Genomic DNA, 264,928 nt, shown 5'->3' on the forward strand with positions numbered 1-264,928 from the left:
ATTCTTACAATATGTTTTATTGTTTGGCAATAGCATGTCTGTTAGAAAGTCACTTTATACTATAGTTCTTTTGAAAAGATGTAAACAATAGGCTACTGGTCCAGAGGCACTTCCTGTTTCAGTTTGTGACTGTTATTTCACACATAGGCTATATCATTATCTTTAAGATGTTTGTTTAACTTTTTGACTCAGTTCTATATGTTCTGTTGGTTGTAATTTATCCCAACATTTATCTAGTGTTAAAAAACTGAAACAGGAAGTGCTTCTGGACCACTGTTTACATCTTTTGAAATGGTCTATTTACAACCCTAGTTTGCAAACCTAAGAACTACATATTTAACAGTCTATATTACACTGCAACAGGGAAATTATTTGTATAGTGTTTTTCATGTCTGGAATATTAAACCCTAATGGAAAAAACAGCATAGACCAGCATAATTCCCATGCTGGTTTGGTGCTTGTTTAGCTGGTCACCAGCATACCAGCCCCAAAACACAACATATAGCATGCTGTTCTTGCTGGTATGACCTGCATGGGATTGGTGCTGGTATGCGATGACCACCAGCACCAACCCAGCATGGGAATTATGCTGGTCATCAGCAAACCAGCACCAAAACACATCATTTCCCTGCTGGAAAAAAACAGCATACCAGCATGAGTATGCATTTAGGGTTATGCAGAAGTGAAGCACAGTAGTGTTGTCAGAATTAAAAATTATACATGACAGCAAAGTGAAATTTAATTTGTATCACGTTTTGTGATGCTATCTATTAGTGATCACACCAAACAGTACTCCTCATGATGGAAGAGTTCAAGGGCTTTGTAAAACAGTTGGTCTCATCATTGTAGTCCCTTTCCTTTTCTGAATGATGAGACTCACATATATGCATCATTTCAGATGTCAATATATCAAAGCAAAGCAACTGTATATTTGGTTTAGTCCTATGACAATTTCACTCTGCCCACTCAGCCCTTGTATCACACATTTCAAAGACATGAAATGGTCCAGTGCATTTGTCAGACATAGTATTCAATTCCTTAATGAATTTTTTTCTTATTTGAATCAAACACTACTGTGGGCCTCATAACAGTGTCATTATAGATGGCCCTCAAAGCAGCAACAGTTGAGGGGGGCTGATCACATCCCAATTAGCTTCAAGTAATGTACTGCAGAACTCCAGTGTCCATCCTCTTAATTTTATGTCTGTCTGTTTGGGCTGTGCACATATGGGTAAGTGGTTATTTTCAGAATCATCATCTAATTTAAAGAGTTATATGACACACTGATGTTTTAAAACTTTTCTATTGCTCAGAAGTTCACAATGCATTTGGCAACATTTAAATGATGGTGTGATTACTCAACACCTTATGTATTGTTGGTTTATATACTGAGACTATTTCTGGTGCACTTATGTATTGTTGTTCTTGTGTTGCTCTTAATGCTACCTCATTTGTAAGTCGCTTTGGACAAAAGCATCTGCAAAATTATTAAATGTATAAACAATTACTTATTTCCCACCATCAATCTTCAAGTAAAAAAAGCTTTGTATAGAGTTGTCTATCAACATTAAAAATTAAGGTGCTCTAAACCACATCATTTCCATTGCTTGATAGATAAAATGTGTAGGTAAAATATGTGATCAATTAGAATGGATGATTGATTTGTTTTTAACAACACAAGACAGGCAGAACAAAATATCTTGTTTCTAGAAACTAAACAGTTTTACTATAAATAATACAAGGATCAGCAGCTTGGATGTTTTTTATTCTCTGAGCAAATACATTTTATGTTGTCTTGAATGTTCACCAAGTAGACTTTTTAATAAATAGTGTGTGTGTGAAAATAAAGAAACCAATGAATTCCTCAATGTTTATTGAAAAAAGTTAAGTAAATAGACTCACTGTACTTAACATCATTACATCACAGTAGGATATAACATCGATTAAAACAGTTAAATTGACAATAATTTGGTTGCAAAACAGTTTCAACAGTATTCAGAATTAATGCAGTTCTAAACGTAGGTTCGGGAGGAGCCTAAACATTCAGGCCTGTCAATCATCATCATCATGGGCGTATATAAGGCAGCCTTCAGGCCTTCCTGTAGTGATGGCGAAGTGAAGCTTTCTTGAAGCAGTGAAGCTTTCAACCCTATTGTATCGGAAAAAGGTTCATTACTCGAAGCTTTTCAAATCAGAGCTCAATGAGGACCTCTGCTGGTGAAAGTGCTGTTTCACAACATGTTCCACAACCAAACAACGTATTAATTTAAATATAAAAGGAAAACTTAATGGATTGACAAATTTGAGGATAGATTCATAAATAAATGTTACAATATATTAAATACATGACCAAAGCATGTTCCATTTCATGCGAATGGTACTCCAAACAAAAATAACAAATTAAGGATAGAACTTGTCTCAAAAGTATAAAGTGTGAACCAATTAAAAATTATATCATGGTTTTAAGTGGTGCAGAAAAGTCTTTTTACTACTATATATATATCTCATAAACTCACTAGTAATCGATTCCGTGTAATGCAATACTCCAATACAACCCATGAGGGCGCGCCGCGCATTGCACAATTCTAAACCTTTGAATCAGATAACGAAGCAGTCACGTGGGTGTGTGTGAAACGAAGCTTCGGACGTCATTGGTCACGTGATTTTGCCAGAACGAATCAAGCTTCGATACAAAGCTTCAATGAAAATCGGTTCGTTTTTTTGACACACGCTTCGGAGCTTCGGTGTCACTGGTAACATCACTACTTATTGTCAATTCAATCAAACTGCTCGTTTTTTCGTTCTTCTCGATAGTTTATTTTTTCTCACAGCTCTGTAGAAGAATTCGCTACACGCTCCCGCGTTCTTCCATCCAAGGCAACACCGCATTCCACTGGCCCCGCATGCATACATGATATGACAGTCTCCGCGGACGGGCAAGGATGCCCACGCAATGGTCTACAACGAGCCTCCGCTTTTCGCGCACACGTCTCATGCGGCTTTCACATAGGATGCGGTGTGCGCTGCGCTCGCCGCTGGGTTCGGCGCAGCCAAGCGATTTGTGCTCTGATGGCCAGACCAAAGTAGGCGGGGTTTTCAATAAATTACTACAGTGTTTATATTTGCGTTAAATAGTCGACGAGGAATACAGAGACTGATGTTGCTCGTCTCCATTTCACGTTACTTTCAGCATACCTACAACAAGCTGCTTGACTTAAAACACACCTGACATGCCAACTTGAATTGCTACGTGTTTCCATGACAAGGCTTTCCTTCCGATGTCTCTGTAGGAGCATAAACTTGTATTATAAAGCTCTGAGAATCCCGAGTATAAGCTTTCGTCCATTTTGCTTGTTTGGATGCCCCGTTTCTATTGGCCGCGCGGGTAATCGTCACAGAGCGCAGCGCAAAAGTTAAACTATTTTGAACTTTGACCGCGGCGTGAGCGCAAGCTGCGCTCCGCTGCGCTCGCGCTTTGCTCGGCGCAACAAAAAACCGCCCTCGCGCGGCGCAAGCCATTGAAATGAATGGGTTTCATAGCGCAGCGCAGCGCACACCGCATCCTATGTGAAAGCCGCATCAGGCGAAAGGCATGACGCGCTAACTGTTGCACTTTTCTTTGAACCGACAGCATTGAGCAATTGAGTTGAAAAAACCCAACACAAAGCTAAGGATAGAAAAAGTCGTCTGTCGGAACAACCCTATTGTTGTAACACAAAAACTTGACACATATAAGAACATGAACAAAATAACAATCTCATAAATATGTCTTTATTAAACTTTCATTTCATTTACGTTTTTTACTTTTCAAGCAATGCAGAAATCGGATTGTAGTTATTTCCTCATCCAGGGTACATTCTATATAAATATAAGATAGCCTATCTCGTGTTTTAAATGGCAAGTTTCTATACTTCATAGTAAAGACGCATATACATTAAATAGCATTGTATTGCATGGATCAATCAAAGAGATTTGTTGCAGGCTTGCCTGCTCACACAGGCTCGCCACGAGTCCGGTTAAGTATTATTTAAAGCTGATCTTTCTGTCGCTTTATCTCTACCGCAGTAGGGATCTCAGTTCACATTTATCCTATTATTATCAATTTTCTCTCCGTTACAGAACCGCCGCTCGCACTATCACGGTAAGCTAGTCCACTTTCATCAACCTAATAAGCATATAATGTTTATTCGTTAAATATATTGCTTCGTCATTGCTTTAAATATTATTCACAATTGATTAGAACATCTAAAAAAAAGCGGTTCGGTTGATGCTTAGTGCTTAATTAACAGGCGACCTAACCCCGGTCTCATTGCTATTCACAATTTGTCCAACAGCCAAACCACAGTGTTTATTAAAACATTTAAACACGCTTCGCAATTTGAAATCGTTCTTCGGAATTGTCTCTCATCGCCGCACCATTAAATTGATATCAGGTCATTAAATATCACGCCGCAGAGTTATGCCAATAAACTTTATAGACTTTATGGACTAAAGAAGATTTGTCTGTATTAACTCACCTCTTAACGTTAACCAACTGCAGGACTTCATCCCTAAACGCCGGTTTCTACTAGAAGCGCACATAATAATTAGCCTTTACCATCGAATAATTTCCACATGTCTCACCTAAAGTTCATTCCCTCAGCCGCAGCAGCAACCACAAACACCGCTCCCGCACTTGATTTCATTTTCAATCTCAAGGCCACAGCAGTTATCTGACCAACCGCAATAGCGCCAGTTAAAATCCATTTCTCACTGCCGCAGCAGTGTTCTCGGACTCCGATTATTCACCAGCCCCAGTTAAACTTGATATTTCTCCACCTCAGTAATTTCGTCCTCTCACGATACTTTGTCAGAGAAAATTGTCAATTTTTTTCTATTTGCAGTTGTGATCCCGGTTTCGTCCTCTCACCCAGCTTTAAATTAATTTTACTTCATTGCTTCAGCAATGAATTCGGCCACTTCTTTCACAATAATTCTTCAGAGTAAATTTACAATTTTTCTTCCACAGTAGTGATCCAGCCTCCATCCTAACACCCAGCTTTAAATTTATTTTACTTCATTGCCACAGCAGTTATTTCGGCTGCTTCTCCCTTGATAATTGTCAGAGAAAATAACTTTTTTCCTACCACATCAGTGATCCAGGTTTTCTTCATCACAGCCAGCTGATTAAATTATTTTTACTTCATTGCCGCAGCAATGATTTTGGCTGCTTCTTTTACGATCATTTGTGAAAGATCATTTTTATATTTCTCTACCGCAGCAGTGACTCCTGTTTTCGTCCTCACACCCAGTTTCTAAATTAATTTTACTTCATGGCCCCAGCATTTATTTATTTTTTTCGGCTGGTTTTTCACGATAATCTGTCACAAAATGTTCTAATTTTCTCTCCCGAAGAAGTGATTCCTGTTGGCGTCCTCAAACCCAGCTTTTAAATGAATTTTACTTCATTGCCGCAGCAATGATTTCGGCTGCTTCCTTCACGATTATTTGTCAGAGAACATTTTTATATTTCTCTACTGCAGCAATGATCCTTGTTTTCGCCTTCGCACCAAGCTTTTAAATAAATTTACTTCATTGCAGCAGCAATGATTTCGTCTGCTTTGTCACAATAATTTGTTAGAAAATGTTTAAATTTCTCTACCACAGCAGCGATTTCTGTTTTCGTCCTAGCACCCAACTTTTAAATTAATTTTATTTAATTACCGCAGCAATGTTTCGGCTGCTTTTTCACGATAATCTGTAAAATATATATATATTTCTCTACCCAGCCGTGATTCCTGTTTATGTCCTCGCACCCAGCCTCTTAAATTAATTTTACTTCATTGCCACAGCAATGATTCGGCTGCTTTTCACAATTATTTCTCAAAAAAAAAAAAAAAAAAAATGTATTTCACTACTGCAGCCTTGATTTCTGTTTTCGTCCTTGCACCCAGCTTTAAAGCAGACATATCATGCTTTTAAATCTGTCCTTTTTACATATAAATCATCTATTTGTGGTCTATGTAAAGCGAAACTGCAATGCTTGGGTCTGAATTCTTCATTATTATAGCCCCACAGCCCCCCTTTCTACCCCTTTTCTGATGTGCATCTGAGAGCAACTCGTTTTGGTACTGTCTTTTTAAATGCACGTCATACCCTGCCCCCTCTCCAGGTTGCAGAGGTGACACGGGTGACACTCGGTTAAACTCCACCCCGTTCGGCCATTTTTGTAGTTTTATAGCAGAGATACGATTATCTAGCTGCACAGAAACTTTTTATTTACTCGTTATTCACAAAATGTCAACAACGGAAGACTTGTCCATCCAGCCTTATATGTTCGCGCCAGAGTCGGAAACGGACTGAGAGGAAAATGAAGACGACGAACCTGCAGAACAACGTCTTCATATGGAGGTATCGCAATGGTGTGAGGCTGCAGCCTCCGGAGGTCGCATATCTAGGCTGCATACGTCATCAAGACGGTCTTATTTCAGAATATTAACAACTATAAAGTTTACTATTATTCTTAGTTAATCGTAAGTTGTTGTCTTATGCTCATGACTTGCAAATGTAATGCTCAGTTAACCTAAACCAGGCTTGATGCCCAAAAGCGATCTCGCAGGCTGCAGCCTTCGGAGTGAGAAACAGCACTGCTAAACCATGACCACCGTGTACTTTACTTTTTTACTTTAAGTTATAAACTGCTTACCGAAGTGCTCTACTCGTTGTCTCCAAAGAAAGAAGTAATTGACCCCTCAATCAGACGAAGTCTATCGGCAATTCCTTCTTTATACTGGCGGAGATTGGTGAAGTAGTTATCCTTAAAGTGCCTCGGGCACACAAAAATGACTTTACCCACAGATGTGAGTACATTTCTTACGCTCTCGTAACTTCTGCATCCTTGAGCTTGGACTACAATATCGCAGCGAGAAATATAAAATGTCGGATTGCTCGTAGTGTTGGGCTGGAAGTCGATGTCCTTATTTAGCAGTTCCGCTGCAAATACTGTGACGTAATTGTTCAAAAAACGTAATAGATAATAGAAAAATCAGAACCGGTTGGAAAATATGACCAAAACAGAATATAAAGATATCAACAAAGCACCTGAAGAGACTAATTTCAACTTTTATGTACTTATAAACAATACAAATATACAACAAAATGCATTTAAGAGCCAAGAAAGTGGATTTAGCATGATATGTCTCCTTTAAATAAATTTTACTTCATTGCCGCAGCAATGATTTCAAGCCGCTGCTCCCACAATAATTGTCAAAAAAAAAAAAAAAATTATTTTCTCTACTAAATCAGTGGTCCAGATTTTCGTCACCACACCCAACTTTTAAATTCATTTTACTTCATTGCCGTAGCAGTGATTTCGGCCGCTTACTTCACTATAATTTGTCAGAATTTTTATTTCTCTTTACCGCAGCAGATCCTGGCCTTCGTCCTCACGGCCAGTTTTCAATAAGCTTTAATTTAAAAAATGTTAGGGGCGAGAGGGAACTTTCCGCTGTCATCGACAGTCTTAAATATAGTTTATGAACTTCTAGCTCCGTTCTTGGATTTTTTTGTTTTGTTTAGCTAAACTTTACTTTTGAGAATTGATCACAGATTAAAGATCAATTGTTCACAAAACGAGAGCACCTTACATTTGCAATCTAGGGCACAGTCAAACTTACAACAATGGCTGAGCCGCAGTATTCATGTATGTGGGTGCGTCTCCGTGTACCGGTCGATAGCCGGCAAACGAGCCGTTTGCTCTTGCGTTTGTAATAATTTTTTCATACGAGAGTGCTTCTACATTGCTGATAGCACACATACACGTCTATTTGATGTCTACGCTACATTTTCACCTGCAAGATGTAATTTTTGATGCTTAAATTGCACATCTGCAATACATGACTCGCCCTTCTCAAATTCTCACTATACCCGCTGCAGAGATGTGGTGTGTGCGCGACGCGAATGCTCTGCTCATGAAACTGATCAACGATTTTTCTATTGAATGCCAAATTCGAAAAGTTTGACTTTGGTTCATAAAAGCAAAGCGGCTGGCTGGCAGCAGGCCAATTGGGCGGCAGGCTGCCGGGAAATTTTATTCCAGGTTGTTATGAGATGTTTACTCACCCAGATTTTTTTTTTCCCAGAGCTCCAGATCCTTATCATGCTTTTTCAGTCGTACCCGTGCTGTCTAGGTGTCCAGAGGTGTCATTTCAAACGCATCCCTGATAGCACACATACATCTCGAAGATGTCTATTTGATGTCTGTGTTTACATCTGCAAGTCACATTATTTAGATTGTTTGCTCATCTGCAATACGTCTCTGGGACGTTTCCTAAAAGATGTCATGGACATATTAAAGATGTTTTTGATTTATAATGTATGTAAAGCAGCTCTTTCTAAGACCTTTATAAGATGTTTTTACACACCAAATGTATTCCACTTCTCCAGATCTTTATCAGACATCTTACAGTCGTACCTGTGCTATCTGGGATTAAACGGTGCCGTGCTAGCTGCAAAGCTAAGTGGATCACGTCTTTGGACTTTGATCTCACAGCGTAGTCTACGTATTATAACAATTGAGAAACACTGCTTTTTCCCATAAACTGACCGGCCGCAGATGCATATTCTATAACATCCATATATTTTTTTTATATACATATTCACGCTTTTTCAATTCATGCATCGCCTCGCAGAGCCATCTGCGAGGCGATGTAACAAAAAATGTCAGTCTTCCGTTCCAGTTTTAATTTTCTTATTTGTTGACACTTATATCAACGAGAAACCCCGGGACCACTAGCTTTCTTTATCTGCCCAGTCCCACCCGCAGCAAAGGTAAGCTGCATGCTCCCACAAGGTTCGAGTTGGGTCCCGCTGGTCCCACCGGATACCAACCTCTTAACACAGTTCTCTAAAGTAAGCAGACGAGCCCACCAAATAGTCACAAGATGTTCTTATTTTGCGTTTTTCCTCCTATAGAAATTTATCCTAAATAATATAGTCCGTTGCTCCAAAAAACGTGTTCACGATTGTTTCCAATGTGCGTGTGTTTTTTGCACAGTTATTTGTCAACAAAAATCTAATGAACATGTTGGCTAATTATCAACCACAATCAGCCTCTAACAACCTTTCGCTCGATACGCATTGATTTCAGCAGTGATTTTGTCCCGCTCATACTACCACAGTATTGATCCCAGCCGATCGCGCTCTTATTTAACAGTTGCCGCAACCTTTTTTCTCACTGCCTTAGTAGTGATCTTATCCCGCTCGCTCCGAAGCCCCAGACAGCGCATTTCCTACTCCCGCAGGAGTTATTATTTGTTAATTTGACAGGGACCATACAAGCAAACATAGTTACAATACATAGCCTGTAACTGATGCGTAGCATATAGTGTTTTATATGCATATAGCATATAGCTAGAGCTAAAATAAGCCCAAATTTCACACACTTTTTTCCGTATAACTTTGCTCACAGCCACAGCAGTGATTTCATAACGCTCGCACTCCCGCAGTAGTGATTCAGCCTTGCTCCCGCAGGAGCCCCAGTCCGTGCACTTCCCAGTAACTCCCGCAGGAGTCTTAAGCCAAAATTTCGCACAGCTTTTTCCGTATAACTTTGCTCACTGCCGCAGCAGTGATTTCATAATGCTCGCACTACCACAGTAGTGATTCAGCCTTGCTCCCGCAGGAGCCCCAGGCCGCACGCTTCCCATTGACTCCCGCAGGAGTCTTAAGCTGAAACTTTGCACATCTTTTTCTGTACAATTCTTTCACTGCCGCAGCAGTGATTTCATCTTCGCTCTTACTACCCCAGTAGTAATTCAGTAAGAGGAAGAAGAAATGGTTTGATGATATTCTACCCATTTTTTTGGAGAGAGAGGATAAATCTTACAGACCTTAATTACTCGCAGGCTCCTGCTCAACTTGCTGTCCATCAAACACTCTTTTGGGGGTTGAACTTGTGGCTCGAGCCCCAGCCTCAGGTTCGCTCTCTCTGAAGGTTCAGAGCTCAGGTACAGAGCTCCCTTCGAGGACAGCAAGCCAAGTTTGTTTACCATTAATCATTAAGACCTGAATGCGCAGGCGAACTAGTGAAATGCAGTTCTAAACGTAGGTTCGGGAGGAGCCTAAACATTCAGGCCTGTCAATCATCATCATCATGGGCGTATATAAGGCAGCCTTCAGGCCTTCCTGTCCAGCTGCTTTCTTTTCCGACATCCCTCCTCCTCCCCATCTCCTCCTTCACTCTCTCCTTCCTCTTTGCAGTTCCGTTGCAGGGGGTTGAACTTGTGGCTCGAGCCCCAGCCTCAGGTTCGCTCTCTCTGAAGGTTCAGAGCTCAGGTACAGAGCTCCCTTCGAGGACAGCAAGCCAAGTTTGTTTACCATTAATCATTAAGACCTGAATGCGCAGGCGAACTAGTGAAATATCCAAAAAAGAGCAAAAAAGCAAGTGAAAGGAGGAGCAATAAAAGGGTCCAGGAAACAATGGTTTGTTTAAAACATAAAGGAAAAACAAGTTACACAGAGAAAATAATAGTGCTTCTTATTGTATCAGGTCCCCAAGAAGATGCCGAAGCACTAACAAGTGTCCCCATCCGCCACCCACTCCAATGGCCACTTCTTTTATCTGTAACACAAAAAGAAAAAAATGCAATTACATGTTTGGTTGGGCAAATAAACTGTAGACACATTAAAGGAGAACACCACAGTTTTTCAATATTTACTATGTTCTTACCTCAACATACATATCTTTTTTCAACGCGTGCACTTAATCTTTGTACAATGCTTCTTGAATGTGTTAGCATTTAGCCTAGCCCCATTCATTCCTTAAGATCCAAACAGGGTTCAATTTAGGAGCCACCAAACACTTCCATGGTTTCCACACTTTCCATGTTTTGTTTTGTGCCACCATACTTACTCGTGTAACTACTCATGTAAGAGTCTTTAAATATGGAAAACATGGAAGTGTTTGGTGGCTTCTAAATTCATCCCTGTTTGGATCCTAAGGAATAAATGGCGCTAGGCTAAATGCTAAAGCATTCAAGAAGCACTGTACAAAGATTAAGTGCACGCATTGAAAAAAGATATGTATTCATTTGTCTAAATTACATAGTAAATATTGAAAATGGTGGTGTTTTCCTTTAAGACACACATTAAAACTTCAGCTGTTTTCCTAAAGCTGTGTTTTGGTAGGGTTTTATTAAATCACAGTAGGATATGCAAGTCAACAATGCAAAAGAAAGCCTTCATTGTTCTTTTACATCAATTTTGTGTTAAAGCATCACTTGACTTATTGCATTTTGTTCTGGTAACTCCAAAGAGAGGAATGTGAAGTTCACATTTAACTTTAAGACAACATATGTGATAAATGAATCACAATGTTAACATTGTTTATGTCTCAATTTGGTGTTTTTAACAATTAAAGACAAGCCATGTGCAAAATCATTATTCAACAACTTTGTCTTTAATTATATGGAGAAAATATTCCGCAGTCTAATTCCCGTAGTTTAAAATCACCTGCGTTTCCAACGTCACAAACATAATATAACCAATCACATCAACACAGTTGAACGCGTGCATCAGTAGTATGTATGCATGTATGTATGTATGTATGTGTGTATATAGTCTAAGCTCAGCAGTTATGCGTCTAGACAGTGGTCACCAATCCTGGTCCTTCAGGTGTGTTTGATTAGGGTTGGAGCTAAAATCTGCAGAGACACCGTCCCTTCAGGACCAGGATTGGTGACCACTGGTCTTAGACCATATACATGTAAGTAGATGCTACATACAGATGTTTTAGCTGTGCAACTGATTAGATTAGCATAATCATAGATCTGCGCATACAATGTGACAAGCAAAACTTTTTTTATATTATTATATTATATTATTTTTTTTATTATGATGTTCAAAGATGCATTTTAACTGATACAATTCTTGACTAGAATGAGACTTTAAAGAAAAGCACATGAGCAAGGTAAATCTATATAAATACCTAGAGACAAGGAAAGCTCATTTTGCAATGATGCCAAAATCTTAAATTTTGTCTCGACCTTATCTTCTACAAGGAGTTTAATGGGTTGACAAATCCTCAGAACTATGACTTCACGCAGGCCATTTAGTTTGGGCATACTACCTTAATTTCATTATTTGCCTAAATTGTTTTGCATGTTAATTGTGGACAGTAGGTGTTAGTGGCAATTAGATATACTGACAACAGATTAAAATTAACAGTGAACATGCCACTTCTCATTGGCATGACTGAGACGTTGTACATACCAAAGTTTGCACGGCTCCCACTCCACCTGCTTCCATTTCTGGCCCTAAAAAATAGTGGGACTTTTTTAGTTTCAAATATTTACTGTGTTTACCAATAAGTTTAAGACAATTACATCAATAACAAAACAAAAAAAAACTATATCATCCCTTTTCAACTGGAACATTATATAACCTGTGTATTGTTTGAGTTGTATTACATTTAACCTTAATAACTCTGGATTTGGCAACCCTCTTCACAGGGTAAAAATCCTGTCTCCCTGTCACATTGTGTGGGCATTCAGAATTTCTGAATAATACATTTTAGAAAATGGAATGGGAGTAATAGTCTGACATTTGGACCATGTACAACAGTTTCCACACTGCAGATAAGTACTGTTCATTAATTCACAACAGACTGTAATACACTACATACTAGTGCTGCACAATTAATCGCATGTGATTGTAATGCGCATCTCGTCAGTAAATCTCGTCCTTGTTTAGTAGTAAATGGCCATCAGCTGCTTTCAGATGGAGCGCATTTACTACACAGAGCCGTAGTTCACTGACAAGAGGGGAAATATTGCATTAATAATCGCACGCGATTCATCCTACTACATAAATATCCCCTCCTGAATTTAAAGGCCATTGCTGATTCATCTAGTTAGATTGTGATCTTTTTCCCCATCAACCAATTCAAATTTAGCTTAAAAGTCATTTAACTGTCCGTTGTCAACACACCTTTCCTTTGATCTGGCCGCACTGTAGTCAGAGCTGGAAAGCCTTCTTTCACACCATCTGTTAACAACAGAGAAACATTTAAAATGTAGAAATTATTATGAAAATTAGTCCAGTTTATAATAAAAACTTATTTTCATAAAGGCTGCACACGGTGAGCACTGGACGCAAAAGGTCTTGTACAGTCAGTAAGAAATAACGCCATCACAGTAAAGTAATCACAACAAAAAATAGCCTATTATTCCACAGCATTATAATCTCAAATAGACAGTTTATACTTGCATGGACACTTGCACGTGACTGGGCAACTGGCCAATGAAACATAATGATTAGCAGTTCCAAGTGGGCTCTAAATCTAACGCAACTAAGCCACACAGTCAACAGAAAGTATGCAGTTTTTCTTTATGATATTATGCAATGAAATATTGTGATAAAGGTACAGAGTCAATATACATTGCAACCCTAATTGGAGCCCACCAAAACAATGTCTTAGATATAGGCAAACACAGGCATGATTTAAGTTATGACAACAGCATTTCATGGAATTTGCCAAACACACACAAAACTGTTATTTGATTGATGGTACCTCTCGTCAAAATTCATGAAATGCTGTTTTCATTACTTAAAGTGGTGGCCAAAATGATTAGAACACCTGACAGATTATTAAACCCACATGGGCTATGAGATAATATTACCGATAAAGTTCTGAGTAAATATATTGACACTATGCCAGAGAGATGTGCTGCTGTAATTGCTGCAAAAGGTGAACATACCAAATAATAAAGTTAAAAGTGGATAAAAACAGTACGACTCACCTCATCTGATATTTGTTGTGCTCAAAGCAACCATTGTTATGAAAAGTAATCATGTTTTGGAAACAAAAAAAAAATCAATATTTCAGATCTGTCAGGTGTTCGAATAATTTTGACCACCACTGTATATAAATATCAATTTCTGCAACTCCTATTCCAAATGCTTTGAATGCAGGGATCCCAGGACTCTTAATTTGATTACAGTTTCACATTACACAAAGTAAGAGTATGGTTTTTTATAAAGCTTAGAATTTATTTTCAATGCACTTCATAAAGCTCCTTTTTTGCTTACCTTTTCCAAGAGAAACTGGGGAGGCTCTTGGGGGTCCATCTGGGTAATGGGTTTCTTTTCCCAGATTGCAGCAGTGGGGTTGCATGGTGTCCTGAGGGTCCTAAAAGGGATACTGGCTGTCAAATTGGGGACTTTGGTGGTCCAATAAGGGCTGCTGGTGGTCCAGTTGGAGCTGCTTTGGTATGAGGCAGGGCCACTGGTACCTGGAGATCAGGTTGGGCCATTTGTGGTCCAGTTGGGGATTCAACTCGGGCTGATGAGGTTTTATTGACTTGTTCTGCAACACCTTGTGAGATCCCGCCTACATTTTCAAAATACAGAATTATTTAGAAAACACTGATCAACCGTTTTAACAATTTTATAGACCAAACACCTAAACAATTATTTTAAGAGAAAAACGACAATAAAAATAATCATAATAAATTGCAGCCACAGTAGTAACAAGAGATGTAGACCTTACAAATGTAAAAAGTGCTTATTGTTCTACCAAACAGTAATAATTTAAAATAGAAATTTGATGGATGTTTGATAGTCTGAATGTTGACCAATTGTGCCACTTGTTCTACTGGTATACTGAAATTGTATAACTACAATATTTACTATTTACAGTGTCTACCAATTCAATGTGATAGTTAATGTTATAAACAAATGATAAAATATATGCAATTGTAAAGTTACTCTGATAGGACCAGTGTTACCACTTTTAGGGGTGGTTTCCTGGTCAGAGTTGATACTAGTCCCAAAGTAAAATGCATGTTTGAGCGTTTTAATTAGAAAAACACCTTGTCCTGACATTAGGGTGGCCATTCGTGCCAGTTCCGCCGGACACGTCCCGAACATGTTTTCGGGTTCGTTCTCCGGAAGTCGCGTTGGTCGACCACATACGTCATCAAGGTTTAATATTTCGCGTTTAATTTCAAAAAAGCAACCATTACATTTCAAGGTAAGAATGAAACTACAATGATTGTATGTCTTAAAAGAAATAAATCTTCATTTTCTAATGTATTTTAACTGAAATGTGAGAACCTTGATGACGTATGCGGTTGAGCAACGCGACTTCCGGAGAACGAACACGAAATCCTGTTCGGGACGTGTCCGGCGGAACTGGCACGAATGGCCACCCTACCTGACATATCTTACCATACATCAGTGCCAATAGCCGCTTTTGCACTATCGGGCCTGTGCGAGTCAGGGCTTCAAACGGGCCTCACGGAGCCAATAGCCTCAGACCTCCAGCTGTGTAGCCAAAATCACGACGCGTTTGCATTGTCAAGCCAATAGCGCCGCAGCGCTTCAGAAAACCCCGCCCTTAATACGCCTACCTGGATGTAACGTCACACAACTCCGCCTGTTTTACTGTGAGGAAGTCACTTCAATCTGACAGGAGACGGGAGTGAGATCGCATCATCATTCAACAAACAAAGAACATAACTGAGGCGGCTGTTTGCACGGTGAAAGCCAAGATGAGAAGATAGATGCTTGCTCCATCCGCGGTGTTACTCTTGAAGTTTATGTTGGCTGCACACGAGCGATCTCAGGACGGGACAATATCAGATCAATAAGCTTTATGAAGTAGGATAATTACAAATAAAGCATTCATCTACCTAATGTGCCATTATACTATATACACAATATTTTAAAGAATATAACGAGTCCTAGTTTTACATTTATGTAAAATAATCTTATTTTAAAATATGCACGTGTGTCTAAATATGTAACGTTAAGTTTGTAATTATAGTTCTATGGCGATGTAAACATACTTACACATTATAAGATATCTTTGATATCTTTAATCATGAAAACGTTAGTTGAGCATCACATGAAACACAAGGTAACTGTCTAATAGCTATTTCAATAATGTGTCAATCAATAAATACTTTTGTCTATAAAGAACTGCCTCGAATAGCTGAATAGGACTGAAAATCACTTTACTTGCATCTCAAAAATCAAAACGTTTGAGAAATCATTAGAAAATGTACTCGTTAAGAATCAACTCTGAATATACACAAGTATTTAAAAAGCTATGTTACAGTGGTTAAGTTAATGATGGTTATATTTACCATTTTGTTGCATCTTACCATTTCTGTGTTTCAGATGTGATCCTTATTAAGCAATCATTTTCAATAAACTGACAAGCAGTCGTAGTAATAATAACGCGGTACTTTATTTACATATGAAGTTTACATCAGTGCACAGACAGGTGTATTTAAAGACATCTCCTCCGGACGGATTTCAACATCCATGGCTCCTGTCGTCTCATCATCATCATCTTCGTTTCATCTCCTGCTCTTTCATCTGTTGCTGTATCATCTCTCATATACAAAATAAAAACTCCTGGATGACAAACTGAAAGCTTTACGTTGGCATTTTTCTGTAAAACGGACACAAAAGAAAGCAGCACATGTGACGTTTTGTATAAAGGGTTTGTAAATACACATACAGTATACCGACATATAAAGTTTGCTACATTCATATAAGAGTTTAATTAATCTCCAAAATACCAGAAAGCATGGCTATGACTATAATAAAACCATGGTTACTTTTTCTAAGGGCTGACTAAAAAATTCAACAGAGATGACACTATAACACAAAAACACCCATGTAAGACACTTCTGCAATCGTTATTTGTATTTTAAGTGTTTTGTATGCAAACGTAATGTAGCATTTGTATTTGTATTTTAAGTGTTTTGTATGCAAACGTTATGTAGCATGTTAACTCACCGACTGTAGATACCATCGTGACTCGATCGCTTTAATACATGGAGTGATGGACGATGAAATGATGATTCAACACACATCTTTAATTTCTCAGCACTGTTGCACTTTAAACACTTTGTTCTGTGCCCGAAACTTTATAAACTTCTCCCGAACCGGTAGCGGTGTGCGCCGGATCCTTAGCATGGCGAGTTCGGCGTTGTAACGCGTGTTTGTTTTTTACATATGCAGATCATTTTCTTCAGTCCGAAGTACAAAGATAGCAGGCATCTTCCGTGAAACAGTAAATTACTGGTGATCCCGGTTATTTTTAAAGTTTTAAATCTGCAGACAGATGGATGCGCATCTTGCCAGAGTTCAGATAAACTCCGCCTTTGACCTTTACCACTCCTCTAGCCCCGAGAAGCCCGATCTGGCCCAACGATTTCGGCGGGCCAGAAAAGCCGGGCCTTAAGCACCAACGAAGCACCAGTGAAGCACGATCATGCCCCGGAAGTGACAATGCAAACGCCCCAGGCCTCGGCAGGCACTGGCACGCCCGCTTGAAGCCCGATAGTGCAAACACGGCTAATGTTTGGTCTCTAGATGCAGACACTGGTTCCTTGATTAGTAGTAAATCACCATCACCTGCTTTCAGATGGAGCAACATTTACCACACAAAGCGAAGTACACTGACAAGCTACACAATATTACATTTAGCATCGTTGACAAATTGCCTGTGACAATGAACTGGATATTGCCTAGCTTTTCAGAGAAACACAGCTTTGTGTAGTAAATGCTGCTCCATCTCAAAACAGGTGATGGTGATTAACTACTAATCAAAAAACTGACTTCACTGATGAGATGTGCAGGACAATTTCATGCAATTTATCCTGCAGCCCTATTTGCAAGCATTTGTAGAATAATATGTCAACCCTTTAATCCACATTAGAGTTCAAGCTTAGTTCAAGCTTAGTTTAATATCGTCTGTCGTCCTGTGTCTGGACTGGATCATCTGGTGTGTGCATTTAATTTTATTTTAGATTAAACTGACAACCAAGCAGATGGAGTTATTAATGTTATTTTATTGATACTTAAACATGATCAGCTACATAAAGCTAGCTAGCTTTTAACCTCTCCCAACACTTGAGAGCAGTTGTAGCTGCAGTGATAGCTGCAGAAGATACACTGTTCTGTGTGTGTGTGTTTACTACTCACTAAGATGGGTTAAAAGAATAGTTCACACTGTCATCATTTACTCACTCATTATTTTAAACCTATATGAGTATCTTTAGTCCTTTGAATGCTAAAGATGATAATTTGATGAGCAAGGATGCAGTTGACAGTACTCAGTGACTTTCATAGTATTTGTTTTAAATACTATGGAAGTCAATGAGCAACATCATCATACATTATCAAAATATCTTTTGTATTCAATGGACAAAGGGAATTCATGCTGGTTTAGAACAATGTCAGAATGAGAAAATAATGACAATGTTAATTATTTGGGTGAACTATCCCTTTAAATTGCATGGGTCACTTTCGAGCATGCATTCAACACGTGGTGTGTGTGTGTGACACATTTGTCAAAAATCAGTTGTAAACTAAAAACAATCAATCACAATCTGAGTACTACATTAGTTGAGAGAAGGCACCACATATTTACCTGTAATTTTTAATACATAAAAAAATAATCTTACCTTGAATAGGTTCTTTAATCTTTCCAAGCATGTAATGGATGTCTCAGTCAAGTGACAACGGGGTGTCAGAACCTCAGACCCCCAAGCATTTGGTTTTCTTCCAGGCCTTGACAAATACAAAACATAACAAACACGCAAAATAACATATATATGTTGTATGTATGTATGTATGTATATAAAACAATAATCGCAATTTCATACCAGCATATCTTCCATATCTTCATCATGCACCCAGCTCTCCCGCTTCTGATCAAATTTCTTCAGTTCTTTTTTACCCTGAGCTTATGTGGCTGCTCTACCTTGCATGTGTTGCAGGTTTTGCAAGCTACATTTAGTTGTGTATGGCAGACCACACACTTTCTAGTTGTTGACCCCTGGCCTGGCATTTCTAATAAAAATAAGAGTAAACGGGAGAGAGTGAAAGAGACTTTGAGAAGTACAAAGCAGGGCAAGATTATAAAATTAAAAAGCAATACTTACTTGAGGAGAGTGAGCGAGTTGATTATTGAAGTGGCTCTTAAGAGCCGTTGGTTTTCTAAGAAAAAGTATAAACTGTGGGTGATGTTAACAGGGAAGGGTGGTGGGTACTGACCGGACCTGAGAAAAGAAAACAAAAACATGATTAATTCTCTTACAGCAAAGTCTCCTAGGTTTGTCATATTATATATGCAGAACTGTAAAAAAAAAGGTAACAGTTATGCTACCTATAAATAAAGCATAAACTGCATAAATGAACAGTTCTGAATTCTGAATTCAGAGAAATAAATGAAATAATTATCTTGGTACTTGAAGCTTGGTTAGATATGGTTACTGTAGTCAAACTTTTACACACTTTCTTTTGACAGATTTATTAACAACAATTACAGAACATAACAATCAATTTTAATCCCTTCTAACGATCAATTGACATAAATGTAACTGCACAAACTAGCCTAATTATATTATATAAATAATATTAAATAATTAAATAAATCTATTCTGCTCACCAAGGCTGCATTTATTTGATATAAAAACACTTATAATGTGAAATATTATTGTAATCTGAATGTAAGTGCTGCTGACGGTGTCAGCAGCGATCGCTCTCTGTGATCGATTGGTTCCGCCTTGTATGTTTAGATGAGCAGATTTACAATGAACACAATTATTTACTTAAATCGGTTATTTTTTCATTTAGAGCTTATTTCACGAACTGCATTCCGCGCGAAATTAATAAAACTACTGGTTTAAAAACGCTAGAACAACTGTTTAGAAACATAATATAATGCAGTCACTGCAGCTTTCTGTGATAAATACATTAGCTGATTATCAAACAGTCATCCAATAATGTTTCTGACCTTAGTAACGTAAAAACAACTCCATAGTCCACACACGCAAATTAAATGTTATGCTGCACCAACTTTAGGATTTCTTAAATGACCGCACCTGAACAACAATTATGTCCTAAATATGAGCCAATTGGATTCTGACCAAACGCGTGCGACTTGTCTGTTGCCTTAGCGGTGATATTATATTGCTAACGTTGCAACAAAGACTTAACATAAACACAGGATTTACTCAATTTTAGTAACATTAATCACCAAATTTCCAAGAAAGACTTACCCATGGAACTCCAGAGAACGCAATATCACTGCCACTTGAAGTTGTTGGCAATAAGAAATTATCGCCCCCTATTGGTTATCATCCTCATAAATGCCTAGAGGAGGCAAAGCGTGACATTGACAGCGTGGACCAGCGTGTCTATTACACGCTTTAGCGTGATACTGGGTTGGCAGATAAGCGGGCCGGACCTCGGGCTTATTTAGGCTTCTCCATCTTTTTATATTTTTCAATTAATTAAAAAAACCTTTTGACAGACATTGATGATTGCAAAACAAACATAGGAAGACGTTTAACCTATCGCATGAGTCCGCTACGCACAGCCACACATTTACAATGCAGCTGTGCTTATTTAACAGCAGGACATTCAACGCACCAGGAAAAATTATAAATGGAGGACTAGATTAAAACCTTGGATACTGTACATAATATATGCAGACAGCATCCAAGACATAATCTATTAAAGACTTCTCCCTGTATTAATTTCGTGTAAGAAGGCTGTGTCTTTATTTCTTGTTTGTGTATGGATCGACTTTTTTCTTAGTTTAACTGTTGGATGGATACATGAATAGCCATCTTCTGTGGTAAGTCCTTACATTAAAAAAATGTATATGCAAAAGCGAATTTGTAAGATAAGGCAACATGCATGTTTATTCTGTTTCATGTTTATTTCGTTTCGTTTTGTAAAGCCCTTTTTATTTTTTTATTTCTGCACCCGTTGCAACTGCCAGCAGCAGAGCAACCTGCCTTCGCTTTTGAAAAATAGTGTGTGTTGATAATAAACGTTTAAACTAACATTGTGATATGCTGAAAATATTTATTTAAATAGTTGTTATTATGTGAAGTATTGATTTGAGAGGCTCAATTCATCATACATGTCGTCAACTTGCTGTCGGCCGCTAACCACTTGTTTATCATAAAAACTTTAACAAACAAAAACTGCTCTAAAATGTAAATAAAAAAGAAATATAACTATTTTGCCATTTAAAACAAAACTGAACTGCTTTAATTGCTGCAACAGTACAGCTGTACAAGCTGTGTAAGCAGTTATTTTTTGCTTTTTCTATGCTAAATCTATGCGGAATTTTGCAGAATGATTTAAAACGTTTTAAAACGATCCGAGAGAATGTGCGCTGTGAATATTAAAAAAAATAAAATATTTTATAACTATATTATACATTTTATTAAAGGATTACCCTGAATTAAACTAGACCAACATGAACCAACAGATAATGGATAATGTGCTTTCACGACCATAGAGTTTTATATAATACACATATATTACTGTCTACAGTGTAACAGTAAAAAGAAAAGGCTTCTCATAATAAATGTAGCGTATATAGCAAGATAATTTCATCAGTTTAACAACACAATGTATATATATTTATCTTGTAAACGGATTTGAAATAATATATAATTATCGCGTCACGTAGCAAGAGAGACGATAGAGATCTCATTAACTTCTCCGCAGTAAGTTTTATTTCAAATTCAAGTTTTACATATCAGTGGTTTTCAATCTTGTCCTAGGGGACCCACAGCTCTGCATATTTTGTATGTCTCCCTTAACTGACACACCCAGTTCTGTTCATGGATCTCTCCCTTAATGAGCTGATGATCTGAATCAGGTGTGTTAGATAAGGGAGACATGCAAAATGTGCAGGGCAGTGGGTCCCCTAGGACAAGATTGAAAACCACTGAATAGACTATTAAAAAGTTTGTGCTGCTCTCATAAAAACCTCACAGCAGACAGCACAGACTTCTACTCACAAACATACGCGATGCAGTAGGCTAACTATATCTGCGGACACAGATTCCTAATGGGGAGAATTAAAAAGTTCGGACTCGGGCTGAAAATTCTGGGCTCTTACTTTTGCGTCAACTTGATTTTAATAATTTAAATGAGGAATTATATTTAAAGAAGAACAGACAGAAGCACTTTTAGTTGTGAGTTGCATTTAATAAATGTTATTTTCTGGGCTGTTTCTGATTGTAAAATTATTACTTGATAATATTGTTTAATTTATTTAAATAATTTCAGCCTATTTTTGCGTCAACTTGATTTTAATGATTTAATTGAAGAATTCTCTTTAAAGAAGAGCAGAAAGAAGCACTTTTTGTTGTAGGTTTTATTAAATAAATGTTATTTTCTGGGCTATTTCTGATTGTAAAATTATTTGATAATATTGTTTAATTTATTTAAATAATTTTAGCCATTTAATGTTGTACATACGCTGTAAAAAACACTGGATTTACTAAAAAATATAGACAGTGCATCGTTTTTGCAAGTTTTACTAAAAAAATGTATGCAATGGGGCACTTAGTAAATCCAGCCTTTATTTTTTTCAGTGTATTGGGGGGGCCCCAAACCAGCGTTAGCCCAGGGCCTCACAAAGGCTTAACCCGGCACTGATCACAGTGCTCAGGATTGTTATTTTTTGGACCAAATATTTACATAAAGTTTAAGCAAGAAGCCATTGACTTGAGTGGTATACATTTTGGAATAATGAGGCCAATGTCACCACCGTCAGATTAGTGTCACCACCGTCAGACGTAGTTTTATTTGTTTTAAATGAATATGCTTACAATATGTTTCTTCAGTGCTGTTGAGTTATTACATTAATAGTCTCTATTAATACAAAAATATGTTTATTAAATAAAAAATCATCACTTTTTCTATTTAGGCTTAAAGTAAAAGTTTAATGAGTAATAACTGGAAAACGCCTATTTTATGAAAAAAATACAAACAGGGGAGGTTGCCCCAGTAAATTGCTTAACAACCAAGACCTTGGTCTATAATGATATACCTTCAGATTTTGTAATTTAACTAACTTTTTTTTTCAAAATTTAAACCTGTTTTATCCAAATTCCCAAGAATCACTGTTATATATCTAAGTACAGTCAACAAAATAATATTTGTTGGCGGAATGATTATGCTTTTTTCATTCAGTGAACACAAAATAATGAATTGACAAAGAAAACTCAACAAAGAAATCTTTGTTCAAGTTACTTAATTTTCTTTGTTGAATAATCATTTTAAAGTTGGATTATTTACAGTGCAATATATTCTATACATTTGGGGCAACGGCACAGTTACCACTGAGTTTTAATTTAATTCTAATAAAGCTAATAAAAGCTTATAAATTGTGTCCCGAAGAGCAAGGGAAGCCGACATGCATTGAATTTAGGGCTGTCACCATTACTTTATTCTTGAGGAGTTAAAAAAAACCTTGAGTACATGTCCAGTAGGCCCTCTCTCTCTCGGCATATGTGTGGAGAAATGCAGGCAGAAGCAGCGGATCCATAGGCAAGTGACTTTTAATGATAACGTGATAAAAAATAATACTAAAAGTGTAAAACTGAAACAAACACAAAAGCAAACCTGAACCACATACACATTCAACGACTGATACAAGACAACTGAAGCACTGAAGGGTAACAAGGAAACAAGACACACCCGGGGGAACAATCAGCACACAGACCAAAGCTGTGTCTGAAACGTTCCCTCGTTCACTCATTCACTATTCCCTATATGGGGAATGACAATTGAGTCCACTATATGGGGAAGAAGCAAATGAAAATGAGTGAGTGATTTCGGACACTGACGTAAATATCATGCGACAGAGAGCTGTCGCAGAGATTGATCATAAACACCTGTGTGGCTTTATTGATTGTACTGTGAAATGGTAAAGTTTACTTTCTTCCCCCCTAGAAATTTTAAGTTCCCATAATGTTCTCAGAACGACCCCGCTGGTGTTAAGGACGTTGCCCAGTAAAGTTCCCAGAACGTTATGAGACGGACGTGTTGTGGAGTTCCCTAAAGGGTTGGAGGACGTTATTTGGCAGACCTCCACGGAACATTCAGGACATTCTGGAAATGTTAAGGGGACCATATTTTATGTACACTTTACATTCCCATAATGTTCTTAGAACAACCCTGCTGGTGTTAAGGACGTTGCCCGGTAAAGTTCCCAGAACGTTCCGAGACGGACGTGATGTGGAGTTCTTTAAAAGGTTGAAGGACTTTATTTGGCAGACCTTCACGGAACATTCAGGACGTTCTGGAAATGTTAAGGGAACCATATTTTATGTAGAAATGTTATGTTCCCAGAACGACCCCGGTGGTGTTAAAGACATTGCCTAGTAAAGTTCTCAGAACATTTAAGACTCACCCACAACTTATCCAGAACCCCCAGAAAATAGCCATAACTCAAACAATATATAATTATACTGTGATATTGATCCGGTTGGTGTGGTGGAGGATAAAGGAGGAGATGGAGATCATGATGAATCCAAAATGATAATCTTTAATTAATATAAAACAAGGAACATGGAAACTGGTAAACAGCAAAACACACAACACATCACTATAAACAAGAACTGACCTAGACAAAGGGAAAAGCGGGGTATTTAGATAAAGGAGTGATGAGGGGGATGACTGTCCAACCCTATCTCACGGCGAATTCGTAATAATTCAAACGATTTAACCAAGTGGCTAAATCGTATGAAATCATACGAGCTGGCTCGTACGAAATCGTACGATTAGTTCATCGCATTTAACACAGCCCTGTGTTGCAGGGATTTCGTGCTAATTAATACGAATAGATTAAATCGTACTATACCATACGATTTTATTCATCGCATTCAAGAAGCGTGACCCGTAGCCAGAAAAAAACTCTGGGTGTGCATCTGAAAATCTGCGTGTGTCACAGGCAAGATAAGCAGAAACGCTGGGGAATTCAGGTGCTGTAAATCCGGTGGACAGGACTCATCTCGTTATAGATCAAGATAATTTATAAAGATCTTTAAACGAAGGATTGGAGTATCAGATAGTTGACATGGTAAGCAAGTTAGTTAATATTTTAATAAAAAAAAGGAAAAACGAAATAAAACGAATAGAATACATTATTGTTGTTGCGGTGTGTCACGTGACAATCATGACCCGTCGCCATGGACACAAGGGGTCAGATAAAATATTTTTAACTTACGCGTGAAAGGGTTGATTTTAAATATATATATATATTCTAAGTAAACAACAACAGCCCAAGTTTAGTACAAAAAAATATTGAAACTATAAATAAATATTCTGCATCAATTTTAGGTGTGCTACTGTGGGTGGCTCCGGCACACCCGTGGCTACGCCCCTGCCGTGACCCAAATCTCGTTCGCACATCATCGCGATATGTATCATCTGTTTACAAACGTCGCCACTCGGTGAGTATACTAAAAGTGTCTGTTTGTTCGATATTAAATTCATTATATGTTCTTTATTAATCCAGATCGGCTTCTAAATGTTATCTGAATTGTATTGGTCATCTATATTACATTCTTTCTTTTTGTTCAAAATAAGTTCAACACATAATCAAGCAGTGGGTGATTGATTAGCGCGTGATTAAAAGCTAGTCACGTTATCCTCGATCATTTTATTATATTCATATTTTTGGAATTAACTACCAATGTACTACTACTGTGGTATTGTGTGTTTATAGTACACAAATCGTACCATGTTTTTACCGCAGTTAGTCTACTTCTACTGTGGTATTTTGTAGTGCAGTAACAGCAAACCTTATGCTTTTACCACAGTAGTTCAGCCTTTTTATACATAGTAAAAAAACAGTAACACCAACAACATGCTTTTAATACATTTGATGTACAAATCTGAAATCTTTAGACATTCAGATCTTTCTTTTTTTGGTCAGTTTTATTATATTGCCGTTTTATTTATTTATTTATCTTATTATATAGTCTTATGATAGTGGGCGGATCTTGGGGTTTGTTGTAAATAGTTATACACATACAATGTTTAGTAAATAAAGAATTTAAAAAATATATCCCACTCACTCACTCTCCAACTCACTCACTCACTCACTCACACACTGACACACACAAGGTACCTGGATTCAGAACACGCCAGTGTAGTGCTTGCTACAAAGAAATTGGCGGTGCCTTCAAAACCTGCAAATACTGTGGAGTAAAGATTATACAAAAGAAAAACTTGAAAGCCCCAAAAGTAAATTTTGATGATCAGTGGGCAGCCAAATAAAAAAACATGCCAATTCTAACAAAATTATGAACTGTGAAAAAATATTTTTTTTTATTTATTATAATTATTACAACTACAATTCAGTTCAGTAAACAAAAAACTAATATTTATTTAAGGAGATAGTGGATAAGAGCATAGTTTTTCATTTGACTGTGTACTCTTGTTTAAAACATTTTGTTCTCTCTTCTCAGCTTCGTAAAATGGAATTACTGGACTTCTCTCCAATGCTCTATTACAACGCAGAGAGGCCAGCATCGCTCCACAAAAGTTTTTGTTAAAAACGTCAACGTTCAGAGGCATCACTCAGTACCAGTCATGCAGAAACTTTATGAGGCTGTTGTAAGAGGTATTTATTTGTACACATGCATTTACCAATTGAAAAGCTCTTTGAATTATAATGGTCTTTTTTCACAGACTGTGATGATGCATTTCCACAGTTATTAACATGGTAAATCTACAACATTTATGTTTATATATATTAATGATAATTCCCCTGTTTGATTCTAGCTATTCATAAAATGCCTAAAATAGCATGACCCTAACATAAGCCATATTTTATTAAAATTTTTTGTCACCAAATATAATTGTGAAACTTTTCAGCAATTTTATATTCACTTATACAAGAAAACATGAAAAATGTTTAGAATTATTCTGAGTGCCCTTATTGAGTATTTAGGTATTGAATGTGATGCTGGAGATTGTATAATTATTTTTCACTTTTCCTCAGTATAAAGTGTTTTATCATTCACATTTTTGTGTTAAAATAGATTAGCCTATCCCCTGTATGTCACTGATGCACTACTTCAAAGATGTGAGGACAAGAACATACACCTGCGAGTAGTCTTAGACATTGCCTGTGTTGTTGCCTTACAATTGCAGGAAAGTACCCCTTTTTGTGTGTAAAACTGAATTATTGTTTTGAGAAAAGACCTTTAACTCAAAATTATGTCATACTGTGTTCAATCAGAAATCAGGGGAGGGCATACCACACAACATCTCCTTAGACTTACCAGCATTTCATGTTTATGGGCACAAATTGCCCTGCCAGGTAATTCAAGGACTTTATAGGGATATCAGGACATATAACACACAACATTCACTCCCTGTTTGGCCTCAATTTGTCCTGTCTATGCACTGCAAAGCTGAAATTAGCCAGAAATGCCTAAAAATAATCTTTAATCTAACATTTTTCCAACCTGACGTTTGTCTAAACTTGTTTCAGAGATGCAATGTGTAAGACAATCCAGTGGAAACCGTTTATCTCAAATCTGTCTGGGTCAAACTAATCACTATAAGCAGAGGATTGTTATAACCAAATTGGTTTCCTTTGTTTCTTTTTATGCAGATTAACTAATTTGTATAATAATTACATTCATATAAAGTAATAAAAAGAACAGCTTTGCTATTTTTACAAATTAAAAGATAAAATACCATAAGATCACTATAAGCAGTAGGGTCATGCTTTGTGTACAGTATGTGATATTTTACCACTTTGCTTTAATCATAGATCAAGTACAGTACCAGATGTATTGATGGGTTTGGGCTCACAGACGGGGAAGGAATGGAAAGGCTGTGGTCTTTCTTCCAAAGATTTGCCAGAGTCACAAAGGAGATGACTCCATCTCATCGCCTTGACCTACTGATGCCCTTTTGCATTATGGACGGAGGAAATCAACTGACCTAGGTGTGTCTACTGCTGTATAACCTTTGAAAATTCTGTGCTGGTGGTTCACTGTTTATACATTTCATATTTTCTGGAGTGAAGCCGATCTCACACAAAATGGTAAGCATACTACATAAGTAGATTAAACTGTCTTTTCATCTTTTCAGAGGTGCAGCTCCTGCAAAGAGTAGACAAAGCAGAGAAAATATTGATTCTCGCTCCTCAAGAAGATATTTCATCTGTCATCAGATAGGTACCAGGTAAACAATGCACATAAGAAGCAGGTAACAATTAGTTGTAGATGGGAGAATATTACATTCCATTTATAAGTGCAATTTGCACAAGAGTATTTAGGATTGATGTGTGTCTTGTTTTCTGTTATTGTTGTTGTATAGTGTTGATTTCTGAAGAAGACATGGAGAGATGGAAAAAAGCTAGCCCAACTGAAACCAATAAGTAAGGAACTGAAGTTAAAGTCTTAAATACTGTAAGAATGTCATGAATACTATTAACAAAGAAATAGAAGTAACATGAAATAAATTACTTTATTATAAGTAACATGAAATTAATTACTTTATTAGCATGGTAGTGATGTCGTCTTTTCTTCAGAGACTCTGTCTATAGATGGAAAAGGGACTACATCATCAGACTGATTCAGTTCTACAAGTTCAAGTAAGAGTTTAATGTTTTAATGTAAGACTATGGTAATTACAGACGTCTTTAAAGGAAAACACCACCGTTTTTCAATATTTTACTATGTCCTTAGCTCAACTTAGATGAATTAATACATACCTATCTTTATTCAATGAATGCACTTTTAGTCTTTGTTAAGCACTTTGTGAATGTGTTGGCATTTAGCCTAGCCCCATTCATTCCTATGGCTCCAAACAAAAGTTTTATTTTGTGCCACCATACTTACTCGTCTAAATACCTGGAAGTGTTTGGTGGCTTTTAAATTCATCCCTGGAGCCATATGAATGAATGGGGCTAGGCTAAACGCTAATACATTCACAAGGCGCTGTACAAAGATTAAAAGTGCACGCATTGAAAAAAGATCGGTATGTATTAATTTGTATAAGTTGAGGTAAGAACATAGTTAAACAGGGCTATTCAAATTGTACACTGGAGTGCTGGAGCACTACTGAGTTTATGTACCATTAACCACCTGTGATTTTCTAGTGATCATGAAGACCTTGATTAGCTTGCTCAGGTGTGTTTGATCAGGGTTGGAGCTTAACTATGCAGTGCTCTGGGCCTCCAGGGTAAGATCTGAATAGCCCTGTAGTAAATTATTGAAAAACAGTGGTGTTTTCCTTTAAGTGCCTTGCTGATGTGCTTAAACGTGTGATTATAGTAATGGCATAGTTTTGAAGGAAACTGTCACCAGTGGTTATAAATTAAAATATTGCAGCATTATTGCAAATCTTCATGTGGTGTAATTAGTAATCTATTACCACCAAGGCCTTACTTGTAACATATGTTTGGTCAGGTGTACCACGGTAATGCTTTCTGCTTGCTAGCAACTGAACTTTTGTGCTGTACTTTTTGTAATGTGTAGATATTAGAATTGAGGACTCTGCTGAACATTGAGAAAAAATACCGTATTGGGAGAAGATGGCAAGAGTCTGATTCAAACTTCCAGTCTACCCTTAAAGATGTGGCTAGAACTGAATCAAGGGAGAGAGAGCAGTCCTCCTCCACCTGAGAAGAATATATCCAGGTATATCTACTTATAAGTGGATAATTAGATACAATATGACATTAGGTTTGAACTTAAAAAGGACTATAATACAAACTAATACATTTATTTTTCTGCATGCTTGTTTCCTAGCTTTGCTTCAGATGGGCAGGACATTGCCATTAGACTCTCCAAGCAGGTAGCGACAATTGATTTTCAGGAATCATGTGATCCATCTTGGCATGTCTACTTCTGCTTTGATGACACTGTAAGTATAATTACTTTACCCTAGTAACCACACAGCAGTCACTCTAGTAACCATCTGACAAACTAACTACCTGCAAATCATATTAGAAACCACCTGGTAACATAACATAGCATTTTGTTTTCTTTTGTCTTCTAGATTGAAGAAGATGATGTTTCGCGGAGTCTAAAAAAGCGAGGGATTGATGCCTTACATATGAAGACTCATGCAAAAGCTGCTCTCATTCAACACATCCAACAGCTGGAAAGAAAACTACATCAAGCCATTATGATGTTTCACCCACATGTATCAGACTTTGTTCCTGCAGACAACCCCCACATGTGTCAGGCCCTCCCCATGCCAAGCATACAGACACTGGTATACAATGATAAGAGTGATAATGATGACAATGTGGATAAATATGATAACTAGCACTACATATTTTTTTAATTTCTAGTCTGATATTGTATTCTGTAAAAAGAATGATGTAAAATGTATAGTATATGTTGGAGCATATCATAGAAACCTTTATGGTGGTTTAATATAATGTTCGCCTTACTTGTGCAAACATGATGTTTTACTAGGTCTGATTTATTTTAAAACGTAGGTACTGTTTTTAAGCACACATATTCACACTAGTCTGTGTGAGGACAAAATTGTGTGTTTACCATTGTGATGTTACTTATTTACTGTAATGTACAAATCTGGTCAATGTGTGTAAGGTGTTTTGTTTTTGTGAGCTAAGTTGAAATGACAAAGTATTGAATCTTGAATCCTTTGAAACAAATACTGTTAAAGTTTGTAAAAAATAAAATGTTTTCCAGAATGAGTTATAGTCATGATTTCAGCTATTGTCACAGCACACTTTAGAGGTCAATGAATAGTGATGAACTTAGTAAATGACTTATACAATGATTTTACAGTCATAATCACAAGACAGACTGCCACATACAGTAGGTTCTTACATAACCATATTGGCTTGAAATTCTCCCGAACTAAGTTGATGTGGATTAATACTTTTTTCTTCCCATTATATTTAGTATTATATAGTTTGTTGCTATAGTGGTTGCTATGAGGCTGCTATCACTGAAACCACGTAGCTTGCATGACGTGTTTTCTTTTTAAATGACATTCAAAATTAAATGACATACAAAACAAAAACTTGATAACTCAACAATAAAATCATTTTGAACAATTTCTATTTCGATCTGAGAAATTAGTTTTTTGGTAGCAGAAGGTTACAGAAGTGCATTGTGTTGAAGGCGGGGTTTGCGTGTTCTGCTGTTTCGGCGTTGTGGCTAGAGGGGATACAGCAACAGCAAACTCTCGCGGATGAGCGCTGTTATTATCCTAATCCTATCCCCAAAACCTAACCCTAAACCAAACATTTCACGCGATTTAAGACAAGTTGTATCACATCTAGACAGATTCGCTGTTTACATCCGAATTCTACCCCAAACTTAACCCTAAATCGCGTAGCTGTATCCCATCTAGCAAAAAACACTGTTTCTGCTAAAATATCTTTAAAAAACAACTTTTTTACATTTTCTTAACGTAGATCATCTAGATGCAGCCTAATTAATAGTTTGCCTGAACTAGGTGTTTATATATTCAGTAGATATATGTTTTTACAGCCCTACTTTGCAAACCAGAAAAACTACAATTTTAGTGCTGATTTGTATCAAGCTGCATTGCACACATGTAGGGAATTGTAGTTTTTTAAAAACATTTGTGTTTTTCTTATAATTGGAGGTTGTAAATAGTGAGTTGAGAGTACAGTAAGGTGTTTAGGGGGATTGTTAACACACTTATGCAATCAGATTTTAAATATCTAATTGTTAAATAGGTTTAAATAAATTTTAACCATATTTGATAGAGTCCCAAGTTGTTGACTATATTGACATTATAACTGAGGTCAAGAGCTCTCATTAAGAGTTTGTCCCATGTCTATAGCCCCTTTTGTTGCCTAATTATAAGCATTCAAAAATGCACCAAGGTGATGTTTTAAAGGGCCGTATTTCAAAGCAGGTGCCATGTAGATTCTTTATACTGACATATGTTATTCTGCAGGTCAAGACCTTTCTAACGATCTATTTGGCTTAGCTCTACAACAAACTTTTCATGTTCTCATTTCAAGTACACAAGCCATCTCAGGTGTAGTTTCAGAGAGCACTTTGAAGGCTCAATAAGGTTAGGGTTAGATAAAATAAAGCTGTTTGTTTGTTTCTGGCTTTGTAAACAGACCCCACACCTTGATGAATACCTTGGCCACACACACAAACTGTGCGTTTCTGTTTGGGCTTATATGCATAGACTATCTATTTATGTTAATGCTGCTATGATAATTAAAAACATACCATTAATAAATAAGACCATAGTCTGATGGGTAGTTGTCTCCGATTGTAGGCTAGTATGATTATTAGGTCTATTGGTTGTCAAAACCCAAATTAGCAAACATTATACACAATGTTTGCTACATAATGTACATAATGTTTGCTCTCTTGCATCTTTTGTAGCCTATTTATTTTTGTTTAAATGTTTTCTTTTGAGCTCAACTAAAAATTGTAAACAGGCCTATTTAGTTTATCCATTAGAGTACAATTCCCCTCCTTCCAAACCTGTCACTTTGAGAAACTGAATGCTTCAGCTATGTGTACAGTATAGGAAGCCTATGTATTGCTTCATGTTCCTTCTTTCTAAGCAGAAAGACAGGCCTGAGCAGTATGCAAACTATACCATGAATGTATGTGGATCAGGTGTGTCAGTCCAGTCATAAAAATTCTGCCCACATAAAAGTACTAAAGTAATTTATAGTAAATACCCATACTATAGTAAAGTGTAGTATACAGTATATATTATTTAAAACTTTGTTAATGAATGCTACAGCATACTGCAGAGTAATAAATACACTTTAAAAACAGATGTGTTAAAACAACACAATCAGTTTTATTATAGGAACACCACATTTTGTTACTTGTGTTGTCACTTTAATTTTAACACAAAATGTGAAATTACTTAATCATTCCAAAAAATTCCTTACAACTGAGCATAGCTAGTTTTTTAACTCTTTGTTGTTGGTCTCAATTTTTTGTATTACTTTCAATTCATATATAAATATATATTTCTGTCATGATGGTTCATTCATAACATTAAAAGTGGTCATAGAGATTTGCTTCAACTTCATCTGTATGATGGAGGAAAATAACTTTGATAAAGCAGATACACATAACATCATCATCCTCATCATTATATTTAAAGTTGTTTAAATTGTACTGTTCAGTTGTATATCAAAGTATCCACGAGTATCACTACTGCTCTGACATAAACCAACTTTTCGATATCCAATTTGCCAAATGCCCCTCAGTGACAGCAAGACTGCGAAAAAGAAGTGAAAGTTATGTAAACTATTTAATCATAACATGAAATCGAACTTTGACTCACTGTATTGAAAAGTATGGTGAGGTCCTTGCCAACACCCAACCATACCGAACCATTGATAAAAGATAAAAACATCAGGCTACTTATCATTTACAACCTGTGGCCTAAATTCAGTACAATAGATATTAATTGGTCCCCACATGTCCCAGGTAAAGGGACCACACTTATGTGCCAACAAATGACAACAATAAATACAAATTAGAGTGAATTAAAAATCTGTTTTATTCTTATAAGTGTAATCATTACAATACATTTGCATGAAAAAGATTAAATGGCACCTAATACATAAAAAAAAAAAAATGTGTGTGTGTTTGTAGGGATGGGGTCATGAACAAAGTAAAAACAACTCAAAGTTAAAACATAAAACATCTTGTGTAACTAGCATGTTTCCTATCACTGATGCAGTGCTACAGGCTGTTTGCATGGTGTCTTGACATGCAGTGTGTGAACATGATTGGCACACTGTGCACTGTGACCATGAACGCCACTTCTCTGAAGCATTCTTCTTCCTGTCATCGAAAGGACTTGGCAGTTACAGCACAAATGGCCTCCATCTATCAAAACAAATATATTTAAGTCAAGCCAGTTAGTTGAATTAATACTCATGAGCATATTTTAAGTAACATTTCAAAGGCAGTTTATTCATTTGTAACTATTGCCAAATTAAAATGTGGGTATTGCTGACGCTCAATCATAAGATACAAGCAGGTCAACAAAGAAGAATTCCTGGGGCACATTTTAGAAAGCGGAAACAAGGAAAACTCTGGGTTTTCCATTTCAGAAATGTATGTAAATCAAACATGATTCAGAAGAATCATCAATTCAAAAAAATCTCACCACCACTTTAGCATAACTAACTGTAATGCCATACCTCATACAGTCGTAGGTTGGCCTGTTCTAGCCATTCATAGGGAACATCATTTTAAAAGCAATTGTTGGTGTGTTCACCTTCTATCTCTGTTTGTAATTTAAGACAATGTCCTGGACAACACCCTTTAAGATGTTTTTATACATTAGGTCCCAAATGTATGTACAGAACTCTGTTTATGTATTCTGCACGTTCTGCCTGGAAACTGCCCCTTGAAAGACTTACAAAGTGAATCTAGTTTAATGCTGTTAGATCCTAAATGAAAAATTTGGAGGCTGATTTGTCACAATGTGTCACTGTGTAGTGGATTGTTTCCCTTTTAAAATGTTTTGGTCTATGGTTCTGTTCCAATATCTGTTCTTGTTAAAGTATTGTAATCTGTTGAAACTACCTGTTTTTATACATGTTGCTGTCTCCAAACCAGGTCTACTTGCCCTGGTCTACTATGAGGAAGAGCTTATTATTCACAATGGGACATAAAAATCAGCACAATTTGAAAAGATACCTTAATCTGCAGTCATCACGATAGCTACAGTAGTGGCTGTTTCTGAGGACTTTTCTTCCAGCTCTGTACCTAAAGAACATAAAACATAATAACAACTTTCTTAATACAACATTTGAATCTAAATTACAAATTCATAATGCAATGTGTCAACATTTATACTGTCAATAGTTAATTAGTAAATTGTAGGTTAAATACAGATACAGTACCATTCATTGTTTGCATCTAAATATCAACATCCAATTCAAAGTGTAAAATTATCAGAATACCAACCATATAGACCATTTTGCAAGACGTAAACAACACTGGTCCAGAAACACTTCCTGTTTCAGTTTGTAACTGTTTTCTTTATTTCACACATTAAGAAAACATCTTAAAAATGTTTCTTTAACTTTTTGATTAAGTTTTATATGTCCTGTTGGTTGTATTTTATCCCAACGTTTATGTTGTGTTAAAAAACTGATACAGGAAGTGCTTCTGGACCAGTGTTGTTCACATCTTGCAAAATGGTCTATAAAAGATGTTAAATGTCCCCTTATGCTTCTTAAGTTTAATGTTATATATTTATTTAAAGATAAAATAAAAACATCTCAGTGTACCTTCTGCGTCCATTGCCTCTGACATTCCTTCTGCTTTGTCAGTGGAGTTGCATTGTGCTGCATCTAATTATGTATAGGGAAAAAAAGAAACACTTAGAAGCATAACAAATAACTGGTCTTTCTGCATCACAGAGCAGTATTAATGGAGAAATATAATTTTATAGATAAAATTCAACTGTTGCCAAGGGCCATCACAATCACTAGTCAAATTCAACTAAACAGCTATAGGATATTCTGGAGAGGTGCCTTTTTAGAAAATGTGTCCACTGTAATGAGGAAACTGCAACTGAGAAATAGTGTTACATCCCTTACAAACTGTCATAGACACATACAGAATCTATAACCTGAATCTGTTTCAATTGAATTACATTTAATTTTTAAAGTGCCAATTCATAACAAAGTGACCTCACAGCACTTTTCAAACAGAGTAGGTCTAGACCATACTGTACTCTTTATATTATTAGGCTACAAACTCTCAGAAAAAAGGTACATGAAGATACAAAAGTTGACATTGGGGCAGTACCTTTTCAAAAAGTACACTTTTGTACCTAAAAGGTATACATTGGTACCGCCAAGCTACATGCTGGTACCTCATAGGTACATATCTGTACCTAACTGGTACATTTTAGGACCTTTTCAAAAGGTAGTGTACCAGTGACAAAAAGGTACAACTTTTATACTTTTTTTCTGAGAGTGCAATGGCAACTTCCTTTTAATATGCAGCAACCTCGAGCAGAACCATGGTTCAGAATGGACAGCCATTTGCCTCGACTGGTTGGGGTGAGGAGACATGGAGAAATACAGTGGCCAGCACTCTAAAAATGGCTGGGCTCAAAAATGTTGGGTAAATATTGGACAGAACACACTACTGGGTTAATATTGACCCAATGCTGGGTTGTTTTAACCCAACTGCTGGGTTATTATACCCCATGGTTGCATAACAACAATCCAGCATTTGTTCTTTTCAATATTTACTCGTTATGGGTCAAAACTTAACCCACCCAGTGCTGCACTATACAAAGACTCACATGTAGGCCTGTATTATTGTTAAGTTAACTTATTTTTCCCACTTTGCATAGAGCCAAATGATTGGCCGAAACTCAGCTGGAGAAACAAAACCACTGTTAATCTCACTTACTGATTTCAAATGAAATCTCCTCAGCCGCTTGCAAAATGGCCTCCAACTGCTTCCTTCCACAATAGGATGGCTTTTTGAAAGTAAGGCTGTTGGGCAGTCCTGCAACTTTAACTGTCATGCCTTGATTTACCAGGGGAGCCTTCCAGTACCTCCGGCATCCTCTGAAAGACACGGGCAAACACATGCATGTACATGTTACACATTGTAACACAGTCGGACAATTGTGACTCTCCTATCCTGTTAAGAGCCAGTGTATCAGCTGTAAACAGTCATTTTGGTAATGTGTCATAATCTTATGGTTGATGGACACAAATAAGTTATTGATTTGATAATAATGCCATGAAATCAGGAAGGTATATTAGGTTATCAAGACTTAAAAAGTGTTTGAACATATGCTTACTATAATTTTGGTTAAACAGATCTTGCACTTTTCTCAGCAGTACATTGACCTCAACTCTGGTTCTCGGTGTTGCGGCTGAGGAGCTGGCTACAGATGTAACAACAGACAACAATCAATTTTATAAAACTATATTATGTATATAGGCACTATTACAGACCTGAGTCCATTTATGTGGATATACAGATATTTTATATAACCAATATTACCTTTGAAATGCAGTGCAAAGTTCACTGTGTCTGTTGAGTCCAGGAAATCGCTCGTTTGGTCATCTTTTTCAGCTGAAAAAAATTGGAAATAAACATGTTAAAACAAAATGCTAAAAGTGATTGAAAGTAAGGACTTGGAAATCTATGAACAGATAAAAATACACATTTATTAAAGCAACTTAAGTGTAAATAAAAAATTAACCAAATGAATAAGAAAACTGAAATATAATTAACTTTACCAGTGGAGGATTGAACATTTGTAGAATTTCTTCAGCCTCCCTGGTAGCTGCTTCAAGTTCAGCATTGTCAGCTTTCATGTCAAGATGCTTTGAAATAGTTGCAGCTTCCTGGCATAACTGGTCAAAACCTGAAGATGCCATATTGAAGAAAAGAAAGAATGCAAAGAGAAATAGGCAAAACAAATTGAAAGAGGGACAAACAGAGAGAGGGGGGAGAGTGAGAGAGAGTGAGTGAGTGAGTGTGTGTGTATACGTAGGAGAGTAGGGCTGTGCTAAATAATCGTCTGCGATTCTCATGCGTGTTTCATCAGTAAAGCCGGTTCCGTGATTAGAAGTAAATCGCCATCAGCTGCTTTCAGATGGAGCGGCATTTACTACACAGACATGTTGTTCACAGAGAAGCTAGGCAAAACCGGGTTTAAAATCGAGGAAAATCGACTCCGACAATCTATCCAATTTTGCCTAGCTTCTCTGTGAACTACGGGTCTGTGTAATAAATGCCGCTCCATCTGAAAGCAGCTGATGGCGATTTACTTCTAATCACGGAACCGGCTTTACTGATGAAACACGCATGAGAATCGCAGACGATTATTTTGCACAGCCCTATAGAAGAGTGAGTGAGTTGGAGAGTGAGTGAGTTAGTAGGAGAGTGAGTTGGAGAGTGAGTGAGTGAGTAGGAGAGCGAGTACGAGAGCTTTTGCAAGTGATGGCTCTTAAAAGAGCCGTTGGTTTAAATGTTGTGGAGCGTGTAGATGGAGGAGCATGAGATGTATGTGAAGAAACTGCAAGACAAAAAAAATTGTGAATTACAAATTTTGGATATTTTTTAAATTCTTTATTTACTAAACATTGTATGTGTATAACTATTTACAACAAACCCCAAGATCCGCCCACTATCATAAGACTATATAATAAGATAAATAAATAAATAAAACGGCAATATAATAAAACTGACCAAAAAAAGAAAGATCTGAATGTCTAAAGATTTCAGATTTGTACATCAAATGTATTAAAAGCATGTTGTTGGTGTTACTGTTTTTTTACTATGTATAAAAAGGCTGAACTACTGTGGTAAAAGCATAAGGTTTGCTGTTACTGCACTACAAAATACCACAGTAGAAGTAGACTAACTGCGGTAAAAACATGGTACGATTTGTGTACTATAAACACACAATACCACAGTAGTAGTACATTGGTAGTTAATTCCAAAAATATGAATATAATAAAATGATCGAGGATAACGTGACTAGCTTTTAATCACGCACTAATCAATCACCCACTGCTTGATTATGTGTTGAACTTATTTTGAACAAAAAGAAAGAATGTAATATAGATGACCAATACAATTCAGATAACATTTAGAAGCCGATCTGGATTAATAAAGAACATATAATGAATTTAATATCGAACAAACAGACACTTTTAGTATACTCACCATGTGGCGACGTTTGTAAACAGATGATACATATCGCGATGATGTGCGAACGAGATTTGGGTCACGGCAGGGGCGTAGCCACGGGTGTGCCGGAGCCACCCACAGTAGCACACCTAAAATTGATGCAGAATATTTATTTATAGTTTCAATATTTTTTTGTACTAAACTTGGGCTGTTGTTGTTTACTTAGAATATATATATATATTTAAAATCAACCCTTTCACGCGTAAGTTAAAAATATTTTATCTGACCCCTTGTGTCCATGGCGACGGGTCATGATTGTCACGTGACACACCGCAACAACAATAATGTATTCTATTCGTTTTATTTCGTTTTTCCTTTTTTTAATTAAAATATTAACTAACTTGCTTACCATGTCAACTATCTGATACTCCAATCCTTTGTTTAAAGATCTTTATAAATTATCTTGATCTATAACGAGATGAGTCCTGTCCACCGGATTTACAGCACCTGAATTCCCCAGCGTTTCTGCTTATCTTGCCTGTGACACACGCAGATTTTCAGATGCACACCCAGAGTTTTTTTCTGGCTACGGGTCACGCTTCTTGAATGCGATGAACAAAATCGTATGGTATAGTACGATTTAATCTATTCGTATTAATTAGCACGAAATCCCTGCAACACAGGGCTGTGTTAAATGCGATGAACTAATCGTACGATTTCGTACGAGCCAGCTCGTATGATTTCATACGATTTAGCCACTTGGTTAAATCGTTTGAATTATTACGAATTCGCCGTGAGATAGGGTTGGATCCTCCTGAAATGAATGAAATAAGAATCATCATGTTTTTCTGTGCAGAGACGACCAAGTCAAACGTAAGCAATCCAAGTTCAAGTTTTTTGCCCAGAATAAAAGCGTAGTGTCAATAAAATCATTGTATATATCATTTACAGCAGCAATCTTAAATTTGTAAGTTTTGTCATTTTTATGGGCATGAATACTTTGAAGCTTTATAACACGACATTAGCCTTCACAGGTGGGGTCACAAATGATTCTGACTCTGACATTGAACCAAATGTGTTAACTTACCTGAATAAAATGCTGGAAGCAAAACTGAATGAGAGATATGTCAATAAAGCTGTGAACAAAGTGTCCATCTTCTTTAAGTTGTTCAAAATTATCCATCCAAAACTGTATGCACTGGCTTCTCAGTGTCAACCACCATCGTTCTATTCTTTGGTTTTCAGTGCTTGGACCAAGTGTGACACATTCTCCATTTGCAGTTTCTTTGAGAAATGTTTGCATGTCTGCCATATGAGTATTTTCAGTTCCATAGTCAATTCTAATTCTTTGTGGGCATCCGTTATTTTCATCAACAGCATTTACGAAATATCCTGCCATTATTCATGGGTCATTGTTAGTTTTGTAAGCCTCAAGCCAGATGATTTTTCTGGAAAAACCATCAATGCATCCATTTATACATATTCCGTAAGGTTTTAATTTGTCATACCCGTCAATATGCCAAACATAATTTGGCCCGCGACTGGTATATACGCGTCAACGTAGGCGACCTCTTCGAACGAAGATCCACACCTTCTAAAAGTCCATCTAAAAGTCGCATTAATTGGCGAACCGTTTCTCGGTCTGTAATAATCCCAGACATCCAACATTTCTGGTGCATCCACCGATAGCCATGTTGACGCCCTGATGCCTGAAGCTGTTGGTGTATAAAATATGCCACTTCTGCATCATCTGTTTTGTTGCGTCTACGCCACAACCGATTCCTCTGTAACGTTCTTTGAAGAGTCCGGAGGCTTAGCTTTACGTTGTGTGAATCTTCCAATGAAATCAGGATCTCTCTATTTGTGAAACCACAACGAAAATAATACTCTATAATGTTATCCATGACCATACGCAAGATCCAAATGATTAATTGTGAGAAACTATGTCAGAATTATGAAATATATGGCATATTTCTGTAGAAAAATACAAGAATTGCAAGGGAAACAAAGTCGTAATTCTGAAATAAAAAGTCAGATTTTTAAGATGTAAAGTCAGAATTCTGAGATGTAAAGTCAGAATTTTATTTACTTCTTTTTACAACATGGCGGAAACGGGCTTCCATATGTTTCCCCTATGTTGCTAGCTACTTTAGACCTCTTCTTAAAAATGATACATTTATTTTATAATCTAATCTAATAATTTTTTAACAAAGATGACGGTGTTGACATGTTATGGTTGTCACAGTAGCAGTGTTCAAACATATGAACAAGTTTAAGAGAAAATAGCTAACATACAGGAGCTTGAGTGATCTTGAAGCATGCAGTAGAGCTGAAGGTTTGAAAATGGGGTCCTCAGGAATGCAGTTGACCCTGTAGTTGTCTGATTTTATTGCTTTTTATAAATATCTGATGGTGGTGACGAATATGTGGGACACATTTTGAGCAATCACAAAATAATAGTAAATATTGTTCAAAACTCACTGTTTGTAGTTTTTAATACATATTACAATGTGCTCTTTCATGTGGTAAATATATTATTCAATTCAATTATTACTTTTGGCTTTTTTTAATCAAGTTGAAATGATTATCTCTTAACAGCTGATTTTTTTAGGCAATGGGCCAGCATATTCATTAAATTAATAAAAAATAAATCTATAAAAGAACCTTACATATGTGCATAAGACCCCCTGATTATAACATTGATTCTTTTTCTTCATGAAAATGTTATTAATTTCCAACAGAATTAGCACTTTTCTTAGTGGGACATGTTTTTGCCAAAGTTTCAAGAATCAGTGATAAGTTTTTGTCCAATTCGTTCACCCAACTTGCCAAACTGAGTAATGTGAACAAGCAATAAAAAAAAAAAAACAATGGTCGGAATGGTTCCCAGCATGCATTGCGACATGTTCACTTCTTTGGTTAGCTTTTACTAAAATAGATGCCTGATGAATTTGTCGACTAATAAGCATTTAATAAGTTGTTTTGGATAAGACAATCTGCCATCAAAGATTTATTATCGGGTCTTTATTAACAGCGTGTGCATTAAATTTAAGAAGGAACATCTACCTGCAGGTACTTATTAAATTGCATTTTTACCATTTGTTCTAGAAATATTTATTTGCATTTCATTCAAAACTTACAGTACCTTTGATGTTACTGATGTACCAAGTATTCTGGCACTAGACACTAAAACTGTTGCCAAACTTTAGAAAGTGAATGTTCTTAAGCATTATCATAGGAATTATACTTTCAGTTTTTTTAGTTTTATATTTGGATCAATAACGAAAGGTCCTAAATATTTTTTAAGAATCTATTATGGATGTTATGCATCATTTTGACTCTGTATGGACAGTTGCCCCGCCTGCCACAAGTTTGAGATACTAAAACAAAATATGAGTATTTACGATTACTGAATTATGTACTTAACTAACTAAATGGGTTTCATAGAACAAAGTGTCATAAATGTATCAAGTTATTTTTATAGTAATGCCCCAGACACAAAAACATGCATGTCATGTCATTGAACTGTTTAAAATGACCATCACTTCACATTTGTTTATTCAGGCATGTGATTGGCTAAGGACAAAAAAGCAGGAAAATATATTGAGACCCCCCCCCCACACACACGCCAATCAAACTGGTGGCGGATCTATACGGATAGTAAAGTAGGACCCATAAATTAATTAATAACAACTTATTTGAACAAAAAAACACATTTTAATTTATTTTACAGCTAGATGTGCAACATGCAACTTTTTTGTACAGTATGACACATAACAACTTATTTGGTGGATGTGTAACAGTGGGAATCAAAAGCAAGTGTCTTGTCCACTGCTCCATCACCACCTCTCTCTATATCAACAACCATGATAAAAATATGTTTTAACTTATTTTTGTTTTGCATTTTTACACAACTTTAACAGCTAAATGTGCAACATGCAAATGTTCATGTCAAAAGAAGGCCTATTTTGCCGACATCCAAATAAAATGTAGGCAATGGCATAAAGAACTAAAGGCATGGCTACTTTTAATTTTATACTTTAAGTAAATTTCCAAGCCTGTACTTTGATACTTTTACTTGAGTAAAGAAGTTAAATCAGTACTTCTATTTTTACCAGAGTATTTTTTTAATACAAATATCTGTAAAATGTGCTACACAGGACCATTAGTTATAATAAAGTGTCTTAAAGGTTTTTTTTTAGACCCCTGTAGATGAGTAACTTTGTTAGCGGTTGACACTAATAAATAGAAGTAATTGTACAAAAAAGTGCAGGTGCTATTTATTTTAATCAAACTGGTCAACCTTTAAACTTTAAACACACAAAACCTTTGAAACAAACGATGATCCAGAGGCCGTTTCTCAATCCTAAGTCTGCAGCCTTCCGGAGGTCGCATTTCTAAGCTGCATACGTCATCAAGAGTCACAATATTAACAATAATGAAGTTTACTATTATTCTTAGTTAATCGTAAATTGTTGTAATATGTTTATCAGGGCTTGACATTAACTTTTTGAGGAACTTGTCCTTCGGACAAGTAAATTTGTGTTTCACTTGTCCATGCACAAAAGTCACTTGTCCGGGTAAAGATTTATAATATAATGTATTTTTTGTGTTTTGCTAATCAGTGGCAGAGCAAGGGATTTTTCATAGGGGTGGCCAGGCAGGGGCAAGCAGTTACTGGGGTGGCATATAAAATCTCTATCATCCAACCTTAAAATACTTTTAAGTATTATAGTGTGTTAATCAGAATAATGTATAACATACAATTGCTACAATAATTAAATTTTTATTAAAATGAATTGAGATTTACATACAATTTATAGTCATAATTCAACCTCCATGTTTTTTAAACTATTTAATCAAATAAAACTTTTGAAATTTACTTTGAAACCAGAATTTATATCTCCCATTGCTGAAAAAACTAGAGACCAGAAAATCATGTGAATTTTGAAGGCTACTTTAATGTATTTTACTAAGATTTGTGTGGCTGCTTCTTGCTACTCTTTCTGAAGAAGGATGCTATATCTGCTGCCTTTCTCTTCATTTTTCCCTCATTTCAATGATTGTCTGACATTAAAACACTAAAGCAAAACATTAAAACATTACCATGTTTTTAAAAACTTATTAGGGTAGTGTATCTAGATTATCTGTTATATATAAAATCAATCTTAATCCTTGCATTTACGCTGTAATGTTCGTGTGGGATTTTTAATGTACAGTGACGAACTCTGTCAGATTAAAATCGGCTGTCACGCGGCGCAAACACACACAGAGGCGCGCTGAAAGAGAGATTCTCATTATAGGTATGATGACAAAATTTTCAAAAACCCCAATACTCAAAATGTATCGCATGACTAGTCAGAGCAGACATTCCCATTTACAAAGATACCAGGATTGTAAAAATCTGTTGAGTATTGAGAAAGTTATGCTATTTTTAATATTAGAAATCAGAGGAAAAAGTTATATATGGATGTCTATGGAATGTGTGTGACCGAAATGCTGCGTATTCACATGTTTTTGGTTGTAACTTTCTCATTTTATCAGATATTTGCATGAAATTTTAACAGAAAGTAGAATTTTGTTAGTACTTTCAAAATAAGTTATAAACTTTTACTGTTTTACTTGGAATGGGCATCAAACTTTAGTTGGAATGTGCATCAGACCCATGGTAACCATGTTTTTTAGAATGATTCCTGCAAGTGGACGTTCTAACAGAACGTTCACTGTAGTCTATTAAAGGCGCTCTAAGCGAATAATGTGCGGCGTCACTTCCTGTTGATGTTTGAACTGTTTTCAAACAGACAGAGCGTAGCTAACTCCTCCCCCTCCCCCTCCCTTCCGTGCTTTCATGAACGCGCCCAACCCCCACCCCCAAATCCTTCTTGTCGTTTATTGGCTGGAATACTTTGTTTGGTTTTGTGCTGCTAGGTTTGGCCATTTGTTGATATTGCCGTTTGTGAAGTCTGGGCTGTCTACAGAGATCGCGTTTTTTTACAGTTTGATCAGCGGACAGGCAGCAAGCAGATAGTGAGGAGATGTTTCCGGTATGTAACAAAAATGTTTTATGGTCTAAAACGCTTCAATTCGCTTAGAGCACCTTTAATAGATACGTGACTACCAAATTTCCGCGGTTTATTTAAATACCTTCTCCACCATAGACTTAAGAGAACAATGTTTCAGGACCAAGATAAAAGATATTTATTTTGGTCCATCTACCTTTCATTAGAGACCAGTGCCCGGTTGCATGAAAGTCCTTAAGCTAAGAAATCCCTTAAATATAAGGTTAAGGGTACCCTTAATAAAAAATGGGTTGCAAGAAAAACCCTTAAGTGAACCTTAAGGCTGTCAATAAGTATTTACCCTTGAATGCTGAAGTATTACCTTAAGTTCTGCTATGCGTTGCTACAAAGTCCTTAAGTCCCATTTTCCCTTAAAAACTTAAGGGACTAAAACAGGTCCCTTAACGTCACACGCGATGGCTGATTTTATGGTTTTTTTAAGAAAATGAAGCACAAACGCGCATTTCTAACAATCGAAATAATCCCTAGAGAAAAGTGATGCGCATTTATCAAAAGAATGGCGGTTTGATCGTCTGTCAAAATAAAGTGTTTCCAGTTTGAATTACTTTGAGTATTCATGCATGCGGCACTTTACAGTCTGTTATTTGCGATGTTTCATTGTACACAAATTCGCCGTCTGTTGAGCTGCGTGCGTTGATTTGTTTACGCTGTGAGATTTTGTAACCGTAGCAACTGCTTCTCCGCTGCCGTGTTTTGGCAGAGACTATCGTAAAATACTTAGTATCAACACTTAGGTAAGGGTGACAGTTAAGACCTTTGTTGCAACGCTCTTAAATAAATCCCTTACCTCAGGGATTTTTTCTCCCTCAGGGAAACCCTCACTTAAGGAGTTTCATGCAACCGGGCACAGAGCTTAGTGGATGCACACCGCCCAGTTGAAAGCGACACAAATGTTTAAACAGCTGCTGTGAATTAAAAACACCTCCGAGTTGAAAGTTAAAAATATCAAACGCTTCCGGTGGTCGGACTTGACCTATTTATTGTCGTATTTAATAAAAACATACTACAACCTTGCGACGAGAAGTGGATATTGCATGACACACATTCAAAAGGACTGCGTGGCTGAAAACAGATTCTTCGACCCAGAAATTCGACGCGCGTGCCCGCGATGTCAGCATTGCTACTCATTATAAAACAGATTATTAAAAAAGATTTTAAGCCATTTATGTGTTTTTACCGAACTTTAGAAGAGAAAACGCAGTGATGAAAACGCGGTTGAAGTGTCTGTCATTTATATTCACGCCGGAGCCTGAACCCAGCAAGCAATAGCCGTCATTTTAACGTCTCGTTTCAGTATAGACCCGATATAGCCGGGCTGTGCCTAGCCCACTTCTAGCCCAATTAAACTTTAATTTGGTTACATGTGGTTTTTGACAAAATAATTTGTGAGATGGATGCTATTTTATCATGTAAGCAAAGTTAACAGCGATTACAAGGTATTTCTTTTCATTTCTTTATGCATCGTCTGTACGTAGTCATAATTTAGCTCATAAATAGACCGACTACGAATAAACCACGTTTAGCCCAGAAATAACCATGAATTTAATTACATGTTGTTTCGCCAAAATTATTTGTGAGATGTATGATATTTAACAGGGCTGGACTGGGACAAAAATTCGGCCCTGGCATTTTGGGCCAAACCGGCCCACACTACATACACTGCAAAAAATTATTTTCAAGAAAAAATGTTTTTAGTATTTTTGTCTTGTTTTCAGTAAAAATGTCTAAAAATTCTTAAATTGAGATGTTTTTTCTTGATGAACAAAATGACTTATTTTCTTGGGTCATTTTGCTCATTAATAAAAAGCATCTTATTTTAAGAATTTTTAGATATTTTTTCTGAAAACAAGACAAAAATACTAAGAATTTTTTTTCTTGAAAATCATTTTTTGCAGTGTATAATTACAAATACCACCCATCTTTGCACACCTTTAAATATGTATAGCAATAGCAACTCCAATTCCATAAAAGCACTAAACCCAATTAATAGCAGGTAGAAAAGAGTGAGAGTTGACACAACAAACACTTCTAGAACGTGTTATTTATTAATGCAATAAAACTGTATAATCCACACTTATGAATCCTAAAACAAGCTTCATGCAATTGGCAAAATTTGCCATTAAATTGCTGACTTTTTACAAAATACAAGTGCTGCTTACAGTAATATTGAAAACTGATTATTACTTCCAGTACTTACAGGAAAGTATTCACTACATTCACTGAACTAAACTAGTGTGATTACAGTAATAGAGATTTTTAACATTATTTGTCAAGTGTGTTGTTATAAACAATAAACATATATTTTTTGTAAGCAGATCTCCCGGATTGTTTGATTTTGCTTGAAGAGAAATTATACGTTTTGAAACAGACTATCAACGAAAAATCTACGAATCAGATACACTCTCGTAGTCAAAGAGCAAAGAGTGCAATTATTTTATTGCAGCTTTATCACCATATTTTGTGTTTTTGACTCAGTTTTGTCAAGGGGTATCTATCTACACTTGTGTTTTGAAAGCAGTTCTGCTTACCGCAGGCACTACACTCACTTCTCCCTCGTCTCTCTCCCTCTCCTCACTGACACTTTGCGTGCTGGTGCTGCCAGTGCCACCACCGCACCGCCACCATCATCATCATCACCAGCGACGCGAGTTGAATGTCCTGCTGCCGCAGAAAACCTTTGTGTTATTTTAACACATTTTGCAGCGTCTGCCTGAAGAGCCTGTTTCTTTTTGTCGCGCGTTTTTTCTCCATCTCTCTCTCTCTCTATTTTGACACGTGAACTGACTGACGATGCACGCTTGAGACCAAAGCGGCGATTGGGCCAGTTTAATGTCAGTAAAATAAAATAACCAATGGGCTGCTGCTTAAATGTGAGTGGGCCGGTCTATCTAGAAAAAAAAGGATGAAGACTGGGCTGGTCAGTCATTGGGCCAGCTTAATGTCGTTTAAAAAAAAAAAACCAATGGGCTGCTGCTTAAATGTCAGTGGGCCGGTCTGTCTAGAAAAAAAGACGCTAACTGGGCTGCTCAGACAAAGATATTATGAGATGTATCGGCCCAAAAATACGTCGGCCCACCGGGAAACTGCCCGGTTTGCCAGATGGCCAGTCCGCCCCTGATATTTAATAATGTAAACAAAGTTCAAAGCAATTAAGGTATTTTGTTTCATTTCTTTAAAGTGTTTTATACACCGTCTGTACTAGCCACTATTTAGCTTACAAACAGACCGACTACGAATAACCCACGTTTAGCCCAGAAATAACCATTAATTTAATTACATGTGTTTTTTGCCAAAATAACTTGTGAGATGTATGGTATGTCATTGTAAGCAAAGTTAACAGCGATTACAAGGTTTGTTTAATTTCTTTAAAGTGTTTTATGCACCGTCGTACATAGCCACTATTTAGCTCATAAATAGACCGACTACGAACAAACCATGTTTAGCCCAAAATAACCTTGAATTTAATACAATTTTGTTTTTGCCAAAATAACTTGCAAGAATTATAATTTATCAGTCATGCAAAGACACCAGTGAAATTAAGATGTTTGGTTTTATTTATCTTATCTGAATATCTGCTGTCACGCATAACATTCATTATTTGACCGTATTTCAAAGATAAACAAAATCCAGTTACAACTCCGAAACGCTAGATGGCAGCAGTACACAAACACGGGGCCAAATCTCACGAGAAAGATTTCCGCTGTTTGAAAAGCAACAACATCAGCGAGCAGCCACGATGAAAGCATGTACCACACTCGTTTGGTCTTGTAAGTTTTTTTTAATTATTTTATTTTACATGTGTTTAAAATTGATTTACTTTATTTGTTTTTGGAATCGCGACATTCTTGCGGGTAACTTAACAGTATAACGTAGTAAGTAACCCATGTTTTATAAAACCTAAACAGTACAACCTGCAATGTAATAAAATAGTGGAGGTTATGTAACGTTACACTGAAGATTTACATGAGTGATTTGTAGGCTGCTTTTTAGTAAAAGCAGTAACTTAGCTAAGTTATTATTGTGCTTTACAATTATGCATGCAGATAGATTGTGGGGGAAAGCTATTCCTCCATATGGATTTAACTTACAGGCCTTCAGTCTGTTGGAAAAAAGAGTTTTATTGTGTTAGTGAGGGAAAACTTGCAGGTCAGTGGGCATTAACCTTTAAGGTTGGTAAACACTTGTACACTGAAGCATACAATACTGTACAATTACTGACATAGGCATGTGCTATTCAGGTGTCAAAGCTGTGCGAAACTGGAGGGAGAAACTTGAGAGACCGTGCCGGAAGAATGCTGGACAGGTAAATTCTCTAAACATGCAATATTAATCAGACATTGTGGTGTCAACAGTCTTGCATGTGGTCACAAAAAATCAGAAAATATTTCAGTCTGCAACTGTTAACGACATTGAAATTAATGAATTTTAGTGAACTCTAAAATACAAAAGACAAAGTTCAACATGAATGGTGGTGGTCCACTGCAGAAGCAAGCATTTGAAAAAACATCAGTTCTCAGTTATTAAAGGTTAGTGTGTTTGTATGTAGTTTTAGGCTGAATGGTGTTTCACAAAATAGTACTTTTAATATAACATTAGGTTATGTGAGGAGTAATTGACGACAGTCCGGTACTGCCTTAATATTTTCTAATCATTAAAAGCACCAGATTAAATTACTCTTTGCCGATACAACAGTTTACTCATCCACACAAGATTGTTTAGATGTTTTATTTTTAGACATTTGACAGGTTTTATGTCAATAAGATTGTATTGTGAATATTTTATGCTTGGCATCTTAAAGGGCAGGGTATTTGATTTTGAAAAATACTAACTTTAGCCTACACACACCGACCAGAAGCACACTCCTATCTCATTAACCAGTAAGACTGACAAAGTGAATAACATTACCAAAATAACCAACATAAACAACTGTTTTTAATCCGAAATAAATACAGCACGTTTAGAAATTTGAAAAGATAAATATCATTACACTAATTCGTAAACAAACTACATAAGCAACAAGTTTCATTAAAATACAATCTGAATCCATCAAAATAGAGTCACACTGCATACATACCTTTCCAAAAGAAACACTGCAATGACCCTTTCAGACCTGTATCTGTTTCCATCTTGCAGAAAAGCAGTGAACTTACCAATGTTAATTTGGGTTTTTGCTCTTTGCTCATCCAGATGTTTTTTTTTTTGTTGTTTCAAAATGTCTTTCGTTTTGTAGCTCCTGTGTCAATTCAGCAGGAAGGTTTATTTGATTCTCCCTATTTTTACAGAGTGTGAACAGGTTGTGAAGTGGCATGCAAAACACGTTCACAGAAGAGGGGCAAAAATTTAATGCGTCCAATTATGGGCCGGAATGAGATTCTGGCAGTATGATAACCGTAAGCAAAAATATCACGGTGTTGTGGTATTGCCATTGTGACACTAAAATGTGTTATTTTCAAATGTCTGCATATTAAAACATCAACTTTTCAACTGGACACAATACATTTTTATTTTTAAGCAACAAACAACGTTTATGCCAGGTAAAAATAAAGCCTTTAAATGATAATATTCTTTCAATTGTAAATGTAAACATGAATTCAATTACATGATTTAATTCACTTTGTGTAAACACAGTTCATACATTGAAAGCGGTATCACAGAAAATTTTTGTGGTTTTTTTAAAACCTTGACTCTGAAAATCTCGGTATACCTTCAAACCGGTAACTGGCCCATGCCCACGTCCAATTATTGCATTCGGTCAGGGTTCAATGATTTGTTGAACGTTTTTTGGTCCTACGCCTTTTATAGATAACACAAATATATAAAAATACACATTTAGACAACTTAACATAGTGAGAGCTATCAATATTTGAGGAGACTTTCAACCAGCATAACTAAAAAAAAAATTCTGGATCAAAATCAGATACCCTGCCTTTAAGCCTCTTTTGCTAGTTCCAAAAATGTCATTAAACACACGCAGAGAAACATGCATTTCTGTTAGTAATGAGAACAGTATGATTACTGTTGCCTGTCAATATTTATATATGACTTTTTCAAAAGAGAATGACTATCACATTTAACATAAAGCAGAAATACTTGTCTCATGCATTCTTTTCATATCATATTTGGCAGATGCTGTGTTGAACAACTTCCCAGCAGCAACAGAACTAGAAGTGAAGGATGCAATGGGGGCATTTCAAACAGGCACCAGGGAGCACGGGGGGGTATAGAAATTAGTACAATTAATAAGTTGACGTGAACTGAAGATAGTTTGTTAATGTTTAGATGTTATTTCATTTTTAAAATTGTATTTTGTTATATATGCTTTTATTTTGTTACTGTTTTTATTCTTTTTGTTAAAAGTAGTTTTTCTTCATTTTGTCTTATCTGAATTTCTATTGTATTAACAATATTTTTTGTAATAAATTGCATGATTGCATGTTTATGAGAACCTTTTTTAATGGATTAAAAAGAATTCTTTAGCCATTCTTTTGTTCTTTATTAGACACACGTGTAGTCGTTTAATAGCCGTCTATTTAACGGCTAGTCTAATCTTGGGCTATGATAGACGTCTACTAGATTTTCACTGACAGCCCAAAATTAGCCTTGTTTTAGCCTAGACCCACATTCACCGTCTATTAGACGTATATATGTAGACGTTTAATAGCCGTCTATTTGATGACTAGTCTATTTCTTGGGCTATGATAGACGTCTACTAGATGAAAACTGACAGCCCAAAATTAGCCTTGTTTTAGCCTAGACGTCAGGGGGGTGTTTAGACGGCTACTAGACGTCTATTATACGTCTATTATCCGCAAAATTGCTTGCTGGGAAGAAACATCACTCTAGACTCCACTCCGTCCCGCGATTCCCTCCCCTCCGTGTTCGTCGATCAGGTTTCATGCACGAATTTAATGCTCAGTGTGGCCCTGTTGCGCGGGGACGGCGATTGTGGTTCCGTCCCGGGTTACCATGGCGACGGCTGTGAGATACCCCCCTCCCCCCTTATTTTTTTTTTACATATCTGCATGATTCACGTAGGTCACATTTTCAGGTCGGAAAATCCGGAATTCCGGATTAATCCAGAAAAATCACATCCCTGTTTATTGATCACTGCAAATCCTCTTTGTTAGTCTTTGTACATTTTCCTTAGATGTCTGTATAAACGGACAGTAGACAGTCAAGCAAACACAGATAACAATAGTCTTCTATTAATGGTAAACAGCACTTTAATGCAAAGAAAAAATAATTGAGAAAAAAAATGCTCTTCATTTAAGTTTCAACTTACACTTTAAATTCCCCCAGATGACACAAGAAGAAATTGTAAAATGATGGTAACTGAACTAATCTAAGCAGGAGTTGAACAAACCTGTCCTCAATATGGAATAATAACTGGTCAATTTAAAGTCTGAATTTGTGAAAAACATTCAAAAATTAAGGAATATTTGGTCCAACTTATTTATACTGTTTTTTATTATACAAAGTAACTTATTTCATATAAATGTTTTGTCTCATTATAGTATAGGGACAGTGCAAAGCAACTTAATTCACATCACAATATTAGTCCCTTATGTGATCCTAGAGGGAAAAAACTGCTACATGTGAATCCATGCGGTATAAGACAGATTTGTAAAAATATCTGCTCAGCATTTAACATACAAAGTCTATCTTCTACACTTCACAAATAAAAAATTAAATATCCAATCCAATTAAATTATTGAGTAAGAATGTGGAAGGCATTGAAAAAAAAAAAAGAAGAGATACAGGCACTGAAAAAGCTACTGTACAAGTTTAAAGTACAGAACAGTTTGCCATTAGCAAATGCAGATTGTGACAGGTTTCCGAATGAACTGCACTATGACAAACTGAGGACAAATCAAGGACATAAATAAGGACTCATTTCACACTTATTTGTCTTTGTCAGGTTCTGTCATTTCTTCTTTCAATGGTCCGTCATCCAGTGAAGACTCCTCGTACCTGAAACAATTGCACATAAGAAGTGAGCCTATAATAGCGTACTGATGGCAATTAGTCACATACACATCAAGCTAGAAAATGTAACATGACACAATTAAGTCATGGAAAAAAAGGGTAAAAGATTTAATGTGCTGCAAACACAAGAAGAGTAACAAGAGGCTTTTGGGATGTCGAGTATACACATTAAACTGGTTGGATATTCTTCACATTTTACGCATACAAAGGGTCAGTGTACAGTGCGTGTGATGCAATTCCGTCATCCAAATAATACAAGTGTACTTTATGGTCACCGCTGGATTTTTTTAAATACACATACTTTGTATTCTGCATTAATTCAATATAAATTTTTATTTCTGTGTCCACCCTGCCATGATCCACCCCATCATTTCAGTTAAAAAGGATGTAAATGCATGTAAATGTTTTCATCAAAACCTCATTTTCAATGCAATAATATTTCTCAATCCCAAAAGTCTCAACACATGTTCAAAATGGATATTTAAATTGATATATTAAAATTGTTAAAGTTTTACCAGTTTTCATAAAATAAATTTGAAATTACGGTTAACAGAAGTGGGCCTTGACATCATTTTTAGCTATTATAGCCCATCCCTTCAAGCTTTAATATGTTCTAAAATGCAGTCGTACAGAGGGTTATCCAAGATGCTGTAATAATAAAAATAAAAAACAGTCACTACAGTGACTTCCTTTTCAAATTACTTTGTTATGAAACTGTAATTTTTTATACTAATGTGCAATACTATCAATGGTCACTTACTACTTGATTGCTTAATGTGAATATCATGAAAATCACTTGTTGTATATACATGTACTCTTGTATAAAAATTGTACTGTACAGTTTCTAGTCTAATTTAGTGTATGTGGTTATATGGTTGTTTTCTAACACCAGTCAAGTGAAGCTTACCTTGCCATCTACCTCATTACTACTCGTTGTTGTGGACTTACCAATAAATAAATTATGGTTTATTTACTTGGCACTACAATCAGGATAAATGAAGGCTGTAAAACCTCATTTCGTGCTAGTGAGCCACGCAAAATCACCGCAAGGGAAATCCCTTTATCGACAGCCCTAGTTAATAGCATAAAACATAAAAATACCATTGGGTATTTTATATCTTGTTCCATAGTTGTAAATTGAAACACATAAAAAAGGAGTACAGTAATAAAGAAACGCACATGTTAACTCTTTCCCTGCCAGAATTTAAAAAAAAGTTGCCAGCCAGCGCCAGCATTTTTCATGATTTTCACAAAAGTTTAATGCCATCCAGAAAATTTTCTTCTTTAAATATATAAACAAACAATATATCAGATGAAAGAACAGACCCTCTGCTTTCAAAAAAAAAAAAAATAATCGTTTCATCCTACCTACATTAGTTCTCTTGTAATCACCTCTCAAACATGGGTAGGTTTCTTCAAAAACACCCAATTTTGAGCAAAAAGCTGAGATAATTCAATTTTTGCGAAGGACTTTTGATAGGGATCAGATGCAGAGCGATCTTTAAAACATACACGGAGTTCTTTCTCTTTCACGTGAGGCATTACTTCCGGGTTGTATAAGTTGCGGAAGTGTATAATAGCGGTATTGCGGAAAGACAGAAATCTCGTCATTGGCGGGAAGCGTTTTCTCTTAATTGACGAGATATCTCGTCAATGGCAGTGAAAGAGTTAAAACTTTTAAAAGGATAGTTCACCCAAAAATGAAAATTCTGTCATCATTTTCTCAACCTTGTGTTGTTCTAAGCCTGTATGAATTTCTTTTTTCTAATGAACACAAAAGAAGATATTTTTATAAATTATGGTTATAAAGATAGGGACGAGTACTCGATTGCTCATACATCGTACATGAAATGTTGATCTTGTGGGACTGCGTGATTTTTTTGTGGTTATGCCGGCATTTGAACGTCTGGTTAGGGTAACAAGCGCCTGCAGTAGTAAAGGGTGCGTGTTTGACGTAGTGTGGAGCTGCACAGACCGGCGTATGCTATCAGTACCATGCATAATTCAAAAGCAAACAGATAAGTCCGCTAGAGGTCTTCTCGGGTCCAAAGAAATGTACCTGACCCGAAATGACCCGAATCACTTTATACACGAACCCGACGTACATGAATACGTTTTTTTTAAGAAAGCCCTGACCCAAGACAAACCCAAGAGAATTAGACCTGGGTCTGACCCGAACCAGTGGCAATTTCTTTCAACCCGACTGGACCCAAATGTAAACGGCACTGTCATGTGTGCAGTCAGACAGCTGGTCTCGCAACCAATTTGCCAAGCTGCTCCATTTATTTTACTTTGTTAACCGACGACGACACCAAGGTAATTATGAAGGTATATTTGGTGCAAAACAACTGCACACTTGTGAAAGTGGAATTTGTATTTGTAGAGATTATCCACACGTGTGTATCAGTAAATTTGAAGTCACAGATGAAGAGTTGCAAACTTGTAGATTTTTTTCTTTCCCTCAAATACACACAACAGTTACACATTCACAAATCCTTCAGTGCAGCTGCACAAATCCCCCTTTATAAATCACAGATTAAGAAACTCACAAGCTCACATTTTTTGCTACAATTGCTGCAGTAAATATGGTGCATAACCTACTTGAACGCCTGCATCAAATAATGTGAAGTCACACACAAATTTTGTACATTCGCAAAATCAGTTTGTGCAGCTGTGTGATGAGACTTGCATGTGTGTACAATGTTTTTTCACAATTTTTTTTTATATTTTAATATTTTCTAGCCCAAACACAAGTACATAAATACAACTGCTTGAATCTGCTGCTACGAGTTTCAAACACTCTTTTTCGTGTGCTCTCTCTTTTGCACCAAATATCTTTGAGATAAATGGTGCGAAAGTGATTTGTATACCTGTAGGCTATGGCGAGCACTGTTCAGCACTGCCCACCAGGTGGCGCCCAACACTCACTGAAGAAGAGTTTATTAATTACCACCAATGTTTTGGCAAGGTAAATCGCCTTTATCAAGGTATTATTTTCAACAAGTGGAGAAAAATATAAATGGGAGTGCTAATTATACACACATGAAGGTAATTACATACAATATTCCTATGATTCATTAGTAAACAAAATATAAGTTCCATAAATCTCAAACCATCAATATAAGTAGATTAAAAAATACAAGCAGCAAATACACACATAGGCCTACATTTAAATAAGATACCAAATTATGTAAGTCCCATTCATTTTTTATAAATTGAATATCATAAAACCAATTATTTTATTTTTCAGACTAATTTTTCATTTCAAACAGGAGGTGGGGCCATGGAAAGAACGTTTGTGATCTCTTTTGCAAATATGACCTTTTTTTGAAGAAAAATATGTGTATTTAAATCATGCCTTTTCTTCTAATATACTAATTTGGATGATTATTTCTGTCTTTTTGAATCGGGTTACTGAACAACTAAATTCTTTTTATTATTATCTAAACAGTTGTTCTGATTTCTTAACATTTACTTTGGATGCTAACCCAAATCAAATCAGCTTTTTAGACTTGTGGATAGCTCGTAATTTTTTATATAGGGATCAGATTAAAAAACCTACTCGTAATACACTATTGAGAGTGGATTGTTATTGTCATGAGCAGGGCCGTACAGAGGATTTTATAAATACCGAGGTCCATATGTATTTTTCTAGAGAATGCACCCCAGGAAAAAAATATTTTAAAATGATTTCTCTGCTCTACATATATGAATTCTAACACATCAGAAAAAAAACAATCAAATAACTATAGATTTCAAACCATGTCAGTATGCACCAGACTTGTGTTGTTTATTAGTAATACATTGAAATAATTATTTTACCATCCTGGGCACACTGCTGTGTCAGTAAAGTAAACATAGGCTAACTGAATATAGGATCAGTTTAGTAAATTAACTAAAGGCTATCAAGAATTGGTTTATTAAATTAATTCACAATATGCATACACTTATTAATATGCTGAAATACAACATCAATAATGCAGTGGCAGAACTAGAATTTTATAAATGGGGTGGCCAAGGCTACTTTAGGGGGTGTGAAAGAAAACTGTGTAATTATTATAATACTTCACATTACCCCATATTAGATAAATATTCTTCTTGCCCTGCATTCATTATATTAACTGTAAGATACAAACATAATTCAAGGCTGAACTTGCATAATAAACCAATAATAAACCAACTTACTTCAAAAAGCAGCGCTCAAAATTAAGGATTGTTGGCAAAAAAGGTACTTATTTAAAATTAAATATGGATTAATATTTTTTATGAAGTTACAGTCAGGACCAGTGAGTAATTTTCTCTTCTTTTGTTATTTAAGTAACTTTAATGACTTCAACAGGTACTGTTTTTTAGACTTTAAGACAGAATGTAATAAAATGTTTACATTCGGAAGACATATTACGACATAATCAGTAGTTTACTATGATACTCACTAAAACAGTCCGGACCTCAATGGTGGGTACGGCCAAGGTCATGAGTCCTGTCTGTGTCTGCCCTATTTCCCTCTTGTTCCTTTGTTGCCCTGCCCCCTTTTGTGTTGCCATGGACATTAATTCATACTCCACCCACTACCCATCTGTTTCCATAGTAATTAATTGTTTCTGTTCTGTCATTGGTTCTTGTCATGTTTAATTACCCTGCCTGTTGATTGCCTGTTTGTCAGCCGTTGTTTTATGTTGGTTGTTTCCTGTCATGTGTTACTGTTTGTGTTCTTGCCTGTGCTCCTGTACCTTTTTTGGATTTAATACACTGTACACAATTGCCATGTCTTGCCTTCCTGTGACAGTTATCATTCGTTAACATTGAAGAAAAGTCTTCCTTACAGTCAAATGTAATATATAAAGTCTAAAAATAATATATAAGGGACCAAATGATTTTATTAAGAATCTTAATGATATGGAAATATCTTTGGGATTCACCCCCAAACAAATACAAGCTTATTTATTTGATAACATGTCATTGTGGTAAATCATATGTAGGAAAAACAAATAGAGAGTATAAAACACACATCACAAAACATCAGAGCGCAATAATATGCAGAAATATGAACCTGCCATTAGCACTGCATTTTGTTGAACTTAATCATCCTATAACTTCATTATTGGAGATTCCCCCTTTCATATGTAAAGCGCTTTGAGTACTGAGAAAAGCGCTATATAAATGTAATGTTTTATTATTATTATTATTATTATTATTATTGTATATAGGAATTGAGAGGGGATTTCCATCTAGAAGGTGAGGTGAGTTTGACCAATTTTTACTTAGGAGGCCTTTTAGGTATATAAAATGCGAACATTGGCACACATGGTTTAAAAGTAGATTTTGATTTGGGTTGTTTTTATAGGTATTATGATATTAAAAATGAATGGGACTTACATCATTTGGTATTTTATTTAAATGTAGGCCTATGTGTGTATTTGCTGCTTGTTTTTTATCTACTTATATTGATGGTTTGAAATTTATGAAACTTATATTTTGTTTACTAATGAATCATTGGAATATTGTATGTAATTACCTTCATGTGTGTATAATTAACACTCCCATTTATATTGTTCTCCACTTGGTGAAAACAATACCTTGATAAAGGCGATTTACCTTGCTAAAACATTGGTGGTAATTAATAAACTCTTCTTCAGTGAGTGTCGGGCGCCACCTGGTGGGCAGTGCTGAACAGTGCTCGCCATAGCCTACAGGTATACAAATCACTTTTGCACCATTTATCTCAGAGATATTTGGTGCAAAACAGAGCACACGAAAAAGAGTGTTTGAAACTCGTAGCAGCAGATTCAAGCAGTTGTATTTATGTACTTGTGTTTGGGCTAGAAAATATAAAAAAAATTAAAAAAATTTGTGAAAAAAAATTGTACACACATGCAAGTCTCATCGCACAGATGCACAAACTGATTTTGCGAATGTACAAAATTTGTGTGTGACTTCACATTATTTGATGCAGGCTTTCAAGAAGGTTATTCACCATATTTACTGCAGCAATTGTAGCAAAAAAATGTGAACTTGTGAGTTTCTTAATCTGTGATTTGTAAAATGGGATTTGTGCAGCTGCACTGAAGGATTTGTGAATGTGTAACTGTTGTGTTGTATTTGAGGGAAAGAAAAAAAATCTACAAGTTTGCAACTCTTCCTCTGTGACTTTAAATTTACTGATACACATGTGTGGATAATCTCTACAATTACAAATTCCACTGTCACAGGTGTGCAGTTGTTTTGCACCAAATATACCTGCATAGTAATCGCTAAAATGTACATTTAAAATTGAATGACATCTCTGTCACAACGAAAATTAACCCAACACCAGCCACACAATGTCTCATGCACTCTTGGCAAACAGAGGGGAGGTTTAAAAAGGACACTGACCCACACACGCAAGAGAGTTCGGGTCTTGGGGTCCGTTCTGCAAAAACACATTAATTTCTAATTATACCCGACCCGTGTCTGAGGTACACAAGAAACTTTTAAACCCGAACACAATCGGGTCGGACCTCGGGTTTTCGGATCTAAGTGGACCCGTGAAGACCTCTACAATCCGCTTCTTAAGCGCAACTGTGCCGTGGCAATCCCGCCGATCCGCGGAATGCTGTGAAGCCGGACATACATCAGTAAGGCACTATGTAATTTTGGATGCTGTGATTTTTGGATTCACTTTGGTAAGACAAAAAAAAAATCAGTCAGTCAACAGCACTGTCACAAGTTCAATAGGTTATCATCTCATATTTAATGTCAAGAGATACCAGAAAGCATACGAACATAAGATCTTGACAAGAACAGGTGACACGACACAGCTAATCACTAAAATGATAGCAAAGCTGCTTAATGTCAAAGTTTGTGCTTTGACTGAACGCGTTTAAAAGCGCGCCGTTATAGTGCACATCCACAACAGTTAAACTTTCTGTCCTGTACAGAACTATGTTTAGGTCTTGCATTTCGTGCAGATAGATGCATGTTGTATAATAAATTTGTTGTATCAAGGCCTAATATTATGTAGAGTGCGTCATATAGAAAGAACTTCAGTTTTTGTTTATTATCCCTCTAGATCCACTTCACACGCAGCTATTCCTGTTAAAGGTTTCTGTTAAAAATATTTAATTCATTAATAATCTAGCATGTGTTCATTATTCTGTTATAGTTTCTTCATTTAAAGTGGATCAAAAACATTCATCAAAGGTGTCCTAAGACGAAAACGGGTAATGGGTATTAGTTTTAAGACAACTTTTAGGAAAGGTTTTGATCCACTTCAAATGTTGACTAGTATATGATAAATTATTAAGAAGATAAATGATGGTAAGCCCAGTCCATCGTATTTGTTTTTCCTACTATGAAAGTCAATGGGTAGCTGTATGCTTACAATCATTTATCAAAATATGTTCTTTTGTGTTCTTAAAAAAAAAATCATAATCATAGCCTCAATACATTTAGAATTACCGGATTGCAGCTATACGTCATGTCTCTTTTAGTTTTAAGTCTTCTAAATGCATAGAAAAAGAATAGACAAATGATGCGTGTATGAGTCGGTTATCATGCTGAATTGTTTTACCCAAATACATTAAGTTTTTGACTAAAAGTAATGGAGAAGTATGATGAAACGGATAAAGAATGTCAGAGCTATGACAATCCCTCATGTTACTTTAATATCATACAGTATAAGCAATGTTAGTTTTCATGAAGTCGATCACACATATTGGCATCAGAATACATGAAACATGACTGCCATCTACAGGTTTGGTATTTCCTACACCAGAGAGTTTTTCCTCTTTCTGCTTAATGCCATAGAATTCCAGAAGTGCTCCTAGGATTCTTCTCCCAATGACGCACATTTTTAAAGGGCATATCTGCACGTGGAAGCGACTTGATGTCATTCTCAAAACATGACGAAGCTATCTTAGTTAATAGACTAATGTGAAAAGATTTTAACATTTTCAAATGTCCAGGATAGATAGTCCACTTTCACAACCAAACAGAGTGTTGTTTACTAGGGATGCACCAAATATTCAGTCACCGAAAATTTTCGTCCGAAAGTGGCCCGTTTAAGTGCCCTCAATAGTGCACACACGAGTGAGACGCAAACAAGCGAACATAAAATCTTTCTATTATTGACAGGACACACATAAACAAAATCTCCACAGTATTCTTTTTATAATAAAAACATTTCTTTATGTCTTAAGTGAATGTATAGATTACAGTCAGAAACCAGTCTCTGCTTATTTGGTCTTAAAGAGACAGTAACCTCAATTAACCTACTTAAGTCTGTGTCATTAATGTTAATCAAACAACCCAAGACAAAGAGAAAATCACTTCTGTAGCTCTAAAAATAATAATATATTTAATTTATACAATAAAGACTAATTTTTAATTTTTAATTCAATTTCTGTACCTAATGCTAATGTTAGCCCTTATTTATGTGCATCTTTGTTCTTTTTTATAAATGTTTGCAATTTCTTTATTTGTTATTAGATTTTCCCACCCCCTTTTCCGTGAGTTGTGTGATCCGTCACACACCCCTAGTAAAGTTAGTTCACAGTGATAGCCATAAATGCATTTGTACTAATAATTGGCATAATCATTTATTTTGGTGTTTCGGCCTTGGTTTCCTCTTTTTCGGTTTCGGCCAAGAATTGTAATTTCGGTGCATCCCTATTGTTTACAATACATATGCTTTGTAACTACTCAAAAAGCTCAAAATAACTCATACATTTTCTCACAGATATTGTTTTGCTTTAGAAGGCATTAACCCACTGGGCTCATATGCATTTCATGTACACTGGAAACAAATGTAATCATGTACTTGTATGATGAATGAATCATTAAGCTTCAAAAAGTTGAACCCTGTTTAATGCCATTATAAACCAAGGAAGAGCCCAGATATTATTTAATACCATAGGTGTGATTGGCAAAGGACAAAAAAGCAGGAAAATATACGGCACACCTACCATGACGTGGCGACATATCTACGCACGGACGCACCCACACACATTCTGGTTTCCATGTTTTGTGGGGACATTCCATAGACGTAATGCATTTTAACAGAATACAAACTGTATATACTATTCCCCTAACCTACCCCAGTCCTTAACCCCAACCATCACAAAAACCCTTCTCCTACTTCAGATTTTCAAAATACATCATTCTGTTTGATTTATTAGCTTGTTTCCTCATGGGGACCTCAAAATGTCCCCACAAGGTCACAAAAACACTGGTATTCCTATCTTTGTCGGGACAATTGGTCCTGAGTGGCCAATCGTCAATCTGCGTGGGCAAGTGCCACCCTGACCATTCAGCCTTGCCACTGCATCAGATGGAACAAAATCATTTTGTGCATTTAAAGGTAAATACATCAATGTGGTGCATTTTGAGAGTTAAAATAAGTGACTAGATCTATGAGGATTTTTATGTTCTTGTAAACAAATTTGTGACCCGTCACGGAAACCAGGGGCACAAGTCGGCAGCACAAGTTTCGAGAAAATGAGAAACAAAGTTTTTTTTTCAAAATTTGTGATTTTCGTTTTATTGCAGAATCTGTTAGTTGAGATCACGAAGAAGCCTCTCCATGTTTGAGATAGCAGTTTTTGTATATTTAAAAGCGTACATTTTGCGGTTAAAATAGGCTTGTTTTTCCGGAGATTCTAGCGTGCAGCAGGGGGCGTCATTGTCTATGTGTATATTTACATACTGTATAAGCTTTTGTTTTCGCCTCCGCCCCCAAAGGGAACAGCGTGACTACTAAATAAGGATAGTTCGCCCAAAAATGAAAATAATGTAATTAATGACTCACCCTTATGTCGTTCTAAACTCGGAAGACCTCCGTTCATCTTCGGAACACAGTTTAAGATGTTTTATCGTTAGATTTAGTCCGAGAGCTTTCTATCCCCTTCATTGAAAATCTATGGATGGTTTCCATGTCCAGAAAGGTAATAAAACAACATCAAAGTAGTCCATGTGACATCAGTGGGTCAGTAAGATTGTGTTGATGCATCGAAAATACAGTTTGGTCCAAAAATAGCAGAATTACGACTTTATTCAGCATTGTCTTCTCTTCCGGCTCGAGCGTGAAGTCACGTGACTGTAGTGCCCTGTTCCTCAGACATGTTTGCTAAGTTTTTTTTTTTTTTTAACTTATAGCGTGCGTCTCCCCAGACTGTAAAGCTCGGGCGCACAAAACAAAAGAAAAATACAAGAAGCTGGGGCGGAACAAATAACAGTCAGCCGCATCGTACGTCAGCCGCGTCACTGACTTTATGCGGCGCCGCAGTGGGATGACGTCAAAGTACCGCGAGAGCTCTTCAAGAAATCTTACGCAGAAGTTTAATTTCGACTCACTCTCGCGGTACTTTGACGTCATCTCTATGTCAGTTCATGCAGCGCAGCATGAGTTCAGACACAAAGACGTTACACAGATATCGTTGTATTCTTCATATAATTGGCTACATGTTTTGTCTATCAATATTTTCCATGAAGTCATTGGCTGATGGAGGAACGAGCGAGCCATTGGTAACATCTCTAAAGGATGTCACGTTTTCGACGGCGCTGTTTGGATGATCTATTATACTACTTCCCTATTTTAAATACAAACTTTGAAGGCGGGTTCATGTGTTTAACGGAGTGTAAGCTCATATACCCTTACATGTTACGATTTAAATAGTCTTCAGATTATATATTATATTGTATTACCAGACATTCATGCGAAATCTGATGTAAACAATCTATATTTCACGGATTATACGCATTTGTGGACAAATATGGTCATTGGATAATCTGAAACAGACTGGATTCGACTTGTGATCCCCACAAAGGTAAAAGAGTCATGTTTATTTTTGCGTGTTGTCATTTGGTCATAAAATACTACATATGATGCTAGAACATCTCAAAAAGGGTTTTACAGGGGGTATGGCTTAGCTAAATGAGATGTAAATGAGCCCTATTGTCTCCCCCAGCTGAAAAGAAGAGTCCCTTTCGTCTCGATTTTCTCGGTTTGAGTATTTCTGAGTTCCTATATTCAAATGGCCACAACTTCTCCAAATCTTATCAGATTTCCATGTGTTACACATCGTTGGAAAGCTTAGAAACTGCACTTTCAGAATCTGTGAATAACTCAAAATGCCCAGATCCGACTTGTGTCCCTACTTTCCGTGACTGGTCACATTTGTGCCCTTTTAGTAAAATCTTTAGTTGCATATTGTAATAATAATAATAATAATAATAATAATAATAATAATAATAATAATAATAATAATAATAATAATAATAATAATAATAATAATATTATTATTATTATTATTATTATTATTATTAAGGTACACAAGCCACATACACAACTTGATAAATGAGATTCACCATTGGTCATTGCCAATAATGCCAATAATTAGTGTGGCATTTAATACAGATTACAGACTTTCTGGAAAGGCAGTCAAGTGCATTTGTCTTTTGCATAGTTCTTTTGGCAAAGCATCTAACAGTCAAGAGCTACGCGTGTCACAAACCAGATCCATGAATGTGTGTGTTTGTCATTATATAATTCTGTAATTGCAAGCATTACTGTCAGATTCACAATCCATTAAGAGGAGTAAATGCAGGGGTGTGTACGCCAGGATGACGTTGGATCTGGTTGCGTAAATGCGTGCGTTAACGTATGTGATTACAGAATAATATAATGAAAGCAAACGTTTTGACAAAAACGCATTTCACCTCCATGAGAAATCTGATATTTACATTACTGGCATAGCCTGATTTGAAACGGACGGTTTTGTCAAAGCAGCAAAAAACCTGGTTCTCTTAATTTAAAATGCTGCCCGTCTCCGCCTATTCCTTCTATCCATGCCCAGCGCCACTGATTTAAGTCCTTTATCAATTAGGTCGTCTTACCTAGGCTAGGCTTCATATACTTTCTCCTCATCCTGCTGACAACGTTAACTTGTGATTTCTCTGCGGCCGCACGGCATCTGCAGCTGGATCTCAGCCACACCTCAAAGACCCCACCTATTCTACTTCTGATTGGCTAGTTTGTTAGTTTGGTTGAGAGTGAAAGATGTTCCTCTCATACTATTTGTAGGCGAACAAAACTCGCTTTGGCTTTTTAATTCGCAGCCAACACCACACGCCGGAGATCCGACTACAAGCTTTTTGGTGAGCTCTGCTTTGAACGAAGTTCCATCATGACAAATAAAAAGACTAATTGCGGAGTGATATGAGGTCATTTATAACGTTGCCTTGCAAACTCCCCCCCCCACACACACACAAAAAAAATGGATTTGCACGAGTCACTAAAGCCGCATTTTCAGATCGGAAAAGCCGGCATTCCAGATTTATCTGGAAGAACCACACCCCTATAATATACAGTGCATAAAGTATTCACTTGTTTAACAATTCTGTTGTTGCAGTCTGATACTACAATCATTTAGTTTAATGGTTTTCCTAATCTACAGCCCCCCCCATAATGACAAGGTAGTTTTATATATTATTGCAAATATGAAAGAAAAATTAAAATATCATTTTTACGTTAAATATACACTGTAAAATCAGTGCAAGTCACTAAACGAAATGAGTTTAACTTATAATAAAAACGTTAATTTCACTTAATAAAAACTGTGAAATGAACTCAAAAACTGCAAATGATTAAACATAACTCAAACTGAATAAGTACTGAATAACTGAATCACACACTCGAAGAAACACGCTTTAATTTTGACACGTGCCCACCCCCCACAACTGATGAGTTTCACAGGTTTCACCAACAGAAACAGGACGACAGACATGAAGAGCATTACAAGGTAAACATTGCAAACTTCTTTATCCTCTTTAACTCCCTCTCTGGGGTCCAAAATGCAGCGCCACGTTTTGAGGTGTTTTACCCTTATCATAGCAGAATCAACTTAAAATACTCCATCATTAATAATCATACACTTACGTGTTTTACATAATTTGAAAATGTGACGGGTCTTCTTTAATTTGTGCACATTCACAATTATAACAAATCTTTGTGTTTTTGTCAAATAAAGAAAATAAACAGGGTGCGCATTCATTCAGACATCTCTGTCTCCACCAGATGTCTCTCAAAACACGTTACAAAAATCAACTGAAACCCCACAAATACTCGTCACACAAACATGATTCACATATCCAAAGAAAGCCTGAAATGTCTACTTTTAAAGAGGCCTTTCCACATAAAACCATGTGTGTGTCAAAAGGGTTTATGATAAAATAAGTGTGTTTAAGAAAGACACTGTGTCTTAAGACACTCACTTAACATTAAACTGATTACACATGAGATTAAATAAGTATTGAAAGTTAGTTTGACTACGAAATACTTATCCAATCATAGCAGTGGGAGTTTACTTCCAAGTCGTCAGTGCGGCCCGCCCATTAAAACGGATCATTTCTCTAACCAGCCTCAAAACCAGGGTACAAAATGGCCTATTACTTATTGATGTTTTTGGATGTAAAAACCATGCAAACTTCCTGAGTAGACAGCAGACAACAGTATAAAACAATAAAATGACAGAGGAAGGGGACCTTTAAACAAACTACTTATAATCGAAAACAAATATTGCCTGTTTATATAATCTGCATTGAAGTAAAGAGAGTACAGTTTTTATCTGGCTGACTTCATTATCTCTAATGAGGTCACGCCCACAGGTGGTACCCGCTATTCAAATGGTAATGAATAGATGAACAGTTCAAACAGTGACAAACAAAACACTATCAGATTTAAAGACTTTACCGCATGTTTGGATGATAAACATTATACAAACAAGTGAGGAAGATCTTCAGTTATTTCTGGACTATGAGGGAGAGTAAAGAAGCGTTCAGCTTCCTTTTGCAACAGCAATTGAAATTAAGCTCAAGTACCTCCCATTTCTCTTGACTGTCTTGAAATGTTTCTATACCTTGAATGGAGTTCCATTGGAGACAATACACATCAGAGCAAAAACTAAGCCATGAGGTCAAAACAACTGCCTGCTAAGCTCAGAGAAAAATTTGCTAACTGGTCGCCAGCAAACTGAGCAATCGAGAAAGAAGGGCCTTAGAAAGAGATGAGACCAAGAACTGGTGGAGGTGAAGTGAATGGAATTGAATTGAAGTGAACACAAGGCTACAATGACTCTAAACATTATCAGGATGTTGAATTCTGATGTGATACCTGCAAAGTGGACAGAATAGAAAGGAGAAGCCCAGTCTTTACATGTCAGGGGATGCACGACGACGGCAACGTGGGGAAGAAACGGTGAAACTCTGCATGGAGTTAGCCAGACTAGCTGGAGAGCCTGACACTGTGGGGAAATTACTGAGCCGTGGGCTGTGTGGCAAAACCTCATCTGTTGACTCATAGCTGCTTGCCAGAGAAGGAAACACGAAAGAGAGAAAACAGAAAGGAGGACAACGGATAAAGAAAAGATAGAAACAAAAACAGAAAAAGACATCAGGTAAAGATGTACTAAATTTAGTAGATTTAGTAAGAAAAAGGCTAACAAAAATGTTTTCAAAGCCTATGGAGATATATTAAGGTAGTTTATTAAAGGGATACTTCACCGATTTAGCATTCAGCTTTGTATCTGTAGAAACCCGGCAGTATTACTGAATGACCATGTTTCCCTCCATCATTTCCCCCTGAGAGGAGAGATATCTGCATTTTGGTTCTGCAAAAAAGTCCTCCGATGATGCAAAAATCGTCATATTACATCATCGGAGGACTTTTTTGCAGAACCAAAATGCAGATATCTCTCCTCTCAGGGGGAAATGAGGGAGGGAAACATGGTCATTCAGTAATACTGCCGGGTTTCTACAGATACAAAGCTGAATGCTAAATCGGTGAAGTATCCCTTTAACTGATTTGGAAGCTTTTGTTAAGGCCAATTCACACTGATCCAAGAAAAACCAACAAATGCGTTTGTTGGGCAAGTACGAAACCCCTGTTGGCAGTTGTTTCTGCAATATCTTGTGTCTATATTTCAAGAATATACCGAGAAAATAATAACTGTGTTGCAAAATTTAAAGGTAGCGGTGACTCTGCTGGTGACCCATACCCGCAAGGATAACTCACCCTATAGACCCATATGATATTTTTTATTCATTCCAAATCACATTAGATTAGATTTAACTTGTTATTGTGCAGTAAACAGGTAAAAGCCCATGAATGAACAGAGCATGAACAGAGCCCCTTAGATGGGTATAATCAGGACCCACCAAAATATTTTATATAGAAATATGCAGAGACATTTAGAAATACAAAAATTATTATATTTTTCTTTTAGAAGAGAGTAGTTTATCTTTTCAATATCTTTTGTATACATTAAATGCAAGTTTAATTGCAATCCCAAACTACCAACAATACCATTACCATTAATTGTACAGTACATAACTTAGTTGAAGTCTTGCATTTTTTGCCAGTTTTAAAATAGGTATGTTGAATCAAGGCTAATTATTATCATGTAACACCAGTGCTTCACATAGAAAGCACTTGCTTTGTTTATATTGACTCTTTAGTGTAATTTTAGCAGCTATTCCTGTTACAGGGTTCTTGCAGGTTCAAGCAAGTTAAATTTAAGACCTTTTTAAGACCTTTTAAGACCATTATGAGTAAAATTTAAGACCAACACGACACATTACTAGAAGCATTCAAATGATCTCCGAAATTCTCAAAAAGTTATATTGTTATTGATTCAGTTATAGAAAAATATAAAATAAACACACTATTATAACAAATACTCAAAATACATGGAAATACATTATGCTTAACCCTATTAGACCACAAGTGTTTGCGCCGACAAATTCTATCCATAGCCCTTTAGGAAGAGACTGACAATGGAAGTCCAAAAAGCTCGGCCGTCACGTGATTCATGGAGACTTCAGTTAGTTCCTGGAAGCTCATAGTGAGCCATTGAAATACATTGAGTTGGAGGGAAAGAGCTGTGATTTTTCTTAATAAATAGCCAAGAAATGCATTGATTTACAATATTTATATATCACACTTATATGTGCAAGTAATATTTTTTATAAAATTCTATCAGCAATGTTTTTTGACAAATAAAATCCAATAATAAGAGCTCACTTAAACTAAGGCCTAGTCCTGGCTTAAGCTAATCCCTGTCCAGGAAACCACCCCATAATGTTTATGCATGTTCATCTGCATTAAGAAAACGAAATTGACTATTAAAAGGCTGTTCTTGGTTTATTATGTGTTGCTAACGTTATCCACGAAGACCGTTTCTCAATCCGAAGGCTATAGCTGGAGGTCGCATTTCTAGGTCTTATTTCAGAATATTAACATTAAAATTAACTTTAAAATATTGATTATTATTTTTAGTTAATCGTAAATTGTTGTAATATGCTTATATGACTTGCGAATGTAATGCTCAGTTAACTTAACTAATAAACCAGGCTTGATAATGTATTCAGCAGCCTTCCTATTCGACCTCCGGAGAATACAGCCTTCAGATTAAGAAACGCTCTGATTCAACCGCTTTTCATTTAAACGTAACTCCTGAATCATTTGTGCTATGAAAAAGTTTAAATTTTTCCTAAAAGAAGACAATTGCGCTTTTTGGCAATATATGATTTATTACGGTACATTCTTGCTTTCCGTCCGCCAAACGCTGCTGTTTGTTGAGAGCTGAAGGGGAAGCGCGTTAGGTTCGAGTGCATTGCAGCAGAGAGCAATATTAAAGTCAAAGGAGTAAACGCGCTTTGAGCAGTGAGGTAATCGTTACTCGATGGCCCGACTGTTTAAGTTGATTTTCAATGAAGTTGATTTTTCAGAACCTGTCAAATACTCAGATAAGCCACGGGCTAGTTGGTTAAATTAACCCAGAAAAGATTTTTGCTTACACAAAACTAAGTTTAAGGTTTGTTTCTTGCCCTGCCCACAGTATAAATTCAGACAACAATACCTGTAATATAGCTAATGGCACGATTTGTGGGGATTATGACAAAGAGCGGACGCCGGTTTCTTTTTTAGAGACCCACCCATCTTTCTGCCTCCGCCACTGATTAGTTCTTCAGCGTTTTAAATTACCATTTTATTTTCTGCGGACAATGCTTTTCGGGAATGAACGGAGGTAAGAAATGTAAGACTTGTGTAAATTAAATTTAAGACCTATGATAAAAATCTGGGCGTTTTTAAGACTTTTTAAGGCCTTAAATTTAACATTGTGAATTTTAGACTTTTTAAGACCCCGCGGGAACCCTGCTGTTAGAAGTTTCTGTTAAAGAAACATTTAAATTAATTAAAAGGAACACGCCCAGATTTTAGTAATTTAGCTTATTCACCATATCCCCCAGAGTTAGATAAGTCCATACATACCTTTCTCATCTCCGTGCGTGCTGTAACTCTTTCTGACGCAGCCCCTGCTAGCTTAGCTTAGCACAAAGTCTGGAAGTGAATAGCTCCAGCTAGCAAACTGCTCCCAATAAGTGACAAAATAATGCGAACATTTTCCTATTTATGTGTTGTGATTTGTATAGTCACACCGTGTACAAATAACAAGATGATATGTGACACAGCGATCTTTTAACAGTATACATACTGGGAACTATATTCTCAGAAGACGAAGCGCTGCTACATGGGCGGAGTGATTTGCACAACTCTGACCGAACTCTCTGCTCCTCACCAGGGGCTTCTCGGTTGCTGTGAGCAAATCACTCCGCCCATGTTGTGGTGGTTCGTCTTCTGAGAATATAGTTCCCAGTATGTATACTGTTAAAAGATCGCTGTGTCTATCACCTTGCTATTTGTACACGGTGTGACTATACAAATCACAACATATAAATAGGAAAATGTTCGCGTTATTTTGTCACTTATTGGGAGCAGTTTGCTAGCTGGAGCCATTCACTTCCAGACTTTGTGCTAAGCTAAGCTAGTGCACGGAAATGAGAAAGGTATGTGTGGACTTATCTAACTCTGGGGGACACGTTGAATAAGCTAAATTCCCAAAATCTGGGCGTGTTCCTTTAAAGGTCACGTTCTTTGTGATCCCATTTTTTAACCCCTAGTCAGTGTGTAATGTTGCTGTAATAGCATAAATAATACCTGTAAAATGATTAAAGTTCACTGCCAGGCAATATATTTTCTTTAACAGAATTCCCCTTTCAAAGCCTACAGCGAACGGCTGGTTAGGACTTCAGCCCTTTACTTCCTTTTTTAAAATGTCAGTAGAACTGTTTTTAGACTAAACTCCGCCCACAGGAATACATCAGTTGCCAGCTAAGCTAACGGCAAGCTAAGCTGCTATCGAATCACAACACACTAAACAATCAGAACTCACTACGTATTTCTGAAGGAGGGACGTCATAGAATAAGGAAGACATCAGCCTGTTTTGAGGACAGTGTAAACAGCGGTATACAGATAAGTAAATTGTGTGAAAAATACTACTTTTTAAAACGTGAAACAAGAACACATGTTAAATTGCGCAATGTAAACACAATCTAAGCTTAAAAAACACAGAAAGAATAGGACCTTTAATAATCTAGCAAGCAAAAGTCTTAACCTGTGGAATAGCCTCAAAAAGAAAGGCTCACAGGGCGATTCCACAGTTTTGGTCCACAAGGGGTGTAATGAACAATATAGATCGTATAATACCCTGTTGTTGTATTTTTTTTTTAGTTCACCATTTTGTTTAAGATAGACGTCGAAAATAATAAAGTTAATTTTATCCCACTAAGCCTTGGCATTATCGTGTAATGAGACTTTATTTTATTTTATTTCCATCCCCAGAAATTGTGAATGTCAGGGTGAGACAATCAGTGCATCTGGGTTTTCCGAAGTCATTTCTTTAATTTCCTTTAATAAAATCCAGAATTTTGGTGCATAACATTATATTGGTGTCTCTTCTACAAAATACTTCCACTAACACTGAAAGTATAATTCCTTTAATCCACCACGATGCACTGGAAACATACACTAACGTTTGTTAGTACTACTACTGTCCAAACATTTATGAATGTTAAACTATGAGTCTAAAAGAAACAGCGATATAATTTTTCCATGTAATTCTATCAGTAGCAAAATGATAAAAACATCTTGTGTGGGTTAAATTCTCATATGCGTTGCTACATGATAAATTGTTAACAAATCAGAATAAAACCGGGACAGAGAGTTTGTCAAAAAAATCATCACCCGCGAACATTTTATTCTGATTCTAAATTTCCATCTCCTAATGTCTCAGTGGTTCTCAAGTGAGATACAAGATTGTCTAGGTCACGCATGCTCTGTGTGGGAGGAAAAGTTGACAGGATTTCACAGATTTCGACAAATGTGGGTAAAATGTGGGTAAATTGTGGGTAAATTTCTGACCAGAAGTAAACGAACATTAAAATGTTACGAACGTGCTAAACTTTGGTTAAGTAAACATTAAATAGGATCATTGTGGTGAGAAAGGATAAAAGAGCTAGTCGGATCATTGCTAGTAATTTTTGAAATGGCATGCATGCATGGTGGTTGTATACATTGACAGATTCTGCACATCAAAGCTCCGTTGGATGGCAGCTAAAGTAGAGGTCCTCAACCACCGAGTCGTGACCCAGTACCTGGTCGTGGACAAGTTGCCACCGGGTTGCAAGAACAGCCTGAAAGAATGTGTATAATAGCCACGTTTTAGCTTACTTGGGTATTTTGTCCTTTAAGAGCCGACTTTAAATGGCATTGATCATTTTCTACTTTTGTAAAGAGTAGAAATTACATCTTTTTCTTGGTCTCTCTCTCGCTACCAGCACATCACATTGCTGTCATTAGAGTTTAAGCATAGAGTGCTTCTAAAACACAATAACCTAAACATTTAGTCATGTGTCAATCATCATTATAATCATATCGTAAACGGGAGTATCCGCGCCCAGTGTTACATAGATTTACATCAACTCAACTTTGATCAAAGTTTACTAGTTTACCATTGCCAGATTTATCCTGCCTTTCACACATATATATCCCAGGTTTTCTTAGTATGTTAACCTGAGGACAATGGCTTTCTCCATGAAGATTGATTTTTGCAGGCTATTGTTAGCCCTAAACTGTGGAATCGACCCACTCCAGAAATCCTACAAATGTGTCTGAGTTGAACATGTACACCAATAATGTGATTTTCCAATAATCAGAGCAAGGCTTTGATCCGGTTCACAGAACGAAAACCAGAAACTTTTGATGTTTTGCAAGGAACAAAAACAAAACCAGAAACTTTAAAAAAAGTTATGTTCCGGAACAAAATCGTTTATTTAAAATAATGGTAACCGGTTAATACAGTTTTTTTTGTTCTTTGACAAGATTTCTGTGCAATACTCAGTGAAGTTCACTTCCGGTCATTGTTGCCACCAGCAAGTAGAAGCCCAAGTTTCTAATGCGCAATGATAAGAGGGAAATATTGTAGGCTACCAAGTATCTCAAGATGTTTGTTTTTTAATACTAATTAGTGGTGTAACAGATCGCAGTTGATCCGTGATCCGTACAGATTATGACCCACAGTTCGGCTCGCATGCGATTCGCGGATTAATACGCAAATTTAAATAAAGTGAAAGTTGATAATTTGCACGCGCTTCAAAGGCTTGCAAATGTTAACACTTAAGTGATTTTAAACAATTTAACCACAAAAAGGCGCTAAAGTGAGCAATTTTCTGTGTTTCACCTGCTTCTTTTGATGTAAAACTGCTTTGAAACTATTACAAATTGTAAAAAGCTTTATATAAATAAAACTGAATTGAAAACAAATATTGCCAGTTTACATAATTTGTATTGAAGTAAAGAGAGAACCGTTTTCCTGGCTGACCTCATTATCTGTAATGAGGTCACGCCCATAGCAGTGACATATGGGCAGATCTTTTTGTATGTGTAAGTAGCCTGGCTGCAGAGTTTTGAATATATTGCAATCTTTGAAGGGATTTGGTGGGGAGACCGAGGAAAAGTGAATTACAGTAGTCTAAGCAGGACATGACGAAGGAGTGAACCAGGGTCTGTGCATCACTGACAGGAAGAAAGGGTCGAAGGCGGGCAATGTTACGGAGGTGAAAGAAGGCAGTTTTAGTGACTGATTTGATATGATGGTCAAAACAGAGAGTGGAGTCAAATGTAATCCCAAGGTTTTTGACAGTCGCGGTAGAGTGAACAGGTGAATCATCAATATTAAGGGTGAAGGTGTATGGTTTGGTGAGCATGCTTTTAGGGCCAACCAGCAGAATTTCAGTTTTATCTGTGTTTAGTTTAAGAAAGTTGTTTTGCATCCATGTTTTTAAATCAGAAAGACAGTCAGTGAGTGAGTGCGGGGGATCAGAGGGTGAAGTGGTGGTAAAATACAGTTGAATGTCATCTGCATAGCAGTGGAAATTTAGACCGTGGCTGCGAATAATCTGACCAATAGGGAAGATGTATATGAGAAAAAGGAGTGGCCCGAGAACAGAACCCTGAGGGACACCACGAGTGACTGAGGACTGGGAAGACTTATGTGAACCAAGTGCAACAAATTGCTTTCTGTTTGTGAGGTATGATTGGAACCAATTTAGGGCTTTGCCAGAAACACCAATAGCAGACAGACGGGAGATTAAGACATTGTGATTTATTGTGTCAAATGCAGCACTAAGATCGAGAAGGATGAGAATATTAAGTGAGCCGGAGTCCACAGACAGAAGAAGATCGTTGACTATGCGTAGTAGGGCAGTCTCTGTGCTATGACACAGGCGGAAACCAGATTGAAAAGGCTCGTATCGGGACAGGATCGAGCTGACAGGTTGAAGAGTTAGCCTTAACAATGATGTCGGTGATAGTGGTAGAGTCAATAGCTGTAAATTGGGAGAGCTGTGGGCCCAAGGGTGGAGGAGTAGTTTGTGAGCTGACATGGGTGCTAAAGGTGTTATAAATTTGGGTGATTTTGTCATCAAAGAACTGTAAGAAAACCTGGCATTGTTCAGGGGTTTTAGAGCAGGCAATGACAAGGGGTTTCAGAAGTTTGTCTACAGTCCTAAATAAGGTTTTTGTGTTGTTTGATAAGTTTTGTTTGCGCGCACCTCAAGCGCGAGCACGATCCACATCTTAAGCTTGCTAGTAACTGACAGGCAGCGCGCAAATGCCAACTGAGTTTGTTTTCTTGTCATTTTAAAAGTAAATAATCTTAAAATGCCGTGATTATAGTAGTAATATCTTTTACACATTAAATAAATACAAGCAGTAGAGAAAAAAATGTGTGTGTAACAATGTGTTGGATCCATGCATTTAAAGTGACAGTACACCCATTTTTAGAGTATAAACCTGATGCTGTTTTTAATATTAATCAAACCACAGACAAAGAAAATCATAATTTTCTTGTCTTGACCAAATAAACTTGTAACTTTTAATAAGAATTAATCCAATATACACAGTCAAGGCTATGCAGTATTATCTGATTACTTTATTTAGTTTCTGTACTGAAAACTACAGACCAACCTGAAAACATATAAAATAAACAGTGCTGTTTTTGTAAGTTTGTTCTATGGTATTTATTTGTGCTATTGCTCATAATCAGATTTTTTTATTTACTTGTCTTTAACAATATTTGAAATTGATATGAGTTAGCAGACATTTATAAAGGTTACATGTGTTAAAACATAACCAGGTATATTTTATTTTATATACATCATAATCTACCATGTTTAAACCAAAGTGATATGGCGAAGAGAGTAGTCAGGTGATTATTATGTTGACAGCATGTAGGATGTCGACGCTATGAATAGTGTCGAGTACCAAGCAATATCTCCAGGTGCTCCTTTTAGAACCATGACAAAAATTCTTGGTTTAAAAAAAATGTACCCTCTCAGATATTTCTTTTGCTTGCAAATGTATTATAGGATGTATTTTAAACAATGTAATTAATACTGCAACTTCAGTGTCTGACATCTTACTAAAAAAACTAAATGAGGAAAAAGAGGAAGCATTAGATTATTATTCAGACTGATCTAACAAACTGAACTAACAAACACCAGCAAACAACATTGTAAGTTGGTTATTGCTTGAATTTATGGATGGGAATCACATAACTCTCATGTTCATATTGTAAAAACAAACTTACTGTGAGATACAACAAGCATATAGACTAGACACACACTAAAGATGAGATTTTAATGACAATAATGAGCTACAGAATATGATTTATGTATTTTAGACATTATTCAAACCCCTGCGTGGTGTCTTTATCATGTTTATACCAGTATGAGTGTGGAACAAAAGATGCGTGTCACCGATTAAACCAAACCACCAATCACAAGTGTGAAGCCCAAAGTCTTTAAAGTAAACTTGACCATCGAGTGAATGTTGTGCAGTTACGAGAGCACAAAGAGAGTCGAGCGAGCTCTCATTCCAGCACTTGTGTGGCTGCTTTTGTGCGCACTGTGCAGAGGTGCGCTGTCCCATAGAGTTCGCTCATCTGCGCGCGAATAGTGTTCTGCGCGCTCGTAGGGTCTGATTAAACGCCATAGCCGCGCATATAATTGGTTCGCGCAGCGCAGATCACTCGAGTGGCGCAGTTTTGTCCTTCTTTTGAGGAGTTCGGCTTCCCATATTATATGTGCCCTCGCGAGGATGCGCGCATATATTATTTTGCGTGCATACTTGCACATCTCTCGCTCGCGCGTGCTTTATCCGTGTCTTAGATTTGGGTCCGAATAAATGTAACATACTTTCGCACACCTTGTGGCCAGTAGGGGGCCCCCCAAGCCCGCGAGGCCCTACGCAATTGCATGGTTTGCGTGGTGGGTAAACACGCCACTGGAAAATTTGCCTGCAAATGAAATTTTTAAGAAGTGTTACGAATAGACTGTTACAATTAACCCCACCTATGGGGTAATTTGTAAGTTTGTACTTCTGTCATGTTTGGTGTAATTGTCCAAGAATGAACATAATAGAAACAAACTTCAAATGGTCAATTGTAGAACTCAGACATGGAGGTTCCAGAGGTCCGGCCTCGGGTGACAGATCGTGCCCTGTCTCTGAGACAGAAGGTCCTGCCTCAAGGGATTCTGCCAAAGAGATGTCGCTAGTAGCGATAGCTTGAAGTACCAGGTCTGGTGGGCCAAAGGGGTGCAACCAAGAAAACCTGATGCACCTCCTCCCTGACCTTGCTCAGAAGCTGAGCAATGAGGCTCACTGGGGGAAGGCGTACTTCCTGAGATGATGTGGCCACACGTATGAGCTATGGCGTCCATGCTAAGGGAACCCTCGGTCAGGGCAAACCACAGCAGGTAATGAGGGTTGCCCGGTAAAGCAAACAGGTCCACCTTGGCTTCGCCGAATATCTTCCAAGTGCCCCTGATCACACCGGGGTGGATTCTCTCGCAAGGGGCTGAGGGTGTGGTGGCCGCATGCTGTTAGAAAAACACGTTGGGTGCCTGTGTGCCACGCCAACCTGGGGACTCGTGCATATAGCCAATGTTGAAGCGGTCTCATGTGCAACAACCCAAAGGGAACCACCACCGCAGAAGATGCCATGTGCCCCAGGAGACTCATTTTATACTGGAGAGCGAGATCACACCAGCGAGCTTCGAAGAAAAATAGCGACTGAATGGTGCAACGGCATCTCCTTTTATACACGCAAGTGTGGGCAGACCCTGGTATGCAAATACCATTCGTGCAATATCATTGGCATTTTATATACAGACCAGATTGGCTCTCAAAAGCACAACCCATACTTGTCATCGACACAATGTTGAGTGGACAACAGAAAGGGGACTGTGTGTTCTGACTGTATTTGTGGTTGTTATATGGTTGTATACACCACTTTAGACAAACTATTAATTTTGAGAATGAAGCCAAGATGCGGCTTAAAAATAATGTTTTAATGCACTGCAAACTGCAAAGTTTCTCAACGAGCAGCCATCAGGCCTTTGTTGCTCGTGCTAACTGTCAACAAACCCGAGTTCGATTTCTGCATTCTCATCTGCCCAAACAAACCGCACCATGTGGGATAGGGAACTCTTGTAAGATTCAACTGGACTAAATAAGATGAGAGGGTAAGATAAATGTGAGAAAGCACTTTTAAAAGTCTGATATTAATACAATTATACAAAAACGATATCTATAAACATCCAAGTGCATCCAAAAATTTCCGTTTCGGACCATTTTTTTTCCCGATGCATCACTGAATAAGACTTTGCTGAATGGGGGATTGTTAGGAGGGTGCTTAACACAACCTAACAACATGTTAAAGAGCCAATGATGATGCCACGGTCATTTTACTGTCTGTCAGATGCTGTCATCACAGACAGTATTATTTAAATTTTTGGGGTAAACTACTTCTTACATTTTATAGTGCTGTGACGGATCGCAGTTGATCCATGATCCGTACGGATCACGACCCGCGGTTCGGCTTGCATGCGATTCGCGCATTAATATGCTAATTTAAATAGGGAAAGTTTATCATTTGCAGGTGTTTCTAAGGTTTGCAAATGTTAATATTAAGTGATTTAAAACAATTTAATACGGATGAACCGGTTGACCGGCCAGAGATCGTTTTTTGCGCGATCGGCAACCAGACGGTTTTTGTATTTTTTCGGCCGATTTTTCCGGAAGTGCACCCGCGTGCACAGACTACATTTTTAGTCTGTGCACGCATCAAGTTTGTGCTGCATCTTCTTCCTGTAGCGCTGTTTGGAATTCGCCCTTCGCCTGGCTGTATATGTGCATGCGTTTAAGTGCCCTCAGTAGTGCAAATATGAAGGGACTCGTTTTAAAAAGTAAGCCAACATAAAATCTTTCTGTTCTTGACAGGGCACATACACACAAAATGATCTCACAGTATTCTTTTTCTAATAAAAACATTTGTTTATGTCTTAAGTGTAGGGTATTACAGTAAGAAACCAGTCTGCGCTTTTTGTTCTTAAAGAGACAGTAACCTCAATTAACCTACTTAAGTCTGTGTCATTAATGTTAATCAAACAACCCAAGACAAAGAGAAAATCACTTAGTGGCTCTAAAATGTAAAAATTATATTTAATTCAAACAATTAAGCGTTTTTAGTCATTTAATTCGATTTCTGTACCTATTGCTAATTTTAGACCTTACTTAAAGTGCAACTTTGTTCTTTTTTATAAATGTTTGTAATTTCTTTATTTGTTATTAGATTTTTCCCACCCATTTTTTTTTTTGCTGATCCGAAAAGTGATCCGATCCGTGCCTCAAAAACCGTAATGTGATCCGAACCGTGAGTTTTGTGATCCGTCACAGCCCTAAAATTTTATGATCCGTGACAAAACAGAGTCTTACCTGAACATCTCAGTCAGTTCTCCTTTAATCAGGGCCACCAGTACTGGAAATCCAACACAAGCAGGGACCAGGTATAGCAAAGCAGGCTGTGGAAAAAAAGTCCAACATGCTCACTATAACACTAACATCTGTTATTTCTTCATTGGCAAACACCAATTCGATGTATCATCATTTGTACAGCATTATATCAAAATGTGAAAACACAACAGCAAGTCAAAATGCAAAGCATCCAAAAATTCAATACGCCAAATTACATGTCCCTGTCACTGTTTTTATTTTGTAATGAGTTTATTTTGGATCTAAATCGTGCCTCTATTAGACTTCCAAGGCACCTTTATTATGCAGAAACATGCAATAATAGGTACAGCTGTTCAATCATGAGGCTTATTTTAGTCATTGTTGTGTTTTCTGGATTGCCAATTTCATTTGGACTTGAAGGCCACAGTAACTAATTTCCTACCTGAGCATGTTTAAAGGTGTGCATGACAAATATAGTGAGACCAAGACCAAATATGTATGCCAGGAAGCTGGTATAAAAGTAAGTTCTTGTATTCTTCTTTAAACTTTGAATGAAAGAGAAGAAAATTAAAATAAGAACACCCAACAACCCAAAACACCAAAACTAAAATTATATGAAACAAACAAACAAACTGAAAGACACTACCTGACATCAAAGCGTAGGAGCAAAGCAATGAAGATTCCTGAAAGAATAGAGAAGTAAATTCAGTAACAAGCATTTCATTTGAACACAGAACTTACAGAATCACCTACAGCTAAATAACTGGAGACCACTATGGGCTTTTTAAGTCTGACTTCATTCACTGCCTCCGGGTCCAACAGATTTATGGCAAACAACATTGTGTTTTAGAAACTTTTAAAATCATCTTTGTAAATTTACCTGGAATGACAATGTCCCCCAGTCCAAGCATAGCAAAATTACGAGCATCTAAACCTTTTTCCAGCAAATCTTGAGGAAAAACCACTAGAAAAAAAAACAGAAAAAGAAATTAGTATTAATCATTCCAGCATTTTGTAATGTATGAACAATTGGTCATGTCTAAAGTGTTTAAAATACTGTCGTAACTGGCACTCCGTAAAGGCGGCTGCCATTTTCCGTTGACCCTTTCACGAATGAGCATCTGTTCTAATTATTCCATTTAGCAGCAATCTTCACAGCTTTTTGCGATTTCCTCAGATGATCAGCCTTTTATCTTTATTTAGTTAAACAGTTTATTAAAAAAATGCTGGGAAATAATTGTTGGGTTTTCCCAAATTGAGACTGTCCTTGCAAAATAATGACAATATAGTTTGTTTGTGCAAGCAGCTTACTACGGTAAAGTAATGCCCTCTAGTGGGAAGCAGCACAGTCAGGTCTAATTCAAACATAAACTAAAACATTTGAATCTACTGAAAACTCTCAAAGCTGTAGATTGAATATTTAGGGCCCTATGATTTCTGCGATGCCAAAACGCAGACGCAATCACAAAATCCAAGCATAAAAGTGGATTTTACTGTACAACACGTAATGTCACGGAATTTGGCAAATTTTGGATTTAGTCATTTTTAAAACCCATTATAACTCATTAATCGGCAAATTAAAGGACAAAAATGTGTGGAAACATTAGACTTAAAGTTTATACGTCAGTTTCTCGTCATGCATCGCAAACAATAACAAACGCCTCATCAGAGCCCAGCAGGTTTCATTTAAGCCCGGAAAACAGCAGACAGAAAAGATGGGGTATACTGTCCAGGGTTGCTGCAGGTTTCGAAAGTAAAATTTAAGACCTTTTTAAGACCATTATGAGTGAAATTTAAGACCAACGCGACACAATGATCTCAGAAATTCTCAAAACATTATATTTTTTATTTTTATTATATCTTTTTTTTTGACAAATAAAATCCATTAATATGGGAAGAGCAGTATGGTCAGCTGCTGATATGTGCCTTGAAAACGTTTTACACTTTTTCCACCCATACGTTATATGCATAAATATGCACTATACCGCAATCGCATTTATTCGCCTCTCTAATTACACAATAATTAAATGAAAATGAAATTTACCATTAAAGGCTGTTCGTGGTTTGTTGTGTGTTGCTAACAAGGCCGTTTCTAAATCCGAAGGCTGTAGCCTCCAGAGGTCGCATTTGCAGGCTGCATATGTCATCAAGATTAGCAGATTAAAGTCAAGGGGGTAAACGCGCATGGAGCAGTGAGGTAAACAAAAGCTTCCTAAGTGAAAACTGTGTAACCCTAAAGTTGACTCGTTGTTGGTTGCTCGGGACTCGACGGCCTAACGGAAGTTGATTTTCAATAAAGCAGTGTTGATTTTCTCGCTTCTGGGTCCTCTGTTTCAGAACCTGGCAAATGCTCAGGTAAGCCACGGCTAGTTGGTTAAATTAACACAGAAAAGATTTTTGCTTTTACAAACTGCATTTAAGGTTTTTTTCTCGCCAAACCTACAGTATACAGTCAGATCACAACACCTGAAATATAGCTTATGGCATGAATTGCGTGGATTATAATAGCCTACATTTGTATCCTCTTTAAAAAATAATGATTAAAAACTGGATTGAAGTGCGATTCAGTGACGCGCGAAGTGCAGAACTTTTCTTTTCAGAGGCCCGCCCATCAAACACTTCCTTCCTCCACTGATAGGTTCTACAGCATTTTAAATTACTATTTTATTTTATGCAGACAACGCTTTTCGGGAATTAACAAAGGTAAGAAATTTAAGACTTGGGTTAATTAAATTTTAGACCTAGGATAAAAATCTGGCCATTTTTAAGACTTTTTATGGCCTTAAATTTAACTTTCTGAATTTTAAGACTTTTTAAGACCCTGCGGGAACCCTGCTGTCTTCCCACATCTGCCTTGCATGCGCACACATCCATCCCGCTTTGAAAGTACATTTACAGGACATTCACAAATTTAAAAAAGATGAAGAAAAGAAGCAAATTCGCTACTCTAGTGAATATACTGTATGAGCGTGCGATTGTCCGTTCCCACAATGCGACGCACTTGACATCGTTTTACCAACTTGTATAGCTCATAAATGTTTCTCAAACACATGGGCTCAAGAAGTGCGCACACAGCGAGCAATCAACACACACGTGATCACTAAACTAAGGGTGTTTTCACACATGTTGGTGCGTACTGTGACGCGGCCTCGGAGCACACCAAATTACATTAACTGAGAAATGATACATTGTGGTTCATGTTCACATGTTATTTTTACCATACTCGAAATGCCACACCATACACCATGTGACAATGATCAGCGCTGTCATTGGTCTCTGACAGCTCTTACCCCCATGACCACCCCCCACGTTTCCACTAGGGGTGGGGCAATATCTCGATATGGCGATGTATCGATTGCCTGTCTCTGGCGATACGAGAATCCATACGCTGGCTTTAAATATAGATACATTAATTACTAAATAAGATGCCCTAAATGGATTTCCCAGCGCCATTTCTTTATGGTTACTCAAGGTGACACTAAACACATGAGCATTTGGAATTAGGAAAACATGAACAAACGCTGAAAGAAATTAGGATAGAAATGGCGGAAGCACCTAAAATAGTAGAATCCTCAGCCACGTTTAGGTCCAAAAGTTTTAATACCATTGATGGGCTGGTAAAATTAGAAATGTTTATACAAAACATATATGTTGTTAAATGTGATAGATGATCGTGCATCGGATCGTACCACGATAAATCCTGCAATTCCCACCCCTAGTTTCCACAACAACCAGCCTGACAGGAAGAGCCAGGCTAGCAAGATATGGTGTATAAATGATGCACGTCTTTTCAATTTTTTTTGCTTTAAAGCGAAATTGTGCAACTGTTCTATTAAACTCACTATTTGTGTGTTTGGAGGACAGCTATGTGAGCCGTTTAGTGCGCACCAGAGTACGGCTGTTGTGTTCACACTGACCCACACGAACCGTACTAAGACCGACATGTAATTTGGGCCGACAAAAACAGTGCATGTGTGAAGCAAAGTTTCTTTCTTGTTTAAGTGAACACAAACAGCTGGATGTTTACCAGTATATTGAAACAGTGCAGTCTCAAAGGGACACTTCATCTATTTGCATTAAGCTTTGTATAGACCATTTCAAAAGATGTAAACAACACTGGTCCAGAAGCACTTCCTGTTTCCGTTTTTTAACACTAGATAAACGTTGGGATAAAATAAACCAACAGAACATATAAACCTGAATTAACTGAAGTTAAACAAACATCTGAAAGATAATAATATATGTGAAATAAAAAAAATAACTGTTACAAACTGTAACAGGAAGTGTTTCTGGACCAGTGTTGTTTACATAATTTGAACTGGTATATAGTTAGAACCCCAGTCATGTTTTTGAATGGTCATGCATCATTTCCTCAGTTGCCACTGAGAAAGGAGAAATACAGATTTCAGTGTTGCACTTCCTTCTTTCAATGAAGTAAAAATCATCATATTGCATCATTGAAAGAAGGAAGTGCTATATCTTTTTTGAGGGAGTGAGACTACCCCTTTTCTCAGTCAAATAGGCACCAAATTTGACATTTATGTTACATTTCAACTACAAATATGACACACTTTCAATAAAGATGAATGTTTCTACGGGTGAAATGCTCTTAACTGAACAACTTTTGCAGCTACACATTTAATTCATACAGTGAGTTCATTGCTAATGTTAAATCATAGATTCTAATAACTATTATAAAACGGTCAGTTCTGGCCACTGATCTATATAAATGACTGCATTGCGCATGACGTCACACTTGTGAAGCCAACGCGCCGCCATGTTGGTATACCCAAATGTTCTATTAAATCAATGGACGTTATCAGATATTAATGATTAAACATCACTTTACTCGTCTACGTTTTTATATGTGAAGTTACCCTGTACATTATTACAACACAAACGTCCAAAGCATGTAAATAGTTATTTACTGAAAGTTGTACATTTTGCGTTTTAAACAGTTATTATACATTCATCTTTATTACAGTACCAGATCAGCAGACAGACCGCAGCATATTTAGTATTAATGACAATAAACGTGCTCATTCTGAAATCTAAATAAATAATCATGCTTTGTACCGTATGTGCATGCAATAATTTGCTAGTTTTGTAATTATGTTATCTAAACTTACAAGTTACCTAAACTTATTTAGAGAAATAACGCTGACCGTCATAGTGTAGCTGAATGTCAAACAAAACTTTATTTATACCCGTGTCATTAACAAATGCAACAGACACACTCACATTAACGTTTTTTTATAAATCCATTATCCTGCCCGATTAAAACAAACATTGCAAATAACACCAGAATTAACAAAAAATTAACGTCGTACACATATCCTAAAAATTAACCTTGTGTAACTGATACGCTGTAAAGGGGGTAAATTTTGATCATGATTTTGAATGGAAGTCAATGACACTCTCTGCCGGTTGGGTATACCAAGATGGCGGCTCGAACTCTGCGCTGGCTTCACCTCACGCAGTTACGTCAAGCGTTCTATGCGCAATCCAGTCATTTATATAGATCATTTGTTCTGGCCCTTATTCTGACTGGTTAAAACGCATTCTAAGCTGTGATGAAATACCCCGGTAACCCCACGTTCAGACCACATTAAAAAAGAGGTAAGTATTACTGCGCCACTGTTGCTATGCACTGATTTATGTAAATAAACACCACAGTTTTTAATTAGGGCCCGTGCACCGAGGAGCAGGCCAGAAGGGCCTGCACTGTAGGTGCAAAGCCCTATTGTTTTTGCTTGGATTTATTTTTTATTTTTTTAACGTTTCGGGGCAATTTGGGGGCCTTAACATACTCAAAAACTCTTGAAAATTGGCAGAGATGTCAGAATCATCGGCCATTAGGACCCGATAAAGGCTGGAACTCGGGCGTGGCAAGGGAGCTCTGTAGCTCCCCCTGTAATGCAAAAACAAACATTGGGGCACAGATCGGGCAAAAATTTACGCACATGTACGAGAGTTGGTACGCATATATATTACATCGACCCGAACAACTATCCCCTCTAACATTTAAGCTCCGCCCAACAAGAAGTCAGCTATTTTGGATTGTTTAAAAAATGCATGCGTTGAACTTTTAAATACTCCTCCTAGAGGATGCATGCGATTGACACCAAACGTGGTGAACATGATGTCGAGACATTGGACTTGCTAAATTGCGAAGGGATTTTTGATATCTCGAACGGTGCTGCCATGGCGAGGCGACAAATTTATGGTGAATTCAGAGAAACAGGAAGTGTCTAATATCTAAGGCAAAAAAATGTCTTGTGATGACACGCGAGGTGTTTGTTCGTCTGAAGATTCCGATCGCATCGATGTGCCTATTGTGACTCCCGGGTATAGCGCCACCACCAGGCGCCAGGAAGTGTGTCAGTCACAAAGCTGGATTTTTTGGACAGATCCATGCGATGTTCTTTTAAATACTCCTTCTAGGATTTTCATGCGATTGACTCAAGAAGTGGTCAACATGATGCCAAGACATTGTAGATGATAAATTGTGAAGGGATTTTTGATATCTCGAACGTTGTTCCCATGGCAATGCGTCAAACTTTGCTTTCATTTTCCAGCATATTAAAGGCTGACAGTTACATGCTGTGAACCTTTAAATACTCCTCGTATGGGATTCATGCGATTGACACCAGAAGTGGTCAACATGATGCTGAGGCATAGTAGATGATAACTTGCGAAGGGATTTTTGATATCTCAAACTCTGTTCCCATGGCAATGCGTCAAACTTTACTTTTTTTTAAAGGCATATTTATGCCTTTCAGTTGATGCCGATGTTCTTTTAAATACTCCTTCTAGCATATTCATGCGATTGACTCCAGAAGTGGTCAACATGATGCTGAGGCATAGTAGATGATAAATTGCAAAGGGATTTTTGATATCTCAAACTCTGTTCCCATGGCAACGTGTCAAACTTTACTTTAATTTTAAAGGCATATTTAAGCCTTACAGTTGCATGCAGTGTACTTTTAAATACTCCTTCTAGAATATTTATGCGATTTAGGGCTGTCACTTTTTATTCGATATTCGAATATGCATTCGAACATGACGTGAAATATCCGTATTCGAACTTTAAATAAACCATCCGGTTTTTAAAATGACATGTTTAGCGCATTTTCACAGTAACACCTCGTAATGGGAAGGAGGCTGAGAGTGAGACCGACGACGGCAACTGTGCGCAAGAGAGGGAATCAAATTGGACCGAAATAAAAAAAGTAATCAAGACAGCCCTGTTTATGACCGTCACTGTTAATAATTTTGTGATTGACGGTTTTTTAATGCGCGGGGGGAATAGATATTCGAATATATTCGGATACATTGCATGATATTCGAAATCCGTTCGAATTTAATTTTTCTCAAAAGTGACAGCCCTAATGCGATTGACTCCAGAAGTGGTCAACATGATGCAGAGACATTGTAGATGATGAATTGCAAAGGGATTTTTAATATCTCGAATGCTGTTCCCATGGCAACGCCGCAAACTTTACTTTTATTTCAGGCATATTAAAGGCTCTTAGCGTGCTTAGAATAACCTAAATGTTGGCACACACATCAGAGTTGTCGGCTGTTAGGTGTGCACAAAAAGGTCAGACATAGGCGTGTCTCTTAAGTGGCTCACTAGTGCCCCTGTTTGTCTAAAATGTGGGGTTTCTTTTACCTACAGTCCCCAAATGGGTCAGTAACAACATTAAATAGCCCACTGATATTTATCCACTTGATTAATTAATAATTAGTTACATTTATATAGCGCTTTTCCAGTGCTCAAAGCGCTTTACATATGAATGGGGGAATCTCCTCAACCACCACCAATGTGCAGCATCCACCTGGATGATGCGACGGCAGCCATATTGCGCCAGAACGCCCACCACACACCAGCTTATTAGTGGAGAGGAGACAGAGTGATATAGCCAATTAGTATGAGGGATGATTAGTAGGCCAATGGGCAAGTTTGGCCAGGATGCCGGGGCACACCCCTACTCTTTTTCGAAGGACATCCTGGGAGTCAGGACCTCAGTTTAACGTCTCATCTGAAGGACGGTGCTTTTTTTGACAGTAAAGTGTCCCCGTCACTATACTGGGGCATTAGGACCCACACAGACCACAGGGTGAGCACCCCCTGCTGGTCTCACTAACACCTCTACCAGCAGCAACCTGGTATTCCCAGGTGGTCTCCCATCCAAGTACTGACCAGGCTCAGCCCTGCTTAGCTTCAGTGGGCAAGCTGTCTTGGGCTACAGGGTGATATAGCTGCTGAGATAAGCCCTTGCCCACCGTGCATCGTTTTCTCGGAGGCAGCGTGTAGCGGTAACAAACGTGCGAGGGCCCGCCATCGCTGCTTGCAGCTATATTTATATTTAATTTTTCAACAATTGCTAAATTAATGGCGATATCTAGGGATCTTTAACCCGCCATTGACCCGAAAACACCAAAAGAAAATGCTTCCCTGCCAATGACTTTCCACAGCAATCCACATTTCCGCTATTATCCACTAGGTGGCGTTCTTAAACAACTTATAAAACCCGGAAGCATCCAATTAACTAAAAATAAAAGTTTTGTTCATCGCTCTGAATCTGATCTCTGACAAAAGTCATTAAAAAAATATATAATTATCATTATTATTATAAATAGCTTTTGCTCAAAATGTTTACACCTACACACATTTGAGAGGTGATAAAAAGAACAAATGAAGTTAGCATGAAACTTTTTCTTTGAAAGCAGAGGGGCTGTTCTTTCATTTGATATATTGTGTGTTTATATATTTAAAGAACAACATTTTCTGGAATGCTTTGTGAAAATCATAAAAATGCTGCCGCTGACTGTAATTTTTCTTTAAACGCTGGCGGGGAAGAGTTAAGCATGCTTCCAAACATATTTGATCCACACTTTAAAAGTTGCACGATAAAAAAGTTAATGTTTAAATTGAATGAATGTTAATTTATGTAAAAAAACACCACAGTCTTTTATCATATTTTGATTGTGTCTTTGCTGCATCTGTGTTGCTTGGGAACCGCAACCACACTTGATTTTGAGGAACTACTTTGTTAGGCGGAAGAGTAATATTTAAACTAAAATAATTACTTATTTGCGTTTTTTTATGACACTCTGCTATGTATATGAAGTAACAGTTTTATAAAAGCAATAAGCCCCATGAAGCTGTGGGTTACAGTGCATTTTTTAACAGTTAAGGGCCATTATCAGGCATGACATGAAGTGGATAGTTTCACATGTAAATGGATTTTAAATGCCGTGGTAACAGACTTTCTGGTTGAACATTGCCAACCACTCAAAACACCAACTCTGCAAAATACAAAAAAATCTAACAGGTCCAAATTATGTGGAGCTTGCTCATACCCCACTAATAAACATCAATAAAGGTCCAAAGAAATGTATACACCAAATCCTTGTTACAGGCCATTTTATATCATTGGCAGGAGAAAAATACCATTGGCAGGATAAAGGGTTTTATGGCATACTTACACTTAATGGGGGCTTCAAAAGACTTTGCAACAGTCACCATAACATTGGTGCCAAAAACCTACAAGAAAAGGATTTTGATGAGTTATTGTACTCCACTGACAAGTGCAAAGACTGTAATTTGCTGTAATATTGCAATACCACGCTAACAACAAACCATCCTCAGAAAATGACAAGCAACAGCAATGTTAAACTTTTTTATTTTTTTAAAGGCTGTACCAGTTTTCTCAACTTGAAACTAGAAAACTCTCTCATCTGCCTCTCGAATTACTTTGATAAAAATGATCAACACAAATAAAAAGCTCTTTAACAAACATGGTCGCTTAGCAAAGCATTATCAGTGCGTCACTACTGTGGTGACAAAATTATTTTCTCTACAGCTGGCCTAACAGACTAGTCATAACAAACTAAGACTGTGTTTACATTTATGTATCTTTATTTTATAAAGCATACATTTCACTATGGTTACACCTGGCGTCCACACTACTTGTAGAGTCTTTGACCCTCAAATCCAGAGACTTTTAGAAATGTTGCAGACCCTGTTTTAGTAAAAGTGGCTGTTCACATTCACTCCCTGATTGGGTGTTCTGGATCATTGCGCATTCTTCCCTGCTTTGTCATAATCATTATAAAACTGAATAATTACAATGACCAGCTGCAACGAATGGAGAAGGAACTGCAGGCTTTACTATCTTTCAAAAATCTTTTGTTTAGGCAAGGCAAGTTTATTTGTATAGCACATTTCATACATAATTTTAGGTGCTTTACATAGAAATGAGAAAACAATAAAATAAAAATATCCAAAAGTAAGGGTGTTTTCACACCTAGTTAGTTTGAGCCCTCCAAACGCTCGCAGAGCAGTTCAGGGTGTACGTGAACAAACCAAGTGATCTCAGCCCCCCCTAAAAGGATCAAAAAGTGAACCGAACTCAGACCATGTCTGGAGGTGGTCTGAGTACGGTTTGCTTTTAAGTTCCTTTGTGGTTTGATTTCTTTTGAGATGTAAAATCAATAATGTGCAAGAAAGGGTCTGAGATCACTTCAGTTCTGAAGAGGACCAAAAAAAGAACTGGGTCCTCTTTTTACTGTAGTCCACTATATTGTGAACACCAAAAGGATTGAGGTCACATTCGGCTAGTGCCTTTTCTGGTTCACTTTAAGTGAACTGGGTTTGGTTCTTTTAAAATAAACTATATGTGAAAACACTCTAAGAGACACACAAAATCAAAATAAAACCAAAGCTACATGAGAACTTAAGATAAGTAAAAGAAAATGACGTCAAACACGAAAAACATGTTAAAAATGTGTTCAAAAGAATAAAACAGAAATAAAAGTGACTGGAATTAAAAGTGCAGTCAGTGTGAATCAGCTCATTTAAGTAAATGCAGAGTCAAACAGATGCTTTTTAATCTAGATTTAAAAGTGTCTACTGTTGAAGCACATCTAAACTATTCTGGAAGCTGATTTCAGCTACAGGTGGCATAACAGCTCAATGCACGGGTACCTTGTTTTGAGTAAACCCTTGGTTTTTCTAACTGATCTGATCCTAATGATCTGAGTAATCTGTTAGGTTTATATTCAATTAGCATATCTGTAATGTATTTGGGTCCTAAACCATAAAGTGATTTATGAACAAGTAAAAAAATCTATTTAAAGGGATAGTTCGGCCAAAAACGATATTAAACCCATGATTTACTCACCCCCAAGCTGTCCGAGTTGCATATGTCCATAGTTTTTCAGACAAACACATTTTCGGATATTTTAGAAAATATTTTAGATCTTTCTGTTGATTAAATTAATGTTACGGGGTCCAGCAATAGTCCACGACCTTCAAGTCCAAAAAAGTGCGTCCATCCTTCACAAATTAAATCCAAACGGCTCCAGGATGATAAACAAAGGTCTTCTGTGGGTAATCCGTGCGGTGTTGTTGTAGAAATATCCATATTTAAAATGTTATTAACGTTATAAACTACCTTCCGGTAGCGCCGCCATCTTAGAGTGATGCGCATTCAGGATGAGAGCTTACGCAGCGTACAGAGTTTCTCTGCTGCTGCTCTGTCCCCCCGCCCTCCGAATTTGTCATACGTCACTAAGAAAAGTGCGTACACTACGCTAATACTCTCTCCTGAGTCTAAGATGGCGGCGCTACCGGAAGGTAGTTTATAACGTTAATAACATTTTAAATATGGATATTTCTACAACAACACCGCACGGATTACCCACAGAAGACCTTTGTTTATCATCCTGGAGCCGTTTGGATTTAATTTGTGAAGGATGGACGCACTTTTTTGGACTTGAAGGTCGTGGACTATTGCTGGACCCCGTAACATTACATTTAATCAACAGAAAGATCTAAAATATTTTCTAAAATATCCGAAAATGTGTTTGTCTGAAAAACGATGGACATATGCAACTCGGACAGCTTGGGGGTGAGTAAATCATGGGTTTAATATCGTTTTTGGCCGAACTATCCCTTTAATATGTAATAAGAAGCCAGTGCAAGGACCCGAGGACTGGAGTGATGTGCTCAGATTTGTGGTCTGGTCAGAATTCTGGCAGCAGCTGTGTTCTGTTTGAGCTACAGCTGTCTAATGGCCTTTTTGGGAATCCCAGTAAGGAGTCCATGCTGGTGATGAAAGTTTAGTTTAACTTAAGTCCTGTCTTGAGACAAAACATCTTATTTTGGCTATATTTCTGAGATGATAGTAAGCTGATTTGCTTATCGCTTTCACATGACTACTGAAGTTAAGGTCAGATTAAACCAAGATACCTAAAGTCAATGTATGTGATAACCTTGAGAGTTTCATCTTAATTTCCACATACAATGACTTCAGTTTTGCCTCTGTTTAACTGGAGAAAGTTTCAATTCATCCAACTGTTAATTTCATCAATGCCTTTACATAGAGAGTCAATGGGGCTGTAGTTATTAGGTGACAGGGCTAGGTATATCTGGGTGTCATCTGCATAACTGTGGTAAGCAATTTGGTTCTTTTTCATTATTTGACAAAGTGGGGGCATATACAAATTAAACAGAAGCGGTGCAAGAATTGAACCCTGTGGCACTCCACGTGTCATGGATGTCCACTCAGATTTATGGTTACTATGTTCACATAGGTCAACTCTCCCTTTTAGGTATGATTTTAACCATTTGAGGACCATCCCAGAGAACCCTACCCAGTTTTCCAGTCTATGTAAGAGTATGGTGTGATCTACCGTGTCAAAAGGCAGCACTAAGATCTAGTAGCACCAGCACTGATATTTTACCTGAATCAGAGTTTAAGCGAATATCATTTATTATCTTTATGAGCACTGTCTCTGTGCTGTGATGCTGACAGAAGCCAGATTGAAAATCGTCTAGATAGCCATGAGAGTTTAAGAATTTGTTCGGCTGATTGAAAACAACCTTTTCAACGATCTTGCATATAAAAGGAAGATTTGAGATTGCTCTGTAGTCGCTAAGTATGGCTTTGTCTAGGTTATTAAGAGATCAGTTTCTTAACAGTTAAGTACCTTTTTAAGAAAGTATGTTGGGAGTGTGTCAAGGCTGCAAGTTGATGGTTTAAGATGTTGAACTGTTTCTTCCAAGGTTTTTAAATTAATTGTGTCAAATTCTGGGAAAATTACCAATTTCTGAGGTTGTTGAGATCTGACTGACCACAGTACAATATGAGGCCGTATTGATCGCCATTCTGGTATTACTGGTCTTCTCTGAGAAAACAACTCTTGCTAATAAGCAGATCAACAGTATGTCCCTGATTGTGTGTAGGACCTTGCACGTGCTGGGTCAGATCAAAAGTGTAAAAAAATGTAACAGTTCAATCGCAGTATTGTTTTCTGCATTGTCAATATGAATATTGAAATCTCCAGCAATAACAAAAACAGACAAATTCAGAGGAGATTGTTGATAACAGGTCTGTAAAATCATCAACAAATGCTTGTGTGTATTTGGGATGCCTATAAATAATTGTAAACAGAATTTGTGGTGTACCTTTTAAAACAATACACAAATTCAAAAGGACTGGTAATCACCAAGTAACCCTTGCAATAAAAGACATCTTTGAATAGAGCAGCTTTTACTCCACCTTTTCTAACAGCTCTACAGACATAGAAAAGTAAAGTTGGATGGGGTTGATTCATTGAGGACTGTAGTGCTGCAGCCGTCATCTAACCAGGTTTCACTTAGAAACAAGTCCAGGTTGTTAGTGATGATGAGATCATTAACTAAAAATGATTTGTTCTTTAGTGAACGGCCTAGCACCATCGTATCTTAAAGAATTACAATCCATCACATACACTGCGATCAAAAAAATTCTGGCCAATTTATTATCCCTAGAATATCAAAAGTGTCTAAAGGTGTGTTACGTGATCTGGTATTAATATTTATTCTGGAGTTCTAGGTGGCGCTGAGGGGGAATCCCCAAACTTGTTAGAGCGATGACGTCATCGTGGATTCGGATATAAGGGTGTGGATGGCGACAATGGAGTCTCTTTCTCTCTCTCTGTTTCACGCCCGCCATCCTCTTTGTTTGTTTGGAGCGGTTTAGTTTAACCTGTGTTAATTTGTGCTTTCGTTATACTATTAGATATGTTTTCTGTGTGAATATTTTTGCTATTTATTCAGTAACGGGTAGCGGATTTATTTTCTTTAGTTCACTGTTTTAGTTCGTAAGATTAGCGAGGGAAGCAGAGGCCCGGAAGACTCACCTGATTTCTTTTTTTATTTTGGGAGCCAGGTAAGAACTGGTGGTGAGAGCAGCCGTAGTCAGGCTTCTGTTTTCTTAGCTGACCCTACCTGTTTACTGACTTTTGTTAATATAATTTGACCGTGTCTGTAAAATTGTTTGTGGATTATGTACCTTATTTTGATTTATTGTTTTACGCTCTTAAGTAAATGGAGGCGTTTTGCGTCTCGGAACATGTGTGAAGTATCTGTGGCTCATTTATGTGTTCGGTCCATCCCCATTATTTAAATTAATAATATTGTTTGATCATGGGCCGTAACAAGGTGGTAGATCCTTTTCATATCCAGCCCCTAAGCTCTGGAATGATTTACCAAATAATGTTCGAGAATCAGACACAGTCGATCACTTTAAGTCTAAACTTAAGACATTCATCTTTAACAGAGCATTCAGATAAAATGTCAAGTAAATGTACCTATCCCGCAATAGTAAGTTTGTCCAGAACAAAGCATTCACATAACTCATCTGGGTAATATACTTATGCCCCAAGAGTTAGACTGTCTGGAACAGAGCGGATTTTAAACCACAATACTGTGTGACACTTGCATTACATGTGAACGGCCCCTACGTTAATAGGATTCTATTTTTCTCTCCCTGTCTCGTCCTCGACCCCGAGGACAATGAGACAAACAGACCCAGTTCTTGTTGCTGTGAAGGTCATCACACCACTGATCTACTGGCTGTCCTTTAACGTGATGCCCAGCCGATGCCTGGCCAACGACCACTGGCTGAACCAGTTTAATCCATTTACCAGTTTCATATCCCTATTGTTTTTAAATATATATGTACCTCTCTCAAAGGTTTTTCTCCTACTAGGAGTTTTCTCACAGGATTTTTCTCCTAGGGGGTTTTTCATCCTCTGGAGAGTCAGCCAACATTGTTTTAACTTAGCATTTTCCTGTATACGTTAACTAATTACTACGCTCGCTTTTACGGTTTATTCTTAGCCGCTGTATTCTGCTTCTTATATTTAGGGCCCGAGCACCGAGGAGCAGGCCAGAATGGCCTGCACCGAAAGGTGCTAAGCCCTATTGTTTTTGCTCGGATTTATTATTAGGGCCTGAGCACCGAAGAGCAGGCCAGAATGGCCTGCACCGTAGGTGCGAAGCCCTATTGTTTTTGCTCGGATTTATTATTAGGGCCCGAGCACCGAGGAGCAGGCCAGAATGGCCTGCACCGAAAGGTGCGAAGCCCTATTGTTTTTGCTCGGATTTATTATTAGGGCTCGAGCACCGAGGAGCAGGCCAGAATGGCCTGCACCGAAAGGTGCGAAGCCCTATTGTTTTTGCTTGAATTTATTATTATTATTTTTAGGGCCCGAGCACCGAGGAGCAGGCCAGAATGGCCTGCACCGAAAGGTGCGAAGCCCTATTGTTTTTGCTCGGATTTATTTATTTATTTTTTTTTTTTTTTTTTAATTTACGTTTCGGGGCAATTTGGGGGCCTTAACATACTCAAAAACTCTTGAAAATTGGCAGAGATGTCAGAGTCGTCGGCCATTAGGATCATGCAAAGGCTGGAATACGGGCGTGGCAAGGGAGCTCTGTAGCGCCCCCTGTAATGCAAAAACAAACATTGGGGCACAGATTCGACAAAAATGTATGCACATGTACGGGAGTTGGTACGCATAAAGATCTCATAGATCCGAACAACTATCGCCCTCTTACATTTAAGCTCCGCCCAACAGGAAGTCGGCCATTTTGGATTGTTTAAAAAATGCATGCGTTGAACTTTTAAATACTCCTCCTAGAGGATGCATGCGATTGACACCAAACGTGGTGAACATGATGTCGAGACATTGGACTTGCTAAATTGCGAAGGGATTTTTGATATCTCGAACGGTGTTGCCATGGCGAGGCGACAAATTTATGGCGAATTCAGAGAAACAGGAAGTGTCTAATATCTAAGGCAAAAAATGTCTTATTGTGATGACACGCGGGGTGTTTGTTCGTCTGAAGATTCCGATCGCATCGATGTGCCTATTGTGACTCCCGGGTATAGCGCCACCACCAGGCGCCAGGAAGTGTGTCAGTCACAAAGCTGGATATTTTTGACAGTTCCATGCGATGTTCTTTTAAATACTCCTTCTAGGATTTTCATGCGATTGACACAAGAAGTGGTCAACATGATGCCGAGACATTGTAGATGATAAATTGCGAAGGGATTTTTGATATATCGAACGCTGTTCCCATGGCAACCTGTCAAACTTTACTTTCATTTTAAAGGCATATTTAAGGCTGACAGTTACATGCTGTGAACTTTTGAATACTCCTCGTATGGGATTCATGCGATTGACACCAGAAGTGGTCAACATGATGCTGAGACATTGAAGACGTTAAATTGCAAAGGAATTTTTGACACATCGAATGCTGTTCCCATGGCAACGCGTCAAACTTACTTTTATTTCAGGCATATTTCAGGCTCTTGGCAGCGTAGATTAAGTTTAAATTTGGCACACACATCTGATTTGTCGGCTGTTAAGTGTTGACAAAAACGTCAGATAAAGGCGTGTCTATTTAGTGACTGACTAGCGCCCCCGTTTGTCTCAAATATGGGGTTTCTTTTACCTACTGTACCTAAATGGGTCAGTAGCAACATGAAATAGTACACTGATATATACCCACTTGATGCACATGCCCACCGTGCATCGTTTTCTCGGAGGCACCGTGTAGCGGTAAACAAACGTGCGAGGGCCCGCCATCGCTGCTTGCAGCTATATTTTTTTTAATTTTTTTTAACACTTTTGGGCATTTTGGGTGCCTTAACATACTCGAAAACTCTTGAAATTTGGCACAGCCTTCAGAGTCGTCCGTCATTGCGAACGGGCAAAGGCTGGAACACGGGCGTGGCACGGGGGCTCTGTAGCGCCCCCTGTAATGCAAGAAAAAACATTGGTGCACAAATCGTGCAAACATGTACGCACATGTACGAGAGTTGGTATGCATATAGATCTCATCGACCCGAACAACTTTCGCCCTCTAACATTTTTGCTCCGCCCAACAGGAAGTCAGCCATTTTGGATTGTTTAAAAAATGCATGCAGTGAACTTTTAAATACTCCTTCTAGGGGATTCATGGGATTGACACCAAACGTGGTGATCATGATGTCAAGACATTGGACTTGCTAAATTGCGAAGGGATTTTTGATATCTCGAATGGTTCTGCCATGGCCAGGCGACAAAGTCATGGCAAATTCAGAAAAACAGGAAGTGTCTAATATCTAAGGCAAAAAAAGTCTTATTGTGATGCCATGCAGTGTGTTTGTTCTTCTGAAGATTCCGATCGCATCGATGTGCCTATTGTGACTCCCGGGTATAGCGCCACCACCAGGCGCCAGGAAGTGTGTCAGTCATGAACTTTTAAATACTTCTCCTAGGGAATTCATACGATTGACACCAATCGTGGTGAACATGATGCTGAGACATTGGACTTGCTAAATTGCGAATGTTGCGGTGTTGCCATGGCGAGGCGACAAATTTATGGCGAATTCAGAGAAACAGGAAGTGTCTAATATCTAAAGCAAAAAATGTCTTATTGGGATGAAACGCATTGTGTATGTTCGGCCAAGGTATTGATGTATGTCCGATCGCATCGATGTGCCTATTGTGAGTCTTGGGTATAGCGCCACCACCTGACGCCAGGAAGTGTTGCAGTCACAAAAGGTGGATTTCTTGACAGTTCCATGCGGTGTTCTTTTAAATACTCCTCCTAGGATGTTCATGCGATTGACACCAAAAGTGGTCAACATGATGCTGAGGCATTGTAGATGATAAATTGCGAAGGGATTTTTGATATCTCGAATGCTGCTCCCATGGCAACACGTCAAACTTTACTTTCATTCTCAGGCATATTTAAGCACTTGGCATGCACTTTGGGTGCCTTAACATGCTCGAAAACACAGGGAATATGGCACAGACCTCAAAGTCGTCGGCCATTAGGACCGGGCAAACGCTGGAACTCGGGCGTGGCAGTAGGGCTCTGTAGTGCCCCCTGTAATGCAAACAAAATATTGGTGCACAAATCGGGCAAACATGTACGCACATGTACGAGAGTTGGTACGTATATAGATTCTATCGACCCGAACAACATTCACAATCAAACCTATTAGCTCCGCCCAACAGGAAGTCGGCCATTTTGGATGGTTTCAAAAATGCATACGGTGAACTTTTGAATACTCCTTCTAGAGGATTCATGGGATTGACACCAAACGTGGTGATCATGATGTCGAGACATTGTACTTGCTAAATTGCGAAGGGATTTGAGATATCTCGAACGGTTCTGCCATGGTGAGGCGACAAATTCATGGCGAAATCAGAGAAACAGGAAGTGTCTAATATCTAAGGTAAAAAGTGTCTTATTGTGATGACACACTGGGTGTTGGTTCGTCTGAAGATTCTGATTGCATCGATGTGCCTATTGTGAGTCTTGTGTATAGCGCCACCACCAGACGCCAGGAAGTGTTGAAGTCACAAAGGTTGATTTTTTTGACAGTTCCATGTGATGTTCTTTTAAATTCTCCTCCTAGAATGTTTATGCGATTGACACCAAAAGTGGTCAACATGATGCTGAGACATTGTAGATGCTAAATTGCGAAGGAATTTTTGACATCTCGAACGCTGTTGCCATGGCAATGCTTCAAACTTTACTTTAATTTCAGGCATATTTATGGCTCTTCGCCTGCTTAGATTAACTTTAAATTTGGCACACACATGAGAGTTGTCGGCTGTTAAGTGTTGACAAAAAGGTCAGATAAAGGCGTGTCTATTTAGTGGCTCACTAGCGCCCCCGTTTGTCTAAAATGTTGGGTTTCTTTTGCCTACAGTACCTAAATGGGTCAGTAGCAACATGAAATAGTCCACTGATATTTACCCACTTGATGCACGTGCCCAACGTGCATCGTTTTCTTGGAGGCACCGTGTAGCGGTAAAAAAAAACGTGCGAGGGCCCGCCATCGCTGCTTGCAGCTATATTATCTATTGATTTTTTTTGTGCTTTCCTCTACATCTATTCATGTAAAGCTGCTTTGAAACAATTAACAATTGTGAAAAGCACAATATAAATAAAACTCAATTGAAATTGAATTGTTGTAATGTAAATATGTGAACATGTGACTACAGCATCAGAATGCAGGGAAATATTGTACATGCAAGTGAATTGTCATCATTTAGATGCATTTTTGTATAAATCCACTTTGTGATTCTTTTTCGATTAATCGTGCAGCCCTAATAGAGTGTGAAAGCTTTGTTCCAGCAAATACCAAAGCACGTAGTAGTGATGTTGGAGAAAGAGAGAGAGAGAGAGAGAGAGAGAGAGAGAGTGAGAGAGAGAGAGAGAGAGAGAGAGAGAGAGTGAGAGAGAGAAAGAGAGAGAGAGAGAGAAAGAGAGAGAGAGAGAGAGAGAGAGAGAGAGAGAGAGAGAGAGAGAGAGAGAGTTAAGACATCAGCTGTGATTCTAGGGTTATCCTGGTTGTTATCCACAGAAATGTCTTTGGGTGTTGATTCACAATCCAGTTGTAGCGAGGTCCGTGGGCAGGGCTCAGCCTGTGTCCATGAACAGTAGTTGTTGTGGCTGCTGAGTTTATCCTTGTCATCTGAATGTCCATCCCCTGGTGCTGATGTGAAATCTTGTGGTCATTTAGGCCGTTCAGAAGTGGACTGGCACACTCAGTTGATGAATGATAAAGGAAGAAAAATATATCGTCTTTAAACAACCTAGCACCTAGTTTGTTTGGATGGATACTATCTGTTTTAACGAGTTGTCTTTCACTCCAGAAAAGATTAAAATTGTCAATGTAATTCAGTCCTCTGAGGTATTTTGCACACATGTATTTAAACTTATTTTCCGGGAAACATATATTCCTCGGGCTGGGAGAGGTCCACTGATGTATGACTGAACAGTCTTTAAAAAATTCCATTGAAATATCTCTTAAGGAGCTCAGATTGCTCTTTCTGAATATCATTCTTTCCCACATGTATCACAATCCGACTGACAGACTTATGTTTTATCAGAATGCTGCAAAGTTTCTTGTTAACATCGTAAATCGCAACGTTCAGTGTGAGTGCCCAATTGTTTCTTTGAGCACTGTGCTGAACTGCTGGTAGTTAAATCAAAAGATAAAAGTGAAAAGCAAAAGTGCAAAGGACAAAGCGTAAGTAAGTGCGTCCGAACATTAGAGAAGCAGGAAGAAAGAAAGTGAAGCCTCAGTATTGAAACACTTAATAAATTTAAAATGATTTGACACTGCAACAGTGCAAAATAAATGAAAGATAAAAAGACGTATGATATTAGATTTGGGCATAATATAGTATAGTAACTAATTTTTGAGCACATAAACATGAATTCATTATTCAATCAATCATAAGAAATGTGTAGCACAATGTGTGTGTTTTGATGACACAAACCCCCCAAACAAGCGCACAAGTACTACTTCAAGTGTACTACTACAAATTAAGCTATAGCAAAATGTATGTTTTTGAATATAGTGTATTATTAAAAGCTTGTTCTTAAATGGTGATGAAAGCTTAATGATTAAAACAATAACTTTTCAACCATCTTTTAATAGAGATTATAAATTCATGTTATGCCCAACCCTAACATCATGTGTCTTTAATATTGCATTTATTTTGCACAGTTAAAAGTTTTACCAAATAAAGACTTTTCAATTTATTAAGTGTTTCTGCTTGATTCTGCTTAATAAATTAATAAAAGGCTCCACATGTTTTCACTAAATAAGCCTAAACAGTTTGCTTTAATCGTCTAATATAAAATTGGATCAAAATGTACAAAAAAGTTAAAAATCCTCTCTTCACATAGTGGCTATTTCTTACACATAGACATTAATAAAAAAATGCATATATTAACACATTTTGGACATTTTGGTGTGAACCAACCTAGCATCATTACAAATTCACAAAACACAATGTTTTTTTTTACTTTTCTTATGAAAATGTTGTATTCTGGTTATTGTTGTGAATATGTTTTTGATTGCTCTAACTGCAATGATTTTTTGGTTCCTTTCAAATGTACAAAACCATTAGTTCACACCTGCAAAAACATCTCCACAACAAATATTATTTACAGAGATCGATCGATATATTGGTTTCCCAATATTTAAGCATTTTCCCATTACCAGATATCAGTTATGTAATATCGGATTGACAGATAAACGCCGCCATCTTGTGGCCATTTTGACAATTCGCGGTGGACACCATTTCGTCACAGCATCTGAGGAGAGGCGCTAACCACAACAACAGCGTGCAAAGCAAATATGACGGCAGAGTAACGCAACTTCATTAAAAAGACTTTGAGTATACTTACTTTGCTTTAATTAACTTATTTAACATAATAGCCATTAATGCACAGATGAGATGTGTTATAAATGCCTGATATGCAATGTATGGAGCTTGGCTAAGAAATAGAGACAGAGTCATGTAAACTGATTCTACAGCCCTCTATTTCCTGCTTTAATGACGTCAGTAAAACAGTTCGTTGACTAAACTCCGCCCACATGAATACGTCAGTCACCAGCTTTGGATCAAACAGCTCTGCTAAGCTAAGCTGCTATCGAATCACAGCACACTAAACAAACTACACAATCAGAACTTGTTACATATTTCTGAAGGAGGGACTTCACATAACAAGGAAGACATCAGCCTGTTTTGAGGACAGTGAAAACAGAGCTATACAGATAAGTAAATTGTGTGAAAAATACCACGTTTTTTTACACGTGAAACATGAACACATGTTATATTGCCCACTATAAACACAATCAAAGCTTTAAAATCACAGACAGAACAGGAGCTTTAAAGCAGCTTTATATTATAAAGCATAATTCAACTTACCCAAAACACATCATAAACAAACAAACCTCCCAGGAGGATGCAGCCAGTGCTGACATTGTTTAGGTGGAGCAGCTCAACTCCATTCAAAGCAAAGGCCAGACCAAATAGGTTATTCGCTACCCAATGCTGCCAGTAAAATACAAAAAGATTTTTGTTTACACAGTGTTTTCACACATAAATAGGGGTGTGACGAGATCTCGTGCGACAATTAAATATGTCTCGCAAGATTAATTAGGTCACAAGATTTGGTGAAATGCTGGCCGCATTTGTAGACTGCATGTGTCAAAGACTTATTACAGAATATTAACAATTATAAAGTTTACTAATAATATTTAGTTAATGGTGAATTGTTGTAATATACTTATGACTTGAGAATTTAAAGCTCAGTTATCTGAAATAAACCTTGATGGCGTATATGCAGCCTGCATATGCGACCTCCGGAGGATGCAGCTTTTGTTTGAACCTGTTACAGCGCATGCATCATAGTCTTTTACTGCATGTACTTTTTTGTTTGGGTTTCCAATAATGTTCATTTGGGAAACTCATATAAATTCTGAGATGCGCTGTGATTGTCTGTGGATCATACATGTTTAGTTTCTCAGATGATTACACGCTCACTCTGAGTTTATATGATTTAATGTCTGCATGTTTTTGCTTTAGAATTCAAGTAGCTGTATCATTTCTATTGTAAAGAATTGGACAAATATTAAAGATTCAAATGCATTTAAACGTTGTTTGGCTAAAAATAAGCGTTTCTCCGTCTGAAGTGAAAGTGAAGATATCATCCGCAAGATGAAACCACTAGCATACAGGCATTTGTTTTTATTACATAGCAGTGTTTCCCCTACCATTACATAAGGGGGGCGCCCCGTCCTCCTTACGGCTCGACCCGCCCCCCTTGAAGGTCAAGTAAATTTGATTTGATTTTCTTTGAAGCGCCAGAGAACAATTTGTTATTTTATTAAACAAACTACACAGCCCTCAAGTAATATGTTATTTATCTTATTTTCACGATGGCATGTCTTTTCTGTCTTTGTTTGCGCATTTACAATTATTCAATTGAGTACGCACATTTATATTTTACTGTTTGGCTTAATTTACTGCGCACGCTCTCTCTCGTGTTGTGTGCAGCACGCGCCTCGCTATCCCATAACTGAAAGGTGACGGTGTTTTCAAAGTCCGTTCCTCTGTATACTTTCTTTTTTTGCGTAAACATCAACAGTCACGGATGTTACTGACAGAGAAGACAACTGATTGCATTTATCATGACTTTCCCGCACACACGCACGCATTCTCTCCCTCTCTTACATGCTATATTCCCAAGTGTTTTGTAGTAACTCTGTGTAACAGTAATATTGTATGCTGTCATATTTTTGAATTTGCGAATCACGCGAATTGGGCGGCGCAATTTCCGCGAAAACACACGCGTTTCCCTTTAAACATGTCTTCGCGCAAGTTGAAAATATGCAGCTCAAGTGAAAAAACTCAGAGCAACTTCAAGAACGCGCACGCAGGATCATTTCACATTGCAGAGGTGTGTGTGTGTGTGTGTGTGTGTGCGCACGTGTGTGTGTGTGAGAGAGAAAGAGAGAGAGGTAAGAATGGTGCCCATGTTGAAAAAACTAAATAGAAGACAAAAGTATGTATGTCACTCATCTAAATACAGTATGTTAACTGGATAATACTGGATATAAGTCATTGTATAGTTTAATAAAATAATGTTTTTTGATTACACAAATCAAACCTTACTATATGATTGTTTTACTAGCTGCTGACCACCATAGGGAATCTCTATGGCTAATTTCTAAGACATGTTGCTGATGCAGTACTGTGTGTTGTACCTTTTCTTGATAATTAAGTATTTTGGGGTAGAATCTTATGCCTAGAATTATTCAAGGAGGTTGATTCTTTTAACTTCCTTCAAAGTTTGATCAATGGTGCATAATGACATGGATATAGGGTGTGAAACTCATAGACTTGCATCATTTAAGATGCTCTTTTTAAAATATTTTGGGTCAACCTCTGACACAGATTTAAAGCTGAAACTTATCAAATCCTATCAGAAGTCTAGAATGTCATTGAAACACACCAGTGGCTTTGCTGTCATCAGTATTAAACATGTTACCCCTCGAAGTACCCCTCCCCACAGAGTTCCCACATAACAAATCAAAATTTAACCCCTGAATATACATACCTAACCAACCAACCCCCCCCCCCCCCCCCCCCAAAGCTGTAAACCCAGGGGAAACACTGCATAGGCTAAATATAAATTGAATGAGTTTCCTAATGTAATGCTGCATTCATACCAGCCGCGGTAGAGACGTCAAAGCGCGAGTGATTTCAATGTTAAGTAAATGAAAAGACGCGTCTACACACGTCTGGAGGTCTCACGGTGAAAATGAGGCGTTAAGTGCAACGTGCTAGATGCAAATCCGCCTCATTCACGACTCTAGGTTGCTTGAATGACGCAAATTGAGTTTAAAAATCTGAACGTTTGCCGAAAATCGTGCCGTGTTAACCAATCAAGGGCTTGCTCTAGTAGTGACATGATAACAGGAAGCGAGTGGAGTCGCAGAAGCCCCTCCCATGACGCAAATTTCCGCGTGAATGTCTCGAATGAATAGAATTTCACACGCGAATGAAGAGCGTAAACTCAAAATGTTCAAGTGTCCAACTACCTCCGAATTAGTGTTGCACGCTTCATCGATACTTCAAAAGTACCGTGACTCTCGGAAATAAATAACGTCATGGTTCCTAAATGTATTAGTATCTATACTTTTAAGAATGAACGCGTCCCAAATTTGTAAGTGACACATTTCATGTTTGTGCGTGCAACGCACGTTTCCATTGCCTCCCTGTGGACATCTGTGTTTTTTCTTCACAGACGCAGCCAAACTGCAGCCAAAACTGCAGCTGTCATGTGACAAACACAACAGCGAGATGGCTGCATGTGCGAGCACTAAGTGATACTGCCCGCTGCACCTCAGTCTGTCTTCTGAAATTCAACAGGATGCGTTCTTTTGCCTTCAAGCTTTGTTTATTTTCGCGCTTTGGTGCGCAGCGTGAGCTTCCAGTGATCGTGCGTGCGTCATAAAGAGATGATCCATGTGCACGGTGCGCGAGCGAGAGGCAGCAGAGCTCGTATATGCTTCTGAAATAGTTATTTTCTTTCAGTTTGTTTCACTAAACCGTATCTCAGCTATTTTAATGAATACTCGACATGCACTCAATGATTTTTTTTTAAATCCTCAAAAAGAATGGACTAATTAGTAAATGGCTAATTCAACATCTATAAAAATGCAACTTTCATAAATAACATTAATAATTTGCATGCTGCTAAAATAAAGCATACAAAACATCAGCTAAAATGATATATAGGCTATATGATTATAATCAGAGCATGTGCATGTTTGTCAGTGATTTATTTATATTAGGTTATTATATTAAAGCATTTTAAGAGCACAGACCTACACAAAGGAGGTGTATTTCATTTGTAAAAAGCATTGTAAAAAAATTATGGACTCAAATATAAAGTTAACCACAGATAAATCAGACATTGAAGTACAGGAAACATTAGCCTCTATTAATCCATATATCACAGCTTAAATAACATACGGTTATTATTTAGGCTCATTATTTCCTATTAATTATGGTAATGTTATGGTTAAGTGAATGTTAGCAGTTATCACTATAACCACTGCATATAGAGATGTTTTTCATATTTTGTTCAAATGTTTAATATAGCTGCTGTTCATATGTTCATTTATTAGTGTATTATATTATTAGAATGTTGTCCTGGTTTTAAAATAAAGCACAGCAATGAGATTTAAGAGTGTTTCTCCCTTTTCATGAAAAGTATCGGAACAGCGATTCTTGACTTGGTATCGAATCCGTGTATCGTTCGATCGATTTTTCAAATTAAAAACAAGAATGATAAAACGAATAACGGCTTGTTTTTCGATTTTTTGATCGTGCATTCAGATCAAAATACAAAATATGAATAACGGGATTAGGACAAATTATAATTTTGATTTTTAATTTTATACCTTAGCAGACATATTCCAATGAAATCATTTTAAACAGATTAAGTAGCCTACTATTGTGGTAACAGATTACAGCCATTTTAATAAGGTTGTGCATAATAACAGAGCAATCATGCTCTACTGTAAGTCTTATTCGCTTATTCAGGCCGACTTTTAAACTTTTGTCTGCTATTATTATTTATTCGGATATGGCACGGTGATAAAAAATATGTAGGCTATTGCCTTAAAAAATAAATGCTGCACAAAACTCTTCCACTACATGAAAAAAAATGTGGTTGCATTGCGATTTCACTGTTTGCAGCATATCGTGTAAAATGCCTATAAGGATTCTTGTGGTGCGGGATTAAATGTAAGTGTATAATACGGCAGAGGTCGGAACTCTGGTCTTCCGTGACGGAACGGGCGGTCTGGGCTGGGTTTCCCGATAAAATTGAACTTAGCACTTAAGAGAAATTTCTACGAGCTATGAACGTTAGTTATTCTTTCATGTGCATTTCGCAAAAATGCACTTAAGATTTAGAAGAGCTGAAATGTCGCCTAGCCGATAGAATGACTCTTAATTGTAGCACACGCTTGTTAAAAGTTTAGCCTAATGATCTTCACCCAATGTGCAAGTAATAATATTGTTTAATATTGTTCAATGACGAATTGCACGTTTACATAATTTATGCCATGTGAAATCATCTTTTCCATATTTAGTTAGCACTCATTCCATTGTGAATTGCCTTTTTAAGTTTATAATATTACTTATTTGTGCTATCATTGCTATATTAATATCTTATTCCTTTCTATGTAATGTTATTACGCGAATGAGGCTGCTGTGAGTGCTGTCAGCATAGGGACAGCAACCTTCAACCTGGTGGTATGATGACACCGGCCCTCGTGCCTCCAAAAAACAGATCGGCCCACCGGGAATTCTCCCTGTTCTCCCGATGGCCAATCCGGGCCTGATTCTGATCACATTTACACCTGCAAGAATGTTTGAAAAAGTTTGGCAGAAAATAGGCTAATATGGTTTTCGTTGCTTAGAATTTTGAGTGATATACATTGCCCTATTTAATGTAGGCTATGTTTCTCTGTTACATTTTGCATTTACTGTGAATGTTTTTTTTTTAAATATGCCCTGTAAACCTGGCAATGTCTTTGCATCCCGATGATGCCACTAGTGCACCTTAAAAGAGAGCGCATTCAGTCATCGTTGTCGGTTTTTTAATGCGATACGCTAAAACGTGTCTTTATAGGAACATTGTTTATAGGCTAAATGTCTGTTAAATAGTTAGTTCAGTTAAAAGTTATTTTTTACACAGCACTAGACACAAACCTACATTTTCCCTTTATTCATATTTTGCTAAAAACTAATGACAGACGTCGTAGGGGAAAAAAGGTTGGAAAAAAGCATTTAAGCGGTAAAACACAGAATTTTAAGGGTGCGGGACGAAAAAAAAAACAATGTCGCGCAGACCTCTATTTTAAACCTTAGGTGTGTATGTGTGTGTCCTGAATAAATAATAATAATAAATAAATACAATTCAAAACTCGGACTGTAAGCGAATGAGATGTTACACACTGCTATTCACGCCCTTATTAAAATGTCTGTAATCTGTTACCACAATAGTACTTGTTCTGTTTAAAATTGTTTATTAGATATTAATATAGCAATGATACCAATAAAAAGTAATAATATAAACTTCAAAAGGCAATTCACAATGAGTCCTAACTAAATATGGAAAAGATTATTTCACATGGCATAAATTATTAAAACGTGCAATTAGTCATTGAACAATATTAAACAATATTATTAACAATATTACGTGCACATTGGGAGAAGATCATCAGGCTAAACTTTTATACTTTTTGTATAGAATAAGTCTTATAGGAGAGCATGATTGCTCTGTCATATGCACAACCTTATTAAAATGTCTGCAATCTGTTACCACAATAGTAGGCCTACTTGGTCTGTTTAAAATGATTTCATTGGCATATGTCCTCTAAGGTATAAAATTAAAAATCAAAATAATTTTTTTTCCTAATCCCGTTATTCATATTTTGTATTTTGATCTGAATGCACAATCAAAAAATTGAAAAACAAGCCGTTATTCGTTTTATCATTTTTGTTTTTAATTTAAAAAATTGATTGAACGAACGATACAAGGATTGTATCGGCACCGAAACAATATTTTTGGTCCCGTGACAACTGTAGTGGAGGACTTTTATTATGCTTTTATTTTCATATTATTATGTTTTATTTTTCATCCTATTTTTCATTTTTTAATAACAAATTGTGATTCATATGGAGATCATGTTTTTCTGCTAACGTACAGAATTATGCTCTTTCTGTCTTTTCAGCAAGTACAATGTCCAAGGAAGGACTTAAACATCATGTACCAGCATGTACTGTCCTTTATGATTATGTTTAACGGTCTTTGCTCTTAATCACTGACAACTGAAGGCTATCTTCTAAATGACGTAGAAACGGATGATTGTACGTGTTTCAGCATCTTACTATAAATGTGTCTTCAACCTTGTGATCGGGGCTCTTAGGTTTTTAAACTTCTTGCACCACGGGGGTGAGAGCCTATTCTGCAGAATATATAAAATTCAGACAAAGAAAATTCTGTCGACAGTGTGTCTGTGTGATCCTTGACTTTGACTCTTAGTGAGTATTATTTGATGCGGCTAAAATTCCACGACAATAATGGCGACGAGGATGCGGATTCCACAGCTGTAGACTCCAGGTTTGGGAGAGACTGACTGATCACCCCTGAGACAAGAGGTCTCGGGCTCCGTACCCCAGGCCTAAGGGAAGGGAGAGTCTCAACCATTTCTGAAGTCAAAGCTGACGGAATCTGGAAAAGAACCGTTGTGGTGGCATCTGAATAGATAATACGGTAAGCGTTATTTCGTTCGTGACCATGGGTCAGGGTAATTCGAAAGGGAGTACAAAGTCAATGGATCTGGAAAATGGCGTGTATGCTCGAGTGATCAAATCAAAGGGCACGGGGGCGTTGGAAAGCGTAAAATCTGGGAGAAAAGGTATGATTTTCCTCCTAAAGGAACACTGAGTGTAAAAGCACTCATTTTATTTAGGGAAAAATCATTGCGGATGGCAGAGAAATGAGAGCACAGAGTAAGATAAAGACCAAGGACGAACTGACTCAGACTAAGTCAGAGCTAAACATTAAGCAAATGTTTTTCCTACATCAGATTCATTACATGATGAACCTAACTTTTTTTTTTCCCTCCTCCCTATGCACCTGCACGTACCCCACCTGGGGTACATTTCCAATTCACAAGGGTACCGCTTCTGGACGATGACCTCCAACCCCCTCCACAACGTCGCCCTCCACCACCACCTGCTCAACAAATCGCACAGATACAACAACCAGCTCAACAAGCCACACAGATACAACAGCCAGCACGACAAGCACCACTTTCTGCACCCCCGCCACCGCCGATGCAAGAACTGCCACGTGGACCAGAATCAGAGATCATCCACATCCTTGACAGCACTTTTGAAGAGGACAAAGATGATGTTCAGATAAAGACGGAACGGGAGGCAAGGCCTAAGGAAACAGCAGAGAAGCCGTTCACCAGAGAAACAGCTATCTTCAGCTTTTTCCAAGATAGGAGAATGGGCATAGCCACAACATAACAACGCAATTTCTCTTCGCAAGGACAACGCTCCCGAGAGAACGGGCAGCAGAGAGAATGAGAGAAGAGGAAAGGAGATCCGAAAGAAAATGTTTGCTGGTATTGCGGACAGAAAGGACATTTGAAAAAAACAATGTTTCCATTTCTTGAAAACTCAAGGGACGGAGGAATCCCAAGCGGGCGCGGGCAACTTGCCGGCGTATAAGGAAAAGGGTGACTGAAGCCAGGAGGGGGAAGGGGAGCATCGTACGGAGGCGGGTAAGTCCAATCTTGTTTTTTCTGCGGTTCAAATGCCATATTATCTGCTTGCTAATTCTGTTTTTCTGATGTGTGTGAAAGGGAAAGAAACGCTCTATGCAATGAAGAACTTGCTTTGCTTGATGCTGAACGAGAGGCAACATCTCTAAACTGCCTCTCGAAGAAATAATGTTTGAGGGACAGGCATTGTTGTTTATGGTAGACTCTGGTGCAATCAACTCCGTCATACGCAAAGATGAATTCCCATTTGTCACCTTGAGTGGGCAGTTTAACTCATCTATGAGTGCTTCGGGGCATAAAGTGAGGGAAGACTTTACTGCTCCACTCTGTTGTATGCATGACGGTAATGAGTTCATGCATATGTTCCTTTTATCTGACGCGTGTTCGGTAAACCTCATGGGGAGGGATTTGATGTGTAAAATGAATGCTAGCATCTTATGTAACAACCAAGGCCTGAGTATTTCTTGTTGGGATCCCAGAATGTTGTCTATATGTGTGTGTCTCTGTTGTATGTGTTACATGTGTATGAATGGGCCTTCCAGAGTGAAGAATTGTTTGCTGAAGGGAAGATAAGATTGCCACAGACCAGCGAGGTCATTCCAGTTGATAACATGCATTGCACGGCTCATGTTGTTGAGACAGCAGAGCGAGAGTGGGAAGAAAAATGGTTCTCTATAAAAACCGAGGGCTTGACAATAACCCACATATGCTGGAATGACTCATGGTGTGTGGCACTCGTAAAATTGACAGAAAAGCAAGAACAAATTTTTGATGTTGAAAATTCAGGTACCCCATGTTTCTTTTGCAAAAATACCAGTCAGCCATGGGAAAAAGCAGGTGAATTTGCAAAAGCCTGCAGCGAGGCTGTTGATTGGGAAATGTTGTCAGATAACGTGCAGTTCTCAGAGCAGATAACGGCACACAGGAGAAGTTGTGTTTCTTTTTTCATTGCTGAGAGAGAGAGAGTTGTAATTCAGAAAGCTGTCTCTGTAGACTCAAATTCACAAAACATTTTGCCAGCGCACATGACGTGTGCTAGCATTGATTTACCGCAAGAGGTTTTTGACAATGTACCTGACCACCTGTGGGCTAAAGATAAATACGATGTGGGTTTGATTAAAGGGTGTGAACCAGTAGTTATCACCCCAAAAAGTGATTACAGACCATGTAAACCTCAATACCCTCTGAAAAGGGAGGCGCGTGAGGGAATAAGGCTAATATTTGAGGCCTTATTGGAGAAAGGGATAATTGTTCCCTGCCCACACTCACCTGTAAGAACACCAATTTTTCCTGTACAAAAGGTCAGAGAAGCAGGTCAGCCCACAGAGTGGAGGTTTGTTCAAGACCTCCAAGCAGTAAATGCTGCGGTACAGGTAAGGGCACCCAATGTGCCAAACCCTTACACAATTCTCTCACAGATACCAGCTGACGGCCAGTGGTTTTGTGTAGTGGATATTTCAAGTGCATTCATCAGAGTTCCTGTCCATTCTAATAGCCAGTTTTGGTTTGATTTTACATTTTAAGGGGTACAGCGAGAGCCGCACTATTTACAAACTCTGCATTGCATTGTTCATTACAGACACTTGTGTTGGATGATGATGTTGCTTTATTGCAGTACGTGGATGACCTCTTGGTGGCGGCACCGACTCAGCAGTCGTGCACAGACAACACCATACGGCTGCTCACTCATCTAGCTGAGGAGGGCCACAAGGTCAACCCCAAAAAGGTACAGTGCTCTGTCCAGAAAGTAACCTTTCTAGGACACGAAATTACACCTATGGGTAAGTCTCTCTCTCCAAAGAGAATAGAGGCAATAGCTAACATACCAAAACCCATTACAAAGAAACAGGTGATGTCATTCTTGGGTATGACATCTTATTGCAGGACTTTTATTGCTAACTATTCTGAGATGCAACAACCATTGCATGATATGATTTATGAGAAACCTTTGGCACCATCAGAGAAGGTAGAATGGACAGAGAAGGCTGAAAAGGCATTTGTGGAACTAAAACAGACATTACAGCAGGCACCCACTTTAGGTTTGCCAGACCCGAAAAAGCCTTTTGTTCAAACTATGGATGAAAGAAATGGCTGTATGACCTCTGTTTTGTTACAAGAACATGGTGACAAGTTGAGACCAGTTGCATATTTTTCAGGACGCCTTGATGCGGTGGCCAGGGGCCTACCAGGATGTCTCAGGGCAGTGGCAGCTGCAGAGAAAGCTGTGCAAGCGAGCAGTGAGTTTGTGGGGTATGCACAGCTACGACTGTTGGTCCCCCACGCTGTGTCTCACATACTGCTCGAACAGCGCACATCTCACTTGTCTGCAGCAAGATGGCTGCGTTATTCCTGTGCATTGTTACAAATGTCTAATGTCACAGTTGAAAGATGTACAGTTCTGAACCCGGCGACATTGTTACCTACACCTGATGAAGGTACACCACATTGTTGTTTGTCTGCCCTACGGGAAGTATGTACACCAAGGCCTGACCTTGCTGACACACCCATACCTAAATGCACCCTCACATATTATGTGGATGGTTCCTCTTCCAGAGATGACAGAGGCATAAACAGGGTGGGGTGGGCAGTTGTGTCTGACTTTGAAGTAGTGAAATCCGGATGCTTACCTCCTCACAAATCTGCAAAGGTGGCTGAATTGCATGCACTAACACAAGCTTGTCAACTTGCTACTAATCAATCTCTAACCATTTACATTGACTGCTGATTTTACTGACAGTTTCTCTCCTATAACAAATTTTACTTCTTTCTCAAATAGCTGTGTGCAAATGCAAAGCACACACACCAAGGAACAGGACGTGATCTCCAGAGGAAATGCACGCACGGATGCGGAAGCATCTCTCATGACTACTAACAAAAACTTTTCTCTTACACAGATCTCCCAAGGAAATGAAGCCGAAACACCACAGGAGTTACTAATAAGCATGCAAACATTTTCTCTTCCAACAGAAATAGCTCTATGGAAATCGTGTGGAGCAACCAAAACTCCTGAAGGGATTTGGATGGGTCCAAATCAAAAACCTTGCTTACCTAAACATTTTTATTCCCATTTTGCTAGGTTGACACATGGGGACCGCGGTGACATGCGATACTCTTCAAAATGAAAATGACATGTTGCAATATTGTATTTCTATGTCCTCTGTATTTCAAAATATCTCCAAAGCAGGTTAAATCAGCCCTACCCCATCCAGTAGAAGAACCATTACACAACATCAAACCAGGGGATTACGTGGTGGTAAAGAACCTCAGGAGGAAATCCTGGAAAGCCAGACGGTGGGAGGGGCCATTTCAGGTTCTGCTGACGACTCACACCGCTGTGAAGGTCGCGGAGCGTGCCACCTGGGTGCACGTTGCCCATTGCCGGAGGGTTGGTCCTGGACTGCAAGGTGTAAACCAAAGGGAGGACGGCTAGTCGACTGCTACGGACCACTTTTTCGTATTGGTGGGAACCACAGATACCTGTATACTGCAAGTTTATACGAAGAACGACACGAGAGAACTGCAACAGCTCACAAAGTATTGGAGGACGACTCCAGTATTCTGGGTTTGGTTTGGACACACGCACACGACATCTTTAATGTGGGTAATCGACACGACGCTTGCAGCTTAATAACTGTAATTACAACACCAGCTTTGAGACCCCACATTAATTTAGACACTAAGATAATTTCATTCGAACAAGAAAGCAGGATAGCTTGGCACGACTGCACCGTGTGGTCCTACCAAACCCGAACCTACAAAGGAAATTAATCAACAAGGGCTCACGACCCCAACTCTAACTGTGCTGAGGGCTCACGACCCCAACTCTAACTGTGCTCAGGGCTCACGACCCCAACTCTAACTGTGCTCAGGGCTCACGACCCCAACTATAACTGTGCTCAATCCGGAATCATCAAGGGCTCACGACCCCAACTCTAACTCAATTTCTTCAAGAAAACGAACTATTTTTCTTCTTTCAAAAATGAGATTCATGATCATACTATGTGTGTGCATTTTTACTTTTGCAACTGCACAGAACTATATGTACACTATGGTTAAGGGTAATAACCAGAGCTACGTAACGATGACAGTAAATAAAGTTATGAATAAATCATAAAAAGGGAGGAGTGTAGTGGAGGACTTTTATTATGCTTTTATTTTCATATTATTATGTTTTATTTTTCATCCTATTTTTCATTTTTTAATAACAATCTGAAGCTCACAAATTGTGATTCATATGGAGATCATGTTTTTCTGCTAACGTACAGAATTATGCTCTTTCTGTCTTTTCAGCAAGTACAATGTCCAAGGAAGGACTTAAACATCATGTACCAGCATGTACTGTCCTTTATGATTATGTTTAACGGTCTTTGCTCTTAATCACTGACAACTGAAGGCTATCTTCTAAATGACGTAGAAACGGATGATTGTGCGTGTTTCAGCATCTTACTATAAATGTGTCTTCAACCTTGTGATCGGGGCTCTTAGGTTTTTAAACTTCTTGCACCACGGGGGTGAGAGCCTATTCTGCAGAATATATAAAATTCAGACAAAGAAAATTCTGTCGACAGTGTGTCTGTGTGATCCTTGACTTTGACTCTTAGTGAGTATTATTTGATGCGGCTAAAATTCCACGACACAACACTACTCCGAATAGCGCATTTTGCCGCCTCTACCGCATTTGGTGTGAATCCAGCATAATGTTGTTTAATGTTTCTTGGTTTTCATAGTTTATTTGAACCCATTATTATTGCATCATCATTAGTATGTAATTTTAAAGGTTATTGCTTAGTTGGGTCTATTTTTATTAAGGGTGTCACGATTTCGATTTTAAATCGAAATCGATCGAAATTAAGTCACAACTTCGAACTAAAAAAATGGGATTGTCGATGCTGCCACGCCCCCATGTCACTTCCGGTCAGCTTGCGAAGCGAGGGAAAAAACCTCTCAGAGGTGCCTTTAAAAACATTGCTCTAGCGGAACGCGATTTATATTTTAAACACGGGGGATGTAATGCTACAACTCCTTGAAATGCATATCATAAACAGGATTACCACCTAGTGATCTGACTTCGGACAGAGCAAAGCTCTCTCTGCACGTGTGTGAGAGTGGCGCCAAGATGCAGCAGGTTACAGTGTTTCCGCTATATATATTCAACCGTGGCGGCCCGCCACTCCTAAAACATCCCCGCCACGCCTGCGGTTGTGGATAGAAGGGATACAGCAAACGAAATCTCGTTGGATGAGCACTGTTTTATCCTAATCCTTTAACCAAACCCAACTCTAAACACAAAATTTCACACGATTGTAGGATGTATTTGTATCTAATTTAGCCAGAACCGCTGTTTTCATCCTAATAATCCTACCTCCAAATCTAATCCTTCACTTTTCGGCATTTGCTGTATACCTTCTAGACAAAACCCACAGCGGCAGCTCGCAAAAAAGCAACCGAAATGTCCACTCTGCCAGACTGGCTGTCTAGAAATAAATTCCTTTCTGGATTCGCGTTGTTCACTCATTTATAAATAAATCTTCTAAAATATCATAATTTCCTCCATGGGTTTAGTTTCATGCACAAATAGAATTAAATCAACAGAGGATGATTAAGCTACGTCTCTGTTTTGAGAAATAATAATAAAATAAATAAGCCTATACGAAATATGTTGCACTTAAATAATTATTAAATTATTAAATTGACAAAACGAATAAAAAAGTTTCTGTTCTTTTTTTGTGACGCGCTCTAAAACCAAAGCAGCAGAAAGCACGTCATGTTTTTAATGATTATAAATAAGCACAAGGTTTTCTCCTTATTGTGAGTTTACACAAATAAAAATACATCATTTGAAGTTTCGAATGTTGTTTTACTTTTATCTTTATGACAATAAATTTAGGGTAATTTAAGCTGCAAGGTCATCACGCATATGATGTTCACCGGCGCATATCTACATCAACACAGCGCAGGGCTGCGAGAAAAGACATTATTAAACTTTTGATTTAACATATTACAAGTTTTTTGGACATTCATTTGGAATCACTGTACTCATATTATCAACTTATCTGGCCATTAGTTATTCAGTATAGGCTATAAGCGCAGCGCGCTGCTGACCGCTCAGCTGTCAGTCAATCGTCTGTGCTTTAGATCGACACTCACAAAGTTTCACATTAAATGATAAGATATTTGTCCAAAAACAAAAGGCTAAATACTGAATACTACTTATATGCGACTGCAAGACATTAATAGTCGAATCTGTTTGTAAGGAAACTTACATTATTCCTGTGGAAGAGAAGAACGTTGGTAATAGAAACTTGAGGCAGACGGTGAGACTGTTTTATCTGTTTTCAGACGAAACAGCAGGGTCGGGGTACCCGCGGGTGAACCGCATAATATTTGATCTAACGGGTGTAATAGGCTATTCGCGTGTCATTTGTGTTGTAGATGCAGGTCGGGACTCAATAGACAAGAGTAAAATGCGGGTCTAACATCCAAGACCAAAATTCGACTCGTTTTTAAATGTCCCGTGCTTATTTGTGTTTAAGATCTGTCTGAAGACCGGTAAAGGTTTATATTTAACTGCGCGGTTTGCGGTGTGACCGGCTCGGGGTCACAGTCTTTATGTCAAATGGTACGGGTGTGAAATAAAATTGCTGCTGATGTCGGATAACTGGTCGGTTGTTCTGTCAATCACAGCGGTGCGGATTATCAAACAGGACTGCATGACTTTGTAACAGCTCTGTACGCTAAACACGAGGACGAACTTGCAATGCACACTACATTAAAACTACAATGAAATATCCGAACTACGTACGTAGCTGTGTAACGTTTTTTTAAGAAAATAAAGTTTAGATCAAACATAGAAAAGCAATATGCTATAAATATAAGGAAAAGTAAATGACAGCGTGAAAATTATAAAAAAAATACATGTTAGTTTACTGTAGCCTATATTCTACATAAAAAATTTTTTTTTACATATATAATCATCATGGGCGCCCCCTGCCGCCACAGCTGAAAAAAATCCTAGAGGAAACACTGGGTTATATTTTAAACAAAAGGGATAGTTTGCCTCAGCTCGCATCAAACGCATCAAACTGAACAAATACATAAGGATTACTACTTAAGTTTATGTTTAGACTTCGGAGAGATGCGAGAGCGTGTGCATGTGAGACAAAGAGTAGCGCAGCTGCTTATGGCACGCTGGATTTATTTCAGATGCTAGGAGTCCAAGACGCGCACATTAAATCCATGTGCTTAAATCCTTAGAATCGAAAATGTAATTGAATCGAGGATTTGGATAATTGTGACACCCATAATTTTGATTATAAAAATATCAAATTACTTCATTATCAATACGCAAAATAATTGTTAGGAACAGTCCTAGATTAGTTAAAACATAAAAAATGTGATTTCAGTTTCCCATTCATTTATTTTATCATTGAGGATTTCTCAAAAAGTGCAAAAATCTCATCTCGTTCTCGTGAACCCAATCTCGTGTCTCATCTCGTCGATTAAATGTCTCGTCACACCCCACACACAAATGTTAAGATATTTCTAAGCCTTATATGCATTTCAGAGGAATAAGATTGTGTTAATGTACAATTTAAGCCAAACATTCTGTAACATAACTCTGGTATTACAAGATGTTGTGTATTTGTTTGTTTGACATTAAAATAAATGTAAAATCATGTAATGAATAAACATAATAAACGGAAAACAACTATTAATTGATAAATGGATTATGGTTTGACTTAACTCTTTCCCCGCCAGCATTTTCTATGATTTTCACAAAAGTTTAATGCATCCCAGAAAATGCTCTTCTTTAAATATATAAACATACATACAACATATTAAATGAAAGAACAGACCCTCTGCTTTAAAAAAAAAAACTTCATTAGTTCTCTTTTATCACCTCTCAAATATGGGTAGGTTTTTTTTAAGCAAAAAGCCAAGATAATTCCATTTTTGTAAAGGACTTTTGATAGAGCTCAGATGCAGAGTGATCCTCAAAACTAAGATGGACATACAGCCGTTTGCCCTAGGTCGATACTTCCAGGTCTGATAAGTTGCGGAAGACCTGGTGGATAATAGCGGTATTGCGGATTGACGAGATAACTCATCAATGGCGGGGGAAAGAGTTAATTACATAACTGGATTTATACATTCAATCATTTATATATGATTATGTATGCACATGTCTAAAACTTTTAAAATCCATTAGGTCTACATTACCATCTGAATGTGATGTGATATAAAAAAATTCACTGTAGCAGGCCTATACTAATATGACTTAAAATAAGATGAATCAAACTTTACCTTCTTAAGAATGTACCAGAACCCCACCACACTGCTGATGACCAGGCATATCAGATCCTTAGTGTCAAACTCATAGTTGACAATTTCTGCAGGAATAAACAGGTAAGTTTAGAGCATCTTAACATTAATGTATTATTGTAGATATGTTGATACAAAGGAATAAGCTTTGGTTTGATGTTTAAACAGTTTCCCACCTTCTTTGCCTTCCCCAGAACCCTGTGTGAAAAGCAGCTGGTATTGCTTATTTGGCAGGTTGGCAGGAAAAACCCTGTTCATAAAAGGACTGGGACAGCAATTCCAGAACAGTAAATTTAAACACTTCATTAACACAAATTAATTTCACTGTGCATGAATAATCTGATAATAAGCTCTATGAAAATGTATATATCCTACCTCATGGTGTGTGAAAGTGCTAGTATTCCCAGCACAAAGAAATACATAGATAACAGTAAATTTATGTATTCTTGAGAGAAAATCTACAATCAAAACAAAAAACAAAATGTTTTAGGAAGCAGGTTTATATAACCTAGGGCTGTGCAAAAAATCGACTGCGATTATCATGCGCGTGTCATCAGTAAAGCCGGTTCGGTGATTAGTATTAAATCGCCATCAGCTGCTTTCAGATGGAGCGGCATTTATTATACAGTAGTTCACTGAGAAGCTAGGCAAAATCAGGTTCATAATCGAGGAAAATCGATTCCGATTATCTATGCGATAATGTGTAATAAATGCCGCTCCATCTGAAACCAGCTGATGGCGATTTACTTCTAATCACAGAACCGGCTTTACTGATGACACGCGCATGATAATCGCAGTTGATTTTTTGCACAGCCCTAATATAACCACTTTCTTTTAACCAAAGTCTACAGTGCATCTAGGCACAATACAACTACTTTAACAATGAGGTTATAATACATTCATTATATGCAATGCCGCATGGCAACTGGTTATCAAATCAAAATTAGAAAGTTTTGCAGAGCTACTCTTTCAACTTAAACAGGAAATTAGTCAAACTGTCACAGCAACTAACAGATCAAAATGTTACCTTAAAAAAAAGATACAGGCCAAAGAGAGTACAGCTGGCTATAATCGGGAAGCGTGCGGCATCTCTGCTTGTGATGGTCTCAGGCATATCTGAAGCATTCTGGCAGACAGAGATTTTATCTTTAGAAACAAAGTTTTTAATACTATTTAAAAATGCTAATGTGCTATTTAGTGTACCATTATAAATATCCAGGAAGCCTAGTTCTTCAAGGAGTCATATGACCCAATTTCATGTTTTCCTTTGTTTTTAGAGTGTAAAGATGTCTGTGCATTAAGAAGATCTGAAAAGTTGCAAAAAATTTAAGTTTCAAACCCAAGTAGATATTTTTAAAAGTGAAGCCTCATCCACAACTTCCTAAAATGGCTTGTTCAAACACTCTGCAGTTCGACGTCATACTGCAGGAAAGATTTTCATAACACCGCATGTATACGCAAAAGATATATGATGTAACTTTTAGGGATGCACCAGTTGACTGGCCATATATCGGAACCAGATCTTTTCGTGCCCCCGCATGCACAGACTACATTTGTAGTCATTCGCGAACATGTCTTTTGGGTGAAAGTATTTCAAAATCGGTGTGCAGGACGTGAAGATTGCAATCTGCATTCTGCAAAGAACAAGTTAATTGTGAAGGAACAACAGTACATTCGCAGGGCTCTACAGTGTTAAGTATTCACAGTGAGACACACTCATTTCAGTCAGTTCAAACGCTCACCCACCACACCTTGTTTTTTTCATGCTGAGGAAGAGACTGATAACTTTTCCTGCTATTTAAGCAATATCGCTCGAGTAGGAGTGATAGGCCAGAGGCACGAGGCCTCATGCCTCTGGCCTAATCACAGCCGTGATGATATAAAGCTATATCACACGACTCCGAGAGTGATATTGCTTTTATACAACAGTTCGACGGCACACGTTTGAAAAAGAAAACTAGAAAACAACAACGGAGTTATTTTAAAAGCCTCTTTGTCTGGGAACTACTTTCTTCCGCCACGGATTTGAGGGCGGTTAGAATGACAGGTAACACTTTCGGCTGCTTTGAATCTCATAATAACTCAATGGACGGAGTAGCCGTTTCGTTATATTACCGTTTCTTGGTCACAAAGTGTAGTTTTAAGATTTGTTCAGTCGAGAATATATTTGTATTATATTCAAATCTGCAGTCGATTAGTAAAGATAGTGCCTGTTTGAACGTTTGCTTAGTAAGATACGGTGCGTATGAGAACCAGAGCATGAGCCGACGTCAGTGTTCACTTGCCCCGCTGACCACCGCCCTCTCTGGGCTACATCTCTGACAGGGATTCCCTGGCTCTGATTTTGGCCCGGTCTGTGTTTGATGGTCAAAAATGAGATCAAATCAGCAGTATTTGGTGTCATGATGAAACTATTACTTGGTTTCTTATTCATATTTAGTGACTTTTGTGTTGTTATTGTTTTGGCGCGAGGTAAAAGTTAATAAAACTATACTTATATAATGTTACCATCGCTTTCCCATTTAATCTTAACGCGATACGAGCACTTGATTATTATTAGACTTTGTTCTTGTTAGTACTATATAAAACTGTTTTTTATAAGTGTCAGAGAGATGTTTTTGCAGGTTGCTTATAAATATATCAGTGGCGATATCTCAGAACATGTTTTAATAGTCACGTCACAATAAAATAAATGATCAATGTCCACATTTAAAAGCTGCGGTGCTTCCCTGCAGTTCCACTGTGTTTTCGCGTTCTGAGAAGAGATATAGCTCCAGAATATTTTTTTGTTTATTTTTGTTTACAGTTATTGGTTACAGTTTGCATAATCTTTGTGGCTGAAGTTGTACCAAAAAGTTGTAAACACTCCCTAATAAACTATTTATTCCACTTTAAAAAAATAATTAATGCTATACCATGCAGTATCATATATAAAAAAATCATCTTTTGTAAGAGCCTTTATCTTACCCGATATGACTGTATGCTCATGTCCTTGATGGGGGGTGAATGTTTTTCAAACCAAAGTTGTTTAGCTGGGTTTAGTTGACTATATATACAAACCAGTGAATACCAACTTGTTCACTTTGTCTAGTTTTAATAAGCTGCGGATTGGAGTGCTGGCTGCTCCCCGCGGTGCTGAAGACCCGCTCTGACGGAGTACTTGTGGCACATATGAATAGATATGTACGTGCAACGAAAGCTCGGAGGAGTCATTTGGTTAGTAAATTAACGAAATTATAGCTTTCAAATAGAAAAATATTTATGTAAAGAGATTTAAATATTTATGTAAAAACAACTCTTCTTTAGTGGAAGTAATAAAGTAAAATAACAAATAATAATTATATATAATAAGTTACAAATAATAACGAAAAATTTTAATACCCTGCCTAACGACAGTGTTTCCGCTATATACATTCAACCGTGGTGGCCCGCCACTCCTAAAACATCCCCGCCACGCCTGCGGTTGTGGATAGAAGGGATACAGCAAACGGAATCTCGTTGGATGAGCACTGTTTTATCCTAATCCTTTAATCAAACCCAACTCATAACACAAAATTTCACACGATTGTAGGATGTATTTGTATCTAATTTAGCCAGAACCGCTGTTTTCATCCTAATAATCCTACCTCCAAATCTAATCCTTAACTTTTCGGCATTTGCTGTATCCCTTATAGACAAAATCCACAGCGGCAGCTCGCAAAAAAGCTACCGAAATGTCCGCTCTGCGAGACTGGCTGTCTAGAAATAAATTCCTTTCTGGATTTGCGTTGTTCACTCATTTATAAATAAATCTTCTAAAATATCATAATTTCCTCCATGGGTTTAGTTTCATGCACAAATAGATTTAAATCAACAGAGGATTATTAAGCTACGTTTCTGTTTTGAGAAATAAAAATAAAATAAATAAGCCTATGTTGCACTTAAATAATTATTAAATTGACAAAACGAATAAAAAAGTATTTGAGTTTCTGTTCTTTTTTGTGACGCGCTCTAAAACCAAACCAGCAGAAAGCACGTCATGCTTTTAATGATTATAAATAAGCACAAGGTTTTCTCCTTATTGTGAGTTTACACAAATAAAAATACATCATTTGAAGTTTCGAATGTTGTTTTACTTTTATCTTTATGACTATAAATTTAGGGTAATTTAAGCTGCAAGGTCATCACGCATATGATGTTCACCGGCGCATATCTACACCAATACACAGCGCAGGGCTGCGAGAAAAGACATTATTAAACTTTTGATTTAACATATTACGAGTTTTTTGGACATTCATTTGGAATCACTGTACTCATATTATCAACTTATCTGGCCATTAGTTATTCAGTAAAGGCTATAAGCGCAGCGCGCTGCTGACCGCTCAGCTGTCAGTCAATCGTCTGTGCTTTAGATCGACACTCACAAAGTTTCACATTAAATGATAAGATATTTGTCCAAAAACAAAAGGCTAAATACTACTTATATGCGACTGTAAGACATTAATAGTCGAATCTGTTTGTAAGGAAACTTACATTATTCCCGTGGAAGAGAAGAACGTTGGTAATAGAAACTTGAGGCAGACGGTGAGACTGTTTTATCTGTGTTTTATCTGTTTTCAGATGAAACAGCAGGGTCGGGGTACCCGCGGGTGAACCGCATAATATTTGATCTAACGGGTGTAATAGGCTATTCGCGTGTCATTTGTGTTGTAGATGCAGGTCGGGACTCAATAGACAAGAGTAAAATGCGGGTCTAACATCCAAGACCAAAATTCGACTCGTTTTTAAATGTCCCGTGCTTATTTGTGTTTAAGATCTGTCTGAAGACCGGTAAAGGTTTATATTTAACTGCGCGATTTGCGGTGTGACCGGCTCGGGGTCACAGGGCCCTATTTTAACGATCTAAGCGCATTGTCTAAAGCGCACAGCGCAACGTCTAAATGGGCGTGTACGAATCCACTTTTGCTAATTTAATGACGGGAAAAATTGTTTTTGCGCCGAGCGCATGGTCGAAAAGGGTAGGTCCTATTGTAATGTGAGTATTTTGGGCGTAACGTGCAGTAAACCAATGAGAGTCACAGCTCTCATTCCCTTTAAAAGCAAGTTGCGCTGGCGCTATGTCTAATCCCTATTTAGATGACGGACTTTGTAAACTGAAAAAACTAAGCGGAGGTAGAAGATCCCCAGTTTAAGATTAATGTTAAATAATTGTGTTGTTTTTCACTTGTATTGAAATTATTTTTTTATTAAAACCTTTAAAACCCGTTTTCTTTTAGTCATGGAAGTAAAAAGCAGGCTTGTAATTGCTTTAAATGTATGGCTATCCAATATCATTAAAACATAATTCACAAGTATCTAAGATAAGGTTTGTACTCTAAAAATACTTTATTTGTAACAAACAGGAGATAAAGAATTTACAAACGGCTCTCCCCACGTTTCAGCACTTTGGACAGCGGTTTTTTTAGCAAAGAGTTTTTTTAAGCATTACTTAAAAAATTCTCTCATCTCACCATATCCACAGGTACATCATATACAATAAATCTGTGAGGTAGCATTAAAAAAAACAAACATTCAAAAACAGACGCATTTGTTCAAAGCAAAGCATTTATTTACTTACCAGGCTGCAGGTGAAGCAGCTCTTTGCCCCTTCTAACGTCTCATAATTAGTCCTCATTTATGTCCAAGACACTCAATAATAATCTTTTACATTCAATCCTTTAATCTTTCATATTTAAAAGCATTTTTGTGCTGCTGCGCATTCATGTACTTTGTGATAAGCAAACCCGCGTTGTCCTCCCGTTTATAGGCGCATTTTACTAATGCACTCTTTAAATAACAAAAAACATATTGCGCCAGTGACTTTAGACTTTAGACCAGGTTTTTGTTGGTCAATGGCGTAGTCTATTTTAGTTGCCTCAAAATAGCAACGCACCAACAATGCGCCTGAACACACCTCATTTTCAGACCATGGGCGCAAAAAAAGGGGGCGCAAATGCATTTGCTATTAAAACAACGCAGCGCTAAACGTGAAAATTAGGGTGGAAACTAGCGAAAGACACTTGCGTCGCGCATTGCGCTGCATTGCGCCGGGTGTAAGATAGAGCCCACAGTCTTCTTTATGTCAAATGGTACAGGTGTGAAATAAAATTGCTGCTGATGTCGGATAACTGGTCGGTTGTTGTGTCAATCACAGCGGTGCGGAATATCAAACAGGACTGCATGACTTTGTAACAGCTCTGTACGCTAAACACGAGGACGAACTTGCAATGCACACTGCCTTGCCTTGCCTAAGAAAATACCGTTTAGATCAAACATAGAAAAGCAATATGCTATAAATATAAGGAAAAGTAAATGACAGCGTGAAAATTATAAAAAAATACATGTTAGTTTACTGTAGCCTATATTCTACATAACATTTTTTTTTTACATTTATAATCATCATGGGCGCCCCCTGCCGCCACAGGTGAAAAAAATCCTAGAGGAAACACTGAACGATATCATCTTCCATCGCGATGATTTAATGCAGTGGTTCTCAAATGGGGGTACGCGTACCCCTAGGGGTACTTTGGGGTACTGCAGGGGGTACGTGAGAGAAAGTGGAAACTGACATTTAGGAATAAATTAATAAAATCAGTAATTCATGATGATAGTATTTATATGACATTAGGACTACACAAACATGCATTAAAAAAATCATAAAGTTAAAGCACATTGTACAAAATGCATGTGCGAGTTCAACCTGTCGACCTTGTCTGGCGCATGCACATGTATGATTCAAAAAGATAAGTCGGCGCACCCGCGCCGGACGATCCGCGCAACGCTGTGAAGCCCGGGCCGCGGCAACCGGAAGATCCGCGCACATCTCGAGTCGAGGCACTATGGTTAAAATGGATGCCGTCATTTTCAGATTCATTTTTGATAAAACGAAAATACAGTCGTCACAAGTTCAATATCATCTCATATTTAAACATCAAATGTCAAGAGATACCAGAGAGCCATACGTGACATACATGCACATCCCTATTATGAATCCAAAAGCAGTAAATACTCTATGTTTGGATCATCTTTCTAAATCTGATCTTTAATAATTAATTTTTTTATTCAAAATGTGGTATTTTTGGACGAATCCTACCCGAATAAGAGGTGATAAAAAAGTATAAATAAATACGCGTCTTTAGCTCTCCAATAAAAAAAGGTTGGAGACCCCTGATATATGTTCAGTACTGATATCATTAACAGTTTTTATTGAGACCTGAATCCAAAATCAGGAGCAGGGTCTGCGTGAAATAATAAAAGTTATGAGAGGTGGCTTCTTAAAAGAGGATGCTAAAAAGAAAAAACAAACCAGAGCCTCAAAAATACCACCAGTTTCGTGATGAATACTAATAAGCAATAAACCTGCTCTGGGGCATCAGATATAATAACTGTCTCACTCTCATTTCACTGTATCTCAAAATCAAATGTTGTTGACTGGTTAAGGGGTACTTGGCTTGAAAAAAATCATAAAAAGGGGTACTTCAGCCAAAAAAGTTTGAGAACCACTGATTTAACGTAACCATCGTCAACTGCCAATTTAGGGGAGATCGCCCAACCCTAATAAACAGGATTACTACCCAGTGATCTGACTTCGGACAGAGTGCAGCTCTCTGCATGTGTGCGAGAGAGCGCCAAGAAGATGCAGCGGGTTATATTTTAAACAAAAGGGATATTTGCCTCAGCTCGCATCAAACGCATAAAACTGAAAAAATATGTAAGGATTACTACTTTAGTTTATGTTTAGACTTTGGACTGATGCAAGAGCGCGTGCACGTGAGAGAGAGAAGCGCAGCTGCTTATGACGCACTGGTTTTATTTCAGATGCGAGGAGTCACGCATTAAGTCCATGTGCGTGCAAGCAGGAATACTCTCTCTACAAGGTCTCTCACGTAAAGTGAAGCCCAAAAACCCCCATGCAAGGAAAAGCACGCCATATGCATGTTAATGTGAAACTATAATAATAATAATAATAATAATAATAATAAATGCATTAGATTTTTTGTCTTTTTTCAAAAAAAAAAAAAATATTGAGAATCAAATCGAATGTTTACAATTTCATGTCCCTCCCCCACTACCACCGATCAACCTCCCTTCTCAAGAAATTCCATTTTTGTGACAGACTTCATAGAGATCCCATTCAGAGCGATCTTTAAAACAGACACGGACATGCAGCCGCTTGCAATAGGGCAATACTTCCGGGTTGAAAAAGTTGCAGAAGGGTCATTGGCGGGAAAGCGTTTTCTCTTAATTGACGAGATATCTCGTCAATGGCGGTGAAAGAGTTAAAGGCAGGATAGGCAGTAAAAATCTAAAAAAACTTTTTTACAAATTAGTTTAAACTGTCTTTATATACCAATACATAAGTAAAATGTAAGTACTCTGAAAAAGAGAGTATAAATATCGAGTGTCTGTAAACCTCTCACGACTGTTTTAAACACAGCTCATTTTTCCATTCACTCCACCCCCTCCCTTCTGGGTTTCTTCTAAAGCCACGCCCCCAAAACACATGAACGCGCGACGCTGACCGGCTCTGCTGGGAGCGCGGTGCATGTAGTAACATCATGTCACAATCACATGTTATAATACACCTAACTTTATCACTATGAATATAAACAAATAGGATTGCTTTTAGTACTCACTATTAAGCCAGTGTTTTGCATGGAAGAGTTTCCGTGATGACGGCATTTTTAATTATGTATTGGTATATAAAAAAACTTTTTTACAAATTTGTTTAAACTGTCTTTATATACCAATACATAATTAAAATGTAAGTACTCTGAAAAACAGAGTATAAAACTCGAGTGTCTTTAGACCTCTAACGACTATTTTAAACACAGCTCATTTTTCCATTCGGGACAGAACAAATGATTGGCTTGCGCGACTATCACTCTCTCTCGCGATGGTAGCGACCATGGCACACCCCTGTTGCTATGGGTTCTGCCCACACATGCGCACACCCGATTGATTTGAACGTGCACGAGGCACTCTAGCAAGAGCAAAAGTAAGGCAGAGAAAGTGCATTCAGAACTCACAGTACCTGCATATGCAGTCAGCGAAGGCGAACAAGGCAAACGGAATAAACGAAGCAACCAAACGAGAGTAAATATTGCGTGGCTTTTCCTCGAGTCGACGATGCGGTAGCGGTATTGTCTCTGGAGTGTAGTCCTCATCAGAGTCAACAATGCTTTCAAACTTCCGATTCCTCGGTTAACAACCAGAACTAGGAAAACAACAAATGAAAATAAGGAAACAAAGATAAAAAGCGACTGTGACGGTAATAAAACTCGGATCAATATCGGACCAGCATTTGAAAGGTGGAGGAATCTACGAGATTTTAAAGGGTTTAAAGGCAGGATAGGCAGGAATTATAAAAAAAAACTTTACAAATTTGTTTAAACTGTCTTTATATACTTTATATGTTCACGTCTTTTTGGCTTCAACTGACAAATGCTCATATGTCAAAATAGCTGTCTTTGTGATTTTCATAGTAAACATGTGGTTACTGTACGTCTTAAATGAATAAACATTGTATTGCATGCGGTCTTATAATAAGCATAAACTGTCTCTGTCATTAAAGTTAATTAAATATATAAAAAAAGAAAACGTTTGTATCTTCGTAAATAAAGAATAATCCACATTTACTTTAAATTTTTTTTTGCCAAACATCCTTTGTGTTGAGCTCTGCTATTTGAAATAAGTTTAAGGTTTATAATGGAATATAGATTTCCTGATCTTTTGCTTCATTAACTCTTTCCCCGGCATTGACGAGATTCCAGCCTTTGCATGAGCCTAGTGGCACGCGACTCCGACGTGTGTGCCAAATTCCAAGAGTTTTCGAGTATGTTAAGGCTCCCAAAATGGGTCAAGTGTTGAAAAAAAATAAAAAAATAAATAAATATAGCTGCAAGCAGCGATGGCGGGCCCTCACACGTTTCTTTACCGCAACACGGTGCCTCCGAGAAAACAATGCACGTTGGGCAAGTGCATCAAGTGGGTAAATATCAGTGGACTATTTCATGTTGCTACTGACCAATTTGGGTACTGTAGGTAAAAGAAACCCCACATTTTAGACAAACGGGGGCGCTAGTGAGCCACTAAATAGACACGCCTTTATCTGACCTTTTTGTCAACACTTAACAGCCGACAACTCTCATGTGTGTGCCAAATTTAAAGTTAATCTAAGCACGCCAAGAGCCTTAAATATGCCAGAAATTAAAGTAAAGTTTGCGGCATTGCCATGGGAACAGCATTCGAGATATCAAAAATCCCTTCTCAATTTATCATCTACAATGTCTCCGCATCATGTTGACCACTTCTTGTGTCAATCGCATGAATATCCTAGATGGAGTATTTAATGGAACATCAGCGTTAACTGAAAGGCTTAAATATGCCTTTAAAATGAAAGTAAAGTTTGACAGGTTGCCATGGGAACAGCGTTTGAGATATCAAAAATCCCTTCGCAATTTATCATCTACAATGTCTCAGCATCGTGTTGACCACTTTTGGTGTCAATCGCATGAAAATCCTAGGAGGAGTATTTAAAAGTTCACCACATGCAACTGTCAAGAAATCCACCTTTTGTGACTGACACACTTCCTGGTGCCTGTTGGTGGCGCTATACCCGAGACTCAAAATAGGCACATCGATGCGATCGGAATCCTTGGCCGAACATACACACTACGTTTCATCCCAATAAGACATTTTTTGCTTTAGATATTAGACACTTCCTGTTTCATTGAATTCGCCATATATTTGTCGCCTCGTCATGGCAACACCGTTTGAGATATCAAAAATCCCTTCGCAATTTAGCAAGTCCAATGTCTCAGCATCATGTTCACCACGTTTGGTGTCAATCGTATGAATTCCTTAGGAGAAGTATTTAAAAGTTCATGACTGACACACTTCCTGGCGCCTGGTGGTGGCGCTATACCCGGGAGTCACAATAGGCACATCGATGCGATCGGAATCTTCAGACGAACAAACACCCCGCATGGCATCACAATAAGACATTTTTTACCTTAAATATTAAACACTTCCTGTTTCTCTGATTTCGCCACAACTTTGTCGCCTTGCCATGGCAGAACCGTTCGAGATATCAAAATCCATTCGCAATTTAGCAAGTACAATGTCTCGACATCATGATCACCACATTTGGTGTCATTCGCATGAATCCCCTAGGAGGAGTATTTAAAAGTTCACCGCATGCATTTTTTAAACAATCCAAAATAGCCGACTTCCTGTTGGGCGGAGCTTAAATAATTGAGGGTGAAAGTTGTTCGGGTCGATGAGATCTATATGCGTACCAACTCCCGTACATGTGGGTACATGTTTGTCCGATCTGTGCACCAATGTTTTTTTTGCATTACAGGGGGCGCTACAGAGCCCCTTTGCCACGCCCGTGTTCCAGCCTTAGCCTGTTCGCAATGACAGACGACTCTGACGTCTGTGCCAAATTTCAAGAGTTTTCGAGTATGTTAAGGCACCCAAAGTGCCCAAAACTGTTAAAAAATAAAAAAATAAAATATAGCTGCAAGCAGCAATGGCGGGCCCTCGCACGTTTTTTTACCGCTACACGGTGCGTCCGAGAAAACGATGCACGGTGGGCAAGGGCATCAAGTGGGTAAATATCATTGGGCTATTTAATGTTGTTACTGACCCATTTGGGGACTGTAGGTAAAAGAAACCCCACATTTTAAACAAACGGGGGCACTAGTGAGCCACTTAAGAGACATGCCTATGTCTGACCTTTTTGTGCACACTTAACAGCCGACAACTCTGATGTGTGTGCCAACTTTTAGGTTAATCTAAGCACGTCAAGAGCCTTAAATATGCCAGAAATTAAATTAAAGTTTGCGGTATTGCCATGGGAACAGCGTTTGAGATATCAAAAATCCCTTCGCAATTTATCATCTACAATGTCTCGGCATCATGTTGACCACTTCTGGTGTTAACCGCATGAATATCCTAGAAGGAGTATTTAAAGGAACATCGGCGTCAACTGAGAGGCTTAAATATGCCTTTAAAATGAAAGTAAACTTTGACGCATTGCCATGGGAACAGCGTTTGAGATATCAAAAATCCCTTCGCAATTTATCATCTACAATGTCTCGGCATCATGTTGACCACTTTTGGTGTCAATTGCATGATTATTCTAGAAGGAGTATTTAAAAGTTAACTGCATACAACTGTAAGGCTTAAATATGCCTTCAAAATGAAAGAAAAGTTTGACGCGTTGCCATGGGAACAGCGTTTGAGATATCAAAAATCCCTTCGCAATTTATCATCTACAATGTCTGAGCATCATGTTGACCACTTCTGGTGTTAACCGCATGAATATCCTAGAAGGAGTATTTAAAAAGAACATCGGTGTCAACTGTAAGGCTTAAATATGCCTTCAAAATGAAAGTAAAGTTTGACGCGTTGCCATGGGAACAGCGTTTGAGATATCAAAAATCCTTCACAATTTATCATCTACAATCTCTCGGCTTCATGTTGACCACTTTTGGTGTCAATCGCATGAAAATCCTAGAAGGAGTATTTAAAAGAACATCGCATGGAACTGTCAAAAAAATCCAGCTTTGTGACTGACACACTTCCTGGCGCCTGGTGGTGGCGCTATACCCGGGAGTCACAATAGGCACATCGATGCGATCGGAATCTTCAGACGAACAAACACCCCGCATGGCATCACAATAAGATATTTTTTGACTTAGATATTAGACACTTCCTGTTTCTCTGATTTCGCCATAAATTTGTCGGCTCGCCATGGCAGAACCGTTCGAGATATCAAAAATCCCTTCGCAATTTAGCAAGTCCAATGTCTCGACATCATGTTCACCACGTTTGGTGTCAATCGCATGCATCCTCTAGGAGGAGTATTCAAAAGTTCACCGCATGCATTTTTTAAACAATCCAAAATAGCCGACTTCCTGTTGGGCGGAGCTTAAATGTTAGAGGGCGAAAGTTGTTCGGGTTGATGAGAACTATATGCGTACCAACTCTCGTACATGTGCGTACATGTTTGCCCGATCTGTGCAACAATGTTTGTTTTTGCATTACAGGGGGCGCTACAGAGCTCCCTTGCCACGCCCGAGTTCCAGCCTTTGCCGGGTCCTAATGGCCGACGACTCTGACATCTCTGCCAATTTTCAAGAGTTTTTGAGTATGTTAAGGCCCCCAAATTGCCCCGAAACGTAAAAAAAAAAAATAGCTGCAAGCAGCAATGGCGGGCCATCGCACGTTTTTTTACCGCTACACGGTGCGTCCAAGAAAACGATGCACGGTGGGCAAGGGCATCAAGTGGGTAAATATCAGTGGGCTATTTAATGTTGTTACTGACCCATTTGGGGACTGTAGGTAAAAGAAACCCCACATTTTAGACAAACGGGGGCACTAGAGAGCCACTTAAGAGACACGCCTATGTCTGACCTTTTTGTGCACACTTAACAGCCGACAACTCTGATGTGTGTGCCAACTTTAAGGTTAATCTAAGCACGTCAAGAGCCTTAAATATGCCTGAAATAAAAGTAAAGTTTGCGGCGTTGCCATGGGAACAGCGTTCGAGATATCAAAAATACCTTTGCAATTTATCATCTACTATGCCTCAGCATCATGGTGACCACTTTTGGTGTCAATTGCATGATTATTCTAGAAGGAGTATTTAAAGGAACATCGCATGCAACTGTCAGGTTTAAATAAGCCTTTAAAATGAAAGTAAAATTTGAGGCGTTGCCATAGAAACAACGTTCGAGATATCAAAAATCCCTTCGCAATTTATCATCTACAATGTCTCAGCATCATGTTGACCACTTTTGGTGTCAATCGCATGAATATTCTAGAAGGAGTATTCAAAAGAAGATCGGTTTCAACTGAAAGGCTTAAATATGCCTTTAATATGAAAGTAAAGTTTGACGCGTTGCCATGGAAACAGCGTTTGAGATATCAAAAATCCCTTCGCAATTTATCATCTACAATGCCTCAGCATCATGCTGACCACTTCTGGAGTCAATCGCATGAATATTCTAGAAGGAGTATTTAAAAGAACATCGGCGTCAACTGAAAGGCTTAAATATGCCTTAAAAATGAAAGTAAAGTTTGACGCGTTGCCATGGGAACAGCGTTCGAGATATCAAAAATCCCTTCGCAATTTATCATCTACAATGTCTCGCCATCATGTTGACCACTTTTGGTGTCAATCGCATAAACATTCTAGGAGGAGTATTTAAAAGAACATTGCATGGAACTGTAAAAAAAATCCACCTTTGTGACTGACACACTTCCTGGCGCCTGGTGGTGGCGCTATACCCGGGAGTCACAATAGGCACATCGATGCGATCGGAATCTTCAGACGAACAAACACCCCGCGTGTCATTACAATAAAACATTTTTTGCCCTAGATATTAGACACTTCCTGTTTCTCTGATTTCGCCACAACTTTGTCGCCTCGCCATGGGGGAACCGTTCGAGATATCAAAAATCCCTTCGCAATTTAGCAAGTCCAATGTCTCGGCATCATGATCACCACGTTTGGTGTCAATCGCATGAATCCCCTGGGAGGAGTATATAAAAGTTCAACGCATGCATTTTTTAAACAATCCAAAATAGCCGACTTCCTGTTGGGCGGAGCTTAAATGTTAGAGGGCGAAAGTTGTTCGGGTCGATGAGATCTATAAGCGTACCAAGTCTCGTACATGTGCTTACATTTTTGCCCGATCTGTGCATCAATGTTTTTTTTTGCATTACAGGGGGCGCTACAGAGCCCCTGTGCCACGCCCGTGTTCCAGCCTTTGGATTTCTGCGATGACGGACGACTCTGACGTCTGTGCCAATTTTCAAGAGTTTTCGAGTATGTTAAGGCCCCCAAAAAGTCCAAAAGTGTTAAAAAAAATAAAAAAATAAAAATAAAAAATAAATATAGCTGCAAGCAGCAATGGCGGGCCCTCGCACGTTTTTTTACCGCTACACGGTGCGTCATAGAAAACGATGCACGGTGGACAAGGGCATAAAGTGGGTAAATATCAGTGGGCTATTTAATGTTGTTACTGAGCCATTTGGGGACTGTAGGTAACAGAAACCCCAAATTTTAAACAAACGGGGGCGCTAGTGAGCCACTTAAGAGACACGCCTATGTGTGACCTGTTTGTGCACACTGAACAGCTGACAACTCTGATGTTTGTGCCGACTTTTAGGTTAATCTAAGCACGGCAAGAGTCCTAAATATGCCTGAAATAAATGTAAAGTTTGGGACGTTGCCATGGGAACAGCGTTCGAGATATCAAAAATCCCTTCGCAATTTATCATCTACAATGTCTCAGCATTATGTTGACCACTTCTGGTGTTAACCGCATGAATATCCTAGAAGGAGTATTTAAAGGAACATCGGCCTCAACTGAAAGGCTTAAATAAGCCTTTAAAATGAAAGTAAAGTTTGGCGCGTTGCCATGGGAACAGCGTTCGAGATATCAAAAATCCCTTCGCAATTTATCATCTACAATGTCTCGACATCATGTTGACCACTTCTGGTGTCAATCTCATGAATATTCTAGAAGGAGTATTTAAAAGAACATCGGCGTCAACTTTAAGGCTTAAATAAGCCTTTAAAATGAAAGTAAAGTTTGACGCGTTGCCATGGGAACAACGTTTGAGATATCAAAAATCCCTTCCCAATTTATCATCTACAATGTCTCGGCATCATGTTGACCACTTCTGGCGTCAATCGCATGAATATTCTAGAAGGAGTATTTAAAAGAACATCGGCGTCAACTTTAAGGCTTAAATAAGCCTTTCAAATGAAAGTAAAGTTTGACGCGTTGCCATGGGAACAGCGTTCGAGATATCAAAAATCCCTTTGCAATTTATCATCTACAATGTCTCGACATCATGTTGACCACTTCTGGTGTCAATCTCATGAATATTCTAGAAGGAGTATTTAAAAGAACATCGGCGTCAACTTTAAGGCTTAAATAAGCCTTTAAAATGAAAGTAAAGTTTGACGCGTTGCCATGGGAACAGCGTTTGAGATATCAAAAATCCCTTCGCAATTTATCATCTACAATGTCTCGGCATCATGTTGACCACTTCTGGCGTCAATCGCATGAATATTCTAGAAGGAGTATTTAAAAGAACATCGGCGTCAACTTTAAGGCTTAAATAAGCCTTTAAAATGAAAGTAAAGTTTGACGCGTTGCCATGGGAACAGCGTTTGAGATATCAAAAATCCCTTCGCAATTTATCATCTACAATGTCTCGGCATCATGTTGACCACTTCTGGCGTCAATCGCATGAATATTCTAGAAGGAGTATTTAAAAGAACATTGGCGTCAACTGAAAGGCTTAAATATGCCTTTAAAATGAAAGTAAAATCTGACGCGTTGCCATGGGAACAGCGTTTGAGATATCAAAAATCCCTTCATAATTTATCATCTACAATGTCTCAGCATTATGTTGACCACTTCTGGAGTCAATCACATTATTTCCCCAGGAGGAGTATTTAAAAGTTTACAGCATGCAGCTGTAAGGTTTAAACATGCCTTAAAAGTGAAAGTAAAGTTTGACAGGTTGCCATGGGAACAGCGTTCGAGATATCAAAAATCCCTTCGCAATTTATCATCTACAATGTCTTGGCATCATGTTGACCACTTTTGGTGTCAATCGCATAAACATTGTAGGAGGAGTATTTAAAAGAACATCGCATGGAACTGTCAAAAAAAATCCACCTTTGTGACTGACACACTTCCTGGCGCCTGGTGGTGGCGCTATACCCGGGAGTCACAATAGGCACATCGATGCGATCGGAATCTTCAGACGAACAAACACACCACGTGTCATCACAATAAGACATTTTTTGCCTTTGATATTAGACACTTCCTGTTTCTCTGATGTCGCCATAAATTTGTCGCCTCGCCATGGCAACACCGTTCGAGATATCAAAAATCCCTTCGCAATTTAGCAAGTCCAATGTCTCGACATCATGTTTACCACGTTTGGTGTCAATCGCATGCATCCTCTAGGAGGAGTATTTAAAAGTTCAACGCATGCATTTTTTAAACAATCCAAAATAGCCGACTTCCTGTTGGGCGGAGCTTAAATGTTAGAGGGCAAAAGTTGTTCGGGTCGATGAGATCTATAAGCGTACCAAGTCTCGTACATGTGCGTACATGTTTGCCCGATCTGTGCAACAATGTTTGTTTTTGCATTACAGGGGGCGCTACAGAGCCCCCGTGCCACGCCCGTGTTCCAGCCTTTGCCCGGTCGCAATGACGGACGACTTTGACGTGTGTGCCAAATTGCAAGAGTTTTCGAGTATGTTTAGGCACCCAAAATGGCCAAAAGTGTTAAAAAAAAAATAAATAAATAAAAAAAAAAAAAAATAATCCGAGCAAAAACAATAGGGCTTCGCACCATTTGGTGCAGGCCATTCTGGCCTGCTCCTCGGTGCTCGGGCCCTAATAATAAAAAATATAGCTGCAAGCAGCAATGGCGGGCCCTCGCACGTTTTTTTTACCGCTACACGATGCGTCCGAGAAAACGATGCACGGCGGGCAAGGGCATCAAGTGGGTAAACATCAGTGGGCTATTTAATGTTGTTACTGAGCCATTTGGGGACTGTAGGTAAAAGAAAAACCCCACATTTTAGACAAACGGGGGCGCTAGTGAGCCACTAAAGAGACACGCCTTTGTCTGACCTATTTGTCCACTCTGAACAGCCGACAACTCTGATGTTTGTGCCGACTTTTAGGTTAATCTAAGCACGCCAAGAGTCCTAAATATGCCTGAAATAAATGTAAAGTTTGGGGGGTTGCCATGGGAACAGCGTTCGAGATATCAAAAATCCCTTCGCAATTTATCATCTACTATGTCTCGGCATCATGTTGACCGCTTTTGGTGTCAATCTCATTAATATTCTAGAAGGAGTATTTAAAAGAATATCGGCGTCAACTGAAAGGCTTAAATAAGCCTTTAAAATGAAAGTAAAGTTTGGCGCGTTGCCATGGGAACAGCGTTCGAGATATCAAAAATCCCTTCGCAATTTATCATCTACAATGTCTCAGCATTATGTTGACTACTTCTGGAGTCAATCATATTATTTCCCTAGAAGGAGTATTTAAAAGAACATCGCATGCAACTGTCAGGCTTAATTAAACCTTTAAAATGAAAGTAAAATTTGACGCGTTGTCATGGGAACAGCGTTCGAGATATCAAAAATCCCTTCGCAATTTATCATCTACAATGTCTCGACATCATGTTGAACACTTCTGGTGTCAATCTCATGAATATTCTAGAAGGAGTATTTAAAAGAACATCGGCGTCAACTTAAAGGCTTAAATAAGCCTTTAAAATGAAAGTAAAGTTTGACGCGTTGCCATGGGTACAGCGTTTGAGATATCAAAAATCCCTTCGCAATTTATCATCTACAATGTCTTGGCATCATGTTGACCACTTCTGGTGTCAATCTCATGAAAATCCTAGAAGGAGTATTTAAAAGTTTCCTGCATGCAACAGAAAGGCTTAAATATGCCTTCAAAATAAAAGTAAAGTTTGACAGGTTGCCATGGGAACAGCGTTTGAGATATCAAAAATCCCTTCGCAATTTATCATCTACAATGTCTCAGCATCATGTTGACAACTTCTGGAGTCAATTGCATGAAAATCCTAGAAGGAGTATTTAAAAGAGCATCGCATGGAACTGTAAGGCTTAAATATGCCTTTAAAATGAAAGTAAAGTTTGACAGGTTGCCATGGGAACAGCGTTCGAGATATCAAAAATCCCTTCGCAATTTATCATCTACAATGTCTCTGCATCATGTTGACCACTTCTTGTGTCAATCGCATGAAAATCCTAGAAGGAGTATTTAAAAGAACATCGCATGGAACTGTCAAAAAAATCCAGCTTTGTGACTGACACACTTCCTGGCGCCTGGTGGTGGCGCTATACCCGGGAGTCACAATAGGCACATCGATGCGATCGGAATCTTCAGACGAACAAACACCCCGCATGGCATCACAATAAGATATTTTTTGCCTTAGATATTAGACACTTCCTGTTTCTCTGATTTCGCCATAAATTTGTCAGCTCGCCTTGGAAGAACCGTTCGAGATATCAAAAATCCCTTCGCAATTTATCATCTACAATGTCTCGGCATTATGTTGACCACTTTTGGTGTCAATTGCATGATTATTCTAGAAGGAGTATATAAAAGAACATCGGCATCAACTGAAAGGCTTAAATATGCCTTTAAAATGAAAGTAAAGTTTGACGCATTGCCATGGGAACAGCGTTTGAGATATCAAAAATCCCTTCACAATTCATCATCTACAATGTCTCAGCATTATGTTGACCACTTCTGGACTCAATCACATTATTTCCTCAGGAGGAGTATTTAAAAGTTTACCACACGCAGATGTAAGGTTTAAATATGCCTTCAAAATGAAAGTAAAGTTTGACAGGTTGCCATGGGAACAGCGTTTGAGATATCAAAAATCCCTTCGCAATTTATCATCTACAATGTCTCAGCATCATGTTGACAACTTCTGGAGTCAATTGCATGAAAATCCTAGAAGGAGTATTTAAAAGAGCATCGCATGGAACTGTCAAAAAAATCCAGCTTTATGACTGACACACTTCCTGGCGCCTGGTGGTGGCGCTATACCCGGGAGTCACAATAGGCACATCGATGCGATCGGAATCTTCAGACGAACAAACACCCCGCGTGTCATCACAATAAGACATTTTTTGCCTTAGATATTAGACACTTCCTGTTTCTCTGAATTCGCCATAAATTTGTCGCCTCGCCATGGCAACACCGTTCGAGATATCAAAAATCCCTTCGCAATTTAGCAAGTCCAATGTCTCGACATCATGTTCACCACGTTTGGTGTCATTCGCATGCATCCTCTAGGAGGAGTATTTAAAAGTTCAATGCATGCATTTTTTAAACAATCCAAAATAGCCGACTTCCTGTTGGGCGGAGCTTAAATGTTAGAGGGCGAAAGTTGTTCGGGTCGATGAGATCTATATGCGTACCAACTCTCGTACATGTGCATAAATTTTTGCCCGATCTGTGACCCAATTTTTGTTTTTGCATTACAGGGGGCGCTACAGAGCTCCCTTACCACGCCCGAATTACAGCCTTTGCCGGGTCCTAATCGCCGACGACTCTGACATCTCTGCCAATTTTCAAGAGTTTTTGAGTATGTTAAGGCCCCCAAATTGCCCTGAAACGTAAAAAAAAAAATTAAAAAAAATTAAAAAATAAATAAAAAATATAGCTGCAAGCAGCAATGGCGGGCCCTCGCACGTTTTTTTACCGCTACACGGTGCCTCCGAGAAAACGATGCACGGCGGGCAAGGGCATCAAGTGGGTAAATATGAGTGGACTATTTCATGTTGCTACTGACCCATTTAGGTACAGTAGGCAAAAGAAACACCATATTTTAGACAAACGGGGGCGCTAGTCAGCCACTAAATAGACACGCCTTTATCTGACGTTTTTGTCAACACTTAACAGCCGAAAACTCTGATGTGTGTGCCAAATTTAAAGTTCAACTAAGCACGCCAAGAGCCTTAACCTCTTAGACGTCGAGCCAGCCTCCCCCCCCCACTCTGGCAAATGGCATACCCAAAATAAAAAGGCTGTTGCTCATGCAACATACTATCTACAAACATAACCAATGTGTCTTTTGAAAGCTAACACTTCAAATTTTACTATTAGAAATGCAGAACTGTTCTAGCAATAACTATTTCATAGATATGGCAGCAGAAATACAGCTTTCAAGATATTTTCTCTTTTGAAAAATTTCCATTTTTACATTTCTATGGCAAAATAATTAACAAGCCAGTGGTAAATGAGCCTGAAAATATAATTGATCTACAACCACAGGTCTTGACAGTCTATTTTGAAAATTTGAAGTTGATACAAGCAAAAATGGGATTTTTACAAGCTTTTTTGTTAGTGTATGTCTGGGTGTCTTTCCAAAAAAAGCCACTTGGAGACTCCAAAGGGACACTTGGTACCACCTTCTACATTGCGGTCTAACATGCTTATCTGACCATTTCCACACATTTTATTCCTGATTTAGTGTGTGACAGAACAATATACACTGTTTTTCTGGAAAATACTAACTTTCTGGATGTATTTTAAAAGGCATTTATGTGCATTTTCTCTGTGTGCTACTTGAAGCCTCCAAAAGGACACCCGATTACTTACTCATATAAAATGAAACAATGTCTTTATTCACTTACATGATTTTGCATGGTTTAGGAAAATGTACAACATTATAGCACAAATTAAATTGTATTTATAGGTTTTTATATGTTTACAATATAGTAGTCATCAACAACCTGTGATAAAAAATTATTGCACGTAGCTTGGCAGTGCTTTGAGATGACTCAAAAATACAAACTATTTACAATGTATTGCACGTAGCTTGGCAGTGCTGTGACATGAGTCAAAAATACAAATTTCACAAAGTATTGCACGTAGCTTGGCAGTGCTGTGACATGAGTCAAAAATACAATATATTTACAAAGTAGTGCACGTAGCTTGGCAGTGCTGTGACATGAGTCAAAAATACAATATATTTACAAAGTATTGCACGTAGCTTGGCAGTGCAGTGACATGAGTCAAAAATACTAACTATTTACCAATTATTGCACATAGCTTGGCAGTGCTGTGACATGAGTCAAAAATACAATATATTTACAAAGTAGTGCACGTAGCTTGGCAGTGCTGTGACATGAGTCAAAAAATAGAACTATTTACAAAACAAACTATTTACAACATGTTGCACATGGCTAGGCAGTGTTGATACTTAGGTCCAACGGGAAAAGCTGATTATGAAACTCATAAAAGCAGTTTCTGTTAGGCTGGAAGCAAAAACCTACATCACAAACATGGCACTGTACGGGAGTGTTCCGCTGGCACACCTTGCACTTCCGCCTCCCTACAGTGCTGTCTGTGGTGATGTACACCGGCAAATGGCACACACCACAAGAAGGACGTGGTGGAGTTTCAACAGCCAAGCTTTTGGTGGGCAGTCCTGCAAGTTCCAAAATGAGTGTCTCTCGGAACGCTTTCTGGGATAATGGCTTCTGATTTGTAGTCTTGGCCAATTCCTTGTGTAAAATGAAAGCATTTACCACAGCGATGTCAACAAAGTGGTAAAAAAAGGTCCGGTACCACTTTCTCGTCTTGTGCAGGACATTGTAGTACCCAATTAGTGCATCCGAAAGATCCACTCCTCCCATGTTCCTAAAAAAATATATAATTGCAGAAAACAAAACATATATATGAATATGTGTGTATATATATGAATATTATTCTATACAAAACAATGTTATGTACTGTAATACAATGAAATAGGAAAAAAATACAAACCTATTGTAGTCTTTCACAGCAGCTGGAACAGGGACATCCATAAGTGACCAAGATCCATCCTTTCCTTTCACCCTTCTTTGCACAGTGTCACCATCAAAGGCTTTATGAAAAGTGGAGGCGACCAGAACCTCCCTAGTGTCTTTCCACTCCACAAACAAGAGCTTGTTGTCTCTTATCCAATGGATAGTGCCACGGGAAGCTTTCTTGGGCATCTTGTTCAGAGATGTTTTTGGAAAGCCTTTTCTGTTTGGTCGAATGGTGCCACATGCATATATCTTTTTGGAAAGGAGGTCTCTGAAGAGGGTTGGGCTGGTATAAAAGTTATCAACATAAAGCTTATAACCACTTCCCAATACCTTCTCATTTACAAGCTGCATAACTGCATTGTAGCTCAGTCCGTTTTCTGTGCACTGGTCAGTAGCAGACTTGCCCTCGTAAACAAAGAAGTCCCAGGTGTATCCAGTAATGGAATCAGCCAGAACAAACAGTTTGAAACCCCACTTGGTTGGTTTATTTTTCATATACTGTTTGAGTCCACTTCTGGCTTTTGATGAGACCATTCTTTCATCCACAGATATATTCTGAAAGGGATGGAAAAATGCCTTACTGTTTTCTCTGATCATGTCATAGAGAGGTTGTATCTTTTGGAGACGGTCAAAGGCTGGTGTTCCTTTTTTCTTCTCATTCTCTTCATCAGCCCTAGGGTCACTCAAATGTAGAGAGCTGGTAATTCGAAGGAACTTCCTAGACGACATAATTCTCGTAGGCAGAGGCAGACTGTAGAGAGTGGACTTCCTCCAGTAGTCTGAAAGTGAACACAGTTTCACAATTCCCATGTAAATCACCATCCCCAGGTAAGACATCATGTCAGGCACAGTAATGTCTTTCCATGGCTTGCCCTTTGCTACATGTTGCATGGATCCATATGAGTTGGAGTTTGCCACTAGTGTCTGCAGTACAGTTGATGAAAAAAACAACTGAAACAGCTGCAGGGGACTGTAGGAAGCTGTTGTGATGAGCTGTGCTCCAGTACTGCGTAGAGGCCTGAAGATGATTTCAGGAAGGTCACTGCAGTCTACAACATCACTGCACCATGTATTCGTGGATGTGGTTGGTGAGTCAGCAGGTGTCCGTCTCCCTTTTTTTCTTCCCTTGCCATTAGACTGATGTCCAGTTTCATGATGATCAACAGAGGTACCCTCACTATAGAGAGAACACATACAGGATTAGAAATATACTTACAATCATGTATACAATATATTGCTCATCATGCCTGCTCTATTCATACATGAAATTCACACTTTAGGATTATGGCTATCAGAGTAATGTACCATCAGGCCAGCTCTATTCATACACAAAATTCACACTTTAGGACTATGGCTATCAGAGTAATGGACCAGCAGGCCTGCTCTATTCATACACAAAATTCACCCTTTAGGATTATGGCTATCACAGTAATGGACCAGCAGGCCTGCTCTATTCATACACAAAATTCACACTTTGGGATTATGGCTATCACAGTAATGGACCATCAGGCCTGCTCTATTCATACACAAAATTCACACTTTAGGATTATGGCTATCACAGTAATGGACCATCAGGCCAGCTCTATTCAAACACAAAATTCACCCTTTAGGATTATGGCTATCACAGTAATGTACCAGCAGGCCTGTTTTAGTGATGCCATTTGCACAAATTCACAATACTACCTTACAATAATCTGTCAACAGTCTGCCTCGAAGTACAGTTTTTTTTTTTTCTAAAAAAAACATGCACAAAACAGCATTATATTTCACCTACCATAAAGTACTGGGTGAGTCAGATGGAGTAGATTCTATCCGTGTCCTTTTCTTTCCTCTTCCCTTGGCACCGGTGAAGGCAGGTGAAGATGTTTTAGACGGGCAGGAATGCTTTGTCTGTGGTCCAGAGGCCTCTGGTAACCACTCTTCATCAGAAGTGTCAGCATCCCTATTGACATTTACAAATAGGTTTAGAAATGCGTCTTCTAATGCAACTGATAATATCACACAGTAGAACTATCACATATTCACTGCATTTTCCTCCCATTGATGCATAAGATATTTTTACTTGTACATACAGTAAAACATGTGTCATATGCTTTACATAATAGTGTTTCTAAGTGATGACGCAATAAGATCTTTTTACTTTTACATACAGTAAAACATGTGTCATATGCTTTACATAATAGTGTTTCTAAGTGATGACGCAATAAGATCTTTTTACTTTTACATACAGTAAAACATGTGTCATATGCTTTACATAATAGCGTTTCTAAATGATGCTAATGGCTACAACAAACTGTATTAGAAACTCACTTTGTACTATAAAAACAACTTAGAAAGAGCTTGTTACATATTGCGCATTTGCGTATATAAGTTACCAGTCTTCAAATACGTCATAACATTATATCGCTATATCAGCAATTGAATAACACCGTGATTACACGACGCATCAATGCACTCATAATGTATAATAGTCAAGGTAATAAAACGTCTTTCACTAAACAAATGTAATACGAAGTAAGAATAATACAGTACAGATCGCTGAAATAAATAAAAACTTACCGATCTAAAAAAGGATCAAGACCGTCTAAAAACATTTCCTCTTGTTCCGAGTCGATACTGGAAACACTTTCTTCTTCGGAATCCTCAACATTTTCTTCATCACTGCTTCGCATAAGTTCTTCCAACGCAGCAGTAGGAGAAAAAAACTTCTGTCCACGTCGCTGGTCCATTGTCAGTATAGTGCTAACAAGCAGGTGAATCTCAAAGCCGTATGTGTCACAAGCACGAGTGCGCAACTCTCTGGAGAGCTAATGTTTACGCACATATAACAACACTGTAATATGAAAGCCATTATGCAAATCTGCACATGGGCGTATCCGTCATATCATTAGCTACACGTCACAAGACACTACATGATTTCAATTGGTCATTTGTCCATTTTTTTTTATAAAAAACTGTTGCATACGCACAAGCAAACGCTACCTGGAGCACACGCCCCCTTTCACTATTTTACAAGTTTGCGAGGGTAGTTTTTATCAGAAATGACTTGAACTACTCTAATTTTGTTTAGAACACTCTACTAGATGCGCTGACGAGTTTGGATTTATCGGAAAATGTGTTAGAAAGACATAATCGTCGAGTGAACGGGAGTATGACGTCATGTTTACTGGATATCAGGGATGTAAACAATGGACATATAAACCCTTTTTTTTACCGGTCAGTGTGTTTTGTGCAAATATTTACTATGGATATTGGATACTGGACTACTTTTCTTAGAAGAGCAATACATGTTACCATTATTTGACCAGACATCTCGATGCTATAACACAAAAGGTAAGGATTCGTCCGCTTTGTTATAGCTTTGCATTGTTTGACTATTCATACAGAATAACCAAAAACTCCTTCTAAGTTATTTATATTGTTGAATGCATAAACGCATATGAATCGGTGTACTTTTATCTTTCAAACGGTGTATTGGTTGACCACATTGTTGACTAAGTATTGTTTAAATGAGCAAGGAATGTAAACAGTTAGCGTTCGGCTGTAATGGCGAGGCCGCCCATGATCTTTGTCTGTTAACTTGTTAAACATGCCTGAAATTAAAGTAACATTTGACGCGTTGCCATGGGAACAGCGTTCGAGATGTCAAAAATTCCTTCACAATTTATCATCTACAATGTCTCGGCATCATGTTGACCACTTCTGGTGTCAATCGCATGAATCCCATACGAGGAGTATTTAAAGGTTCACAGCATGTAACTGTCAGCCTTAAATATGCTGGAAAATGAAAGCAAAGTTTGATGCGTTGCCATGGGAACAGCGTTCGAGATATCAAAAATCCCTTCGCAATTTATCATCTACAATGTCTCGGCATCATGTTGACCACTTCTGGAGTCAATCGCATGAATATTTTGGAAGGAGTATTTAAAAGAACATCGGCGTCAAATGAAAGGCTTAAATATGCCTTTAAAATGAAAGTAAAGTCTGACGCATTGCCATGGGAACAACGTTTGAGATATCAAAAATCCCTTCGCAATTTATCATCTACAATGTCTCAGCATCATGTTGACAACTTCTGGAGACAATCGCATGAAAATCCTAGAAGGAGTATTTAAAAGAGCATCGCATGGAACTGTAAGGCTTAAATATGCCTTTAAAATGAAAGTAAAGTTTGACAGGTTACCATGGGAACAGCGTTTGAGATATCAAAAATCCCTTCGCAATTTATCATCTACAATGTCTCGGCATCATGTAGACCACTTCTTGTGTCAATCGCATGAAAATCCTAGGAGGAGTATTTAAAAGAGCATCGCATGGAACTGTAAGGCTTAAATATGCCTTTAAAATGAAAGTAAAGTTTGACAGGTTACCATGGGAACAGCGTTCGAGATATCAAAAATCCCTTCGCAATTTATCATCTACAATGTCTCGGCATCATGTAGACCACTTCTTGTGTCAATCGCATGAAAATCCTAGGAGGAGTATTTAAAAGAGCATCGCATGGAACTGTAAGGCTTAAATATGCCTTTAAAATGAAAGTAAAGTTTGACAGGTTACCATGGGAACAGCGTTCGAGATATCAAAAATCCCTTCGCAATTTATCATCTACAATGTCTCAGCATTATGTTGACCACTTCTGGAGTCAATCACATTATTTCCCCAGGAGGAGTATTTAAAAGTTTACCGCATGCAGCTGTAAGGTTTAAATATGCCTTAAAAATGAAAGTAAAGTTTGACAGGTTGCCATGGGAACAGCGTTCGAGATATCAAAAATCCCTTCGCAATTTATTATCTACAATGTCTTGGCATCATGTTGACCACTTTTGGTGTCAATCGCATAAACATTGTAGGAGGAGTATTTAAAAGAACATCGCATGGAACTGTCAAAAAAAATCCACCTTTGTGACTGACACACTTCCTGGCGCCTGGTGGTGGCGCTATACCCGGGAGTCACAATAGGCACATCGATGCGATCGGAATCTTCAGACGAACAAACACACCGCGTGTCATCACAATAAGAATTTTTTTGCCTTTGATATTAGACACTTCCTGTTTCTCTGATGTCGCCATAAATTTGTCGCCTCGCCATGGCAGAACCGTTCGAGATATCAAAAATCCCTTCGCAATTTAGCAAGTCCAATGTCTCGACATCATGTTCACCACGTTTGGTGTCAATCCCATGAATCCCCTGGGAGGAGTATATAAAAGTTCACTGCATGCATTTTTTAAACAATCAAAAATAGCCGACTACCTGTTGGGCGGAGCTTAAATGTTAGAGGGCGAAAGTTGTTCGGGTCGATGAGATCTATAAGCGTACCAATTCTCGTACATGTGCGTGAATTTTTGCCCGATCTGTGCATTAATGTTTTTTTTTGCATTACAGGGGGCGCTACAGAGCCCCCGTGCCACGCCCGTGTTCCAGCCTTTGGATTTCTGCGATGACGGACGACTCTGACGTCTGTGCCAATTTTCAAGAGTTTTCGAGTATGTTAAGGCCCCCAAAAAGTCCAAAAGTGTTAAAAAAAAAAAAAAAAAAAAAAAAAATAAAAAAAAAAAAAATAAATTCTAACAAAACCAATAGGGCTTCGCACCTTTCGGTGCAGGCCATTCTGGCCTGCTCCTCGGTGCTCGAGCCCTAATAATAAATCCGAGCAAAAACAATAGGGCTTCGCACCTTTCGGTGCACGCCATTCTGGCCTGCTCCTCGGTCCTCGAGCCCTAATAATAAATCCGAGCAAAAACAATAGGGCTTCGCACCTACGGTGCAGGCCATTCTGGCCTGCTCCTCGGTGCTCGAGCCCTAACAATAATTCTAGCAAAACCAATAGGGCTTCGCACCTTTCGGTGCAGTCCATTCTGGCCTGCTCCTCGGTGCTCGAGCCCTAATAATAATCCGAGCAAAAACAATAGGGCTTCGCACCTACGGTGCAGGCCATTCTGGCCTGCTCCTCGGTGCTCGGGCCCTAATAATCCTAAGGAAAACAATAGGGCTTCGCACCATTCGGTGCAGGCCATTCTGGCCTGCTCCTCGGTGCTCGGGCCCTAACAAGCAGCAATGGCGGGCCCTCGCACGTTTTTTTACCGCTACACGGTGCGTCCGAGAAAACGATGCACGGTGGGCAAGGGCATCAAGTGGGTAAATATCAGTGGGCTATTTAATGTTGTTACTGAGCCATTTGGGGACTGTAGCTAAAAGAAACCCCACATTTTAGACAAACAGGGGCACTAGTGAGCCACTTAAGAGACAAGCCTATATCTGACCTTTTTGTGCACACTTAACAGCCGACAGATCTGATGTGTGTGCCAACTTTAAGGTTAATCTAATCACGCCAAGAGCCTTAAATATGCCTGAAATAAAAGTAAAGTTTGCTGCGTTGCCATGGGAACAGCGTTTGAGATATCAAAAATCCCTTCACAATTTATCATCTACTATGCCTCAGCATCATGTTGACCACTATTGGTGTTAATTGCATGAATATCCTAGAAGGAGTATTTAAAGGAACATCGGCATCAACTGAAAGGCTTAAAAATGCCTTTAAAATGAAAGTAAAGTTTGACGCGTTGCCATGGGAACAGCGTTTGAGATATCAAAAATTCCTTCGCAATTTATCATCTACAATGTCTTGGCATCATAATCACCACGTTTGGTGTCAATCGCATGAATATCCTAGAAGGAGTATTTTAACCTCTCGACGCGCACTAGCTCGCGGACGGAAGGACGTCAGTTTTTTTTAATGCTGCTAACAATATATAAAATAGCCTACTGTGTACAAACAACAATAATAATAACACTACTATACATCGTTTAAAAGGTCTAAGGGTTTAGCGTCAGTGTATGGTGTCCGTTTTGAGATAAAATTGCTCTAGTATCATAAATATAGTATTTTATTACAGAAGTCCAGATAACAACATGCATAATATAAACTGACTCCTTACCTTTGTGCTGGTATAAGGAACGCGAATCGAATCCAGTCTGTTTCAGATGTGTGAATAACCCATAAAAACTCTCCAACAAAGTACATCCAATGACCAGTTTTGTCCACAAATGCGTATAATCCGTGAAATATGGATATATTTTCCATTGTTTACATCAGATTTCAGATGCACGTCTTGTAATAGATTATAATATACAATCTGAGGACTATTTACATCGTAACACTTGTATATGAGAGCACACTCGCGTTCAAAACCAGCGCTCGAACGTGATTGTACAAGTAGGCGGGAGTATAATACATAATATCCAAACAGCGCTGTCTAATATCGTGACGTCATCTGACTCGCGCGTTCCTCCAATGACTTCATGGAAAATATTGATAGACAGAACGTGTATCCAATTAGAACACGAATTCAACGATCTTTGTGTGAAGCTTTATTTCCTGGTGTGGATACGGCATTTTATACGCTTATATAAGGATAAACAATAAAAAGAACGAACGTGTATGCATGTAAACAAAAGACTTTTATTTTGTGGCTGACTGGCACTTAGAAAAGGCACTAGTCTTACAAAAACTCTTGCAAGAACCTCAATTTTTGGGTCTATTGACTTCAAACGTGAAATATAACTTCTTTAGACTTGTGGCTTTGGCCTCATTGCATTTATAGGTTTCACACATATATTTATCATTAAGATTTTTAGTGTTAAAAAAGATGTTATGCAAAAAAAATTTTATTACAATGTACTTCAGCCTCTCTAACTTTTTTTTTTTAATCTTAAAATAATTTTGAAACATGGAAAACGAAGCTCAAAGTGTCTTCTATCTAATGATACCACAGTTATGCTTATACTATAAATGGTTTAGTAAAAACAGCCCTTTTAGTGAAAGTAGGTATTTTCATGGTTTCAGGCCAGAATGGGGGTGCTTTTCAAGAGGTTAAAGAACATCGGCATCAACTGAAAGGCTTAAATATGCCTTCAAAATGAAAGTAAAAAGTTTGACACGTTGCCATGGGAACAGCATTTGAGATATCAAAAATCCCTTTGCAATTTATCATCTACAATGTCTTGGCATCATGTTGACCACTTCTCGTGTCAATCGCATGAAAATTCTAGAAGGAGTATTTAAAAGAACATCGGCGTCAACTGAAAGGCTTAAATATGCCTTTAATATGAAAGTAAAGTTTGACGCGTTGCCATGGGAACAGCGTTCGAGATATCAAAAATCCCTTCGCAATTTATCATCTACAATGTCTCGGCATCATGTACACCATTTCTGGAGTCAATCGCATGAATATTCTAGAAGGAGTATTTAAAAGAACATCGGCGTCAACTGAAAGGCTTAAATATGCCTTTAAAATGAAAGTAAAGTTTGACAGGTTGCCATGGGAACAGCGTTCGAGATATCAAAAATCCCTTCGCAATTTATCATCTACAATGTCTCGCCATCATGTACTTCACTTCTGGAGTCAATCGCATGAATATTCTAGAAGGAGTATTTAAAAGAACATCGCATGGAACTGTAAGGCTTAAATATGCCTTTAAAATGAAAGTAAAGTTTGACAGGTTGCCATGGGAACAGCGTTCGAGATATCAAAAATCCCTTCACAATTTATCATCTACAATGTCTCGGCATCATGTTGACCACTTCTTGTGTCAATCGCATGAAAATCCTAGAAGGAGTATTTAAAAGAACATCGCATGGAACTGTCAAAAAAATCCAGCTTTGTGACTGACACACTTCCTGGCGCCTGGTGGTGGCGCTATACCCGGGAGTCACAATGGGCACATCGATGCGATCGGAATCTTCAGACGAACAAACACCCTGCATGGCATCACAATAAGATATTTTTTGCCTTAGATATTAGACACTTCCTGTTTCTCTGAATTCGCCATAAATTCGTCGCCTCGCCATGGCAGAACCGTTCGAGATATCAAAAATCCCTTCGCAATTTAGCAAGTACAATGTCTCAGCATCATGTTTACCACGTTTGGTGTCAATCGCATGCATCCTCTAGGAGGAGTATTTAAAAGTTCAATGCATGCATTTTTTAAACAATCCAAAATAGCCGACTTCCTGTTGGGCGGAGCTTAAATGTTAGAGGGTGAAAGTTGTTCGGGTCGATGAGATCTATATGCGTACCAAGTCTCGTACATGTGCGTAAATTTTTGCCCGATCTGTGCCCCAATGTTTGTTTTTGCATTACAGGGGGCGCTACAGAGCTCCCTTACCACGCCCGAATTCCAGCCTTTGCCGGGTCCTAATGGCCGACGACTCTGACATCTCTGCCAATTTTCAAGAGTTTTTGAGTATGTTAAGGCCCCCAAATTGCCCTGAAACGTAAAAAAAAATAAAAAAAAAATAAATATAGCTGCAAGCAGCAATGGCGGGCCCTCGCACGTTTTTTTACCGCTACACGGTGCGTCCGAGAAAACGATGCACGGTGGGCAAGGGCATCAAGTGGGTAAATATCAGTGGGCTATTTAATGTTGTTACTGAGCAATTTGGGGACTGTAGGTAAAAGAAACCCCACATTTTAGACAAACGGGGGCGCTAGTGAGCCACTTAAGAGACACGCCTATGTGTGACCTGTTTGTGCACACTTAACAGCCGACAACTCTGATGTGTGTGCCGACTTTTAGGTTAATCTAAGCACGCCAAGAGTCCTAAATATGCCTGAAATAAATGTAAGTTTGGGGCGTTGCCATGGGAACAGCGTTCGAGATATCAAAAATCCCTTCACAATTTATCATCTACTATGTCTCGGCATCATGTTGACCACTTCTGGTGTCAATCTCATGAATATTCTAGAAGGAGTATTTAAAAGAACATTGGCGTCAACTTAAAGGCTTAAATAAGCCTTTAAAATGAAAGTAAAGTTTGACGCGTTGCCATGGGAACAGCGTTTGAGATATCAAAAAACCCTTCGCAATTTATCATCTACAATGTCTCGGCATCATGTTGACCACTTCTGGTGTTAATCATATTATTTCCCTAGAAGGAGTATTTAAAAGAACATCGCATGCAACTGTCAGGATTAAATAAGCCTTTAAAATGAAAGTAAAATTTGACGCGTTGCCATAGGAACAACGTTCGAGATATCAAAAATCCCTTCGCAATTTATCATCTACAATGTCTCTGCATCATGTTGACCACTTTTGGTGTCAATCGCATGAATATCCTAGAAGGAGTATTTAAAAGAACATCGGATGGAACTGTCAAAAAAATCCACCTTTGTGACTGACAAACTTCCTGGCGCCTCGTGGTGGCGCTATACCCGAGACTCACAATAGGCACATCGATGCGATCGGAATCTTCAGGCGAACAAACACCCCGCTTGGCATCACAATAAGAAATTTTTTGCCTTAGATATTAGACACTTCCTGTTTCTCTGATTTCGCCATAAATTTGTCGCCTCGCCATGGCAGAACCGTTCGAGATATCAAAAATCCCTTCGCAATTTAGCAAGTCCAATGTCTCGACATCATGTTCACCACGTTTGGTGTTAATCCCATGAATCCACTAGGAGGAGTATTTAAAAGTTCAACGCATGCATTTTTTAAACAATCCAAAATAGCCGACTTCCTGTTGGGCGGAGCTTAAATCTTAGAGTGCGAAAGTTGTTCGGGTCGATGAGATCTATATGCGTACCAACTCCCGTACATGTGCGTACATTTTTGCCCGATCTGTGCATCAATGTTATTTTTTTGCATTACAGGGGGCGCTACAGAGCTACCTTGCCACGCCCATATTCCAGCCTTTGCATGAGCCTAGTGGCACGTGACTTTGACATCTGTGCCAAATTTCCGTTGTTTTCGAGCATGTTAAGGCACCCAAAGTGCACGCCAAGAGCTTAAATATGCCTGAAAATGAAAGTAAAGTTTGACGTGTTGCCATGGGAACAGCGTTCGAGATATCAAAAATCCCTTCGCAATTTATCATCTACAATGTCTCAGCATTGTGTTGACCGCTTTTGGTGTCAATCGCATGAAAATCCTAGGAGGAGTATTTAAAAGTTCACCATATGCAACTGTCAAGAAATCCACCTTTTGTGACTGCCACACTTCCTGGTGCCTGTTGGTGGCGCTATACCCGAGACTCAAAATAGGCACATCGATGCGATCGGAATCCTTGGCCGAACATACACACTGCGTTTCATCCCAATAAGAAATTTTTTGCTTTAGATATTAGACACTTCCTGTTTCATTGAATTCGCCATAAATTTGTCGCCTCGTCATGGCAACACCGTTTGAGATATCAAAAATCCCTTCGCAATTTAGCAAGTCCAATGTCTCAGCATCATGTTCACCACGTTTGGTGTCAATCGTATGAATTCCCTAGGAGAAGTATTTAAAAGTTCATGACTGACACACTTCCTGGCGCCTGGTGGTGGCGCTATACCCGGGAGTCACAATAGGCACATCGATGCGATCAGAATCTTCAGACGAACAAACACCCCGCATGGCATCACAATAAGACATTTTTTACCTTAGATATTAAACACTTCCTGTTTCTCTGATTTCGCCATAAATTTGTCGCCTCGCCATGGCAGAACCGTTCGAGATATCAAAAATCCCTTCGCAATTTAGCAAGTACAATGTCTCGACATCATGATCACCACATTTGGTGTCATTCGCACGAATCCCCTAGGAGGAGTATTTAAAAGTTCAACGCATGCATTTTTTAAACAGTCCAAAATAGCCGACTTCCTGTTGGGCGGAGCTTAAATGTTAGAGGGCGAAAGTTGTTCGGGTCGATGAGATCGATAAGCGTACCAATTCTCGTACATGTGCGTACATTTTTGCCCGATCTGTGCATCAATGTTTTTTTTTGCATTACAGGGGGCGCTTTAGAGCCCCCGTGCCACGCCCGTGTTCCAGCCTTTGGATTTCTGCGATGACGAGCGACTCTGACGTCTGTGCCAAATTTCAAGAGTTTTCGAGTATGTTAAGGCTCCCAAAAAGTCCAAAAGTGTTAAAAAAAAATAAAAATAATAATAAATATAGCTGCAAGCAGCAATGGCGGGCCCTCGCACTTTTTTTACCGCTACACGGTGCGTCCGAGAAAACGATGCACGGTGGGCAAGGGCATCAAGTGGGTAAATATCAGTGGGCTATTTAATGTTGTTAGTGAGCCATTTGGGGACTGTAGGTAAAAGAAACCCCACATTTTAGACAAACGGGGGCGCTAGTGAGCCACTTAAGAGACACGCCTATGTGTGACCTGTTTGTGCACACTTAACAGCCGACAACTCTGATGTGTGTGCCGACTTTTAGGTTAATCTAAGCACGCCAAGAGTCCTTAATATGCCTGAAATAAATGTAAGTTTGGGCCGTTGCCATGGGAACAGCGTTCGAAATATCAAAAATCCCTTCGCAATTTATCATCTACTATGTCTCGGCATCATGTTGACCACTTCTGGTGTCAATCTCATGAATATTCTAGAAGGAGTATTTAAAAGAACATCGGCGTCAACTGAAAGGCTTAAATAAGCCTTTAAAATGAAAGTAAATTTTGACGCGTTGCCATGGGAACAGCGTTCGAGATATCAAAAATCCCTTCGCAATTTATCATCTACAATGTCTCGGCATCATGTTGACCACTTCTTGTGTCAATCGCATGAAAATCGTAGAAGGAGTATTTAAAAGAACATCGCATGGAACTGTAAGGCTTAAATATGCCTTAAAAATGAAAGTAAAGTTTGACAGGTTGTCATGGGAACAGCGTTCGAGATATCAAAAATCCCTTCGCAATTTATCATCTACAATGTCTTGGCATCATGTTGACCACTTTTGGTGTGAATCGCATAAACATTCTAGGAGGAGTATTTAAAAGAACATCGCATGGAACTGTCAAAAAAAATCCACCTTTGTGACTGACAGACTTCCTGGCGCCTGGTGGTGGCGCTATACCCGGTAGTCACAATAGGCACATCGATGCGATCGGAATCTTCAGACAAACAAACACACCGCGTGTCATCACAATAAGAAATTGTTTGCCTTTGATATTAGACACTTCCTGTTTCTCTGATGTCGCCATAAATTTGTCGCCTCGCCATGGCAGAACCGTTCGAGATATCAAAAATCGCTTCGCAATTTAGCAAGTCCAATGTCTCGGCATCATGATCACCACGTTTGGTGTCAATCGCATGAATCCCCTGGGAGGAGTATATAAAAGTTCACCGCATGCATTTTTTAAACAATCCAAAATAGCCGACTTCCTGTTGGGCGGAGCTTAAATGTTAGAGGGCGAAAGTTGTTCGGGTCGATGAGATCTATAAGCGTACCAAGTCTCGTACATGTGCGTACATTTTTGCCCGATCTGTGCATCAATGTTTTTTTTTTGCATTACAGGGGGCGCTACAGAGCCCCCGTGCCACGCCCGTGTTCCAGCCTTTGGATTTCTGCGATGACGGACGACTCTGACGTCTGTGCCAATTTTCAAGAGTTTTCGAGTATGTTAAGGCACCCAAAAAGTCCAAAAGTGTTAAAAAAAATAAAAAAATAAAAAATAAATAAAAAAAATAATAAAAAATATAGCTGCAAGCAGCGATGGCGGGCCCTCGCACGTTTGTTTACCGCTACACGGTGCCTCCGAGAAAACGATGCACGGTGGGCATGTGCATCAAGTGGGTATATATCAGTGTACTATTTCATGTTGCTACTGACCCATTTAGGTACAGTAGGTAAAAGAAACCCCATATTTTAGACAAACGGGGCGCTAGTCAGTCACTAAATAGACACGCCTTTATCTGACGTTTTTGTCAACACTTAACAGCCGACAAATCAGATGTGTGTGCCAAATTTAAACTTAATCTACGCTGCCAAGAGCCTGAAATATGCCTGAAATAAAAGTACGTTTGACGCGTTGCCATGGGAACAGCTTTCGATGTGTCAAAAATTCCTTTGCAATTTAACGTCTTCAATGTCTCAGCATCATGTTGACCACTTCTGGTGTCAATCGCATGAATCCCATACGAGGAGTATTCAAAAGTTCACAGCATGTAACTGTCAGCCTTAAATATGCTGGAAAATGAAAGCAAAGTTTGACTCGTTGCCATGGGAACAACGTTTGAGATATCAAAAATCCCTTCGCAATTTATCATCTACAATGTCTCAGCATCATGTTGACCACTTCTGGTGTCAATCTCATGAAAATCCTAGGAGTATTTAAAAGTTTCCTACATGCAACAGAAAGGCTTAAATATGCCTTTAAAATGAAAGTAAAGTTTGACGCGTTGCCATGGGAACAGCGTTTGAGATATCAAAAATCCCTTCGCAATTTATCATCTACAATGTCTCAGCATCATGTTGACCACTTCTGGTGTCAATCTCATGAAAATCCTAGAAGGAGTATTTAAAAGAACATTGCATGGAACTGTCAAAAAAATCCAGCTTTGTGACTGACACACTTCCTGGCGCCTGGTGGTGGCGCTATACCCGGGAGTCACAATAGGCACACCGATGCGATCAGAATCTTCAGACGAACAAACACCCCGCGTGTCATCACAATAAGACATTTTTTGCCCTAGATATTAGACACTTCCTGTTTCTCTGATTCGCCATAAATTTGTCGGCTCGCCATGGCAGAACCGTTCGAGATATCTAAAATCCCTTCGCAATTTAGCAAGTCCAATGTCTCGACATCATGTTCACCACGTTTGGTGTCAATCGCATGCATCCTTTAGGAGGAGTATTTAAAAGTTCAACGCATGCATTTTTTAAACAATCCAAAATAGCCGACTTCCTGTTGGGCGGAGCTTAAATGTTAGAGGGCGAAAGTTGTTTGGGTCGATGAGATCTATATGCGTACCAACTCCCGTACATGTGCGTAAATTTTTGTCGAATCTGTGCCCCAATGTTTGTTTTTGCATTACAGGGGGCGCTACAGAGCCCCTGTGCCACGCCCGTGTTCCAGCCTTTGGATTTCTGCGATGACGGACGACTCTGACGTCTGTGCCAATTTTCAAGAGTTTTCGAGTATGTTAAGGCACCCAAAAAGTCCAAAAGTGTTAAAAAAAATAAAATAAATAATAATAATAAAAATTAAAGCTGCAAGCAGCGATGGAAGGGCCCTCGCACGCATGTGCACCGCCACCCTATGGCATTAGTTAAGCAGTGAACCAGGGCGATATGAATTAAAGTGGGTAAATATAGGTGGATATTCAAAGAACAAAAAATGTGCCACACCGCCTGTGTGCAGCAGGTGGCGCTATGACTGTACCTGATTATTGTTATATTGACGTGTTCAGGCCGGGACCCTTATCAAACTTGTGAAGTCGGGGGCAGATCAGATAATGTATGCCTGAATTACAACAGCTTCCTGTTTCATGGCGAAATATCACACTTTGCCAGGCTGCCACGGACACGCCCTTCAACGAAAAGTCAAGATCTTCACAATTTATCATGGCAAAGGGCTTAACATCAGTCTGACCAGATATGATGACGATTTGATTAAATCTCTAAGAGCAGTAAATCACAGCGTAAAACATGGCATTTCCTGCTACCTCTAGGTGGCGCTATGACTGAAGCTGAATATTGGCATTAAAATGTGTTCAGGCCTGGACCCTTATCAAACATGTGAAGTGTGGAGCAGATTGGACATTGTATGCCTGAGTTATAACAACTTCCTGTTTCATGGCGAAAATGTCGAACTTTGTCAGGCCGCCACGGACACACCCTCCCACGAAAAGTCAAGATCTCCGCAATTTAGCATCGCAAAGGCCTTTAGATGAGACTGACCAAATATGATAATGATCGGATTAAATCGCTAGGAGGAGTTCGTTAAAGTACGACGCTTGGAAATGTCAAAAAATAACAGAGAAAATTCAAAATGGCTGACTTCCTGTGGGGTTAAGAGCTTCGCTCCAAGAGACTTTTTTGTAGGTCTTGGGGTGATAGATGATCCTACAAAATTTCGTATCTGTACGTTTTTCGTAGTGGGGGGGCTGTTCTTTTGAAATTTTGCAGGTGGCGCTATCGAGCCATTTCTACACGCCCACTTCTGACGCCTATACCACATGTAAATTTTCACCACTTCTGACGCGTGTGCAAAATTTCATGAGTTTTTGAGAATGTTTAGGCCTTCAAAAATGCGATTCATTTCGGAAAATAATAATAATAATAAATATAGCTGCAAGCAGCAATGGCGGGCCCTCGCACGTTTTTTTACCGCTACACGATGCGTCCGAGAAAATGATGCCCGGTGGGCAAGGGCATCAAGTGGGTAAACATCAGTGGGCTATTTTTAATGTTTTTACTGAGCCATTTGGGGACTGTAGGTAAAACAAAAACCCCACATTTTAGACAAACAGGGGCGCTAGTGAGCCACTTAAGAGACACGCCTATATCTGACCTTTTTGTGCACACTTAACAGCTGACAACTCTGATGTGTGTGCCAACTTTAAGGTTAATCTAATCACGCCAAGAGCCTTAAATATGCCTGAAATAAAAGTAGTTTGCGGCGTTGCCATGGGAACAGCGTTCGAGATATCAAAAATCCCTTCGCAATTTATCATCTACAATGTCTCGGCATCATGTTGACCACTTCTGGTGTTAATCGCATGAATATCCTAGAAGGAGTATTTAAAGGAACATCGGCGTCAACTGAAAGGCTTAAATATGCCTTTAAAATTAAAGTAAAGTTTTACACATTGCCATGGGAACAGCGTTTGAGATATCAAAAATCCCTTCACAATTTATCATCTACTATGCCTCAGCATCATGTTGACCACTTTTGGTGTTAATCGCATGAATATCCTAGAAGGAGTATTTTAAAGAACATCGGCATCAACTTAAAGGCTTAAATAAGCCTTTAAAATGAAAGTAAAGTTTGACGCGTTGCCATGGGAACAGCGTTTGAGATATCAAAAATCCCTTCGCAATTTATCATCTACAATGTCTCGGCATCATGTTGACCACTTCTGGCGTCAATCGCATGAATATTCTAGAAGGAGTATTTAAAAGAACATTGGCGTCAACTGAAAGGCTTAAATATGCCTTTAAAATGAAAGTAAAATCTGACGCGTTGCCATGGGAACAGCGTTCGAGATATCAAAAATCCCTTCGCAATTTATCATCTACAATGTCTCAGCATTATGTTGACCACTTCTGGAGTCAATCACATTATTTCTCCAGGAGGAGTATTTAAAAGTTTACCGCATGCAGCTGTAAGGTTTAAATATTCCTTAAAAATGAAAGTAAAGTTTGACAGGTTGCCATGGGAACAGCGTTCGAGATATCAAAAATCCCTTCGCAATTTATCATCTACAATGTCTTGGCATCATGTTGACCACTTTTGGTGTCAATCGCATAAACATTGTAGGAGGAGTATTTAAAAGAACATCGCATGGAACTGTCAAAAAAAATCCACCTTTGTGACTGACACACTTCCTGGCGCCTGGTGGTGGCGCTATACCCGGGAGTCACAATAGGCACATCGATGCGATCGGAATCTTCAGACGAACAAACACACCGCGTGTCATCACAATAAGACATTTTTTGCCTTTGATATTAGACACTTCCTGTTTCTCTGATGTCGCCATAAATTTGTCGCCTCGCCATGGCAACACCGTTCGAGATATCAAAAATCCCTTCGCAATTTAGCAAGTCCAATGTCTCGACATCATGTTCACCACGTTTGGTGTCAATCGCATGCATCCTCTAGGAGGAGTATTTAAAAGTTCAACGCATGCATTTTTTAAACAATCCAAAATAGCCGACTTCCTGTTGGGCGGAGCTTAAATGTTAGAGGGCGAAAGTTGTTCGGGTCGATGAGATCTATATGCGTACCAACTCTCGTACATGTGCGTACATGTTTGCCCGAACTGCGCAACAATGTTTGTTTTTGCATTACAGGGGGCGCTACAGAGCCCCCGTGCCACGCCCGTGTTCCAGCCTTTGCCCGGTCGCAATGACGGACGACTTTGACGTGTGTGCCAAATTGCAAGAGTTTTCGAGTATGTTTAGGCACCCAAAATGGCCAAAAGTGTTAAAAAAATAAAAAATAAAAAAAAAATAAAAAAAAAAAAATATAGCTGCAAGCAGCAATGGCGGGCCCTCGCACGTTTTTTTACCGCTACACGGTGCGTCCGAGAAAACAATGCACGGTGGGCAAGGGCATCAAGTGGGTAAATATCAGTGGGCTATTTAATGTTGTTACTGAGCCATTTGGGGACTGTAGGTAAAAGAAACCCCACATTTTAGACAAACGGGGGCGCTAGTGAGCCACTAAAGAGACACGCCTTTGTCTGACCTATTTGTCCACTCTGAACAGCCGACAACTCTGATGTTTGTGCCGACTTTTAGGTTAACCTAAGCACGCCAAGAGTCCTAAATATGCCTGAAATAAATGTAAAGTTTGGGGCGTTGCCATGGGAACAGCGTTCGAGATATCAAAAATCCCTTCGCAATTTATCATCTACTATGTCTCGGCATCATGTTGACCGCTTTTGGTGTCAATCGCATGAATATCCTAGAAGGAGTATTTAAAGGAACATCGGCGTCAACTGAAAGGCTTAAATATGCCTTTAAAATGAAAGTAAAATCTGACGCGTTGCCATGGGAACAGCGTTTGAGATATCAAAAATCCCTTCGCAATTTATCAACTACAATGTCTCAGCATTATGTTGACAACTTCTGGAGTCAATCACATTATTTCCTCAGGAGGAGTATTTAAAAATTTACCGCATGCAGCTGTAAGGTTTAAATATGCCTTAAAAATGAAAGTAAAGTTTGACAGGTTGTCATGGGAACAGCGTTTGAAATATCAAGAATCCCTTCGCAATTTATCATCTACAATATCTCGGCTTCATGTTGACCACTTTTGGTGTCAATCGCATGAATATTCTAGAAGGAGTATATAAAAGTTCACTGCATGCAACTGTACGGCTTAAATATGCCTTTAAAATGAAAGTAAAGTTTGACACGTTGCCATGGGAATAGCGTTCGAGATATCAAAAATCCCTTCGCAATTTATCATCTACAATGTCTCGGCATCATGTTGACCACTTCTGGTGTTAATCGCATGAATATCCTAGAAGGAGTATATTAAAGGAACATCGGCGTCAACTAAAAGGCTTAAATATGCCTTTAAAATGAAAGTAAAGTTTGACGCGTTGCCATGGGAACAGCGTTTGAGATATCAAAAATCCCTTCGCAATTTATCATCTACAATCTCTCGGCTTCATGTTCACCACTTTTGGTGTCAATTGCATGATTTTTCTAGAAGGAGTATTTAAAAGAACATAGCATGGAATTGTCAAAAAAAATCCAGCTTTGTGACTGATACACTTCCTGGCGCCTGGTGGTGGCGCTATACCCGGGAGTCACAAAAGGCACATCGATGCGATCGGAATCTTCAGACGAACAAACACTCTGCATGGCATCACAATAAGATATTTTTTGCCTTAGAAATTAGACACTTCCTGTTTCTCTAAATTCGCCATAAATTCGTCGCCTCGCCATGGCAGAACCGTTCGAGATATCAAAAATCCCTTCGCAATTTAGCAAGTCCAATGTCTCGACATCATGTTCACCACGTTTGGTGTCAATCCCATGAATCCACTAGGAGGAGTATTTAAAAGTTCAACGCATTCATTTTTTAAACAATCCAAAATAGCCGACTTCCTGTTGGGCGGAGCTTAAATGTTAGAGGGCGAAAGTTGTTCGGGTCGATGAGATCTATATGCGTACCAACTCTCGTACATGTGCGCACATTTTTGCCTGATCTGTGCATCAATGTTTTTTTTTGCATTACAGGGGGCGCTATAGAGCCCCCGTGCCACGCCCGTGTTCCAGCCTTTGGATTTCTGCGATGACGAGCGACTCTGACGTCTGTGCCAATTTTCAAGAGTTTTCGAGTATGTTAAGGCTCCCAAAAAGTCCAAAAGTGTTAAAAAAAAAAAAAAAAAAAAAAAAAAAAAAAATAATAAAAATAATAATCCGAGCAAAAACAATAGGGCTTCGCACCTACGGTGCAGGCCATTCTGGCCTGCTCCTCGGTGCTCGGGCCCTAATAAACGAAGCAAAAACAATAGGGCTTTGCACCCACGGTGCAGGCCATTCTGGCCTGCTCCTCGGTGCTCGGGCCCTAATAATAATCCGAGCAAAAACAATAGGGCTTCGCACCTACGGTGCAGGCCATTCTGGCCTGCTCCTCGGTGCTTGAGCCCTAAATATAGCTGCAAGCAGCAATGGCGGGCCCTCGCACGTTTTTTTACCACTACACGGTGCGTCCGAGAAATCGATGCACGGTGGGCAAGGGCATCAAGTGGGTAAATATCAGTGGGCTATTTAATGTTGTTACTGAGCCATTTGGGAACTGTAGGTAGAAGAAACCCCACATTTTAGACAAACGGGGGCGCTAGTGAGCCACTTAAGAGACACGCCTATGTGTGACCTGTTTGTGCACACTTAACAGCTGACAACTCTGATGTGTGTGCCGACTTTTAGGTTAATCTAAGCAGGCCAAGAGCCCTAAATATGCCTGAAATAAATGTAAAGTTTGGGGCGTTGCCATGGGAACAGCTTTCGAGATATCAAAAATCCCTTCGCAATTTATCATCTACAATGTCTCGGCATCATGTTGACCACTTTTGGTGTCAATCTCATGAATATTCTAGAAGGAGTATTTAAAAGAACATCGGCGTCAACTGAAAGGCTTAAATATGCCTTTAAAATGAAAGTAAAATCTGACGCGTTGCCATGGGAACAGCGTTTGAGATATCAAAAATCCCTTCGCAATTTATCATCTACAATGTCTCAGCATCATGTTGACAACTTCTGGTGTGAATCACATTATTTCCTCAGGAGGAGTATTTAAAAGTTTACTGCATGCAGATGTAAGGTTTAAATATGCCTTTAAAATGAAAGTAAAGTTTGACAGGTTGCCATGGGAACAGCGTTCGAGATATCAAAAATCCCTTTGCAATTTATCATCTACAATGTCTCAGCATCATGTTGACAACTTCTGGTGTGAATCGCATTATTTCCCTAGAAGGAGTATTTAAAAGAACATTGCATGCGACTGTCAGGCTAAAATAAGCCTTTAAAATGAAAGTAAAAAGTTTGACGCGTTGCCATGGGAACAGCGTTTGACATATCAAAAATCCCTTCGCAATTTATCATCTACAATGTCTCGGCATCATGTAGACCACTTCTGGAGTCAATCGGATGAATATTCTAGAAGGAGTATTTAAAAGAACATCGGCGTCAACTAAAAGGCTTAAATATGCCTTTAAAATGAAAGTAAAGTTTGACGCGTTGCCATCGGAACAGCGTTTGAGATATCAAAAATCCCTTCGCAATTTATCATCTACAATCTCTCGGCTTCATGTTGACCACTTTTGGTGTCAATTGCATGATTTTTCTAGAAGGAGTATTTAAAAGAACATAGCATGGAACTGTCAAAAAAAATCCAGCTTTGAGACTGACGCACTTCCTGGTGCCTGGTGGTGGCGCTATACCCGGGAGTCACAATAGGCACATCGATGCGATCGGAATCTTCAGACGAACAAACACCCCGCATGGCATCACAATAAGATATTTTTTGCCTTAGATATTAGACACTTCCTGTTTCTCTGAATTCGCCATAAATTCGTCACCTCGCCATGGCAGAACCGTTTGAGATATGAAAAATCCCTTCGCAATTTAGCAAGTACAATGTCTCGGCATCATGATCACCACGTTTGGTGTCAATCCCATGAATCCACTAGGAGGAGTATTTAAAAGTTCAACGCATGCATTTTTTAAACAATCCAAAATAGCTGACTTCCTGTTGGGCGGAGCTTAAATGTTAGAGGGCGAAAGTTGTTCGGGTCGATGAGATCTATATGCGTACCAACTCTCGTACATGTGCGCACATTTTTGCCCGATCTGTGCATCAATGTTTTTTTTTGCATTACAGGGGGCGCTACAGAGCCCCCGTGCCACGCCCGTGTTCCAGCCTTTGGATTTCTGCGATGACGGACGACTCTGAAGTCTGTGCCAAATTACAAGAGTTTTCGAGTATGTTAAGGCACCCAAAAAGTCCAAAAGTGTTAAAAAAAAATAAAAAATAATAATAAATATAGCTGCAAGCAGCAATGGCGGGCCCTCGCACGTTTTTTTACCGCTACACAGTGCGTCCGAGAAAACGATGCACGGTGGGCAAGGGCATCAATTGGGTAAATATCAGTGGGATATTTAATGTTGTTACTGAGCCATTTGGGGACTGTAGGTAAAACAAAAACCCCACATTTTAGACAAACAGGGGCGCTAGTGAGCCACTAAAGAGACACGCCTTTGTCTGACCTATTTGTCCACTCTGAACAGCCGACAACTCTGATGTTTGTGTCGACTTTTAGTTTGACATATCAAAAATCCCTTTGCAATTTATCATCTACAATGTCTCGGCACCATGTTGACCACTTCTGGTGTCAATCTCATGAATATTCTAGAAGGAGTATTTAAAAGAACATCGGCATTAACTTAAAGGCTTAAATAAGCCTTTAAAATGAAAGTAAAGTTTGACGCGTTGCCATGAGAACAGCGTTTGAGATATCAAAAATCCCTTCGCAATTTATCATCTACAATGTCTCGGCATCATGTTGACCACTTCTGGAGTCAATCACATTATTTCTCCAGGAGGAGTATTTAAAAGTTTACCGCATGCAGCTGTAAGGTTTAAATATGCCTTAAAAATGAAAGTAAAGTTTGACAGGTTGCCATGGGAACAGCGTTCGAGATATCAAAAATCCCTTCGCAATTTATCATCTACAATGTCTTGGCATCATGTTGACCACTTTTGGTGTCAATCGCATAAACATTGTAGGAGGAGTATTTAAAAGAACATCGCATGGAACTGTCAAAAAAAATCCACCTTTGTGACTGACACACTTCCTGGCGCCTGGTGGTGGCGCTATACCCGGGAGTCACAATAGGCACATCGATGCGATCGGAATCTTCAGACGAACAAACACACCGCGTGTCATCACAATAAGAAATTTTTTGCCTTTGATATTAGACACTTCCTGTTTCTCTGATGTCGCCATAAATTTGTCGCCTCGCCATGGCAGAACCGTTCGAGATATCAAAAATCCCTTCGCAATTTAGCAAGTCCAATGTCTCGACATCATGTTCACCACGTTTGGTGTCAATCCCATGAATCCCCTGGGAGGAGTATATAAAAGTTCACTGCATGCATTTTTTAAACAATCCAAAATAGCCGACTTCCTGTTGGGCGGAGCTTAAATGTTAGAGGGCGAAAGTTGTTCGGGTCGATGAGATCTATAAGCGTACCAATTCTCGTACATGTGCGTGAATTTTTGCCCGATCTGTGCATCAATGTTTTTTTTTGCATTACAGGGGGCGCTACAGAGCCCCCGTGCCACGCCCGTGTTCCAGCCTTTGGATTTCTGCGATGACGGACGACTCTGACGTCTGTGCCAATTTTCAAGAGTTTTCGAGTATGTTAAGGCCCCCAAAAAGTCCAAAAGTGTTAAAAAAAATAAAAAATAAAATAATAATAAAAAATATAGCTGCAAGCAGCAATGGCGGGCCCTCGCACGTTTTTTTACCGCTACACGGTGCGTCCGAGAAAACGATGCACGGTGGGCAAGCGCATCAAGTGGGTAAATATCAGTGGGCTATTTAATGTTGTTACAGAGCCATTTGGGGACTGTAGGTAAAAGAAACACCACATTTTAGACAAACAGGGGCGCTAGTGAGCCACTTAAGAGACACGCCTATATCTGACCTTTTTGTGCACACTTAACAGCTGACAACTCTGATGTGTGTGCCAACTTTAAGGTTAATCTACTCACGCCAAGAGCCTTAAATATGCCTGAAATAAAAGGAAAGTTTGTGGCGTTGCCATGGGAACAACGTTCGTGATATCAAAAATCCCTTCGCATTTTATCATCTACAATGTCTCAGCATCATGTTGACCACTTCTGGTGTTAATCGCATGAATATTCTAGAAGGAGTATTTAAAGGAACATCGGCGTCAACTGAAAGGCTTAAATATGCCTTTAAAATGAAAGTAAAGTTTGACACGTTGCCATGGGAACAGCCTTTGAGATTTCAAAAATCCCTTCGCAATTTATCATCTACAATGTCTCAGCATTATGTTGACCACTTCTGGAGTCAATCACATTATTTACTCAGGAGGAGTATTTAAAAGTTTACCGCATGCAGCTGTAAGGTTTAAATATGCCTTAAAAATGAAAGTAAAGTTTGACACGTTGCCATGGGAACAGCGTTTGAGATATCAAAAATCCCTTCGCAATTTATCATCTACAATGTCTTGGCATCATGTTGACCACTTCTCATATCAATCGCATGAAAATCCTAGGAGGAGTATTTAAAAGAACATCGCATGATACTGTCAAAAAAATCCACCTTTATGACTGACACACTTCCTGGCGCCTGGTGGTGGCGCTATACACGAGACTCACAATAGGCACATCGATGCGATCGGAATCTTCAGACGAACAAACACCCCGCGTGTCATCACAATAAGACATTTTTTGCCTTAGATATTAGACACTTCCTGTTTCTCTGAATTCGCCATAAATTTGTCGCCTCGCCATGGCAGAACCGTTCGAGATATCAAAAATCCCTTCGCAATTTAGCAAGTCCAATGTCTCGACATCATGTTCACCACGTTTGGTGTCAATCCCATGATTCCTCTAGGAGGAGTATTTAAAAGTTCAACGCATGCATTTTTTAAACAATCCAAAATAGCCGACTTCCTGTTGGGCGGAGCTTAAATGTTAGAGGGCGAAAGTTGTTTGGGTCGATGAGATCTATATGCGTACCAACTCTCGTACATGTGCGTAAATTTTTGCCCGATCTGTGCCCCAATGTTTGTTTTTGCATTACAGGGGGCGCTACAGAGCCCCCTTGCCACGCCCGAGTTCCAGCCTTTGCCGGGTCCTGATGGCCAACGACTCTGACATCTCTGCCAATTTTCAAGAGTTTTTGAGTATGTTAAGGCCCCCAAATTGCCCCGAAACGTAAAAAAAAAAAAAAAAAAATAATAATAATAAATCCGAGCAAAAACAATAGGGCTTCGCACCTTTCGGTGCAGGCCATTCTGGCCTGCTCCTCGGTGCTCGGGCCCTAATAATAATCCGAGCAAAAACAATAGGGCTTCGCACCTACGGTGCAGGCCATTCTGGCCTGCTCCTCGGTGCTCGAGCCCTAAATATAGCTGCAAGCAGCAATGGCAGGCCCTCGCACGTTTTTTTACCGCTACACGGTGCGTCCGAGTAAACGATGCACGGTGGGCAAGGGCATCAAGTGGGTAAATATCAGTGGGCTATTTAATGTTGTTACTGACCCATTTGGGGACTGAAGGTAAAAGAAACCCCACATTTTAGACAAACGGGGGCACTAGTGAGCCACTTAAGAGACACGCCTATGTCTGACCTTTTTGTGCACACTTAACAGCCGACAACTCTGATGTGTGTGCCAACTTCAAGGTTAATCTAAGCACGTCAAGAGCCTTAAATATGCCTGAAATAAAAGTAAAGTTTGCGGCGTTGCCATGGGAACAGCGTTCGAGATATCAAAAATCCCTTTGCAATTTATCATCTACTATGCCTCAGCATCATGGTGACCACTTTTGGTGTCAATCTCATGAATATTCTAGAAGGAGTATTTAAAAGAACATCGGCGTCAACTTAAAGGCTTAAATAAGCCTTTAAAATGAAAGTAAAATCTGACGCGTTGCCATGGGAACAGCGTTTGAGATATCAAAAATCCCTTCGCAATTTATCATCTACAATGTCTCGGCATCATGTTGACCACTTCTGGTGTCAATCTCATGAATATTCTAGAAGGAGTATTTAAAAGAACATCTGCGTCAACTTAAAGGCTTAAATAAGCCTTTAAAATGAAAGTAAAATCTGACGCGTTGCCATGGGAACAGCGTTTGAGATATCAAAAATCCCTTCGCAATTTATCATCTACAATCTCTCGGCATCATGTTGACCACTTCTGGAGTCAATCGCATGAATATTCTAGAAGGAGTATTTAAAAGAGCATCGCATGGAACTGTAAGGCTTAAATATGCCTTTAAAATGAAAGTAAAGTTTGACAGGTTACCATGGGAACAGCGTTTGAGATATCAAAAATCCCTTCGCAATTTATCATCTACAATGTCTCGGCATCATGTTGACCACTTCTTGTGTCAATCGCATGAAAATCCTAGGAGGAGTATTTAAAAAAGCATCGCATGGAACTGTAAGGCTTAAATATGCCTTTAAAATGAAAGTAAAGTTTGACAGGTTACCATGGGAACAGCGTTCGAGATATCAAAAATCCCTTCGCAATTTATCATCTACAATGTCTTGGCATCATGTTGACCACTTTTGGTGTCAATCGCATAAACATTGTAGGAGGAGTATTTAAAAGAACATTGCATGGAACTGTCAAAAAAAATCCACCTTTGTGACTGACACACTTCCTGGCGCCTGGTGGTGACGCTATACCCGGGAGTCACAATAGGCACATCGATGCGATCGGAATCTTCAGACGAACAAACACACCGCGTGTCATCACAATAAGAATTTTTTTGCCTTTGATATTAGACACTTCCTGTTTCTCTGATGTCGCCATAAATTTGTCGCCTCGCCATGGCAGAACCGTTCGAGATATCAAAAATCCCTTCGCAATTTAGCAAGTCCAATGTCTCGACATCATGTTCACCACGTTTGGTGTCAATCCCATGAATCCCCTGGGAGGAGTATATAAAAGTTCACTGCATGCATTTTTTAAACAATCCAAAATAGTCGACTTCCTGTTGGGCGGAGCTTAAATGTTAGAGGGCGAAAGTTGTTCGGGTCGATGAGATCTATAAGCGTACCAATTCTCGTACATGTGCGTGAATTTTTGCCCGATCTGTGCATCAATGTTTTTTTTTGCATTACAGGGGGCGCTACAGAGCCCCCGTGCCACGCCCGTGTTCCAGCCTTTGGATTTCTGCGATGACGGACGACTCTGACGTCTGTGCCAATTTTCAAGAGTTTTCGAGTATGTTAAGGCCCCCAAAAAGTCCAAAAGTGTTAAAAAAAAAATAAATAAATAAATAAATAAATAAATAAATTCTAACAAAACCAATAGGGCTTCGCACCTTTCGGTGCAGGCCATTCTGGCCTGCTCCTCGGTGCTCGAGCCCTAATAAAAATAATAATCCGAGCAAAAACAATAGGGCTTCGCACCTTTCGGTGCAGGCCATTCTGGCCTGCTCCTCGGTGCTCGAGCCCTAAATATAGCTGCAAGCAGCGATGGCGGGCCCTCGCACGTTTTTTTACCGCTACACGGTGCGTCCGAGAAATCGATGCACGGTGGGCAAGGGCATCAAGTGGGTAAATATCAGTGGGCTATTTAATGTTGTTACTGAGCCATTTGGGGACTGTAGGTAGAAGAAACCCCACATTTTAGACAAACGGGGGCGCTAGTGAGCCACTTAAGAGACACGCCTATGTGTGACCTGTTTGTGCACACTAAACAGCTGACAACTCTGATGTGTGTGCCAACTTTTAGGTTAATCTAAGCAGGCCAAGAACCCTAAATATGCCTGAAATAAATGTAAAGTTTGGGGCGTTGCCATGGGAACAGCTTTCGAGATATCAAAAATCCCTTCGCAATTTATCATCTACAATGTCTTGGCATCATGTTGACCACTTTTGGTGTCAATCTCATGAATATTCTAGAAGGAGTATTTAAAAGAACATCGGCGTCAACTGAAAGGCTTAAATATGCCTTTAAAATGAAAGTAAAATCTGACGCGTTGCCATGGGAACAGCGTTTGAGATATCAAAAATCCCTTCGCAATTTATCATCTACAATGTCTCAGCATCATGTTGACAACTTCTGGTGTGAATCACATTATTTCCTCAGGAGGAGTATTTAAAAGTTTACTGCATGCAGATGTAAGGTTTAAATATGCCTTTAAAATGAAAGTAAAGTTTGACAGGTTGCCATGGGAACAGCGTTCGAGATATCAAAAATCCCTTCGCAATTTATCATCTACAATGTCTCAGCATCATGTTGACAACTTCTGGTGTGAATCGCATTATTTCCCTAGAAGGAGTATTTAAAAGAACATTGCATGTGACTGTCAGGCTAAAATAAGCCTTTAAAATGAAAGTAAAAAGTTTGACGCGTTGCCATGGGAACAGCGTTTGACATATCAAAAATCCCTTCGCAATTTATCATCTACAATGTCTCGGCATCATGTAGACCACTTCTGGAGTCAATCGCATGAATATTCTAGAAGGAGTATTTAAAAGAACATCGGCGTCAACTAAAAGGCTTAAATATGCCTTTAAAATGAAAGTAAAGTTTGACGCGTTGCCATGGGAACAGCGTCTGAGATATCAAAAAATCCCTTCGCAATTTATCATCTACAATATCTCGGCATCATGTTGACCACTTCTGGGGTGAATCACATTATTTCCCTAGAAGGAGTATATAAAAGAACATCGCATGCAAATGTCAGGTTTAAATAAGCCTTTAAAATGAAAGTAAAATTTGACGCGTTGCCATAGAAACAACGTTCGAGATATCAAAAATCCCTTCGCAATTTATCATCTACAATGTCTCGGCATCATGTTGACCACTTTTGGTGTCAATCGCATGAAAATCCTAGAAGGAGTATTTAAAAGAACATCGCATGGAACTGTAAGGCTTAAATATGCCTTTAAAATGAAAGTAAAGTTTGACAGGTTGCCATGGGAACAGCGTTCGAGATATCAAAAATCCCTTCGCAATTTATCATCTACAATGTCTCGGCATCATGTTGACCACTTCTTGTGTCAATCGCATGAAAATCCTAGAAGGAGTATTTAAAAGAACATCGGCGTCAACTTGAAAGGCTTAAATATGCCTTTAAAATGAAAGTAAAGTTCGACGCATTGCCATGGGAACAGCGTTCAACATATCAAAAATCCCTTCGCAATTTATCATCTACAATGTCTCCGCATCATGTTGACCACTTTTGGTGTCAATCGCATAAAAATCCTAGAAGGAGTATTTAAAAGAACATCGCATGGAACTGTAAGGCTTAAAAATGCCTTTAAAATGAAAGTAAAGTTTGATAGGTTGCCATGGGAACAGCGTTCGAGATATCAAAAATCCCTTCGCAATTTATCATCTACAATGTCTCGGCATCATGTTGACCACTTCTTGTGTCAATCGCATGAAAATCCTAGAAGGAGTATTTAAAAGAACATCGCATGGAACTGTCAAAAAAATCCAGCTTTGTGACTGACACACTTCCTGGCGCCTGGTGGTGGCGCTATACAATAGGCACATCGATGCGATCGGAATCTTCAGACGAACAAACACCCTGCATGGCATCACAATAAGATATTTTTTGCCTTAGATATTAGACACTTCCTGTTTCTCTGAATTCGCCATAAATTCGTTGCCTCGCCATGGCAGAACCGTTCGAGATATCAAAAATCCCTTCGCAATTTAGCAAGTACAATGTCTCAGCATCATGTTTACCACGTTTGGTGTCAATCGCATGCATCCTCTAGGAGGAGTATTTAAAAGTTCAATGCATGCATTTTTTAAACAATCCAAAATAGCCGACTTCCTGTTGGGCGGAGCTTAAATGTTAGAGGGTGAAAGTTGTTCGGGTCGATGAGATCTATATGCGTACCAACTCTTGTACATGTGCGTAAATTTTTGCCCGATCTGTGCCCCAATGTTTGTTTTTGCATTACAGGGGGCGCTACAGAGCTCCCTTACCACGCCCGAATTCCAGCCTTTGCCGGGTCCTAATGGCCGACGACTCTGACATCTCTGCCAATTTTCAAGAGTTTTTGAGTATGTTAAGGCCCCCAAATTGCCCTGAAACGTAAAAAAAAAAAAAAAAAAAAAATAATAATAATAAATATAGCTGCAAGCAGCAATGGCGGGCCCTCGCACGTTTTTTTACCGCTACACGGTGAGTCCGAGAAAACGATGCACGGTGGGCAAGGGCATCAAGTGGGTAAATATCAGTGGGCTATTTAATGTTGTTACTGAGCCATTTGGGGACTGTAGGTAAAAGAAACCCCACATTTTAGACAAACGGGGGCGCTAGTGAGCCACTTAAGAGACACGCCTATGTGTGACCTGTTTGTGCACACTTAACAGCCGACAACTCTGATGTGTGTGCCGACTTTTAGGTTAATCTAAGCACGCCAAGAGTCCTAAATATGCCTGAAATAAATGTAAGTTTGGGGCGTTGCCATGGGAACAGCGTTCGAGATATCAAAAATCCCTTCGCAATTTATCATCTACTATGTCTCGGCATCATGTTGACCACTTCTGGTGTCAATCTCATGAATATTCTAGAAGGAGTATTTAAAAGAATATCGGCGTCAACTGAAAGGCTTAAATAAGCCTTTAAAATGAAAGTAAAGTTTGGCGCGTTGCCATGGGAACAGCATTCGAGATATCAAAACTCCCTTCGCAATTTATCATCTACAATATCTCAGCATTATGTTGACCACTTCTGGAGTCAATCACATTATTTCCCTAGAAGGAGTATTTAAAAGAACATCGCATGCAACTGTCAGGCTTAATTAAACCTTTAAAATGAATGTAAAATTTGACGCGTTGTCATGGGAACAGCGTTCGAGATATCAAAAATCCCTTCGCAATTTATCATCTACAATGTCTCGGCATCATGTACATCACTTCTGGAGTCAATCGCATGAATATTCTAGAAGGAGTATTTAAAAGAACATCAGCGTCAACTGAAAGGCTTAAATATGCCTTAAAAATGAAAGTAAAGTTTGACAGGTTGCCATGGGAACAGCGTTTGAGATATCAAAAATCCCTTCGCAATTTATCATCTACAATGTCTCGGCATCATGTTGACCACTTCTTGTGTCAATCGCATTAATATCCTAGAAGGAGTATTTAAAAGAACATCGGATGGAACTGTTAAAAAAATTCACCTTTGTGATTGACACACTTCCTGGCGCCTGGTGGTGGCGCTATACCCGGGAGTCACAATAGGCACATCGATGCGATCGGAATCTTCAGACGAACAAACAACTCGCGTGTCATTACAATAAGAAATTTTTTGCCTTAGATATTAGACACTTCCTGTTTCTGTGATTTCGCCACAACTTTGTCGCCTCGCCATGGCAGAACCGTTCGAGATATCAAAAATCCCTTCGCAATTTAGCAAGAACAATGTCTCGACGTCATGTTCACCACGTTTGGTGTCAATCCCATGAATCCCCTGGGAGGAGTATTTAAAAGTTCACCGCATGCATTTTTTAAACAATCCAAAATAGCCGACTTCCTGTTGGGCGGAGCTAAAATGTTAGAGTGCAAAAGTTGTTCGGGTCGATGAGATCTATATGCGTACCAACTTTCGTACGTGTGCATACATGTTTGCCCGATCTGTGCCCCAATGTTTGTTTTTGCATTACAGGGGGCGCTACAGAGCTCCCTTGCCACGCCCGTATTCCAGCCTTTGCATGAGCCTAGTGGCACGCGACTCTGACGTGTGTGCCAAATTCCAAGACTTTTCGAGTATGTTAAGGCTCCCAAATTAGCTCAAGTGTTGAAAAAAATAAAAAAAATAAAAAATAAAATATAGCTGCAAGCAGCAATGGCGGGCCCTCGCACGTTTTTTTACCGCTACACGGTGCGTCCGAGAAAACTATGCACGGTGGGCAAGGGCATCAAGTGGGTAAATATCAGTGGGCTATTTAATGTTGTTACTGAGCCAATTGGGGACTGTAGGTAAAAGAAACCCCACATTTTAGACAAACAGGGGCGCTAGTGAGCCACTTAAGAGACACGCCTATGTCTGACCTGTTTGTGCACACTTAACAGCTGACAACTCTGATGTGTGTGCCGACTTTAAGGTTAATCTAAGCATGCCAAAGACTTAAATATGCCTGAAATAAAAGTAAAGTTTGCGGCGTTGCCATGGGAACAGCGTTCGAGATATCAAAAATCCCTTCGCAATTTATCATCTACAATGTCTCGGCATCATGTTGACCACTTCTGGTGTTAATCGCATGAATATCCTAGAAGGAGTATTTAAAGGAACATCGGCGTCAACTGAAAGGCTTAAATATACCTTTAAAATGAAAGTAAACTTTGACGCGTTGCCATGGGAACAGCGTTTGAGATATCAAAAATCCCTTCGCAATTTATCATCTACAATATCTTGGCTTCATGTTGACCACTTTTGGTGTCAATTGCATGATTATTCTAGAAGGAGTATATAAAAGTTCACTGCATGCAACTGTAAGGCTTAAATATGCCTTTAAAATGAAAGTAAAGTTTGACACGTTGCCATGGGAACAGCGTTTGAGATATCAAAAATCCCTTCGCAATTTATCATCTACTATGCCTCAGCATCATGTTGACCACTTTTGGTGTTAATCGCATGAATATTCTAGAAGGAGTATTTAAAGGAACATCGGCATCAACTGAAAGGCTTAAAAATGCCTTTAAAATGAAAGTAAAGTTTGACGCGTTGCCATGGGAACAGCGTTTGAGATATCAAAAATCCCTTCGCAATTTATCATCTACAATCTCTCAGCTTCATGTTGACCACTTTTGGTGTCAATTGCATGATTTTTCTAGAAGGAGTATTTAAAAGAACATAGCATGGAACGTCAAAAAAAATCCAGCTTTGTGACTGACGCACTTCCTGGCGCCTGGTGGTGGCGCTATACCCGGGAGTCACAATAGGCACATCGATGCGATCGGAATCTTCAGACGAACAAACACCCCGCATGGCATCACAATAAGATATTTTTTGCCTTAGATATTAGACACTTCCTGTTTCTCTGAATTCGCCATAAATTCGTCACCTCGCCATGGCAGAACCGTTCGAGATATCAAAAATCCCTTCGCAATTTAGCAAGTACAATGTCTCGGCATCATGATCACCACGTTTGGTGTCAATCCCATGAATCCACTAGGAGGAGTATTTAAAAGTTCAACGCATGCATTTTTTAAACAATCCAAAATAGCCGACTTCCTGTTGGGCGGAGCTTAAATGTTAGAGGGCGAAAGTTGTTCGGGTCGATGAGATCTATATGCGTACCAACTCTCGTACATGTGCGCACATTTTTGCCCGATCTGTGCATCAATGTTTTTTTTTGCATTACAGGGGGCGCTACAGAGCCCCCGTGGCACGCCCGTGTTCCAGACTTTGGATTTCTGCGATGACGGACGACTCTGACGTCTGTGCCAATTTTCAAGAGTTTTCGAGTATGTTAAGGCCCCCAAAAAGTCCAAAAGTGTTAAAAAAAATAAAAAATAAAAAAAAAATAAAAATAAAAATAATAATCCGAGCAAAAACAATAGGGCTTCGCACCTACGGTGCAGGCCATTCTGGCCTGCTCCTCGGTGCTCGAGCCCTAAAAAATAATAATCCGAGCAAAAACAATAGGGCTTCGCACCTTTCGGTGCAGGCCATTCTGGCCTGCTCCTCGGTGCTCGAGCCCTAATAATCCGAGCAAAAACAATAGGGCTTCGCACCATTCGGTGCAGGCCATTCTGGCCTGCTCCTCGGTGCTCGGGCCCTAATAAATCCGAGCAAAAACAATAGGGCTTCGCACCTTTCGGTGCAGGCCATTTTGGCCTGCTCCTCGGTGCTCGAGCCCTAATAAATCCGAGCAAAAACAATAGGGCTTCGCACCTACGGTGCAGGCCATTCTGGCCTGCTCCTCGGTGCTCGGGCCCTAAATATAGCTGCAAGCAGCGATGGCGGGCCCTCGCAGGTTTTTTTTACCGCTACACTGTGCCTCCAAGAAAACGATGCACGGTGGGCACGTGCATCAAGTGGGTAAATATCAGTGGACTATTTCATGTTGCTACTGACCCATTTAGGTACTGTAGGTAAAAGAAACCCCACATTTTAGACAAATGGGGGCGCTGGTGAGCCACTAAATGGACACGCCTTTATCTGACCTTTTTGTCAACACTTAACAGCCGACAACTCTCATGTGTGTGCCAAATTTAAAGTTAATCTAAGCAGGCGAAGAGCCATAAATATGCCTGAAATTAAAGTAAAGTTTGAAGCGTTGCCATGGCAACAGCGTTCGAGATGTCAAAAATTCCTTCGCAATTTAGCATCTACAATGTCTCAGCATCATGTTGACCACTTTTGGTGTCAATCGCATAAACATTCTAGGAGGAGTATTTAAAAGAACATCACATGGAACTGTCAAAAAAATCAACCTTTGTGACTGCAACACTTCCTGGCGTCTGGTGGTGGCGCTATACCCGAGACTCACAATAGGCACATCGATGCAATCAGAATCTTCAGACGAACCAACACCCAGTGTGTCATCACAATAAGACACTTTTTACCTTAGATATTAGACACTTCCTGTTTCTCTGATTTCGCCATGAATTTGTCGCCTCACCATGGCAGAACCGTTCGAGATATCAAAAATCCCTTCGCAATTTAGCAAGTACAATGTCTCGGCATCATGATCACCACGTTTGGTGTCAATCCCATGAATCCTCTAGAAGGAGTATTCAAAAGTTCACCGTATGCATTTTTGAAACAATCCAAAATAGCGCAGGGCTCGACATTAAGGCTTGTCCGCTTGTCCGGGACAAGTGGATTTTTTGAAGGACAAGTGTAAGAGAAAGTTAGTTGTCCGACTGGACAAGTTAAATTTCAAACAATGTTACTTAACGTTATGTGCCGTTAACGACAGAGCAGAACACGCAGCGCAAACACAGAGCGGAATATTGAACAGAGAGCGCAGCGCGCCGACACACACACACACACACACACACACACACACACACACACACACACACGTTTACACCTTGCTGTTATTGTTACTAAATAAGCTGCGCGCGCATGAAACCTGATCGCCGAACACGGAGGGCGGGGCGGCATGGAGTGGAGAGTGAGGTTTCTTCAGGTTCCGGCGTGAATATAAATGACAGACACTTCAACCGCAGTCCGTATTTTTTCTCTTCTAAAGTTCGGTAAAAACACATAATGGGCTTAAAATCTTGTTTAAGAATCTGTTTTATAATGAGAATCTCTCTTTCAGCGCGCCTACGTGCGTGTTTGCGCCGCGTGACAGCCGATTTGAATCTGACAGAGTTCGTCACTGTACATTAAAAAATCCCTCACAAACATTACAGCGTAAATGCTAGGATTAAGATTGATTTTATATATAACAGATAATCTGAATACATTTACCCTAATACGTTTTTTAAAACATGGTAATGTTTTAATGTTTTGCTTTAGTGTTTTAATGTCAGAAAATCATTTAAATGTGGGAAAAATGAAGGGAAAGGCATGTAGCATCCTTCTTCAGAAAGAGTAGCAAGAAGCAGGCAAATGAATCTTAGTAAAATAAATTTCAGTGGCCTACGAAATTCACGTGATTTTCTGGTCTCTATAGTTTTTTCAGCAATGGGAAATATAAATTCTTGTTTCAAAGTAAATTTCAAAAGTTTTATTTTAATAAATAGTTAAAAAAAAACTTGAGGTTGAATTATGACTATAAATTATATGTTAATCTCAATTCATTTTTAATTGAAATTAAAGTATTGTAGCAATTGTATGTTATACATCATTGTGATTAATACACCTATAATACTTAAAAGTTTTAAGGTTGGATGAAAGAGATTTTATGTGCCACCCAAGAGTTACTGCTGGCCCCTACCTGGCCACCCCTATGAAAAATCCCTTGCTCCACCACTGATTAGCAAAACACAAAAAATAAATTATATTATAAATCTTTACCCGGACAAGTGACTTTTGTGCATGGACAAGTGAAACATAAATTTACTTGTCCGAAGGACAAGTTCCTCAAAAAGTTAATGTCAAGCCCTGTAGCGGACTTCCTGTTGGGCGGAGCTTAAATGTTAGAGGGCGAAAGTTGTTCGGGTCGATGAGATCTATATGCGTACCAACTCTCGTACATGTGCGTACATGTTTGCCCGATCTGAGCAACAATGTTTGTTTTTGCATTACAGGGGGCGCTACAGAGCCCCCGTGCCACGCCCGTGTTCCAGCCTTTGCCCGGTCGCAATGACGAACGACTTTGACGTGTGTGCCAAATTGCAAGAGTTTTCGAGTATGTTTAGTCACCCAAAATGGCCAAAAGTGCACATGGGCGACTGGATGTAAAATTCAGTGGCACACTCTCAAATTTTGGTGGCAAAATGCCACTATTTGGTGGCAGTCTGGAGCCCTGCATGTTTGCACGATCTGTGCACCAATGTTTGTTTTTGCATTACAGGGGGCGCTACACAGCCCCCCTGCCACGCCCGTATTCCAGCCTTTGCCCAGTCCTAATGGCCGACGGCTCTGACGTCTGTGCAAAATTTCAAGAGTTTTCGAGTATGTTAAGGCACCCAAAGTGCCCAAAAATGTTTAAAAATAATAATAATTTAAAAAAAAATTATCCTAAGAAAAACATGCTCTTTGAACATGAACATGCTCATTTCAAAACAACTGATTAAATAAGCTTGAACAACTTTACACCATCGCTAAATAAAAGAGGCGGAGAGCAGGCGCTTTTAGTTTTATAAAAATGTAAAGTCCCGGCAGAACACTGTGGGTTAGCATCATAGAAATGTTGTGCAGTACATAACACATTAGCCTACATCAGTATGTTGTCAGTCAAGCATTGTCGTCTTAACGATAAGCTGCTAACTAAAGCCAGATTAATATTTGTGCATAAGCTCAACGCCATAGATTATCCGTAGCCTGTGCGTAGCTCTGCGTCACCTGACGTGCACCTCACAAAATTTTTAGCAGCGCATTAGTTCTATGCCGACCGCAAGCGCTGTGATTGGTCCACCAGAACCCCTCCCCGTCAGGCAAAAAAAAACTGCGTCATAGGTATTTCCGTTTGCGACGGTGAAAACAAAGATGGGCCAAGTTGAGGAGTGATTTAACTCAAACTACAACAAAAGTCGCTGTTTATTTACTTCCATCATTGCTGGGGTCCGTTCTTCATACATTGCTTAATACATCCAAGATCAAATTACACATCTGAGATGTTCAGATCTCGCTAATTATGATCTCGCTTATACGGTTCTTTGAACACCCCTGCTGTTGATGATTAGTATGGCAGGATTTAATTATCTGAGATCACTGCACGTTCGTGCACTGCAAGAAAAAGGCAAAGCATATCGATAGTAGAAACACTAATCAGCCACGCTGTGATTGGCCGGTTGTTACAATAGCCATGCCACATCATCTCTGGAGGCAGTTGCTCTTACTTAAACCCACAGCCAATGCAACAATTTAATTGCTGATAAATAGAAGTTGAATTGTAAGTTATTATAAGATTGTGTTTTCCTCTCTTTTGTGCAGTTGTAGATAAAACACAAACACTTTTAGCAGTTCCCAATTAGGGGTGGGCGGAATGACCAAATCTAATTTCACGGAATGAGTCATTTTATTTCACGGAACGGTATATTTCACGGTATACATGTTTTTCAGTTTATATTGTTTTTTTTATTATAAAAATGCACAGAAATTTGCCACTTTAGCTTTTAACTAAATGCTCACCGCAGATTTTAATTATGAGCAATTTAAAGTTAATAATAATTTTAAAGTGAAAATGCACATGAAGATAACTACAGATTAGGTCTTGATAAGACAGAATCTTGTTTTTTATTGAGTTATTAATTTTATGAACTATTGAAGCTAAAGTATGCCTTCATTGTATGTTGTACTTATGCATACATTAAATTAAAAATAGGCAATATGTAAAATGAACAGGTATAAATATATGCAAAAACCTACAGGCAGGATAAATACCTGTATATGAGAGACGAAGCTTTAGATATAGATATTATAAATATGACAGATGCTATGATGTGATGCGTAAGTAATTAGTAAAGTAACTGGTAAAGTAACTAATTACTTTTGAAAATAAGTCATCAGTAAAGCAGTTGTCACCAATTCTGGTCCTGGAGGGCCGGTGTCTCTGCAGAGTTTAGCTCCAACCTTAATCAAACACACCTGAAGCAGCTAATTAAGGTGCTTCAGGTGTGTTTGATTAGGGTTGGAGCTAAACTCTGCAGAGACACCGGCCCTCCAGGACCAGGATTGGTGACCACTGCTTTACTGATTACTTATTTTCAAAAGTAATTAGTTACTTTACCAGTTACTTTACTAATTACTTTTCAAAAACATGATGCATGACCTGAATATGCTACAGTATAAAGCAACAGGGCCCGGTTGCATAAAGCACCTTAAGTGTAATTTTCCCTTAAGTTCACCCTTATGTTTCGTTTAAACTTAAGGGTGTTTCTGTTGCATCTCCATGGCAACCATAGTATTTTATAACAACAAACCTGGGTCGCTGTCATGAAACATTTAACGATTACCCTTACCTAAGAGAACCATTTAAGGGATTATACTGTATGCAACAAACTTAAATTATTCTCTTACAGTAGGTAAGGGGAATTTACCCCTTAAGTGTCATACTTAAGGGAAAAATTTAAGGTGTTTTATGCAACCGGGCCAAGACCTTTCAGCCTAATTCTATTCTTTCTGCATATTCCATCATCTAAATTTGAATCAAATGAAACATTATCTGTTTTAACCTCTCGACGCGCACTAATTTGTGGGCGTGATGGTGTCGTTTTATTTTAAGGTTGCTAACAATATCTATATAGCCTTCTGTCTAAAAAACATTAATAATATTAATATCAACATAACTATACATCATTTAAAAGGTCTACGGGTTTAGCATCAGTGTATGGTCTCTGTTTTGAGATACAGATGCTCTAGCATCATACGTGTAGTATTTTGTTACAGAAGTCCAGATGACAACATGCAAATGTTGATGTGTGAATAACCCATGAAATCAATCTAATAGAATTCATCAAATGACCATTTTTGTCCACAAATGCGTATAATCCATAAAATATAGATATATAGTCTGTTATTTTACATCCGATTTTGCGTGAATGTGTATGAGATGGAGCCGCAGCGGTCATGTCAGCTGGGAGTTCAGGGATTTTTTCAGTAAGTTTCACATTCCTGTGCCAGCTTGCTAGGTGTTTGCTCAGATTTGAGGTGGAATTGTTCGCTGTGGATAACAGTTTTGTATAGTTTGAGTGTACAGCGGACGCTGATGTTTTTGTCACCTTTAACTGGGTTAAACTCAAAGTTATGTCGGTACTTTCATGCATTAAACGCTGCATAGTCTTGTTCTCTTCCACGCTCCATGTTGTCTTTTCACGTTCAACACTACACTGACTGACGGCGCGGCGCTCATACGTCATTGTCACTCGACTCGCGTCACGACACGAGACAGTCTCACGAAAAAAAATCAAGGTTAAAAAATTACGCAGTAACGCAGCCTGCTTACAGGGAAGTAACAGTAATCGAATTATTGTTTTTGCAATTGTAATCCCTTACTTTACTCGTTACTTGAAAAAAGTAATCGGATTACAGTAACACGTCACTTCTAACTTCTAACCATCACTGATCGCTCCAGCAGCGCACGTGTCACTGATATAAACGCAAGTTTTGTCTTAGCTTGGTTAATGGTTAGAAAACTTTACGATTATTAGCATTATGTGCGAGAAAAACACTTTATTTGGTGTCGCAGCTCCTTGTGCGTGCCTAGAGACACCTCTGCACGCGAGAGACAAGACCGGCTGCTGCAGGGCAAGCTTTTTAAAAGTGTGGGGGATGGATATATATCATTTTAAATTTGATATAAACGCACCAGAAACACGCGTATGTGCACCTGGGATGGAATTAAGCACCACCCATGACACAAACACACCCTCTCTTCCTTCGTAGACCTCTTTCACAAACTGTAACATTCATTTTTCATTGCTCACCTGTGAAACTTTCTGTGTCTCTCTCTCTCTTTAAACTGATGCCTCCAGCAACCTCATCTCCTAAACAAGGTGATAAAGGAATAAGGCTGTGGTACTAGCGAACCTTATTGAAACTTGAAAAGTAATATATTAAATTAATGCAAAAATATATAATGGTAACATTTATCAACGTCCAGCTTTCAACTTCACTTACAGGATTTCTCTTGAAAAAGGTGTCAATCTTCTCCTGCCTCTTTCTTTTCTGTATCTTATTGATACTGCGTGACAAAAAGATAATGGTAAGCTTGATAGTGACATGGGTCTGACAGGACTGTGACTGCAAAATTTTGCTACTTGTGCCCTGAAAAGCTTTTTCTCTGGGGGTCTAAATTATGTAACAATTTACCGTTTTTACATTAAAATAATATAGGCTACACTTTTCTTTCATTGTTTGCATACCTGTTGAAGAACTATGTCATCATTTATCATTTTTTTCTCCTCAACAAGTACAATCATACACAACAGGTAGTATTAACAAAGTATTCAGCTTATCAACAAACAATGCTCAAAATATCAAATCGATTGCAATTTGTCCCCTCATCCCCATCAATTCTTCATCACAGGTTATACATTGCATGCCACATTGTCTACACATGACCGAATTTAGCCAGCTGCTGAACAATAACCCAATTAGCATTAGTCCCAAACACATATCAAGCTTATTCAAAAACCTCAAAAGCATAGAGTTGATTAAAGTGTTTAATAAAGTTTTTTAAACACTCATTCAAAGTAGCCTACCTGAAAAAGGGAGATGTAAATAAACAAAGTTCCCGCCTCCTCAGCGCGAGCTGACCGATCAATCTAACCCACCAAGAGAGGCGGGACTTAAGGCAGAACAGCCAATCATCAGCCGGTAACACTCAAAGCCGGCGTCATGTTTGAGAGGGGAGGGGGAGAGAATGCAGCGCAGCGCAGCAGACAGAGAGCGGCCAGAGAGAGAAATGGAGGAGCGACTTTAATAAGGCGTTCTTGCAAAACTGCATAAAAAGTGTGGGTGTTGAACCCTCTCACTGGGAAAAGTGTGGATGTTAAAACACCCACATCCCCCACGGGTGCGACGCCCCTGGGCTGCTGCATGAGCACAAAGAGAGAGATAGCGAACGTCCGGCTGCGAGACCCGCGGTGGATTCACTGGCAAATATTATAAAAATTACACAAATAACTCTTTCATAACAATGAGTAAATTATTTTATATGTTTCTCCATCACACTCTGTATAACATGCGGGAGGGCAGAGTTAGCCACGTCCACTTATTTGCATTCCACGGAATAGAAAAATCTGTTAGGTCTGAAATTTTATTCCGCAGTAACGGAATATACAGTCATACTGCCCAGCCCCATTCCCAATAATATGTTAAATGAAGTATGATGTGCAGTAAGGGAATGTAAATGTTTTGTAAATCAAAAGATTATAAAGTGCAACCGTTTCTGAGCAATGCACATGACAGTCCTTTAGATCAGTGGTTCTCAAACTGGGGGCCGCGAGATGGTGCCAGGGGGGCCCCAGTATTATGACATTTTATCAAATACATTCATTTATCATGAATTCTGTATAATTAAACTTAAAAAAGGCTACTAACCAACAGCACTACTTTGTATAATTTAATATGTTTTGTTTAATTAAAATTTTAAGTTTTATAACTGGTTTTTGTCATAATTTTATTTGGGGGGGCCACGAAGCAATGTGCCTTACACAAGGAGGGCCGCACGCTGAAAAAGTTTGAGAACCACTGCTTTAGAGAAACTACATGCAAGTGGTTAAATAAGTTTACTTCAATTGCATTATACTTATACAACTGATTTCTGACTACAACAATATTAGCAGGAGTGAACATTAACTGAAAGTCCTGCATCTGCTGAGTCTGCACAGAAAAGTGTAGTACAGAAGATAAAGATTTGTGAAAATATGTGCAAAAAACTTATTTGATTATTGGCATTTTTGTCACAGGACAGGGACAGGGCAACATCTTTGTAGACATAGAGGAGAGGACATTAACGTTAACAAGCCAGCATGTCTATACAAATGAAAAGTCATCTGAAACATACCTAAAACATCTAGTGTTTAGATCTGAGGTGTAGCTATTATAAACTAGGGATGGGCATAATTAATCGACGATCGATAATTGATCGTTAAGAATTTCATCGATCACGTTAATTTGTTATCAATTAATTGAATGCATTTTTTTATCTAACTCCTGTTTCACAAATACTCCGTATGCAGTGCGTTTGCGTATGTGTGCGGCGAATCCGTCAAGCACCCGTTGCAGTGCCTTATTCTGCATATAAAACGTTCATGTGATTGACACTTTCTGTGAACACTTTTCCGCATAAACAATAGAACAAAGCATCATTTTTTTTCACAAAACAATATATTTTAGATATTATTTGACAGACTAGTAAATGTGGATTAAGGATGTTTAAAATCTCTAGCCTGGTGGTGGTCAGGATCTGAATGGATCAAATCAGCAGTTTTGCAATGCTTTATTTATCTCCACATATATCATAAATAAAAATAAGCAGAGTAACTTTGCAAGTCTAGCCTTCCATATTATATATTTCCTACTATGTATGTATGATTTCCAAATAATAAACGAGAGTATTCAACGACAAAAAGCGTCTCATATGGAAATAAATCCTCACAATATTATTATTTCTCAAAACTTTGACAAAAATAAGCAACTGTATTCATACAGTTATTCAAAGACGCACACATTATTCCGCATATATTTGAATATTATACAAAAGTATTCATATAACGGCACGTTTCATATGGCAAATAAATATCCTCACATTAACATAACAGCATAATGAAATGAATGAACAGACAATGAAACAGGATTGAAATATAAATTGTATTATTATTATTACCGGAAAAAAGCAAAATTGCTAAAATAATCTCTGAGGTAAATGCGTCAAAAATGCTGTTACCCGCACAATAAGTCTAAATGAGCAATTAAAGTGAAAAAAGCATTATTAGGCCATGTCTCAAAACTTTATATGACAAAATATATTTAAAAGAAATGTATACTTACAGTTATTCAAAGATGCACACATTATTCCATATTACTCCCGTTTATGAGCACGTTTGTCTCTGGCCTCGCTCTGTTATGTAATAGATTGACAGGTGCGCATCTCCGTCTTTCAAACATATATAATTTTGTAATTACTACCTTAGGAAAATTAGCCATGATTTTATCATTGTGAAAAGATTAAAACGATTTGTATTTCCGCAATTTTACTACAAATACCATGGTTATGGTATATTGTGGAGTTGGAGACCATAGTAAATTTGTGTCTACTGTTGTTTTACAACAAATAAAAACTAAAAGACTATGTTAGTATAATTAAACAATGGTGAATGGGGCTCACAAAACGCACGCTGTTTCACACATACTCTGTATGCGGAATAAGCCAAGTTAGCGCTGAGGTACCTGTGCATCCCGGTCAGTCTCCTCGGAGCGGGTGTTTTCGGCAGCGGCTGGACTGACGGTCACCATGGGTTGCGGTCGCGTCTGACCCTAAAACATGCTTTTATTTCTCAAAAAAAATCAGTAGACTGGTGCAGAAGTCTTATGCGAGTTACTTAAGTTAGTTATTTTTCACGAGGCTTTAAGTAGCCTAATTTGTTATAGCCTAATGTTAGGAAGGCTAATATTTTGCACTTTCTTCTGGCTTGAATAATTTTGAGTTACATTTTGACAAAACCTTTCAGATCTAAGTATTATGTGTTTTGTTTAATTTAATGTTAAACATGAATCTGTTTTTTTTTATTTTGGAACTAATGAGGTCTCTTGTTTAAGAATGCTGGCTCGCAGCTGCAGGTTCCGCTGCTTTAGAGCACTGCACATGTACGCACATATATGTTTGAAACATAGTTTAACTGTCTGCCACAAGTTGATCTTGTAATAAAGGTCTCATCGAGGAAAAACACGCTGTATATTTGTATTCATTGAATTTTTTAAGTATAAAAGTTAAATAACAAATTTTATTATAAAAATATTAATGATTAATCGATAGTCGATCGTTAATTCTCCCGACGATCGACAAAAAAAACTTAATCGAATGCCCATCCCTATTATAAACGTGACTGGCGCATACTTTCAGATGCGATCAGAGTAACACTCGTATAAAACAAACCCAGTGAAGCTGGGATTTATACTGAACAATCACTATTAGCTGTTTAAAATTTAAATGCATATTTTACCATATTTATTCATGTTTTAAATATTTAGAATGTTATTTTTTTCTTACATTCCCATTTCATTTTCATATTTTTATCTTAATAGTCTTAAAAATCAAAGTTGTGTTTTTAGAAAGGATGTTCTTGCATTATTATGCTATTTTATTGTCATATTATATCAGTGACATAAAATGGTCTTAAAAAGACAATACTATCGCCATTATTTCTGGGGCAATTAACCGACCTATGAAAAGTAGTTATCGTGACAGGCCTGGTAAACCCTTTCATGCATGACATCGTAAATTACCGTATACAACACAGTAAGCGCGCATCATATTATAAACTATAAATCCTTCTTTATCAATAACACTGTATATTTCTACCGTTAAATTACAGTCGTGTTGTTAAGTGGTGTATCTTTATAAAAAATTTATTTAAAAGTCATTTTGATTACATTTGGCAATCTTTAAATACATGTTTACTTATTGTTGAGACACACGTGTGTCACGCGAAGCTGTGGGCGGGGCTACAAAAGTGGTCCTTGTATTTGGCTATGGGGAGGTGCTTCAATTCTACTTTGACGTCATACTTTTCCGAATTCCACACTGGCTTGTTTTACTGGCTTTGTGCCAAAACTGTTATATTCAGTAGCACTGACGTATTCAGTTCTGAAACTTGCAGTATGTTCATTTAAGTATGATTACCTCTTATATAACAAATTATCAAGTTAAAATTGAGTATTTGATTCACCGCTCCTTTAACTATCGAAGACGTATCACCTTCGATAATTAATGCGATATGGCCCAGCTTGAAAGGACACTTTGAGCTTCATTTTCCAAAATTATTTTAAGTTACAAATTAAAAAAGTTAGAGAGGCTGAAGTAAATTGGAATAAAATTTTTGCATAACATGATTTTAAATACTAAAAATCTTAATGATAAATATGTGACCCGTCACGGAAACCAGGGACTCAAGTCGGCAGCACAAGTTTCGAGAAAATGAGAAACAAAGTTTTTTTTTCGAAATTTGTGATTTTCGTTTTATTGCAGAATCTGTTAGTTAAGATCACGAAGAAGCCTCTCCATGTTTGAGATAGCAGTTTTTGTATATTTAAAAGCGTACATTTTGCGGTTAAAATAGGCTTGTTTTTCCGGAGATTCTAGCGTGCAGCGGGGGGCGTCATTGTCTGTGTGTATATTTACATACTGGATAAGCTTGTGTTTTCGCCTCCGCCCCCAAAGGGAACAGCGTGACTACTAAATAAGGATAGTTCGCCCAAAAATGAAAATAATGTAATTAATGACTCACCCTTATGTCGTTCTAAACTCGGAAGACCTCCGTTCATCTTCGGAACACAGTTTAAGATGTTTTATCGTTAGATTTAGTCCGAGAGCTTTCCCCTTCATTGAAAATCTATGTATGGTTTCCATGTCCAGAAAAAACATCATCAAAGTAGTCCATGTGACAACAGTGGGTCAGTAAGATTGTGTTGATGCATCGAAAATACAGTTTGGTCCAAAAATAGCAGAATTACGACTTTATTCAGCATTGTCTTCTCTTCCGGCTTGAGCGTGAAGTCACGTGACTGTAGTGACGCGCTGCCCTGTTCCTCAGACATGTTTGCTAAGTTTTTTTTTTTTTTTTCAAACTTATAGCCTGCGTCTCCTTAGACTGTAAAGCTCGGGCGCACAAAACAAAAGAAAAATAAAAGAAGCTGGGGCGGAACAAATAACGCATCGTACGTCAGTCGCGTCACTGACTTTATGCGGCGCCGCAGTCGGATGACATCAAAGTACCGCGAGAGCACTTCAAAGAAATCTTACGGATTAGTTTAATTTCGACTCGCTCTCGCGGTACTTTGACGTCATCTGTATGTCAGTTCTTGCAGCGCAGCATGAGTCCAAACACACAGAAGTTACACAGATATAGTTGTATTCTTCATATAATTGGCTACATGTTTTGTCTATCAATATTTTCCATGAAGTCATTGGCTGATGGAGGAACGAGCGAGCCATTGGTAACCTCTCTAAAGGATGTCACGTTTTCGACGGCGCTGTTTGGATGATCTATTATACTACTTCCCTATTTTAAATACAAACTTTGAAGGCGGGTTCATGTGTTTAACGGGGTGTAAGCTCATATACCCTTACATGTTACGATTTAAATAGTCTTCAGATTATATATTATATTGTATTACCAGACATTCATGCGAAATCTGATGTAAACAATCTATATTTCACGGATTATACGCATTTGTGGACAAATAATGGTCATTGGATAATCTGAAACAGACTGGATTCGACTTGTGATCCCCACAAAGGTAAAAGAGTCATGTTTATTTTTGCGGGTTGTCATTTGGTCATAAAATACTACATATGATGCTAGAACATCTAAAAAAGGGTTTTACAGGGGGTATGGCTTAGCTAAATGAGATGTAAATGAGCCCTATTGTCTCCCCCAGCTGAAAAGAAGAGTCCCTTTCGTCTCGATTTTCTCGGTTTGAGTATTTCTGAGTTCCTATATTCAAATGGCCACAACTTCTCCAAATCTTATCAGATTTCCATGTGTTACACATCGTTGGAAAGCTTAGAAACTGCACTTTCAGAATCTGTGAATAACTCAAAATGCCCAGATCCGACTTGTGTCCCTACTTTCCGTGACTGGTCACATATGTGTGAAACCTAGAAATGATCCCAAAGCCTAAAAAAGTTATGTTTCACGTTTGAGGTCAATAGGACCAAAAGGAGTAAGACTTTTGTAAGACTAGTGCCTTTTCTAGGTGCCAGTAAGCCCCAAAATAAGTATTTTGTTTACATGCATACACGTTCATTCTTATTATTTATCCTTATGTTGGCATATAAAATGCAGTTTCCACACAGGAAATAAGACGTCACACAAAGATCGTTGGATTTGTTGTCTATTTGGCTACACGTTCTGTCTATAATTATTTTCCATGAAGTCATTGGAGGAACAAGCGAGTCAGATGACGTCACGATATTTGACAGCGCTGTTTGGATATTATGTGTTATACTCCCGCCTACTTTTAGAAACAAAGTTTGACCACAAGTTTATGTGTTTAGCGGAACCTAAAGTGTAATCTCATACACAGTGTTACGACGTAAATAGTCCTCAGATAAGTATATTATTACAAGACATTCAAGTGAAATCTGATGTAAACAACAGACTATACATCTATATTTCACGGATTATACGTATTTGTGGACAAAAATGGTCATTGGATTGTATTCTATTAGACTGTTTTCATGAGTTATTCACACACCTGAAAAAGACTGGATTCAATTCGCAATCATTATATCAACACAAAAGTAAGAAGTCCCGTTTATATTTTGCATGTTGTCATCTGGACTTCTACATTTATGATGCTAGAGCATCTGTATCTCAAAACAGAGTCAATACACTAGGGGTGTAACGATACACCAATTGCACGGTTCGGATCGGTTTACGGTTTTGGAGCCACGATTCGGTCCGATTCGGTTCGGTTTGTTGTGGATGTAGGGTTCCTGTCATTTTACCAGCAATGCTAAATAGATTAACTTAACTTAATAACAACAACAAAAATAACTTGACGTTTTCTTTATTAACTTTGGCAAACAAACTTAAAATCAATTAAACTTTAACTTTAGTAATGCAGGACTGTAATTAGCTGTTTATCAGGTGATGAATATCATCCCTTAGCTAAAATGCTGAAAATGTTACTGTTGAAGTCAACTAATGCGTGAAATAAATGTACTATGAATCTGTAAATCTGAGTCTAATGTGGGTTTATTATCAGTAATGAACTAATCAAGGTAATCATCACACACACACGCATGCAGGCGCACACACACACACCAGAGGTCGCGTTAGACTTTCACTTTTAAAAATTCTGCCATCACTTATTATTCGTCATTTCATGCTTTAATTATAAAAATTGTTTTTGTTTACATGTTCATTTTTAATCATGGACTTACAAAAAAGGCATTCAAGATAAAATGTGTTTAATTATTTGTGAAGAAGAGAACAGATAAACAGACACCATCCATCAATTTACATGTTTAACATCATGAAACAGATTAATTAATGTTTTTTTTCTCACAGTGACAGCGGAGGCGATTAAACACGCGAACTTGTGCTGAACAGGCAAAAATAAACAAATCAAATCTCTGTTGCGATTAAAATAGCAACAAACGTGTAAACCCCGTGTTTTTACCTCAGACAGACGACGTCTTGTTACATTTTTACTTTTGTTCTGGAGAATGATCTCGCGCTCTTCTATTTCACTTCGGTTAACCCGATCTGACACGCAAGCACACACACACGCAAACGCAAGCACACTCACACAGTTACGACAGATTGTGTGCGATTTGTCTACGACACGAATTCCATTCCTGTACTCCACTGGAAACCCAAAATGTTCCCACACAAGAGACTTAAATGTGTCCGGGGGATCTGCAATCTCAGGCGGAGCAGCCTTCCTGTGACCTGCGCTCACTCCCAAGTCACGTGACATGACATGCACTTGGAAAACAGTAACTTTGGAATATACTATTTAGAACAGCATTTAAAAAGCTCTTATTAGTCGTTACTAATACAATTTAATCAAATATATGCAAATATTTTTTTAATAAATAGATTAGTTAGTAAGAGATAAGTGACATTAACCTCAACAATGGGCAGCAGGAGGCGTGAGAGTACCGCGACACGACACGGTAGGTTCGCGATTCGTATCTTGGGTGGTGTATGGCGATCGTTCGGTTCGGTTCGTAATATCGTTACACCCCTACAATACACTGATGTTAAACCCGTAGACTTTTTAAACGATGTACAGTAATGTTAATATTAGTAATGTTTGTAGACAGTAGGCTATATAGATATAGTTAGCAGTATTAAAAAAACTGACGTCATTCCGCCCACGAGCTAGTGAGGTTAATGGAATCCTGGGTTATCCGTTTCACATTTTACACAAAAAAAACAGCAAAGAAGCCTGCACACTTAGGGCTGTGACGTGGCAGTATTTTACCACCACGATGGTAATGCATCAATTCACTGCGGTGGTTATAGAGAGAGAGTGTGTGTGTGTGTGTGTGTGTGTGTGTGTGTGTGTCAGCCGTCTTCTCTATCAGTAACATATATTGACATTTACGTGAAAAGACAAGTACACCAGTGTTTCCGCTATATACATTCAACCGTGGCGGCCCGCCACTCATAAAACATCCCCGCCACGCCTGCGGTTGTGGATAGAAGGGATACAGTAAACGAAATCTCGTTGGATGAGCACTGTTTTATCCTAATCCTCTAACCAAACCCAACTCTAAACACAAAATTTCACACGATTGTAGGATGTATTTGTATCTAATTTAGCCAGAACCGCTGTTTTCATCCTAATAATCCTACCTCCAAATCTAATCCGTAACTTTTCGGCATTTGCTGTATCCCTTCTAGACAAAACCCACAGCGGGAGCTCGCAAAAAAGCTACTGCGAGACTGGCTGTCTTGAAATAAATTCCTTTCTGGATTTGCGTTGTTCACTCCTTTATAAATAAATCTCCTAAAATATCATAATTTCCTCCATGGGTTTAGTTTCATGCACAAATAGATTTAAATCAACAGAGGATTATTAAGCTACGTTTCTGTTTTGAGAAATAATAATAAAATAAATAAGCCTATATGAAATATGTTGCACTTAAATAATTATTAAATTGACAAAACAAATAAAAAAGTATTTGAGTTTCTGTTCTTTTTTTGTGACGCGCTCTAAAACCAAACCAGCAGAAAGCACGTCATGTTTTTAATGATTATAAATAAGCACAAGGTTTTCTCCTTATTGTGAGTTTACAAAAATAAAAATACATCATTTGAAGTTGCGAATGTTGTTTTACTTTTATCTTTATGACTATAAATTTAGGGTAATTTAAGCTGCAAGGTCATCACGCATATGATGTTCACCGGCGCATATCTACACCAACACAGCGCAGGGCTGCGAGAAAAGACATAATTAAACTTTTGATTTAACATATTACGAGTTTTTTGGACATTCATTTGGAATCACTGTACTCATATTATCAACTTATCTGGCCATTAGTTATTCAGAATATAGGCTATAAACGCAGCGCGCTGCTGACCGCTCAGCTGTCAGTCAATCGTCTGTGCTTTAGATCGACACTCACAAAGTTTCACATTAAATGATAAGATATTTGTCCAAAAACAAAAGGCTAAATACTGAATACTACTTATATGCGACTGCAAGACATTAATAGTCGAATCTGTTTGTAAGGAAACTTACATTATTCCAGTGGAAGAGAAGAACGTTGGTAATAGAAACTTGAGGCAGACGGTGAGACTGTTTTATCTGTTTTCAGACGAAACAGCAGGGTCGGGGTACCCGCGGGTGAACCGCATAATATTTGATCTAACGGGTGTAATAGGCTATTCGCGTGTCATTTGTGTTGTAGATGCAGGTCGGGACTCAATAGACAAGATTAAATGCGGGTCTAACATCCAAGACCAAAATTCGACTCGTTTTTAAATGACCCGTGCTTATTTGTGTTTAAGATCTGTCTGAAGACCGGTAAAGGTTTATATTTAACTGCGCGATTTGCGGTGTGACCGGCTCGGGGTCACAGTCTTTATGTCAAATGGTACGGGTGTGAAATAAAATTGCTGCTGATGTCGGATAACTGGTCGGTTGTTCTGTCAATCACAGCGGTGCGGATTATCAAACAGGACTGCATGACTTTGTAACAGCTCTGTACGCTAAACACGAGGACGAACTTGCAATGCACACTACATTAAAACTACAATGAAATATCCGAACTACGTACGTAGCTGTGTAACGTTTTTTTTAAGAAAATACAGTTTAGATCAAACATAGAAAAGCAATATGCTATAAATATAAGGAAAAGTAAATGACAGCGTGAAAATTATAAAAAAATACATGTTAGTTTACTGTAGCCTATATTCTACATTAATTTTTTTTTACATTTATAATCATCATGGGCGCCCCCTGCCGCCACAGCTGAAAAAAATCCTAGAGGAAACACTGTACACGTAGAAACGCACATGGAAAACACCGCCAACTTTTACAGAGTTCCCACTCTTTTTCAGAGATCAATTTCCAGGACGTTCCTGAACTTTCCAGGGGCCTCATTTATCAAGCGTGCGTACAAACAGAAGTGTGTGTAAAATGTGCGTAGGAACAGTTTGACGCAAAGTGTGGAATTTATCAAATTGCACTTATACGTAGAAATGTGTGTAAATATAAGCACACCTTGGAGCATGCTTACGCACAGAATCTAGTGGTAGAATAGCGATACTACACAGGATCATCCACAGTGTGTAAAGAAGTGTGTATTTATTATCCACAAGCAGGTATTAAAAACTATTTGTTAATATAGTAACAGCAAACAAGTGTTGAAGTTAATGATTTATTTGTGATTTGTCATCAAATTGGAGTCTACCTCTATAACTGAAAGCTTCAACAAACACTTACAATGGCTTATCTTGCATTATTGGAAGACTTGGCAAATCATCCATTCCGCCGGAAGTGCGTTTTCAAAGATTGCGCCGATGATGCTGGTTATATGTGGCTGTCCAAGGTGGAAAATTCTGTCATTGTCGGTCCTCCTCCAGTTGCACTGATTTCACGCCGGTGTGCTGTGACGTGGTTTTTTTAGCTTATAATTTAATGTCAAACCACTTTTTTTATTTCTGGAAGTCTTCTCCTCTCATACCCAAGGAATAAACCGCACTTGTAACATGTTCATATGCAGATTTGTTTTCCTTTGTTAGTCATTCTTCCTGCACTAAGTGAACCAAACCGTAACTCATCCACCAGTAACTCGATTTCTTTGTCAAGTTCCTCTTTTTCGCTCTCTTTGTCATTATTGCAGTGAGGGAAAAAGCACAACCACGTGACGTATAAAGGGAGGTGTTGTCACCATATATGGTTCATTGGAGGCTTTTCGGAATGCAAATGACCATGAACTAGGGCTGCACGATTAATCATATTTATATCACGGTGACGATATGTGCGCCTCGCGGTTAGTTAAAGACAATCGTCACGGTTAATGTGTAAAGACCAAGCAAAAAGCAGACGGTCAAGCAATGTGTTTGCTTGATATGGGCGGAGTCAGAGTATACGGACTGGATATTTGCAAGCGCGGTCTGTGTTATGGTAGAATTAAGTTGGCATCACGAGATTTACAGTCATTCATCTTGAACGAACATAATGGCAGAGCAACAAGAAGAAAGTGCAGCAATACGTACGTTAGTTCCACGAAAAGGGTCAAAGGAAAGTGATGTTGATTAGTTAAGTTACAAGTCTTGTGCAAACTGCTTTTGTTTCTTCCAAACATGAAATATCAATATTTTTAAAAGCTGAAGACACAAGCCGCAACCATAAAAAACCCTGATTATCCACAATATACAAATATATATTAAAGCCCTGCATTTCAGCCTTTTTACACCCGTCTGGTCGGGTTTCAGGACAATTTTAATGTCACAGTTGATACGCAGGCCAGGCCTCTGGCTTTTTTTAGGCTTCTTCATCTTTTTATATTTTTCAATTTAATTAAAAGAAACGTTAAACTAGGGGTGTGCCGGTTTCAGAATTGGTGATGACGGTTATGACGGGAGTCAAATGTGACGGTTCGTCACTTAACCGTCAGTGGGGGGCGTTTTGCTCGTTTAAATGCTCGTGGATTGACAGGAAAGTGTCATTTTACCATAAAATCATGAATGTGATGCCAAGTGTGTTTTAAACAGTAATAACTTTGAACAATTTAACAGAAAGCAATGAAATATTTAAAAAAACACACACTGTTGCCAGAAGACTGCGCTGTCACTCTCTGCTCAGCATAAATTAATCCTCTATCTATCATCTATCTTAATAATCTTCAAAGAAACAGATTTGTGCATTGGGCTTTTTATATCTGTAATTGTGTCTATATCTGTCATTACATGGACCAGAACAGCACAAAAACAATGTGGATTAAAAGCGTATTAAAGAGGTTTTGCTCATAAATGCGCAGGTAGAAAGTAATATGAACTTGAGATTGTTATTAAACGCAGCCACAATGGCCATGCGCAGCAAACGCTCTCCGCAGACGCGCTGCACAGTGCTCACCCGGCGTTTAAATAAACTAGACACTGATTAGCTACTTGCTCTACGTTTCTTTAAAACTAACAGCAAGACAACTAGCAGTGAATGTGCGTTCAAGAGAGTTAGTAGATTAGCATGGGAGGATTTGAACTTGAAAAGCGGAGTGTACTGATGCCTTTCCGCGGTTAAAACAACATTCCTTTTCATGGTCATTCATGTTTATTTGATGTTATAAATTAACTAGAAGGAAGAGATGATTGGAAAGGTGAGACTTTGTTTAATATGTTAAATCTCAAAAGTAACCGAAAAGTAAGCTGGTCTGTCCTGTTGTATGTCAGCGCGTTGTCAGTGTCTGCTCCGCTCTGTATTTTTCACTGCGTGAGAACGTGAGGGGGCGTGTAACACAGACTGTTAACAATTGTTTTTAATTAGTATTTAAAAATTCTTTATGATAAAAAATGTTTTAAAAAATATTTTAATAACACGGTTTTGGCGGTTATAGAGTTCTAATGACGGTGTTCAACTATAACCGTCGGTCTCACGGTTATATAATGACCGTCACACCCCTACGTTAAACCACTGATGATTGTAAAAGAAAGACGTTTAACCTATCGCAGGAGTCCGCTACGCACACACATACATTCACAATGCACCTGTTGCAAAGGTGTTTAGCGTCTCCGCCCGCAGCACCGGGGGAAAATATAAATGGAGGACTGGATTAAAACCTTAAATACTGCACATAATATATGCACACAGCATCTAAGACACAATCTATAAAAGACTTCTTCCTGTAGTCATGTAAGAATGCTGTGTAATTTCTTCTTGTTTGAGCTTGGACTGCTTTCTTAGTGTTCCACGAATAGCCATGTTCTGTGATAATGCATTACATTTGAATTGATGCATAGCGAATGTGTAAGGTATACACCTGCATGTTTATTACAGTGCATTGAAAATGCGCTGTACTGTTCTTACTGGGCTTTTTATTATGTTGGCTTGAGAAAGCCAACATACTGTTGTTGCACTTAAACTTATTATTATTCCCTCTTCTTTTCTTCTGAGACTAAAATTTCTAACTCTAACTCGTCCTAGAGCTTTCAAGCTACAGCCATCAAACTTTGGACAGACTTTCGGTCTGATCTGACGAGGTGTGCTATATCTTTTCTAACTGATGGGACCTTCCGAATTCCTAAACGGGGCGCTGAAACACCCCAAAATTTCCATTGACTTAACATTGAGACAAACTTTGACGGGTCAAAGCTGCGAGTGAGAAACTTGTAGAAACTTGTGGCTTACCACATTTAAGGAGGCTGACAGGCTGTGTAAGAACATACCTCACAATGGGGTGTAAGCTGTACCCCTGGGGTGTAAGAGGCCCCCAAAATTTCCCATTGACTTATAATGGGGCAGGAAACATGCCCATAAAAGGGAATAAAAGCGTCCCAGATGGAATATCTTCACTTTAGAGGGTCTTAGAGACATGGGGGTGGGCTCATTTTACTCAAGCATCCAATCAGTCTCTTAGGATCACCCCAGAGCTATTAAGCCACGCCCCTAGCAACAATTTTGGGTACCCTAGCAACATCTCCCATAGACTACCATTATAAAAAGCCCAGATGGATATCTTTGCACCAGAGTGTCATAGAGACATAGGGGTGGGCTCATTTTACTCAGGCATCCAATCAGTCTCTTAGGATTCTTATTGAGGTATTAAGCCACGCCCCTAGCAACAAAATATGAAGACCCTAGCAACATAATAAACAAAGCCTTATATCTCTGGATCTGAACATCGTAGAGACACAGGGGTTGGACCGTTTTTCTTGTGGTTTGACGTGTAATCATTATGGGATGCCAATTTTCTCCCTAGCAACCAAACTTAGTACCCTAGCAACGGAATAAACAAAGCCTTATATCTCCGCTTCAGAACATCATAGAGACACGGGGGTTGGACCGTTTTACTTGTGGCTTGAAGTGTGATCATTATGGGATGCCAATTTTCTCCCTAGCAACCAAACTTAGTACCCTAGCAACGGAATAAACAAAGCCTTATATCTCCGCATCAGAACATTGTAGAGACACGGGGGTTGGACCGTTTTACTTGTGGCTTGAAGGGTGATCATTATGGGATGCCAATTTTCTCCCTAGCAACCAAACTTAGTACCCTAGCAACGGAATAAACAAAGCCTTATATCTCCGCATCAGAACATTGTAGAGACACGGGGGTTGGACCGTTTTACTTGTGGCTTGAAGGGTGATCATTATGGGATGCCAATTTTCTCCCTAGCAACCAAACTTAGTACCCTAGCAACGCAATAAATGTTAGCTTCATGCTAGCTTCCTGCTAATAATGCTAGCTTCATGCTAGCTTCATGCTAATCATGCTAACATCATGCTAGCTTCATGCTAATCATGCTAACATCATGCTAGCTTCATGCTAATTATGCTAACTTCATGCTAGCTTCATGCTAATCATGCTAACATCATGCTAGCTTCATGCTTATCATGCTAGCATCATGCTAGCTTCATGCTAATCATGTTAGCATCATGCTAGCTTCATGCTAATCATGCTAGCTTCATGCTAGCTTCATGCTAATCATGCTAACATCATGCTAGCTTCATGCTAATCATGCTAGCATCATGCTAGCTTCATGCTAATCAGGCTAACATCATGCTAGCTTCATGCTAATCATGCTAGCATCATACTAGCTTCATGCTAATCATGCTAGCTTCATGCTAATCATGCTAGCATTATGCTAGCTTCATGCTAATCATGCTAGCATCATGCTAGCTTCATGCTAATCATGCTAGCATCATGCTAGCTTCATGCTAATCATGCTAGCATCATGCTAGCTTCATGCTAATCATGCTAACATCATGCTAGCTTCATGGTAAATCATGCTAGCATCATGCTAGCTTCATGCTAATCATGCTAACATCATGCTAGCTTCATGGTAAATCATGCTACCTTCATACTTAAACATACTAACAGCCAGATAGCCTACTAAACTAAACTTATGTCAAACCGTTTTAAACGTTCAGGCTACGCTTTCTCAAGCCAACATAAAGTTTGTCTTCAAACTTTACTATCTAGTTATTATTATTATTATTATTATTCTTCCAACCAAATTTCGGCAATTAATACGGCTCGAACCGCTTAACTTAGAAACTTCATTCAAACTCTCAAACGTGCGGACTATTCGGGAATAGTGGGCTATGACTTTTATAAGCGATCGGGGGTACGGTCTTCGCCCCAGGGGCGAAAAAGCAGCCGAAAAATCCCATTGACTTAACATGGAGACAAACTTTGACGAGTCGTAGCTCAGACCTAGAATTTCACAGAAACTTGTGACTTGCCACATTTGAAGAGGCTGGCAGGCTCTGTAAGAACATACCTCACAATGGGGTGTAAGTTGTACCCCTGGGGTGTAAGAGGCCCCCAAATTTCCCCATAGACTTATAATGGGGCAGGAATCATGCCCATATAAGGAAATAAAAACGTCCCAGATGGGATATCTTTGCAGCGCAGTGTCGTAGAGACATGGGGGTGGGCTCATTTTACTCAGGCATCCAATCAGTCCCTTAGGATCCTTATTGAGCTATCAAGCCACGCCCCTAGCAACCATTTTGGGCACCCTAGCAACATCTCCCATAGACTGCCATTATAAAATGCCCAGATGGATATCTTTGCAGCACAGTGTCACAGAGACATGGGGGTGGGCTCATTTTACTCAGGCATCCAATCAGTCTCTCACCATCCTTATTGAGGTATTAAGCCACGCCCCTAGCAACCAAATATGAGCAGCCTAGCAACATAATAAACAAAGCCTTATATCTCTGGATCCGGACATCATAGAGACATGGGGGTTGGGTCTTTGGGTCATATTAGCTTCATGCTTGCTTCATGCTAAGTCATGCTAGCTTCGTGCTAGTTTCATGCTAGCTTTATGCTAATTTTATAATAAATCTTGCTAACTTAATGTTAAATCATGCTAGCTTCATGCTAAATCTTGTTAGCTTCATGCTAAATCATGCTAGCTTCATGCTAGTCATGCTAGCATCATCTTAATCATGCTAGCATCATGCTAATAATGCTAGGATCATGCTAATTTCATGCTAAATTCATGCTAACTTCATGGTAATCATGCTAGCATCATGCTAGCTTCATGCAAATTATGCTAGCTTCATGCTAATCATACTAACATCATGTTAGCTTTATGCTAATCATGATAACATCGTGCTAGCTTCATGCTAATCATGATAACATCGTGCTAGCTTCATGCTAATCATACTAGCATCGTGCTAGCTTCATGCTAATAATGCTAGCATCGTGCTAGCTTCATGCTAATCATGCTAACATCGTGCTAGCTTCATGCTAATCATGCCAACATCGTGCTAGCTTCATGCTAATCATGCTAGCATCGTGCTAGCTTCATGCTAATCATGCTAGCATCGTGCTAGCTTCATGCTAATCATGCTAGCATCGTGCTAGCTTCATGCTAATCATGCTAGCATCGTGCTAGCTTCATGCTAATCATGCTAGCATCGTGCTAGCTTCATGCTAATCATGCTAGCATCGTGCTAGCTTCATGCTAATCATGCTAGCATCGTGCTAGCTTCATGCTAGTCATGCTAACATCGTGCTAGCTTCATGCTAGTCATGCTAGCATCGTGCTAGCTTCATGCTAGTCATGCTAGCATCATGCTAGCTTCATGCTAATCATGCTAGCATCATGCTAGCTTCATGCTAGTCATGCTAGCTTCATGCTAGCTTCATGCTAGTCATGCTAGCTTCATGCTAGCTTCATGCTAATCATGCTAGCATCATGCTAACGTCATGCTAGCATCATGCTAGCATCATGCTAGCTTAATGCTAGTCATGCTAGCTTCGTGCTAGCTTCATGGTAATCATGCTAGCATCGTGTTATCTTCATGCTAATCATGCTAGCTTCGTGTTTATCATGATAACATTGTGCTAGCTTCATGCTAATCATGCTAGCATCGTGCTAGCTTCATGCTAATCATGCTAGCAACGTTCTAACTTCATGTTAATCATGCTAGCATCGTGCTAGCTTCATGCTAATCATGCTAGCATCGTGCTAGCTTCATGCTAATCATGCTAGCATCGTGCTAGCTTCATGCTAATCATGCTAGCATCCTGCTAGCTTCATGCTAATCATGCTAGCATCCTGCTAGCTTCATGCTAGCATCGTGCTAGCTTCATGCTAGCATCATGCTAATCATGCTAGCAGCATGATAATCATGTTAGCATCATGCTAGCTTCATGCTAATCATGCTAACATCATGCTAGCTTCATGCTAATCATGCTAGCATCATGCTAGCTTCATGTTAATCATGCTAACATCATGTTAGCTTCATGCTAATCATGCTAGCATCATGCTAGCTTCATGCTAATCATGCTATCATCATGCTAGCTTCATGCTAATCATGCTAGCTTTATGCTAGCTTCATGCTAATCATGCTAGCATCATGCTAGCTTCATGCTAGTCATGCTAGCTTCATGCTAGCTTCATGCTAATCATGCTAGCATCATGCTAACGTCATGCTGAATCATGCTAATCATGCTAGCATCATATTTCATCATGATAACTTTTTTAAATCATGCTAGCTTCACACTAAAACATGTCAACAGCCAGGTAAACTACTAGACTAAATTTCTTTTACATTTCTGGCAATCAACTTTTTGCATTTTCATGCACTGGTAATTCCTTGGGAATTGCATATCTAGTTTCATTTCATATTTTTTTGTTTTGTTTTGATTATAGCCCTTTTCGTTATTTTTCTGCACTCCGTCGCGACTCCGAGCAGCAGAGCAGCCTGCCTCCGCTTTTTAAAAATAGTGTGTGTTGATAATAAACATTAAAACAAACATTGTTATATGCTGAAAATATATATTTTATATAAATGTTATTTTAGGCAAGTGAAGTCTTAATTTGAGAGGCTCAATTGATCAAACATGTTGTTAACTTGCAGTCAGCCGCTAATCGTTTGGTCATAATCAAAAACCTTAAAGGTGCCATTTGTAATAATTGAGGTAAAAGATTTTAAAAAATTAGCTACACGCATCAAAAGAATGAGAAGAAATAAGGGCAAAGATGTCATTAAAAAAATGACAAGGTATAGTGCTGCAGAAATATCAATCTGAATTAGCATGCTAAATTACTAGCTACAGCCCGACTGGTGTTGTAATTCCAGTTTCGACCATGGGAGGCGGTATGCGGGCCACGCACATAACCGCCAGCCAAACTGCAATACACGAATAAGTCGCATGTGTGGGAGTACAGCCCTCTACTTCTACCGCTGCGTCCGAAAACTAAGACAGTTGACTTGTTGGCTTAAGATTCATGAATGCAGCCCAGAGAAATGCAATTCGGACAGCCATGGATTCGGACATGCCTTCCTGCCTTGCAATAGGGGTTTTGGACGTATTTCAGTTCAGGGAAGAGAGCGGAAGAATGGCTAAAGCAAGAGACATTTACCACTACCACAAACATTTGCTGCAGGGAACAACGCGCTCGGAATCACAAATAAAATATGATAAATAAAGTAACCGAACCAGAGTAAATACTGGCACTGCTTTTCATCACTGGAGACAACTAATGGACATGAAAGAAATGAGGTTCGACTCCAAAATGACATCATTTCTTTTCGATTGGTAAGTAAGATGCTGTTAGTATTTCGCTAGAAGTTCACTTATAATAGGCATTGCGATAACCTATGCTCAGCTTGTACATGAACTACGGCTTTGTGCAGTAAATGTGGCTCTATCTGAAAGCAGCTGATGGCGTTTCACTTTTAATCAAGAAACCGTCTTTACTGACGAGAAGCGCAATGACTATCGCATGCAAATTATTGCGCATCCTTAGCTGTTAGCGTTTAATAGTTAGCTCTACCCACGGATCCGATCCGGTTTTCACCCGTTATCTACCAAGCTGATGCTAAAATGTAACATTAGCTAAGAAGCTTGAAATGTCTTCGATTATAATGAACACCAAATGGACACACGAAACGTAGCGGAAAACATTGCAATTTTAATGAGACCGAATGTTTTTTTTGTGACTAATGATAACTTAGTTGCTAATGTAAATCAAACTTGATATATGCTGCTAAATTTGCAGCTGCTAAATTAAAATAGACCAACTCACTTTTCTGGAGGTATACTGCCCCCGTCTGTTTGGCGTGTGGAGTATGAATTGATTTTTTTTGGGCGGACATGTTAAATGGTCCCTTTAATTTAACAAACACAAAATGCTCTAAAATGTAAGAAATAAAAGATATTTCATTATTTTGACAGTTAAAACAAAACTGAACTGCTTTAATTGCTGTAAGAGTATCAGCTACAATTGAATCTGTGTAAGGAGTTATTTTTGCTATTTCTGCTGATTTCTTTTGCAAAATCTATGCAGAATTTTGCAGAATGATTTTAAATGTTTTAAAAAGAGAATGGGAGCTGTGAATATTACAAAACAATAAAATATTTGGTAACACTTTATTTAAAGGATCAGAAATTAGTTAGTAATTAATGACTAATTAGTGTATGTGTAACTGACTAGTTAATGACCTGTAAGCAGTTACAAGCTATTTATAAGCCATTTATTGGTTGTTGTCTTGTTTTTGTCTTATAGCCCCTTAACACTTGATTTTGTTCTAACAATGAACTTATTCTAAAAACAAAAGATACTAATAGCTTGTATTGTGTAAAATACACACTTTATAGGTTCTTAGTACACTGTTTGAGTTTGTAGCTTATAAGTGTGAAATAAATATAGACCGTTTCAGCAGTAACAACACAAATACGCCGCTGTCGCGGTCCGCACGTAACTTCCGGTAAACTCCGCTAATATAAATAACAACAAAGTTCTTTAAACATAGTTTATTTATATAACAAGCAAACAAAACAACACATAGATTACCTAGGAAACCAAAACATTTGTTATTTTCGACGAGGCATTTGTTCAAGAGATTAGTTTAGCAACTAGTCAGAACATTAAAAAAACAAAACCGGAAGTAAGGTTCGGATCCAGACGTGTATCACGTTTGTCCGATGAAACCGTCTATAGAATGGGCATTTCAAAACAAACATTTACATGAACAGAAAAAGTACTTTCATGTTCATCAGAACAAAGAAATTTATACAGGTTTGTAACAACATGAGAGTGAGAAAATAATGACTGAATTTTCATTTTTTTGTGAACTATCCCAAAAATTTTATTGTTGTAGAAATTATATTACTGGATGTTTAAACTTGTTCTTGTTTTTATATTGTAAATGTTGATAGAGAGGTGGTTACTGACTTTTTGAGCTGAAGGAGTCCTTTAATATGTAAGATTGTTATAGTGATAACTTAATGTAATTTTTTTTTCGATGCTTATATAAAAGGACCTAAAGGAGACCTTTAATATGTAAGATTGTTATAGTGATAACTTAATAAGTCAATTGTTTGGCAATTGATTGTAATATTTTGGGATGTCTCTCACCTGCAGTTGGTTCTTTTGTTGAAACTTGAAACAATAAAGAACAAGTTCTTTACTGCAATATTTAAAGTCTCTTCTGTTATTGGAAAACAATAAATGTTTACTTTAGAATAGGGAACATACTCTTAAGTAATACGGCCTTAATATGCATATATTAGTGAGAAATATGCTTGTTACCTATTAATATACTCAGGGAATAGTTGAGTTATAAATAGTTTGTTAGTGTAGTACAACTTCTAAAAAACTGCTTCTGTGTAACAAGAAAGTACTTTTTCTGCTCATTTAAATGTTTGTTTTGAAATGCCCAACTAGTCCTTTGTTTTTTTGTTACATTATATGACTAAAGCTGTTACCTGTAAATTTAAATCATGTTTTTTTATTAAGTACTCCGTATCGGTATCGGCAAGTACTGAAATGCAAGTACTTGTACTCCAAAAAAGTGGTATCGGTGCATCCCTAATAACAATAAATCGTGCGATTCTGCTTGCCATGCTTCTCAATGAATTATGGTAAAATGCCACTACATCGAAAATCCAGATGTGCTCTTGTGCAGAAACTCAGTATTTTCTGCAGAAGAAGTACAATTACACAGGCAGCTCCAGGAAATGTGAAAGCATACATATTCAGACTGTGATTCTAGATTGATACAGACTTCCCAAATAGCCATGAAATAGTTGTGCATAACATTGCCTTTGCAATTCAGAATAGATATCGGACAAGTATTATAGTGTGTATATCGTAAAATATTATTACACCCCTAGTAATTTTCCACAGTGAAATAGGACATTCTAAGTTATTCTTCTGCAGTATTTCCTCTCTCAGTCAGTAGAAAATGTGGTAACACCCAATCATGTGTGAAAAACAACAAATACTGTCATATACCACGAAACGGGCATAATTTTGGAAAATATCATGATATACATTTTTAATCATACCGCCTATATTTTATGTGAACACACGCAGATATGCACGTATAGGCTACAGCTCATATCAATAATGTTATTGCATAATTTAATGAAATTCTTGCAAAAGCATCAAACAAACAAACAAACAAATAAAAATACGTCTATCTTTAAACCAGAAATTAAAAATGTAGTCATTCTACATTACATGGTGCGAACAGTAACTATGAAGGAAGGCTTAGAAGTTATATCGTTCTGGCAACATATGGTAGGCAGGGCAGTTAGTGCTGAAACACTAACTAAAATTAGTGTTTCTTTTACTGTCTATGGCTGAAACAGTCTTATTGAAATTGTTGTTGAGTTTTTGTCGTATTTTTTCAAACGACTCAAATCGAGCGATTAATGTAAAATAACTATTTTTTTTCTTTATTTAAGTTAGTTACAGCATGTCAAACTCCTCACAGCATTTCTTAAGCTATATTAAATGAATCCTTTCAAATGACATCGGTTAGTGTAAATGTTATTTTAATTAATTATGTGGCATTTATGTGTTGTATTTATACACAATTAATCATTGGACAACTTTAAAATAATGTACATTACATAAATGTTTGTGTGACTGTAACTTACCTTAGTCTTGGAGCAGCCCACCGATCTCAAAGCTCCGAAAAATATGGGTAGAAGGGCCATGAACAGCAAACTGCCGTATGCCAGTGCAGTGCCCTCGGCGCTGGACACAAACCGGCCCGCGGTCCCGTTTACCGTATCCGAAAGGTTACTGGATCCGTCTGGCACCGCTGCACTATGCTCCGCGTCTTCCATGTTTCAGCGCGCGCGTGTGTCTGTGTTTAAATACAGTAATGTAATATTTTAAGAGAGATGTGCGTGTCAATTCCGTGTGCTTCTCTTTGATATAGGCCCGGTTCGCTCATAAGGCCACGTTTCCTAATTCACTCTTGTGAACTCTAATGTTTTCTTCACTGTTCACACAGAAACACTCACACAATACTGACACCTACCAGAGAGGAAGAAGAATTACTGCTGCACTTTTCCCCCTCTGTCAGTGAAAAGGCAGAACCATACGTCATAGATGTCTCAGGAGGATATATGGAGTGAAAACAGTTTTAAAACCTCCCACAAATGCACACAATAAATCCAGATACACGCACAGTAATTCACATCTCCAGCACACACGCACGAGAATTCACGAATGCACACTGAAATCCACAAACACGAGTTGCATCTTCCTGCACAACTGGAGGCGACAGTTTCAGGACCGCAGTTCTAGGACCATAGGTTTTTAGTAACGACGCCCCCTAGCGAATTAGGACCAGCAAATATGGATGACAATCAGAGTGTGAATATCAAATGTGAATTTATTTTTATTTAAACATTAAATACAATCGTGATGCATTTCATTGGAAAGTAACCTAGTCGAAGTGATTGTGATTTGTTAAATAGTCTTGAATGCATAGCCATCATACATATGGGAAGACAAGTTTATTTGTGTAGCACATTTTATACACAGAGGTCATTCAAAGTGCTTTACATAGAATAATGCTGTAAATTAATTGTTAGCACATCTGTTTAACTAAACTGTTGCATGAAAGCTTGTGTTGACTTAGTTTTTTCATTTTTAGTTAAAATAATCGAAATGTTTTAACTGTCACGTGCTCACAGTCAGCCTTTTAAATGTTACCACACAATACATGTTATGAGTACGTCTCTTCATTTAGATATGGTTTCATAATGTTGATTGAGACATGTGGCATTTTTATAGTCAGACATAACAGTAGGTTATCATAATAATTGACTGTTAAAATACCAGGTGTTAGATTGTGTCATGTACTGTGTACTGTACTGAACTGTACTGTGTACCCCTTTTTAACAGCATTTTTGTTAACAAGTGATTATGTTCTTTATGTACTATTTCAGTGAAGTGGAGGAATGTAATCGAATCATAGACAAACAATTGAGAAAAAAGGGAAGAGCATCCAGTTGGTAGGTAGTGCTGCTGTGTACATCACAATGTGTGCTTAAAATATTTCATATTTATATTTATCTCTATTTTTTTCTCGGTTCAGATGGGCTTTTAATTGGCATGAATGTTTCAAAAACCTTTATTCCTATAATGAACAGTATGCAATAACAGTAATATGAACATTACTTGGTATGCAGATTGATATAATTTTGTATATAATGTGTGTGCTCTTTGGTGATCTTTAAAGCGTCATTAAACCCCGCTGTTTCAGCTCCAGTCTACCTCACTATCATTTTGAAAAATGCTATTTAAATGGGCATGGACGCTGTGAGATAACGGCGATGTGCAGAATTGAATTTCTCATTAAATTGCAAATGTCTATGTCACAGGGTGACTATTATAGGGCAGAACCAAAAGCGGCGAAGATCGGTTCCACCCGGAGATGGTTTCCACCCAGGCCGAATATTTCAAGCACCTGCACTTCCTGGTTTCCAGGGGCAACACAATCGGGACCTTACGAGCCACAGGTGAGAAGGATTAAGGTGGTGATTTACAATTGGAGGACGTGTGAAGAGGAGTTGGCGGTCGAATCCTGGGCGAGCTCTTTCCGCCTAGGGCGAACCAAACCACAAACTCCGAGGGAAAAGCCTGACGGCTCCGTTGATCCGGGGAGCGCTTTAGAGCGAGCGGAAAGAGTGATGGGCCGAAGAAGGCGAGAGAGAGGAGTTGCTGTTGTTTGTTAAAGGAGCACCACGGGAAAAAGTGCTTTTCTCTGCCGTTGTTGGGTGTTGTGAGTTCAATGAACAGTTTGCGGCCCCACCGTGGAGAGAAGCATGGGCGAGCTGGGGAGTAATACTGGAAGTTTATATAGACAGCCAACACTGTGAAGCATTGACATCGCACGTGAGTAAAGCTGTACATTGTACTGTGCAGAGTGGAAGAGGGTATATTACCTAACGTGTGTTGTGAGTTTAATGAACAGTTGCGGCCCCACCGTGGAGAGAAGTGTGGGTGAGCCGGGGAGTGATACTGGAAGTCTATATAGAGAGCCAACGCTGTGAAGCATTGACACCGCACGTGAGTAACATTGTACATTGCACTGTGCAGAGTGGAAGAGGGTATATTACCTTACGTGTGTTGTGAGTTTAATGAACAGTTTGCGGCCCCACGGTGGAGAGAAGCATGGGTGAGCCGGGGAGTAATACTGGAAGTCTATATAGAGAGCCAACGCTGTGAAGCATGGACATCGCACGTGAGTAACGCTGTACATTGTACTGTGCAGAGTGGAAGAGGGTATATTACCTAACGTGTGTTGTGAGTTCAATGAACAGTTTGCGGCCCCACCGTGGAGAGAAGCGTGGGTGAGCCGAGGAGTACAATTCAATTAGGAGTAACGCAGGAGGTCCGACGTCCATATCTAGGTGCTTTTTCCCTCTACTGAGAACACGTCTAACCAGCCACACGACGAATCCTGGCCGAATTTGGCTAAGTCCTTAGTTCACTTAAAGTGCATGGAGTGTCGTGGGTGAGTCTTTGTCTTTATTGTGTGTGTGTACACCTAAAGCTTGCAGTGTAGTGCTGTGCTTGTGTCGACAGAAGCCACACCGAGTTCAGAGGAATCGTGAGGAGATTTCAACACGTTGAGGCTAGAGGAGCATGATGTAAAGACAGCTGCAAATAGGACTTCCTGTATACAAAGCGACAAGATCTTTCTGGCTCTGAAAGAGGGCAGTGGTGAAATATATCTACAAATCAGTCCACGAACCTGAGGAAGAAAAGTTTAAGTCCCAGTCACCTGTGTAATTCTTACCTCTGCTTACAGCCACGAACCTAAGGAGTGAGAAGGAAAAGTTCCAGTCACCAGCTGAGGAAAAGTAAAAGTTCCAGTCACCTGCTGAGGAAAAGTTAAAGTCCCAGTCACCTGTGAAATTCTTACCTCTGCTTACAGCCACAACACAGAAGATCCAAATGCCCCTCCCCCCTTGCTATGAAAGCCCGAGGACTGGGATGTTTTTTTTTAATATTTAACTCCCCTCCCCCTATTACCTTTTAATATTTAATAAAAGTTTTTAAATTTTAATCCTCTGTCTGTCTGGTCATTGGGGTGTTTTGGGACCTCCTCGGGGTGGAACTAGGAGGAGCGTGACCCGCGACAGGGGCGGTCCGCTTCTCCGACCTGTGACATCTAAGTACATGTCTCAATATATTCTTTGCAACTGATTAAGTACAGGTAGCCTAACACAATTTCCAAGTGAATAGATCGTGTTGATCTAAACTGATTGTTGATTCTCAGTCTAATGGTTGTTTGCTCCAAACCGTGTTAGCGTCATTTCATCCCTACTGAAAAATCCAGCTAAGACCAGCATAAGCTGGTGAGCTGGTTTTAGCTGGTCTCCCAGCTTGGTTTTAGCTGGTTTTGCTGGTGTAGCAAGCTGGTCTAGCTGTGTTTTGGACACTTTTTAAGCTGGTCTAGCTGGACTTAGCTGGTCAGGCTAGAAGGCCAGCTGGCCCACCAGCATGACCAGCTTTGTCAGGCTGGGAGGACCAGCATAAACCAGCTAGTGCCACCTTAAACCAGCTACCAACTTATGCTGGTCTTAGCTGGATTTTTCAGTAGGGATTGTATAAGCAGAGATGGGTAGTAACGAATTACAATTACTTAAGGAATATTTTTTGGAAACTTTTTCAGTAAATTTAAGGATGGGTACTTTTTACTCTTACTCAAGTATATTTCTAGTGGAAAAACTGTACTTTTACTTCGCTACATTCGGTGGCGTTGCTGCGCTACTGTAAAATGGTAATATATACCATTATCTTTTGTGTTCATCAGAAAAAAGAAATTCATACAGATTTAGAACAACATGAGAACGAGTAAATTATGACAACATTTTCATTTTAAAGTGAACTATCCCTTTAAGGTAAGTTTTGAATCAATCAGTATTCCAATTCTCTAAATTGAGAGACTACCCATAGCTTCACCTCTGACACAAAAACATAAAAAATGGCACAACTTGCGTCAAACCCAGCAAATAGACCCTGACCAATGACAAGCAGTTTACTTAGACCTGTTTACCTTGCGTCTAGCAAGTGATGTCAAAGAGGAATTTGTTTATTTCTGCTTGAGCTGAATGTGCAAACTATAGAGGTAAGGAAAAGTCTGTTTTTAACAATATGTTTTCAGAATATGAGTAAGGTTTGCTTGTTGTACCTTTAAATATTTAGCCAATAAAATTATTATTATTAATTAGCTTTTGTTCATGGACACCATGTTAGAACACATGTTAGAATATAGTTATATAGAATATAGGTTTATTAAATTAATGCAAATGAATTAAATCTTTCATCTTTACCATCAAGAAACTATAGTAACATTAGAGGAGATAATAAAAACTTTTTATCTGATATTTTAAATAGTCAGTGTTATTGTAACAATGTTCTAGTTCTTTAGTCAAGAGATCAACTTTTAACTAAATATTGTACATGAGAATATACATGTGTGTAATATGTGTGTCATATTTGTTAACGCTATATAGAAAGTGTCTCTGGTTAGTGTCTGAGCACGTATGAAATTATGCCAATTACGGATTGGAAGATTCCACAATTCGTTCAGTGCATTGGCATAAAAAGTTAACAATGCGATGCATCAGTTTAAAAACTGTCTCAGTGATAGAGATGCAAATCCGTAATGCCTATAGGCAACATCAAGGTCAGGTGACATATCAATGAAATAAAAAGTTGCCTGCATTGAATTAGTCTTGCTCCCTTTTAAGGGAACCAGAAACAGCTGTATCAGGTAACGTAAGTGTGTACAAATATTAACGAGTGTAACATAACATCTGCTTAACGCTTATTAGTTCAGAATCAATACTATCTTTGCTATTGCATGATATATGACAATAATCTACACAATTTTGTGATCTAAGCACAGTGTGTTACATTTCATTTTGTGTTTGTATGTATCTATAAACACTGATCTCTCACCAAGACATCTGTCCTAGTGATGGGTCATTGCGAACGAGCACACTGTAAAAAGATTCCGTAGAATTTACAGTACTACTGGCAGCTGGATGCCAGTAACTTACTGTACACTGTAAAAAAATTCCGTAGAAATTACAATGTCATTGCAGCTGGGTTGCCGGTAATTTACCGTAGATTTACATTAATGTTATTTACTGGCAAGAGTTTGTTCAAAGTTAAATAAATTGTAAATATTAATAACTCTTTATCTTTACAGAATAAAACTATACAATAACAGCCTCATGCAAAGCATTCTGGGAACCAGAAATCATCATCAACCTTTTTCTGTTTTTTGCTTCAGATTTTGTTTCCCAGAATGTTTTGCTTGATGCTGTCTTTTTAGTTTTACTCTGTAAAGACAAAGACTTGTAAATGTTTAATGTTCATTTAACTTTGAACAAACTCTTGCCAGTAAATAACATAAATGTAAATCTACGGTAAATTACCGGCAGCCCAGCTGCAATTTCTACGGAATTTTTTTACAGTGTAGATTTAAATTTATGTAAATTACCTGCAACAGTTTGTTCAAAGTTAAATGAAAATTAAACATTAGCAAGTCTGTATCTTTACAGAATAAAACTAAAATAACAGCCTCAAGCAAAGCATTCTGGGAAACAAAATCTGAAGGAAAAACCCAGAAAAAGGTTGATGAGTATTTTTGGTTCCCAGAATGCTTTGCATGAGGCTGTTATTTTATATTTTTATTCTGTAAGACAAAGACTTGTTAATGTTTAATGTTCATTTAACTTTGAACAAACTGTTGTCAGTAAATAACATACATTTTAATTTACAGTAAGTTACTGGCATCCAGCTGCCAGTAATACTGTAATTTCTACGGAATATTTTTACAGTGCAGGCTCTAAGAGTGGATTCTTTGTAGCGAACATGAAGAGCCGGCTCCGGCCAGCGAGAGAGCCGAATCTTCAGCCGCAGACAGGGACGGGAGCTATTTGTATGTGGCACACAATGAATCCAATGAAATTGGGTTTTAGATGCAGAACTTAAATTTCCTTACAAAAACAACTCCAGAAGCCTCACTAGCATATTTATAATTATATTTTAATGAATCGCTTAGGTTACTCACGTAACCCCGGTTCCCTGAAATAACGGGAACGAAGCATTGCGTCAGTTAGCTGACGCTATGGGGGGAAACTCCTGTTTACTCCGTGACTGAAGCCTATTGGTTAACGTCTGTACAAAGTACAGACCAATGACGTTTGAACCCGCGCGCGGGAGGAACGCGTCCTTATATAAGCGCGGTTCAATCGTCAGGAGCTCATTATTATTCGACTGAAGCGCGCAGCCGAATAACACTCGCTGCTTAGACGTTTGTAGCACGGCAAGAGACGCAATGCTTCGTTCCCGTTATTTCAGGGAACCGGGGTTACGTGAGTAACCTAAGCGTTCCCTTTCAATACGGTTCACTTCGCATTGCGTCAGTTAGCTGACGCTATGGGGGAACGTAATCCCATCACGCCGTGCATACACAACGTACTGAAGTGCCTTACCGGAGAGACACTGCGTGTGGCCCTATACCCGGCATATTCACAGCTTTAAAAGCAAATGTGTAAGCACCATATAAATTGTTGACGCGCACACGGTGGGGTTTTAAACGCACCGGGGGCACATAACATAGCACAAGACGGCGAGGTACCGAGCGCGCCGCGGCTGTGCGAGATAAATAAATTCAGAGTCACGTTGGTGAGCTCGCTGAGCGCACCGTGGTGTACACATAAAACGCATGAGCGTGCATGATTGAGCCGAGAGAACCTGCGCTCGTAGGGCAGGGACGTCTTAGCTGTACAATCTGACAACGTAGACGGCGAAGACCAGCCGGCCGCGTAGCAGATATCAAATATAGATATAGATACCCCTGTAGACCAAGTTCATGAAGAAGCCAAACTCGCACAGAGTGGGCTCTATATAGGACATAGCTCATAGAGGGGCGTGAGCCAGTGCGATGGTTTCAACGATCCATTTAAATAACCACTGTTAGCAACAGACATACGTAGTGAGTGATCTGCGAAGCTCACGAACGGCTGATCTGACTATAATATGCGGCAGAACGGTTCGTAGCGTGGGATTATACAGATACCACAATAGTGTGAACCCAGGTGCACCCTCGAGCGCATCGGGATGCATATAGGTAGTATTATAGTGCACAGATCGGTGAGCTTTCCAAGCGCACCGTAAATGTGTATTGACTATAAATTGCACGGGCACAGGTGAACACTTGAATACATCGTGAATGCATATAGATGAATCAGAGTGTTATAATGCACAGGCCGGCAAGATTCTCGAGCGCGCCGTCATGTGTTCTGATAATAAATTGTGCGCACACGGGTGAACTCTTCAGTGCACCGTGAATGCGTATAGATAAATCAGTGCACAGAACGCGCCGTGAATGTGTACAGATATGATTGATGAACGTAACGGTGGGCACCCAACGCACCGTGAACGTACACAGATGAACAACAATGTATGTGTCACAAAGCATAACACAGCTGTGTATACAGGTGAGCTTTCCCAAGCGCATCTTATTGTATACCAAAATGTTATAGCGTGTACATGTGAGCTTCTCTAAGCGCACGGTGGACGCATATAATTAAAAACCATATCGTGCATACAGGTGAGCTAATGGGCGCACCTTTAATGCAACAAACCTCAGTAGTGCGCGAAGCAGGGATGTCGAAGCTGTAAACTGACAACGTGGACGGCGGGGACCAGCCGGCCGTGTCACAATTGTCAAATGAGAAACCTCTAAGACCATGCCCATGCTCTAAGACAAGTGAGCATAATTGTCACGGGAGGTGATAACGTCAACGATTCATAAATAGCCTGTATTGACAGGTGCTCTAGTGAGTGATCTGTGACGCAGATGAACAGCTGATCGTCTGATGTACGTCAGACGTATGTGTCATACAGGACCTTGGACAGTTCCAGAGCGCTGTGCCTCGGGCACCGTCCGCATCTGAGAAATGACAGGCTTATGAATAAAGTGAATGGCCAGCCGTAAAAGCATGGTTCGCTGTTACCGCCGCCGTCCGCATCTGAGAGATGACAGGCTTGTGAATTAAATGAATGGTCGGTCGTAAAAGCGTGGTTCGCTGTTATCACGGCCACATAGATATAGGTAGGGGAGAGAGCCGCCGTGCCTCTGTAGTGAGGAGAAAAGTGTTCCACCCACGACTCGCGGGGGGTTTTGACTTTCAAATGTCACTAGACAGAATGGATCAGACTTTGCATAAGGACGCCTCGTGAAAGGGGTCCTAGCAGCTTGTGTCAATGTGTCATAAGGCACGTAATGTAGGTCGTGTCCCACGGATGCCATCTCCGCACGCCCATCGTAATGGGTTAATATTGGTAGTTTAAGCATGAGATGCGTATCACTCTGATTGAACATAGCTTATAAAGCGATGCAATGAGTTTATAAAGGAGATGACTCGTCAGCTTGTTCAGGGGGCGAGATCTCAGTCTGGTTCGGTAAATAATGAAACCACCGTAGATTGCCCGACCGCATTATCACAATAACACGGTCGAGAGTGCTGCAGTGCTAAATCATCCTCTTAATGTACCGTATTCACAGTACAAGGTGATTTATATGAGACAAACGGCGTTCCACGCGCCGAAGGCTGATTGCCGTCGTAAAGCGTGTTCAACCCACAGCAAATGCTGGGCTAGCTCGTAATGACAGCACTACATGCAGCAGTGTGTAACTTAAGCAAGCTTCCCGGCCGTCAGCTCGGGGCGGGACCTTTGCTTAGTCAAACTGAAGTGGACTTATGAACAGAATGCCACGATATTCAGCTTTCTGAGGCTCGTTAGAGGGGTACGTGCGCCCGTCTTAAACGAGATGCCGCGCGCGTCTGACTGTGCGCGCGCTTTAAGCTTTGAAACTTATTGTGGCGGGTAGCAAGCTCACTTGAGGTTGATATTACCCTTAATATCTCCGAGTATTGGAGCGGAGGTGTGAGCGTCTTCGGATCCGCTAATATAAATCAGCTATATGGCCGAAAAACGTCATAAACCGCTTGGCTGTAAGCCTTTGAGTGGCCGTCCGGAGAGGGCGCGATTCAAACGCTTGGAGCCATGCAAAAGTCTGAGGCTGTCCTTCCTCTAGGAAGAGAGAATAACAGCCGTAAGACCGTGCTCGTTTGCGCCATCAGCATCGTAGCGGAGAAACTGAGGTGGGCTGCGAGCGAATTTGGCAGAAAGGTGTTAGAGACACCGTACAGTCGTGGGGTGTCAATACACAGTATATGGCCAAACCAGGGTTTTTTCGGCTAGCGTCGATAGAATTATGGACAGCGGGCCGTGTGTGCGTATTACTGATTGCTTGTCAGTAAGGCAATAAAGTGTTTAGAGACACCGTACAACCGTGGGTGTCAATACACAGTATAGTAAGCACGGAAATTACTCTTTTTAGAGGAATTAAATACCGTTCGCCACTATAGTGAGGTCGCATAGCCGACAGTATTACACAGTATGTTTGGATAAACAGCACACAGAAAACATTTCAGGGCAGTCCAGCCGAGGCGCGACATAACCCCTTTTTCCCAGACAGTTTTGTTCTCTGTTGATGCAGCTATGCTGCGGAGACCAGAGCTCTGCCGTTCAGGTGCACAAGCCTCAGTAGTGACGGTGACCGAACGGCTCACGGAGCAGGGTAGTATGTCTAGGTGGTTTAATGTCAGACTGAACCCATCGCAGAGAGGAAGTCTGCCGTGAGGCCCGCGGTTTTGCCGTTTATTAAAAGGGCAGAAAAACCGGGTATATATATAAGAATGTACCAATATTCAGCGCACTGATATAGGACGGGACTGAATAAAGGGAGGTATTCGGGCCTCAGTATATTATAAACAAATTCGTTCTGCCTCTGATTCCGTCTAAACCAGAGAGAAATTACCAGGCAGACGAAGAATGAGCTATCTGAAGTGAGATCGGCTCAGGCCAGTAAAGCTCTATAATAAGTGTTTTAGCGCTCCAATAGAGGCGTGTCCTCCTTATCGAGCAGACGAATGAGATCGTGCCGCTCCAGGAGGGGAGGGGCATGAAGCTCTCTTATAATGAGTGTTCTTGGTGCTCCAATAGCGGCGAATCGGCCCTATCGAGCAGACGAATGAGATCGCGCCGCTCCAGGAGGGGAGGGGCATGAAGCTCTGTAATCGTTGAACACTGGACAGCTGCATTTAGAGGCAGCGAGCCGTAATACCGCGTGCTAGCTAAGCCGTTAAGAGACCTCACCACTGTGGGGAAAGGAGCGAGGGACTCCGCGAGCGTGGAGCACGAGTGGCTGTGCTATGACAGAGACAGGGGCTGACCGCCCGTGTTTGCTTGTCGTATGCATCTATCCAGGTCTACGGTTCCCCGCTTGTTCATCTCAACAAGAGAGGAATGGCAGAGGGGAGCAGCAACACAGACAGAACAGCCATGCGTCGTGACGGTATGACCCGATGCACTCGGGGGATTAATATATGTGCCAGAGATCTCGCCACTGAATGTGAGAGTAAGCATGACTCTGTAAGCATGAACGGTTGCGGTGTGACAGAACACAGGGGGGGTTAGTCCGTGTGTGCTTGTCTATGCATCCATCTAGTCTCATGGCTCGCCGTGTGTTCATCCCGGCGAGAGAGGAACAGCAGGGGAGCACGAAACATGGATAAGACAACCAAAGCATAAGCGCGGTCCCGGCGTGGGAGGTGCCAGACCGGTAATGCGCTCGGAGGAAATTCATAGCAGAGAGGCTCACCGAGCCGCTGTGCTGGACGCTATTACAACAGCGCCTGCTCTTTTAGCTTATAGCTTTATATTAAAAATATTGATCTTACCGGGCGGCCGCAGGGGAGACCTCGTCAGGCGTGTGTCCGCTGCACAGGGCTCGTACCACGGCAAGCGAAGGCTATCTTCGGTTCTCGGCCGGAAAGCGGCAGGGGAAGACGCTAGACCTGGACTCTGCTATCTTCGGTTCTCAGCCGGAAAACGGCAGGGGAAGACGCTAGGCGAAGTAAGGCTTCTTCTTTTTCTTCGGAGCAGCGAGAGGTTCGCGCTGAAGGAGAAAATAATGAGCTCCTGACGATTGAACCGCGCTTATATAAGGACGCGTTCCTCCCGCGCGCGGGTTCAAACGTCATTGGTCTGTACTTTGTACAGACGTTAACCAATAGGCTTCAGTCACGGAGTAAACAGGAGTTTCCCCCCATAGCGTCAGCTAACTGACGCAATGCGAAGTGAACCGTATTGAAAGGGAACTCTAATTCTTACATTATTTTTCTATACTTTGAGTCACTTTGAGTTTAACCTGAAATTTGCTCTTTAACTTTTATTTTATTTTAAATGATTAAAACTTAATTCAAATACATTTTTATAATATAGTACTCAATAGTATATCCTCTTTAGGATCAGCTATGTCTGTCTCTCTTTCAGGGTTTTTTCTCCCAAGGACTTTTTCCAAAAGGTTTTTCTTTTTAAACCCCTAGGGAGTCATTAGCTTAATTTAGAATTATGTTACATTACATACACATTGCATTATTACTCTGCTCAATAGTACAGATTAATTTTAGCCACTGTAATTTGCTACTTTGTTGTCCTATTAATTTCTCTTGTTTTTATTAATGTAAAGCTGCTTTGGAACAATTAAACAACTGTGAAAAGCGCTATATAAATAAAATTCAATTAAAGTAATCGAAACAGAGTGACCCACTCGGTATGTTGCTGGGCAAACAATACTTCGTAACTCTGTTGCAAAGCCTCTTGTGGGCAGCAAAGGGAGCCGTGGTGGCAATCGTGACAGTTGGGATAAAATCTAACATCAAGCCATGAACGCAATTTGCTTTCTTAATGAGCTTGTTATTAAACAATTACAATAGACACGTGACGTAAAATAATAAGGCTGTTAATTATGCAATAGAAATATTATTTTGCATTAATCTGACCATGCAGCTAAGCTATTGCAGCCGCCATAACCTGACAGACACAGATGACATTCCTGGCATGCTTTGTTCCCACATGATGGACACGTAAATTAGAAACAATTAATTGGCCATTATTGTATTGTTTATAATAAACAACACAGAGACATTTCAAAATAATTGTAACTAAACTGTAATCTTTTTTTTTTTTGCAGTGGATATGGCCAAGCACTGTGGTGTTGCTTTACTTTTCCTTATTAAACTGTGCTACAGTGACTGCTGTCCTGAACTATGCCAGTGCTTCTCAGCTGCAACGGTCATTTGCTCAGATGACAGAATGAAAGTTTTACCTGTAAACATCTCCACACAAGTGAAAGAACTTATCGTATTGGCATCTGGTGTCACACATGTGAATGGAAGTTCCTTTAGAGAAAACCTTAAACTTAATAAGCTGGTTATTCTTAACTGCCTCTTAAAAGTGGTTTCAAGCAATGCCTTTGACCAGCTGACTGAGCTGCGGGAGCTTGAAATCAGTGGAAACTCACATTTGTTTACATTTGAAATGGAGACCTTCAACAAGTTGGTTCACCTTACAAGACTTTTACTCAACAACAACATGATCAGTGTTTTGTACAATGGCATTTTTGACTGTTTACAGAGACTGGAAACATTAAACTTAAGGGGAAATGGCTTGTCATATCTACCCAGTCTTCTTTTTCAAAATCTTCACCAACTTCAGGAACTTGACTTGTCTTTTAACCAGATAGGCTCTCTGTCAGCTGATATATTTCATAACAACTCTGTTTTAAGGGTGTTTACCATGCAGGGCAACATGATCTCATACCTTCCAGTAGACATCTTTGCCCACCTAAATCATTTGGAGGAGCTGAATTTCCAAAGCAATCACATAATGAATCTGGATCCTGAAGCATTTCCACCAAGTCTCCGGAAACTTGTTCTTAAAAAAAATAGACTGGTCCAACTATCCCCTGTGGGTTCTCAGAAACTACAACACCTTTTATATTTGGACTTGTCTCAAAATAGTCTCTCGGAACTCCCTACGGATTTCTTTCAGAACCTCATTTCACTGAAAAATCTGGACCTGTCTGAGAACCAGATTGTCTCATTGCGTAGTACTGCCTTCAAAGGACTTTTAAATCTAAAAACAATCAATTTGCAGAGAAATAACTTGAGCTTACTGGAAGGTGACTTGTTTAAGGATCAGCAAGTCATGGAGAAGTTGTACTTATCTATGAACAACCTGCGAAGTATACCATTCGGCTTATTTGATTACCTTGATTTCCAGTGCATAGTTCAACTCCATGGGAATCCCTGGCACTGTGACTGTGACATACAGTATTTCTTAGATTGGCTGAGATACAACCACAGAAATGTGGATGATTTCAGTAAAGTTTACTGCAATGAACCGGAGTTTATAAAAGGGCACAATCTGGTCTCTTTGGATAAGGAAACGCTTCTTTGTTCAAAAAATTCAAGTTCTGAGTTGGAAGGTTCAGCTGCCAATATTGCTCAAAGTGTTACCAAGGTTCCCTTCAATGATTACAGCACGATTCAGTGCTCATTCCAGGAATTCAATGATGCAACATTCATTAGGTGCAAAGTCAATAAATGTACCAGCTTGAAGTTTCAGGCTGTTTTCAAAAATGCAGATGGAAATAAATCAGAATGTGTAGTGAGCCATGAGTGGCCAGCACCCACTGGATGCTTAAATGGGACCTTGTAAACATAATAAACATGTGCTAAACAAATATTTTCTGTAGTGACCTTTAATTAATTTATCAAAGTACAATGCATTTATGAGACTAACAACACAATGTTTCATCAAGCTAAATGATTTATACCAATATACAATTTATAACAAATAAATGTTTTGGAGAAGTTAACAAGTGTTTAGTCTCTTTCAGTATTATCGGCATGAATTAACAGTGCTCTAACTCTGCACTTATACAAAAGAAAATATACTTTTCATAAATATACTTAAAGTTTACAGTTAAATGTACTTGACAGCAAAAATAAAACAGCAAAAATAAAAAAATAAAACTAAATGTTGAATTTTAAAACATTTCTGGATAACCTCGTCATTGAATTATTGTCATTTTCTCTAATTTTCTTAATTTTACTAATTTGTAATTGAACAAATGGAAATAAAAAAATGAAAACAATGCAATTTTTCTTTTTTATATTTAAAATGTTTCTGTTTGCGCTGTGGGTCGTACATTAGCAGAGGGGTATGATGCACACTCTTTCAGTGACATTTTATTTTAATGATAGTAATAAGCGCACATATGAATTGTCCACGGCCAGTAAGTATTGTGATTGATCCAGATCACTCTTTTAAAAGATGGCCAGTAACACAAATAATTATTTTGCTATGACTTATTTAAAATACCTCGGCTGTTATTTGGCCTAATATTTTTTGGCCAAAGAATGAAAAATAGAAAGCATGTATCTTGTCAAATGCGATACATGTGGTGTGTTCTTCTTCTTAAGTTCATCAAGAACCTTCAATAGCAGACCATAAGGAACTGAATTGCAGAAATCTATTCGAAAAGTGACTGAAACATGGACCAAAGTTACTCTCTTTTGAATGGACTACACTATTTATACGTTTCAAATAATAAAGTACTTTTGCGGTTAAATTAAAGTTGCATCTAGCATGCTTACATACATCACGCCAGGGCTCGGGCTGCTTTGAGTTGGGATGTGGCCGATTTGCATCATGGCGCTAGCCTATCATTGGATTTTACCTGTGACTCAGGGAAAGTATTCCAGCTCTCCCCGTTTCCGGACACCACGTCTTCGCCCCGGGGGTGTAAATCTCAACAATCTTCTCTCACTTTGCCGTGCTACACAGACAAACTGCGACCCAGTACAGGTAAAGATGGCTTTGGTAAATTCAAGATTGCTGACAAACAAAACATTTATCTTGCGAGATTTCTTTGCCTCTAATGAATTGTATTTTCTGTTAATCACTGAGACTGCAGAGGATACAAGCCCCTTTTCTGAACTTTTGCCCACAAACTGTTCATTTTTAAACTGCCCTCGAGTTTCTGGCAGGGGCTGTGGCCTTGCGTCGGTGTCTAAAAGCCGGTTCTGTTGCAATACTCTAAAGACTGAATCCTACTCAAGTTTTGAAATACTACTCTTTCAGCTGAATAAACATCAGTTATCGATTGCAGTGGTTTATCGTCCTCCGAAACCAAACAAGGACTTTTTAAAAGAGTTTTCAAACTTTCTGGTTAAAGCTGTTCTCAAAAATGATAGGCTTTTAGTTGTGGGAGTTTTTAATATTCACGTTTGTTGTGAGTCAAATCCCCTGGCTAAAGATTTTCTTAGTCTGGCTGACTCTCTGGACTTTATTCAAGTGGTAAATGTTCCCTCTCACAAACAAGGCCATACCTTAGACCTTGTATTGTTGGTATTTCAGTTTGTAAACTTGAAATTCTTGAATTGGGTTTTTCAGATCATATGCCCATTATGTTTACTTGCTCTCTTCCCAATGGTAAAACATGAAATCTACCACAGAAATAGTACCACACAAGAACATAGACGAGTCTGCCGTAGTGGCGAACGGAAGAGTAAAAAAGATAAATTACAAGTATCTTTTCAAATTCTACGTGAGTCATTAATTGGTTATCAAAAATCAGTTAAAGCGGCAAAATCTTAGTATTTTTCAGATATCATCGATAAAAACCAAAAACTCTTTTTACCATTTTAAATTCTGTTATAAATCCAAATAATGTTGTTAGTTTAAATGCCTCAGCTGCAGTATATGAAGATTTTCTTAGGATTTTTACAGATAAAATAGTTGACATAAGACAGCATATAGTATCTTCAATTTATGACCTATCTGCCCCGCATCTCCGTATTCAAGTTTTTGAGGAATTCCAGACAATATCTTTAAGCTCTCTTCAAGATATAATTAAGCAACTGAAACCCACTTCATGCACACTTGATATTCATTCATTCAAACCTTTATTTAACCAGGATAAAAAACTCCTTGAAATTAAAAATCTCTTTTACAAGAGTGTCCTGGCAAGTGGCAGCAACGCGGTTACAAATAAATACAAAAACATTTACAGGTAAATACATAAACACACGTTCACTCATCATGCACAAACAATGTCATCATTAAAAATACCTGGGACCTAATTCAATTCAAAAACAATGACAGACTGCCAGGGTCGGACTGGGAACAAAATTTGGCCCTGGCAATTTTCTCGTGGAACAATGCTTTGATTTATTGAACATTTATATTAATTTCACAGTATAGTTAAAATTCAACCACCTCAAACTCTCTTTGCCATGAACAAAGCTCACACTGTTTTTCAAAGCATCACAAAAACACTTTACTATTTTTGCACTGTTATATGAAGCAATACTTGTGTAGATGACCCCTTTAATCAAACTCTATTGAATACAATAATATGTAAAGTATATTAATGAAAGACAGTGCAGGTCTATAGATTATAAATAGGTCTATAGATTATAAATGTGACCGTTGTTATAATGGTTTATGTAGCTTTCTTCACTTTATATTAGATAGAGCAGAAGCAGTAAATACGGAGCCCGTCTCATATGACATGGTAAAACTTTTTTTTTAAATCGTGGCCACGAATTAGCAATTCGTTCCCACGAATTATTAAATCGTGCCCACGTTTTAGTAATTCGTTCCCTCGTTTAAGCTAAATTGTGCCCACGTTTTAGTAATTCGTTCCCTCGTTTAAGCTAAATTGTGCCCACGTTTTAGTAATTCGTGCCCACGTTTTAGTAATTCGTTCCCTCGTTTAAGCTAAATCGTGCGCACGTTTTAGTAATTCGTGCCCTCGTTTAAGCTAAATCGTGCCCACGTTTTAGTAATTCGTGCCCTCATTTAAGCTAAAGCGTGCCCACGTTTTATTTTCTGCCTGCAACTACATAAAAAACTATTGTACTTTCTGCTGAATCAAAGACAAACTGTTGCCATGGACAGAGAAACTTTAATAGATTTTTATTTCCAACTGGGAATGAGTAATAAAAACATTCTCCAAAGTCTAGCGTTACAGGGAATATTTTTATCTGAGAGGCACCTACATCGCATTTTAAGAAACAGGGGGCTTTACCGGCGACAATACGGTGACCTTGGGGCTGGTATTGATTTTATTTTTGATCAACTGCAAGGTTCAGGAAGAGATCACGGGTATCGGTGGATGTATGCAAAGTGCTTGCAACAAGGAATATGCATCAGAAAAGAACAGGCACGTGCACACATAGACATCAAAGGGGGCTTGAGCACCTGCCCTTTTTATTCCTGGAGAAAAAGTGCCCTTTTTTTCTGGGGTGCTTTTTTTTAATAATATGATCTTTATTCATATAACAACTGATGTCTGTCTGTTTCTTGTGTTTTTTACTTGTTACTTATTTAATTTAACATGAATTTATTCAGGAATCATTTAAATGAGATTTAAACTCTTATAAAAAGAAAAATAGCGCTATTTGTGGTACACAAACGGTTAACGATGAGTCCCGCCTCCAAAACTCACATCGCTAATATGATTGGCTTTACCTTTCCTAAGTCCCGCCTCTCTAACATACTTCGCTTTATGATTGGTCTTGTCTATACTCGTGTATGCTTGCATTCGCGCTTGTAAGAAGCGCCAAATCTCAGCCTGAACGAGACGCGATGTGCATGATTGCAGGCAGCTACCGGTAAGTGTGTGAGGAAGAAAGCATTCTTATATTAACAGTTTTATGCACAAAATATGGGACACGTTATTACACATAACGATTCAGGGACATTGTTTTCCACGACAATCCCATATTAACCTGAAGAGTTGCAAACTTGCAACAGTATAGTGTACCTAGTTTAAACAGACTGCTCATAAAATAATAAAGCACAAACAACAAAACAATTGCTAACTAAAGTAGTAAGCTGTAGATTGGGGAGAAATCTGATGGTTCAGTACTTTACTTACCCAGTCTGAATTTTTACTGACATCACCAAAAAGTAAAATATAAAATACAAATAAAATAGGCCTAATTTATATTTGTTGTTTCTGACTTGTGTAACCCTAATAAATATGAAACCTAAGATTAAAGGTGCCAAAGGATGTGTTGCCATAATATGTTAAATTGTTCTTTGACAAAGAAGGCACTTTATTAAGTGCAAAAATGATCCAGAAACGTTTTTACATGTCCATTTACAAGCCTAGAATTTGTCATTTGAATGAAATGGTCTATTTTTGCCCTATTTGAAAGGGTCACAAGAATGTTGAGCTCTGCTCTGAGGCTCATGCCAGAAGCTCACATTAGTAAACAGACCTTATATTTTGAGCCCTTATCAGACAAAAATGCAGATTTTGATTAACAACTAATTGCAAACTAATAGAACTTCAGCTAAACGCTAGCATAAGCATATAGCATTTATTGGCATGTAGCACTAACTCACAATTTTGTTGTTAGCATTTTAACAAATTTGTAATTAATGTGTAATTAAATGTTTTCAAAACATGCACATTGTGTAATGGTTTCATTTGCTGCTCTATAATCCTAGAACACTAAGGAGTCTGAGGAAGATAAAATTAATTAACTTTTTAAATACATTTTAAGGGAGTCAGAATTGCGTTAATATATATACTTTTTTGTTTAAAAAAAGAAAAAAAATACATAATTATGAGAAGTGCCCTTTATTTCACTTGAGCCCCTGCCCCTCAAAATGTCTGTGCACGTCCCTGGAAAAGAAGATGTAAGGATCATACTCTCTTTGCTTGACCCTGTTAACACCCAGGCTCGTCAGACCCGACGATTGAGACGAAGACAGTATTTTGCTCAGGGACCTAACTTTATATGGCACATAGACTCATACGACAAACTTAAGCCGTATGGAATATGCATCAATGGATGCATCGATGGGTTTTCTCGTAAAATTACTTGGCTAAGGGCAGCTTCAACCAACAGCGACCCACGAGTTATTGGGGGCTACTTTGTTGAAACAGTTGAGCGTTTAGGAGGGTGTCCCAGGCTTGTGCGAACTGACATGGGCACAGAGAATGTGGTGGTGAGAGACATTCAGCGCTATTTAAGGAGAAACGGCGAGGACGACAGAGCAGCAGAACGCAGTTACATTACAGGGAAAAGTACTGCTAATCAGCGAATTGAAAGTTGGTGGGGAGTGATGAGAAAAGAAGGAATTGAATACTGGATTACACTTTTTGGAGAACTCAAGGATGAAGGACTTTTCACTGGTGATGTTTTGGACAAAGCTCTATCGCAGTTCTCATTCATGGCAATTATTCAGGTATTATTAACCATTTTTATTGCAGCTAACAAACTTCAGCACTGGACAGAGATCAGGCCCGCCTTTCAATTTGTAGGGGTGTTTCACAATCTGTACCTTAGCTGGTTTATTAAGTTATAAGGCTTGTTCGACTTCATGCGGCTCTGCAAGAACCGACAGCCGGATGACGTCAAAGTACCGCGAGAACGATTCGAGAAATCATACGAAGTGTAATTTCGTCTCGCTCTCGCGGCTCTTTGACGTCATCCGCCTGACAGTTCTAGCGGCGCCGCATGAAGTCGAAAAAGCCTATACTTTCTTAAGTACGACGTTACCAGGTGCTGTCCATGGCAATGATGCTGAATATGTTGATATCGATTGGTCGACAATCAATTGTCACTTAATGCAATAGGTACTTTGCTGCGTTATGAGATAGCGGTTTTCTTTATTAAAGAAGCATTTCAGAAATAGTTCAAAATCTTGTAAAAAAAATATTTCAAATGGCAAACAACTAAATCCAAACTTTGACATTTTATTTTAAATAAAACCCATGCAAAACCCGAACTTCTTGTCGAAACGTATCATGCATAAACTGCTCCAATGCATCCGCTATGCCTTCATTTGAAAGGATAATTTATATCAGGTGTTCCCAATAAGTGCGTTGCACAGGGGAATAAGCTGGGTTGTGCAAGTCACCTGGCTTGGCTGTGCATTATACTTAAAATAAAAACAAACTGTTGTTCATTAGTTCACGTAGCCCACTATAAAAAGTAGCCTAATATCTAAATCTAACTTATAAAAAGTAAGGCAAGTGGCTGCATGTTCTAAGTTGAGTCAACTTGTAGCCTTTTAAATAGGATATAATAAACACATAACGTTACTTAATACAAACACAACAAAATCAAGTTGATTTTTAACTAATAGTACTAGTATACGGAGTTATTTTAACTTACTTCTCTTGGTACAGGTAACTTTTTATGCACTAAAAATAATGTTAATTCAATTTACTCATTTTTTTAAGGTAAGTGGTTGCAATCAATTCATTTAAGCTACATTTAAACAAAAGTGTTTTATTTTAATTAACTTTTTTGTTTGTTTAAATGTAGCTTAAATAAATTGATTTCAACCACTTACCTTAAAAAATGGAGTAAATTGAATGAAACATTATTTTCAGTGTGGTTTGTTGTTGTTTCCATAAACATTGATTTATACATCATTCCATGAGATCAGGGCACAAAACGTTTATTCAATCAACGCCAGCTCAGTTTCGTTTTGGACAGCTGTAAAGCACAACATACTTTAGTCTTCTGAAAACTACAAACTCAAAAAAGAAACAGAAACTTTTCTGAATCTTGAAGATAAATGAACATTAAACACTAACAAGATTTCTTTTTAGTTAAAAACACACAAAATAGCATTTGAATTCAAATTTTACACTCCAAATGCAGTCCCATGCAAAGCAAGCATGCTGGGAACTGGCTATACTGCAGTCAGGTCATGTAGTTTTGTGTCATGTAGTTTCAACAAAAAATTATTAGGTTAATTTCCTTCTTACAAATTTAAGTGGATTATACATGACAAAATGAGGTTGAATTTACTTAATATAGTAATTTAGAATAACTAAAATTATTCAAATGTGTATGTTATTTAAATTCATATTTTGATAAAAACAAGAATTAAAAATCTTTAATACAGTTTACTCATTTTACAATGCGGATAAAGCTCATTTCTGGAGCCTGTCTGTCTACCTCAAATATAACATAGAAAATATTTATAAATATATTATGATTGTTTTAGATTTTAGCTTAGATTAGTTTTAATGTGGAAAAATTGTTGATCAGGGCCGGGTTTCCTAAAAGCATCGTAAGGCTAAGTAGATCGTAAAAACGATCGTACGAATCATCTTAGAATTATGGGCTGTTTCCCAAAAGCTTCGTAACTTAAGTAAAAGTTTTTTGTATTTTGGTAAAAGTTGGTATAGCAAATTGATAAATGGTTCATACAGATTGCTGCTATAATTCATCTAAACATTGTTTTGAAGGGAAATAGTATCTAATTAAAGAAACCAAATAAATATTTACGGTACAATGCAATAATCCATAATAATAAATAAACAAAGATAATAAACAACAAATAATAATAATAATCTAAACTATAATAGAAACGCAGAAGGCATTTCGCAGTGGGAAGAGTCCTAACTAAAAACGGAAAATAATATTTAATAATTTATTAAAACATTTAAAAAGTCATTGAACAATAATGAAAATATATTATTAAAATATTAGTGCACATCGGCTGAAGATCATTATCCTAAACAAGCTTCTGCTACAAATTCGAGTCATTCTATTGGTGACATTTCAGCACTTGACAAATGGATAGCGACTCGTAGCACTTAAAACCTAGCTGCGAACAGTGGCGCCCCCAGGATTGTTTTCATGGGGGGGCACAAAGGGGCCAGTACAAATCTTAGGGTGGCACAATTAAAAAAAAATTTATGCCTGAATCTAATGGTCAACAGTTTTCCCATTGCTTTTAATGCTACTTGTATAGTTGTTCTTATTTATTACTAGTATATGATTTACTAGAGACAAATACAAATAATTTAAAGATCAGATGGTGGAATAGTATTAATCTATCAAAGATGAGTATCGACCGATCATCGTTTGATTTGTGTATTTAAAATACATTATTTTATTACAATGAGTTATATCCAGTGTTATCCAGTTAACATACTGTAATTAAAGTGACATACTTTAGTCCTTAACACGTTTCTAGTCTTCTATAAAGTTTTCTCGACGTGGGCACCAATCTTACCTCTCTCTCTGTCTCTCTCTGTCTCTCTCTCTCTCTCTCTCTCTCTCTCTCTCTCTCTCTCTCTCTCTCTCTCTCTCTCTGTCTCTCTCTCTCTCTTTCTCTCTCTCACACACACACACACACACACATACACATACACACAAAGACGCGTTTGAAGGGAAAAGGGCGTGTTTTCGGCAATTGCGCAGCCCAATTCGCGTCATTGGCATTTCGCATCGCCCCTTGCGAGGACGCGTCTGTCTGATTGCGTCTTTGCATTGACTTTGTATGTAATCTACTCGCGCAAATCGTTGAACTTGCGTTTGGTGAGTATGCCCCATAATGAATGGAAACACATTATTCCCTTCGCGGCAGGGCCGGCCCTGGGCATAGGCGGAATAGGCAAATGCTAAGGGCGCTGCCGACCCCTTGGGGCGTCCGTGCGCCCAAATTATTATTTTTTTAATATATGTATATAAACATTTAACTATAAATATTTAATTTTGCACAAGAAAACAGCAGTTACTGATGAATTATTAGTAGAATATAATCTCGGAAGATCGTGCTTGTTAAATAGCTCTGTGGCTATACTGCACTGAAGCGGCAGTTTAAAATATAAACCCAGAATTCAGCAAACGTCAAGGACAAGAAAACGGAAACAACAATCAGACAGAGACGCGGAATTTACATAATGTTACACAGACCATGTTTAAATTTCAATGTTTCTAGACAGAAATAGCAACTTGTTCACTTTGTTTGGTATTAATAAGCTGCGCATTGGAGTGCTGGCCGCGGTGCTGAAGACGCGCTCAGACAGAGTACTGGTGGCAGCACAGATATTTACGTGCAACCTATTCGAGACTATTATTCGTTATTATATAATTATTATTCGTTATTTTACTTTATTACTTCCACTTAAGAAGAGTTTTGCACTTTTATTTCAATATTTCTCTTTATATAAATACTATTTTGTACTTAAATCTATAATTTCATTATTTTACTAACCAAACTCATCTGCGCTTTCCGATAGGTTGCACGTAAGGAGAAAAGTAGCTTACTTCCCCTTGAGAAGGGTTGTGTGTTTTAAACTTTTAAAAACATATATCTCTTTACAAAAAACTTTTTTCTTCTATTTAAAAGCTATAATTTCGTTATTTTACTAACCCAAGTAATGACTCCTCCGCTTTCCAATAGATTGCACGTAAATATCTGTGCATATGTGCCATCACGCGCCTTCAGCACCGCCACTGTGCAGCTTATTAATACCAGACAAAGTTGGTATTTCTGTGCAGAAACATTGAAATTTAAACATGGTCCGTGTAACGTAATTTAAATCCTGCGTCTCTGTCTGATTGTTGTTTCCGTTTTCTTGTTCTTGACGTTCGCTGAATTCTGGGTTTATATTTTAAACTGCCTTTTCAGTGACAATGTCAAGACCAAATGCCTGAGTGACAGGGTATTGTGTGTATGTGTGCGTGCGTGCATGCGTGTGTTTCCAAAATATTTTCAAAATTAAGAAAAACTAGACAAAGCTTTGCATTTTTTTCTGTGTAAGTTTATGAACAAAATGATTCTAAAGGGCACCAGGTGAAATCTTGCCTAGGGCAGCAAATTGGCCAGGGCCGGCCCTGCTTCGCGGCACCGCAGGCAGTGAGTGCACATGCACAAGTGCAGCGGGTACACTGGCAAGAGTAGAGCGAGACCTTCAGCCTATGTCCCGGGCACGGGCGTCATGCACCATTTTTTAAGGGGGCACAGTGTGCACAGCTCACAGAAATGTGTGCATACACAGACATCAAACGAAATATTATAGATTCTTCAGTCTTTTCTATGGCACTTACATTTGTAACAAGCTAAGCGCCCCAGCCTTCATGCAAAAACCTCCAAAACAAAAGTGTTGACTAACTTTTATATCAAATACTATTCAATCGGATTATTGACATATTGGCATCATATTTACATCTGAAACGGCATGTTTTGTTTATTTACGTTTTGTTTAATGACTTCTAATTGTGTCATTAATGCATTTTGCAAAACAACTGCATTATCCTATGAAATTAATGTAATTATAAATCCATAAAGTACATAAACAACGAAAATGACATAAGCTATAGCCACGTGATTGATTTTAATGTTCAATAACGATTTGAAACAATATGTTTAGATAAAATTATTAGAGTAACAGACTTTTTTATTAAATGTTACCTCGTATGTGAGCATGTGTGATTCTGCGCCCCCGTGAACTCTGGCGAACTTTGGCGTTGTGCCAAGAAGATAAATCTAGAAATCTCTACTAATATAAAGTCCAGACGGTCACATTTTAAACTATACATTTTCTACACAGAGGAGGTTAACAGCACATTACTGTCCTGGGGTTTGGAAATGTTGTAAGCGTTTCTTAGACGTTTTAATTCCTCAGATAGCCAAATGCAACAGCAAAGCTTGTGAGCGCGCTCCGACGCTGATGACGCCAGAATAAAGAAATTTAACACGATCAAAGCGGCAAAAATGACAAGTGAAAGTGACAATGATGCAGCACAGAATTGATAATATTGCGCATATTAAACAGATTAAAAGACAAGTAACAGATTAATGGATGCTTCTTTGATTTTGAGGTTGCATGCAAAATCCAGTTGGCTCAAAAACCGAGGGTCAGTTTGAATGGGCATGACGTCTCTAGTGCCGGGGTTTAGCCCCGGGTGGCCCCAGCCCAATTTAAACCCTGACAGTGATTATCTAAGTTGAAACAATATGCTCAATATTAATAGAATTAACTGAGTTTTACTTACTAGTTTGTGAGTTTCTTCTGTAATGCATGCAATGGCTGAACAGGAGCGAACAGGACGTCACGTGTACGTCACATGGATGGTAGTGCGGCTGCGCGTAATCGCGGGTAAAGGAGAGGGGAGGGGTTAAGGTTGTATTCTATTTAACACATTATACAAATGTATTTTATTTTTTTACATAGCTTTTAGTGTACATTTTAATGAATACATATTACTACTATTATTTCAATCTAAAAATCTAAAAAAAAAATATATATATTTTTTAAAATCTCATTCTGTTTGGGGGGGCCACTGGGGGGGCCAGTGACTTTTATGGGGGGGCCGCGGCCCCCCCTGGCCCCCCCTTGGGGGCGCCACTGGCTGCGAAGGATCGTTTTACGTGCATCTTGGGCCGGGTTTCCCGATAACGATTGAACTTAGCTCTTAAGAGCGCTTTCTACGAGCTACTTAACGAACATTCATTGTTCATTTACGTGCGTATCCCAAAGATGCAGGTATAACGATTGCTCGCAGTTGGGTTTTAAGTGCTACGAGTCGCTATCCGTTTGTAAAGTGCTAAAATGTCACCAATAGAAGGATTCGAATTTTTAGCAGAAGCTTGTTTAGGCTAATTATTTTCAGCCGATGTGCACTAATATTTTTAATATTATTATTCATAATTGTTCAAAGACTTTTTAAATGTTTTAATAATTTGCGCATAATGAAATATTATTTTCCGTATTTAGTTAGGAGTCGTCCCACTGCGAAATGCCATCTGCATTTCATATTTTAGTTTATATTATTATTATTATTATTTGTTTTTATTATCTATGTTAATTTATTATTGTGGATTATTGCATTGTACCGTAAATATTTATTTGGTTTCTTTAATTAGATCCCATTTCCCAAAAAATTTCAATTTTTTTTTTTGATGCATCAATCGGTAGGAACCATTTATCAATTTGCTAGTACCAACTTTTACCAAAATACAAAAAAAATTACCAACTTGTACCAAATACGTCTTTATTAATTTATGTTTAGTCATTTAAATTTGATTTCTCATTTGAATTTTAAATATATTATATTATATTATATTATATTATATTATATTATATTATATTATATTATATTATATTATATTATATTATATTATATTATATTATATTATTATATATTTAATATAAAATAAACAAAGAAGAACCCAATAAATAAATATACATTAATACATTAAATTATCGTCATTGCAGGAGTGCAATTTGCTGGTTGTCCTGCAGATGACCTTGTTACTCTGTTGTCTTACAATGCATTTATGAATGAACGATTACTCCAGAGCACTCGTAGATCTACGATGATTTTCAAGTGCTACTTAAATTACGAAGCTTTTGAGAAACGGCCCGTAATTTTAAGATGATTCTTACGATCGTTTTACGATCAATTTAGCCTTACGATGCTTTTGGGAAACCCGGCCCTGGGTTAATAATAATTTGTGTATAATGAAATATTATTTTCCGTATTTAGTTAGGAGTCGTCCCACTATGCCTTCTGCATTTCTATTATAGTTTAGATTATTATTATTATTATTATTATTTGTTGTTTATTATCTGTTTATTTATTATTATATGGATTATTGCATTGTACCGTATATTTTGTTTCTTTAATTAGATGCCATTTCCCTTCAAAACTCTTTTTCGATTAATTATAGCAGCAATCAGAAGGAACCATTTATCAATTTGCTACCAACTTTTACCAACGTATTTTACAAAAACGTATTTGGTACAATTTTGGTAAAATTTGGTACTAGCAAATTGATAAATAGTTCCTATCAATCGCTGCTATAATTCAATCTAGGCTACAGTAAAAAAATGTTTTGAAGGGTATGGCATCTGATTAAAGAAACCAAATAAATATTTATGGTACAATGCAATAATCCCTAATAATAAATAAACATAGATAATAAAAACAAATAATAACAATAATAATCTAAACTATTATTTAAAATGCATAAGGCATTTTGCAGTGGGATGAGTCCTATCTAAATACGGAAAAGAGTATTTAATTATGAACAATTAGAAAACATTTAAAAATTCATCGAACAATAATAAAAAAATTATAAAGAATATTAGTGCACATCGGCTAAAGATCATTAGCCTAAACAAGCCTTTGCTACAAATTTGAGTCATTCTATTGGTGACATTTCAGCACTTGACAAATGGATAGCGACTCGTATAGCACTTAAAATCCAGCTGCGAGCGATCGTTTCACGTGCATCTTTGGGAAACGCACGTAAATGAACAACGAATGTTCGTTAAGTAGCTCGTAGAAAGCGCTCTTAGTGCTAAGTTCATTCGTTATCGGAAACCCACCCCAGGTAAATGTCCCAGAACAAAATCAGCTGAAAATCTAAATAAAACATTAAACAATTTTTGTAATATTCTCAGTGTTTTATATGTTTATAAAACAGTTTCCAGTTGAAATCCTGCACTGCCCACAGACATATACCAATGAAATCATTTTAAACAGATTAAGTAACAGATTACATCCATTTTAATAAGGGTGTAAATATGACAGAGCAATCAGTCGCATTCGCTTACAGTCCAACTTTGAACTTTATTATGATTATTTATTCGGTTATGACACACGCACGCACGCACGCACGCACACACACACACACAAACACACACACACAGTATGAATAGAAGTCTGTGCTTGTCGACGTGTCAATATGAAAATGAATTATGACGTATTTCACTCATTATAAGCTAAAAGGAAAAATTTGCCTGTGACTTAAGTTAACTTTAAAATATTTAACCGACATCTATCCTATTTAACAAAATAATGTTCCGAAGTTAATTTAGCATCTCTCCTCCAAAAACCGACCACCATGGATGTGCTCTCTCTTAAGGTGCACTCGTGTTGCCATATTTACAGGGCAGAATAAAAACATTTAGGGTCAACGCAAAATGTAACAGAGAAACATAAATTAAATAGGACATTGTCTATCATTTAAAACTATTTCTAACATTCGTGCAAAAAGAAAGTCATTGACTGACAACGGGTTCAGTACCGCACAGCTCCTCGGAGCTGGCTATAAGTGCGGAGCACATGGCTTCTGATGTCTCAAATGTCATAGATGCAAAGCTTCGCATCACATATGTGTTCAGAAATATTTCTGCATCGGTTATTATGCGGAATAAATATTAAAATGCTGCTTCACGTCGGAAACTTTGACAGCACCTTGCGGACTCTTATTCTGCCTGACAAAAAAATCTAGAACGTGGTTTGGCCAAACAGATGAAAGGGGCGTTTTAGTGCCTACCACTGCTGTAAATGAAATATAGAAACCATAATTTGTATTCCACAACTAAAAAATGAAAAATTGAGCCGTAATCTAGTTTTTCGTTTGTTAAATTAAACGGAAAAACGAAACACGAACAATTTTTTGTTTCTCATGATATCAAATGACCAAAAGATACACGGACCCAATGTAGTCAAATCTTCTAATACTATTATTTGATGACAACAATACATTTGGAAAACAAAATACAGCCATTGCTGTTTTTTTCTTTTAAACAAAAAAACAAACTGCACCCGCCTTTTTTAATGTTTCATCTTTTCATCGAAATAGAATAAGGAATGAACGAAAAAGTACACGGACCTTATACCAAATTGTACCAAATACGTTTTCATTCTTTATTAATTTATGTTTAGTCATTTAAATTTGGTTTCTCATTTGAATTTTAAATATATATTATTATGCTATTATTTTAATTGTTTTTACCCGTGTGATTATCAAAAACTAACGTATACATTTTAAAATACTGTTAAAACAAGTTACATGTAAAACAAGAACAAATAATTAAATTATGAGTACAGCACAAATAAATACAACAGAACAAACATATGAAATAAATAAAACGGTGCTGTTCAGGTTTTTCAGATTGATCAGTAGCCTATATACTGTATAAATTAAAAGCGAAAGAAATCAAAAGTAGAGTATACTAATAAAGTATTCTAATTCGGGTATTCTCGAACCACCCGAACACCCTCTGGCTACGGGTCTGGGTATTAATTCGTGATTTTCCTCTTTGAACCTTGAAAAATCTTTAACAAATTTTTTTCTCAGAATTCGGAGCATGTATGTGTGTGTGTGTGTGGGAGGGGGCTCAGTGACCTCAGAATGAACTAAAAATGTTATTTTTCTATCTAAAAAACAAAGCAGCACAAACAAATATTTTCTACGGCACAAACAGCACAAACGTTTAAGAATAGGCCTATGTGGGGGGCCAACTTCACGCAGGTCCATAACCTAGAATAATACTCATATACTATCTTAATACTATCAGTGTAATATGATGTACACCATTCAGTCTATTTCTGTTAATTACTTATGTTTTCCTATAGGAAGAGTTAAATGAGTTACGGGACGTTTGGAACGCTCACCGCATAAGGCCGTCTAAAAACACCAACGTGCCCTGTGGAAAACCTGACGTCATGTTCATGGCACCTCACCTATGGGGTGTGGAGGACCTGATTGTTCCACTGACAGAAGACTTAAATGCTTGTAAAGAAAACTGCAAATTCTTAAGTTCTGTCCCATGTGATGAGGACGTGTTTGATTTGTGCACCATCATAATGGAGGAATCAGACTTGCAGTTTCCCTCCACCAGGACACAAGCCCTTGACCTATATTTACATCTTAGAGATGTTGTGCGTCCACAGATAAGTGGACAAGAAAATTAAATTATTTACATTCATATTGCTGGATTCTGTCTAAAATAATGCATTTAATCCTATAGTATTCTGTATATACTGTACATTGAGTAAATTTGTTTATTTCTTGCCTGTAATCAAGCATGTATTCTTGTTCATTTGTCATTTGAAAATCTGAAATTGCACAACATACTTAGTTTTGTGACAGTTTTTTTAGTAATAAGGACAGGATGCTAGCAATTATTTCAACTGAATTTTCTTATTTTTAAATGTCTTGTTTGTCAAAAACAGCATTTCCTAATGTAAACATACAGAACAAATAGAACCAAACTGTCAAAAAATGAAGATATGAAATACTTTTGTTTTTTGTTCAAAAACAGCATTTCCTAATGTAAAGATACAGTACAAATGATAAGAAAAAATAAAAGATGAAATCCCATTGGTTTTATCTTAAAGTAAGTTGCAGTAACAGCATTTGTAGTGTTATACAACGTGTATTAAAAAAATGAATTGGCAAAATCAAAACAAAATGGAATTCCTCAAAAAAATAAAAAAAAATAAACAAACAAAAATATACACATACACACTTGCTGTAGATTTGAAGTGTGTAAGCTTTGACAGTTCACAACATTTTTTTGTAATTTCCTGTATGAACCAATTTGGAAAATGAAACAGAAATAAACTGGTGTGTATCCTGTACCATGTTTCACTGTTATTAATAGCACACTGTTACATATTTTACTACTGAATATTAACAATCAGAAACAAAGTAATATTTGCTTTGGTATTAAAAATTGGACAGAATTTACTCTTGAACTGTCTGTGAATATAAGAAGATGAATATTTCACTGTAATGAATAGGGCACTGTTAAACATTTTACCTTAAGTGCCACTGAACATTAACAATTAACATCTGTGGTGTCAAATTCTCTATTGACTATAGAACTGACCACATAAAATACCTGTTATTGTAAAACAGTAACAATCTTGGTAACAGTACAATTATCTTTGTAGTATTTTTGTTCCAAAGGCTTTTAACTGTGTCAACATTTTTTATGTCCCATTATGCTTTTTCATAGAATTTGGTCACCATCCAATTCATTTTCATGCACTTAAATAATATCCATGGCCCACACGGAGCTTGTCAGGATCTTATTGAATTCACTGCGTAGATCAGGATAACTGTGATAGCCTACTGGGAGCTTTAAAATGCATCCGCATGTGTGTGTTTGTGGCCTGCGTAGAAAATCACTAGTTTCAACAAACTCAATAGTTATAGGCCTATCCATTAAATCTGAACCAGTACAGAACCGGAGGAAAAGCTGAAGGGTGTTCTGATCAATTTCACCAATGTACTTTTTCAGATAGCGTGCAACCGCTGCCTGGGCTGCTGTCATGTCATCTGGGAAGTGTAACAGCTCCTTTACTATTTTTGCAGTTGGTTTCTTCTGTTTAATTGCTTGATGCAGACCATCTGGTGGTAGCATACTAGCCACATGCACCATAATGGGACGCCAACACTCAATCATATACATTGGGGCCTGTATGATGGCCTTGTGTCCTATTTGTGCTAGGAGAGGGATGAGTGTGTCTTTGTTGGGGACCTGTTTGCACTCATGTGCATCAAGAACATCAAACAGTTCATCTGAGTCAACAGAGTCAAAGTCTTTTAAAGCACTCATAAGGACAGCTCTTTCTTGTTCAGATACATACAACAAAAGGGAATCCTTTAGGCTACTGGTTGTAGTGCCATACAGTACTTCTTCCAGAAAAGGTGTTGCCAGTTTCACAGGTAAATAGCTAGCTTGCTTCCAACCAACAACAAACACTCTTGCTACTGCTTGCCACTCTTCATACTGATAATCATGTCTGATAAAGGGTACTTTTACATCCACCCCCAGAGTGCAGCTGTCATAAAAATCTGTCCAAAATTCAGTCAGGCAGTCTCGAAATACACCAATTCCTTCACCCTCTTCAAGATCTCCATTTGGTAAACGCATCTTAATGTGAACTTCTGTATTAATAACATCTGGATTTTTAAAAGCACTAATAAGGTCAGTGAGACATTGTCCTCTCCTCACAATCAGTGTCGCAACAGAAGGTTGTAGTTCATGACCTATTTGAGCTGGAACACCATTGTCTCCCAACAAAGTTTCTGGTGTAGAGACAGACTGGATTTCATCAATGACTGGAGAGGTCAGAAAATTTTCTCTTGTTGAAATTAGACCATCAGGATTTAGTTCATCTAGTGGTGGAACTTCAAAGCCACTCTCAGTTACAATAATTACCGTTTCAGGAGCAAGGAATGGTTCTTCAATTATTTGATGTTCAAAATGATCCCATGGTAATGTGTCATCCATTTGCACAGTTTCACTCTCAGAAGCTCCTAAAGTAATTTCAGAGTCAACTGACGACACTGAATTGATTACGTTTTCTGTTTCACTGTCATTGAGATCTATAACTGCAGTAACAGCTTCATCCTCATCACTGGATTGCTCTTCTGGTTTCATTTTGGTACACAGATACAGTCTCAGTATTCTGACTTTGCTTTCACTGTACAACTGCTCTATTGTTTTGGACATTTCAACATGCACCTGAGAGCACTCAATATCAGTTGTGTAGTGTGAAAGTTTTTTTTGTTTCTTTGAATAACCATTTGGGAAAAACAGAATTTCAGCATCATCCTTCACATCTTTCACCGTTTTGTTTTTGTCTAGAGAGAGATGTCTTGTTCCTCCACCATTTATTGCCTTCACTTGTTTGTACCGCTGCTCTTTTTCATCAAAATCCATCCACCCAAGCTCAATGCGTCTCTGTGTTTTTTTAGCATTTGAGTTTCCAATCCATGAAGAACTTTTCTTTGCAGGAATACTGTCATCACCAGAAGACAGCCTATGTCGTAGTCTTGAAAGTATAGTGTCTTTCCTGGACTGTGACTGATTTGATGTACTGACTTGTCTGCAAAAGGCCACAGTAGAGATTCTATCTCCAGCTTTAGGGATGTACTTTGCCAAGTCACTGTCTGTCATCATAGGAATTACAGTTTTATCAATCTAAGAAAAAAAACACAAATATGCAGTTTAAGTATTATCACCGTAAACATTGTTCTCAAGTAAAAATGGCAACTAGGATCTACCCTGGTGTGCTATAATAAACATCTGGAGGTGGGTTCCCCTGCAGGGATTAGCTTAAGCCAGGACTAGGCCTTAGTTTAATTAAGAAATATAACTAGTATTAACAAACATGCCTTACTAAAAACATTACTTGTGTGCATTTCAGGCAAAACAAAGGGCACTGATGTATTTTAAGAAATGTCAGTGCAAGTTGTTTTCAGTTTGGAGAGCTCTTACATTTACTTTAGTCTAGGACTAGTCTAATCCCTGTCCGGGAAACCACCTCGTGATGTTCACATGCACATTTTTTAAGAAACACCAGCTTTTTTAGGAAATGTAATATCACTAAGATCCCTGAAATTGGAATAGGACATTTAGACTATAGATGGTTTCAGCAGTAACAACATAAACAAATGATTTTCGTGAAACAAACGTAACTTCCAGTAAACTTCCACAAAGAATTAATAACAACAATAGAGTCCTTTTAGAGTAGTTAATTTCTGATAACAAGCCAAATAAATAATAAGTAGATTATATTATTTCAAATCACAGCGAAGCGTACCAAAAACTACACTGAGCTAACATTACTGTGTAAAATTAATGTACACAATGAGTGCGTTTACATGCACAGTCTTACGCCGATTATGCTTAATAAACTGACAACGTGTGGGGTCATGTAAAAGCGTTAAACGGTTTTCCTTTATTGGGGAAAGGCCATTAACGGCGTAAGCAAAAACCGATCGGCACAGGTAGTTTTTTGCTCATTACGCCGATTTCGCATGGCATGTAAACACCTTAACCGGCTTTCTCACGGTTTTGTCCATGTGCGCATGTCTCCGCGTATGAAAGATAAACGTCACAAGCAGAAAGTATGCGCAAAGTAACGCATAAAAGTCTCCGCTGGACTAAAGCAGTTGGCAGAGAAACTGTGAAAATAGAAGCTCATGTTACATTTACAGGTTCTGCAGACACAAGAAGAGATACAACAGTACAGCTTAAGACAGATATGCCGTCAGCTTTTTGAACGACTATTATGTACTATAGGTGGTGACTGAGGTGACGTCACTGCCTGCGAGAAAACTGATAATTCTCCAAGTCCCATGTAAATGCAGTTATCAGCATAGCCGGTTTATTGATTTGCATGTAAACGCATGAAAACAATTTTCTATAATAAGCACATTTTTGATAGTTATCCGCTTATTCTGTACATGTTAACGTACTCAATGTTAACTACAGTTCTCTGTTAAACTTCCCTTCACATAGCGGTGATTCATTATCGCCGTCTCCTCTCGTCCTTAAGAAACCAAAACATTTGTTATTTTTGATGAGGTATTTGTTCCAGAGTTCAGTTTAGCCACTAGCTAGATCATTACACAAACAGAGACCGGAAGTTAAGTTCTGTCCAGACGCGTAACCGTGATAACCAATTAAACCATCTATCTTTATAATAGCACATAACAAAAACATAATTTGCATATAAAATGTAGAAATGTACGATTGTACAGAATTTAAATAAGTTTAAATGTAAAGAATAAATAGGAATGTGGCAGATTTCATAGTAGATATGTTTAGCATACTTTTATCTAGGCTACATTATAACCACTAGATTGAAAGCAATCTTTACATTTTTACATTTACAGTAAGTGATATCCTGTATATATCAAATGTGAAATATTTTTACATTAGATGTTAGATTTTATAAAACTATTTGTGTGTGGTTCTGGAAAATTTTATTTTATAATGTTATGGAAACACATGCAAAACATAAAAGAAAAGTTTCAAGATCCACAATTAGGGGTGCACCGATGCTTGCTATGCTTAACAATGAATTACGGTGAAATGCTGCTACATCCAAAAGTCAGAGGGCACTCTCGTGCAGAAACTCTCAATATGCTGCAGCCATACACACGCATCTATTGGTGCGTCTCAATCAGCTCCCTTGTTCAATAGTCAGGGCACTGATCAGGGAGTCGGCCATTTTAAGGGCTGTCTCAATCGCAAAATCTGTCCAGTGCACTGGAACGTTTGTTCCCTAAAAATTCCCACAATGCAATGCTAAAACCAGTGAGCATCGATGGCATAGATATGTATAAAGGCTAGATGTCTTACGGCGGAGTCTCTAACGTCATCACCTGGCGGCCATCTTACCACAGGCAGCTCCCTCACTCGTAGCATTGTGTTTAATGGTGCAGGTACTTTTAAATGACCATAACTTGCTCAATTTTCTACCGATTTTCAAACGGTTTGGTATCTTACAAACGTTATTAACGTGGCTATAATTCTGGATGCTTTAACATGATTCATAAAAATTATTCATTAAGTATGCAGTGTCATAGGTAAATCTTTGACGTTTATAACAAACCAAACAAAAAGTTATGGTCATTTAAAAGTACATACTCCATTAAACTCAATGCTACGAGTGAGTGAGCGTCCTGTGGTAAGACGCCCTCCACATGCAGACGTTCCACTCAGTTGGCCAGCAGCGCGGGCGAGACATCTAGCCTTCATACATATCTTATGATCGATGGTCCCCATGTTACCTTACCAGAAATCACCTTTTCTAAAGCTCGCCAACCGAAAATCACGTGATCCAAAAATCACGTGATCCAACTCAATACACTTTATAAAATGTGACGGAACTTTTATAAAGACAAACGTTTGTTTTAATTTTAAATATAAATATATAGTGCACAAATGACAGTTTTCAGAAGTGTGTTTATTTACATGTACCCGTGCATATATGCCGTCAAGAGAAGCTCAAGCCCACGTAAGCCAATCACCGGCAGTGCTGGTGGTGACGCGAACTGGTTCTTCATGTTGGAGGGAGGAGTTGTTGCAGTAGGTGATCGATGATGTCAAAGTACCACGAGAATCACACGTAGAGGTCTAATTTCAAAAATGGTCTAATTAGAATCCCTCTCGCGGTACTTTGACATCATCTGTCTGTCGGTTCTTGCAGCGCTGCATGAAGTCAAACACGCGTAAAATTGCTGACCTCTGAGCACTCGTCTCTGCTCCTCGGCATAATGGAGCAGCTGTATTTGCAAATACAAACACACGAAACGAGTTTGCACTAACATAAATGTGATCTTGGAAGCGTTCAGAGTAGCAGTCACATGTAAACATAGGTCGCACTTTTGACGTAGGTGCGAGCTCTGGCGCATACTCTGTGATGTTGCCTGCTTAAACATCCGTTTGTCTCAGTTTACATGCAACCGTGCAACCGAAGATTTTCAAGATCTCCACTCTGGCTGGAGTTTTTAGAAACAATCGGTTTCAGAGGCGAGTTCTCCGTTTGCGTGTAAACGAGGGGCACAAACGAAGGTAAATCTCTCAGTTTTTAAAAATAACCAAGTACGTGTAAACAGGGCCCGAGTCAGAGAGTTGTTGGTTTTGCCGGTTGTTGAGGAGTAACAGCTGTGAGTGATCATCACAACGTGCTTAAGCAGCCAAGTGACAGAAAAATAAGTGAACAGTGTCCCAATGTCACCTTGTGTCTCAATTCGTTCCCTAGCTCCCGAGGTCGTGAATCAGTATATCGTGTACACAGGTTCAGGCACTGGTAAGGACCCTAGCTCACTTGACATTGGGCCAATGTTCACTTATTTTTCTGTCACGTGGCTGCTTAAGTGCGTTGTGATCACTCACAGCTGTTATATATAATCTTAAATAAATATTATTTTAAATATTGAGTAGATTGTGGTTCCTTACTGTGTAGCAATGTGTGTTTATATTTAAAACTAAAACAAACGTTTGTCTTTATAAAAGTTCTGTAACATTTCATTAAGTTTATTGAGTTGGATCACGTGATGTTCGGTTGGCGAGCTTCAGAAAAGGTCACGTTATTTCCGGTAAGGGAATATGGACCATCGATGCTCACTGGTTTTTGCGTTGCATTGTGGGAATTTTTAGGGAACGAACGTTCCCGTGCACTGAACGGATTTTGCGATGAGACAGCCCTTAAAAAACAGCACTTAAAATGGCCGACACCCTGATCAGTGCCCTGACTACTGAACAAGGGAGCTGATTGAGACACACGGACAGGTGACACGCAGCTTCAGGAAATGGTCTTTTCCCAGGAAATGGTTTAAGAATATAAATTTATATTGCTGCTCTTCAAACCTTTTCAGGTATTTTCATGATAATAAAGAATATGTATAATGATTATGTTTGACGAGTGTTGCTTTTTCAAATTCATGTTAAATGACTCAAACTAATGGTGATTTCAGATCGATAAGGACTTATTGATCAAAAGCCGTACATGAAATAGCTTTGAATAATATCGTCTGTGCGATTCAGAATAGTTATCGGCCACATATTATTAGGGTATAGCGGCATTTATCGGTGCCCCTTTCCACAATGAATAGCTTTCAATACTAATTTAAATAACATCTAAATACAGATTTTGAAACAACGCAAAGTAATAAAAGACAATGTTTACATATGTTTTCATAACACGCAAAGATAACGTTTTTCTAAACCTCTACCAAGAGGAACGAAGATGACATTCCCCCCAAGACACAAACACACAGAAAGAGAGAGAGAAATAACTGGCTTACGTTTTCATCTTCAAGCTTTTGAATAACGTCTTCACCAATGTTACGCTTTATTAGGAACTCTTTCAGTGAAGCATCCATGTCGACGTTCAGGCGTGACTCCTAAAACACAAGACAATTAACTCTAACAAGGTCCAAAACAAACACGTCATAGACGGAATAACTAGCCGCTCATTGGTCGATTTGGTCAGCTGCTGCTATGGGTCAACGCCCCGCATAGCGGTGGCAAGAGCCTGCAAAACAAATGCGAGTAAATGGGGAGCTTTTAAATTTCTCCACCGACTTCAATAATTTTTATTAGCGTGGAGTCATTAATGTTAAGTCTAGTTGCTTACAATCGATTGTTAAGACTTCAAAAAAAAATTCCATGATCGTACACGGTTGTCGTGTAAGTTATTGATTTGGTTTGCGGAGGCATCACTTTTGTACAAAATGAAATAAATTCTTCCATGTGAATATTGCTTTTTGAATTGTTAACTATTTAGTTTTCTTGTACTTTAAGCAAATAAAAATCGAAGAGAGACAGTCTGCATTCGTTTGCTCTAAAAGTATATTATAAGACTAGCATATAAAAGAGCATAAGTATTTCTCTTCCTCGTTGTTTAACTACTAAAACGGATAATTTAATAACTCTAATACATTTTCTATAAAAGCATGTAGGCTAAACATTGTAAACTAGCATTAAATATCAACATTCATATCTTTATCTGCCTCCAGTTGACCATTCTCTATAAAACATAATTTTATAATGATCTAACAGAACAAGAAACAAATTTTCAGGCTTACTTGGGTATGTCAAGGGTATATTTCCTGAGAATTGTAGAGGTGTGTGACGGTTTGTACACCGACAACTTTAACGTTACACGACGGAGATTATCTCCAGTTAAATTATATTAATGGAGAAGCGGCGCCCTTGAACCATGACGCAGCAGCCAATGCGCAGTAGTTATTAAATGTATATTGTAAATACACTTACTTGCAGCATCACACGAACACTGTCACACGGATAAGAAATACGTTTGTTTGAGAAAATTATACGATTTTATTGTATAGCCTATGGAAAACATCAATTTGCCACTGAAAATGAACGTATATAAATAAACATGCTTTTTTGGACGTATTGATTACCATTGGCAAAAACACGATTCACTGCATTCATTAAATATACTAAATATAATAGATTACGCTATTAAGTGTATATTTGACTTACAAATCGTGAGCATTACGGTGACGAAGAACCTGTTCACAAGGGGAGAGCATGGAAATAAATAAAACAAATTCAATTGTATTACGAGGGAACGAATTACTAAAACGTGCGCACGATTTAGCTTAAACGAGGGAACAAATTACTAAAACGTGGGCACGATTTAGCTTAAACGAGGGAACGAATTACTAAAACGTGGGCACGAATTACTAAAACGTGGGCACGATTTAGCTTAAACGAGGGAACGAATTACTAAAACGTGGGCACGATTTAGCTTAAACGAGGCAACGAATTACTAAAACGTGGGCACGATTTAATAATTCGTGGGAACGAATTGCTAATTCGTGGCCACGATTTAAAAAAAAAAGTTTTACCATGTCATCAGAAGGGAGTAAAAGTGCCTCTCTTTCTATTTCTCTCACAAAAACACTTTACTATTTTTGCACTGTTATATGAAGCAATACTTGTGTAGATGACCCCTTTTATCAAACTCTATTGAATACAATAATATGTAAAGTATATTAATGAAAGACAGTGCAGGTCTATAGATTATAAACAGGTCTATAGATTATAAATGTGACCGGTGTTATAATGGTTTATGTAGCTTTCTTCACTTTATATTAGATAGAGCAGAAGCAGTAAAAGTGCCTCTCTTTCTATTTCTCTCTTGCAGCTTAAAAGATTACCATCTCTTATATCTAAAATGTTTGCTCAGAAAGCAAAGATGGTTAATTAATAATATTTATAAAAATACAAGAAAGAAAGTGCATTGTGACTTTCAAAACAAGAGCCAGTTGTAATAGCCATAGAAACCAGAGCCACTGCACATGCGCTTTAACGCATTAGCGCCGACTGACTCTGATCACGGTTGGTGATCAGACCCAGGACCCGAAGTAGCATAATTAAACTGGGACTGACCCAGACCCAACTGCCCCTTTAAAACATAGAACCGGAACTGTACGGGTCCTCTGTGAAGACCTCTAATGCATACAACTCTGCTCAAGTTCAGAAACATGATGTGATCCTTATTAAGCAATCACTTTCAATAAACTGACAAGCAGCCGTATTAATAATAGCGCGGTATACTCTATTTACATATGAAGTTTATATCAGCGCACAAACAGGTGTATTTAAAGACATCTCCTCTGGACGGATTTCAACATCCATGGCTCCTGTTGTCTCATCATCATCATCTTCGTTTCATCTCCTGCTCTTGCATCTGTTGCTGTGTCATCTCTCCTATACAAAATAAAAACTCCTGGATGACAAACTGAAAGCTTTACGTTGGCATTTTTCTGTAAAACGGACACAAAAGAATAAAGCAGCACATGTGACGTTTTGAATAAAGGGTTTGTAAATACACATACAGTATACCCACATATAAAGTTTGCTATATTCATATAAGAGTTAAATTAATCTCCAAAATACCAAAAAGCATGGCTATGACTAATATAATAAAACCATGGTTACTTTTTCTAAGGGCTGACTAAAAAATTCAACAGAGATGACAATATAACACAAAAAACACAATAAACATCCATTTAAGACACTTATGCAATCGTTATTTGTTTTGTATTTTAATTGTTTTGTATGCAAACATTATGTAGCATGTTAACTCACCGACTGTAGATACCATCGTGACTCGAGTGATTGCTTCTTTAATACATGCAATGAAATGATGATCCAACACACATCTTTAATTTCTCAGCACTGTTGCACTTTAAACACTTTGTTCTGTGCCCGAAACTTTATAAACTTCTCCCGAACCGGTAGTGGTGTGCGCCGGATCCTTAGCATGGCGAGTTCGGCGTTGTAACGCGTTTTTGTTTTTTACATATGCAGATCATTTTCTTCAGTCCGAAGTACAAACATAGCCGGCATCTTCCGTGAAAGAGTAAAGAGAAAAGAGAAAAAGTACTGGTGATCCCGATTATTTTTAAAGTTTTAAATCTGCAGACAGATGGATGCGCATCTTGCCAGAGACTCAGATAAACTCCGCCTTTGACCTTTACCACTCCCCTAGCCCAGAGAAGCCCGCTCTGGCCCAAGATATTCGGCGGGCCAGAAAAGCCGGGCCTTAAGCCCCAACTAAGCACCAGTGAAGCACGATCATGCCCCGGAAGTGACAATGTAAACGCGACAGGCCTCGGCAGGCACTGGCACGCCCGCTTGAAGCCCGACAGTGCAAACACGGCTATGGACACAACGTGACACTGAGCCTGCCTCGGCTCGCACCCATTTCATAGAGAAACATAGAGAGCACGCGAACACATACCGAACTCGTTGGAAGAGACACGTGCTCGCACTCAAATGTCATTATCAAATAGTGTCATTATCACGGAAGAACAAAAAAAAGTTATGCCAGATATATTTGGGCGGTTGTTAATATACCTGGGCGACTTTTTCTCGCGGATCTTCTCCGCTCCCCCTTTCTTCTTTTTGGAGCCTCTGTTGTCCATAATTATTATTCTTAAGTGCAAGGCTAAATGATGCACTATCATCACTGTATTTTTCCCCATAAACCTAGCGGCTGCTTGGACAAATCCATTTGAGGGGTGGGGCATGGGGGCGCGATCGAAAATATTTTCCTATCACCCGCCCCCCAAGCCAAATGCAACTGCATTTATACATGACGGGCCGAAAATAAATAACTTAAACATTTTGGCATTTAAAAAAAAAATCTCGAAGGCCACCGGCCCACATGTCGACCGGCCCACCGGCATTTGCCCGGTTGTACAGATTACCAGTCCGAGCCTGCAGACTGCCTTTCTGCAAGGTCCTTTAAAAAGCCCTTAAAAGAATTTTGTGAAACCAACTTTTTCAAATGTAACTGATTCTGAACCTGATTCCAAGCAGATGCTGCTGCATAACTAAACGCCTTTTTGCCAAAATCAGTGCGGGCTTTAGGGACTATCAACAAACACAGATCCTGTGAACGCAGATGGTATGACCCTGCAGATCTCGGGAGAATATAAGTGTTCAGATAAGGAGGAAGAAGTCCTAAAACTGCTTTATAAATAAAAAGATGCCAATGCATCCAACACCAAATGGACAGGGAGAACCACTCGACCCGAGAATACAACAAACAGTGATAATGTACATTTCTTCAATTTCTGTTCCAGAAAGTGTGTAAATGGCTGGAACATTGTTTTTAATTAATTGTCCATGAGAGAAAGTCATGACTTTAGTTTTTTTAACATTTAATACCAAGTTTAAAATAGCTAGATTTTGTTGCAAAATGTTAAAAGCAGATTGTAAATTTGTGATAGCTTGACCTACTGTGGACCCAGAACAATAGAGAACAGTATCATCAGCATAATAATGATAGTATTAATAATAAAATGTATTATTTATATTATAGCAGAGATTGTTTGTATAAATAATAAAAAGAAGAGGCCCAAGGATTGAGCATCGAGGCACCCCTTTTAAAATATTTAGAGAGGCAGAAGTGAGGCCATCTACTTGCACACATTGTGTTCTCCCTAATAGATAACTATTTAACCATCCCACTGCTTGTTCAGATAGTCCAATAGAGGCGAGTCTTTGAAGGAGTATTTTATGGTCCACTGTGTCAAAAGCTTTTGACAAATCAACAAACAGTGCTAATAGCCTATGTTAAATAGATAACACTGAACTTGTATAGTTTAATAAAATAATGTATTTTGATTATACAAATCAATTACAACCTAACTATAGTGATTGTTTTACTAACTGCTGACCAGCTTAGGGAATCTCTATGGCTAATTAATAAGACATATTGATGCTGATTCAGTATGTCGTTTTTCTTGTTAATTTAATCTTTTGGGGAATCTTATGCTTATAATTAGTAAAGGAGTTTGAGTCTTATAACTTCCTTCAAAGTTTAATTGTGCATAATGACATGTGCAACAAATGTATAGGCCTATAGGGTGTCAGACTCATAGATTTGCATAATTTTGGGGCGGTTACCCAGACAGGGATTAGACTAGTCCTAGACTAAAATAAATGTAAGAGCTGTCCAAACTCAAAACAACTTGTACATATCTTAAAATACATCAGTGCCCTTTGTTGTGCCTAAAGATGCACACAAGTAATGTTTTTAGTAAGGCATGTTTGTTAAAACTAGTTTTATTTCCTAATTACACTAAGGCCTAGTCCTGGTTTAAGCTAATCTCTGTCCGGGAAACCACCCCTTAAAAGTGCAGGTTTTAAAGTTTGGGTCAACCTCTGGCACAGCTTTAAAGCAAACTTTAAGTGAATTGTAAAGTATTTATCTTTGTTTGAATAACTACTCAACCTATACCTTACACATTAATACTGGGAAAAAAGCCCCTTTGGTGTAAAATACATTAAGTAATTTTGCGGCACGATTTTGAATGATGACCATTTAGGGTAAATAAGGGCTCCCCCTCCCTACAAAAGCCAATTTAACCACTGCATGCAGTTACATTAAACCTTTAAAATTTGATAAGATTATATACTGTCATGCATTTATATTAAACCTTTACAATGTGATGAGATGTTACCTGTCATGCAGTTAAATTAAACCTTTACAATGTGATCAGATGATATCCTGTCGTGCAGTTATATTAAACATTGACAATGTCATCAGATGTTACCTGTCATGCAGTTATATTAAACCTTTACCTGTCATGCAGTTAAATTAAAGCTTTACAATGTGATCAGATGATATCCTGTCATGAGGTTATTTTAAACCTTTACAATGTGATCAGATGTTACCTGTTGTGTAGTTACATTAAACCTTTACCTGTCATTCAGTTACATAAAACTTTACAATGTGATGAGATGTTACCTGTCATGCAGTTAAATTAAACCTTTACAATGTGATCACATATCCTGTCGTGCAGTTATATTAAACCTTTACAATGTAATCAGATGTTACCTGTCATGCAGTTATATTAATCGTTTAACTGTCATGCAGTTAAATTAAACCTTTACAATATGATCAGATGATATCCTGTCATGCAGTTAAATTGAACCTTTACAATGTCATCAGATGTTACCTTACATACAGTTATATTAAACCTTTACCTGTCATGCAGTAAAATTAAAGCTTTACAATGTGATCAGATGATATCCTGTCATGAGGTTATTTTAAACCTTTACACTGTGATCAGATGTTACCTGTTGTGTAGTTACATTAAACCTTTACATGTCATTCAGTTACATAAAACCTTTACAATGTGATCAGATGTTACCTGTCGTGCAGTTATATTAAACCTTTACAATGTGATCAGATGATATCCTGTCATGCAGTTACATTAAACCTTTACATCAGATGATATCATGTCATGCAGTTATATTAAACCTTTACAATGTAATCAGATTTTACCTGACATGCAGTTATATTAAACCTTTACAATGTGATGAGATGCTACCTGTCATGCAGTTATATTAAACCTTTACAATGCGATGAGATGTTACCTGTCATGCAGTTAAATTAAACCTTTACAATGTGATCAGATGATATCCTGTTGTGCAGTTATATTGAACATTGACAATGTCATCAGATGATACCTGTCGTGCAGTTATATTAAACCTTTACAATGTGATCAGATGTTACCTGTTGTGTAGTTACATTAAACCTTTACCTGTCATTCAGTTACATAAAACCTTTACAATGTGATCAGATGATATCCTGTCATGCATGCTGTTACATTAAACCTTCACAATGTGATCATATGTTACCTGTCATGCAGTTATATTAAACCTTTACAATGTGATCAGATGTTACCTGTCATGCAGTTACACTAAACCTTTACATCAGAAGATATCATGTCATGCAGTTATATTAAGCCTTTACAATGTGATGAGATGTTACCTGTCATGCAGTTAATTTAAACTTTTATAATGTGATGAGATGATATCCTGTCGTGCAGTTATATTAAACATTGACAATGTCATCAGATGTTACCTGTCTTTCATGCAGTTATATTAAACCTTACAATTTGATCAGATGTTACCTTACATACAGTTATATTAAACCTTTACAATGTGATCAGATGATATTCTGTCATGAAGTTATTTTAAATCTTTACAATGTGATCAGATGTTACCTGTTGTGCAATTATATTAAACCTTTACAATGTGATCAGATGATATCCTGTCATGAAATTATTTTAAACCTTTACAATGTGATTGTCACAATAATAGTTCGGAGTCAAATGCAAGTTAACAATGTTCTTCAATATCCTGTCGTGCAGTTATATTAAACATTGACAATGTCATCAGATGTTACCTGTCATGCAGTTTTATTAAACCTTTACCTGTCATGCAGTTAAATTAAAGCTCTACAATGTGATCAGATGATATCCTGTCATGAGGTTATTTTAAACCTTTACAATGTGATCAGATGTTACCTGTTGTGTAGTTACATTAAACCTTTACCTGTCATTCAGTTACATAAAACTTTACAATGTGATGAGATGTTACCTGTCATGGAGTTAAATTAAACCTTTACAATGTGATCACATATCCTGTCGTGCAGTTATATTAAACCTTTACAATGTAATCAGATGTTACCTGTCATGCAGTTATATTAATCGTTGACCTGTCATGCAGTTAAATTAAACCTTTACAATATGATCAGATGATATGCTGTCATGCAGTTAAATTGAACCTTTACAATGTCATCAGATGTTACCTTACATACAGTTATATTAAACCTTTACCTGTCATGCAGTAAAATTAAAGCTTTACAATGTGATCAGATGATATCCTGTCATGAGGTTATTTTAAACCTTTACACTGTGATCAGATGTTACCTGTTGTGTAGTTACATTAAACCTTTACATGTCATTCAGTTACATAAAACCTTTACAATGTGATCAGATGTTACCTGTCGTGCAGTTATATTAAACCTTTACAATGTGATCAGATGATATCCTGTCATGCAGTTACATTAAACCTTTACATCAGATGATATCATGTCATGCAGTTATATTAAACCTTTACAATGTAATCAGATTTTACCTGACATGCAGTTATATTAAACCTTTACAATGTGATGAGATGCTACCTGTCATGCAGTTATATTAAACCTTTACAATGTGATGAGATGTTACCTGTCATGCAGTTAAATTAAACCTTTACAATGTGCTCAGATGATATCCTGTTGTGCAGTTATATTGAACATTGACAATGTCATCAGATGATACCTGTCGTGCAGTTATATTAAACCTTTACAATGTGATCAGATGTTACCTGTTGTGTAGTTACATTAAACCTTTACCTGTCATTCAGTTACATAAAACCTTTACAATGTGATCAGATGATATCCTGTCATGCATGCTGTTACATTAAACCTTCACAATGTGATCATATGTTACCTGTCATGCAGTTATATTAAACCTTTACAATGTGATCAGATGTTACCTGTCATGCAGTTACATTAAACCTTTACATCAGAAGATATCATGTCATGCGGTTATATTAAGCCTTTACAATGTGATGAGATGTTACCTGTCATGCAGTTAATTTAAACTTTTATAATGTGATGAGATGATATCCTGTCGTGCAGTTATATTAAACATTGACAATGTCATCAGATGTTACCTGTCTTTCATGCAGTTATATTAAACCTTACAATTTGATCAGATGTTACCTTACATACAGTTATATTAAACCTTTACAGTGTGATCAGATGATATTCTGTCATGAAGTTATTTTAAACCTTTACAATGTGATCAGATGTTACCTGTTGTGCAATTATATTAAACCTTTACAATGTGATCAGATGATATCCTGTCATGAAATTATTTTAAACCTTTACACTGTGATTGTCACAATAATAGTTCGGAGTCAAATGCAAGTTAACAATGTTTATTTAGAAAAGGAGAGATGGAGAGTAAAGTCAAATAGTTCAGAACCACACACGGCAATCACCCTCGACTCACTCTGGATGGAATCACTACTGCTGGTATGAAGCACACCCAACAGTAGGAGAGAGTGAGTCGGCACTACAGAATAGTCCAGTTTAGATCTTGAAGAGAGAGACCGAGAGCCACTAGAGCTGCTAGACTGTGACCAAATAAATGAGCGCGCAACGAGAGACAGGACGATGTGCAATATAAAGGGAAAGGTAAACGAGACACCACCGGTGAACAAATACCGAAACGAGCGGGCGGGGTTAGTGAACACATGAGGAACTGTCACCACAGGTAAATAAACAAACACATACCCCACACACCACCATCGATCACCCAGAAGTCATGACAGTTGCCTCCCCCCAAGGCCGGCACCAGACGGACCGGGAGACTCACCCTGTCGCCGACGGAGGTCCTCGATCAGATCAGGATCCAGTATATCCCGAGCCGGAACCCAGGACCTCTCATCCGGACTGTATCCTTCCCAATCCACTAGATACTGAAACCCTCTGCCCCTGCGGCGAGCATCTAGTAACCTCTTAACAGTATAGACAGGGGCACCATCCACTAGACGAGGGGCGGGGGGTTAGGGGCAGAGACAGGAGGGTTATTGCGGGCAAATATCACAGGTTTAACCTTGGATACATGAAAAACAGGGTGAACCCGACCAAGAGAAAGGGGTAACTTAAGCTTTACCGTCACCGGATTAATGACCTTAGAAATGCTGTATGGCCAGCTTACGAGAAGGCTCACGGAGAGACAGATCCTTGGTAGAAAGCCATACCCTTTGACCACAAACGTAACGGGGTGGAGGTCGCCGATGACGGTCAGCCGCAGCTTTGGTTCGTCTGAAATTAGATAGTAAAAGTGTCTTAGCTCTCCTCCAAGTGCGTCTGCACCTGCGCACGAAAGCTAACGCAGACGGAACCGCTGCCTCGGGCTCCTGTGATGGAAAAATGGGGGGTTGATAACCGATGGAAAGTTCAAACGGGGACATATTAGTAGACGTAACAGGAAGAGAATTATGAGAATACTCAACCCACGGGAGCTGATCGCACCAGGATGTCGGATATTGTGACGACAGACAGCGAAGCGTTCTACCGAGATCCTGATTAGCCCATTCGCATTGCCCATTGGTCTGCGGGTGATAACCAGAAGACAAGCTGGCCGTAGCACCAATCTGGCTACAAAACTCCTGCCAAAAACGAGAGATGAACTGAGAACCCCTATCTGACACAACATCAGTCGGAATACCGTGTAACCGAAAGACGTGATTGATCAAAACCTGAGCCATCTCCTTGGCAGAAGGAAGCTTGGGTAGGGGAATAAAATGAACCGCCTTAGAAAAGCGATCCACCACAGTTAGAATAACAGTGTTACCATTAGATGCCGGTAAGCCGGTGACAAAATCAAGGGCTATATGAGACCAGGGGCGGGAGGGCACGGGCAAAGATTTAAGCAGACCAGCGGGAAGTAAATTAGATGCTTTATTACGAGCACAAACTGAACAGGCTAATACAAACTGTCTGACGTCCGTGGTCATAGAAGACCACCAAAAACGCTGACGGACGGCAGCCAACGTTCTCCGAATAACTCGATGGCCGACAAATTTGGACTCGTGACCCCACCGGATGACATCGGAACGTAACCGCTCAGGAACCCATAGGCGACCCGCTGGACACGCCTCCGGAACTTCCCCCTCCCGGCCGGCCTCTCTCACCCGCTGTTCGATTCCCCATACGAGGGCACCGACCACTCTCCCCTCCGGGAGAATGGTCTCAGTCCGCTTGGAATCAGACTTTTCGAACAGACGGGAGAGAGCGTCAGGTTTTGTATTCTTCGAGCCAGGCCGGCACGAGAGGGTGAAGTTAAAACGATCAAAGAAAAGTGCCCAACGAGCCTGCCTAGATGTTAGTCTTCTGGCCGAACGGATATATTCAAGGTTCTTGTGATCCGTCCAGACCAGAAAGGGCTCCGAGGGTCCCTCCAACCGGTGACGCCACTCCCCCAAAGCGAATCTAACCGCCAACAGCTCCCGATTACCTATGTCGTAATTTCGTTCTGCTGGGTTTAACCAGTGAGAGAAAAAAGCACAAGGATGCACTTTCCCATCGATAGATGATCGCTGAGATAAAACGGCGCCTACCCCGACATCAGACGCATCCACTTCCACTATAAACTGTTAAGCCGGATCGGGAATAGAGAGGACAGGTGCAGAGATGAACCGGGACTTTAAAACATCAAAGGCCTCTTGAGCCTCCCTATCCCTACGGAAACACACATTAGGTAAAGTGAGAGCGATAAGAGGTTTAGCGATCTGACCAAAATTTCTGATGAAACGCCGATAAAAATTGGCGAAACCCAGAAATCGCTGAGGCTCTTTCCGAGTGTCGGGTACTGGCCAATCGGCAACCGTCTTAACTTTAGCGGGATCGGGACGAATCTGTCCCTCGGCAATAACAAAACCCAGAAACGAAACCGACTGCTTGTGGAACCCGCACTTCTCCGCCTTAACGAAAAGTTGATTCTCTAATAGCCGTTGCAAAACCATGCGAACATGCTGGGTGTGTACCTGCATGGAGGGAGAAAAGATGAGAATGTCATCGAGATACACAAAGACAAATCTGTTAATCATGTCACCCAGCACTTCATTGACCATGGTCTGGAAGACAGCCTGAGCGTTACAAAGCCCGAACGGCAGAACGGAATATTCCCAGTGTCCTGAAGGTGTATTAAAGGCTGTCTTCCACTCATCGCCCTCCTTAATACGTACCAAGTGATAAGCGTTGCGCAGATCTAACTTGGTAAACACGTGCGCTCCCTGTAGCAACTCGAATGCTGATGACATTAATGGCAAGGGGTACTTATTCTTAACAGTAATGTCATTCAACCCTCGATAATCAATGCACGGACGAAGAGACCCGTCTTTCTTCTTAACAAAGAAAAATCCAGCACCGGCTGGAGACGAGGAGCGGCGAATGAGACCGGCTTTTAGAGCTTCATTAATGTATTTATCCATAGCCTCTCTTTCTGGTTTAGATAGGGAAAAAATACGACCCTTAGGCGGAGAAGTGTTGGGAAGGAGTTTGATTTCACAATCATACGACCGGTGAGGAGGCAGAGAAGTGGCCTGGGCTTTACTGAATACCTGATGCAGATCCGAGTACTCCGCCGGGACCCCTGAGAGATCGACAGCCGGAACCTGCGAAACAGAACAAGAGACAGGAGAAGGAGCAGGACCAAGACAAGAAACATAACACGAAGACTTCCATGATAACACAACATTGTTCTGCCAATCAACGTGAGGATTATGTTTGGATAACCAGTCATGGCCTAAAATGACCGGTGATTGTGAATCTTCTAAGATATAGAATTCAATCTCCTCACGATGATTGCCAGAAACAAACAAACTCACAGGGGGTGTACGGTGCGTGATCACAGCCATATGCTGACCCTTCAAAGTCCAGGCAGACAGAGGAGAAGAAAGAGGGATAAATGGAATACCCCAGGACTTGGCCAACCCAGCATCCAAAAGACACGCCTCCGCGCCGGAGTCTAGCAACGCCTGTGAATTAAAAGAATTAATTATAACAGAAAGTGTGGTACTGCTTACGGGAGATTTAAATGACGATGCGCCCACCGAGACTCCCAAGTTCATCGGTGGGCGGAACCCTTTTCCCGGACATGGTTCCGCCAAGTGTCCCGACTTGCCACAATACAGACAGAGTCCATTAGACAGGCGTCGATTTCTCTCGCCAGTAGAGATTCGAAACTTTCCCAGTTGCATGGGCGTGTGGGCTCGGTGGGCGTATCCGAAGCAGACTCCCCTGGTTCAGACAACAGATGGCGAAATGATCGGCACGACTCAACCCTCAGAGCCAGGTCGATGGCAGCCTCCAGTGACGTTGGTTGCTCCCTAAGTGCAATCTCGTCTTGAACCGCCGGTGTAAGACCCTCGAGAAATTGAGCTCTTAAAGCAGCATCGTTCCAGTTGCAGCTAATGGCAAGCGTCTTAAATTTGATGGCAAAGTCAGTAACAGAGTCATTACGTTGCCGTAATCTCACCAGTTCAGCCGCAGCCATGTCTCCCTTGAGTGAACGGTCAAATAAGCTCAACATTTCCTCCTCTAGAGCCTCAAATGAAAGCGTAAATGGAGCCTTAGCCCCCCTGGCAGCCATACCCCAGTCTCTCGCTCTCCCAGTGAGTAACGTCAGAACTCGACTCACTCTGGATGGAATCACTACTGCTGGTATGAAGCACACCCAACAGTAGGAGAGAGTGAGTCGGCACTACAGAATAGTCCAGTTCAGATCTTGAAGAGAGAGAGCGAGAGCCACCCACGCTCACAGTCGAAAACGCCAGCGCGATCACCACACGCGACAGAGGGTATGAAACACACACGACTGAAGGTGGGTGAAAGGCAGAGATGGAAGATGTAAATCCAAAGTTCTCAGACTGGATATAATCCACTGCGGATGCAGATGTAGCTGACGCTACCCGGAAGTAACTGGTGTACCGCCTAAGTACGAAGCGAACCAGCTGCTCCGGGAAACAATCAGAGTCAATAGAGTTCATATAATCCACAATGGTGAAATCAGTATAATCCACTCACGGGTGATGGTGATAGCCGATGAAAACCGGAGACAACTGGTGTACCGCCTAAATACGAAGCGAACCAGCTGATCCGAAAAATAAACACAGTCAATAGAGTTCCAGTAATCCACAAGCGAGTATATCCGGGCGAAGACGAGCCTCCGGATGCCGTAAACCAAACCTGGGGTAACTGTAGAGGAAAAACAAAGAAACGTCCGACAAGACAAGGCAGAGCAGCTAGACTGTGACCAAACAAATGAGCGTGCAACGAGAGACAGGACGACATGCAATATAAAGGGAAAGGTAAACGAGACACCACCGGTGAACAAATACCGAAACGAGCGGGCGGGGTTAGTGAACACATGAGGAACCGTCACCACAGGTAAACAAACAAACACATACCCCACACACCACCATCGATCACCCAGGAGTCATGACAGTGATGAGATGTTACCTGTCATGGACAGGCCCGGATTAAGAGGACTTTGGGCCCTGGGGCTATAGCAAACACCAAAGGCCCCCCTTCATCTGATTGCCAAGCCAGTCTTCTACCGCAATAGCCTACATATTTTTTATTGTTATTAATAAATGTATTTAATTAGTGTTTTTCTTTAACATTATTTATTATTATTTTTGCACACTAAAGAGTTCAGGCTATTTAACACAGTAACCCTCAACTGCACAGATTTTGGGAACATTTTATTGATAAAACATTTGTACCCTATGTAGTGCATTTACTCCAGATATGAACTCAAAAATATAAAGGTTGCCAAAAATCAGCAAAAACATTACTCCTACTTCAGTCATACTTCCTCAATAAGTACTTAACCATGAATAATTTAGGGATAGTTCAAAAACATCACCCTCATGTTGATAGCATGAGGGTTATTAATAGCCTATATTTACACTGCATTTACAATTACATAAATGCTATGATTGTTATTTTAGAAGAGTTTTTTGAAGAGCTGATATACAAAGTGATTTTGGCTACACTACCTCTCAAGCATTGCAGAGCTTTAGGCTACTGATGCTCTTCTCATCTTGTTGTGTTTATGAGCGCTTTTAATTTTAAATGCAAGTGATAGTTGGATTGTAGATCGCGTATGGCGAAGACAATTCAGTGCAAATTCAAAAATATGAGAGAACGTCTCGGTTACGTATGTAACCCTCGTTCCCTGAAGGAGGGAACGGAGACGTCACGTCGTGACCGACGAATTGGGAACTCGCTTAGAGAGACCAATCTGCTTCGAATACTACTAAAACGCCAATGAACTTGGCATTGAGATATTTGCATAATGCTGGCGCCGCCCCGCCAGGTGCGTATATAAGCCACAGGTGCAAATATGGAAATTAGCTTCATTTCGCTGAGAAAGCCGGAAAGTGTGACCGGCCGATAAACAGCAGGGAGCAGCCCTGTGGCGACGGGACGTGACGTCTCCGTTCCCTCCTTCAGGGAACGAGGGTTACATACGTAACCGAGACGTTCCCTTTCAGTCGGTCACTACGACGTCACGTCGTGACCGACGAATTGGGAATCCCTACCAAAACGCCACTGAGGGCTGACCTCTTCCAGTGTCTGCGTAAAGCCCTCCGGTTCCACTTAAGGATAAGGAGAATTAGGTTTTAAGGCAGAAGGCCGGGCACTAGATGTTCCTTTAACCCCACAGTAGTGCTAGCGACTGGGAAGCGCCCTATCTGAGCGGTATAGGGACGCTGCGGAAGCCACCGCCCCGTTAAGGGCTAATGGTGGGCGAAAGTCAACCGTAGTTGAGGTATAAATGACAGCCGTGGCTGTGTAAGCAAAGCAGTGCTCTGCTGAGGGAAACGTGGGCTAGTAGGATTAACCCCACGGAAAATACTCACAAAGGAACCCGGTGGGACGCAATGTGGATGCCCGAGCCAAACACAGGTTCGCGAGGATGCAGCTAGTGAGAGGCTGGCAGCGGATGCTCCGCAACATCAGGCTGCCAAGGCAGCGGAGGAAGGCAAAACAATTTATTACGCGTTTTTGCCTCGAAGGCCTTCCATACTGAGCTCAGTTTGGAGCAGCAGTCGGAGGCTGCAAGCCGACCTGCGAGCCTGTTCTCTGTGCTTCCCCTAACGAGGAAAGAACACGAGAGGAGACAGGCTCGACACGAACACTGTAAAATCTAATGAACGTATTAGGTGTCGCCCAACCAGCAGCTCTGCAGATGTCTGTTAGCGAGGAACCACGAGCGAATGCCCAAAATGAGGCAACACTTCTAGTAGAGTGAGCTCTCAAATTAAATGGACAAGGAATGCCCTGCAGATTATAAGCAAGGGCGATAGTATCAACTATCCAATGAGACATCCTCTGCTTAGTGACAGCTTTCCCTCTCTGCTGACCACCATAACAAACAAAGAGCTGATCTGAGGTCCTAAGGCTTTGTGTGCGATCCACGTAGATGCGTAACGCTACGGGGCATAATAAAGCCATGGTTGGGTCTGCCCTCCTCCGGGGGGCAGCGCTTGCAAGCTCACCACCTTATCTCTGAAGGGAGTGGTGGGAACTTTGGGCACGTAGCCTGGTCTGAGTGAGACAGCAGGACCAAACTGAAGGCACGAATCGTCAACAGAGAATGCATGTAAATTCCTTACTCTCTTCACGGAGACCAATGCTAGCAGGGTCAGAGTTTTCATTGACAAAAACTTCAGACTCGCAGACTGCAAAGGCTCGAACGCGGAACCTGTAGTAGGGCTTCAGCACCATGGACAGGTCACAGGAGGAATAGAGGGAGGGCGCGAGGGGTTTAGCCTGCGAGCGCCTCTTAAAATCTAATAACCAAATCATGCTGCCAACTGATCTGCCGTTAATAAGCGAGTGATGAGCAGAAATAGCGGCGATATCAACTTTAATGGTGGAGGGTGACAGCCTACCAACTAACCTAGGTTGAAGATATATAAAAGCACAATGTTAAGCATTCTCTGGGGTCCTCGCGTTGCGAAGAGCACCAGGTGACGAAGAGGGTTTCATTTAAGCGCGTAAGCCCGTCTTGTGGACGGTGCTCGTACCGCGTCGATGGTGTTAGATACCGCTAGCGATAAATCACCTAAACCTTGCGCGCACTCAACGACCATACATGGAGATCCCACAGGTCGGGGCGCGGGTGCCATAATGTGCCCCTTCCCAAAGAAAGAAAGTCCTTCCTAGGGGAATTCGCCAGGGAGGGGCTGACGCGAGGAGCGTTAACTCTGAAAACCAATTCCTGGTCGTCCAGTATGGGGCGACTAACGAAAGGCTCTCCTCGTCCTGCCTGACTTTGCACAGTGTCTGTGCGATTAAGCTCACTGGAGTGAATGCGTATTTTCGCGTCCCCCGCGGCCAGCTGTGTGCCAACGCATCCACGCCGAGGCTGCCCTCGGTTAGTGAATAAAAACCGGCGACAGTGGGTATCGTCCGGCGACGCAAACAGATATATCTGCGCACGACCGAACTTCTTCCAAATTAGCCGGACCGTCTGGGGGTGGAGTTGCCATTCACCGGGGCGCGCAGCTCGGGAAAGCGCGTCTGCCGCTGTATTGAGCGAACCCGGGATGTAAATGGCACGAAGGGACCTCAGATGCTTCTGACTCCAGAGGAGGAGATGACGAGCGAGATGCGACAGGTGACGAGAGCGCAAAACCCGCCTTAACGGTAAATAACGCAACAGTCGCAATGTTGTCGGTGTCGGCTAATACATCCTTCCCTCGCATCTCCATAGCGGAGCGTACAAGTCCCAGATATACAGCGCACCGCTCGCGGCAGTTGGGGTGCTATGCACACCCCTGAGACTGCAAGCCCGTCATACGTGGCTGCTCATCCCGTGCTGGGGGCATTGTATGTGCTACAGAATGCCAGGAGACCCGACTCAGGGGCATATCTTGCTATCAGAAATGCTGGGTCTGCCACGGGGTAAAATTGAAATGACACGCAGGTGTAATGGTTACACAGTGTATGCCGTTGCGCCACGCTCTCCTCGAGACTCGATCGTAAAACCAATGCTGAAGCGGTCTCATATGAAGCAGCTCGAGCAGTGTCACAGCCGCAGCATGCTGCCATATGTCCAAGAGCTTCTGAAATTGTTTCAGAGGGACCGCGTACTTCCCTCGAATTAAACCGAGGCAAGTCAGAACTGACTGGTTGCGCGCTCTTGTAAAACACGCCAATAAATCGATCGAGTCTATTTCCATACTGAGAAAAGGATCCTCTGCACGGGGCAAAGTTGCTCTTTTCCCAGCTGACCTGATGACTTAAACGAGCGAGATGCTGAAGCATTAAATCTCTGTGTTCGCGCACGTCTGCCGAGAACGAGCCATTATAGTTGACGTAAATATAAGCAGAATACGAACAACGCTCTCTCTCTCTGAGATTTTAATGCCATGACTAGCACTTTCATGGAGACACGGGGAGAGAGAGACAGCTCGAATGGTGTACTTAGTATTAGTATGTCCACTCCATGAACGCAGAGCGAAAAACGGTCTAAGGCGAGGGGAGATGGACACATAAAGTACACGTCTACAGGTCTATGCTGCAAACCGATCTGAATATTGAAATACGAGCCTCGGCGTATCATCCTAAAGGATCACATTTGTAGAGCCGGTGCGTAAATAAATCGGTCGTAACCCACCGCGTATTTTGGGTACTATGAGATAAAGGCTGGAAAAACCCTATCATCATTCTCGGTAAGAGGGACCGGCTCGAAACGTCCTTCGCCAGCAGGACATCGACTTTTGCACGCAGTACATGTGCATCGGACGCTTTCACTATAGTGAAACGAATGCCCGAGAATTTGGGGGAGTGCCGGTAATTGTATTACGTAACCGAGGCGGATAGTGCGTAAAACCCAACGAGACGGGCTGGGAACTGAAGCGAAGCATCCCGGGACCGTACGAGGAGAATTAACGACACTACCGAAGTACCCGCGGTGGGGCAGCGAAGCGAGACAGGTGATACTGCCGGTGCGTCTGCTGAGACAGCATAAACATCTACAGTATGTGTGTGTGAGACACTGACCTGAGCCCGCTGAGGGTGACGGTCGTCTGGTCTCCTCTGCGGAGAGCGCAGACTCCGATGAGGGTGCTGGTGGTCCGGTCTGCTCAGTGGAGAGCTCGGACTCCTCAGGACACCCGCTGGCGATAGAGGAGAGGTAGAGTGAGCAGGTGTACGCCCACGGCTCTCTCGATCCTCCGGAGACCTGGAGAGGAAAGAGGAATGCACTCTTATGTGTGGTTAAGTGGGTACCGGCTGGACAGCCGGTGGAACATATGCAAACCAAGGATTTTCCACCCGACCCTCTACCGGGGGAAGGAGCGAATCACTGTCTCCTGAAGAGTGATCCTCTGCCACTCCGGGTCGCCCGTCTCTGGCCACTTAAACTCCCGATTTTCACGGGAAGCGGCTAAGCGGGCGGGGCGAGCTGCTGACGACCGGTTCCCCTGCGCTGCCGAGATGGGGTCCGAGGAGGGGAACGGAGGTGGCCGCCGCAGGACGCGGACGGCGAGAGGCAGACTGAGGAGCCGGCGTTGGTGGACCAGGGCAGCTCTCATCCGCCGGGGCACGACCTAGGAGATCGCCTCAGTCTGCACAGCGGAGCTGTACGACTCCCCGGGCTCGCCGAAGAGGCCGGTCTGTGAGACAGGAGCATTCATGAAGTTGTTCCGTCATATAAGCCAGACATAGCCAAGGGTGGCGATCTTGAACACTGTGGTGGACATCGCACGACTGAAGGTCGCGGCTTCCCTCGTATATCTCTAAAGCCTCGTTTGGTGAACCTGCAGTACGTTAATGCGTGCAGGGCTGAAGCCGCGTCTCCGCATGCCTGATGGGCAGCGCCCGTAACCGGACGACTGTCTATACAAACACGGGAGGGAAGGGTTGGGTGGTCCCTCCAGGAACGCAGCTGCATCGCAACCCCCCGCTCAACTGAAGGGATCCCCCCTTAGCGGCTCCGTTAGTGAGGGAGATGAGGGGTGAAGCTGAACGGCCGAGACGGCCGCAAATCACGTCAGCTCTTCGTGCCGTCGGGAAAGGCAGGCACAGGAGGTGAGGACCGTAGAGGCCCGGACAGCTCCGAAGTACCAATCATGTGGGCGGGACGGTTCGGGCGGAGAGGGATTAACCCCTCCAACTCTACCGTTTCCGCCGCTCGAGCGGGCACGGCCGCCATCTCCGGGAAGACTCCGCCTCGGAGGGAAAAAGTGGGCACCCCTCTGATGCTGTAGAAGTGACGGGACCAGAAGGAGGTCCAGTGGATTCGGCAGAAATCGCAGAACACGACTCTGCAGTCTCCACCGGAGCCTCAACCGGCTGAGGATGGGAAGGCCGGTAGGTGAAGGACGCATCCTCCGTCCTACTCAGCGTAGTGATGCGAAGAGCGTCCTGCGAGCGCTTGACAGCCGCACCATGGCGGCGTTCAGCACTGCAAAGGCGCGGACGCCGTTCCCGTAGAAACGACAGTCGTCTCCGCAATCCAAGAGGGTTATGCTCTCACAGAGAGAGCAAGAGCTCTCCACGAACGCAGCCTCGGAGTGCTCGATGCCATAGCACGAAGACAGCGCTCGTGACCGTCACTGGAATCCCTGTACTTCTCGCATCCAAGATCGCACGGAGGAAAAGCTATCCTGAAAAGGACGCTGATCTCCGAATATACGAGAGAGTGGCTGTCTTTAAAAAGACACAGAGCTCTCACGTATCACTCTTTAGGGAAATCACTCTTTAGGTGCTCAGCTGATGATGCGCACAGGGAGAGGCAACGCACACACTAAACTCAAAACAAAAAATATGCAGAGCAGTGGAATACTGCGAGCGTCCGCTGTGTCAGTACTGCTTGTCAATCAACTTCAGCAACCGTTCCCAGAAGAGCAGAGAGTAGCTTCTCAGTAGCAGATAATGCCGGCTTTCGAAGCGAAAAAAGCTAATTTCCATATTTGCACCTGTGGCTTATATACGCACCTGGCGGGGCGGCACCATCATTATGCAAATATCTCAATGCCAAGTTCATTGGCGTTTTAGTAGTATTCGAAGCAGATTGGTCTCTCTAAGCGAGTTCCCAATTCGTCGGTCACGACGTGACGTCGTAGTGACCGACTGAAAGGGAACACACTGTTACACAGAACTACAGAACACGCGCGCCTAACGCACCGCACCATAGGGAAGGAGAGAGCTCGCACACAGAGAACCGATGTGTGTGTGGGAAAACACTACTAACCTTTCGTTAAGTTATGATAAAGTCTGTCAGCCGTCTTCTCTGTCAGTAACATCTGTTGACGTTTACGTGAAAATACAAGTACATTGAAAAATGACATGAAAACACCGCCAACTTTTAATTCTTTCACTCAGTGTCATGTGAGAGATGCCGCACACAGCATGAGACAGAGAGAGCGCGTGCGCACGAGAGAGGCGCCACTGAGCCCTAGCAATAGTGAATGAAGCCGTTTTAAATATTAAAATAAAAATGTAAATGGTAATCATGAAAAATCTATTCGTGGCGCCCAGTGTTGATTCTGTGGCGGCGCGCCACAAATAATGTATGGGAAACACTGCGATTATCATCCAAACAGTGCTTAACTCATTAACTTCAGCTGCTTGCTTACCCTTTTCGACATATAAAACACGCGGATCGGGGACGAGGCAGGGGGGTGAAGCTTGTTTTTCCTTTTTTTGTGAACCACTATCACTTTTTTCATCATTTTTGAACTCCAGCGAGATGGGTCTGTCTGCAAGAGAGGGGCGTAACTATTGCTCCAGCAAGCGTTTTATAGCGCTACAATGTTCATGAAAGCATAACGAAAAGAGGCGTTTCCCAACGTCATGGCGCAAATTGTGGAGTTAATTTGATTGGCCGGTGAATTATATCATTCAAGTCACATTTTCCAATAACGTCTTGTTATTTTGTTATACACAAATCAACCACCTATGATTTGACAATCTCATTTCCTCCAGCCAATCACGGGCCCCCAAATCCTGCGGGCCCTGGGGCTTCAGCCCCACCTAGCCCTTATGTTAATCCGGCCCTGGTCATGGACTTACATTAAAGCTTTACAATGTGATCAGATGATATCCTGTCATGCAGTTAAATTAAACCTTCACAATGTGATCAGATGATATCCTGTCGTGCAATTATATTAAACCTTGAGAATGTCATCAGATGTTACCTGTCATGCAGTTATATTACACTTTTACAATTTGATCAGATGTTACCTTACATACAGATATATTAAACCTTTACAATGTGATCAGATGATATCCTTTCGTGCAATTATATTGAACCTTGACAATGTCATCAGATGTTACATGTCATGCAGTTATATTAAAGCTTTACAATTTGATCAGATTTTACCTTACATACACATATATTAAACCTTTACTATGTGATCAGATGATATTGTCAGGTTTAAAATACTTATGAACCTTAACAAATATAAGACACACTCAGACCACGAATGGGGTGGTATAATATTCTGCAGGGAGAACCCAGATTGAGATGTCTCATTAGGAAACACTCAACTGTCTCTCGATCTGGGCTTCTCTGCGGACTGTATTTATTTAGGTTTTAATCACTGGTTTGGTTCATTCCGAAGGTCGAACCTCACAGACCTTCACAATGGTAACAACATCACACATTTTTCTAAGTCTAGAAGAATAGGATTGGCTACATTCTACCAAAACAGAGATGGTAACTTGATGATGCAACTTGAATATGCAGTTATCACAGGACGTATGATAACAAAAGAACATTCTACCCACTATGGCAGTTTTTCTGAGTAGCTGGGTAAGTATGATTCTAAGCAAAGGATTATACATTCATAAATGCAGGGACGTGCACAGGAATTTTTAGGGGCAGTTGCTCTGACCTAAATAAAGGGCACCCCCCCCCCTAAATATTTTTTTAAACACGGCCTATATGAAGGATTGAGAATAACAGGGTCTTTATTAAAATCAGCAAACATGTTTGCCTAATGCCTACCAAAAAAATTGTAGCCTAGGCTGCTTGTCTGCAAGTAGTGATGTGACATCTGAAGCGAGGCTCCGGAGCTTGTGTCGAGCAAAAAGGGGCGTTCCAGATGAAGCCCCGATTCGAGGCTTGTATCGTTTCCGTGAAAATCACGTGACAATGACAAACGAGGCCTCGTTTTCTGTTGAATACGTCATTGCTTCATTATGAGTATCGCTTACGGATAAAACTGGTTCGAAACTCGCGCCTCTTGTGGGGTTTTGCAGTACGTTTGCATTGATGTTGAAGTGGGTTGTAGTAACGAGTAGTGGCGAGGTTGTAGTGAGTTTGTAGTATAGTTATCATTATATATCATAGCCTGTATTATATATTATATTACACTTAGTTTAGTAGATTATTAGAGTAAATTATACATAGCCTAGTTCAGTAAATCATTAGAGTAAATTAGCATATAGTTCTAATACGTAATTATATTATTATGTTTATGATTATATATATATAGCCTATATTAGTAGTAGTTTTATTATATATATATATATATTGCTGTTATTATTATTATTATTATAAGACTAGACTGTATTAGGGATAGCCTAGAAGGACTGAGGATCCATTGGGATATTGGAACAAACAGACCCAGGTGAAAAAAAAGTAGTATTTAATGTATTAAAAATATACTTAAAATTTAAGTAATATGTTTTTAGTACATTTGTATTCCCAACGTGCTTATTTAAAGTGTATTAAAAATATGTTAAATAGCTTTTAAATGTATTTCAAAAAAGTGTACTACAAGTACGTTGGTAATAAATATATGCTTAATTACACTTTTTAAAAGTATGCTAAACTCAAGCATACTTTTAATTTATTTCTAAAAAGTGCACTAGAGTTAAACTGGTAATAAATATATGATTAATTACACTTTTTAAAAGTATGCTAAACTCAAGCATACTTTTAATGTATTTCTAAAAAGTGCACTAGATGTAAGCTGGTAATAATTATATCTTTAATTACATTTTTTATAAGTATGCTAAAATCAAGCATACTTTTAATGTATTTCTAAAAAGTGCACTAGAGGTACGCTGGTAATAATTATATCTTTAATTACACTTTAAAAAAGTATGCTAAACTCAAGCATACTTTTAATGTATTTCTAAAAAGTGCACTAGAGGTACACTGGTAATAAATATATTTTTAATTACACTTTTTACAAGTATGCTAAACTCAAGCATACTTTTAATGTATTTCTAAAAAGTATACTAGAGGTACGCTGGTAATAATTATATCTTTAATTACACTTTAAAAAAGTATGCTAAACTCAAGCATACTTTTAATGTATTTCTAAAAAGTGCACTAGAGGTACACTGGTAATAAATATATTTTTAATTACACTTTTTACAAGTATGCTAAACTCAAGCATACTTTTAATGTATTTCTAAAAAGAGCACTAGAGGTACGCTGGTAATAATTATATCTTTAATTACACTTTTTATAAGTATGCTAAACTCAAGCATACTTTTAATGTATTTCTAAAAAGTACACTAGAGGTACACTGGTAATAAATATATTTTTAATTACACTTTTTATAAGTATGCTAAACTCAAACATACATTTAACGTATTTCTAAAAAGAGCACTAGAGGTACGCTGGGAAAAAATATATGTTTAATTACACATTTAAAAAAAAAAGTATGTTAAACACAAGCATACTTTTACAGAAGTTTTAGTGTATTTAGAAAAAAACATATATTTTTTTAAACATGTACATTAATTTTAATAGGCTAACATTGCAATTTCAACATCATATCATTGAACTTGCATTATATATTGATTTTACAAAGTTAATCCACATAAATTTGTTAGTGTTTATATTCAAACAACACACGTGACGGACCTGACTAAACCTCATTGGTTCTTGGGATTCAGTACGTCACATTGGCTTCCTGATTCAGTTGTTCGATACACAACGTGCGTGATCGTTGGTAAATGTGGATGAAAGTTGAAACTAAAACTGTTAAATTATATATAGTGATCATCAGAGGACTTGGCTGAAACAACGCGATTCACATGGATTACTTCGGCGATGTTTTTTATTGCTGTTGCGATTAACTTTTTGAAATGTGAGCAGTTTTTAAGTATCAAGTGGATCTGACATCGAGGGGAAATATACGTTTCTTGGATTTCATTAAAGTACATCGGTTTTTGTTTGAAGATGAAT

General features: G+C 38.9%; 3 protein-coding genes and 5 long non-coding RNA genes across 10 annotated transcripts; 4 read left to right on the forward strand and 4 right to left on the reverse strand.

The window, feature by feature from the left end:
- Positions 1-16,212: 16,212 nt before the first annotated feature.
- LOC135776150 (uncharacterized) lies at positions 16,213-17,352 on the reverse strand. Its single transcript, XR_010544075.2, has 2 exons — positions 16,789-17,352; positions 16,213-16,438 (listed from the first exon to the last, which is right to left on the reverse strand). It is a non-coding gene; the product is annotated as an uncharacterized lncRNA (long non-coding RNA).
- A 7,153-nt stretch (positions 17,353-24,505) lies between these two features.
- Positions 24,506-26,976, forward strand: LOC135776152 (uncharacterized). The gene is made up of 3 exons (XR_010544078.2): positions 24,506-25,268; positions 26,289-26,443; positions 26,865-26,976. It is a non-coding gene; the product is annotated as an uncharacterized lncRNA (long non-coding RNA).
- Positions 26,977-47,809: 20,833 nt separating this feature from the next.
- LOC135773005 (uncharacterized) lies at positions 47,810-51,031 on the forward strand. Its single transcript, XR_012335619.1, has 2 exons — positions 47,810-49,077; positions 50,678-51,031. It is a non-coding gene; the product is annotated as an uncharacterized lncRNA (long non-coding RNA).
- Positions 51,032-51,751: 720 nt separating this feature from the next.
- Positions 51,752-202,949, reverse strand: hm13 (histocompatibility (minor) 13). 3 transcript variants are annotated; one of them, XM_065286613.2, is made up of 13 exons: positions 202,612-202,949; positions 118,138-118,236; positions 117,486-117,568; positions 117,287-117,375; positions 117,093-117,178; positions 100,837-100,962; positions 88,261-88,318; positions 79,646-79,729; positions 79,412-79,448; positions 79,208-79,310; positions 78,748-78,833; positions 66,684-66,872; positions 51,752-52,522 (listed from the first exon to the last, which is right to left on the reverse strand). In XM_065286613.2, the coding sequence occupies exons 1-12, from the start codon at positions 202,801-202,803 to the stop codon at positions 66,722-66,724; spliced, it is 1,194 nt and encodes a 397-aa protein (XP_065142685.1). In that variant the 5' UTR covers positions 202,804-202,949; the 3' UTR covers positions 51,752-52,522; positions 66,684-66,721. The 3 variants fall into 3 exon arrangements, with proteins under 3 accessions (XP_065142685.1, XP_065142687.1, XP_065142686.1); XM_065286615.2 differs by lacking the exon at positions 100,837-100,962; XM_065286614.2 differs by lacking the exon at positions 66,684-66,872.
- On the reverse strand, positions 179,270-180,412 carry LOC135775993 (uncharacterized). The gene is made up of 3 exons (XR_010543998.2): positions 180,050-180,412; positions 179,466-179,529; positions 179,270-179,332 (listed from the first exon to the last, which is right to left on the reverse strand). It is a non-coding gene; the product is annotated as an uncharacterized lncRNA (long non-coding RNA).
- Positions 202,950-203,132: 183 nt separating the features above from the next.
- LOC135773004 (uncharacterized) lies at positions 203,133-206,003 on the forward strand. The gene is made up of 3 exons (XR_010543338.2): positions 203,133-203,338; positions 203,917-203,982; positions 204,352-206,003. It is a non-coding gene; the product is annotated as an uncharacterized lncRNA (long non-coding RNA).
- Positions 206,004-206,967: 964 nt separating this feature from the next.
- LOC135775995 (uncharacterized) lies at positions 206,968-217,068 on the forward strand. The gene is made up of 2 exons (XM_065286618.1): positions 206,968-207,107; positions 215,103-217,068. Exon 2 carries the CDS (start codon positions 215,108-215,110, stop codon positions 216,629-216,631), a length of 1,524 nt encoding a protein of 507 aa, XP_065142690.1. The 5' UTR covers positions 206,968-207,107; positions 215,103-215,107; the 3' UTR covers positions 216,632-217,068.
- A 15,058-nt stretch (positions 217,069-232,126) lies between these two features.
- On the reverse strand, positions 232,127-240,857 carry LOC135776005 (uncharacterized). The gene is made up of 2 exons (XM_065286625.2): positions 240,104-240,857; positions 232,127-235,484 (listed from the first exon to the last, which is right to left on the reverse strand). The coding sequence occupies exons 1-2, from the start codon at positions 240,179-240,181 to the stop codon at positions 233,544-233,546; spliced, it is 2,019 nt and encodes a 672-aa protein (XP_065142697.1). The 5' UTR covers positions 240,182-240,857; the 3' UTR covers positions 232,127-233,543.
- Positions 240,858-264,928: the final 24,071 nt, after the last annotated feature.

The sequence above is a fragment of the Paramisgurnus dabryanus genome, chromosome 21, assembly GCF_030506205.2.
Source record: "Paramisgurnus dabryanus chromosome 21, PD_genome_1.1, whole genome shotgun sequence".
Classification (NCBI taxonomy): domain Eukaryota; kingdom Metazoa; phylum Chordata; class Actinopteri; order Cypriniformes; family Cobitidae; genus Paramisgurnus; species Paramisgurnus dabryanus.

Coding starts and splice junctions, on each gene's coding strand:
- hm13 (XM_065286613.2), bottom strand. CDS start 202,803: ATGGAAGACGCGGAGCATAGTGCAGCGGTGCCAGACGGATCCAGTAAC. Junction 117,376..117,485: donor GCACTTTCACACACCATGAG/GTAGGATATATA, acceptor TTGCTGTCCCAG/TCCTTTTATGAACAGGGTTT. Junction 79,449..79,645: donor GGGGGACATTGTCATTCCAG/GTAAATTTACAA, acceptor CTATTCTTTCAG/GAATCTTCATTGCTTTGCTC.
- LOC135775995 (XM_065286618.1), top strand. CDS start 215,108: ATGGCCAAGCACTGTGGTGTTGCTTTACTTTTCCTTATTAAACTGTGC.
- LOC135776005 (XM_065286625.2), bottom strand. CDS start 240,181: ATGGATGCTTCACTGAAAGAGTTCCTAATAAAGCGTAACATTGGTGAA. Junction 235,485..240,103: donor AAAAGCTTGAAGATGAAAAC/GTAAGCCAGTTA, acceptor TTTTTTTCTTAG/ATTGATAAAACTGTAATTCC.